Source organism: Phyllostomus hastatus, unplaced genomic scaffold (assembly GCF_019186645.2).
Source record: "Phyllostomus hastatus isolate PE091 unplaced genomic scaffold, TTU_PhHast_1.1 phas_contig_1162, whole genome shotgun sequence".
In the NCBI taxonomy this organism is placed as follows: domain Eukaryota; kingdom Metazoa; phylum Chordata; class Mammalia; order Chiroptera; family Phyllostomidae; genus Phyllostomus; species Phyllostomus hastatus.
In genome coordinates this window covers 13300188-13538989 of record NW_025333537.1, presented here as the reverse complement: position 1 = coordinate 13538989, position 238802 = coordinate 13300188, and the positions used below count along the sequence as shown (strand labels likewise).

General features: G+C 66.6%; 7 protein-coding genes and 1 non-coding gene across 26 annotated transcripts; 2 read left to right on the top strand and 6 right to left on the bottom strand.

Moving 5' to 3' along the window:
• The first annotated feature begins 25478 nt into the window (after positions 1-25478).
• GALNT9 (polypeptide N-acetylgalactosaminyltransferase 9) lies at positions 25479-69823 on the top strand. Of its 2 annotated transcripts, none has more exons than XM_045843893.1 (11): positions 25479-25528; positions 51526-51706; positions 54328-54494; positions 55509-55683; positions 56627-56824; positions 59099-59216; positions 65013-65198; positions 66366-66503; positions 66963-67058; positions 67923-68090; positions 69106-69821. In XM_045843893.1, exons 2-11 carry the CDS (start codon positions 51540-51542, stop codon positions 69250-69252), a joined length of 1560 nt encoding a protein of 519 aa, XP_045699849.1. In that variant the 5' UTR covers positions 25479-25528; positions 51526-51539; the 3' UTR covers positions 69253-69821. The 2 variants fall into 2 exon arrangements, with proteins under 2 accessions (XP_045699849.1, XP_045699840.1); XM_045843884.1 differs by lacking the exon at positions 25479-25528 and adding an exon at positions 38213-38567 and having other exon boundaries at positions 69106-69823.
• An 8682-nt stretch (positions 69824-78505) lies between these two features.
• Positions 78506-82759, bottom strand: NOC4L (nucleolar complex associated 4 homolog). Of its 3 annotated transcripts, none has more exons than XM_045844415.1 (15): positions 82597-82759; positions 82175-82295; positions 81705-81811; positions 81321-81428; positions 80938-81087; positions 80759-80858; positions 80632-80666; positions 80295-80345; positions 80079-80190; positions 79844-79904; positions 79514-79624; positions 79189-79349; positions 79023-79105; positions 78762-78875; positions 78506-78665 (listed from the first exon to the last, which is right to left on the bottom strand). In XM_045844415.1, exons 1-15 carry the CDS (start codon positions 82711-82713, stop codon positions 78546-78548), a joined length of 1551 nt encoding a protein of 516 aa, XP_045700371.1. In that variant the 5' UTR covers positions 82714-82759; the 3' UTR covers positions 78506-78545. The 3 variants fall into 3 exon arrangements, with proteins under 3 accessions (XP_045700371.1, XP_045700380.1, XP_045700390.1); XM_045844424.1 differs by having other exon boundaries at positions 79562-79624; XM_045844434.1 differs by having other exon boundaries at positions 79514-79561.
• A 30-nt stretch (positions 82760-82789) lies between these two features.
• On the top strand, positions 82790-88603 carry DDX51 (DEAD-box helicase 51). Its single transcript, XM_045844401.1, has 16 exons — positions 82790-83124; positions 83226-83377; positions 85047-85197; positions 85308-85453; positions 85534-85605; positions 85697-85803; positions 85927-86035; positions 86120-86265; positions 86372-86576; positions 86650-86765; positions 86865-86981; positions 87133-87234; positions 87362-87425; positions 87507-87641; positions 87856-87924; positions 88387-88603. The coding sequence occupies exons 1-15, from the start codon at positions 82833-82835 to the stop codon at positions 87880-87882; spliced, it is 1941 nt and encodes a 646-aa protein (XP_045700357.1). The 5' UTR covers positions 82790-82832; the 3' UTR covers positions 87883-87924; positions 88387-88603.
• A 2244-nt stretch (positions 88604-90847) lies between these two features.
• On the bottom strand, positions 90848-167950 carry EP400 (E1A binding protein p400). Of its 13 annotated transcripts, none has more exons than XM_045844843.1 (54): positions 167828-167950; positions 154533-155872; positions 152993-153103; positions 143708-143798; positions 142032-142139; positions 141122-141504; positions 139189-139482; positions 138259-138444; positions 137873-138013; positions 137365-137443; positions 136620-136669; positions 136243-136300; positions 135554-135643; positions 132369-132476; positions 131195-131385; positions 130779-130956; positions 129034-129170; positions 127980-128149; positions 127555-127729; positions 127329-127465; positions 124568-124754; positions 122869-123035; positions 121525-121694; positions 120519-120761; positions 118573-118737; positions 117159-117314; positions 115916-116010; positions 115146-115417; positions 113069-113271; positions 112813-112982; positions 111177-111373; positions 110692-110803; positions 110406-110549; positions 108712-108846; positions 108421-108504; positions 107926-108060; positions 107673-107717; positions 107430-107583; positions 107005-107246; positions 106707-106880; positions 104591-104727; positions 104417-104473; positions 103721-103799; positions 103384-103635; positions 103070-103118; positions 102890-102999; positions 100244-100445; positions 99961-100127; positions 98449-98661; positions 97963-98158; positions 97214-97338; positions 95810-95956; positions 93721-93798; positions 90848-92891 (listed from the first exon to the last, which is right to left on the bottom strand). In XM_045844843.1, the coding sequence occupies exons 2-54, from the start codon at positions 155835-155837 to the stop codon at positions 92619-92621; spliced, it is 9327 nt and encodes a 3108-aa protein (XP_045700799.1). In that variant the 5' UTR covers positions 155838-155872; positions 167828-167950; the 3' UTR covers positions 90848-92618. The 13 variants fall into 13 exon arrangements, with proteins under 13 accessions (XP_045700799.1, XP_045700804.1, XP_045700812.1 ...); XM_045844848.1 differs by having other exon boundaries at positions 103070-103115; XM_045844856.1 differs by having other exon boundaries at positions 143708-143795.
• LOC123823774 lies at positions 111566-111696 on the bottom strand. Its single transcript, XR_006786592.1, has one exon. It is a non-coding gene; the product is annotated as a small nucleolar RNA SNORA49 (small nucleolar RNA).
• A 2857-nt stretch (positions 167951-170807) lies between the features above and the next one.
• PUS1 (pseudouridine synthase 1) lies at positions 170808-179389 on the bottom strand. Of its 3 annotated transcripts, none has more exons than XM_045844971.1 (6): positions 179008-179300; positions 178695-178926; positions 176861-176998; positions 175605-175707; positions 172214-172905; positions 170808-171074 (listed from the first exon to the last, which is right to left on the bottom strand). In XM_045844971.1, exons 1-6 carry the CDS (start codon positions 179094-179096, stop codon positions 171027-171029), a joined length of 1302 nt encoding a protein of 433 aa, XP_045700927.1. In that variant the 5' UTR covers positions 179097-179300; the 3' UTR covers positions 170808-171026. The 3 variants fall into 3 exon arrangements, with proteins under 3 accessions (XP_045700927.1, XP_045700921.1, XP_045700935.1); XM_045844965.1 differs by lacking the exon at positions 170808-171074 and adding an exon at positions 171108-171501 and having other exon boundaries at positions 179008-179304; XM_045844979.1 differs by lacking the exons at positions 170808-171074; positions 179008-179300 and adding exons at positions 171109-171501; positions 179323-179389.
• Positions 179390-181700: 2311 nt separating this feature from the next.
• ULK1 (unc-51 like autophagy activating kinase 1) lies at positions 181701-203849 on the bottom strand. 2 transcript variants are annotated; one of them, XM_045844949.1, is made up of 28 exons: positions 203450-203849; positions 203188-203280; positions 203067-203108; positions 195520-195552; positions 195198-195234; positions 194397-194570; positions 194240-194313; positions 193812-193913; positions 193008-193066; positions 192829-192911; positions 192496-192546; positions 192171-192259; positions 191838-191988; positions 191171-191231; positions 190923-191012; positions 190478-190603; positions 187361-187509; positions 187142-187228; positions 186539-186807; positions 185878-186059; positions 185553-185662; positions 185303-185446; positions 184760-184953; positions 184425-184597; positions 184222-184340; positions 183886-184043; positions 183300-183435; positions 181701-183228 (listed from the first exon to the last, which is right to left on the bottom strand). In XM_045844949.1, exons 1-28 carry the CDS (start codon positions 203558-203560, stop codon positions 183176-183178), a joined length of 3150 nt encoding a protein of 1049 aa, XP_045700905.1. In that variant the 5' UTR covers positions 203561-203849; the 3' UTR covers positions 181701-183175. The 2 variants fall into 2 exon arrangements, with proteins under 2 accessions (XP_045700905.1, XP_045700913.1); XM_045844957.1 differs by having other exon boundaries at positions 191838-191919.
• Positions 203850-214037: 10188 nt separating this feature from the next.
• MMP17 (matrix metallopeptidase 17) lies at positions 214038-234079 on the bottom strand. The gene is made up of 10 exons (XM_045844962.1): positions 233957-234079; positions 227360-227498; positions 226560-226689; positions 225836-226119; positions 225230-225406; positions 224949-225048; positions 223634-223716; positions 223360-223512; positions 220900-221157; positions 214038-218830 (listed from the first exon to the last, which is right to left on the bottom strand). Exons 1-10 carry the CDS (start codon positions 234077-234079, stop codon positions 218505-218507), a joined length of 1773 nt encoding a protein of 590 aa, XP_045700918.1. The 3' UTR covers positions 214038-218504.
• Positions 234080-238802: the final 4723 nt, after the last annotated feature.

Below are 238802 nucleotides of genomic sequence, written 5' to 3'. Positions count from 1 at the left end.
TCTCCTGCGTCCCAACACCCTCCTGCAGGTGGGAAGGCTGATGTTATCAACAAGGCCTTCAGCGCCGAAGCGGAGGACGCCGGCGTGAGGGGTCTTTGGCGAGCACCTGTCTTCAGGACACAAACAGCCCAGCGCCCCGGGGGGTGGTTTGTCCGGAGCCGCACCAGGTGAGCTGGGGTGGGGCCAGGACACAGCCAACCAGCCAGGATTTTTCCAGGAGCCAAAGGGCGTCGGTGACACAAACCCAGCCGACCAGACACGGAGGAAAACTGAGTGTGCTCGCATGGCGGGCAGAGACGCCAGGGAGGCTGCTGTCAGGTGCGGCCAGCAAGCCCAGGTCGCCCTGGCTGCGTGCTCAGCCGTGTGCCTTAGCTGAGCGCCGTCGCAGCCAGGGAGCCGGCTGGCCTCGGGTTACCTCCCGTTCCTGGACCGGCCTCTGTCATGGGCCTCGGAGGGAGATGGGCAGCCACTGGTTAGCCAGACCTGGTCACGGCTTGGCCAGGGTTGACCAAGGTGCAAAGGGGCTACTGGTGGGGCCCCATGCCATCTGCCCCTCCCAGGGAAGGCTTCTGGCTTTTCTCCAGAGGCTCCCAGGAACAGGTGCCCTGCCATATTTGACCTGAGCTCTGGGCCGCAGTCCGGCTGGGGGCCCGGGGAGCAGGTGGTCAGGCTGCCAGCGGCACCCACGCCTTGGCCGTTTCCATGGCAACAGAGGGGCCAGCACAGGCTCAGCAGCCACTTCAGGGCCTCTCAGAGCAGGCGAGGCCTCGTCCGGCATCTGGATAAGGAAGGGAGATGGCTCAGGGGGGTGGGGGGGACTTGTCACTGCAGTGAGGACACTGCCCGTGACTCAGCACTCCCTGAGTTCACACAGCAGCCTGGGCCTCAGTTTCCTCATCCGTGGCACGGGAACAGTGGCGCCCGTGCCTTGGGGTTGCTGGGAGTCACGAGCTTAAGCGAGAGGGAATCAGTCCACACCCTGACGGGACACTCTGAAAACCAGACACAGGCACCGGGAGACCTGCCTCTGGAGAAAGGTCAGGAGACCATCTTCAGGCAGGCGGAGGGGCCGCTCAGGTCAGAGACTCAAGGCTCAGGAAGGGAAGAGGGCAGAGCAGGGATACACGAAGGAAAAGGAAAACCTGTCTTAGTTTTGGCTGATGTAACAGGTAACAGTTTCAAAATGACACCAGCCCGACGTGTCGGACGAGGTAGCTGATGTTGGGCAAGCGAAGAGCCCCAGCTGTGGGCTCCCCCGGGGAGGAACAGGGCCCTCCGGTCCGGGTGAGGCGCCGGCCCTGCCCGTGCAGCCCTGCGGTGGTCGTGAACCTGGACTCGGTTTCGTGGTGCATGTGGGCTGCAAACTCTAGGGCGCCCTCGGAGAAAGTTCCACAGGAAGCACAGTTGACACACTGGAAAGGGACATGGGTATGTTTGGGGTGTGGGGATAGCACCAGGTGGTGCAAGGAACAGCACAGGGTGCTGGTGCAGGAGGGAGCCTGGGCAGTGGCCGATGCCGTCACTCACTCATCCATCATCTATCCATCACCCATCCATCCGTCATCCATCCGTCCATCCACCGTTCATCCATCCAGCAAGTGTTGACCGTGAGCCTGACACACAGCAGCGTCCAGGCTCAGGGGCTTTCAGAGGGGCGACCGTTAGGAGGGAAGGAAGTGACCCTGACCTCTGTCCCTAGGAAGGTCCAAAAGGACACACTGGAGGGAAATGTGTGTCTTCCTGCTAAGGCATCGCAAGCACAGGGGCATGTGGGAGCCCTCGTGGGGTGTCGTGACGGGGGTCAGGCAGGATGGGGTGCAGGCCCCCTGGAGCTCACAGACCTCGGCATCCTGGGGTCTGGGGGCAGGAGGCCGGGGTGGGCAGTGTTGGGGGCCCAGCACCTCCTCAGGGAGGAGGATGGAGCCCGGTGCACGGGCAGCAGGACCTCCAGTGGCCTGGGCAGACTTCTCTCGTTTGTCCAGATGCCATTGAATGGGGTCTGGAGAGACAGTTTTATTTTTCTAACATTTCCTAACACTTTATTATGAAAACTTTCAAACACATGGAGGAGCTGGAGGAATGTGCCAGTGCGGACCACGTCCCCACCACGCAGACCCCACAGGTCCACCTGTTTTCGGTCTGGTTCCCACCGAGGTCATCAGGATAGTCAGCAGGGGTGGCCAGGACGAAGGACCACAGTGGGCAGGGACAGCCCACCTGTGCCCCTGCAGCTCCTCCCCTGCAGCTCCTGCCCCCTGCAGTTCCCCCCTGCAGCTCCTCCCCTGCAGCTCCTCCCCTGCAGCTCCTGCCCCCTGCAGCTCCTCCCCTGCAGCTCCCCCCTGCAGCCCCTGCCCCTGCAGCCCCTGCCCCCTGCAGCTCCTCCCCCTGCAGCTCCTTTCCCTGCAGCTCCTCCCCCTGCAGCTCCTCCCCCTGCAGCTCCCCCCCTGCAGCCCCTGCCCCCTGCAGCCCCTTCCCCTGTAGCTCCTTCCCCTGCAGCTCCTTCCCCTGCAGCTCCTTCCCCTGCAGCCCCTGCCCCTGCAGCTCCTTCCCCTGCAGCTCCTGCCCCCTGCAGCTCCTCCCCCTGCAGCTCCTCCCCTTGCAGCCCCTGCCCCTGCAGCTCCTTCCCCTGCAGCTCCTTCCCCCTGCAGCTCCCTGCCCCTGCAGCTCCTTCCCCCTGCAGCTCCCTGCCCCTGCAGCTCCTCCCCCCTGCAGCCCCCTGCCCCCTGCAGCTCCTCCCCCCTGCAGCCCCTGCCCCCTGCAGCTCCTCCCCCTGCAGCCCCTGCCCCCGCAGCTCCTCCCCTGCAGCTCCTGCCCCCGCAGCTCCTCCCCCTGCAGCCCCTGCCCCTGCAGCTCCTCCCCTGCAGCTCCTGCCCCCTGCAGCTCCTCCCCTGCAGCTCCTGCCCCCTGCAGCTCCTGCCCTGCAACCCGTGCCAGCCTCCCAGGCACCCTGGGCTGGGGCTGCTGCCTCGTCTCAGCCTGGGTTGCGTCTGTGCCCCTGCTGTCCGTCACCACCCCCATGTGCCGTCTTCTCTTCGCATCCCTCGACATCACACACACAAAGGTTTTGTCTAGACAAGGTCACGTGGGCAGGTCTTTTCGGGGGGGGGGCCACCAGGTAGTGAGCGAGGGCCGGGCTCCGGGAGCACAGCCCTCGGTCCGGCGCCCACCTGAGCTGCCCTGCGGCAGCATCGCTGGACACGCTCGGTGCTTCCTAACTCCCCGGTTCCCCGGCCGAGGGCTCGTCCCGCGGGGGTCCTGGGCCGCTCACACACTCGCTGCTTGGCAGCTCCCCCAAAGGACACGTCCATCAGGAACGTGGGGCGCGGCTCGCAGAGACAGGTGTTGGGGCACGGAATCAGCAGCAGGTAACTGGGTGTGTCAGGGCCTGAGCCACTGACGGGACCGTGACCCTGGGAGAACACGGCGGAACGGGGGGCATGGGGGGGGCAGAGCCCAGTCAGTGGGCACCACAAGGAGGGCAGGTCCGGCCGGTCACACATGTGAGCCCCGAGGACTCTTCCTGGGGGCCGAGCCCCGCCTGAGACGGGCCGGGACGCAGAGGTGGCCACGGGGCGCTCTGAGGGCCTCAGAGGGGGTCACGAGATGTTGTGTTCTGGCCGCCCGGTGTCCAGTGTCCACTTGCCTGGTGTGGGGGTCTCCCACCAGGACAGCCTCCTGTCCCCATGGTTCCCCCGCTCCAGGGCCCTCACAGGGAGGGGGCTGGCGGCTGGGCTGGAGAAGAGCCTCCTGCCAGCGGGACCCTGGGGTGCACGGGGTGCAGGGTGAGGCCGTGTCTCCGTGCACGTGTCTTCTGTCCTGGCCTCGCTTCCCGAGAGCAGCGCCGCGTGGCGCTGGCTGTGCGGACGGGGACCCCAGCCGGTGCGTGGACCAGGGTGGGTTTCAGGGAGGCCACTTTGCCCGCAGGGCATCTGCCAACGTCTGCAGACATGTTCGACTGTCCCCCTGGGCAGGGGTGACGCCTCTCACGCTCCGTCTGTGCCCCCCACCCCATCCTCACCGGGGCCCACCGGGTAATCCAGGATAATCTCATTTTAAGGCTGCTGATTAGCAGCTTTAATTCCACCCTCGACCTTACGCCCCCTGCCATGTGACCTCATGTGTCCACAGGTTCTGGGGATAGTGTGGGAGCGAGACCCCGTTTTGACTCAATTACGTCGGTAAAGGCTTTTCCCAAACAAGGTCACGTTCACGGGTGCCGGGGTGAGGGGCAGGGCACGTTGTGTGGGGGGCACTTCAGCCTGTAGCCAGCCCTGGGGTGAGCGTGTCGGCTGCCAGCGCTCTGCCGTGTGGGTGGCATGGCCACAGAGCCACCACGCACACCGCCCCTCGGGGCACTGGGCCCTCGGCTGCCTGGCTGGGCCGGGAGGGGACTCCCCAGTGTGGTGGCTGCAAACCCCCAGGTTGTTGGTTGGGGCCGCTGTCTGCCTGGGGGCCTCTCGCCCTCTGGCCAGCAGCCTCCGCAGGGCGGCCCTGGAGGTCAGCCCCAAACTGACACGACTCACTCCTGACCCAACAGCGGAGGCAGGATGCAGGCTGGCCCTGGTTTGGGGGGTGGGGACGGAGACCCCTCTTGTCACGGGGAAGACAGCAGAGTCACGCTGGGAGGGGCGTGAGGGCAGGGCGGGAGGGTCCTGGCTGTCTTTGCAACCGCCCACCAGCACCCAGGCACCTGCCAGCCACAGCCGCGCCCACACCCAGGCCTCGCCTGGCACTCAGCCGCCGCTGGCTTGGCCTGGCGTCCTCACCTTCAGGAGGGGTCTGCCGAACACACCCCTGTGTCAGCCGGGCCGGTCCCGTGGGCGTGCACACACGCACACACCCAGACTCGTGTGCACACGTCCACACACACACACACACACACACCAGCCCTTGTACGTGCTCACACGCACACACCACATACAGAGTCAGAATTTTTTTGTAAAACTGTAACCCATAAAGCCCTGAACACATATTTTTCTCCAAATAAATGTTTCTCCCGTCCACAGGCCGTCGTCAGAGCTGGGGCCAGGGCAGCGGGCCCCTCGGGCCCCTCCTGCCGCCCTCTGTGCCCAGGGCCGACCCCAGGACATCCCTGTCCCCCGCCCCAGGCCTCTGGACGGGGAAGAGGCGGGACCCTGGACGGGCTGGCAGCCCTCCCTCTCCTCTGAGCAGTCCCGGGCTTCCTGGAAGCTGGGGGCTCCCAGGTCTGCCGCCCCCCATTTCCTACTCTGCCCACCACCCAGGTGGTGCCACCCAGACCCCTGTCCCCCACCAGCAGCCTCCGCTCTCACAAGGGCACCAATGCCTCTGGTTTGCCCAGGACTGACACCCGGCTCCTGACCCGGTCTGCAGCCAGCTGGGCCCTGTTCGGATGTCTAGACTTGGGGGTGGGGCTCTGGGGGGGCCTTGGCACCCCCCACTGTCCCTGCAAAGATGTGCCTCTGCCTCAGGTCCCTCACCCTCCCTCCAAAAGAAGCCCAGACCCAAGTGGGGCCCTGGGCGCAGGTGTGGGTCTGTGGGCCTGGGACAGCTGGGTGTCAGAGTAGCGGGCGGCTCTGGGGACCCCATTGACCCAGCGTACCACCTGCCAAAATAAAAGCCAAAGTCCTTGTCAATGGCCTTGAGGTCTCCCTCCCTGGCCCCTTGGGCCAGCCATGCTGCTCTGGCCAGGCTGCCTCCTCGGGCCTTGGCTCTCTGCTCGAGGGCTCTGCCTGCTGCTGGCTGGAGGCTGCACCTGTCCCTGTCCCTGTCCCTCCTGCCCAGGACCTCGGAGGGAGCCAGCTGGCGCTGCCCTGGACCCCACCTAGGGCTCCGACACCTCTACCTGGTGGTCCCGGTCCCTCTGCGGACCAAGCCCTGTTCTGGCTGTACCTGTCAACCAGCAGGTGCGTCTCCTGGGCAGCTTCTTAGATGAACTTGGAATAACTGAGTAGCAGGTCAGATGTTTCTGTGACCCCCCTCCCCTCAGGCTGAGGATCAGCCAGAGAGACTGGCCAGGGCTGGCTGGACGCTCACCCTCATCCTTGGGGCCTGCAGGCTGGGACGGGGGCTGGGGGGTGCCCATGCCCACAGTCCAGCTGTGCCCACAGCCCCACTGCCCAGGGCCGGGCAGTGAACTGCAGCCAAGCCAGGCCCCATGGTCTCCAGGCTCCAAAAAAACCCTTGCATGTGGGGAGTGAGTGACAAGGCCCAGGCGCCCACCTGCTCCGCTCGGCCCCACAGAATGCAGGTGTCAACTCCCCGGCCTGTCGCAGGGCTCCTGGGATTCACCCAGAGCAGCCATCCTCTGAGGCTGGGGGCGTGGAGAGGTCGCACAGAGCCAGGCTGTGGCAGCCGCTGCCCCGGACCACGGACCCCACACCCCTGCACACAGGGCAGCGGAGAAGACAGGGCCCGCCCTCGGGGCTGCAGTCCCGTCGAGGGCGGACAGGAAGAGGGGTGCCCAGCCTCGTTGCATGACACCCTGCGCCTCCTTAGGGGCCTGGGGAGTGCCAGGAGGGTGGCCCCTTTCCCCACGGTGACCGGGGAAGGTCTCCCTGGGAGGGTGATTTGGAGTCAGGAGGTGAGGCACCACTGGGACGGCAGGGCAGAGCTGACATCAGCAGGGAGGGGACACGGTGGCAGTGGCGAGGCGATGGAGACATCCGCTTGGTCTCTAGGACAAGGACCCGCGTGAGGACCCTTCCTCTCTGGCTCTGTGGGGTCCAGGCTCGGCCGTGGCAGAGGTGGTGGAGCCCTGCTGGGTTTCTGTGACTGCCCTGTGCACGGGGGACTCACAGACGTGCGCCCAAGGCCAGGATGCCGCCATCCCCGGAGACCTCGCCTGTCTAAAGCGACAGGGCAGACAGCACACCCTGCCCTAGTCCGGTGGGCGCTGGGGGCCAGGGCAGGGGCCGGGGGCAGGGTGCCTGGGAGGTGCTGCTGCTGACGGGCAGGATCCGGCCGTGGGCCAGGCCCCATGTTGACTGAGTTCCCAACCCCAGGAGCCATTCCGGCTCTGCAGGGCCTGCGGCTTTGTGGGGAGAACGTGGCGGAGAGAGACCTCGAACCCCAGCCACAGGGTGGCTTCCCTGCACTGTCGGGGGACTAGGTGTGGTTACTTAGATAGAGGTCAGACAGCAGGGTCCCCACCATCTCAAATCCAGCTTCTGGAAGTAACCCCCCTCAGATGTCCTGCTGTTCTAGAGCAGGGCCCCCTCAGACCTCAGGGCAGGAGGCCCTGGCCTGGGTCTTCCACCCCCGCACCCTGAGGACAGGTCATCACACAGGATCAGGAGGCATTGAGATGCTAACAACTCATTGTTCCTATTGTTTTTCTGCATCCACCCTGATCAGCTGCATCTCTGACTGGGCCCCCAGCCCCTCCTCAAGCCTCCAGGCCACGGCTCCAAGGAGACAGCACACCCCTGTGGTCCTGCAGGGGCAGCTTTAAGACACCAACTGCCTCGAAGGGGAGCTCAGCTGCCAGCCTTCTGCCTGGGACCTGGCAAGGGGCAGTCGGCCCGGGGCCGGCAGGGCGGGCAGGGCCTCTGGGGGGGTCTTCTGTTTCCTTTCTCCCTCCTTCCTTGGCTTCTGCAGCCTGAGCTTTGGGGACAGAGACAGGCGCCCAGTGGGGGTCAGGGAAAGTCTCAGGGGGGCCGTGAGTCCCCTGTGGCTGCCCTGGTTGGGTCAGCCTCCCCACCCCACCCACACACCCACTGGGGAAGTGCCCGCCTGTGGGTCCCCGGGGCGAGCAGGACAGGAGAATCTGAGTCTAGACCACTCCCGGCGGCCGCCCAGGGCAGCCTCTGGCCTCGGAGGGCCAGCCCCAGGCAGAGGCACCCGCTTCCTGCACAGACCAAGAGTACACACGTGTGCATGTGGGACTGGAGACACGCGCTCGTCGAAGGTAGAAACACTGCCGAGGTGTGAGCAGGCATGCACACACACACTGGCATGTGTGCACACTCAATCACACGCATACACACTTGCACACACACTCATGCCCACCCAGGCCCACATTCCCAGACTCATGCGTGTGCACACACTCACACACGCACACTCACACACACACGTGCGCCCAGATTCACGTTCAGATTTAACTCCAGCTCCCTGTGGGCAAGCAGGGGGGAACATTGTACACACATGGGCGTCTGTGTCTGGAAGCAGAGCACACACGTGTGAGCCCACAGACATGTGTACCCCCATGTGCACAAGCAGAAACACAAACCTCTCCTTGTATATGTGTGTTCACACGGGCCACCTGTGGTGCCCGCACGTACATCCGCGCAGCACGCTCGCACCCGTGCACGCAAACCTGCGCACGCAGACCCACGCACGCAGAGAGGGCCTGGCCCAGGCTCTGCCGCCTTCGCCTCCAAGTGGATGGAACAACTCCGCTCTGTTCTGGAGGTGGGGGTGGGGCAGAGCTAGCTTGGTGGTTAAATGCCTTTGGCACGACCCCAGGGCGGGAGGAAGGGAGGGCGTGGAGGGAAAGGCCCGGAGCAGCGTCTGCAGCCCCACCCACTCCACCCCACCCACCGCCTCCAGCAGCTGCAGCCTCTGCGCTGGGGTTTCTGAAAGGAAGGTGCTGCCTACAGGGCTGCAAGTGTGAACCCCCCCAGGAGCCCGGGAGACAGGTCCCTGGCCCACCACGGCACGGTGGGAGCTCTGGAGCGGTGCCCAATGGAGCAGCCGAGCTTCCCAGCGGGCAGGGCCCTGGGCTCCGGGGTGGTGGGCGTGGCGGACTGGCGCCTGGCAGTGGTGGGGCCTCAGCATCCTCTCTCTGGTCCGCACCATGCCCACACTCCGCAAACACCAGAACAGTCCCATTGTTGGACAGGACAAGGGTCTCAGGTCTGGGCAGTTCTAAATGTCATTACCAAATGCTGCTCTTGCTAAACGTCGAAAGGCAGCTCAGGGTTTTCAGATGCAGCTGTGAACAGGGCAGACCTGCCAGGAACTCCACAGGTGTGTAGTGTAGCCTCCCTTTCCTGGGGCCCGAGCTCTGGGTGCGAGTCCCGCCTCCTTCCCTGCTGCAAGTAAACGACAGCCATGCCTCGCTCTCCAGTAACCGCCCCCCACCCCAGGCAGCAGACCCCTTGAGTTTGGTGATGGCATCCACACGAAGATGGAGCGTGCTTTCTAGAAGATTCCATCACTGGGGTCCCGCTAGGAGCCATGGACCTGCGGGAAGTAGGGTTTCTTTACTGTGTTAGAGTTAACGTTTCCATCCCCGGCCAGCACCTTCCGGGTCCTTCACACAGGTGTGCGCGACCCAGCTGCGTGACAAGTCACTGCACTCTGGGCGTGCAGACACAGGCCTGCCCTCTAGACATCCAGAGTCATGGCTCCAGGAGGTCCTTCCTGCCCCGCCCCCAGCTCTGCACGGGGGGGGCGGTCCTTAGTGCCCTCACTCCAGCCTCGGCCTCCGCCTCCAGAGGGCTCTGGTCTCTGGGCGTCTGGCTCCTTGGGAGGGCGCCAGCCTTTGGATCTGGGCCCGCCCCCACTCAGGGTGTGCGGCCCCATCTCGACCAGTTGCATCCACAAAGACCCTGTTTCCAAATAGCATGGCACTGGGGACACTCTCCAGTTCAGTGCGACACGGGCATTTGGCCCTCTCCGCAGCCCCGTGAGCTGGCGCCGCGTCGCCTCTCATCACGGACATGGAGACATGCGCGGAGCGGCTCAGAAGACTCATTCCAGTTGCCAGTTGTTGCACAAGAAACCGCCCGAAATGTGGTGGCGTGCGACTAGGAGCATTCGTTTCTGTCATGAGTCTGCAATTTTGGCAGGGCCTGGGGGGGACAGCTGGTCTCCGCTCTACTCAGCAGGTGCTGGGGCTGCGGTCGTCTTCCAGGTCTGGCAGGTTGGCCGAGACCTCAGCCGGAGGTGCGCCTGTCCGCGTGGCCGGGGCTTCCTCACAGCGCGGGGGCTGGTCCCAGGCGCACATGCTGTGCTGGAGCAGAGAGACACGGCCGGGTGGGCACTCTGGCCTGGGCCACCGAGCCTCAGCGGGTGTGCCGCATCTGCTCAGGCCACTTGGTGCACCCAGGCGGCCACCCAGCCTGCCCATCTGGTTTCGGAGGACGGGCACTGAGCTCCACCTCACGGTGCCCAGGGGTGTGGCAAGGTTTAGGAGCAGCATGTGAGGCTGAAAAATTCTGGGTTGGCCCTTTTCCATTCAATCTACCATTGACCTAAAACATAAAGCAGCCAGTTATCTTACCAGCAAAATGAGTTTATTCAGAAATAGCAGAGAAGTTGCAATTCCCGGAGGAAAACTGCAGACCAGCGCAAGAAGCCAAGGGGAAAGAATGTTACTTTACAGAGAAAAAGGAGGAAGTTGTGGGGGCTGCTCTGCACAAAAGTGCGTTGGGGGAGAGCAGAGCTCAGGGAGGCGCGGGTTTTCCCCTCGCTGAGCTGCTGCAGCAGCAGTCAAGTTGTGTCCACCTGCGAGGCGTGTCCCTTCCCGAGTCGCTGACTGTATGGGTCTGCAATGGACACCTTCGTGCGCGACGGCGCCCCCTTGTGGCCTCAGGCTCTGCTTTAATGGGTTTCCCTTGACTAATTTTCACACCACCTACAACCTGGGAAAAGATGTGAGCTCCAAACCCAGGCTTCTGGGTGCAGAGCCCACACTCGCAGTCACAAATTGGTCTGCTCCACCTGGACCATCGTCCTCACCTTGCAGCTGCCTCCTGCGGGGGAGGGTGAGATCGTGGAGCAGCTGCGAGCCGACCTGCCGGACAATGGGCGTGCGCTCCCAGAGCAGGACGCGATCCGTGCAGATGCAGGACAACTGCCACGCGGACCCTGAGCAGACGTCACGTCGCAGGGCCTCTCCAGCCGCATCCGACCCACAGGCACGTCTGCTTTGGCCAGCAAGATGCTCCTGCGGCTGGGGTCTGCGCCCCAGACTCCGGCTTCCAGCTTCTCCTGAAAGACCAGGGGGTGTGGTCATGAGCCGGTGGCTCTGTGGGGTGGGCCCCTGCTCTGACTCCCTGGTCCCCACCCCTCCCTACTGACCTCAGGTGGTGTGGCATCAGTGTGGCTGCCTTCAGGCTGGGCATCCAGGGGCAGGCTGTAAGCTTCAGGTGTGGGGACAGCAGAATGACCACAGGAACTGCCCTTAGGGCACCGGGACACACAGCAGCTCTAGGAGGGAGGTACTGTCATCATCCCATTTTACAGATGAGGAAACCGAGGCACCAAGAGGTAATTTGAATTTGTTCTTGCCAACACCGAGACATAGGGGTGGAGCCCACATCCCTGTGGACAGGGAGGCTGCAAGTGAGGAGGGCAGCAGGCTTGCTTAGGTGTGTGTACAGGTGTGTGTACAGGTGTGCTGGTGCCAGGCTGAGGATTGCAGGTACTTCAGCACGTCATACCCGGATTCCTGCTGCCTGAGGTCTAGTGTGGCAGGTGCACTAATGCCTTAGGACCACCTGCCCAGGACACAGAGGGGAGGTGAGGGGAGCTTCCTCCGTCCTTGGCTACCCACCCAGCCTGTCCTGGCCCAGCTGGGATGTTCCCACACTGCCACCTGGTGGTCGCTGCCCCAGCACAGGGACATTCCTGTACCTGGTCCCGCAGGTCCAGGATGTGGACCCAGCAGTGGTCCCTGCCCTGAGCCCAGCCCTAGGGGCGTCTCCGGAGTCACAGGCTTGGCCCCAGCAGCACCCATCCCCCAGCCTCCCTCACCTCTGCCTCACCCGCACCGGGCTTGTCGGGAAGAATTCGAAACCTCCAGAACGTGGGCTAGAGGTGCCCTGACCCTTTGCCTGAAACAAAGAGAATGTCCCCTGGTGGGAGGCGGCTTCCTTCTCAAAGCCCCTCAGCTCCAGTGAGGCCTACCCCTCCAGTGCCTACCCTCCGTCCAGCAGCAGCCCCCGTCCGCCCCAGCCCCGCTACTCTGTACCAGGTTGTGACAGAGGGCAGGGTCGGGGCAGGGTGTTGCAGCCGGGTGGGGGTGGGGGGGACTGTGTCTGCACAGGAGTCCTGTGGGAGGCGTCCTTTGGGGGGCACCCCGCACTCTCTGGCTGGATGCACTCCCTGCTACCGCTCTGCCTGACCGCTGGGCGGTCCCATCCGGTGCTGAGGACAGGGCCACTTCCGGGACTTCCGGTCTGGGGGCAGAGCTGGGGCCACAAGTGTCCTGAGGTGCAGGAGAGTGACTGGGGGCCACCGCAGCAGGGTGGTCCAGGAAGACAGGCCGGGGAGGTGACGTGAAAGCAGAGACCTGGTGGCAGGGACCCAGGAGCGAGACACGGAAAGGCAGGGTGGGACCAGCCAGTGCAAAGGCCCTGAGGCGGGGGTCGGGGAGGCGGGAAGGAGGCTTTGATGCCCCCCAGGGTTCTTCCCAGGACAGTCCTCAGAGCCTGGGACCCTGAGGGAGGTTTACACCTTCTCAAGCCTCAGACTTCTTCCCTGGAGAATGGCTACCTTGGGGATCCCCGTGTTTCCAGGAGAGGTGCTGTGAGGACCCCCCCAGGGGAGATCCTTGTCCGACACCATGAGTTTGGGGGATATTTTGAACCGAAAGGTACACGAGGAGGCCGACACGGGACACGGGCAGAGGTTATTCCTGTCGTCGTGTGCGTTTTCCCCGCGTTAATTCTTGCTGCGTCCACACCGACAGCACAGCCCCCGTGGGAGCAGGAACTGTCCTCAGAGGAGTCACCCAATCTCAGGCCTGGCTCAGCTGCAGGTTGCCCTGGGCAACCGCTGGAGAGGGCTGTCCTCTGGAAGCTTAAAAACTGATTACGGCTGCCTTTGTCCTTAAAGAGGATTAAGTGGGAGGGTTAGCTGGTTTAGGGACTCAGGCGGGGCCTCCACCGCACGCATCTTGCACCCCCCTTTCAGAGGGCAATTAACTCAGGCAGCTACGAGGCCCAGCGGTGCAGCCGCCCCCAGCCGCCCTCCAGCTCTGCCCGCACCCTCTGCGTGGGCGCCTCCAGATGCCCCAGGACCCCCACTTGTCGGTGGGCACTCCCTGGTGTGACCCCTTCCCTCCGGGGTGGGCGGAACCTGTGACGCTGACGAAGGGCAGAAGTTCCCACTTCCCACCCTCCAATCCGACTCCAAAGTCCTCCAGGGGAAACGCACACGGGGCTGCTCTGGGCGGCGTCCGAATCTGGTGTTGTGAGACACGCCACCATTGTGAGCAGGTGGGCTCAGCATGTCTGTCCAGCAACGATGGCTCTGCCTCTCCCTCCCTCCCTCCCTCCCTCCCTGTCTTTCTTTTCCATGACTGTCCTGTCCTTTGCTGTCCATCAAAGGTTCAGCACGTGGGAGGAAATGATTTATCTTTTTAGATGATAAAACTAAAATTCTTCAGGTGCAGAGGCACCTGTGTGCACCTGGTAAGGACCCCCCCGGCATCACTCAGAGTCCCCAGTTGTATGTGGCTGGAATATGGGGTCATTTCTCCAGTGGACACGTGAGGGGGAGTGGGCAGAATTCGCTGGCTGGAAGGCAGACCACAGAGGTCACGCGATGTGCACGAATCACCGGTCTCCTTTCCCGCACACGTGCTAGGCTCAGCTTCCTGCTCGCCTGAGGCTGGGCCTGGCCACATGACCTGCTTTGGCCAATGAAACTTGAGCTTTTAAAGGTCAGTTCCTGGTGTTGCCTAGTTCCTGCTTTGGTGACTGGGGCAGAACCGTCAGCCCTGATTCCTGGACCCCAAGTACCACAAAAAGCAAAAGTCCCTGCTGAACCCCCAGACACAGTGTGAACAAAAGGGGGGGTGCTTGTTACACAGCAGGGCCTGTTGCAGCCTGTCTGATGCGACCCCCAGACAAAAACAGGGCTCTGACTCCCCCCTAGTCTGCGGGCAGTGGGCACAGGGCTGCTTCTCAGGGACGGCCACTCATTCCACTTCTGGGCCCCCCAGAGACAACGAAAAGAAAGAAGACAGGAACTCCGTGGTGGTTTTTGGGGAACGCACCTCTCTGGCCAGGCATCACGGGGGGGTGAAGGATTGATCAGATTCCTGGGGCTCTATCCCGAGAGACGGGCAGGTCTGAGACCGCTTGGCTGCATCCCAGGATCCACAGATGAGGACACAGAAGGGAGTCCCACTCCCCACCCCAAGCCGAGAGGGGCGACACTCCATGCCCACCCACCACGGGACCGTGGCACCCAGAGGTCCCGAGTGACCGTGCACCCGGAAACAGTGCCAGGGCCTCGGGTTGGGTGGGCTGGGAGATGCTCTCGTTACACCACACCCTCCACGCGCAGTGTCTGCCGCGTGGACGATAATGCTGCTGTCTCACGCGAGCCGCCCCGGGAAGGGGCTGTCACAGGCAATCTCCACACGTCTGTAAAGATCACCACCCTAACAGTTCCGGCGGCGGCTGGTGCCGGGCGGCAGACACAGTTAACACGAATCTAATTTCCCCGCACTCAATTTTCTCGGGCTGCAGGATCCGTCTGCGTCGATCAGGGTTGTATTCCAGTCTATCAATGTGGCTGCTTCCTGAGCCCGCCTCCCTCCCCCCTCCCCCCTCCCCCCTTTCCAGAATGCAGCCTGCGTAAAGAGATGCTGCTGATACAAAGCAACAGCCTCCACCTCCCTACAAGGAAATCTAATTAGGCGTGAAGGAGACAATTAGGCCTGAGGCCATCACCACCTCTCAGGGAGGCTGACAAGGCACTTTGATGTCTCCAAGGGCATCCCTCCCTGGGAACAGACCAGCGGGGCGGGGGCGGGGGTCTTTCCAGGGTCCGTTCCGAGGTCCGGGGCGTCGGAGGCCTGGGTTGGCCCCTGGAGCGCCACACAGATTTGTCTCCTTGGGTGCAGTTTGTGCTGTAGTCACACCGCTCAGGGGCCCACAGCCACATCCCGAGTGTTAGGCGCACACCCGTCACCTCGTGCACCCACATCCCTGTGACGGACCCCTACCGATATCCGCACTTTTCAGAGAGGGTAAGTAACTCGGCCCCGGCCACGCAGTTAGCAAGTGGCAGAGCCAGGCAGGGCTCAACCAGAGGCAATTCGGACTCGAGTTCGCTACTCTTGGTCAAAGCCCCGCTGCCCTGCCCTGTCCCGGGGACACCACGCCGTCCTGTCTGGTTCCCTGAACAGTGGACGGCGCTGGGTTTACCTGACCGCACTCATCCCGTCTTCTGCCAATAGCCCGCGCGAGTCTCCAGTTAGAATCACCTGGGCCTCCTGGGGGAGCGGTGCGCAGGAGTGGACACGCCCACTTCCGGCTCTGATTGGCTCCTCCCTCAGGCCTCCGAGATGAACCAATCAAAACCGACCCTGGGACTCTGGGTGGGGCTGACTGGGGCCCACTCGGGCAGCAAACAGGCGGGAGGTGGGTGGGGGATCTGCAGGTGGCCAACGGGGGGAGACCCCGGCCGAGGATGGAACCAACCCTGGGACCAACGGGGCTCCCGGCAGAGAGCAAAGACCAAGGGTAGCACCAGGCTCTTACGCCTGCACTTGGAAATGTGCAGATCGCTCCTCATTTTTCATTAGCAACTCCGGCGGCCACGACCCAGGGGGCCTGGGCCACCCCGACAATGTCGGTGGCAGACACGCTGGGCCAAGCGCTGTGCTGAGCACATCACACGTATCATCACCTCACTGAGCCCCTTGGCCTTCCCATCCCGCAGGTTCCGTGAACCGACAGGTTCGCAAGGCGGCCGGTGCGCTTGCTGGACGCCCGCTGGAGTCCTGCTTCCCAGGCAGCTCCGTTCACGGGAAGGGACACAACCCATCGACGGGGTGGCCGAACCAGGCACCCTTCACGCTGGGGGGACACCGGCTCCAGAGCCCCAGGCTCGGACCTCGCAGGACGCCAGGTCCCAGCTGCCTTGTTAGCACAGAAGGGTCTCCACATTTTCCAAGATGAGGAATTACAGTTCATCCCCCCGGCTCAGGCGAAACTCGTTTTCACAACGGTAACAGTTGGGTTTCTCCTCTCCCCCCGTGGTTCACTGGGCTCTGAACCTACAGGCCACAAGATGCAGAAGAGGTTTCGCAGGTGGTTGGGGTTACATTTTAAACATTAGGAACCACCCAGTTTTTTTCAAGTGTTGGTTCAGGAGGTGCTTGTCCAAGTCACCTGTCTCGGAGCAAACCCTAGTTTCCTCCCAGGTGCCGGTATCACGCTTCAGCCCTCTCGTCTGAGTGCGTCTCCTGCCCAGGCCGACCTCACTCCTTTTCGGGAGCACACGGCTCTAGGGCTTTGCTCCTCGCGGGTGCGGGCAGCACGCTGGACTCAGCAGCTGGTCCCAGTCGCCCCACAGTGCAGGCTCTGCCAAATGTCACTCCTTTTTGCTTGAACATCTGCATGCCTGTTCGTGCCAGGAGGTCAGCACCTGCTCCTCTGCGTGTGTGTTGTATGTCTGTGTGTGTGCAGGTGGGGCTGGGCGGGACACTGGTGGGATTTGTGTGCTCCGTCACCATGACTGTCGCCTGGAGAGCGGGGGCCTACCTGCGAGCCACTCTGAAGCTCAGGGCTTTCACTGAGCCTCTGCAGCAGGTGCATCGTGAGCACCTGCACTCAGCAGGTGCATGCACAGGCTCTGGTGGGGAAGGCCCACACAGCCATTTATCTGCAGCCTCCTAATTGCCCAGCCCAGCTCCTGAGATTGTCTTGTCTAATGACTGTTCCCACTTAGGGTTTAGCTGGAGCCAGGCGTGACTCACCCCCTGCAGGAGGCTTGTTATGAGGGGCAGAGCCGGTGCGTCTGGCTGCCTCGCTGGTTTCCATCTGGACTCAGCTGCAGCGGGAGCCGCTTCGACCCCCGCCGCCCCTTCCTTCCCCGACTTCACGCCGGATCTGGCTTCACGCACAGCCCCATAAAGACCCCATTGATTTGCCGGCCCCCTCATGTCCCATCACAGCAGCTGCCTGGCCTAATCAGGCCTCTGCAAACCCTTCAGACCACAGTGGTTGCCACGGTGACAAAATGACCCATAATAGTTCCTGCCGACTTCAATAAATGAAGGATGGGACCAATTTCCTACACATAATGAGCAGTTTAGAGGAAGCAGGGAGGAGGTGCTGGTGCGGTGATTGGGGGGCAGCTGACAGAGGGGCGCTCAGGGACCAGGCAGGACAGGACAGGGACAGGGATGGGACAGCGATGGGACAAGGACGGGACTGGAACAGCTTCCTTCCCCCGCCCCCCAGAGGAGCTGGCCCCGTACTGAGGGCTCAGGGCGCCCCCTGCTGCCCACCTTGGGGTCGGCACAGTGGTGTGCGGGGAGACAGTCAGGCTCCCTGGACGATGCCTGAGACGCTGCACCGGTCTGCTATAGCGCCACTGGTGGCAAACGCGAGCAGCGCGTTTAACGTCTTCACCGTCAACTCCACGTCGTGTGCGGCTGGTGGGTGGCCCGCGGCCGGATCCAGGAGCGGGCATCCCCGCAGCCCCGGTGCGGACGGACTCGCAGAGGGAGCTGTGGCTCCATTTCCTACCTCCCAACCCAGTCCCTCCCCCGCAGACAGCGCCGCCCTCGCGTTGGGGGACTTCGGCACGGGGGCCGACGGGGACGCAGGACGATGGGCACGCCCAGGGCTTCTCAGGGGTCCCCGGGCAGCACCCCCGAGAGCGTCCTGGAACACAGCCCAGTAGTGACCGAGCCTGCAGGGGCTCGCAGGCCTGAGCTGTGATGACCCGGGGATGGTGGGTGCCCGGGGCTCCCGTCTGAACCGCTATCTTTACCCAGGTCGCGGGGCGGGGAGGGCACCCCACCGGGCGTCGCTCTGAGCAGGAGACAGCCTGCCTCGGGCTACAGCTTTGTGAACCGCTGCGGTCCCGCAGCCCAGGTTCCGGCTGCGCACAGAGCGCGGCCGAGCGCGACACCTAGTGGACAGAGCGGGCATCGCCCCAGGCCTCCCGCAGGTTGGGCGGGCCCCTCTGCTCTCCCAGCACCCCCACCGCTGGGAGCGGGTTTGGGGACAGGTGTGGGCAGGGTGGGCTGCAGGTGCTTCCAGGCGGTCCACACAGGCCTCAGGTCTCACTGCAGCCTGGCCATCCGGGGGACCCAGCCCTGGCCCCAGACCCAGGGGGGCATGGCCAGGCTTCCCCCAAGGTCGTGCGTGCCCTGGCCTGCAGATGGGGGCTGACCCCCTTGCCCATGCTGATGTGGGGGTGTTCCTGTGGCTCAGCTGGATGGGGGGCTGGGGCCTCCTCCCTGGTTCCTGGCAGCTGTTGGAGGGGCCTCGCCTGCCCCCTGAGCCCAGACTATTCAGCCAGGTCCGCCCTAGGCACCAGCAACCTGCTCTTCCTGTTCCCACCTGATCCGTTTCCTTTCGCACCTGGTCTGCTCCTGTTCCTGCCCAGTGGCTGTGCGGAGCTCCATTCGGCCCAGACCTGTGCTGCTCCAGGCGAGGGGCCTGCTGGGTGGGGAGTTGGGTTCTCATCGCAGCTCTGTGGCCTGATTATGCCACCCCACCCCTTCGGATGTCCCACGGGAATAATGGGACCGGCCCTGTGAAGGTGCTGGGGTCACAGCCCACAGTCCTTCCCAGAGGCTGACACAGGAGCAGCTGGCAGACACCCCAGCCCAGGGGTCAAGGTCAGCAGCGGTAGGTCACATGGACAGCATGCACCTCAATGTAACGTGACAGGACTGTGCTCAGTGCTGTGCAATGATCCCCAAACCCAGCGCCCCAGAGTCTTGAGGAAACATCAGAGCAGCCCGAATAAATGGAGGAGCAGCCTGGAAAATCCCCGACCGGTGTTCTTCAGAGCCCACAAGGTCAGGACGCGCCGAGGAAGGAGCCCAGATGCACAGGGATGCCCTGGACGCAGCCTGGGGGAGGTCTGCCATCCAGGGGACCCTGCAGGGCCGCTGTCACTCTTCCTTTGGACAGAAAACTAGGAAGTGAGGTGCGAACCTACCCACCGGCAAGGGCCACCTGCTGACAGGTGAGCTGGGCTTGGCCACCTCCTGAGGACCCGGGAGGGGAGAGGGATCCCAGGGCCTGCAGGACCACATGTGCCCACTAGATGGCAGAGGCGCTCTGCAGCCTGGACGACTCCCCGGGCAGCCTGGACGACTCCCCGGGCAGCCTGGGGGAGGGTGAGTGGTCAGCGCTGGGGTCGGGTGGGATGGGGAGGGTCAGGAGGGGAGGCTGGTCTTCCACCCCTCCGGGCAGGACAGATGGGGTTGGCAGCTGTGATGGGTGGAGCCTCGGTGTGGAGCCAGCGGGAGGTGCAGTGCTGGCCTCTGCTTCAGTCTGTCTGTCTGTGTGTGTGTCTCTTCCTCCTGATAGCCCGGCCCCTCTCCCAGACCCTGACCCAGACCACCTGGGTTCAAGGCCGAGGTCTCCCACCTCTGGGCCAATAGCCTAGACCTCTGAGCTGCCATAAAGTGCTTGGTGCCCACAAGCCCACCTCTCCCCCCACCCCCCCACGGGCTGAGGGCTCCCGTCCCAGCCCTCCTGTGTCCTTGTCCCCGAGCCCGGCCCTGGGACGGGTCCAGGCTGCTCTGAGCACTTCCTCAACCAGACCCTTCTGTGCGGACGAGAAACAGGCCACGCCGGCGAGGACCTGCCCGGCCATTCCCTCCAGGTCAGGAGGCTGGAGGCAAGGCCGGGCCAGGGCTCGGCTGAGAGCCCCTGAAGGCAGAGGGACCTGCCCTGGACGCCCTGCACCCAGCCCAGGCGCTGTGGGCTCGGTGTCAGAACCCCCGAGGCCTGGAGGCGAGGGCCAGCTTGTCCTTGGGGCGTCCCCCGTTTCCCCGGAAACACTGGTTGAGCAGCCCCACCGGGCAGCCCCCGTGTAACCAACTGGCCCATGGCCGACACCCCTGCCCTGTCCCCCAGAGCCGCTTCCTGGGGGGCACCAGTTGCCAGAGCTGCGAGAAAGAAATTCCTATTGTTGGTGAGAACCCCGCTCCATCCGTGACACGTCGCTACAGCGGCCGTGATGGGCTGAGACGGGCCGAGCCTCCTGCTGGATGGATGATAGCCAGTCACCCCATCTCTGTCCTTCCTGCAGCCACCAGCCCTCGGACCCTTGGCGGGCGCACCACTGCCTCGAACAGGGACGCGGCGTCCCAGCCTCCCCTGCACAGGGCCGCCGCCGCCGGGCTCAAGCCAGCGCGTCTAGGCGGGGCGTGTCCCTTGCTCCTACCTGCAGCTTGGAAGCCGATGTGGTGGCAGCCCCCCCCCACGACCCGTGACCACACCTGGGACGCCGGTGACTGTGAGGGGTGGACACCCCGTGGTAGCCTGGGCCCCGACCTTGGTTCTGCCGGCCACCATGGTCGTTCGAGTCAGCGATTTGACAGCTGGCCCCACGTGAGTGGCGGATGAGCCAGCAAAGCCTGGGAGGTGACGCTGCGTCCGGTCCCTGCGGCTGGGCGGCGGCGGCTCTGGTGGGGGCTTTGCCGTCGTCTCGGGGACGGCGGGGTCTGCAGGGGTCCCGGGATTCTCACTCGCGGGGGTGCCCGTCTTCTGCAGGGCTGGCCTTTCTGTCTCCCGTCCTGAGTTGACCCCCTTCACTCAGAAACGGAAGCCATTTCCTTCTTTCTCTCCCTGAAAAGCGGCTCATTAGGAGAGTGCGTTCCACTCAAACGGCAGGGCAAGCCAAGAGGCGGCGGCCGCAGCTTCTTCCTGAGCAGTCGTCGGGAGGGAGCCTTGCTCGGGAGCGGACCCCGAGCTGCTCCCGCGGCGGGGTCCTCTGGCTTGGCGGGGGGAGGGGTTGCAGCGCACCTCAGACACAGCTTCTGGGGAAGCGGCGTGTCCTCGCTGCTCCGCTCAGGGCAGGGAGCAGGGCGACTCTGCAGCCTGGGGAAGCCGGGGTGAGAGCACTCGGTGTGTGTGACTCGGTCAGCAGGCAGGTGGTTCCGGCGTCGGCCTGGGTGGCAGAGCCAGGCCGGACAGGGGACCCCGGACCTCCCCTCTCTTCAGTCCGTGGTGATTCTGAACGGGTTCGCCTGCGCGAGGTGGAGGATCCTCTGTGGGAGAAGCCAGCAGCCTGCCCCACGCCCCGTTCTTCTCCGTGGGGAGGGGAGGGGGGTCTCCACCGTGAGGACGGCGCGGGCTGGGCTGCCTGAGCCTGTGGGGATCCCGCGGCCTGGCCCTCTCCTGTGCCCCCAGTAGGCAGACAGCTCAGGGGGCTGGGACCTGCTGCCTCTGGGCCCGCAGCCCCACCCCTGACGGGCCGGCGGGCCCGGGAGCAGTGGTGGCAGCATGTGCTGAGGATGGCTCCCCTGGGCAGCTGCCGTATTGGGGAACAGGCCGGCGGTGGCCAGGAACTGGCTGTCTGCAGCCGGCGTCCTGCTGGGTTCCGTGGAGGACACCCCACTGGGCTCCCCGGGGCAGGTGCCGTGTCCTGGTTTGGGACGGACGGCAGCCGGGACCCGTCCACGAACCTCTGGCGGCTTCATCCACACAGGCCAGCGCCCGGCGCCCGGCGGCCTCCCCGCCTGGGCTGCCCCCTGAGAACCGGGCGTCAAGCCGGTTGGAGCAGGGTGGGCGGGAAGCGGTGGCCGGCAAACACGGTCCGTCTGGACGGCAGGACCCACACTCTTTCAGGTGCCACGTGGGGACGCCGGGCGCACTCTGGGCGAAGGTCCCTGGAGGTCGTTTAGCCCAAGGGGAGGGAAATGTTCTCTGCGGGGAAGGCAGCTTGGAGAAGCGGCGGAACCCCTCTGGTAGTCCCAGTTGTGCCGGGGACCCCGGGGACAGAGCACCCAGACGGACCTCTCGGGTGGCCTCGGACCCTCGCTCGTGCGTGGCGGGCTCTGGGGCAGCCGGGTCTGTGTGGGCGGAGGGGGTGGTTGGTCAGGGTTTGTCTGGGCCCTTGTCTGTGTCCTCTGACCGGGCCGTGCTGGCACACGGACGTGGCACCCTCCGGAGACTCCCTCCCCAAACGCGGCGTGCTGCGGTGCCTCTCCTGGTGCAGGCGCACATTTCACGGGGAGGGGCTGTCTCCTCCCTGCCCCCGACCCCTGTCCCGTTGGTGGGGGCCTCGGCACGTTGGCCCCTTTGTCCCAGCCTCCTTCGGGGTCTCTTTGCTGATGCACGGCGGTTGGTGCAGGCCAGGCATGGGGCGCGCGGGGCGCGGAAACGGTGGGTGGCTACAGGACCGGCTTCCCGGAAAAGCAAGCCCGAGGAGACCGTCCCCGTGAAGCCAGGGCCGAGGGGTCCGTGGGATCAAGAAGTGAGGACGCAGGACGACGGAAACATCCCACGTTCTCCAGCCTGAGGCCCCCCCGCCCCCCCACCCCGGCAAGCCCACCAGAGGGAGGAGCGCGTCTCACACCCACACCCCACCCGCACGGGGATCCGCGCCGTCCCCGCAGAGCGGCGCTGGGTCCGTGCACAGCTGCCCGCGGGCGCGGGAGGGCTGCAGGGGGCCCGCCAGGGGGTGTGTCGTGCCCGACGCCTGGCTGTGCCCCCGCATCATGCTGCAGGCTGGCTCTGCGCCCTCCGGCCTGCGGCTGGCTGCTCCCCTCCCACACCTGCACCCGGCCCCCCGCCCCGAGTCCCACACACGTTATCAGCAGCCCAAGTGTGGGGAGACGCTGCAGTCTATTAAGATATAGAGAGATTTAATGCAACGAGACAAGCAAGAGAAGACATTTCATTTAGTGATAAAAAAGTAATCAAATCTCAACTCACGGACAGAGGGGAAGGAGAGTCGCTGCCCGGATGGCCGAGTGCTCTCACGTGGCCGCTATGAAGCAGTTGGCGTGGCGGCAGGTGGCCGGCTCTGCAGACACACAGGGCGGGCGCCCCGTCGGAACCGGCCCAGAGGCCCCGTGGGGCCGGGAGGCTCCGACGGTCATTTCCAGCCGAGGGGTCAGCTTCCAGAGGCCTCATTTCCCGGCCCTGTGTGTCCACGGCCCCACGAACGCCTCCTGGGTCCCTGCGGTTCTGTTCCTGATGTTCTGTTCTGGTGGCTGAGCACCGGAGGCCCTTCCTGTACCAGCCGCTCCTTCCCGGCCACCCCATGGAGGGTGTCCACGTGGGGCCTGGGGCTGACGCTTTGAGAACCACAGACCGGGCTGGGGTCTCGGCTGCCTGCTGGGGACAGCGTCCAGAGGCCAGCTCCTTGTTCCTCTGGCCAACGGGAGGCACTGAGGCAGCCACGGCTTCACCAGCCAGCTCCCTTCCAGCCTCCGCTGGGCACTGGGGGACCCAAGCCATGACCGCTGCTCACCGTGGGCTCCTCTGACCACAGGGCCATGCTGCGCCTGACAGCAGCCCCTGCCCCCTGCCCCCAAGGTCTCCGGGGTCAGGTTCAGCCTCGCCCTCCTCCCCGCTCAGGGTGCGGCTGCCGGGCCCACAGGGGTGGGCTGTGCCGAAGGAAGGATCGCTTTGTGTCACTGAAAGTGGAAACAGGTGCCATCCCAGAGGCCCTGTTGTCACTTGGTGTCGAATCTCAAGTAAAAATAAAAACAAAAATTCCAGCGCCGGCTCTTCTGCGACGGCGACTCGCGTCTCCGTCCGCTGCACAGCGCGCCCCGTGTGTGCGGGGCGGCCCTGCCGGTGGCTCGGGGCAGGCGCTGCGCTTGTGACGGGAACGCGGGCCAGCTTCTCTCGCGGGGCTGGGCCCAAAGGCTGGGCGGCGTGCACGCACGCACACGTGTGTTCCCGCGCACACACACCGCACATGTGCACACATGTGCACACACATGAATGTTCGGTGTACGAGGACACGTGTGCAGTGTGCTGTGTGTGTGGGTGTGCTGTGTGTGTGCACACACGTGTGCCCGCCCAGCAGGTATCAACTGAAACACTTCTCTCACCCCTCCTGACACGGCCTGGGGCGGCCCAGGGTGCACACGCAGGACACCTCGACTGTGCGGACCGGCCCTGGGCCTGGCCTCTGACGTGCTGGCTGCAGAGGGTGCACCTGGGGGTGCTGGGGTTCTGGGAAGACGGAAGCCACCCTCGGGGACGTGCCTCAGGGAGCTCGTGCAGGTGCCACCGTTGGGGCAGCACCTGTGGGTGGAGGCAGCACCGGGCTGCATGGCCGTGGCCCTGGGCGCACAGCAAGTCGGCCTCGGGAGGGGCCCCCGGCCCTCTGGGCGGCACCAGGCCGCCCCGGGCCTGGCCTTGCACCTCCGGGGCCGTGTCCGGCCAAGCGAACAGCAGTTGCTGAAAAGGAGGCTGACACCATGGTTGCCTGGCAACCTCCTCCCTGGCTCACCAACCGCGGGCTGGGCTCCGGCTCCAGGCAGCAGCAATGAGCCCGGAGGAGGGGGCGGCGGCAGGGGAGGGCTGCTGCCCAGCCCTGGGTGGTTCTCAGTGGGGGCAGCCCATCCCCCTGTGATCGGAGAGCCCCCAGCCGCAGGCCGCCCCACCTGGCTGCCTGGCCCCCTGCGCTGCTGCCGCCCTGGGGCGAGAGGGTTAACCCCTCGCTGTCTCCGATGCCTTTCGGCTGGGTTTCTGCCGCCGCTCAGCGAGCTCGGAGGCAGGAGGACAGAGCTCCCCGTGCGTGCGAGGTCTGCACACTCAGTCCAGACTCGGGCTCCGGGTGAAAGGCCGTGTGGCTGTGCACTGCCTCACCCCCTGCTCGGCCGAGGGGACGTCGGCCCCTCCCAACGAGTGGGTGTGGGTGAGCTCCCCGTCCTCCCGTCAGGCGGGAATTCTCTCCTCGCAGGTCACGCCTCGCCCCCCACAGAGGGAGAGGTGCGGTGGGGGGCTTCAGGGCGAGGCTTCCCGGCAGCGCCCGTGGTCAGGCGGCTCCTGGACAGCAGGGGTCGGGAAAGGACCCCACGCTCGGCTGGAAAGGCTCTGGCCTGGCCAGTGACGGTGGCCTCAAAGCCCCAAGGTCAAGGCTCCCCGCATCCCGGCCCCGAGAGCTGCTCCGAAATCGGAGCTTCCACTGGGAAAGGAAATGAGAACTCTGTTTCCGAGACTCGTGATGCTGCTGGGTGCTGGGCCCAGTGGGGGCGGCTGAGAGGCACAAATGCTCTGAGAAAACGCAAGAGTTCCTTTCTGTTTAAAATCAGCACGTTAGGAGGAAGTGGGGCTGGACGCCCATCTGCTGGCCCCATCCGTGCAGCGGGGGGTGCCTGGAGGCACCTCTGTTCCCAGCAGCCCCCCGGGACAGGGGCGTGGCCATGGAGCCCGGGCCACCAGCTCTCAGACACAGACCCGGGGGGCTGGTGGCCGGGCACCTCAGCTCCGCCCACTGAGTGGGGCCGGAGAATTTCTGGGCTGATCTGGGAGAGCGGCACCCCCTTCCCACACTGGCCGAGGCCCGTCCGAGGGCCAGCTTCGATGACCCCTCACGTCCCAGGGGCTGGCCCCCGCTGCTGTCCGAGGACCTGAAAGTATTGTCATGTGGGACACCCACGGCCCCCTCCTGACACCACCCAGCGAGGCCCAGGGGCACCCACCCTGCCGGCAGCGTTGCCAGGCAGAGCAGCCAGCCCTCCGGGGAGAAGACCAGCCCAGCTCTCTGCTGCAGGGGTGGGAGCGGAAATTTTTCAGGCGCAAAGCTCCCCTTTCTTTCTGCGCCTGTTCCTTCTCCCACGCAGGGCAGGGCGTGCTGAGCAGACGTGGCACCTGGCAGCGCAGCCACGGCACTTCGCCTGCACTCGTCACACGGGGCCCAGGTGTGACCGCCCGTAGCTGGAGGAGGGAAGCGATCAAGTGTGTGTCTTGCGATGTCTCATGCAGGAGGCTCCCAGCTCCTAAAAAGCCTGCCAGGCGCCTGGGGGAGCCCGTGGGGGGCCCGTGGGGGGCCCGTGGGGGGCGGGGGGTGCACATGCAGGTACTGGCGGGTTGAGGAGGGGGTGGCAACACTTCCTGGCTCCTTCCGTGGGCCTGTCTCTGGGATGTGCCAGCCTAGACTCAGAGAGCCCTCGGATCTGCCCGAGTTCCCTGTTCACCTGCTCAGTGGCTGCTTTCATCCGCTCGTGGGGCAGGCCGGGCTCCCAAGCAAACGTCCCATCTGCAGGGAGAGAAGTTCCGCCTCTGCCCCGTGCTGGTGGGCAAGCAAGTCACCGTGACGCAAGCTGCAAGCTGGTCTCGGGCGGGGAGGGGCTCTCGCTGTGAGGGGCGGGCGTGTGAGTGCGTGGGCCCCAGGCTGTGGGGAGGGCAGGACAGGCCCCACCCTGGAGGCAGGAAATGAGTCTGCCTCCCCCAGGGCACGGTGGTGCGGTGAGCGGGGGACTCCCCAGGACAGCTGGGCTGTGTCGCCAGCAGAGGGGGCCCTGGGTCCCGCACCTGCAGAGGGAACAGGTGTCTGCAACCCCAGGACCACGTTCAGGTGCGAGACTGAGCGGTCGCTGGAAATGGGGGAAGGGGGCAGCTTCTGTGTTTCCGGAGCTCACAGGCGGTCACCGCGGTCCTGGTGACCGGAACTAGGGCTTCTGCCCGCACTCGGCGGTCAGCGGGGATGGGGGAGCCCGCCCCGCCATCTCCGTGGAGGTGGGGGTCAGGGCCGGGCCCTCCCGGTGTCCCTGCGTCCTTCAGGCCAGCCAAGGGACGGGAGAGGCCAGGAGGCGAGGAGCAGTGCTCTCCTTCACGGCCGCGCCGCACCTGGGAGCGGGTTCATTAAGGCTGGGTGTAGCTTTCCGGTCGTTTAATTATATGGGCTTCATTAACAGGGAAGATCGATAGCCAGGATAATAAAAGCTCGGAGATAATGGCACAATTAAACGGCTCTGTCCTAGGTGACATACAAGATGTCTGGTCGGACGGGTCCCTCCTCGAATCCGAGCTTCCTGCCCCCTCCCTGTGGGCAATTTGGGTTAAATTAAGACCGACCTCGGGTCCAGAGCGGCGTCAAGACCACAGACGGGAGCTTCCAGAAGGGTAACACGCCCACTCTGACGATTCCTGGTTTGGGCGTGCATCCTTTGTTTGGGGACCGGTCCCCACGGAAGGGACCGCGGGGAGCCAGCCTGTTCCGACTCTGTGAGGCTCTGCCTGCCTCTTCGTCATCCATCCATTCAACTCACTCATTCGCTCACTCACTCACTCGGTCAACGGGAATTCACACTCTGGAGACACAGTGTTGGGCGGGTCTCACCAAACAGTCACATGATGACATTTCTACAAACTTAGGGTGGTCGCTAACCAAACAGCCCTCTGGGAGCTGGGACCACTCACTCCCTGCAGGAGGTCCGGCCTCCGCCCTGCAGCCTCTGCTCTGCGGCCTGGTCCCCCAGCCCTTTGTCTGGAGAAGCCCAGCAGACGGGGGCTCCCCGGGCGCCGGAGTGGGTCCTGCTCACCCCGCATCAAAGGCCCTTTATATGGCCCTGGCTTGTCCCCTTCCTTGGCACCAACCTGGCGCCTGAGAGACGCACCTGCCGGCAGGCGTGCCCACCTTCCGTGACGCTTTCTGTGCTTCCAGACCCACCAGGGTTCCCCCCTCCGTGAGGAGGGCTTGGCAAAGGCTGCTCTGTCTGTCCTTCTTTTTCTGGTTTGTGTTTTCTGAGGACGGGGAGCAATCTGCTCCGTGTCCCCGGAACATATGACGGGAGCCTGTATTTGCCACACACAGTTGCTCCCAATCTCAGAGCCAGGAATGCAAAGCTTCAGCAAGTGCACGCCAGCGGGTGCGAGTCGGAATGTTCCAGATGGCGGGCTGAGAGGGTGGAACCGGCTCCCGGGGGGGAGTTGGAACAAGTCTCTTTCCGTGGTGGCGGGGAAGCTCCTGCCTTTCTCTCCTCCTCCCCCTTCAGACGCCTCCACAGAGGCGAGCTGGGCTGACCCAGGCCGGTCTGGAGGGCGGTGCCAGGAGAGGCATTTGCACCTGCTGCTGCTGCTGGCGGCGCCTTGGTCGAGCCACGCCTGCACCCCACATGCTCCTCAGGCCCCAGTTACAGGAGCTAATCAGTTTCATTTATTCCACTCAAGCCGCTCTGGGGTGGGTTTCCTGCCATTTGCCACGTTCAAGTCCTGACTCACCTGTCAGGTGTAGACTCAGAGCATTACATCAGCAAGTGAAAAGTAGGCCACCTGCTGGGACAGACACACCCGAGAGATGGCTTATAACACAAGCAAGGTTTACGTTCAGTACTAAAAACTCATGTCACTATGCACGTAGGTCATCAGGGGCTGGGTGGCACTGTGGGCTGGACCCTGAGTGGTCACTGAATGACCCAAGCCTCTCCTGGGTCTGACCCTCTGAATCCTCTCCATCACCAGCGGTGGAGACGGACTGAGGACCAGGTGCAGGCCTGGACAGGAAGCCCATCATTTCTGCTTGCATGCTATTGGTCAGAACTCAGTCACACGGTGCACCTAGCAGCAAGGGAGTCTGGGAAATGTAGTCCAGCTGTGTGTCCAGGTGGAAAAGGAGAGCAGCAGGTCCACCCAGCTCTGCGGCAGACCTGCTCAGTTTGTGGGTTCCCTTCTCCCCAAAGACCAGCGCCGACTAGGGCCCAGGGCTGGGCCAACCTCCTGCCCCCTCTGCCCGTGGCCGGATCCTCCCATACGGCCTCTTGGGACAGCGCTCCATGCCTGGGGCACTCACGGATCGACAGAGGCAGACGGGCGCGTTCTGAGAAAGCCTGGTCGGGCATCGCGCCAGACATCCCCGTACCTGTGAAAGGGCAGCCGCCCTCGCCCTCCAGCTGACAGAGGACGCGCCCTACGCAGGCGGGCGTGTTCGCATCAGCTGGGACCTTCTCGGCATCTGAAGAGGCGGCAGAAGCGCACTTAGCAAAAAGGCCTCTCGGGGCCCGGCTGCTCCTGGTCTCCACTCGGGGTGACCGTGTTAGTCCTGGCCCGTCGCCATCTCCCCGCGCGGCCCCAGGTCAGAGCCAGTTTGCAGCGGTCCTCTCTCTTCCTCCAGACCGGCTCAGGGCGGACGGCCAGGCCAGACAGCACAGCACAGCACAGCACGGACCGGGGCCCCAGCGCGCGCTCAAGGCCTGCGCCGCTGCCCCGCACGCCGGGCTCCTTCTCACCCCGGCCGCGCGGCCTCCCGCCTTTCGCGCGCGCACTCGGCGCAGATGGGGCGGAAGCGTTAGGACGCGCAGCCCGGGAGGTGCCCCGCACTGGGATGTCGGCACGAAGGGAGGAGATTGAGATTCATCCGCTCGGAAAACAGTTTCTTTGCGAAGGAACCTATGCGAGTAGTTCGGCCCCGTGGCGCCAATCCCTGCGGGCGACTGAGTGGGGAAACTGGGAGCTGGGGCGGGGGCCGCGGGTGGGGGGGGCCGAGGGGACCTCTGCTGGCGTGTTCCTGGCGTGGGAAGCAGGGGCCCCGCGGCTCTGGGCTTGGGGACAGACAGTTACGGGTCCAGTGGGCCGGACGCCGTGGCGAGAGCAGCCGTGCACTGCGGCCGGGAGCACTGGGCCGGTTTCACTCCTGGTTCTGATTGTTCGCGGCGTCTGTGGGTCGTGCCTTGGGGCCGGTTTCCTTTGCGAACCGACTCCGATCCAAGCCTCACTCATGAACTTGCCAGGGCAGCTGAGGGCAGGCGCTGAGGCGAGCTGAGAGCGTCCTGTGGGGCCCGCACGGGGCCAGGGAGCTGGCCGTGTGGGGGCCGTGGCCCCAGAGCTGGCTCTCCCCTCTGACCTTCAGGTGTCCATGTCCATTTCACCGACGACAAGCCCTGAGCTGCAGGGCAGTGTGGTGAGTCTGGCAGGCACAGCTCCCTGCAGAGGGCCAGGAGGGGGAAAGGAGCACCGTCATGGTGTCCGTCCTGACCCTTGGGGCCTGGGCGCCTCACTCACCGGGACTGCCCTCAGGCCTTCGCGTGGCCCCTGGGGGCAGGGGCCGGGTGGTTCCCCGGGTGGTTCCCCAGCCTCAGCCCACATGCCCCATCCCAGGGCTGTGCCAGGGAGTCTAGGGGGTTCACGGTGTCCTCCTGGTGGCCTGATCCCTCAGGGACCTGCGGCCCCGTCCCAGCCTGTCCTCGGAGGGGCAGGGCTGCGCTTCCCAGGCACCTGTGAGGTGGAGCCAGGGGACAGATGGGGGGGGGAGCACCGCTCTCACGGAACAGGGATCCCACCGAGAACCCGGCACAGGCCGGGGGGGGGGGACGGACGGGGCAGGACTCACACCCCGAGGGTCCACTCCGCTGCTTCCCAGGAGGCCCCCCGACAACAGCGTGTGTGTCCCCCCGATTCTCGGAGAAGGAACCTGAGGCTGAGGGGTGAGGTGACCTCTGGTCCCTGCAGACGCCAGGATGGCTGGGACGTTTCCAGGAACATCTTCCAGGGCAGGACACGAACGCACCAAGGTGGTTTTGACTGTGAGTGGCAGGACCCCAGCTCAGGCGGCAGACGCGGTGGGGGAGCCTGGACTCCGCAGAGCTGCGTGGGGGTCTCGGTCCCTCCCTGGGACTTCCCCTCGGTCCTCAGCCAGGCTCCCCGCGGCTGGGACGACGACCCCCGCCCCCCCCCACCTCCCCGAGGTGCACAGGGGTGGGAAAAGAGCGCCCTCTGCCGGCCTTCCTCAGAAAAGCCCCAGGGCTGAGTCCCATTGGCTGGCCTGCCTGTGGCCGTGTGCCCACGCCCAAACCGGTCCCTGGGCCCAGCGCCTGGAAGACGCTAAGGGCCAGACGCACCCGAGACGTGTCTGGATCCGGGGTGGGTTCTACCTCGGACACCAGACAGCCTTTTAAGTGTGGGGTGTCCTGATCTGCAGACATTGGTGAATAACTCAAAACTCCGAAGAAGTGGTGACAGGCCAGAGACGACAGATGGACCGGGAGCCCAGGGAAGCGGGGCGCGGGAAGGCGGGCCCGGCCCCGCCCAGGGCCCCGCCCCCAGGGGGGGACGGCTCTGCAAACCCATCTGCCCACCGCAGCCCCCCCCCTCCCTGGCTGGGGGGGGGGTCGCAGGAGCCTGCTGTGCGGAGTGTTTACACTCAAATTAAGATGCAGCCTCTCTGGGAGAACTCGGTTCCAGGGAGCCTGTGAGTGGAGCCTGCGGGAGCATTTCCACGCACAGGGAAGTAATGGAAAGCTCCGCGGCTGCTTTTGAGGAGGCACCTTGGGAATTGCACCGCGAGGCGCTGAGAGGCGCCTCTGACCATGCCCACCCCCCCCCACCTGCTCCGGGTTCTCTGCCAGCTGAGGGCGGCGGGTCCCGTCTCCAGCGGCCCTTGGGCCGGGGCAAGCCTGGGGGAGCAGCCTCCCACTGCCCGGTGCGCCCCTCAGCTCCTTGCACGGCACCGCAGACGGGCCCCTCCTTCCAGCTCAGGGCTGCCCCCTGCACCCCGAGTTCCTCCTCTGCCGCGTCGGCGCCCCGGGGCTCTTACTGCCCCAGTCCTGGAGGCTGGGCATCCGAGTTCCAGGTGTCACAGGGTGGTCCCCTCTGGGGTCCTCTCGTGGTGGCAGACGGCTGGGTCCCCCTGTGTCCTCACCGGCTGGTCCCTGTGCCTGGGTCCTGGCTGCTCCGGGCGTCCTCCAGGGACCCCCGCGAGTGGGTCGGGGTCCCCACCCTACTCCAGGACGACCCCACCCTGACTTAACTGGTCATACCTGCGAGGGCCCGTCTGCACCAAGGCCGCGTCCTGAGGTGTGGGGTTCGGGCTTCCGCGTGGGAGTCTGACGGGACGCGGCCCCGCCCAGGACATCGGCAGCGCGGGGGGGCGGGGGGGGGCCGGGGGTGCTGGCGCCGGAGTCGGGGCGGGGCCTGGGCGAGCCGACAGGCCCCGGGCCGCCGGTGACGCAGCTCGAGCTCGGCGGTGGCCAGGCCTCGCCGGACGCGGGGCCGCTGCGCGGCAGACCCAGAGCTGGAGCCTCGCCGGAAGCCGCCCGCCCAGCCCGGCGCGGCGGCCCGCTCTGCCGCACCTGGAGAGTGTGCGCAACCGGCGGGCCGGGGCGCGGGGGCGTCTGCAGCCGCCGCCCGTTCCGCCCACTTCCGCCAACTGCGCCCTCCTCTCCCGGGGCCACTGTCTCGTGGCGTGACCTCCCGGGGCGGGGGGCATAGGGGCTGGGAAAGGCCGGCGCTTGCTCAGCCCCGGGACACCGGGAAGCGGACCGTCTGCCCATCCCCCCCATGGCTGCCGCGCCCCCTGCTCGCAGGGAGGATGCTCCGGCCTCTTCCCCGGTTCCTCGTCCTTTGCTGCCCCTCAGCCGCGCCCGCGTCTTCTCTGTAAAATCCCGTCCCGGCTCGCGCGGTTCTGGGTCGGGGCCTGTTGCCTGCAACCGAAGAACTTCGGCATATTGACAGCGTCTGTGGCTCCGGACGGGGCCCCCACCCCCAGCCCTCTGCCCCGCACCGGACAGCCCCTGACCCCGACGCAGGGGTCCCTCTGTCCAGGGGCAGCAGCCGGATGCTCCCTCCCACCCCCTGTGCCCTATCGTGTGCGCCGCCGACCTGGCCCGTCCCAGGACAGCAGAGCCACTGCCGCTGTGGCCTCGACCGACCGACCGACCGACCGAGCCACCCGCCCACCGCGGCCGCCAGCCCCGGCCAGAGACCAGAGAGCCCGCGCAGGTGTGGACGGTGGCCTGGGCAGTTCTGCGGGGCCGCCGTCGGCGCGGGACTCAGTGCGGGGATGCAACCAAGGCGAGCCCACGGGGTCGACGACCACCGGCCGTGAGACCTGGGGAGAACGGTTTCCTCTGATAAAAGTCATTAAGAAAATTATAGGTAGTCCTGAAATCCTATAACTGTTATTACAGCTTGTTGGAAAATTATTTGGATTTAATTAATCAATTAGATTAAATTATACAGCTCTGAGCACTGGCGAAGGCCCAGGCCGAGCTCCCAGCGGCGGCGGTGGCCGGCCCCCGACCCGGCCCAGCAGCCGGACACCCCCCCCCCCCCCCCGCAGAGTCCTGAGGAGGCTGCTGTGGGCTGCTCTGGGCGGGGGTGTCTGTGTGAACCTGCTGCTGGTGCGGGGGCTGCACAGGGACCCATGCCCCCCCCACCCCACCCGCAGCACTGGGCCACCACCTCGGGACACCCTGGCAGAGGGGGCCGGGAAGATGGGACAGGCTGACGGGCCAGGGCAGTTCTGACGTCTGTGTTCACGGAGGGGCGCGTCTCCTGTGCATCAGAGTCCCACGCGGGCCGTCACCTCCTCCGCTCCGCAGAGCCTCGGACGCTGCCGTCTCGGCCCGCGCAGGCATCCGTCCACCCATCTGCTCGTCCACTCGCTGGGGCTGGGGCTGGGCCTCGCCGGGCCCGCGGGGGCGACACCCAGCGCCCGCACCGGCTCTCGGTCTCGGAGGCCGACCACCGTCCTGGGGGCGGGGGTGGGGTGGCAGTGATGCGCCTCCTCCCAGCCCCTCCCGGGAGGCCCGCGTGGGTTCGTGAGGAAGGTGTTGTGTGGTCAGGGAGCAGCGAGCTCCCTGAACGCAGCGGGAAGGCAGTGGTGGGGCTGCCGTGCTGGGAGCTCCCTCGCGTATACCAACAGCTGTGATAGATCAATCTTCCAGCGGCCCGTGGGAGGGGAGGGGAGGGGAATGTCACCCTGCAGGGGGGTGGCCCGCGTCCCGGCCACACTCCCGCTGTCACCCGCAGCGCTGAGCCTCTTGGCCACCGGCTTGCGAAGAGTCCTTGGAAGTGAGGCCCTGGAGATTCCCGGGAGACCAGGTCCCAGGACCGAGAGGCCGCTTCCCGGGCCTGTGGCCGGCGGGCTGTGTGTGTGCGAGGAGACCCGTCAGCAAGAGCGGCGCCCCGGGCCTCCCACCGGCTTAGACCTCGCACCATGGGGGGCCGGGGCTCGGGCACGCTGGGCCCAGGCCCGCGGGCCTCCCCTCACCACTCGCGATGCTGCTCGTGGCGGACTCGTCGGCACTGTTCACGTTCCTCTCCCGTGTTAGTCTTTCCGTGAGCGCCCCGGCTGCCATCACAGATCACTACAAACTGAGCGCTTGAAACAACACAGACGCACCCCCCACAGCTCTGCAGGCCGGAGGCCTGAAACCGCAGCAGCCCACGTGTCGCGGCCCCTGCTCGTCCCTGCGGGTGGCTGGCCTGGGTCAGGCGGAGCCGGGACAAGCCTGTGGCCCGAGGCAGAAGAAGGACGGGACTTAGTCTGGGGCAGGCCTTCTGGGAGAGAGCCCAGGCCACTCGGAGAGGGAGAGGCCGGTGTGGGTGGTGGGGGCCTCTGCGGGTGTCCCCATGGCCCAGCTCGGGGCCCAGCCGCCCGCTGGCCGCAGCCACAAACAGGCAGCAGTGAACGGACCTGCCAGCCTCCGGCCTGGGGCCGCCGTGTCTCCGTCAGCTGGCTGGGCCCAGACCTCCGGGGGCAGCAGGGCAAGTGTCCTGCCTCTGCGGCCCAGGTGCTAAGTGCCGGATGGTGCTGCTGTAAGTGGCTGTCTGGCGGTGCTGGCATCGGAGACGGAGGGACAAGTCACCGTACGGGCCGGCAGGAAACAGGAGAGACCTCTCTGCGGCGGCAGAAGGAAGAGTGGGTTTCGGTGGCTCTGGCGGGGGGGAGGCAGCTGAGACTGGGGCTTACGGGCTGGACTCTGGAGCCAGACTGTCCAGGCCCCATCTCCGATAGCTGTGTGACTTCAGGCAAGTTACTGACCCTCTCTGTTCCTCACCGAGAACGTGGGTTCTGGCGCCCGGTCAACACTCTTCAAGCATTTGGTAAAGAACTCAGAAACGGAAGGCCTCCTGGAAGAGGCTTGTTTTCTGCCCGGGAGACCAGCAGGGGACAGTCACTGCCCGGGACCGGGGACGGCGCTGTGACACGGTGCCGCGGCGGCTGGGCCAGCCCGGGGCCCCTCGGGAGCTGGGGCCCAGCCAGCGGGGACCTCCTCCGCTCTATTGCCCTGCTGGGGTGCTCGGCGAGAAAGGAGAGCCGGAAGCGGCACCACAGTCTTCGTTGTGGTTAGCCCCCCACCCCACGCCCCGAGAAATCACCCCCCCATCTGTCGCTGTCTGTCCCTCGCTCACTCGCACACATGCACGCGTGCACACTCCCTCCGTCACAGGCACACGCTCACGCTGGCCCTTCGCGACCCTCTCCTGGCTCAGTGGAACCTGTCACCTCTGCCTGGGGGGAGGCGGGGGCGGCTGAGCCGGCGGATCTGGAGCCTCTGCCGCTCCCGGCGGCCGCGGAGCATGCTGCCCATTGTCACCTGCTTGCGGGCTGACGGCCCAGCTGCCGAGGTAACGGGCTGTGGGCCCGCCGGCTGTCACCCGGGGACGCCCACGAGCAGGGCCGTGGCTAATGAGCAGATTCCACCACCATCGCTGTTGACTCCTCGAAGCTGCTGATGTCAGAGCGGCGGCCGCTGTCTGCAGAGCTGGGGGTGGCAGGGTCGCCGTGGGGGTCTGTCTGGAGGTGTCCTGAGCCCCTGCGTGTCGCTGGGCCGCTGGCGTTGGGAGGTCGGCGACTCGAGTGAATGCAGCCCACACAACCGGTCTGCCCCCGGTCCACCCCCCGGGCTGAGAGTGCCCCGGAGGGGGACGCCGCTGCCGTCCGGAGCCCAGGTGTCCGTCCCCAGAGGACCCTGGCCCAGGATCCTGACACCGACGTCCAAGACCTCGGCCCGTCAGTGAATTTGGTCTGAACCAAAACTCGCCGCGTGGCCCTGTTTCTGCTTTGGTCGTCCCTTCTGTGAAACGGTCACGTTAAATTCTAACTTGACAGCCTCCGTGTGCTGCACCCCAGGAGCCTGGCGTGGGGGGTGGGTTGTTGGGATGAAACCCTGATTTTCTGGAAGGTCGCCGTGCGGGTCAGGAGCCCTGTTCACCGGGCGACCTCCAGGTCTTCAAGCCCCCGGCGGAATCTCATCTCGCCGCCCTGTCTGTGCCGCCGCGTCCGCAGGACGTTTGCCCAGGGAGGGTGGGGACAGCGTGTGTCAGCTCCAGGCTGACAGGAGGCCCCGTGGCCACTGCGGGCGCTCCGGGGGGCCGCTCTCGGGAGGCCGGATCCCACGGTGACGCGTCGGCAGAAGCCCCCCTGGGCCCTGGGACGCGCCGAGTGTGCAGGAGGCAGCCCTGCTCATGGGGCCCCGGACCCCTGCTGACTCACGCGCGTCGGTGGCGAGACGGGCGTGCCACGTGCCCGGGCGGAAACGGGGACAGGAAATGCCTTCTCTCCAGGAGACAGGAGAGGGCCCACTAGCGGCTCCCAAGTTTCCGTCTGTGGTCCGAGCAGAGAGCGAGGCCCAACTTGGAGGCGTCGGCTCGGTGTGGACGGCGTCCAGGCTAACCCAGCAGAGCTCGGCCTCTGACCTTGAAGAGCCCAGCATTGCCCCCAACCCGGTCCCATGTAGACGGCGCCCTCCTCTGGTGTCCTGCGCCCCGTCTCACCAACCCACCAGACGTCTGCAGGCAGCCCAGCGAGGGCCCCTCCTGTGGGGACAGGCCCGTCCTCTGACCTCAGGCGCGCTCACGCTTCTGAGCGGCTGGCGCCCCAGGACGCCCCGGGGTGCGGGGGCCAGGGTTTTGGGGCGGGCACCACGCTAGGGCCACGCCACCGCGGCCCAGCTCACCGCTCGCAGCCCAGCCCTCGGCGTGTGGAAAAGCCGCATGAAAACCCGTTTGCCGGACTGCGAGGTGCACCCCCTCCTGGCAGGGCAGCCCCAGCGTCCCCGAGTCACTGGGCGCCTGTTGCGAATGAAATTCAGCCACAGGCCGCTGCCTGCCGGGACGCATCGTCGCCACTGACATTTAGAACGCAGAACAACGTCGTTCCGTGAGCAAAATGACGTTTTCGCCTGTAAAACCCCGTTACCATCACTTTCCATAACACATAGAGTGAAAGTGCTTGGTTTCCTTTTCCCTGAGTGAGGTGGCTACGAAATTTGACCTCGGAGCTTCATTGTCTGGGCTGGAGTCCCAGACCCACGCTCCGCCATGCGTGTGGCCTTCAGCACAGCACCCGCCCGCTCGCTGCCTCGGTTTCCCCACCTTGTGCCCCGATGCGGTCGCTGTCGGTGCCGACCGGTTCACAGCCGTCAGGGACCGAGAGCGGAGCCTCGCGGAATCTCACGGCTGCGTAAGTGTGAGCTGTTGGTGGTGGTGTTATTCCAAAGACCGTCCTTGCAACCTGGTTCTTCATAAACAGAAAAAGTCAGCATTTCCCAGGCAGGGACGCTGTGGGCCAGAAACAGGCCCGTGCCTACCGACCCGGCTGCACCACCAGGCCGTGCTGGGGTGATGATTAACAGCGGACATGCGGGGCTCCTCTCGGAAGAAGTGACTCAGGCGGCGAGCTCTCTGAGGGCAGCCGGCCGCCCGTCCCAGCGCCTGGGCCCTCCCTCTGACTTTCTTGAGAGAGAACGTCCAGAGAAGGAAAAGAAAGTTTCACGGGGAGGGGAGCAATGCGTCCTTCGGCTCGGCCAGATCTGCCCAGAGGCGCACGATAGGCTGGCGTGGGGAGGTCAGGGCGGTGGCTGTGGGGACCGTGCTGGACGAGGGGCCAGAGGGGACCGGGAGTGAACCCCCTGACGTCCAGGGGTCTCTGGCCCCTGTCCTGGCGGTGCCCCCGGGCCCCATTGATCCCTAAGCCCAGTCCACCTGTCCTTGAGCTCAGCCCTTCCCAGCCCCCGGCCCCCAGCCCCAGAGAGAGGGGAGGGGAGGGAGGCTCAGGGAAGCGGGGAGACCGCCAAGGTGGCCTCCTCCCCTCCTCCCTACAAAGGTTCCCGAGCCCCCTGCCTGCCCCGCCCCGGCCAGCGATGAAGTCAGCACGGCCTTGACCAGGGTCAAGTTTGATTGGAGTCAAGTTTGGGGTTTATCCTGAGTCTGGGGACGCGCGTGCGGAAGGAAGGCCCACTGGCTCCGCCCCCGCCGCGCCCGGGCGCGATGCCCTTGGTCTGGGTCCCGGAGCGCGCGGCTCCGCCCTGCCCGGCCTGCGGGGCTGGGAGGCTGGGGACCCCGAGAGCGCACGCACCCTGCCCCGTGGGGTGGGTGGGGTGGCTGCGCGGGGCGGTCCGGGCCCCGGGAGCGGGGTGCGGGGGCGGGAGGAGGGCGCGGAGCCGCCGCGTGCATGCCGATGAGCCGGGCGGCAGCGTCACTCCGCACCGGCGCCGTGACTGCGGGGCGGGCAGGAGCCGCACGGCAGCCGGAGCGCCCGCCCGGCCCGCGCCGCCCTCGCCTCCCCGGCCCCCAGACCCGCCCCGCCGCCCCGGAGACGGGGCGCGCCCCTCTGCGGAGGATGCCGGCTGCGCCCCGCGCCCGCGGCCCCAGGCAGCCCCTGCGCACGGGGACCCCGGGCGGCGGCGGGGCGCGCTGAGCGGACGCGGCGGTGCTGAAAGGACAGCTCCCGGCGCCGCGACCCAGCGCGCGGCCCCTCCCCACGTCCGCAGCCCCGCCCGCAGCCCCCTCCTCCGCGCTGAGCCCCTCAACCGCAGCCCCAGCCCGCAGTCCCCCCCCAACCCCCTCCCACAGCCCCGCCCGCTGCCCCCGTGGCCCCGCAGCGAGCCGGGGGGCTCATGGTCCCCCGAAGCGGCGGGCTGGGCGGAGTCTCCAGCGGCCGGGCCCACCAGGTGCCCCGTGGGTGAGGCAGCCCCCAGCGGCTTCCAGCCGCGTTCATGGCGGTGGCCAGGAAGATCAAAACTTTGCTGACGGTCAACATCCTGGTGTTCGTGGGCATCATCCTCTTCTCCGTGTACTGCCGCCTGCAGGACCGGTCCGAGGGGCTGGCGCAGCTCGTGCGCAGCGCCGACCGCCGGGTGCGCAGCCGGCTGGCCAAGGCGGGCACGCTGGCGGACCGCGAGGCCATCCTGCAGCGCCTGGACCACCTGGAGGAGGTGGTCTACAACCAGCTGAACGGTGAGCCGCCGGCCCGCGGGGCCTGGGGGGCGCGGGGGCGGGGAGCACTGCCCCGGAGCCGGGGCCCTGCACTCTGTCCCAGACGCTGGAACTTGCGGGACCCCGCGAGCCCGAAGGCCAGCAGGGGCTGGGGTGGCGCCTCTGTGGCTCCGGAGGGGAGGCAGACAGGAAGGGAAGGGCTCTCCTTAGCGGGGGGCGTTGGCCTGGACGACCACTGGTTCGCCCAGCCACCCAGGGGACACCCAAGGCCACCCCTCACCAGACACGCAGGGACTCCCGCAATTCCCCGAGAGGACTCTCGGGAACTTCTGAAGAGGTTGTGGGCTCTGCTTGCAGAGCAGGTACTGCCCAGGTGCAAGCGTGCGGGGCACTGTCCCCCCCCAACCCCCACCCAGGTGCTGGGGGTCAGGGCTTGAGCACAGGGTGGGGGGTGATGCTGCCCTCCCGATGTTGCTGGCCTGGCATTCATTTCCTGGTGCCGAGAGGGGCCCCCTGGCCACTGGGCTCATCCAGCCGCTCTTCCGAGGGCTGCCCAGGGCTCGCTCCAAAAGTGCTGGGGTTCAAGCATGAAGCTGTGGGATCCATGACAGGTGGACAGGTGCTCAGGGGCCCAGCGGGGGCCTGGAAGGTGTTAACTGCGTAGGTGGCCCCGGCCGGCCTTGGTGCCTGGGCGCTGGGGTCCGTGGGAGCGTCTGTGAGAAGCTCACCGGCTTGTGGGGGCTGCTTGCTCCATCTGGGTCACTCCTGAGAGTCAGCGTCGGCCCCCGGGGGGGGGGGGCAGGGCCGAGGCCACGGCCAGTGGGACTGCGTTGTCTCCCCTCGGGACGCAGCTCGGTGCCAGGTTCCGGAGGAAGGAGGAAAGTTTGTGTTCCCCTCGCCCATGGGCTCTCCCCTCTGGTTTCTGCACCGGCAGCCCCAGCAAAGCCTCAGGAGGCGTCGGTGCCAGGCCCCGCTGGGAGGAGTCTGGGCGCCCAGCCTGGCCCCGGGCAGCACCTCTGGACCTGCTGGAGTCTTGGTGGCCCCCGAGGGTCAGGAACAGCCGGCAGGCTTGTCCTGCCGAGGGCCTGGGCTCCTTCTCTCGGCCCCCGGGACTCCTGGTGCCGACCCGAGGTGGTTTGGAAAGGCCCAGTGGCTTTCCTGGTCTTCCCTACTGGGCTGAGGCCACGAGGGGAGGAGAGTTCAGCTCAGCTGCTGCTCGGCCACTCCGGCGGTGACTGGTCTGGGGCGCCGTGGGCCCCACAGGGGTGCACGGCTTCACTGGAGAGTGTTCACCAGGGCGTCACAGTCTGTTTCGGGGACAACCGGGCGGTTACATAAAAACAGGGCAGGCGTCTGCTGGCTCAGCCTCGGGGCAGTCCTGCGGTGCTGCCCAGCCTCCCCACGTCCCTCCGGCTCTCCCTGGGACCCCCTCGTCCTCCCTGCCGACGCCAACCCCTCCCTCCGCTTGTGTCCCTGCCTCCTCCCCCCTTCCTTCCCCACCCGCTTCCTCAACTGCCCCCCACCTCTGTGTCCCTCTGTCTCTGCCAGTTTGTCTGTCTCTGTCTCCGTGTCCCCCCCGTCTCTGTGTCCCCTGGTCTCCCTCTCTGGCGAGGGTGTCTTGCCCCCTCTCAGGCCACCTCCACAGCCCAGCGTCTCCCCCAGGAGCTGTTCAGTATTTGCTGCTGGAAATGATGAGAGAGCCCCACTGTGACGCCCCAGGCAGGTCCCCAAGAGGGGACCGGTGAGGGAGTAGCTCCCCGGAACAGTGCTCAGCCCCCCGGATGGGCACTGACGCCCGAACACCCGAGTGAAGGACGCGGAAGGGCGGCAGAGAGAAACCCTCCATGGGGAGGAGGTGGGGGGGCTGCCCTTTCCTGCACCGCCTGTTCTATTTTAGGTCCAGGAAACGTGAAATTGATTCCTGAGAGTTTCCACCCGATACTAACGCAGCCGAGTTTAGGTGGGAGAGGGCGAAACCCAAAACCAGACTCATCACTCACATTTCCTCTGCCTCCGCTGAGGCAGGAAGAGCCAGGCTGGAAGAGCCAGAGGGGAGACAGGGGCCCAGAGGCAGGACAACCTCCCAGTTCCCCTGGAGCCCTTTCGGCCACGACCCTCCCCGGAGCCCTGGGGCCTCAGCCAAGGCCAGTTCTGTGGTGCGTGCAGACCAAACACACCTGGGAGAGAACGCTCGTGATGGGGCCGCCTCGTGCACACACGCACGCGTGCACACACACACACACACCCCAGAGCTTGCTGCCACACTCAGCGGGCTGGGCAAGGAAAACGCTCGTGGATGAGAGTCGGCCTCGCGAATATTCACGTTGCTCGCGGTTCTGAGAGCGACACTGGCCCCGGTCTGCGAATGCTGGACGAGAAGGGACAGGAGAGAGGGGCCCTCGGTCGTCTGCACGACCCTCCTGTGTTTAAGAAAACGTCCTCGCCCCTTGGTGGGGGGGGGCAGGGGATTCTCCTGCGCCCTGTGGCTTTCGGGGTTCACTTCTGTGTCCTCCGGGGTGAAGTCTCCGCAAGTCAAAGCCTGTGTTTGGAGGCCGTGGGCGGGTGGAGGCCTTGGCCTCGGGCACAGGCGGGGCTGGCCCTCCTCAGCTCCCGCAGGACAGTCTGCACCGACGCCGACGCCCGTCCCTTCGCGGCTCTGGACGAGTTCCCACGACCCCCGAGGAGGGGTGACGCTGGAGTGGAGCTGGGGGGGGGGTCATTTCTCTTTTGTTTTAAAACATGGGTGGCACTCAGATGCCCCCGGTTCCCCACTTCACCCCCCGCCCCCCCGCCGCCTCGGGAGGTCATTCCTAGAAGTCAGAGCACACTGTGTCAGGGGTCAGAGCCGGGTCCATCGTCCCCACGGAGCCGCCGAGAGCCAGCGGACCGCATGACCCGCCTGAGGCAGTTCAGAGAGCGAGGGGTGGCCGCTGGCCGCTCAGAGGAGCGCTTGCTTCCGGATGAGTCGCCGGTGCCTGCAGCTGTGAAAGGCTTGCGTTACAGCAGCCAGGACCAGCTGTATCTGTCCATCGGCGGTGTCCAGTCTGGAGACATCCCGGGGTGCAGGCAGCTCGCCCCCCCCCGCCCCGCCAACTCCACTGAGGCTGCAGGGCACCCACCTGCCCCTCCACCGGAAGGCACCCTTGCCCGGTCCGCCCCCTCCGAGTTCGGGAGCTCGTGCCCGGCCGGCCCCCTTGCAGCCGCGCCTGTGTGGGACACCTGTTGTGTGGTTCCCGCTGGGCGGCGAGGCCAGAGCTGTGTACACAGCTCTCGGCCCAGGGGCCAGGCTGGGACCTGCGTGTGGTTAGCGCCCCAGATATTTGTCGATGGAGTAGCTGAGTGGCTCTTTCTCTGAAAGGCTCATTGTTTTTGCTTAAAACGGATTTAAGAGACCATTGCCAACACGGCCACTCACGTGGGCAGGAGGCGGACCCCCCAGTGACGGTGAGAACAGAGTCGGCCCCCTGAACCCCGTGGGGCCGACCTCGTGGCCGGCGTCTCTGGGCCCGGGGGCCGTGTCTCTGTTCAAAGGGAGAGTCTCTCGTGGGAGGCGCCTGGAGGGGGAGGGGCGGGGATCTGAGATTTCTCCCTGAAGAGCCGGGAGACTGAGACGGACCCGCAGGAAACTGGGGTCAGGGTGCGAGTGGGCGATGAAAGTGGGCACGTCGGAGGGCAGAGCCTGCGGAAGCACCTTCTTCGGGGGGGCGGGGGAGGCCGGGGAGGGCGCGGCCCCGGGGACGGCGGCCCGGGAGGGCGGGCTGCCCCACAGGAGCCTGCTGGCCCCCCGGCCGGCCTGCCTCCGCCCCACCCCGAGAGCCCCGTGGAAGGGGGTCTCCGAGCCTCCTGCTCCACGTCCCCTTGGAAACGCTCTCAAACCTTCCCCTGGGGGGGGGTGCCCAGAGCCCCCCACCCCGTTCCTCCCGCCGGTCCCAGGGGGCCTTTCGGGCTGGAGCTCATCAGCCTTCACCCCCCGGGCATCTGCTCCGGGAGTCGCCGGCGCTGCATCGCTGGGCCGGGCAGTCGAGGTCCCTGCGGCCGGAATATCACCCTCGGCGGCCGGGTCAGTCCTGGACGGGCGGGGCTGGCTCACCCTGCGCCCACCGGCCGGCCGGCCGGTGGCCCCCCTCAGTGCCGCACCTGCCCCACGGTGGCCGATTTGCCAGGAAAGGGAAATGCAGCCGACGCCCCGACCGGCGCCCCACCTCCCGCAGGACCCCGTCCTTCCCGCTCGGGGCCTGCGCATGCGCGCACTCCGGCCGCTCCGAGGCGCTGCAGAACCTCGAGGTTTTGCTCTTCTCCCTCCGCCACCTGCCAGGCCGGCGCGGAGCCGGGGGAGCCGGGGGAGCCCCCGTCCGCTCCTCCCCGGACAGCCAGGTGGCGCCGGCAGACCCTCGGGGTCGGGGACACGGAATGCGAGGACCCTCCCCCTGCGATAAACGCCTCCTGTGCACTTCCTCCCCGGGGGGGGGGGGGGGCGGGCCTCCCGGGGCGGGCCTCCCCCGAGACTCCGGGGGGGCTTCCGGGAACAGCCCCTGCCGGGGGTGGGGGGTGGGGGGTGGGCAGTGACCCCGCCCCCGCCCGGAGTGGGCGGGGCTGGGCGGGCCTGCACGCACAGCTCACCCAGAGGTCCGCACGCCCCAGGCTCAGCGCCGTCTCCCGAAAGGGCAGGTTACCCTTCGAGGGCTGGAAACGGGACAAAAATAAGCCTGTGCGTTTTCGGCCTGACGCCCCACGGAGACGCCTGCTGCAGGGTGGCGGGTGCACGTCTCAGGACCAGCCCGGTCGTCCTCTCCACGAGCTGCTCCGAAGCGGCAGGCGAGCCGGGCCCTGGGGGACGCCGTCGGGACTCCACGGAGGACGCTCGGTGACCGCTGGTGTGGACAGGACGGGGGCCGACACCCCACCCCCACCCGATCGCTACGCACCACATGGAGGAACTCGTTTCCCAGGCCCCTGGGAGCTGCGCTGTCTCACAGGGTGGGAGCCGGAGAGAGTGGTCCACACTGCAGGCCAAAGGAGACGGGGGTGGGGGGGGTGGCTCGGCCTCCCACACCCCTGCTCCGGGCGCAGCGCAGGCTGGCGCCGTAGCTCTCACGCCCCGGCCACAGCCGACCTTGCACAGCCGAGAGGCATCGGGGCCGTCGGCCTCACGCTTTGGAAACGGGAAAGGACCCTTGGTGCGGCGGCCAGCCAGGGAGCCGTCCAAGGAGCCTGTGCTGGGGACTCACGTTCCGGAGCTGCACTGGTCAGGTTCAGCTGCCGGCACACGAACCGCAGGGCGGGCAGTTTAAACGGCAGAGGTTCCGTTTAAACTGAACCTCTTGGCAGGGGTGGAAGCCAGGAGGCTCCAGGCTCCCGCCCAGGCCCAGGAGTGAGCACAGGCGAGGAGAGACCAGGCCGGGCTGAGCCGGGACAGGCACCCTTGGGTGAGACGGAGTGCCGGGGAGGGGGGTGCACGAGAGAGTGCAGTGTGCTGGGTGTCAGGCGCTGCGTCAGGTCACGGAAGGTGAGGACCCAGGTGGAGCCCCGGCTGCCGCGGGCAACGTGGGTCTGGCCTTGGGGGTGAGGAGACCCCGGAGGTGCCGAGCCGGAGCCGCACCGTGACGTCCGGGGCTGGTGGCCGAAGGCGCATCCTGCACAGGGAGGGAGCGGGAGGGCGTCTCTGTGGTGGAACCCTCCCCTGGCCTGGCACACCCTCAGCGCGGCACCTCCTCCTGCCCCACCTCCGCCTGGGGGTAGGGAAGTCTGTCGTCATGCCAGCACCAACCCTCCCCCCCTTAACGCTTCTGGGCCCTTGCAATCTCACACAGGAAAAGGGACGAAGGCCTCTCGCTCTTCTGTAACTACTTCCTGCTGACTCAGGACGTCGTCCCCCCATCCTCGGGTCCAGAGCTTTTTAACGAGAAACAGTGGGGGGGTCTGGCATGCAGGGAAGCCCTTATGCGAGGGAGAGGGGTCTCAAGAAGTCCGGGTCTGCTGGCCGTGCCTGGGAAGCGGCGTGAGGAGACAGATCAGGCGAGGACCCGGCGAGAAGGTGGCCATCTGCGCGCTGCCCCAAAACCGCCCTCCATCTGGACACCCAGCCCCCGGGCGTGTGGGAGACAGTGCCTTGTTCACTGTCCCTTCCCCTGTGGGTGGTGTTGGTCACGTGCCCTGAGCTGACGGAGCAAGGGTGCCGCTCCGTGGGGCGCCCTGCATTTTCAAGGTCGGCGTGTGCTCTGCGCCCGCCCAGCGCTCCTGGTCTGGGAGGCCACTGCACAGAGCTCGGGGGTGGCGCCCGCAGCCCCAGGTCTGCCCGTTCACACCAGGAGCCCACAGCTGTCCGCTCACTCTTTCACTCCTTCCTGCCTTCCCGTAACTCACTGGACACCTGTGGTGAGTGGGGCTCTGGCAGCCCCGTCCCAGGTGCCCAGGGAGTGGGAGGTGGGGCCGGGTCCCCTGCTCTCTCCCAACGGGGCTCCCAGGACAGAGCCGGCCGCACTCTCTGGGCCCCTCAGACTGCCCCCTCCTGGGGCGGGGCCTGCATCCCCACTCCTGTGCCTAGAGTGTGGGGTGCCCGGTCCCCTTCTGTCTGTGACCCCCCGGGGCTGGGCGGGGCTGGCCCCACGGGACGAGAGTTTCCCAGGCTGTTCCGCCGTTGGGATCGGAGCAGAGAACTGAGCCCGAAGGGATGGAGTCACCCACCGTCGGAGGCTCGGGTGGGCGTGGGGGGGCCGGCCTGGCTGTTCTGACCCCCTCGGGCAGGCTCACTCTGAGCCGGGCCGCCGCTGAGGTGGCAGGACTCCCGGAGGTCGCTGTGCCTGCTCCCCGGCAATAATGGGCCCAGGTCGGCCTTGGCCGTGGGAGGAGCCGGCCGTGTGACCTTCCGCACCCTCCACCTGCCTCCCGAGGTGGGAGGAGGAGCCGGGAAGTCCGTTTCGCAGGTGCCTCCAGACGTCCCTCATCCCCGAGCGTCGGCCCATGAATATGCATACATGTCGGACACCAGTATCACGTGTGGAGATTTATCAGACGCCACGTTAGTCTCCGTGAGAGTGTATGTCGCGGACATTGCCCCCTCCTGCAGCATACTCAGGACTCCGTCGTCCAGAGGGGCTGTCGGTGTTGTTGCTGTCGACAATACGTTGTTAGTTCGGGTCCCCGGGGGTCCTCACAGCCCCCCCCCCCGTGATGAAATCAGCTGCTGTCTCTGGAGCATGGCTGCGGGGGCTGGAGCAGGGGCGAGAGCGACCCGCGTCTCTCACCTGTATCTCCACTTCGTGATCCTCCCAGCCAGCAGCCGGGCACGTTACACTGGCCTCGGTGTTTATAGGGGACGAGGCAGGAGCCGGGGGCTGGCGGGGCGCTCCCCTCACAGCTGCGTCCACCCCTCTCCCCACCCCGCGGGCTCCACAGAACCGACTGCCAAGGCCACAGGCCCACAAAGGCAGAGCAGGTGACAGGTCATTTTCCCTCTGCAAACCGCGGAGTCCTGCTTGCTAGGTGACGTGGGGAGCGGGAGACTGGAGGTCCGGGCTCCAGCCCACGGGCCAGGGCCGTCCCGGGTCAGACGTCTGTCTCTGCCAGTGTCCGCCTCGCCCTGTGGCCGCAGCGCCCCCTGGAGGCCAACGGGGTCGGCTCCATCGGGGCTCCCGGGGGGGCCAGGCCATGCCCCACTTGGGGTCCAGCTGGTCCTCCGGTTCCTCCCCTTTGCGTCCTTGGGAAACGTCAAGTTTGCAGAATTTACATCCGCCCCCTCCCCCGGAAAACAGCAAGTGAGGGGCTGACTCATCTCCCAGATCGTCGTTTCTCTTCATTTTAGCCTCGCAGCTCCTTGCCAGATATTCCCAGCTCCACAGACATGGGTGTCGTTACTGCTGCTGCTTTACATCTAAGTTTCTTAGTGGTTTCCGGGGCCGTGGTCGGTTCCACAAGCCTGGCCTGCCCTCCCGGGGACCCCGGCTGACCTGAGGCCCCTTCTGTGGGCGGCCAGGGCCCGTGGGTCCCCTGGGGGGTCCCCATGCCGAGTCGTGAGCCAGGCCGTGTCTCCCGGGCCGCCTGGCGTGGCCGGTGGGGGCGGCGCCCCCTTCCCCTCCGATGGGCTGGTGACCGGCAGCGTCTCCGCTTGGGCTGCTTCCTCTCGGAGTGTTGGCTTCAGTTGTCGTGACAGATGGGATTCAGTGGCTCGGAGAGAAGCTGGGCGCTTGCAGACCTCACTTGCTTCCAAGTGGAGAAGTCGCAGCCGCCCACACGTCCCAGGTATCCCGGGGCGAGCGGCTGCCGAGAGAGGGAGAGAGGGGGAGAGGGAGGGAGAGAGGAAGAGATGCCTCTTCCGGGGGCGAGGCCGTCGGCAGGGCTCCCGGGAGCTGCCGGCTGCTTGCTTCCCGAGGGCAGAGGCGAAGCTGCAGCCCCGGCTCAGCCCCATCCCTGGATGGGGCTGCTGGCTGGAGAGGGCAGCCTGGCTTTCCTTGTCACAGTGCCCTCCGGTCCCCAACACGCAGCCCCTCGCTTCTCCGGGCGGGATTCAGAGTCCCTGACACAACCCTGGCTAATGTGGCCTGACTGCCTTGTGGGTTGTTTTCCTCGTGGAGCACGAGACCCCGCCCACCCCATCAGACTCGAAGCTCCTCCCACCCTACCAGCCTCACAGTCACAAGACAGCTGCTGCAGCCCCAGGCACTGAGTCTTAGTTCCAGGCAGGAGAGATGACTGCAGATAAAAGGCAAAAACGAATAAACCACCAGCTTCTGGGGGCCCTGGGTGTTCCTCCCTTCACATGTGGCCCTGTCACTGCCACCTCTGCCTCCACGTCGCACAGCTTCCTCTTCTGTGTGGGCTCTATCCTGCCCTCTCTGTCAAGGAAGCCAGTGATGGAGCCTGGGGCCCTCCCAGACAACCCAGGGTGCTCCCCCTGTCAGGGCCTTGACTTAACCCCATCTGCAGAGTCCCCTGACTGTTCCAGACGACATGTGCGCCGGGTCTGGGGACAAGAATCTGACACTCGGGAGCCACGGTCTCCCTGCCACACCTGCCCCAGCTAACAGGGGTGGGCCCCACTCATCTGTTAGCGGGAAGCTGTGCTTCCCTGATACGAGCGAGCTGCTGACGGCGGGATGTGAGTCTGTGGGGGCCTGCTGCTGGCGTCCCGAAGGTCTGGTGTCTTTGTCCCCGAGGCCCCTGCGGGCGGGGCTCGTGAGCCGCGGTCCCCACCACTCCCTGCTGCTGATTCCCTGGGGAGTGGGCCCTGGTGGACCCTGTGTATGCACACACGTGTATATGTGTGTGCATTGTGTGTTCAGCATGTTCTGCAGTGAGCATGTATGACCCTTCCCACCAGAACCGACGCGCTCGCTAACTGGAGGCGTGCGGGCAGACGTTGCTGGCAGCGCGAGACGTTGGTCTGAACCTTCTGTGGGACAGTCCGGCTCCAAGGCCCGTGAACACAGACAGATGGGAACGGCTCAGCGCGTGTCTGTGTGTCCGTCTGGTGGACTGTTCCGTGGCGGGGTCGTCACCGTCACTGGGCCGCACGTGGTGACTGAGGAGACTCTAGACGCTTGTCTCCGGTGGGAACAGAGCAAAATGCAGGCGGCCCTCTGTCTTCAGAGCTGCGCCCCAGCGCTTGGCGCCCCGACCCCCGACCCCCTCCAGGGCCAGGCTGCGGCCAGCGTGGGGGGCAGAGGGGCAGCACCCGAGGGCCCGGATGGCGCCATCATCACCGGGGTCCTGCTGTCCTGACTCTTCTGAGACAGGCCCCTGCTGGGCACGAACATGGCCCCCAGACGCCCCCGAACCAGGGCTTGTGCTCAGGGCGGGGGCTGTGACCTGGCCAGACTCCTCCCTGGTCACCGGGTCGGTCCTCAGGGCATGCTGGCACCACCGTCCCTGCCTCTGCAGACCAGCCTTCTGGCCGTGACGACGCGGCCACAGCAGTCGGCAGGCGGCTCCTTCGTGCCCTGGGTGGTCTAAACGCACGGCCCCTCTGAACTCTCCTCTGAGACGCCGTGTGGTTAGCGTGCTGGGCCATGCCCACTCGAGCCTCCGTGGCCTCCTCCGTGGGAAGGGGACTGAGGGGGGCCCCCGTGATGCGGGCCCAGGGCACAGCCACCGCAAGGAACACTGGGTGCCGTGAGCAGCTGTGACCTCCACGGGACGGAACACGCTGGCCTTTGTTTGTCCTTTCGCTGGTCGTGTGGAAAAGCTGTCAGACAGACGTCCCCAGGGCTGAGCTGACAAGGCCAGCTCCCTGTCGTCCTCACAGTTGGGGCTCATGCAAGGACGAGAGGCGGGGGAAGGGCAGGGCTTCCAGCGGGAAGGCTCCCGTCAGCACTTCGCTCCCAGCGTCCACTGGGGCGGCTGGCCTCTGAGCTCGTCCCCGGGGTCAGAAACAAGGGACACCTGTTCCCTCTGCTTCTGGGGGCCCCGGGCGTCCCGGCTGTCGCCGGGTCCCTCCCACCTCCGCCTCCCTCTTCGAGACGCTTCTCCGGATTTCATTTCCCCGGCTGCTCCCTCCTGATACAGACCCTGCCGCCGGGTTAGGACCCCCACCCCCACCCCGCCTGCTTCAGCAGGACCAGCAGGTGGCTGGCCGCACCCACCAGGGTGCCCCCTCAGAAGGCCACGCAGAAGGTCGAGGTCCAAACCCAGGGCAAAGCGAAACGGGCGTGGCTCTGGGGAGTTAGTGCCGCGTGGGGAAGAGCGACCGACGGGGGGGCCTCACGCTGGAAAATCCGCCCCTGAGCGGCCTGGGCCTCGCCGGTGGGGTCCCCGGCGCAGCTCGAGGCCTGGGTGTGGCCTCGGTCCTCACGGCGCAGACGCCGCACGGACAGGCGGGTGGCCACGAGCAGAAGGCTGGTGTTCCACGGGGCCTCTGGGGTCGAGAGGGCGGGAGATGCAGGGGACACCCTGTGAGCAGTTTTCCCTCCCTTTTTTTCTTTGTTTTGCAGTTCAGCATTTTACATTTTTGTTATTCTTTTCTTGTGGTGGGAGCACTGAGGGTGAGGCCGACCCCCTTCGCAAACTTCTGAGGGCCCGTGCGGCAGACCTACCCCCGAGGGGCCCGTGCGGCAGACCTACCCCCGAGCCTCTCCGTGTGGGTCCCGAGGGCGAGGGAGGGAGGTCACGGGAAAACGTGTGGAGCTGAAGCCCACCCCTGAGCAGGAACTCAGGGAACCTGCTGATTTCTCCTCGAACCTGGGAGTTGGAGGCCGTGGCTGAAGTCGATACTTCCAGAAATAGAGCTTTTCCAGGTCACGGGGGTGCCCACCGGGATCACCAAAAATACCAGCAGAGAGGAGAAGCCGCGGGGGCAGGAGCGGGCGGGAGTGCGGGCGGAGGGGAGACGGGAGTCCCCCCTCCGTGGTGGTGGCGGGAAGCCCCGGGAACCGGCTCCGCTGACAAAGCAACTCCAGACCCGGAACGTGACGCGCGGATGCGGGTGGACAAAACAAAGGGACTGAAACCGGCAAAACAGGGTCCCCCGGGAGCGGGGCTTGCGGTGCGGACCTCGCCAACGGTGGGATCGGGCCGCTGCGCAGCACTGGGCCAGGAGGGGAGCGGTCTGCGAGCCGTGTGTTTCCAGTCCCGCCTCCTCTCGCAGCCTTCCGTCCCACACAAGCCCCAGCGCTGCGCCTGCCCCTCTAAAACGGAATATTCTGGAGACTGCTGAGCGGAGGAGCCTGCGGGCCGGTGGGCATGGGGGCGGCTCCCCTCCCTGCCCTCGGCTGGGATGGTTAAAAGATGGACTGAGGCACAGGGACGATTTTAAGAGTTCATCTGAGCAAAAACCAGTGGAGTTGGGGGTGCCAGCCCTGGGTGTGGTTAGACATGCCGGGGACGGGAGAGGGGAGACAGGCAGAGAAGTGGGAAAGGGGGTTTTGGGGTGCAGGTCGCAACCTGCTGGCCCTCCACGGGGTTGGCCGTCCCGGGGTTTGGCCGCTGGCCAGGTGCCGGCAGGACAGTGGAAGTCCAGAGCCCCGGTTCCCTCGCTCACAAACCTAGGGCAGAGAAACGTCCCCAGTGGGGGTCCGTGTGACACGGACACAGGTATTTCCCAGAGTTCGCACTTCCGGAGCCGGAGGAGGATGGGGCCCTCTCTCTCCACGGTGCAGCTCGGGGACGGGACCTCCACGGCCACTTCCTGGGTTAGAAACCACTGCCCACCCCCACCGGGGGCCCCACCCCAAAGCCGGGGGGCCCCGAGTCATCCCTTCTGCAGAGCGAGGGAGCGTCCTTGCCGGGTGGCACCGCTCCGTCCCTGGCTTCCTCTGGGAACAATGTCACTGAGCCATGTTCCTCTCCTGGCACAAGTGACCACATGGAATATTCCAGGACACCCTCGGCTGGCCCTCTCGGGCACTCACACAAGCATTCACCCTGGTCTCCCGGAAGCCCGAGGGCTCCTTTCCTGGAGGTCAGCACGGTGGCCGGACCCCTTGGCCAGCGTTGTCTGCTGCAGACGGAGCCCTGAGGGACGGCGGCGCCCAGGTCCACAGGACGTTCCTCGCCCCCTCCCCCCGCCGGCCTATGCAGCCGCCGGGGGCTCCGCGCATTTCGCCTGGAAACGCCTGCCTGGGGGGGTCGGGGGGCGGGCTTGCACTTCCTGCTTTGCATTTTTAATGTTAGTTCACGTTCACTTTATATTTTAAAACGTCGATAGACTTCACTCTTCGGAGTACTTCTAGGCTCGCAGGGACAGTGAGTGGATGTGCAGAGAGCTCCCGGGTACACCCCCACCCCTGCACCGCAGGCCCCCCGTTTTTCAGGCTCCTCATCGCCCCGAGTCCGCAGTTGACATGGGGCGGACTCTCGGGTGTCCCTTCAGTGGGTCTGGACAAACGTGCAAAATGACACGTGTCCACGATTGCCGCCCCACCGTCCTGAAAGCCGCCTGTGCACCCCGGACCCCTGCCCGGCGCCCACGGAGCTCCCTCACCCCCGCTCCGCAGAAGGGCCGGGCGGGAGGGCCCTGCCTGACCCCCCCCTTTCCCGCCCACGCCAGGCCTCGCCAAGCCCATGGGTCTGGTGGAGGGCCCGGGGGGCCTGGGCCAAGGCGGCGTGGCGGCCACCCTGCGGGACGACGGCCAGGAGGCGGCCGGCGACTACGAGGAGTACGGCTACAACGCGCAGCTCAGCGACCGCATCTCCCTGGACAGGGCCATCCCCGACTACAGGCCCAAGAAGTGAGTAGTGACCCCCCCCACGGGGCCCCGCGCCCCTCAGTGTCCCCCGTGGGCTCGGACACACCCGGTCGCACGGACCGGTGGCTGCCCCGGGTTCTGCACCCTCGGCCGGCGGCCCCTCCGGGCCCCGGCGACAGGGCGGCTGCGGGGTCCACCGCGGTGGCCTCTGCCCGCACAGGAGGAGGCGTCAGGGCGCGCTTCCGGTGGCGGGCGTCGGCGGTGCGCCCCGACGCACGGGACGCGGGTGCGCGCGCAGCTGTGGGGTGCGGGCGCCCCCTGCCGCCCGGAATCAGGAGCACGGGTCCTACGTGTTGATGTTTGTTCGCGTCTCGTTTCCTTCCAACGGGGAGCGAGGAGGCTTTGGTGCCAGAGTCGTGCACCGGACTCCCCCAGCGCACACGCACACATGTATGCACACGCGTATATACCTGCACGTGTATGCACACACATGCACATGCACACACGTGCACGCACACGGTGGAACGAGGCCTCCCCCAGCCCCTGTCACCCCGCCAGGCTCGACCGGGGCCCCGGGAGCTCAGCCAGCTCCCCTCCACGCTCAGTGGGCGGCCTCACGGGCGTCACCGGGTGCGGTGGCAGCTCTGGGACACGGCCCCAGGCATCCCGGAAGGAAAGAGACGCGGGTGGGCGCTCCCCCCACCCCCGCCGCAGCTGCGCTCAATTCAGGCACCCTGCTGCAGCAGGCGGCCGCCCCCCAGGCCCGCACTCACTCAACCCTGAGAGGCTTGAGGGACCGACCTTGTCCCCACTTCACAGACGGAAAACCGAGGCAGGAAGTTCCGGTCCCTGGGCTGAGACCCCAGTGCGTAGGCGTGGGGCCGGGACCTGGGCGTCTGCAGGTGCGTGGAGACGGTAGATGCCCGTCGTCCCGCACGGCTGGGTGGGGGAGGGGCATCTCCCAGGGCAGCAGACGGACAGACGGCGCTCAGCCTGCGCCCACCTGTCGCCTTTAGACCGGGACCCCCGCCTGCCGCAGTCCCTGCGGAGCCCACCCCCCATCAGCAACCGCGCTGCCGGCCGGCTCTGAATGTGTTGGTGTCAGAGACACACACAGAATGCCAGGGAGCACACACATGTGTGTGCACGTGTCTGTTCATGTGCATGCATGTGCACGTGTGCCCGCATGTGCATGTTTGTCTTTGCACACGTGTGCACACTAGCATGCGTGCCCATACACCTGCTTGTGCATGTGTGTGGGTGGGCGTGTGCATGTCGGTGCGTGCTTGTGCTCCTGCACGTGCCTGTGTGTGCACGTATGTCTGTGTGTCGGTGCGTGTCCCTGCCCCGATGGCTATCTGGAGCGCTCACTGCTTTCTCCCATTAACACACTATTGATTTCCCTCTCTCCGGAGGTGGACAGTTTCCAATTAAGCAGTGGCTTTAATTATGCTACAAAGCACATAACATAGATCTTGATTACTGAGCCGGGCCCAGGGGATCACGAAAGGAGAACCGGCAAATCCACATTAGACAGGATCATAAAAGGGAGCAGCCTTATCCCAGGGCCCCCCCCGCCCCCCCCCCCCGTGCATTCCAGCGCAGCCGGGTCCTCACCACCACGTCTGCCACAACCCTGTGCGTGGCGCTGACCATCTGAGCTGGGAGCAGCGGGGCGGTCAGCTCTGATAAGTGCAGGCTGAGTGGACGGTGAACCCGGAGGAACCCTGGGGCCTGCTCTGCGCCGCCCCTGTGCGGGGGGCCTGGGAGCAGAGCAAGGGACCCCTGCCTTCCCGCCAGCCCGAGCCCTCCGTCTGTGCCGGGGAAGGAGGTGTGTGCGGGGTCTTGGGGGACACGGTTTCCCGAGGGACGGCCGCCGAGGCCAGCAGCCTCCCCCCGGCTCGCTCTCCTGGGAACGGGCTGCGGCGGCTCACCCTGCTGCAGGCTCGGAGGCTGACGGAAGCAAGACGGGACGGACGGATGGACTCAGTCTCAGAAAGACAGTTTCTGTGGGGGCCGCTGTGCCTCTGAGCCGGCCAGGTCTGGCCTCAGGCCATGCAGTTGCCCCGGCCAGCAGGAGGCCGGCCCTCGCTGTGGCCCCCCAGAGTGTGTCACCCACCAGGCAGAAGGCGCCCCCCCCCCCCCGGGAAGGCCTCCTGGAGGCTGTCCAAGGCAGACCCGTCCGGTGACGTGCTTCCAAGAACCTGCCGCAGCTCTTCCCAGAAACGCCGGTCACGGGCTCGCCGGCGCAGCTTCCCGGCCTCGCCGAACCCCAGCCCTGCGCCCGCGGCAGAAGATGGATGTGCCCGGTTCACGAGGCGACGCTCGCGGTCCCTGGGGAGGGAGGCCAGCAGGCCATCCCGCTCTCGAGGTGCTTGTGTCTGCAGCGGCACCAAGGGCGGCCCCATCAATTTCCATCCGTGTCACTGCCATGGTGGCCCAGTTTCCCGTGAGGCCAGCGAGATTCTGCCCGCCACACGCCCCCTGGGACCTCAGAGGTGGCTGCAGGGCCTCGAGACTGCTGCCCCGTGCGCTGCGGGTCTGAGGGTCCTCTGAAGCCGTCTCTCTGTCCTCGGAAGCAGGATTTACCTGGGCCGAGCTGGCCCTGGGCTGCCGCCGGCCGCCCGTCCCAGCGCTGACACCGCCCGCCCTCACCCCCGCAGGTGCAGACAGGTGAGCTACTCCGACGACCTGCCCCAGATCTCCGTGGTCTTCATCTTCGTCAACGAGGCGCTGTCCGTCATCCTGCGCTCCGTCCACAGTGTGGTCAACCACACGCCCTCCCCGCTCCTCAAGGAGGTCATCCTGGTGGACGACAACAGTGACAACGGTGAGCGGCCAGCGCGGCGCCTCGCGACGGGGAGCGTGTCGGCATGCCGGGGCAGGGTCCGAAGTCAGGGTGCGGCAGGGCAGCCGCCGGCACCGCCCGTCTCCAGAACTTTCCATCTTTCCAAACTGCGTCTCGGTCCCCCTGAGGCCTTAACGCCCCCTCCCCCACCCCAGCCCCGGCTCCCACCCCTCCTTCTGTCTGTGAACCTGGCCTCTGCAGTCTCCCAAGGAGGTGGAGTCACACGGTGTTTGTCCTTCTGCGTCCGACTGGCTTACGTCACTGAGAACAATGTCCTCAAGGCCCCTCTGACCCTGTAGCCGGTGTTAGAATTTCTTTTCTTTTTTCTTTTCTTTTCTCTTTTCTTTCTTTGTTTTTCAGAACTAATTTCTTTTCTTTCTTTTTCTTCTTCTTTCTTTCTTTCTTTTTTTCTTTCTTTCTTTCTTTCAAGATTTTTATCTTTAAAATCTTTAAAGAGGGAGAAAGAGAGGGAGAGAAACATCCATGTGTGGCTGTCTCTCATGTGCCCCCTACTGGGGACCTGGCCCGAAACCCACACATGTGCCCTGACTGGGAATCGAACCATTGACCTTTGGGTTCACAGGCTGGTGCTCAGTCCACCGAGACCCACCAGCCAGGGCAGGACTCCTCTCTTTTTAAGGTTGGATCATAGTTCATTGTGTGGAGGCCCCCTGTGCAGGGGTGTCATTCCCTGTTGAGGCTGAATAACTCAGTCCCGTCTCTCCTGCCTCCACGACGCCCCCCTGCCTGAGTCGGACTTGTTGTCCCTCGTTCTGTCCGTCCCCCGGAACGCCAGCGCCACGGGGGTGGGTCTGCCCCTGCGTGGTCTCCCCAGCACCTTGAATCACGTCCAGCTGCAGCAGGTCCCCCACACGCTTACGGATTGAGGGGCGGGGCCCACGGCGCCCCAACTGTCCGGGCGTGCCTCGGGCCTCGGGACCTCGGGCCCCTCCCGGGGCGTCGGGGTGCTGAGACGTCTCCGTGTGCCCTGCCCAGTGGAGCTCAAGTTCAGCCTGGACCAGTACGTCCACAAGAGGTACCCGGGGCTGGTGAAGGTCGTCCGCAACAGCCGGCGCGAGGGCCTGATCCGGGCGCGGCTGCAGGGCTGGAAGGCGGCCACGGCCCCGGTCGTTGGCTTCTTCGACGCCCACGTGGAGTTCAGCACCGGCTGGTGAGCGCGGGCGCGGCAGCAGCTGCAGCCTGGGTGCAGGTGGGCGCTGGGGCGGGGCCTGCCGGGGCCTGGTCCTCCGCTCTCCTGGGCCCCCCAGTCCCCCAGACCACGAGGTGGTTCTGAGGGCTGGTTCTGCCCCAGCATGTGCCTGACCCAGGTGGGGTCCCTGCTGTCCCCGTTTCTGTCTCTCTGCCACCCTCCCGAGACACCGGTTGGTCCCGTGACATCTGTCACCCTCCACCAGGCTGTCTGCCCCCAGTAGGGGGCCTGCTTACCACACAATGCACCTGGGACCCTCCCGTCCCTCTGACAGGTGTTAAATGCCCCCAGCACTTGGTGGGGGGGGGGGGTTGTGTTTTGGAGCGCTGCCGGTCTGTCCCAGCAAAGTGCAGTTTTAAACCGGTGCAACTTTAGTTTTCACCACTGAAAACCCAGTTCTCCGCCCACAAACAGCCCTCCCCGCCGGGACGGCCTCCCCCAGGCTCCGGCCTCGCTGGCAGACCTGGCGTTTCCGGGGAGCATTTTCTCTCTCTGTGCCCGTTGCTGGCACTGACTAGTCAATCCTGCTCTCGAGGCCGAACGGCAGGTAGACGCCGGGTGCAGACAGGAGGAGGGAGGGTCCCCACCACGCTGCCCTGCCTGAGCTGAGCCCAGCACTGCAGCCCCCGACTGCCCGTCCAGCGGCTGCTCCTGACGGTGGCTGGGCCCGAGTCTGCCACCTTCACAGGAGCTTGGGGCTGGGACGGCCATCGGGGGAGGTCACAGGTGTGGCCCTCAGGCTCTGAGAGCCCCAGCTGCCCCAGGCCGGCGGGACCTCCAGCGAGTGGGTCTGCGCCCCGTGACCCTGAAGCTCCCAGTGGGAGGCCCCCTGCGGTCGCCTGGCTCTGGGCCCCCTGCTGGGGCGAGCCTGGGGGGGGCCCCCCTGAGCTGCGTCCCCCCACAGGGCCGAGCCCGCCCTCACGCGGATCCGGGAGGACCGCCGGCGCATCGTGCTGCCTGCCATCGACAACATCAAGTTCGACACGTTCGAGGTGCAGCAGTACGCCAGCGCGGCCCACGGCTACAACTGGGGGCTCTGGTGCATGTACATCGTGCCGCCCCAGGACTGGCTGGACCGCGGCGACGAGGCCGCGCCCATCAGGTGGGCCACAGTGGGCCACGGGGTGGGGGGCAGCGCAGGGCACGGCGGGGGGTAGAGGGGTGCTCCGTTACAGAAACAGCAGGTGCAGCGGGTGTGCGGTGGGAGGTGGGGAAGGGGAACAGGCGGGCGCGCTGGCTCTGGTCTGTGACCTGGGTAACCACAAGGTCTGGTGGGGAGAGGAGGACAGACAGACAGACAGACAGAGACGGAGCGGAGTGGGGGCACCGCTATTGCCTGGATGAGGAGCCCCCCCCCCCCCCTGGTGCTGTGCAGCCGACCCCGCCCACCCCTCCATCGGACCCCTTCCTGCGATGCACCTGTTCTGAGCCACTTCCTGGACACGAGAATGGAAAGGCTGTTACAGTAAAAAAAAAATACCCCAATCCAGCATCTTCTGAAAACCAGGAAGGCCCGGGTCCCCGCAAGGCGGGGCTGCTGGGCAGTGGTCCCGGTCCTCGTGGTGTGTGGTCTCCGCTCAGCCACCGTCCTCCCGCTCCTCCGGTCCCCGCTGGGGACACGCGGCCGTCACCCTTGCCCGTCTGCCTCTGGCACTCGGCTGTGGCGGTGTGGTCCGGTTCCACTGCGGACTCGGCTTCCGCGGTGTGCAACCCCTCTCCTGGGCGCCGAGCCCCTGGGAGCCCCACGGGGCACCAGGCGGCCCTGCTCGGGGCCCCTGAGCTCCCTGGCGCCGGGCGGGAGGCGCGGCTGCCCTCGCCCGGAAGGACACGGAGGGCCCACGCGGGCCGTGCGGGGAGGGGCTGACGTGCGAAGAACCAGCGTAGGAAGGTTTTTGCCATTCGTTACACTCACACACACTCACACACGTGCACCCGACTCACGCACACGTCTGCACACCCGTGCACACCTGCACCGCGGCGGGGAGCCACTGCCCGCCAGCCCGAGGCGAGGAAGCCCCACCGCACGGGGAGGACACGCGTGTCTCTCGGGAGCCGCGCCCACAGCCCTGCCGTGTCCCAGCAGTGCAGCAGGGCTCCCCGTGCAAACAGACTCACCGCCCGCTGCTGCCGCCGCCGCCGCGGAAGTTCACGTTGGAGCTCGGAGCACAGTCGAGAAAACAGGCATTCCGGGGGTCACGGGCTGGGCGGGGGCGTCGGCGGCTCGGCCCCCCAGAGATCACCACCCGGGGACGTGCTCTCGGTGAAGGCGACGGGAGGAATGAGCAGCTGTGACCGCGGGCTGCCGCTCACCCAGGCTTCCCCCTCCACCCCCCCACCCTCGTGGAGCCAGACGGCGGTGGGCCGGGCACTGGCGGCCCTCACCCAGGACGGCCCTCACCCAGGACGGGACCCTTGCTCACGGAGAAGGGCCGAGGCTGTTTAACCCCTGCTTTCCCGGAGAGCTGACCAGCATTGACCTCTGATTTCCCAGCTGCGGGGGGGTAGAAATGCTTCTTTTGTCTTGGGATCGAGGCCGATTTCTCTCAGTCGACTTCACTGCAGAGGAATTTAATTTCCCCTGGAGCTGGGGGCGGGCATGAGGCCGGAGCAGAGAAGGCAGCCGCCTCAGCCCTCGGGACCTTGGGGGACGGTGGAGGCTGCGCCCCCGAGCAGGGAAGAAGCTCAGCCCTCAGCCTGCAGGGGAATTTGCTTTGTTTGGAGGCAGCACCTTCCATCAGAGCCCTGGGAGGTGCTGCCTGCCCGGAAACACAGACTCTGCCTGCTTCTTGCCGCAGAGAGATTTTCTGGGGTGGGTGGGCGACACCAGCCGCGGCAGAGCCGCCGGTGCTGTCCTGTCCTGTGTGCACGCCCTGCGCACCGGCACCGCTCTGGGGGACCACCGCCGGGGAGGGGGCGCAGGGCACTGGCCGGCTTGTCACGCGTCTTGGAGGGGACTGCAGCCGCGAGTTGGCGCGTGACTCCGCAGACACGGTTGCTCGGGCCGGAGCGAGGCGGCGCGCTCGGTGGCGTCGATGTGAATACAGTGATCGGGGCGAGGACCGTGCGGGGGGGGGGGGGGCGGCGTGGTGCCGCAGCCGCACGGGTCACACGCTCTCCGATCCGGCGGCGCGTCCTGGGCAGGGCCAGTCGCTGAGGCCCTGCAGGGTCGCACGGCGGGCTCTGGGCGGCCTTCTTGGCTGCCCGTCGCAGCCCTGAGCCCCGCTGGGCGGGGCCGACCGGAGGACAAGGCGGGGGGAGGGGGGACTGCGGCTCCCTGGGGCCCGTGAGGCGCCCCCGGTGCTGGCCGGGGCCGGGCTTGCCCCCCAGCAGGCACCTCCCCCCCAACCTCTTCACGCCACCGTCTGCTTCCCGCCAGGACCCCCGCCATGATCGGCTGCTCGTTCGTGGTGGACCGAGAGTATTTCGGGGACATCGGCCTCCTGGACCCGGGCATGGAGGTGTACGGAGGAGAGAACATCGAGCTGGGCATGCGGGTGAGTGGCCTGCAGGGGGCGCTGCGCGGCCGCCCGGGTCGGCCGTGGCCGTGGCCATTGGCCCTGCCAGTGGGACGCGAGGCCCCAGACTGAGCGTCGGCAGCAGACAGCAGCCGACGGCACTGAGACCGAGGAGTCTGCCGAGTGCAAGGACTCGCTGCGTTTTCTCTGTGTTTGTTCCGATCCTTCGAGCCGCTGGCGTTCGCTGCATGGCCCTCGGGTGTGGGCGGCTGCGGGTGGGGAGCTCCCCGTCCCTGAGACTCCCAGGTTCGGACCTCCTTCCCCCGGCTGCTTGGAGAACTGACAGAAACTTCTGGAAGGGTCTTGGTTGCTCATCAGAGACCCTGCCAGGGGAGGCGCGTTCTCCGGGGCGCCCTAACAGTCCAACGGCCGCCCCGCTGGGAGCACGCTGGATGGAGGGTCCGGAGAAAGGAGGGAGCGGCGGGAGGAGGCCGGGGCGCGGGAAGGGGTCTGCGTGCAGCTCCCAGAGAGCCGTCTGGGAAGGGCCCCCCCCGCGGAAGGCTAGGTGCCTCGGGGGAGCGGGGGAGGGGAGGGGGGTCCAGGCAGCGTGCGGAGGCCCGGAGGCCGGGTCCCCTGTGTGGCCCATCAGCACGGAGGCCTGGGGGGCAGGGTGGGAGGCAGGCGGGGCCGAAGCAGGGCCCCCTCCGGCCTCTGTGATTCAAGGTTGGGGGCGGAGGGCAGAGGCATTGAGGGGAGCCGGCCGGGACGGTCAGACCCTGCGTGCTTCTCGATGCTTTCGAAGGAGGCACCGTGGTCTTGGCTGGGGGGTGGGGTGGGGGGGACTGAGCTCCTCCCAGATGCTTGGCTGGGGCAGCTGGCGGGGCCTGGCTGAGGAGGGGCCGTGGCGGGCGGGCAGGTCCCCAGTGGCTGGGCCGGGCTGCCCTGGGTGAGGCTCGGCGAGCTCCGGTGGGTGCGCGGTTCCTGTGTTTCGTGTGCGTTACGGGTTTTTTGTTTTTTGTTTTGTTTTGCTTTGTTTTGATTTTTGCCTGTGGGCCTTTATTCACAGAACGGATTAAGGCCAATTTTTAAAAATTCATACGCAGTGTATGGAAGTGGCACCTTTCCAGTCCTGCTTGCTTTAAGCTCTGAGGTTCAACCGAGAGAGCGTGGCGTCGTGGTTACCAATCTCATAGAACGACCCCCATCCCCTCCTTTCCTTTGACTGCTGTCTGGTTACCCCGGGCTGAACAGACCAACCGCCACTGAACAGTCAGTTCCGTTTCTGCCGGCAGTTAAAGTCCCTTGAACCTTTTAAAACGACGCTTACAAACGTAATGTACTTTCTTCCCTCTTGAAGCATTTTCGTTGCCTGGTATCGTAGCAGACACTCCCCCAAGTGCACAACAAATTCTCGTGCATCTGATGCGAGAAGCGTAGGCCACGCCCCAGGCCCTTGGAAGCAGCTCAGCACCGTGTGCTGCCGTACGAGATTCTCCGAGTGACCCAGTTTTAAATCCCACATTTAGAACCAGCCCTCAGGTATCCGCACTGCAAGTGGAGTCGGGGGGGTGGACCTGGCAGATTCTGCCCAATGCGGACCCTCCCCTGCCCAGCATTGCACCCAGACCCCGCTTGGTGAAGTGGAGACCAGGGCCAGGGGTCACCCTGTGGTCACAGAGTCTGGTCTTCTTGCAAGATGCCCCCTCTTCAGGCCCTTGGAGGAGTCTGCTGACTGAGGTGGTGCAGGTGCAGGTGCGGGCACAGGTGCAGGTGCAGGTGCAGGTGCGGGCACAGGTGCAGGTGCAGGTGCGGGCACAGGTGCAGGTGCAGGTATGATTAGGCTTGGGAGTGAGCAGCACGGATGTGGACACAAATCAGGAAAGCTGATGTCAGTGCACCAGCCCCCGGGAGCTTGGCACGTGCTCATATTCAAAAGGCCTGTCTGACCTTGAACTCCAGCTGAGGGGGCCAGCCAGCCCTGTTCTGAGGGGCAGCAGAAAGAGACTGGCTGCGGGCACCTTGGGGCCAGGTGCTCCCAGGGAGCTTGGAAACAGGGTCCAAGAATTTTCCCAGCCCCAGAGCCCCCGCCACCTGCCTGGCTGACGCCTCTCGCTGCCAGGCCCCTGCCCCCACCCCAGCTGGCGTCCCCCCGGGGTGCGGCCGGGCCTCCCCTCCCTTCCACGTGCTCTTCCCCCGCCTTCCCGGGACCCTGTGCCCACACACACAGGCCTCGCAGCCGCTGCTGCCTCTGAAGTGTCGTTAACGCGGACGCACATGCAGCCCTTCCGATCGATGTGACCCAATTAGAGGAGTAATTCTGCGGCCTCGGGGCCAGTGTCGTCTCTGCGGCTGTGGGAATGCTCGTCCCCCATCCCCCGCGAGGGACGCCCTGGAGCCGGTCGGGGAGCGGGAGTGCTGCACCGCGGGAACCGTCCGTGTCCGCGGAGCCTGCGCCCAGGAAAGCCCGCGGCCGCACGGAAGTGGGAGCCCTTTGCTGCTCTGTCTTGGCCCGGGGCCTCGGCTCCCGCTGCAGCGGCGGGGTGCGCGGAACCGTGGCCCCAAACGCAGACTCGCCTCCCGTGGGGACGGACGACCCACGTGGGGCCGCACCTCCGGGGGCTCGAGGCGGAGATTCCGAGGCGAGGGCTGTGTGGAGCTGACCCCCAGTGGGAGTGGAGACGGGGAAGTCCTGGGGTGAAAAGTGAGCCACCGAATTCGGGGCTGAGGCTCTGGGGGGCCGCTGGGTGGAGCGACCCGGGGTGAGCGTGAGGACACAGCCGGGGACAGCCAAGCCCAGGGCGCAGGGTGCAGGGTGCGGCTGGGGGTGGGGAGCCCAAGGCCGTTAGTACAGCCGGCCCCCAATTCCCGCAGACCCCAGACTCCCCTGCAGGGCTGTGCCCGGGGCTCCTGACCCGCAGCCTGGAGGGGCCTTGAGGACTGGACGAGAGGCGCAGCCAGGCGCCCCTGCTGCTGGCTGGGGGGCCGCCGGCTGAGCAACCACTCGTCAGGGAGGAAGGACGGAAGCTGTCGCTTCCCTTTCCATCAGCGTGAGACGCCGCAAGTGTCCCTGACACGGACGGAGGGATCCGCACGGAAGCTCCCGGAGGCTCCGGGGGTTCGGTGCCGCGAGCAGGAACCGGAACGGCTGCTCTCCAGCGTGTGTGTGTGGAGAGACTCCTAGAGGCTCCAGGCAGGGACGTTTTCTCGCCCCAAATTTGTGAACGGAGCCTCTGGGGCCTGGGAGATGGGACTTCCTTTCCAAAGTGAAATCCAGCCCAGCTCCGCCCTGAAGACCTCCCTCCTGCCTGTTGCTGCCGGAGTCAACGCTTCCCCAGTGGGCCGGGCCGGGGTGGGGGTGGGCCCCGAGGTGGACCGCCATCCCTTTTACAAAGCTGCTCTGGCGGGAAGTCTCTGGAAGCGATGCACAGTTCTCCCCAGAGCAGGTGTGAAGCCCTGGGTTTTGCTCACGTGGGAAATTTCGTGCTTCCAAAGGGAAGGTGGTGGTTGGGGGCCTCTTGGGTTGGTGCCAGGTGACACAGCCTGTGGGGTGGGGGACACCTGCGTCCGTCAGCCTCAGCTTGGACCTGCGCTCGGGCCCCGAGCTCGCATCCTCTCTCAATCTGCTCTCCTCGCCTGGCGGATGGGGGGCGATGGGTGGATTGTGGAGGGGGCGTCCATTTCATGGTTTGGATGTGTGGATTGTTACAAAGTCAAAAGAAAAAAAAAAGGGACGAGGCGGGGCCCAGCTCCTGGGAGGCGGGACAGGGAGGCCGGAGCCAGGGCAGCCACTGAAGATGCAGTGTCCCCAGGAGCCGGGGCCACGGCCAGCAACCCCCCCCCCCGGGCCAGACCCCACGTCGGGGGGGGGATCAGTTCCCCTCGGCCCCGACTGAGACGCTGGACGACGCTTCTCCACGCACAGGCGAGGCCCGCGGCAGGAGAGCTGATAAAGCTGCAGGTCAGGTGCAGGGAGTTATTTCCGTCACTGGAAGCCTCTGCTGCCACCTGCAAACCCCATGCGACGTAGTGGAGGACCCGGGCCGGTCCCCGGTGACGTCTAACGACCTCTGTGCCCCAGACGGGCTGAGGGGTGACCGGCCCGCGTCTGACTTGGGTGGGGAATCCCTGGACGTTTGGGCCGCATCCCTGTCGGACACTGGAGCGGGGAGCCGCGACGGGCCGTGAGACAAGCCCACACGCTTGGTGACGGGGCAGCAGCACACGCTCGGTGTGGCCGGTGGCAGGGTCTCCCCGAGACTGACCCACCCGGAGATCGACAGCCAGGATGTGGCCGCGTGGCTGCAGGCTGCACCGGCGCTGGGGCGACAGCCGAGGGCACTGGGGGCTCACGTTCAGGCGCGGCCGGCGGGGGGGTGGCACCCCATTCTGACCTCCTGACAGGGAGGGAGCCGACCGCTGGCACCCACGCGGTCTCAGCTGTCAGGGCGGGACAGCCTGCTCTGGGGCCCGGCCAGTCACAGCCCGGCTCTGAGGGGTCGGGCTCTGTTGGGCTGACGGGCTGGGCTCCGGGGGTCCGAGGTGGGTCTCCCGGCTCCTGGGGCCCTTCCCTCTGCGCGGCTGCCTGCAGGCTGACCCCGGGTCCCCACACCGTGATGGCCGTTTCTTTTTGGGGGGCAAGGAACCAAACTGATTGAGGTCATCAGTGGTTGAGACACGCAGTGGGTGTGCCGGTGACACTCGGGTCACGTGACTCTGCTCCGTGTCGTCTCCACTGCGCCGGGTGAGGCAGCAACGTCAGGGGCTTCGCACGCTGGTTCCCACTCCCTGCTGCAGCACGAGTCAGCGGTGTGACCCTCCACAGGTCTCTTGGCCTCTCTGCGCCTGGGTTCTCGATTTCGTCTGTAAGAGAACGAGGCTAATCCCCCGTGTGCCCTGACACACAGGATTGTTGGGGCTTCTGTTCATTCCACTGACGCCTCCTGGTCTGGCTTGGTCAGTCTGAATGCAACAACAGAAAACCCAGCCACCCGAGGCTTGAACGGGTATTTAGGTGTCTCAGGAAGCGCACGGTTGGCACGGCAACTCCACAATCAGTGTGGGAACTCGGGCACTTTGTTACTTTCCATCGGCCATGTTTGCTGTGTAGACCTTGAGCCTCGTGTTTATTGCCTCGTGGTCACGAAATGGCTGCCACTCCTCCAGACCTCACATCCACATTCCCAGCAGAAGGAAGGGGAAAAGGGCAAAGGGCCCTGCCAGCTGAGCCTGTCCCTTTTTAGGACAAGCCCCAGCTTTCCCCAAAACTCCCCCTCCCTGTGACACCGTCGCTTACACCTCATTGGCCAGATCTGTATGAGACACCCACCTGGAACTGCAGGAAAACCAGGGGTTTGTGGTGCGATGGGACCCACCGAATAGACAGCGTCTGGAGCCGTGGCTCTGTCACTTCTCCTAGAAACGCCCCGAGGTGACGGCACCGCACCCTCATGCCAAGACCCGCCCTCCACACAGGAGCCGCTGACCGGTGGTGCCCGGTCTCGGGGTCTCTGAGTGGGGCGGGGCAGGGACGTGGGGACGGGCAGTGATGACACGCTGGCGTGGGTGGAACATGCGTGGGGAAAAGGTCCCTCGATTGTTTGTGTGTGACAACGTGCGCGAGACGTGAACTACGGCGGTAAACAGCAGAGGGGGCAGCTCGGTCCAGGCGCCAGGGGGCAGCTTCTCCCTGGCTGTGGCCCCTCGGGCAAGCCCACAGGGGCCGGGCCTCCGGGTGCCCCGGGCGGGGGGGGGTGTCCTGGGGCCTGGGAGCAGGGGTGCAGTGTGGCGGGGGAGGGCCGGGGGGGGGAAGGACCGCTGACCGCGGCGCCCCGGCAGGTGTGGCAGTGCGGCGGCAGCATGGAGGTGCTGCCCTGCTCCCGTGTGGCCCACATCGAGCGCACCCGGAAGCCCTACAACAACGACATCGACTACTACGCCAAGCGCAACGCCCTGCGGGCGGCCGAGGTCTGGATGGACGGCTTCAAGTCCCACGTGTACATGGCCTGGAACATCCCCATGACAGTGAGCCGGCAGGCGGGCAGCGGGCAGGCGGGCGGCCGGGCGGCCATCCATCCTCGGGGCCCGGGGAGGCCCAGGGGGGACAGTGTCCTGACTGTCCCCTCCACCAGGGGCAGCCCTGTCCAGCAGCGAGCACCCCTCTGGGGAGACCTCTCCCACCCTCTGCTGGTCACGCCGGTCCGCGGAGCCCGGCTGTGGCAGGTGTGGCCGCTGGCTGCTGGCCGCACGCTGCCCCAGGAGGACGGCGGCCCCTGCAGGGGCCACAGCCGCCCCTCCCGCACAGAGGCCTTTCCCAGTGAGCCCAGCACCGGGCCACAGTGATGTGGCCGCCGCGGTGGCAACGCAGGGAGCCCATGGCAGGGCTGCCATCCGCCCGGCAGAGGGGACAGGCCCAGGGAGGTCCAGTCACTCGCTCGGGGATGCACACCCCAGGGGGCAGAGGCAGAGGGTGCCGAGGGCCCGGGTGCTGTGCGAGTGCAGGCCTCCTCCTCAAGTCCGGGGCCCTGCAGCCAGGCCTGCCCATACCACGCAGGGGGACATGGGGACAGGAGGCCGGGTGAGGCGTCTGTCCACTGCTCACAAGAAGCCAGAGCTGGGCACTGACCAGAGGTGCCAAACCAGCAGCCTGTGGCTGGGGGCGGAGCTTGGGGAAGTGGGCTTGGGTGTGCAAGCATGCACACGTGTGTGTCCCCTGTGCAAATGTGTGCACATGCATGTACACTGTGCACATACACATTCCTGTGCACATGCAGACCCGTGCGTTTATGTACATGTGTGAACACACAATCAGATGTGTGTGCACACGTGCAAGTGTGCCTGTATGTGTGTGCTGTGTGCGCATCAACACCCCATGCCCCAGAGCCCCCTCAGCTCGCACGCTCTGGCCGGGCCCAGACCCCGCACGGGAGGCAGATGTTCCCAGGGGCTCTGAGGTCCGCCGCCAGGAGGGCCCGGGGCCGGGGCGGGTGGAGACGCCAGGCCTCCCGCTGGGAACAGCTGCGCCGGACCTTCCAGGGCCGTGGGAGGGCGGGAGTCCGCCCCAGAGACGGAGGCTCCGCCCCTGGAAGCCCTGAGGGGCGGGGCTGCTCCCAGGAGGGGGCCCCAGTTCCTGGAGCTCCCGCGTCATGTGACCGGCACTCACGCCTCCCGGCCTCCCTCCCGGCCTGGCAGAACCCAGGGGTGGACTTTGGGGACGTGTCCGAGCGGCGGGCCCTGCGCCAGAGGCTGAAGTGCCGCAGCTTCAAGTGGTACCTGGAGAACGTGTACCCCGAGATGAGGACCTACAACAACACCCTCACGTACGGAGAGGTACCGCCTCCGCGCCGGCGGCCCCTGGGCTCTGGCGGCTTCCCGCCCACGCCCCGGGTCCCCCACCCCAGCCCTCCCTGGTCCTGACCCTCCAGGGCCCCGGCCCCCCGCTGTGCACGCCCCAGCACGCGCCCTGCGCCCCGAGTCCGAGCGCGGTCACAGACGTCAGCGGCACCGGGCACGGGCGCGTTTCCGTCCGCAAGTCTCCCCTGTGCGGGGGCGGCCAGGGCTCCACGCTTACGCGGGAGGCCCATCTGTCCTCGGGTGACAGGCGTGGTCACGCCCCCCGAGGAGCCCACCAGTCCCTCCCCAGTGAGCCACTTCCTGGAGCCCCCCCTCACACCTCCTCCCCAGCCCCTCCTCTGCCCAGGTCAGGGGGCGGGGTGGGCGGGGCCCCCCAGCCTCGCCTCGGCCTTGGCACCGTACTGCGTGGGCTTCTCCACTGGTTGCTGCTTGCAGGTGAGAAACAGCAAAGCCAGCGGCTACTGCTTGGACCAGGGCGCGGAGGACGATGACCGAGCGATCCTCTACCCCTGCCACGGGATGTCGTCCCAGGTAAGGGGGCGCTCACCCCGCCAGCCGCGGGCCGCAGGCGGGTACAGGGCAGGGCGGCAGCCTGCTGGGCGTTCTCCTGCCGCCGGCGCTGTGAGGTCAGCACCCGCCCCCCCAGGAGGCACGCACGTGCACATGCAGGTGCACACAGGCTCATGGGCACGTGCACACGCACACACGTGCACACCCCACGGAAGTGAGGGGCAAGACATCAGGCCGTCGCTGATCCCGGTGCCCTGGCTCCCCTGCCCCTCAGACGGACAGACGGACGGCTGGACGGGAGGCCCCGGCTGCTGAGTGGCTCCAGCACACGGGTGGGCGGGGCGTCCGCCACCGCGCAGGCGCCACACGCGGTGCCGCGGCTGCCGGTCGGTCGCACACTCTCCGCGGCGTCCACTGGGTCCTTCCCAGGGCCGGTGGGCCGGGCGCAGTGAGACCCGCCGGCAGACGGGGGCGCCGGGGCGGGAGGGGCGGCGAGACTGGCCCAAGGTCGCGCGTCTGGGCGGGGCAGGAGCCTGCAGCCTGGACTCCGCTGTGAGCCTGTGGTTTGCAAACAGCGGGAACTAGGGCCGCAGCACGTGTGACCTTGGGCCGCGCTCGCGGCTTCGCCTCGAGGTTCAGGGCAGATGAGGCGGCGGGGGTGGGGGTGGAGATCCTCCCGGGAGCCGCGCTGCAGGCCCTGCGGGAGTGGGGAAGGGGCTGAGGCGTCCTGCTGGGAGGGACCCTGTGGACTGGACGGAAGGGCCAGGCGGGAGCAGGGCCAGGACCCCGGGCGGAGTCCCCTCGGTGGCACTCTGGCCCCCGGAGGTGGTGCCCCCTCTGCCTCCAGGGCCCCGCCCAGGGTGACCGCGGCTCCCACCCCCCCAGCTGGTGCGCTACAGCACGGAGGGCCTGCTGCAGCTGGGCCCCCTGGGCTCCACCGCCTTCCTGCCCGACTCCAAGTGCCTGGTGGACGACGGCAGGGCCCGCGCGCCCGCCCTGCGGAAGTGCGAGGACGTGGCCCGGCCGGCGCAGCGGCTGTGGGACTTCACCCAGGTGGGCGGGGCGGGGCCCTGGGCGGGAGTGGGGGCAGCGGTGGGCCCGGATCAGCTGCTTCCACCTGAACCGCGACGCACCAAGGTTAGGTGACAGGCACAGGGTCACAGCCAGGTCACAACCCTGCAGCTGCTGCTCCCCTGGGGGGACCCCCACTCTCACCTCTTCCAGCCTCCTGATGAAGGGCACTGGGGGAGGGGGAGGGTGACTGGGGCCGGGGAGCCCTCAGCCCGCTGCAGGCCACGGCGTGGGGGCCAGGCCCAAGTCCTCCCGCTCGGCTGGCACCACCCCCCTGGCCCTTTGGGGGCCGCTGGGTCTGCACTCGGATCCCTGAGGACGCACCCGTGGGCTGGCAGTTCAGAGGTGGCCGGCCCCCAGCTGGGTGGGCCCGACCCGCACACCCAGCTCCTCCTGCAGCCCTGACCCTTCCTCCGGGGCCCCCCACCCCGCGCCCTGGGGTGTGAACAGCACGTGAACCCTCAGTGTGCGGCCGGGACCCTGTGCCCAAGACTGGGCAGTGAGTGTGGCCGCTCCCTGCCTGGGGTCCTCGCCGCCCGCCCCTGACCCCCCGCCCACGCCCGCGCTCCCGGCCAGGCGGCAGACGTCGCCCAGGACACACAGCCGAGCAGGCACACAACACGGGGGCCCCGGTCACAGGAGAGGCCGCCGGAGGGAGCCCGATAGGGCCAGGCGTCCCCAGGGGGCCAGGAAGGGGGGGGGGCCGGCTGAGCCTCGGGAAGGACAGAGGACTCGCAGGCAGGGACACGCGGGGAAATGTGCATCTCGGGGCCTTGGGCTCCGTTGTCCCGGTCACCCCTCCGACCCCGAGGAGCTGGGGGAGCAGGTGGGATGGCTGATGGAGTGGGAGGACACAGGGACCTGGGCATGGACGGACAGACAGGACCCCGTCTCGGGTGGCTGTGAGGGGCCACATGGGCTCGCGTCCCGCACCCCCGGGGATGCCCTCACAGCAGCTCCCGGGGGCGCGCGCTGACTCGGTGTCCCCGCCCCGCAGAGCGGCCCCATCGTGAGCCGGGACACCGGCCGGTGCCTGGAGGTGGAGATGTCGAAAGACGCCAACTTCGGGCTGCGGCTGGTGATGCAGCGCTGCTCGGGCCAGAAGTGGGCCATCCGGAACTGGGTCAAGCACGGCCGGCACTGACCTCCCGGCCCCCCCGCCCACCCCAGGCCGGAGTCCAGAGGACCTGGCTGGGCCCGCGCCGGCCCCGGCGGCTGGTGGGTGTGGGTCGGAGGGGCCGCCCTCCAGGCTCTGGACCCTCCCAGCTGGGCGGCTCTGCCCGACAGGCCCACAGCCGCCTCCGGCTCCGAACCACGTGCCTTTTCCATGGTTTTCCTGTGCAGCCGCCTGGACGGCCGCCCCTGCATGTGCCGGAGCCCCTGCCCGCCCCCCGCAGAACCGCCCCCAGGAACGCAGAGGGCAGCAGGCCCGCCCTTGCCGACGTGACCGCCTCCTGTGGGCGCCCAGCTGGACGCCAGGAGCAGGCAAAGCACCACCTCCTGTGGCTGAGACCGGGGTCTGCCAGGCAGCCCCCACAGTGTCGCGAGGCCATGTGAACAGGACGGCGTCGGCCGGCGCAGAGCAGATCACACTGCAGAGACTCACGTCTGGTCCCCTGGAGTCGGAGCTGGTCGGGGCAGCGTCCCCTCCTCGTTGCTCTGAGGCAGGGGCCAGCAAACAAGGACCTGTGGCCCCTGGCCCGTTTTTATAAATAAAGTTTTATCGGCACATGGCCACGCCCTTCTGCTTACGCATCATCCGGGCAGGGGCCTTGGGGCCCTGGGGCGGAGTTGGGAAGCAGCACCCTGACCCCGCCCCCCGCCCCCGCCCCAGACTGTGCTGGAACCTCCACACCGGGACCGGGACCAGGACCGGGTGGGCTTGGTGACGATCGCAGGACCCCAGGAGAGAAACCGGGAGAGGTCCTGCCTGTCCCTCCCCCTGTCACATCCAGGGCCGGGCAGATGCTTATCCCTGTCCCCTGCCGGATGACGGGGCCCTCAGGTGTCCGAGGACAGGGACCCAGGGCTGGCCCGGCCGCCCCGCGGTGAGAAAGGCCCGGCTGCCATGAGGCGACTCCCAGCTCCCCGTCTGCAGAGCAGAGCATCTCCCCGGGCAGAACTGTAGGCACCGACAATTCCGGCTTCTCCCCTGCTTACAGGCAGGAGTGACCTGGGCAGGCTTCCTGGCCGCGGGCCTCAGGCCGGGGTGTGCACTGCCCCCAGGGGTCCCCTTGCTGTGGCCGGGAGCCTGGCTGCCCTTCCGGGGACAGCACGGTGGCCGGGGGGCCCGGTGGGGCCTCTTCAGGGAGGGCAGGAGTTGCTGCTGGTGCTGCCCAGGGCCCCTGGTCCCGGGGGAGGTCAGGGGGGCTGCTTCCCAAAGATCAGAGGTTGGCGGTGTGGTGGGCGTCTCCACGACCCTGGGCAGGGAGGTCGTAGGGGGGCTCGCGGTTCTCGGGCCCTGGGGACAAGGGGTGGTTCCGAGCTCCACCATCTTCCCAATTCGTGGACACTCGCGTTCCCCTCCCCCACCCCGACCACCATCCTGGGCTCAGAACGGCATCCGGCACCACCCACGGACTGTGGGAAGCCGCCCCCTGTCCCTGCACCCTCTGACCCTGGTCTTCACATTTTTTGTTTTTTTTTGTCTAGAGGAGGAGCGGGGGAGAGAGAGGGAGAGAGAGAGAGAGACAGGCCTGCAGTTCCACTCACTGATGCACTCATTGGTTGATTCCTGTCTGTGCCCTGACTGGGGATCGAACCCGCAGCCTTGGCCTGCGGGACGACGCTCCGCCCACGGAGCTGCCCGGCCAGGGCTCCTCTGCCCAAGTGTCCGCCACACGCTCTGCCCGAGGCTGGGCAGGGGCTCACACTCGGGTCCGTCCGGCCCCCAAGCCTGTGCTCCTTCCACTCTGCCTGGCTGCCGAGTATTTTTTCTCTTTTTGGACAGCAGTGGTGTTATAAATGGCCAAGACACAAGCAAACAGAATTTAATGAAAGTTAGCCGCAGGCTCCCGCCGCTCCTTCATCCGATCATAACTCGGCTCCGTGGCGAATGCAGAGACGCCCGCGGCGTTGGTTCAAAGCGGCTCCTCGGCCAGCGGCCCTGACTGCCGGGGCCCCGGGGAGGCGGCCGGCCCTGCCCTCCCCTCCGCTCCCGCCGGAGGTGACGGGATTCGGAATTTAATTCCGTCTAATGAAAACGACCCGCTGCGGTGAGGCTTCCTTCGCCACTCAGTCTGGGGGAGCGGATCCCATGGGGAGGGGGTCCTGGGAGCAGGGAAGGGGCAGGGCAGCCCTGACACCTGGTGCAGGTGGGAGAGGCAGCCGCTGGCCAGGGGACCAGCAGACACAAGGGAGAGTCTTCTGAGACCCCAGAGCAGCCCCCATAGTCATCCCTGGGCACCGAGGGAGGGGCTGGCCTGGAGGAGGACACGGGACGGGGGGCCTGGGGTCCGAGGCCCCGTCCTGCCGGGCACCCACCCCGTCCGGGGGTCCCTGGCCCAACCGCCGGGACGGAGGGGAGAGGCCAGGTGGCGTCCCCACGCAGGGCGTCTGTCCGCTGCAGCGCCGAGCCCCTGCCGGGGCTCTCACTCCGTGAGGGCGGGTGCCAGCCTCACCCCCAGCACCAGGCAGCGGCCGGGCCGGGAGACCTGGCTTCCCACAGGCCTCTCTCCTACCCGAGACTCCCGGTCACGGGTGAACGGGGACCCTCAAAGGGTGGGGAGGGTCCTGCCCGCCCGCCCCACCGGAGCCTTTCCCCGGGCCCCTCTCAGCAGCCGGGCCCCTCCCCCCCACTTCCTCCGCTCGCTCCTAGCTCAGCGGGCATGTCCCGGGCACGCGGGCCGGACACAGAGATGGCAGGAGCCCCCACCCTGCAGCGCCCCCCACAACCCGGGGCCGCCGAGGCCTGGACAGAGGTGTGTGCAGAACTCTGCCCGCCACGACGGGACTTCCTGAGGCGTCGCCGCTGGGCTGGGAGGACCGGGTGGGCTGGGAGGACTGGGCGCGCTGACGACGGAGGAAATGCGACGTCGCCTGGCTGTCTTGTCACCGGAAGTGCTCCTTTGGGAATAGAGACACAGGTCTCCACGCAGCACGGGCAGACAGGGCGGCGACCCCCGTACAGGTCCCGCGGGCCAGGCGGCCTGCACAGGCGGAGGGAGCTCGGGCGGGGCAGTCACGGCGCCGGCTAGAGGGCGCGAGCAGCGCCGGCCGGGCGCCGGCTCCTGGGGCAACCGTGGACGCAAGAGCTCCTTCCACAGGCCCTCGTCGCCTGTCTCGGTCCCTCGGAGCTTGTGAGGAGGTCACGACGAAGGTGCTGTGACCTTTCTCACCCAAGTTCCCCGCCCTGTGGACGTGGCCAGATGCCATGGCCAGACCGTCGCCGTCCTGCGCTCGCGGGAGGGGGGTGACTGTGTGTGTGGGGGGCAGGCGTCTTCCTGCCGTTCCCGCCGTGCGGCCTTGGGGCCGGGGCCTGGGGACGGGAGGCCCCTGTGCTGGTGGAGACGACTCCCCGCCACTCAGAGGACGGGGCCCCGAAAGCTCAGAGCCGCTCGGAGCGCCCAGGCCCCTGCACAGGCGGACGCCCTGCCGAGCATGGGGCGGGGAAGCTGAGACCCCAGCGGAGCAGCGAGAGCGGGTGGTGGCCGGGTGCTGGGGTGCTGGGGTGCGAGCCCCCAGACTCAGAGAGCCCCGGGCGCCCCCCGAGAAGCCGCACCGGGTGAACCGGGTCGTGAGGCCGGAGGCGGGTCGCCTCCTCACGTTGGTGAGAGCCGCCGCCCCAGACGCCCCAGCTGGTTGAACGGACTCCTGGTCAGCCAGGCAGCTGACCGCTCAGGGACCAGCGGGATGAGAAGCCTCGTACGTTCTTGCTCTTGGAAGCTCCCAGCGGTCACTTCAAACTGAAGCCGGTGCTAACGCAAACCGACGGGCCGTCTCTCTCCGCTGACTCCGTGACGGCCGGCGGGCCCGCCGCCCGGCAACCATCAGTCATTTCCAGGCAGTTTAGCCAGACCGGTCCCGGGCTTGGCGGTGACGAGTCCCAGCCCCCGGCCCGTTTCTCCGCGCGGGTCACGGCTGCCTGGGCGCTCGGCCGTCCCTTTGCTGACCTCAGAGCTGGCCCTCACGGGTCCAAGCACGCGGCCCCCAGCCCACAGTGGCCAGACCTGCCCCCAGGGTCCGCGGGAACAGACGTGTCCTCGCGGGCCAGCTGGCTCCTCCGTGTCCCCGCAGGGCGTGGAAGGAGAGAAGACCCGGGCGGGGGGCAGGGGGGTGGGGAGGGAGGGAGGAAAGGAGGGGGAGGCCAAAGACACGTGAAGAGACATTCTGGAAGAAAACAGCCCACAGAATCGAAACGTCGGGGGGAGCTTCTTGCGCCAGAGGACGGAAGAAGTCAGTGCTCTGGAGGGGAACCTGGAGATGGGATGCACGACTGAAGGAGGCAGCGAGGACCCGGGACCCCGGAGCCGAAGGAGCGGAGGGTGGCTCAGAGCGACGCGGCCGCTGACGCGGAAGGAAGCTGCCGGTCTCACCGCGACCAGAGATTTAGGGAGAAGCCTCGAAGAGAAGCCACGGAAAGAAGACAAATCGCTCGGATTCCACAGGAGGGAGACTCAGCGTAGGAGGGATCACTGGTGTCCCCGAAAAAGAAAACTCCACAGCAGAAGAGGAAAGCCAGGCCACGGGGTCCCAGGCGCTCCGACGAGGCGCGGGGCTGCGTGTGGGAGGCGTTCCCGGTCGGAAGAACACACGGGATTCCTTCACTCTGTTTTTGCATCTTTTTTCTCTTTTTGCCACTTAAATTATTTTGAAGTGAAAATGTTTAAAAAAATGAGGAAAACACGTTTTAAATGCACATTTTATTGTGTGTAAATTATACCCCCAAAGAGGAAGATTTTGTTTAAAACGTGCCCAAAGTATAATTCTGGCTAGTAAATAAAATGTGTCTGTGTGCTGTCGACTCTGAGAAAGACACACCTGCCAAGGGAGGGCGCTTCGCAGGGCCCAAACTCCCAACCAGGGTCCAGCGGCTCTTGCTGACAGAGGCCCCCCTCACGCACACATGCACATGCACACGCACATGCACACACATGCTGCATTTCAGGGAAAAGCCAGGCAGCAGCTCCCAGCCTCCTGACTGCGGTGCCCGTGTCTGCACCGACCCTTATAAAGCAGCTCCAGGCATCGCATTCAACCAATGGGCTGAGACCTGCCCCGTCCAATCGGAGTCATGCAGCTATATCCTCATTTGCATCTTTACTGGCCAATCTGAGAAGCTCCCTAACCATCAGGGCAGTGCCGTCTGGACCAATCAGACTGTGCGAATGTGGATTCCTCATTTGCATAGAAATGGACCATTTAGGGCCCAGGGTGGGCACTTTCTTTATACCAGCCCACTTCCCCTTCGTCTCCCAGAGTGCAGAGGCCGCGCCTGCCCGCTTGCAAACCGTTTTCCTCCATAAACTACCTCCTTCTACGGAGCCCCGGATGGGGGACGCCCGTTGGCCCCGGGGGGGTGGCAGCCACCCTTGTTGACAGTGCAAGAAGCACATGCATCGGAACACCAGGGACTCCGTACCAGCAGTGAGAGTGAGAAGACAAGTTTCACGTCCCAGGTTTGTCTTTCTGGTCTACCTACGATAAGAAAACGATGCTCTACTATTTTCCATAATCGTAATGACGATAGTCACTGTACCCATAATTTCATTTAATTGTTTAAATAAACAACTTATTATATAGTTATTATAATAACTATAATTCATAACTAACTTTATAACAAGTAATTAGTACATGTTAATTATATACTTATAATCAATAATTATGTTACGTAGTTGTTATTCATGTAAAATAGTTATAATTAATTGCAATTTCTATAGTTATTCTATATCATTCTACAACAAAAATTCTTAAAATTGGGGTGAGTGGAGTGGGGTCCCCCTGGGGGCACCCTTGGATCCACTGGCTGCTTTGGGTCCCACCGTGTGTCACTAAGACCTCCGGCCGGGTGGGGGTCCAGGGCACCCCTCCTGGGTCCCTGACAGGCGTCCACCTGCTGCTCAGAGCAGGGCCGGCCTCGTCCGGCCCACTTCGCTCCTGGGGGCAGACTGAGGGGCTGTGAGAAGCTGAAGCCACCGGTCCCAGCTCTGGGGTCCCCCGTGGCCCGCCCTCACGCGCAGGCAGACTCCTCCCCCCTCTGCCAGCCCCTCCGACACCCCCTAACGCAATTCCCTGTCCACCCCCAGACGAGGAAGTGTAATCGCCTCAGGAGAGGTCCCTGCTGACAGGAAGAGCACGTCCGCATCTGCCCAAGACCAGCTTTAGACACAGGGATGCCCCTCAACAGACTTCTCCATCCAACTCCGTCCCCAGCCAAGCCAGCCCCTGCGGCAGACGGCAGAGGCCCAGCCCTGGGATGGGAGCAGTGGGCGGTGGGGTGAGGACCCCCGGTGTTGGGCGTGGGGGGGCTGGCTGGCAACCTGGCCCAGCAGATGCCCCGGCAGCTCATGCAGCCGGAGCCGGGGCTCCCAGCACCTGGGTCTGCAGACTGACTTCTCCCCACGAGGACCCAAGACGCCTGCCTCCACCTCCTCCCTCCTGACTGGGCTCAGCCCAGGAGCGGGGGCCACAGGCTCCCTGGCCCGGCCCGGGCTGGGTGGCTCCGTGTCACCTCGTGCCCTGGCTGCACTGAAGGACACGCGGGCCCCTGCAGGAGTGACGGCCACTTGCTCGGGAAACCTGACCCTGGAGATCGGCCTGGGAACCACCTGGCGGCTTCTCCAAGGATGGCGGGTGCCCCGCACCCAAAACGCTCTCCTGAGCCATGGTCCGGCGGCCCCAAAGCCCTGACCCGTGAACCCGTCGGCTGCCCCCAGGACCTGAGGCCCCCCCCCACCCCCTGCCGACCACCAGGAGGCAGTTCTCAGTGCGTGGCACCACCGTTCTGGAAGAATCCTGGCGTCCCCCACCTGCTGTGTCCGGCCTCCTGTCCAAAGACGGGCCGGGAGAGACGCCCCCGACTGCACCCGAGCTGGACCTGCCGCCGCCCCGGAGACCAGTCCTCCCCAGCAGCCCCTCCTGCCGACCTTGAGGGTCTTACGAGGACACGCCATGTTTGGTCTCCCAGCCGAAGGGCCACTTGTGGGGACACGGCTCCCGGTCAGGCACAAGAGCCAGGCTGCCATTTTCACGTGACAAGCACACGACCCTCCTGGGACGGGGCCGTCCAGACCGTGGCGGGGCTCAGAGGGAGCACTGTCCTCTGTGCAGGGAACTTGACGGGGCAGGAAGGACATTTATGAAGGAGGCCCCTGTCCCCTGCTAGTCCCTGCAGGTGATCAGGGTCACCCGCTGACCACCTCCTGTCCGAAGGGAGGACCCTGGAAGGGGCGGCTCTGTGTGGCTCCTGTGGCCGGTCAGCAGTCCCCTCCCCTCTGCGGAGGACCCTGTCTGCCCGACTCCACCTCAGGGCCGGCCTCCGGCCCGACCGCCCCGGAGACCTGGGGGCGGAGCCGCCTCCGACCCGCTCTACCCCGGGCAAAGGCTCCGAGAGGTTACGTGAGAGGCAGGAAGTCGGGGTGCGGAGCCCACAGCTCCCGCCCGTCACAGCCCCACCCAGGGTCACCCGGGGCCGAGGGCCGGCACGGATGGGAGGGTGGTGGTCCGGGCCCCCGCCCTCCGTCGTGGCCAGACCTGTCCTGAGCCCTCTGCGGGGGACCAGAACCAGGGCTCACCTGCTCGCTGGGTACAGGGTCTCCGAGCAAACTGTCGAGCCCAAGGGGCCCCTGGACTGCAGGACCGGAGCATTTTCACGAGATTTCTCCAGAGGAGAGCGGGTCTGGCCTCAGGCACAGCTGGACCGGGAGCTCGAAGGAAACGGGAGGCCGGCTCGTCCCTGCCCCACCCCAGGCACTGCCCCAGGCCGTCCCGCGGCCCCTCGGAGACCTGCCCACAGAGGAGGCTCAGGACACAGAGGCCTGGCCCAGTGCGCTCGCAGCCCCCGGGAATGGTCCCCGCAGGAACTGACCGGACAGCTGGCTCAGGGACCAGTGTCTGCTGGCCAGCCCCACACGCACCCCGTGCTCGGGAGCTGCTGCCATAGGAGCCAGGGGAGTTCGGGTGCTGGCAGCGGGCGACTGGCAATGGTGGGTGTGAACGTGCCGGCCGAGGTCTCCCTGCAGCCCCGGCCCGCCCCGCCCCGCCCCGCCCGCCTCCACTGCCCGCCTCCACGGTCGCACCACCAGACTGAGGAAGTTCCAGAAAAATTAGATTTGAAGGCATTTGAGTGCCTGCTGCCTGCCAGCCGGGCCACGTGGCCTCCCGAGCGAGGGGGGAGCCCCACCTGCAGGCCTTGGAGGCCCCAGGTACCGCGCCCTTGCTGCCCCAGGAGAGCACCCACACTCAGCTCCGCTCGGCTGACGCCGCGGGGAATACGCCCCCCCCGACAGCTGATCGTCTGCAGCTGACTCTCTAAGTGCCAATTACACCCTTGGGCGTCGAGCCCTAACCCTCATCGCCAGGTGCGTTCCCCAGGTCTCGGCAGATGCTCCTCATCCCAGGAGCGACTGTGACTTAATCACCCGGGGCCCCGCATCTCCGGGTGGAACCCCCGGCACCAGGCAGACGGAGGGAGGGAGGGGGACTGTGCAGAGGTTGCGCTGTGCACACAGGGGGACCTGACCGGCAGGCCCCTGGCCACGCAGTAGTGACCAGTGAGCACTGGCCAGGGGAGCCGCACAAGGGCACAGGAAGGGGTCTCCGGCTCCGGCCCCTGGAGTGTCACGGAGCAGAGAGCAGACCCGGGGGTGGGGGGTGACAGCTGGGAGCGTACACCATGTGGTTGCTTTCACCGAGAGGCACACCCCAACTCCCGGTGGGTTGGCGGACGTGGGGCCTGCTGGTCAGGCTGCTGCCCCTGGTTGGTGTCAGGGGGACAGGTCTGTGCTGGGGTTAAGTGGGGAGACACAAAGGGCGACTGACATGGTGGCTGGTCCCTGGGTGGGCGCCCGGATTGGTGGCGGCAGGGGGATACCACTGCCGGGCTGGCGGCAGGCAGGGGTGGCCAGGCCGCCTGGGGACCTGCTCCCGGGGTAGGGCCACCGGGAGGACCCCGAGTCAGGGCTGCACCGTCAGCTCCGGAGACACAGCGACGGCACAAGGACCCGCCTGGTGCCCCTGGCCACCCACACTACAGGTCCATCATCCGACGGCCCCCCGGCACGAGCCCCATGGTGGCCTCCCCACCAGGCTGCAGAGGAGGGGGGGCCTGGGGAGCTCTTTCCCAGGGAGGCCAGGTGTGGGGGTGGGGGGTGAGGGGGGAAGGGACAGCAGGCGCAGATGAGGGCACAGCCCCCAGGAAGGCGCCAGGCCCCGCTGCCCGCCCACAACCCGAGAGTCACTCTCCTACAAAACCGTTTATTGGGGGGCGGGGCGCCGAGGTCAGCCGAGAGAGAAGTGCTGGGCACAGAGGTCGTCCGGCCGGCCCAGCAGGCCCTGCGCCGGGATGAACTCCAGCGGCACCGCCTCAGGCCCCTTCTTCTTCAGGTCCCGCTCGAACATCTGCGAGGACAGACAGAAGGACGGACGCCCTGGCACCGGGGGGCCCCCAGGGCCCCGGCCCCTCCCCCTCCCCCACAGCCCGGCCCCGCGCCGCACCTCGAACGCCGTGAGCTCCAGGAGGGGCGCGATGCTGGCCTCGGGCACAGACAGCACCTGGTTGATGACGCCGGCGGCCTTGGACACCTCGGGGTGGTAGTGCCGCTGCAGGGCCTGCAGGGCGCGCGGGCGTCAGCACCCCCACGGGCTGCCCCGCCCCCCACAGCCCGTGCGGGGGACAAGCGGACACCCCAGGCAGAGGCCTGGGCCCCCCAGGCAGCCCGGGCAGCAGCTCGAGGGGGTGGGGCTGGGGCGCCTCACCTGCAGCTCCCACAGCGAGCTCTCCAGGGCCCGGCTCTTGGCGGGGTCCTCCTCGTCGGGGTCGTAGGGGTCGGCATCCAGCTCTGGGGACGAGACCCAGACCTGTTCCACCGCCTGCCCCCAGCACTGGCCCGGGGGGACAGGCCTGTGGGGCCAGGGCACTCACCGGGGCCCCGGGGCCGGTGCACGAGCACGCGGCAGGCCGGGTGCCTGCGCAGCAGGTTGCAGACGAACGGCAGCACCAGGAGCAGGGCCTCGGGCGGCGCCGTCAGGGCCAGGCGGGCCAGGCGCTTGGCGAAGGCGGCCACCAGGTAGGCGGGCAGGTGGCTGGGCAGGAAGGTGGGCGTGAGACCCCCCCCCCGGCACACCAGCCCCTCCTGGGCCCGTATGCAGCCCCGTGGGGCAGGCTGCGGCCCAAGAAGGGACAGGAAGTCCTGTGGCTGCGAGGGAGGCCGGGAACCCTGCGCCCCCTCCCGCCCCGGGGCACTCACGAGGACGACAGGAAGAGGTCGGCCAGGTGGAAGAAGCGCGCCCGGTACCTGGCGTGGAAGATGGACGGATCCATGAGACCGTAGAGCTTCCGGTAGAAGTCGGGGTACTCCCTGCGGGTGCGGGGTGGGTGAGGGGAAGGCAGCAGGGGGACAGCCACGCGGGGGGGTGGGGGGGAGGGCGCAGAGCGAGCAGGCAGCAGGGCGCCAGGGAATCCCAGCCCCCAGAGGCCCAGTTCCCCCCGCAGCCTCCATGCCCGGGGCAGAGCAGGGGCCCAGGCTGGGGCAGGGGGCGGGCGGGGAGAGGCCTGCGCACGCCAGGCTGACACTCACAGGTTGTGCTTGTGAATCAGGATGAAAAGTCCGTTCAAGGCCAGGAGACTGATGGCGCCCCCTGCAGACAGACACACAGCCATGCAGCCCCAGCCCCACCTGCACCCACCCCCAGCGAGTCCAGAAAAGCTGGAGGCTAGGGGAGCCGCCTGCCTACAGGCCAGCCGAGGGCAGGGGAGGAGCCTTAGGCGCCCGTGTTCCCCCGTGGTCAGGCCTCCAGGTTCCTGCCACTCACCCACGTCGTAGGCACGAGTGAGGAAGTCGATCAGGAGACTGGGCTGGGCCAGGTGGGGCAGGATGGCGTCATGCACGATCACCAGCACCTTCTTGTAGAGGCTGAGGGGCAGCTGTTGGGGGCGGCGCGCAGGTCAGGGCGCGGCCTGCCCGGGGTACACCCCACCCGCTCGGGCCAGGGGCCCGACCCGGGAGCCCGCTTCCCGCCAGGCCCTACCTTGTGCTTGAGGAAGCCGAGCCACATCGCCTGGAAGGCCCTCCGGTGCTCCTGTGGGGGCGGGGTCTGGGCTGCAGACGCTGCCGCCAGGCCCCGCCCGTCCTTCCCAGCCCCGCCCACTTCCGGCCACTGGCACATCGGAGCGCCCAGGGCCCGAAATCAAAACACTCCGCTGATGCCCGGCGGGCCTGTGCCCGCCTCTCCCCCAGGGGTCCTCTCTCGGTGGCTGGCCCCCCACCCCCTTTGTCCCTACAAAGGCTGCCTGTGCCTGGGGGGTGGCGACACCCAGGAGAGGACCTGCTCTCGGGGAGGCTGCCGCTCCTCCCAACGGTCTCACCTTGAGATGGGTGACCTTCCACTTGTCCGACAGCTCTGCAAGGAAGCCGGGAGGGAGGTGATGGCCGGTGGGGCCTCGAGGGTGCAGGGCCCTGGCGCCCGCCCACCCACCCACCCAGGACGCCCACCTGAGCGCTTCACATAGAAGTTAGCAAGGTCGCTCTCCTGGAGAGGCAGGCTCACGGCGGACAGCAGCGTGAAGGCGTTGTTCCAGAAGGCGAGGGGCACCTGCAAGAGGCCTGGCCTGAGCGCCTGGCCTCCGGCACGCCCCCTCCCCTCCCCCAGATGTGGGGCCCAGCCAGCTCACCTCGGGGTGCCCGCTGGCGACCCGGGCCACCGTGTCTGTGACCGCCTGCATCACATGGTAGCGGACGTCGTCGTGCTCCAGGTACTCCCGGAACTGGGAGAGGAGCAGCGAGCGGTCCTCCTCCAGGGACAGCAGGCCTTCCACCACCGCCTGGGCCAGGGTGGGCGGGCAGGTGAGCGCCTCTCCACCCCAGGGCCGGCCGGCCCAGGGCTGAGCTCGGCCAGCAGCCCCACCGACACCGGACCGCCCCAGGAGAACCCCGAGCTGGCGGCCTGACCCTCCCACGGGCTGGATGCAGCAGAGCGTGGCACCTGACAGCCGGCCGTCCCACCTGGGGGCCACCGGAAGTCAGGACCAGGACCAGGACCCCACTGCGCCCTCACCTTCAAGAGCTGGCGGGGGAACAGGTAGCTGCCCTCCCACTTGGGTTTCTCCAGGGGATGTGCGCCCTCCAGCCGCACGAACTTCATGAGTGTGCCGAGGGCCAGCTCCTGGAAGGAGGGCAGCAGAGTGGCCGTGCTGCCCAACAACTCGTCCCCCTCCCCAACGGACCGGCCCCCAAAGCGCCCCCAGCGTTAGGCCCGGGGGCCCAAGAGGGAGGAGTCGGGGGCAGGTCGCAGCCACCCGCACAGGACCGGCCAATGGAAAAGAGAGAGCGTCCTCACGCAGACGGCTGAGGGCCTGCGGCAGGGGCCTCTGCCGGGGGGCGGGGCTTGGGGTGCAGGGAACGGACAAGAAGAGGCAGGGCCTGGGACCCCGTGACTCACCTTGACCTGAAACGAGGGGTGGGCCAGGAGCTCCGCCAGGCGGTTGCAGCAGCTCTGGTATCGGTGTCTCATCCACACCCTGTACTTCCGAGTGGCCCCCTGGGACCCTGCGGGGGCGGGGGCGGGGGTCAGCCCATACTGGTGACCCCTGCTCAGCCCAACCAGGGAGAGCAGCGCCTACCTCAGGGGCAGAACCCCATCCCCTCGCCTTTCCCCCGAGACCTGAACAGCCCAAGACTCAGGGCACGGAACCCCGACTTTATCTAGTACTGACAGTCAACTGTTAAACAAGCTGCAGACGTGCACAGAAATCAGGCTTTGTCCAACCTTGGCCGGGTGGGCCCGGCCCCTCCCCCGCGCCCCCCCCCCCCGTGTGCCCTGCGATTAGGGTTCGGGGGCTCGCCCCGTGTTGACAGAGTTTCTCTCCAACCTCGCCAGAGAAGGGGCCCTGTGCCTCCAAAGACGCTCACCTGCCATGACGGCCTCCTCTGGGGGCAGCTGGCCCACGAACAGCTCCCCCCGCTCCAGCAAGGCCCCGAAAAGGCGGCTGCACGCGCGCACCGCATCCTGAATCTCCTCCTGGTCCTCGGACTGCGGGGAGACGACAGCCGCTCCGTGCCCCGCCGGGAACTGCGGCCTCCCCCCCGCCCCCACTCCAGCCCCATCGAACCCCGAACTTGACCCTGGAGGGACTCCACCCCGCCTCTGCCAAACCTCCCACTGAACCGTCCGGCCCGGGGGCCCTGAGAGGCAAGAACAGAACCCCAGTAAAATCTTAGACTTCGCCTTGCAACCGTCTCCCACGTCCAGGCCCAGGTCCACCGCGCCCCCGCCCGGGGCCCGCATTCTGCCCGCATTCTGGCCTAAGACCCCGCGCTCCCGCGCGCCTCACCTGCAGCACGGCCAGGATGTCGAACACGGCGTTGGCCTCGCCGCGGCTCGCCAGCACCGCCTCCAGCAGGCGGCCCAGCGCGCGGCGCGCGCCCCGCGGGCCGGGGTCCCTCTGCATGCCGCCGCCCCACGCGCCGGACAGCCCGGCTCTGCACCGCCTTCCGGCGCGGCCCTGACGTCACGGCCCCGCCTCGCCGTCATCGCCGCGCGCGGGCCGCAGGGGCTGCGGCGGCCGGCATGGCGCTCTTCCACATCGCGCGGTACCCGGGGCCCGAGGCGGCTGGCGCGGAGGCCGAGGCGGCCGGCCGGGCGCGCGCGCTGCTGGAGCGGCTTCAACGCCGGGCCCGCGAGCGGCAGCTGCAGCAGCAGCAGCCGCGGCAGCAGGAGCCCGAGGAGGCCGCGCGGACCGAGGGCGCGCCGGGGAGGCGGCGGCGGCGCCCGCGGAGGAGCAGGGGCGGTGGGACGCCGGAGAGCCCGCACGCGCCGGGGAGCAAGCGACGGAAAGCGGACGGCGAGGAGGCGGGTGCAGGTGGGCCGGGCGCGGCGGGACGGGGCGGGTCAGGGCGCGACCTGGGGCCCGGGGCCCGCGTGGGGCTGACGCGCCGCCCCTGTCCCGGTTCTGCCCCGCAGAGAGCAGCGAGGAGGGGCCGCGGGAGAGCGGCGTGGACGCCGAGGCCGAGGCCCCGCCGGAGGCCCCAGGGGGGCGGACCCCCGACGAGGCCACCGGGCCCCCCGCCCACCCCCTGCTGCTGGGCGGCTTCGGGAGGAGCAGGGCGCCGAAGGTGAGCGGCCCGCGGGCGGCGGGGCTGGGGCTGTGGTCAGTCCCGCAAGGCTCCGTGGGGCAGTCGGGAGGAGGACCAGCGCCCCTGGGCGGTCCCGAGGTGTGCAGTGAGCGGGCACCGGCGCGGGTGAACGAGCCGCCCTCCGGCTTGCATGGTGCGTGCGGGTACTCGTGTTAAGGGCTTGAAACCCGCGCAAACAGGATTTCCACACTCGGCTCTGAAAGTGTCGTGTTTTTCCGTCAGCGGAAAGAAGGCTTGAACCTCCGTAGGTGTAAGAAGCGAGTTGTCTAAAATCTGCCCGTCCGTGGACAGGTCGGAGAGCGGAATTCCAAGGCGCCGTGAAAGGGTGCTCGGACTTGGGGAGAGGGCGGGGTGCTCACGCAGGCGGAGGACGAGGGGGGCGCAGCTGTGCGGGGCAGTTCTCGCGAGTCAGGGCAGGACCAGCCCCACAGCGGCGCGCGGCGCACCCGGGGCGGGGGCTGTGGGCGTGGTCATCTCTGCGTCCTCACCGGGATGCCGCAGGAGCGAGCGCCACCGTCTCCAGCGGGGGGCCTTTGGAGCCGGGCTGTTGGGGAGCGAAGCAGTCCAGCCCCAGGGATGCACCGGGCCCCCTCGGTTGCCGACCAGGCTGCACAGCAGCTTCGACATTCGACACCCTTTCCTGTCGCAGTTCCTGCTTTTGGGCGCAAGCCAGTGGGCGACGGCTCTGAGCGTCCCTGGGCCCGGGGAAGGCGGCTCGTGGCTGGGCCGGGCACGGGGGCCGCTGCTCTCCGCAGGGGAAGCCTCGACCCCGAGAGGGGACGCACGAGTCCTGACGTCCCCGAGTCCTGGAGACGGGGCGTCTGGGTAACACCCGCTCTCGGTGCCGCAGACGGAGGTGCCCGTGGAGGGGGTTCTCCGGGGTTGTGTCGTGGGGGCGCAGAGCGTCGTCGGCTGTGCGGCTGTGATGACGGCGGCGAGGGAAGGTTTCCCGGGACGCTGCCCGAGTCGTCCCCTGGGGCCCCAGCGCCGCAGCTCGAGCGCGGGGTGGGGCAGGGGTGGCCGAGGCCCTGCCGGCGAGACCCGCTTCCCGTGGTCTGGGCGCAGCGCCCCCTGCCGGCACCGAGCCGTCTCTCCTGCAGCGGGGTCGGGGCTGCGGGAGGGGAGCAGAGGGCACCCTCGGGTCCGGACAGGCTCTGCCCGCCGAGTGCGGCCGGGGCAGGCGCAGCCTCAGTTCCGCGAGCCCCTGCAGCTCCCTGGTGGCAGCTCCAGTGTCCAGCAGTTTCTGTCGCTGTCGGTCGCCGTGCGGCCTCTGGCAGCCCCGCAGCCTGTGTGCTGCCCGCCCCCCACTGACCGCCCGCTGCTTCGCAGTCGCTCCAGAGGCGCAGGCTGCACTGGAGGCGCCGCGACCGACGGCGCGGACGCCGGCTGTGCGATGCGCTCGGGTTAGAGCGCTCATTCGCGGGGCGCCATCGCGGTCGCCTCTGTCCTCGCGGTCTCGCAGGGTCTGCGCCGTGTGGTGTTGCCGCAGGTGCGAGCCTGTGTGGGGCGCGGGGGCGGGGGGAGGCCAGGGCGCCATCTCGTCGGGCCTCCCTCCTGCGGCCTCTGCGGCCTCGCTCCCCGGCGCTGGGCGTTGGGCGGGCTCTGGAGCGGTGGTCGCCTGGCCTCTGCCTCTCACCCTTGGCCACAGGTCCACCCTTTCCTGCCCAAGTGGCTGGCCGAGCCCAGCCGCGTCAGAAGGAATGTCACAGAGGACACGGTTCCCGTCGAGGACATCCCCGAAGTCCACCCCGAGCTGCAGAAGAAGCTGCGGGCGCAGGGCGTCACGTGCTACTTCCCAGGTGCCCCTGCGCGGAGGAGCGCCGCCGCCTGGGGGGCCCCAGACCGGCCGGGCCGCGTGCGCTGTGGGTGTCGCTGCTCAGGCCTGACTGACGCCCCCCCCCCCATCCAGTCCAGGCAGCGGTCATCCCTGCTCTCCTGGAGAGCGCAGCCGGCGGGTTCCTGGTGGGAAGAGGCGGCTACCGGCCCAGGGACCTGTGCGTCTCCGCCCCGACGGGCAGCGGGAAGACCCTGGCCTTCGTCATCCCCGTGGTGCAGGTGAGTGAGGGCCCGGCCTCCGAGCGGCTGGTGGGCGGGCCGCTGGCCGCGCCGACACCGGGGCCCTGCTCGTCCCTCAGGCCCTGCTGCGGCGAGCCGTGTGCCAGGTCCGAGCGCTGGTCGTGCTGCCCACCAAGGAGCTGGCCCAGCAGGTACGTGGACCCCGCACCCCGGGGGTCCCGCCCAGCCCCTGTCCCTGGCACGGTGTCTCGGGCGAGGCCGACGGCACCTGTGCTCCCCCAGGTGAGCAGAGTGTTCAACGTCTACACGGATGCCACGCCCCTGCGCGTCGCCCTGGTCACGGGGCAGAAGTCGCTGGCCAAGGAGCAGGAGACCCTCGTCCAGAAGACGTAGGTCCTGCTGGGCCGCACGCTCTGGCGGGGCGGGCCGGGGTGGGCACGGCCCCCGCGGGCTCCCCGCTCCGGGGCCTGGGGGGCGGGGGGCCTCCTGCTGGGCTACGCTCTGCTCCACAGGGCCGACGGCTTCCGCTGCCTGGCTGACATCGTGGTGGCCACTCCCGGGCGCCTGGTGGACCACATCGACCAGACCCCGGGGTTCAGCCTCCAGCAGCTCCGCTTCCTGGTAGGGTGCCCACCGCCCAGAGGGGGGCCGGGCTCCCAGCCGACGCTGGCCTGGCCACCAGACCCTGGGCCTGTGCCCCCGCAGGTCATCGACGAGGCCGACCGGATGATGGACAGCATGCACCAGGCGTGGCTCCCACGGGTGGTGGCGGCTGCGTTCCCGCGGGAGGCTGCCAGGGACCCCTGCGCTCTGCTCCAGAGACGGCAGCCCCAGGCCGTGACCGCTGCCAGGTACCCGGCCCCGCTCTGCCCTGGGAGGAGCGCCCCGTGGGTCTGACCGGTCAGGAGGGCGGCTGGCCGGGCTGCAGCCACTCACTCGGTGCCCGCCGCCGTCCAGCTCCTGCTGCCCGCAGATGCCCCTGCAGAAGCTGCTCTTCTCGGCCACCCTGACCCAGAACCCCGAGAAGCTGCAGCAGCTCGGCCTGTACCAGCCCCGGCTCTTCTCCACCCGGCCGGCCCGTGGGGGCCCCGGGGACGCGGGCGTGGACGCGGACACGGACTCGGCCTCGGGCGGGAAGTACACCTTCCCCTCGGGGCTCTCGGTGAGCTGGGCCCGCGGGCGGGGGAGGGGGCCTGGGCTCCTGGAGCCGGGCCAACCCCGCCCTGTCCCCACAGCACCACTACGTGCCCTGCAGCCTGCAGGCCAAGCCGCTGGTCGTCCTGCACCTGATCCTGCACATGAGCTTCTCCCGGGTCCTGTGCTTCACCAACTCCCGGGAGAACGCCCACAGGTGGGACCGGCAGGCAGGTGTGCGAGGGTGGAGTGGGTGGGGGGGGGGCGAGGGGATAGGTGGCCTCAGGCCCCGGCCCACCCGGCTCTGCCCTTGCAGGCTCTTCCTGCTGGTCCAGGCTTTCGGGGGTGTGGCGGTGGCCGAGTTCTCCTCCCGCTGCGGCCCTGGCTGGAGGAGGACGGTCCTGAAGCAGTTTGAGCAGGGGAAGATCCAGCTGTGAGTGCCTGGGGGGCTTGCTGGCTCCCCGTGGCTGCCTGGCCCCGGCAGGGCGTGCTCATGCCGTGGGGGTGTCCCCAGTTGGTGGGGGAGCAGGGGGCACCCCAGCGCCTGGCCTCGGGCTGGCCCCACAGCCCTCGTGCCCCCACAGCCTCATCAGCACAGACGCCACCGCCCGCGGCATCGACGTGCAGGGCGTGCAGCTGGTGGTCAACTACGACGCCCCCCAGTACCTGCGGACCTACGTGCACCGGTGGGGGCCGCGCTGCCGTGGGGGTGGGGTGGGGGGGCGGGGCCGGGTGGGAGAAGGGCTGCCCGTGGGGCCCGCGCAGGGCAGCGGGGGCCGCTCTGGAGGTGCCCGTCTGTCTGTGTGGCTGCAGGGTCGGCAGGACGGCCCGGGCGGGGAACACCGGCCAGGCCTTCACGCTGCTCCTCAAAGTGCAGGTCAGGCGCGCAGGCCCCCAGGGGGCGGGGGGAAGGGTGGGGGGCGCTGTGAGCCCCTTCCCACTCGCGTGCCCCCTCCAGGAGCGGAAGTTCCTCCGGATGCTGGCAGAAGCCGGGGCCCCCGAGCTGCAGCGGCACGACACGCCCCCCGAGCTCCTGCAGCCGCTGGTGCCGCGGTATGAGGCGGCTCTGTCCCAGCTGGAGAGGGCCGTCAAGGTGAGGGCCCGTGGCAGCTCTAGGGGACACCTCGCATCGGGACGGCGGGTGGACGGAGGGGAGGTGGGGTCCCAGGGTTGCCCTTGAACGTCCGGACCAGAGCTGTGCCTTCTGAGCGAGCGCTGGGTGTCGCTCCCTCTCAGGGCCGGGGGGCCGGCTGGGTTGCCGACCAGTGAGGGGAGGTCGGGGCTGACCCCCTCCTCTCCTCCCGCAGGAAGAACAAAGGCAGAAGGCGGCCTAGGCAGGGGCTCCGGGGGCGGGCAGGACCCTCCATGGCAGCAAGGTGCGTGCGCCCCCCCGGAAGAGGCCGCGGGACGCGAGGCCCTCTTGTCACTGCCCGGGCCTGGCTGGGACTGTCAAGGGCGCCCTCTGATCGGGCGCTTTCACCCGAAACAGCTTCAGTGGCATTGTCCACGCTGCCCAGGAACCGACAGGGTGGTGGCCGTGGTGGTTTGGGCTGAGGGTGGGGTCGGCTCTGAGCTGCGTTTGGGGATAAAGCTCTTCCGACGACGTCAGTGTGGTCGTCTTGCGTCGGACGGTGGCCCCTCCTGCCGCGGCCCAGCAGGCCCGGGGAGGTGTCTGCACTGTCACGGGCATCGTGTGGCCCAGCGGGTTGGAGCACAGGCCCGCAGCCAAAGGTTGCGGGTTCAGTCCCCGGCTGGGGTGCGCACTGGGGGCAGCCCGTCGCTATTTCTCTGTCACGTCGACATTTCCCTCTTTCTCTCATTCTCTCCCTCTCTGAAAGCAACGAGAAAACGTCCTCAGGCGCGGAGAAGGCCGGCCAACCAGCCGACCAGCCGCACAGCCGGGCCCCGGCCTGCGGAGTGCACCCAGCGCCGGGTGCTGGCGGACACGCCCCCGCGGGGGGCTGGGCGCTGCAGACGGCCTCGGGAGCACTCACCCACTGTCCGGGGGAGGCCTCCCCCAGCGCTCAGCGTCACTAAAAAACTGGAGGAACTGGGTCTTTCTGTGTCTGCGTTATTCACGGGAGCTGAAGGACGGTCTGCCCACAGGTCTGGGGTTCCCGGTCGGCCAGGCAGAGGTGCGGTGGGACGGATGCCGGCACGCGCACGAAACCAGCGTGCTTGCGTGTCCCGTGGGCCTGGCTGGGGGCCCTCCTGGGTGGGAGCGAGGGGCAGTCAAGTGGGGTGAGCCCAGTGCGTCCCCGCCGGCACCTGGGACGTGCTGCGCTTCCGCAGGACTCGCCCTGCTCGCCACACGCCGCCTCTCGGCTGGGCCGGCTGGGGCCTTGAACCTGACAGTGGGGGCCCGTGTCTGGACTCTGGGCTGCTGGCCGGGGCCGGAGCCTGTCCTGGGCCCTGCGTCTGTGGGGCGGTGGCCACAGCCTGCAGCTGCGTTCCTCTCTGCCGGGCCCAAGGGCAAGCTGCCCACACTGTCCCCCGTGTAGTCTGCCCAGCTTCAGCCCTCCCTGTCTGTCACTCAGGGCCGACCCTGGACACACAGGACAGAGGTGACACGGACAGCGGTGCCCCAGGGGTCACACAGGACCTCCCCCCGTCCGGCACCAGGTGCCACCGGGGAGCCGGAATGCCGGGGACGAGAGGAGGGAGGAGCCAGCACACGCTTTGCCAGGGGGCGAGCGAGGAGGCCTGGTCCGCAGGGGGCGGGGAGGGCGGCCCCGGGAGCAGGGCAGCCTGCTGGGGGCTGGTGCGCGTCAGGGAGCCGCCCCACAAACAACAAGCTTCCTGAGGGGCTGGGGGCGCGCACGGGCGACCTCTGGCCCCTCACGTAACAGAGCCCGTGGCGCGCTGCTCGAACAGTCACCAGGTTATGCCAAACAAGGAAGCACCCCTTTCTGCCACAGGCACCCCACGGCCCTCTGCGCACACATGCCCTCTGCACACATGCTCTCTGCGCACACGCGTGTACGAGGAGCTCCACTCCGGCAGTGCCCACGTGCAGTCCTGCACCTCCTCACCCCCGCGGCCTCCCCACTCCGGACCACACAGCCTGCTCTCGGCGGCTGCACTCGACACCCCTGGACTCGGGCCGTGCACCCGGGCCTTGGGGCGGTCAGCTGGCTTTGCGTGTGGGGGTTGCAGGCCGAGGGCAGGGCAGCCTTGCTGCCCAGAACAAGTGGCGGAGGAGCCCCCTCTTCTCTCCCAAAGGCCCCTGAGCCACAGCCCTGTCGGGAAGCCTGGCAAGAGGTTAGCGTGCAGGGAGATCTACGTGAGGCCTCTACAGGTGGCCGTGGTTGGGGTGTACGGTAGGTTCACCTGAACGCAGGTGCCCCCCTGCACTGCAGATAGGGGCCAACAGACTCCCGGGGTCAGAGGTGTGACCCATTGTGCCAGATGGCAGAGTCCTATCACCTGGGTGCCCCCACGATGGTCACACACCAGGAAAGCCCACCCCAGGCCCCCCACGCACAGCTGCAGGCTGAGGCTGCAGGGCCACCTGCTCCACCGAGAACCCTGAGAGCAGGACAGACAACCAGGGGCAAGCAGGCCCCGCACAGCACGGCGGCCACGGGGGTGCATGGGTGGGAAGCGAGGCCCTGCGGGGTGCAGCCCCAGCACGCGGCCAGGCAGGCATGGGATCCCGGACCGGGGCGCGCGGGACCGGGAGAGGGGGCTGCTGATGCTTGCAGGGGCCTGCACGCCTGGCCGAGGGGGTGACAGGGACGCAGGGCCAGTCGGGGCTGGAGCCACGCTGGCCCAGTGGGGGAGGGGACCCCATGACCGACCATGGACTTCTCAGGGCACTTACCTTCGCATTGGCTGTGTGTTGTAAAAAAGTGGAAATAAAAGTGGGCGGTATTTTCTTTGTAACCAGAGACGCTTTTTCACCAGAGGAAAAAACGCCTGAAAACAGAAGAGACGAAGGGGAGGGCGGGGCCCGCTGGCTGCGGGGCTGGAGCTGCTGGCTGTCCAGCCAGGGGGCTGCCGGAGGCGGGCCAGGCCCTCCGGGGGACCCTCGCCCGTGGGTGGCGGGCCAGGAAGGGACCGGATGGCGGCGGCGGCACCTGAGAGTACGGTCCTTCCTCGCGGGCAGCTCTGGAACTCGGGGCTGGGTGGAGGCCGGCTCTGCAGAAGTAACCGGTAACCCCGGGCCAGCCTGCAGGCGCGCCCCTATTCCCCCGGGGTGGGGCGCCCGGGAAGCAAACCTCGGCCTCCAAAGCCGCACGACGAAATGAGCACAACTGGCACCTTCTCTAAGTCGTGTTCCATGAAAGACCAACGAAGAAAACTATAAAAAGGTCGTTTATTATGCCTTTCGTGGGGTGGGATATCAGTGCCCTTCAAAATCCTACTGTTCAAGTACAAATGATTATATTTACAAAGTATTTACAACTTCGGTCTTCTTCTTTCATTACTTTAAAACACAACAGCTACCTGGCTACAACAGTTAAACGAGACCATCAGGACGCAGGAGGGATGCCTCGCCAGGCCCCGCCTCCAGGGGGCGCTGCGAGCCGCCGGCCGTCGTCAGGGGGCAAGCCTCTCGCCGGGAGAACGGCTCCAGCCGGACCGAGTCCTGCTGCCTCTGCTCAGACGGCCGCCCCCACCCCCTGCCGGCCCAGGCGCGTCCCTCGTGGGGCGGGCTCGCGGGCAGCGCAGCGCAGGCTCTCGCAGCAGCCAGGGTCGGAGGCCTGCGCAGCCGCCTCGGAGCTTCACGCCGACCGACTCCTCCGCACGGAGAGCCTGGCCTCGGAAAGGGCATTCCGGAGGGAGGGCTCCCCCTGAGCGACTGCACTGCAGGTCCGTGGCGACACCTGGGCGTCACTGAGCCAAGGGGCCCCAGAAAACTCCTTCCCGTTCCACACTGCGCGTCACAGAGACGCCGAGGGAACACCTCCCCTGCGGTGGCGAGCGGGCTGCAGCCGCGCAGCCGTCTCCAGGGGGCCTGGCGAGGCTCCTCGGGCCTGCTGGGCGTCTCGTCGCTGCAAGAGGGGCCGCCGACAGCCCGTGCCGGACGAGAGGGGCGCACACGGGACGGAGGGCAGGAAGCCGCCAGGCTGTGCCGGGCCGGAACCGGAGGCTGGGTTAACGGTTCTGTTTTCCTGCGTTCAGTGAACTGAAGTGTCGAGCCCCCTCTGTTTTCTCAGCACTTGACTTCTGCTTTTCTCCGGACTCCTCACCAAGAACTCAAACTTGAGGTGTGCCCGCCAGCTTCAGGGGAGTCGCGTGCCGCTGTCCACGCAGCTGAGGGGGGACCAGCACGGCGGCGAGACCGCCCCCCGGCCCTCCGAGCGGTGCGGCCCTCTGGGCCCTGACCCTCCGAGACAGGAGCCCCCCGACCTGCAGGAGCTGCTTCGGGCGCTGAGTCCGTGCAAACCCCCGCAGAAGCTGGGGGTGCTGCGGGGTGCTGGGCGGGGTCCCGGCCGGCCCGGCTGCTCTCTGGACGGGAGCTGGGTCGCAGCGCGCCCCTTCCTCACGGGCCGGGGCCCCGTTACCAGGGGCCTCTGGGGCGTCGGCGCTGGGCGGCTCCCTCCCCGCTGCGACAGGCCCCGCTTCCGAGAGCAGGAAGGAGCGGCGCTGGCTCTCGGCCGAGATGACTGACCCCAGGGGCCTCTCTCCTCGCGGGACCGCGGCGCGTGTCCAGCTGGGCACCGAGAACCACGCAGAGGTGGACGCTGTCAACACTGCACTTCGGCTTCAGGACGTCCCTTGACGGCTCGCCGTGTGCTCCGCGTGGCCCGGTGACACGCGGACGCCGGGCACTGGCAGCCTCCGGAGGCACTCGCGCCCAGCCCTGCTGCTCTGGGGCAGCGGCCAGAGGGCAGTGGCCGAGGACACACCGCCACCGCGGCCCCGCCAGCCGGTCTCCCGCAGAAGAGGCGGTGGTCCTCGAGGGCCACCGTGGGCAGTGAGGGCTCCGCCAGCTCGCCGCAGCTCTGCAGGCACTGAACCGCTCGCGGCGCTGTCCCGAGGTCCAGCGGTCAGCGCAGCCCGTGGGCTCCGGCCAGGCGGCGGAGTGCTCGGTGGCCCGCCCTGCGGCTGCCTGCTTCCCCAGCTAGGGGCACGGGGGCTTGGTGGGCGTCTTTAACCGGACGGCAGGGACCCTCATTTGTAGTTTGGGCTGCTGGTTTGGGCTGTCGGCGCCGGCTGGCACCTGGGTGGGGTTGGGGACCCCAGGGGCCTGCAGCTGGGCTGCCGCAGTCGTCACGACCTGCTGCTGCATGAGCTTCTGCTGCACCACCTGTGCGGTCGCGGTCACCGCGGGGATCATCTGCACCTGCTGCCCGGTGGCCGTCGCCTGGGTGAGGGTCACCGTCTGGGGGGACGCCTGAGCAAAACACAGAACACAGGTCCCGTGACACGGCAGAGGCCACCTGCTGGGGGTGGGGGGGCCCGGAGACCTCGTCAGCACGGGTTCTTCCGTGACGTGTGAGAGCTGCCTGACACGCCGAGCACGACCTCCAGGGCCACCAGGCTGGGGAGGGGGCAGAACAGCTGCTGCCCTCGGGCCGAAGCCGAGGCCTCTGGGGAGAAGGGGAGAAGGCGAGAGCGGGGGCCGGGGTGGCGGTGGGGGGCGTCCAGCCGCCCCTCGGACCGCGCAGGCCTGGGCGTGCGCTCTGGGAGCCAGGGGCCCGCGCGGCTGAAACCCGCGCTGTTGGGGGGTCCCCACGGACACGGGCTGGGAGTGCACGTGGGTGGGGGGTGGACTTCGCTGCACACAGATTTCCAACTGCTCGGGGGTGGGCACCCCTCAACCCTGCGTGTTCGAGGGTCGGCTGCTCCTGGTTTCCTGAAGCCCACGCGCCCGTGCGGCTCGGACAACAGAAACGCCTGCGGCACCGCTGCTCCGCGGCCCCGCTCCACAGCGGCCCACGCGGCGGTGCAGGCCTGTCAGGAGCTGCGTGCTGCCCGCCCCCGCTGCCCGCGCCCCCAGTCTCCCTTTGGCCGGCAGGACAGCCCAGCACAACCGTGGGAGCTCCGGCCCCAGCACCTCGCCCCTTTGGTACGTGGGGTACGGAGCGGGTTCGTCTCCTTCTGCAGCATGAGCCTCTGAAGTGATGGTCTAGTGGTTAGCACCCTCCTTCCTTCCTCTGGGAGAAACCAGGACTCTCAGCCCGGGACACGTGAAGGACGCCCGGGCGGCCGTGTGCACCTACCTGCTGGGACGCAGAGGCGACCTGCGGGATGCCAGCCACCGGGGTCTGCTGCTGCACAACCGAAGGGAGTTTTGCCACCTTTGACGGAACAGAGAAAGCCAAGTGCAGGGTTCAGAAGAACGCAGGCACAGAGGGAGACCTCCCCGCCTTGCTCTCCTCAGCTCCCAGTGCAGAGACTCGGAGGCCAGATGGCAGGGGAGAGGCGTTCTCCGGCGGCACCCCCCCAGGTGGCTGGCGGGGCCTGCACGCCGGGTCCTGGCCGCTGTCCGGCTCCGCGTCCCCTGGGACCCGACACTGACTTCTGGTCTCAGACGGCACAGAGCCAAGCGTCTCCTTTTACTGAAAACTGCGAGTTTATATGCGCAAATTAAACTGAGGGTGGAGTGAAACACTTGAGCACTTCCGAGAGATCCCAAGAGAGCCTCTTCTGCAAGTGTGGGCAGCGCCGCAGGAAGGAGCCCCGCAGGTGCTGTGGGGGGGTCGCCTCGGCCACGCCCGAGTGCCGCCTCCCGCGTATGGGGAAGCCCCTCCCCGCCTGGGGCGGCCAGGGCCGGGGGGTGCTGGCCGGAGGAGCCAGACGGGGCCCGGAGGGCAGCAGCTGTAGGCCCTCGCGCCCCTGGGCCCCCGGGGCACTGGCTGGGGATGTCGGCGATGAGACGAAAACGAGTCTCCAGGACACTTCCGGAGGAAATGTGAGTGAGGTCACGTGACGGACTCGTGCCTGACCGAGTTGCAAGCGAACGCCAGTGCTCGGGACACAAGCCGAGGCGGAAGGCGTCCACCGGCGCGTCGCGACTCGACACGCGGGCCCGCACCCGGCACCCGTGGAGGCGGGAAGAACCCCGACCGGGCCCTGCGGGGCGGTGGAGTCTGAGCTGCGGGGGGCGGGGGGGGGGCGGTGGTCGGAGGCTGGCTCAGCTGGCGAGTGCGGGGCCAGGCTGAGACGCTGCGGACAGAACTAGGGCGATGCCTCGCACACGTCGGAACCCTCGCGGAGAGAAAGAGATGCCCGGTTCCAGAGCCTTAGTGAAGCCGGGACCCCGCGGGGGGAGCAGAGGCGAGCGGCAGCAGCTGCCCTGAGCACAGGTGCTGAGTGGGGGGCCTCGCGCTGCTGCTCCCGGCCCCCCACGGGGGGCTGACGAGAGGCCACGTCCAGACTCACTCTCAGGAGGGCCGCATGCCCCGCCCGGTGTGCCCCACCGCCACCACAAGGCGAGTGGCAGCCCCCCCTCCCCGCCCCCACTGCTGACGGGCGGGGACTGGGGGCGGGACAGAGCCCAAACGCGCCTGCCTGCGGGTGAGGCCCGAGGCCAGCAGAACAGAGCCGCCGCCCGGGGCTGGAGGAGAGTCCAGGTGGGCGCAGGTGGGGCTGAGGTGCCCGTGAGGTTTTGGGGGCCTGTCCCACGGCCGCTGGGGTCAAGACTCTGGAGCGGGGAGGCCACTGGCTGCAGGCTGGACCCCGGAGGCGCCCACATGGAGCCGACGCGAAGCCTCCGCCCCTGGGAGCTCACGGGACGGAGCGCGGGCGGGTGCGACACCCAGACCGAGCCCCACGCCATGAGGCGCACACACCACTGGCGACCACAGAAGGGGTTCCCGGCTCCGGGGAAGGCCGATTCGAAGAGGGGTCACGTGACGGTGACAGGGCTGTGCGTCTCCGACCGCGCACCTCGGACGTGGCCCTGTGGCCTCGCCAGCTCAGCACAGCCCCAGAAAGGGGAAGGAGGGAGACAGGACGTGGCCCCGGCCCAGCGCCCCCGCAGACTGCGAGCTGCCCTCCCAGGCCGCCCGCCTCTCGGGCTCACACTCCGTCGGCTCCGGAGGCGACTGCTGACCCCCGGGGGCGCCACTGCCGCTCGGTCTCAGCGCCCGGGCGCAGGCGCCGCACACCTGCACCGCACACCGCACAGCCAGCGAGGGCCGCGGGTGGGGGGGCCAGCCCCCTGCGGGGAAGCGCAGGGCCCGGACGCTCTCTGAACTCCCCTCACAGTGCCCGCCCACCTTCCCTGCCTGCGGCCTGCGTGCTGGCCGCCGCGCTCCTGGGCGCCTGCGGGGCCTGCCACCGGCCCTGGCGCTGGCTCACGCTCACCTGGATCTGCGTCTGCACCTGCTGCGTCCCTGCCAGTTTCTGAGCCTGGGAGATGGGGGTGGTGAGGAACTGGGTTTTAAGGGCGGGCTGGGCGGCATAGGCGACCTTCTGGGGCGGGCCCTGCGCGGCGACCTGCTGCGCGGCGATCTGCGGAGAGAGACACCACCGGGGTCGGAGCCGCCGGGCCCTGCGCTGTGGGCGCCGATGCCTCCCCCACCTGCAGCGCGACCCCCCCCCCCCCCCCCCGGTGCGGCCTGCTCTCCGCCCACCCTGCCGCACCCCACCGGTGCGCCCGGCCTCCGCGTCACCGGCTTCCTCTCCCAAAGCCCCCTCACGTTCGGGGCCAGGGGTCATCTTTACGTGCCCATCGCGTGAGTGAACCCGACCCCAACGTAGGGAACACACACGTGCAACTCCTAAACCTAACCCTGAGAACCCGGCATGCACGCTCGAGACCAGCACGAGGAGCAGCGAGCGAGCCGGCGTGTGTGACCTCTGCACACCGACTCGGGCTCCAGCGCCCTCCCCAGGACCCTCTCTCGAGCTGCCCCCTGAAGGCCGGCACCAGCGGGCTGCTCACACGGCTCGCAGAGCCTCGGCCACGCACGAGCACTTTCCAGCGCCTCCGCAGCGCTCTCCCCGCTGACGCTGACACTCGGGCCCGCAGGGCCGCACTCTGGCCCAAGCCCTCCTGTGTCCCTTTGGGACGCAGGCTCAGTGGACGTGGTCACTCAGGCCCCACTGCCGGCCTCTTTGTCCCGGTGTCACCCGGCGCCAGCCAACCACCCTGCACTGCTCCCGCGAGGCCGACCCACAGGGCCGCTGACCAGGCCCGGGAGGGGCCGAGAGGCATCTCCTTCCCTGAACTGCCCACCACAGGGGAGAAGGCCCCACCCTCCGGAGGAGGACGCCAGCGCAGCGCCCGCACAGCACATGCCCGTGTGCCAGCCTGCCGAGGAGGACCTCACTGGGGACCGGGGTCAGTTCAGAGCTGCCCCTCCCCGGACTCTGAGCCCCTGGGACACCGAGAGACCTCCCTCATGCCACACACACAGGACAGGTTCGCGCCTACCGGTCTGCTTTGCGCTCTGGCGGCCCAGGCGGTCCCCTTCTTCGAGCTACGCCTGCTTCCCCAGACCCTCTGGCCCCTCACCAGCCCACAGCCCACACGCCCTCACTGCTCCCCACGTGCCCTCCACGAATGCAGCTCCCTGCCCCACAACGCCCTCCCTCCGGGCCTGGGAGCAGCACCCACCCCCAGGCCTCGGGCGTGTGGGTGCCGGGCAGCGAGGCAGGGCCCATTCAGAACCCTCTGGTCCTCCGCACACCCTGGGCCTGGTCTGGGCCCGACTCAGCACGAGGATGGGACGACCCAAGACCCTCGCCCGCGCAAGAACCCAGTACCTTCTGCTGGACGGCAGCTGGGCCCGGGGCGGCCTGCGGCTGGATGGCCTTCTGCTGCTGTGCGGCCTGCTGCTTCAGCTTCAGCAGCTGCTGCACGTGCACGGGCTGGGCCACGACGGTCTGTCCTGCCGGCACCGTCGGGGGGGTGAGTCACGTGCCAAGTCTCACGGCTGCTCCCTGCACGTCCCCCGGTCCCGGGGTGGTTCGCACTGCCTGCCCTCTACAGGAAGCTGCACCCCGAGCACACGGAGCCCTCTCCCCCATGCGCACGCTGGCCCTGGGCCCCTGGGACACGCGGATGCAGCAGTCATCGCCAACCGTGGCCACCCCACGGCACAGCCACGGACCACTGAGATGCCGCAGCACACTAAAGGCGTGTTTTCTGCTGACCCGACGGACGGGTGTAGTTCTGACTCGTTTACACTGGGTGGCCACTGTGTTGGCTGCTGCCTGCTTATGCGACCCCTGCGGGGGAAGAGGTCAGTGCCCCTGCCTGCCTGCCTGCCAGTGGGGTGGCGCAGGTCCCAGCAGCTCGGGCGGTGCACCGGCTGAAAACCACGGAGGCAGAGGGACGAGAGGCACCGCCTGTCCGTGGTTGAACTGAGGGTCAAAGTGCGCACTGGAGGGGCTGCGGCATTCCCAAACGGGCGTCCGACGGAGGAGCCCCGAGATGGAGGAGCCAGCAGGGCTCCTCCCGCCCGGGGAGGCTGGGCAGCCCCGGGCAGGCCCCAGCGGGCGTGAGCAGGCACCTGCGGCCTTCTGCGGCTGTCCGATGGCCACGCTGATCCCGGCGACGTTCATGGGCAAGGTCGTGACGCCCGGCGAGGAGACCACGGCCGCGGGCACGGACACCACCGGAGGCTTCGCCAGGGCCACCTGCGCCGGCGGGGGCGCCTGGGCCTGCATCTGGCCTTGGGCCTGCAGCTGCGACGTGGGGACGCGTGTCTGGCGCAGGGGAAAGAAAGGGGCTGGGACCTCAGCGCGCCGGGGGTCCGCACACACCCACCTCCCCACAAGTGGTCAAGCGGCGAGACGCGGACAGGGCTCCCAAGGGTGGACGGTGGCGGCCAGCCAAAGGCAGGCGTCTCACTGGAGGCCGCCCCACGCAGCTCAGCCTGTCACCCCCAAACGCTGGGGACGGGGTCTGACAGGGCCCGCAAGCAGACCGGTCACGCAGCACTCCGGCGGCCTGTGCGGAGCCGGAGCTGCGGGCGAGCAGCCCGCGGGGGACTTACGAGCCGTGCCACCTGCAGGTTGGCCACGGTGGTGCCCGTGAGCAGGGCTCCGGGCCTGGAGGCCGTGACGGCGGTGAGCTGGGGGCTCTGCTGCTGCGCGGGCGGCGAGGGCTGCACCTGTGCGGGGGGCGGCGGGGGGCCCGGCGGGGCCTGTGGCGGGGGGGCCTGCGGGGGCAGCTGCAATTTCTGCTTCTGCATCTTGATCAGGTGCTCCTAGAACCCGGAAAGAGCAGGTCTCCGTCAGCGTGGACGGTGTCCACACCGTTGTGGTTTCCTGTCCGCGTCCGACGGAGCCACCGGCTGCAGCCACGTGGGCTGCGGGCCGCCCCGCGGGGCCCTCCGCCGGCTCCCAAACACTCTGCGCCAGAAGTCAGCATGTCCTGGGGGACCTAGAGACGGCGATGCTGACCGTTCAACGAATTCACAGCAAAATGCCCAGGGTGTCACCTCTCACAAACCAGTTGATTCAAATCTGTTGCACCGTCAGAACATTCAGGTCTTAAAATCTTGGTTCCTCCTTAAACTTTGAAACGTTAAGATACGCATTAACTCTCAATCACTTACTTGGTCCGACCAACTGCAAATAAAGATTTCATTAATGAACTTCGTGTCTTTAAGTCAAAAGATTACAATGTCACAACAGCTCAAATGTATTATCACGGGAAAAAGTCTTTAAGAGAAAACTCAGCACGTTCTCCCCAGCTACCCCCGAGAATGAAGGGGGTGCCGGGGCGGAAGAGAGGGGGGCAGGGGTGCGAGGGCGCTGGCACCCGGCTGGGGGGGTGGGGGGAGCAGGACGGCAGAGCAGGGGCCGCCTGGCCTGGGGGGCCCACCCCACTGACAGCCTCTGTGGGCCTGCCGCTCCCGGGCACCACGGGGCAGAGCTCCCTGCGGCGACGGCCTGCTCTGGAGCCGAGGCGTCTGTGCCGAGACCACAGCCACCTGTGGCCACCGCGCCCTGCGGCTGTGGCTGGAGTGACTCAGGAAACAAACGCCCCCTCCGGTCGTGCTTCGTCTCCCTGGCGTGTGTCCCGGTGCCTCGAGGAGGACAGCCCGGCCGGGTCCTCCCTGGGGCAGCCCGTCGATGGGCTGGAATTCCTTCTGCGCCTTCTCTGGCCACTGCCCGTGCCCAGTGTGCGTGCTTCCCTTCACGCTGAATGTGTCTGCACACGTCAGCACAGGCGTGCAGACGGCACAACCAGGACGCCGCCCTCATGCGGCGCCTGTGAGCAGTGATGGGCCTGGGAACCTGCCCGGCCCTGGCCTGGGGACACTCCCGCACTTCCCAGCACGTCCTCCGGGCGGGGCTGGGGCCTGGGAAAGCAGGCGGGGAGATCGCCGGGAGCTGGGGCCGAGGCCTCCAGGGTGCTCAGCGATGTGAACAGTGTTTTCAAAGACGACACCAACCAACACCCCGGACTCCGGTGGCGTCTGCAGGACGCGCCTCGAGGGACAGGGCACATGTGGCCGTGCCCAGACCGAGCGCTGCCCGCCGTGTCCCAGGGTGCTCACCGGCGTCAGCTTGCTGACGGCTTTGATCTGTGCGGGTGACTGGGCCTGGCCCTGGAGCTGCGGGACCTGCGCCTGGGAGGGCGGCGGCGGCGGGGGCGGCTGCTGCTGCCGGAGGAGCTGGAAGTGCGCGGGCGTGAGGGTCTTCCCTGGGAGCTGCACCCCTGTGGCTGCAGAGGTGGTTTCGTCAGGGCGCACGCGGACGCCGGTCTTCTCCCCCCCCGGGGCTGACTGAGGCCTGCCCTCCAGGGCGGGGCACCCCAGGAAACCAAGCCCCCGTACTTGCCTTGGGACACCTGGGTCACCAGAGACCGGGTCGGGGTCTGCACCGCAGTCAGGCTGGTCGTGACCACGGCCGAGGCCGTCACAGAGGTGACCGCCCTGACGCCCTGCGTCGGCGCCAGGGACACCAGGTCAGAAGTGGCCGGGGAGCCGACGGCTCGAGGCTGGGTGTGCACCACTTGGGCAGGCGCCGAGCCCCCGGAGGTCTGGAAAGGCAAGGCGAGGAGGACCTGTGAGTGACTCTGAAACACCCTCACGGCCTTCCTCCGTCACTGGACGGAAAGGACACCCGGCTCTGAGCCCCAAGGAGCAGAGAACCCGCGGGAGACCTTGCTGGCCCCGGGTGCACGCCGTGAGCAGCAGAGCAGGTCACTCGGCCACACTGCTCGGGGCCTGGCGCCAGCCCCCCAGGGCCCCCCCAGCCCAGCGCCGCCCCGTGCCACTGTCCCCACGCCCCAGACCTGCCGAGGCCTGACCACCCTCCGCACGCCAGTGTCGGCCCCCAGAACAGGCGGTTCGAGGCACTGACTCTGCATCAGCGTCGCCCCCAGGCAGGCACGGAAGCCACCGTGTGCACCCCCTTCCTGTGCTCAGGGCTCTCAGGCACCCACCCCCCCCTCCGTCTGGCCGCCTGCCACCCCCCCGCGCTGCCCCCGGACGGCATCCTCCGACCTGCCGCCTGCGTCACCGGTTCCCTCTCCGCTGTGTCCGCGGGCAGTGAGGCGACCGGGCTGTCTTTTCCCAGCACTAAAAACCGTTTTTTTTTCACTCCTAGCAGTTCTCTGTGTCCTTTTAAATAGTTCCCTGGTCTTCAGACACACCCTCAAGGTTCCTTCACTTCCTTAACTCAGCAGGCACAACCGTTTCATAGCCTACACTCAGCAGCCCCGCCATCTCAAGTCCAGAGGGCCTGCCCGCTCTCGGCTGCCTGCTCCCGCCTCCGCAGGGAGCCCCCGCCGTCTGCAGCTGCCGTGCACCTCCACCGAGCTGCCGCACCCGCAGCCCCAGGGCGCGCGTCTGCAAGGGGTGCTGGGAAAGCACTCCGTGGATGAACCATGGCACCTCCCGGGACATCCCGCCCGGAAACAGCTTGTTGTTCCCGTTGCTCCTGATCACGGGCGAAGCCGCTGTGCAGTCGCGGTCGGGTTTCTGTGCAGACGCTTCCCTCGGGGGAAACCAAGAAGCGGAGCTGCCAGGTTGTCGGACAGACGCAGGCTCGCTCCCACGAGAACCAGCCCGAGTCCGTTCCACAGTCACTGGGAGACGCCAGCTGCCCTGCCCATCGGCAGCACGCGACGCCGCCGGGCCCAGGGGCTTCGTCTCAAGGCCGCGCTCACGGGGGCGCGCCGGCGTGTCCCCGTGTCCTGTGGGCACGGCCCCAGCGAGCGCGCGGCACACTTGTCTCCCGCGTGCCTTCTTCAGTGACGCGGCTACCTCCTGGGCGCCTTGGAAAGTCGTTCTCTCCGTGACTGCAGAGTCCCCGCGCTGTCTGGGTACCAGTCCTCCACCTGCTACGTCCTGCAAACGTGTTCCCGGGGCGGCAGTTCACCATTTTTGATGAGGCCAAGCCACTCACTTGTCTTCGGCAGCCCACGGGCTGTGGCTCCCTAAGAAACGTCTGCCTGAGCCACGGAGGCGGGGACGGTCTCAGCGTCGCCTCCCGGACGTGTGGGGTGGGGCGTTCGCCTTCTGGTCGGTGAGCCTCTGAGCGGGCCTTCCCGCGGGCGGTGGGAGCCACGGGCCACAGCCGGCCGGCAAGCCCGCCCGCCCTCCGAGCCCCCTCGGCACTCCGGGTGGACGGCGGCTGTGCGCGAAGGTCTCCTCCTGGCCTCCGTCCCGCCGCAGGGACCTGCGTGTCCACCCTCTGCCGGCACCACACCGTCCGATGGCTGTGGCCGCGTCTGTGTGTGCTCACGGCTCAGGAGGGACGTCGTTCCACTCGCCACAGCACAGCTGACCCTGAGCAACCCCTTCCCATTCAGGCCGCTGCCTCTGGGCCCCTGGGCGTGCGACCGCACCGGAAACTGGGGTGTGCACTTAGACTCCTGAGTCTCAGCAGTCCGTTTCTGCTTTCTCCTGCAGACCAGCAGCTGACTTGTCAGGCGGTGGGTCTTGCTGGACGCCAGTGTTCTCCGGTTGGTCATCGCTCTGGCCCCTGCTGGCCCCACACGCGGTGGTCCCGTGGCTCCTCACCTGCCGCTCTGCCCAGGTTCGGCCCCTCCCTGCTCCCGCGCCTGGGTCTAGGCACCCCGTAAACGGAGCACCTCTCCGCTGCCTGGCCTGCCCCCTCCCAGCAAGGTGCGTGGGCCGTGCTCATGCGACGCCATGCCCCCCGCCCCCTGCATGATCCCCAGAGCAGCCATCTCTGTGTCCCCACATCCCTCCACTGGCAGGAGGAGCACCCCCGTCGGTGGCATCCCCATGGCACCCTGCGGAGGAGGGAGGTGGCTGTCGGGGCTCCCACACGCACCCGCAGACACACAGCACAGAGCCGACCCCTGAGCACCTGCTTATCCGAGTGGCCTGGTGAAACTCAAGCTGGGCCTGCACTTGCTGCGCCCAGGGTCGCTTTCTCCAGAAAACAAACCAACAGCTTCCCGGGACCCTGGCCGGGCGTGTGCGGCACACGCCGGGAGCGGGGGTGACTCACCGTCAAGGCTCCCGGCGCCACGGGCGAGGCGAGGCGCTTGTTGATGGACTGGAAGGTGGCGGCGGGGACGCCGGCGATGGTGTTCACGATCACGTTGCCGCTCACCGTGCCTGTGGGGAGAGGGCCTGTGAGGCGGGCGCCGCGCGGGCCGAGCCCCTGCCGCACGTCTCTGACTCTCACCTGCTGGCATGCTGGTCCCGGTGACGGACGTCTTAATGGCTCCCGCCTGCTGAAGAGAACAGCCACCTGAAGACCGGGTCGAGCTCGCACGCACGGAGAACCCCCGAGGATGAACCCCCAACTCACGAGCATCGAACCCAGGCTCCTGGCCACCCAGCTGCAGGAGCTCTGGAGGGCAGCGCTGGCAGAGGGGGGAAGACACCCCCCCACCCAGGGAAAGGCAGGGCCTCGCCACCCTCACCAGCAGGAAGGTCTCCTGCTCTGGACGCTGTGGGAAGCTCAACGGGCCTCGAGGGGCAGGAGGGCCAGCTCACCAGGACGGCGGCGCTGCCCACGGTCGTGATTGCGGGCGACGCCTTCGGTGGGGGCTGCGCGGGCTGTGCCGGGGGCTGCACCTGGGCAGGTGGCTGCACGGCGGGAGGCCCTGAGGGCTGCTGGCTGCCTGCTGCAGGGGGCTGGGGCAGGGGCGGCGGGGGCTGCTGGGGCGGCGGCGGCTGTGGCTGTGGTGGGGGCGGCGGGGGCTGCGCCACGGGCGGCTGCTGCGCCTTCTGCTGGTCGGCCAGCGCCTGCAGGGCAGGAGGGAGAGGAGCGTAAAGCAGCTGAGGCGGCAGCTCCCGTGGCAGCTGCCCCGGGCCTGCCCGGGCCGTGCACCTTCTTCTCTTTGGCGATGCGCTCTGCGCGGAGAGATGCGACCTGGATCGGAGGCAGGGGCTTGTCGTAGTTGATCCCGCTGGAAGGCAGAAGTTGTCAGAGGTTAACAGGCAAGTTCTCAAGTGGAGAGACACTCTCCAAACCCAGAGCCCCCGTGGTCCCAGCTGGGTGCTGGCGGCAGCCCCGGGTCAGCCCAGAGGTGGGGGCACCGGGCACATCAGCCCGGGAGGAAGCCAGCTGCCTCGGCCACCCCGCCCCGGGCCCCGCTCCCCTTCAGGCCTGTCTGGGGACAGACGCCCCGGGCCCTGGGCTGCGCAAACACCGCCCCGGCCTCCAGGTCCAGAGCCAGCCAGTGAACCCCAGGGTGCGGCCCCCGCAGGGCCCTGCTCCCGCTCCAGCGACTCCTGCGGCCTCCCCACACCTGTCACCTACGAGCTCCTCGATCCGAAGCACACCCCCCCCAGACTGGGGGTGTTTTCATGGAAGAGCCAACAAACGTCTGCCGGACTGGGGGGGGGGGAGGGGCATAGAGCCCCCCTGCCCTCCCCTGTTGGTGCGCCCTCCGCCCCACGGCAGCTGGGGCGGCGCCCTGCACACCCTCCGCCTGCACTATGCGTGGGGCTCGTCGGGCGTGAGAGAAGGCCGCAGCACCGTCACCCCAAGGCGCGAGAGGTGTGTCGCGAAGATAGAACCTACCTTTCTGCCAGCACGGAGGCGTGCTTGGGGTTCTTCTGGAAGGGGTTCATGCCAAGCCTGCGGCACGGAACGGGGACAGCGGTTACCGCGTGAGGAGGACACGCGGACGGCAGCGGGGAGACGCGCCCCGCGGGGCCCGGCGGAGGGGGGGGGCGCGGGGAGGGCGGGGCCTACAGGGGTTTGATGGGCGGGCTCCTCTTGCCGGCGGTCATCTTCATCAGGTCGAAGTGGCTCGTGTACAGCTGGGTGTGCGTGGCGTTCTCGTCCTGGGCGTAGATCTGCCCCGTGCGCAGAGGGCGGTTGTTCTTGCTCTGAAACAGAGCGGGCGGCCCACGGTGACCCTGGGCTGGGGCGCCCTGACCTGGAGGCAGCGCCCGAGGCTCTGTGGTCAAAGCCCTCCTTCCTGAGACCTGGCGTGGACAGCACAGCAGCGGCCTCTGCCGCCCACCGACGCCGGTCCTCGGTCTGTGCCGGGCCTTTCCGCGCATCGCTGAGGGAGCCTCTGACCGCCCGGGGACACAGAGCCCACCTTCCCCGGGGAGAGAGAGCCGGGGGCCAAGCGCCTGAGGCCGCAGACGAGGGACACAGCCAGTGCCTTCACCAGCAGCCTGACCTTCCCCGCTGGCCTCTGTCTGTCCACAGCAGCCTGGCGAAGGGACAGATGTTCCTGAGGTCAGACTTTCCGTGGGGGCTCTGGCGTCGCTTGGGCCTGGTGACGCTGCCCCCCAAGTCCCACAGCCCCACCAAGCACCTGCCTGCCCCCCAGGCGCCTCAGCAGCCCACAGAGCTCAGGACCACTCCCCCTGCCATGCGAAGGGCTGGCTGGTGACCCTGTTGGGGTCGGGCTCCTGAGCTCTTGGTCCTGGTCATTTCCAAACTGGAGTGCAACGTGGGTGGAGACAGAGCTTCCAGAGGGAGAGCCCGAGTCGGGGAGGGCTGCAGGGGCGCTGCCGTCCACGCTGAGGGAAGGCCCTCGGTGGAGGAGAGGCGCAACCACAGAATGCATGGGCAAGGGTGGCCTGCCTGCCGTGGGACACGCCCTGCCGCGTTGGGGGCGGGGGGGGGGAGGGCGGGGGAATGGGGAGGACGGTGCCGACGGCTAGGCCCGGACCCAGCCCCGGACGACAGCACAGCCCCAGCGGCAGACTGTCCGGACCCGCCCGGCTGCAAGGCGCTCCCTCGCCGGTGTGCGCCAGCGGGGACCTCTTGCGTCCCTCCCGCCGGCACCGCCGGCACCGCCCTCCCCACCGCCTCCACCGCGAGTGCCTCCGGGGCGTCCCCGAGGGCGGCAGCCTCTCCGCAAAGACCCAAGGGAAGGGCGCAGGAGAGGGCCCCCCTCACCACCAGACGGCGCTTCCCGGAGGCTCCCTGACTCGGCCACGCCTCACACACGGTGTTTTCTTCCGTTCCACCCCAGGGCGGTGACGGGAGGTCAACGTTCAAGTCAGAGCCACCGTGAGAGACGCTCCCAAACGTGCCAGAGTCCCGTGGCCCCGGGGAGGCTCCGGGAGGCTGTCCGGGGAAAGCTTGCCTGTCGTGTCTAGACACAAACCCCACACGCCTCGTTTTGAGAGAACCGTTTTCCGAAAAACCGCAGCTGAGCTGACGCGAAGGCTGGCTGCGGGAGTGAGTGGTTAGACACTGTCACAGCCCAGAAGCGCGGGCAGACGTCCCTTTGCAGGGACGAGCCCCGCACTCCCTCCAGACACGGCACCGGGCGAGAGCGGCACTCAGACGCTGGCACGGAGCCGCGACGCTGTCCGAGAAGCAAGACGGCAAGTGGGAGGAGGCCGACCGGCTCGAGGGGGGAGGAAGGCGCCGGGGCGCTGGCCTGCAGCCCCACAGAGCCGACACTGCGGCCTCCGGCTGACGGACAGTACGGAGCTGCCGCCCCGGGTCAGCAGTGCCCGTGACACGCGCAGCTGGTCAGGGCCAGAGTGTGCAGAGCGCACTGAACCGGCGAACCGGCGCAGCGGCAGATGCCCAAGAAAGCTGGCGCTTTTCTTCACATGGGCTGACGGCACAAAGCCGCGCTCTCCTGGCCCACGGGGGGGGGGGGCCACGGCGGGGGGGCAGTGCGCTCTCAGCCACCGGACGGTGTTCAGCGGCAGAGCCGCACGGGTGCTCCGTGTCGCGCAAGCCTCCGGCAGTGGGAAGGGCAGCCTGCACCCGAAGGGGCCGTGGCAGCCGCGCCTCGGGTCCCACGCCAGGCCAGGCCAGGCCAGGACAGGCCTCGCCCCGCCGCGCCTCCGGCGGCCCTGCGAGGGGAGGGCCCTGGGCGTGCACTCACCTTCCCCTCCTCCCGGGGGATGAGCACGCTCTCGTAGCGGCTGCGGCACTGCTTGGAGGAGCGGTAGATGCGGCTGCAGGAGTTGACAACGTCGCTGACCAGGTCCCAGTTGGGCGTGTGGGCCGGGGACACGACCGTCAGGTTCAGGGGCAGCTCCAGCAGCTGCTTCACGGCCTGGAGGACCAAGGTCGGGCCGGGGTCGGCACGCCGAGCAGCAGCACCAGGCTCCCCCCGGGGCCAGGGGGACGAGGAGGGCGGGGGCGCACGTGGGCGGGGGCGCCCTGGGGAGCAGGCCCACCTGCAGCAGCGCCCAGTCCTCGCTGATGAGCCACTCGGGGTTGTCGGGCCCCGACTCGGCGGCCGGCTTGGCGAAGGTGGGCAGCGGCTTGGCGAAGGGTGCCTGCTGCTTCAGCAGCAGGTTCTTCTTCTGCTCCTTCCCCTCCCGGCGCATCCTCAGCAGCCCCGGCGTTGCGCGGTCGAACAGGGACCGCGGGGGCACCACGGCCTCCCCGTGGCGCTGCTTCTTCTTCCTGCCTGCGGCTGCACCGAGAGGCCGGCTCAGTCGGCGGCGGTCCCCAGAGCACCCCGCCCGCCTCAGGGCGCCCAGGCCCTGGACACCCCGGCGGGCCACCACAAGCCGCCCTGCTTGCACCGCGGAGACCGGTCCCGCCGGCCCCTGAACACACGACGCCCAGGCACCGGGGTGTGGGCGGCAGCGCCCACCTGAGGGGTCCGTCCTGTGCCGCCGGCGCTCCTTCCTCACGTACACGGGGGGCAGCTTGGCCTCGGGGATGGGCGTGGTCTCGTACATGAGACACATGACCGAGTCGATGTAGATGTCGTTGTCATCCTGGGGCGGCGTGGGCGGGGTCCAGAGCTGCACGGACACGGGAGAGCGTGAGCCCTGCGCCTCGGGGAAGGCGGCCGGCGCCGCAGGGGACGGGGACCACAAGGAGCGGCACTCACCGGCATGACTTCCGTCTGCCCGTCGGCACCCTCGTAAACATACTCCTGCGGGAGACAGGGGAGAGCTCTCAGTCGACGGCCGGCCTGTGTCACTCCGCGGGTGGCCCTCGCCGCTCTGCGAGCTGAGGGCCGGGGGCCTCCCGCCCCGCCCCGCCCCACCAGGGGAAGGCCGCGCGGAACCGGAACACCGGGCAGCGGCTCCCTGCGGGCACGAGCCGGTGCCGCCGCGTGGGGCCCCGGGGCGGGTGCGCACCGCGTTGTAGGCATCCTCCCGGGTGTAGGTGAGCAGCTGCTCCTGCTCCAGCTCCCGGAGCGCCCTGGCCTCCTGCTCCCGCAGTGCCCGCAGGTTCTGGGCCTCCCAGGCGCTCACTGCGGTCAGCACGGCGTCCTGCCGGGGGACACAGGCCCGGACGCGGCCCTCAGCACCATCCCCACCGGGCACACGTCTGCCCGACCCGCGTGTCTCACTCGGGCAGGGACCCTCCCGTCCCCGCCACAGCTCCCCTCTGAGCTGTTCCTCCTCGTTTTCCAGAACTTCTCCTGTGCCCGTCACGGAGCCCCCGTCAAGCACCACGATGCTCTGGAACCCTCGACACCGCCCACGCAGGCTGCCCTGAGACTTCGCTGTTGGCGAGCTCCCTCGCTGGAGGCTGGGGCTTGCCCTCAAAGACCAGGTGGGCTGCACCCCTCCAGAGCTGATGCTGCAGAGGCCAAGGGCCCCCGGCCGCTGGCAGGAAGGTGGCCTCACCTCACTGGTCCTCTCCTTTCCGTGGTCAATAGCAGTGTGGAATAGTTCCAGGTAGTTCAAGGCATACTTTTCAATTGGGGTAAGCTGTTTCAAAATGTAAGTTTGGACACAGTTAGCTGTAAGTTAATAAGAGTCAGAAGTCCCTTACAAGTCCCACCTACACTTCAGTCAAAAAAGTGGCTGCTCTTGGCCCAAGTAAATTAAGGGATGGTTCACGAAAGGAACAGGTTTTTGAAACACGGACTGGCGAGGAAGAGCCTGTGGGGAGAAGCGACGGGAGAGGACGCCCACCTGCTCCATGAAGTCCGCCAGCTCCTCCAGCTGCGAGGGCTCCTGGCCCCGGGGGCTGCCGGGGCCCGGCGAGGCGGGCGTCTCCCCCGCAGGCTCCTGCGCGTCCCCCTCCAGGCTCTCGATGCTCTTCAGGGCCTGCGGGGCGACGGGCGCGGGCTGGGTGCTCCGGGGGGCTTTCCGCCTCGGAGCCCAGGGGTTTCGGCAGAGCCACGCCCCGGGAAGCCGGCCGGCCGCCCACCCTGTCTGCTGAGGCCCCAGGGCGACACGCTCGCGCCTCGGGAGCCCCTCACACGTGGGCCCGGGCAGGGAGGGCACCGCGAGTGGACGTGAGACTCGGCCCCGTGCTGGACGGGGAGGAGCCACAGGCACAGGGCTGACACACACGGCAAAGCCCCTGCGTCCACCGCAGAGCGAGGCGGGAGCCCCCTCTCACAGCCACGCCCACCGCCGCCTGCGGGCCCTGACGGGGGCACCAGCCCGCCACGGTGCGAGAGACACGGGCCCACCCACGGCATCCAAGCAGCTGACACCAAGCGCACAGAACCTGGGACAGGGGACGACAGGTGCGCCCCCGCGGGTCGGGAAATGCAGACCAGAGGACACACCACCGGGCGCCCGTCCCAACAGCCGGGGCACACGCCTCACGGTGTGGCAGGTGCGGGACACTCTCACGTCGGGTGGCCACACCCTCCAAACGGGGGTCAATACGGGTGTCAATCAAGACACGGGCCGCCTCCTTCCAGGGCGATCTGGCCGACCTGCCCAGTTTAAACTACAGCACTGCTCCCCACGCACAAACACCATCTCCAGACAAGCCGCACAGGCGACCCTGAAGAATGAAACAGGGACACCGAGAAAAAGACAAAGGGGATGTGGCGCGGACCCAGGGTGAGCGCCTCTCAAGCAGAACACGGGGGCGTGGACCACGCGATCGAGATGCCCGCCGTGCAGCCGAGAACTCCCACGCGGAGCAAGACAGTGCGGAGAGGCACACCGTAGCCTGGGGGAGACTTCACGTGGGTCCGAGAAAGGCCTTGCGTCCGGGACACACGGAGAGACGCACCGGCCAGAACCCAGGACGAGGGCACGGGCAGACGGGGCGCACGCTCGCTGACCGGGACCACACGCGGGGGAGAGCACCGCGCAGAAACGAGCCCCGCCCCACGCCTGCGCTGCCGGCAGGGCGGGCGGCATAGCCAGCTCAGAAACGGGTGGACCTGTGTGGGGACACCGGCTCCCCGAGGACCGGGGGCCTCGCCCCAGGGCACCCTGGTGGGAGCGCAACGTTTCCCTGCCAACGGCCCAGACCAGTGGCCGCAGGAGCGCGACTGGCGAGACCAGGAGTCGCCGTGCAGGACAGCAGGCAGACCCCGGAGAGCAGCCCGGCCCGGGGAGCAGAGACGCTGCGGGGGAGGGACACGGCCCACAGGACGCCCCCGCGGGAGCCGGAGACACCCAGGCGGCCTCGTGAGGGTCTGTGCAGACTCATCTGTCAGCACAAATCCTGGAAGCCTTTACCACACGCCTTGATCACGTCTCAGCAACAGAGCAGCCAGTGTTTGGAGATGGAAGAGGAGGCGGCGAACGCTCCTCAGCACAGGCCCAGCCGCCAGGAGGATGGGGCGGGGGAGGGCGGACAGGGAGGAGCCAGCAGGGAGGGCAAGTGGGGGGGGCGGGACCCCGCCAGTGCCCACCTCTATGAAGGGCCGAGCGATTTTGGGGGCGATGGTCTCCGACACGGACGGCTCCTGGGAGAGGACGACAAACTCCTCGGCTTTCACCGGGAAGCCGGCGTCGTCCATGGGGGAGTACACCTCGAACAGCTCCTGGATGGTGCGCTGCGCACGGAGACCCCAGTGATGGCCGGAAGCACCCGCACGGCCTCCCGCCCGGCCTGAGCGCGGGAGCTCGTGCCCCCGGGGGGAGTGTCTGGGGGAGTGTCCCAGGGGAAAGCCCCTGCAGGCCCGCCCGCGAGGGTACCTGAGTCAGGAAGGCCATGGAGTAGTCGTTCCCCTGAGCAGCCACCTCCCGGATCAGGTCCTTGGTCCCGTTCTTCAGGAGCTTCTCCTCGATGGAGTTGCCGCTCACGAGCCTGCGACCCGACCGCACACCCGCACGGACAGCTGAGCCGCGGGGCGCGGGCAGCCCAGCGCGGCAGAGACCGCCTGGAGCAGCGCCTCCTGGGCGGGCGCCACGAGGCCTCCGAAGCGCCTGAACGCAGAGCTGCCGCGTGCTCCGCGCGGCCCCTCCTTCGAGAGGCGGCCGAAGGCCCCGCAGCCCGCCGGGCCCGCCTCCCACACAGCCCGCGGCAGGTCCCCGGAGCCCCCTCGGCCTGCCGTCCGGCCCTCCCCCCGGAACCACCCCACCCTGGACTCGGCTCCAGCTCCTGCCCTCGGCGGCAGGAAGCTGGCAGCACCGCACCGCGTGCTCCTCTGCACACGCGTGCACGCCCCGCGCGGCCGCACCTGTACACGTGCACGTCCTTGCGCCTCCCGATCCGGTCGCACCACTGCTGGGCCCGGGCGTCCAGCACAGGGTTCAGGTCGTGGTCGTAGAACACCACCGCGTCGGCCTCCACCAGGCCCGCGCCGGGGGCGCGGCTGCGCGTGGACAGCAGGGCGCAGAACACCCGCCTGCCTCGGTTGAAGCTCCGCATCAGCTCCTGCGGCGACGGCCGGGGTCAGGGCTGCCGGCGCTCGCGGGCACCCCCCGCGCGAGGCGCAGCCCGGCCTGGGCCTCAGATCCCGGCTCTCCTCCACCGCGCCCGCACCCGCGCCCGCGCCCCAGCCCGCACGACTCCAGCCCCGGCCGGGCGCGTCCTCGCTCGAGGAGGCCGCTGGCCCCGGGGCGGCACTCTGTCAGCTCAGTCCGAGGGCCCCCCAGGAAAGCAGTGTCCCCTGGGGGGGGAATCTGTGCTCTTTCATGTCCCCCCGGGCAATGCCAGGGCACTTTACAGCAAAAGGCCCTGGAGTAAGGCTGAGGGAGCAGGGCATGAGCCTGGGGGGGGGGGCCGCGCCCTCTCGGGCCGCAGCGGGGCGGCCCCACTGCGTGCGTCGCTCACGGGCACGTCTCCTCGTCCGTCTGTGCGGCCCCAGGCGAACAACCCCCCTGCTCCCAGGAACCCTGCCTGCAGCGTGCTCCTCCACTCCCCAGGGCGGAGGCCCCCTCCGCACCCCTCGGTGCGCAGGCGGCGCGGGGGCTCGCAAGCTGCTGTGCCGCAGAGCGCGGTGAGGGCCCCGCGGCGCCCACCGGTGGCTCGCCTTCCGCTCTCGGGAATGTGCCGCCACCCTGCTCGCCTCGCCCCGGGCGCTGAGGTCTCCTCGGGTCCTGGCCCAGCCCCGGGCCCGAGAGCCCGAGGGCAGCTCATTCTCCCCTCTGCTCTGGGCACAGGCCTCACCCCGCCCTCGCCCCACCCAGGTGTCCCGCGCCCCAGGGACCAACGGTGCACGCCAGCCTGGGGGAGGGCTGGTGGTGTCAGAGGCAGGGGGCCCTCCAGCAGGCTGCACGAGCGTGCGCCCAGCTGCAGCCAGTCGGAGGCCTGGCGCCGGCTACGCGGACAGGGGACAGGAGCCCAGACTTCCCCGGGCACAGAGTCCGCTGCGAAGGAGGCGGCTGCGTTTCCTGTCTCGCCCGGCCAGCCCTGTCGCGTGGCGAGTGAGTGCCGGCAGTGGTGACTCTGCGGCCCCGGGCCGGCGGTGCCCATCTCGAGGGAAGTGACTCATGAAAAAGAAGTCTCAGCCCTGCTGGCGCGGCTCAGTGGACTGAGCGCGGGCCTGGGAACCAGAGGGCGGCCGGTTCCATTCCCAGTCAGGGCACAGGCCTGGGTTGTGGGCGGGTCCCCAGTAGGGGGCACATGAGAGGCAACCACCCATGGATGTTTCTCTCTTTCTCCCTCCCTTCCCTTCTGTCTAAAAATAAATAAAATCTTTTCAAAAAGAAGCATCGAGGGACGGAGCTGAGACTCGCACACTCGAGTCCGCAGACACAGAGGCGTGCGCTCCCCCTTCCGCTCCCCCTTCCACGCAGGAGGCGGTGGCCATGCCAGTCCACGCGGCCCGAGGGTCAGGCCGGACTCCGGGGGCGAGGCAGACGTCCCCTTACCTGGCGCTGCTCGCTGTTGGCGTTCTCGTCGATCCGCACGTAGGTGAGGTAGTGGGAGTTCAGGAACACCTCCAAGATGTCCAGCATGAGCACCATCTGGGACAGGATCAGCACGCGACGCCCCTCTGACTTCAGCTTCTGCAGCAGGATCGCGAGGGCCTCCAGCTTGCCTGCGGGGGAGCGGCACCGAGCGTCTCACCGCCCCGCGCCACGGGCTCGCCGCGGGGGCCCGCGCCCGGCGCCCCCCCCCCCGTACCTGAGTCACGCTGCACCAGCCTCAGCTCGGGGAACCGCAGCGAGCGCAGCGCCGTCGCCTGCCGCAGCTGCTGGGCGTAGGGCGCCGCCTGCTCCCGCAGACGGTGCCTGAAGATCCGCATTCTGTGGCTGTAGAGGGGGGGCGGCCGCGCCACCCATAACGACGGGGGGGCGGCCACCACCGGCGGGATCACGCACGCCACCCTGGGAAACAAGCAGGCTCGTCACCTGTGGCGCCCTGGCGTCTGCCCCGTGGAGCCCCTCGGAGGGTCGGGGTCGCTGTGGGGGACGGGCCTGTTGGCCCCCTCCCTGTCGCAGCAACCACGGGGACAGGTCGGGGCAGCCCTGGCCCGCGAGGGCCGCCCGGGCAGACACACTGCCCGCTCCCTGTGAAGGACACGTCTCCCGGAGGGAGTTCTGGGACTGGGAGGGAGCTGGCCCGACACCCACCTCCTGGCCCCCGAACGGCCCCCTGCCCCCGGAAAGCCTTCGCCCTGGAAGTCGGCCCAGGCTGCGTCCCCGTGACTCGCTACCGACGGCACGCGAGCCGAGAGCCACCCGGCAGCCAGACACAGGTGGGCGAGACCCAAGGGCTGGACAGACAGAGAGCTCTTCCGTGTGTGGGGAGAGACAGGCAGACTCAGGGCTGTCTGGTGCCAGCTCTTCCCAACGTGGTGCAGACGCCCAGCACAGCCCCAGCCAGGCTCCCAGCAGCCGTTGCGTGGGCACTGACAAGCTGCTTCTAACGTCGACTCCGAGGCAAAGGGGCGGGACAGCCACACGCGCTGCAGGAGAACGGAGTTTGAGGACCGGCGTCCCCTGACTCCACGGCCCCGACCACGAGGACACGGGGGCCGGGACACAGCGGCACTCATGGAGGACGAGCAGGCCCGCGGACAGAGCAGGGAGCTCGGAAACGGACCCGCCTGGTCACAGTCCGCTGACCCTCGGCAGAGGCGCCCGACGGACGCTACGACGGAGAAAGAGTCTTCTCAGCCAGCGGTGCTGGAACTGGACATCACGTGCAAACCACGGGTCCTCACGCAGACCCTGCACCGTCCCACACACTGACTCCCGGGGGTCCCAGGCCTAAACAGAAACCGCACAAGGATGGAGCCACCGGACAGTAACACCCGAGAAAGCTGGATGACCCTGGGCTGGGCGGCGACCTTTCAGATACAACGCCAAAGACACAGTCCGTGAAAGAGAGAATCGATGAGCTGGACTTCATTAAGATTAAAAGCTTCTGTTTTGCAAAGGTTGCTGTCAAGAGAATGAGAACAGAAGCCACAGGCGGAGGCAGAACATTTGCCAAGGCACATCCGGTAAAGGGCGGTTGTCCCGCGTGTGCGAAGAACCCGTAAGACCCGACAAGAGAACCACCTGATTAAAAAACGGCCCCAAGACCTTGACGGGCCGCTCTCCAGAAACGAGGTGCAGACGCAGAAGAGCCAGAGCACAGGTGCTCCCCCTCACGCCGTCGGGAGGCACAGAGTGAGCGACGAGACGCCAGTGCACACCTGTCCAAACGGCCGGGCGCCAGCTCGGGTGGCGCCAAGCGCGGGGAGGCTGGGGGGAGGCTGGGGAGCGGCCGGAGCCTCCCTCACCGCTGGAGGGAGCAGGCGGGCAGCTGCTCAGGAAGGTGGCCGGCTTGCCTCACGCAAACCCAAACACACTCTCACCACACGGTCCGGCAGGGACGCTCCTTGGGCGTTTATGCAAAGGAGCAGGAGACGCACGCCCGCACAAACACCCGCGCACACGTCTGGGGCGGCTCTGTGCCCAGCCGCCAGGACCTGGAGCCAGCGAGGCGTCCTCCAGCAGGCGGAGAGAGGTGAGCTGTGGCCCGCCCAGACCTCGGAGGGCCCCTCAGCTAACGAGAAGTGGGCTACGGAGGCACGAGACGATGAGGAGCCCCACCTGCACCTCCCGCAGGGAACGGAGCCCCTCTGAAAGGCTGCACGACCCCGGCCACCCACATGGCGCATTCCAGAAAAGGCCAAACGGTGGGAAGGGCGGAAGAGCAGGGGTTGCCGAGGTCGGGGAGGAGGGGCGGAGAGGCGAGCTCAGAGGCTCACCTGTCGATGACATCCTGGAGGGACTCGCGACACTGAGTCAGCGTCAGAGTCAGGTCCTTCTGGCCTTCTGAGGGGCACGCACGGACGCGTGTGGGCCCGGCCGCCGCCCCGCGCCTGTTCGCTGGGGCCCTGGGCCCCGGGGCCCGCCCTCTGCAGGCCAGGGAGCAGGCCCCCAGCAGGTCCGCGCCGTAGACGGGCGCCCGGAAGCAGCGCCGCTCGTTGACGGAGTAGATCTGGTCCAGCCGCTCTCTCAGCAGTCGGGTCTTCTCCTCCTGCGCCAGGCAGTGACGAAAACAGCCCGTGAGAAACAGCAGGCCCGTGGGCAGTCTGCCGGGGTCCTGAGGGTCCCTGGGCGGGCCCCGCTGGGCAGAGTGCACCCCCAGGCAGGGCCTGCTCCACAAGACCCAGGGGCAGGAAGCAGTGAGAAAGCACGAGCAGTGTCTCGAGACAGTGAGCGCCTCGCACGCCTGGGAGGTGGGCAGGAGAGCGTGACAATGTGTGGAAAGCGCAGCTGCATCTCACTGGGGAAGTGCTCTCAAGGGACGAGTCAGAGCACACGTGCGGGTGACCCACGACACGGGCGACAGCGTGGGGTGGGGGGTGGGGACGGGGGAGGAGGGCGGGGGGAGACGGGGACAACTGTGATGGATGACGACAGAAAACGGTCACGAGAAGGAAAAGCGATCCCAGACTGGCGGCCTGCAGAGGCCTCCTGCCGAGGTGTGCAGGGGGTTTCCTGAGCCGGGGGGCCCTGCTCGCACTGCCCGCACCTGGGTCGGCCCCCCGAGGGGCGAGGCTGGTTTGGAGGCCATCCCGGGTTCTCCCGCGGTCAGGGGGTGGACTGCCACTCGGCCGGGCACGCCGACTGCAAATCAAAACCACAGCTGGCAACGCGGCTTCGGCCCTCAGCCGCCCCACAGACCCGCCCCCCCCACGGCGGGCACTCGGGGTCAGCACCGCTTCCCACCAGTGCAGGTCTGGACGGGCACACTCAAGCTGGGACTGGTCAGCACCAGCAGCACGGCGCCCCTGCTCTCTGGCCACTCTGAGCCAAGGCACCGGTTCGCCTCTTCCCTGCGGCCAGTGCCCATGTGCACCCCACTCAGGGCCATCCTCATGGCCATCGGGCCTCAAGGGCCAGGGGTCAGCACTGCCCTCCAGGGCAGCACAGGGTGGCCTGGGGAGCAGCCAGGGCCATGCTGCCCGACAGACCTGTGCCCAGGGGCCAGCTCACAGCGGCCTGAGGCTGGAGGGCCCAGCAGAGGGGAGCCAGGGGGTTCGAGGAGGGGGTGACACCTGAGAACATGGGCCCCCCCAAGCTCCCACGCCTCCTTCCCCCTGGGGGAAGCCACAGAGGCCATCGTTAAATGGACTGTGGGAGACTGGCCAGCTCCTCGGCCCAGGAACAGCCGAAAGGCAGCCGTCCCGGCACGTGAGCCTGCACTGTGAACAGCTGGCTTCCGGCGGCACACAGCTGCTCGGCGCTGCCTGCCCTGTGTTCCGCACGCCCGCCTGGCACCGGGGAGGCCTGCGTCGTGGGGACTCCACAGACGGGCCCCCTGGGGTCCGGCACACCCGTGTCTTTGGAGCCGGCAAGCAGCGACACGCTTTCTGCCCTCTGCCTTTCTTAGGACGTCACACAGCTGGACGCACACTCAGCTCCCCGCATGACAGCAGGGCTGCGGGGGCGAGGCTGGAGCGTGCCCGGGGAGCTGGCCATGGACAGGGCAAGAGGCAGCACGGGCCAGGCCAGAGGGAGCAGGGCTACGGCCTGCCTCACTGCCTGCCCCGGGGGAAGTCCCAGCACCAAAACCAACACCTAAGGCGGGCAGAGGCTGGTGATGGCCAGTGACTCTGGGAGCGAGAGAGAAAGGGAACAAGCCAAGCTGCCGTGGTCGCAGCTGGACCTTCAGGCTCTGAGGCCCCCGGCCCCCCGCCCCCCGTTACCTTCTGGGCCCACGGAGCCGGGGGGAAGCACCGCAGCCGGTCTGACCCCTGCCCGGGGTACTCTACCTGGCGGGGTCACGGGGGCAGGGCCCGGGCCCCCGGCTGGGGGCTTGCTGCCCAGGGCGCCCAGGGCGCCTGCCTGGGGCACGGTCTGCATCACCACAGGGCCTGGGGGGCGCAGGTAGGGCTGCCCGGGCGCGGACACGATCTGGAGGACGCTGCCTGCAAGCACACGGGGGCCGGTGGCGTCTCAGGGGTGTGCCCCCCTCAGGGCAGAGGCAGACGAGGCCACCCCTCGAGAACGCGAAGCCAACTTTACCCCGACGCAGCGAAGCTCAGTTACTTGGAGAAAAGAGAAGACGCTGTATTCACAACGACTGCAACGCTAAGGAACAACGTCATTTTCCTCAGTGTCCAAAAGCAGCTGGTCTCTCCCTAGGAACTCCTGACGTCAGTGCGACGGGCACCCGCTCGGGCCCTGTCACGTCCCTGCGGGGCCCGAGTCACAGGCGGGAGGCCCCAGCGCCCAGACCACGCCCGTCAGCTGGGTGGGAAATCTCTAAAGTCTTGGTTTTCAGCCCAAATGCTGCAGCTCTGCTGGAGAAGCCGACCACTTCGACCTCTGGTGTGGGGTGTCTCCCCACCCCCCTGGCTCCGGAGGAGGCCCTCACAAGCTCCGGGAGCTGGAGAGCAGCGGGCACGGCAGCCCAGGCCTCACTCCTTCTCCCAGAGACCACGTGGGGCGGGGGGGGGCATGGCACTAAACCCACAGCCCAGACCCTCTGCTGCGGGCTTCCCGGGCCTGCCCTCTGCCGACGGGAACCCTGCAGCGACCTTCTACTCTACCCTGACCAGCGCTGGGAACGGCTCGCCCCATGCGCACTGCGGGGGGCGGGGCCGGGCAGCTGCTGCCGACACCACCCTTGAATCCAAGTCTGCAGCTGAAACGGACACAAATAACTGGACTGTGGCCACGTGGTCACCGGGGACCGATCTGAGTGTGCCACTCAAACTGCACCCCTTTTCTTCAGAGAGTGGCCGCTCCGTGGACTCACCACCCTCGGCCACGGGCCTGGAGGCTCTGCTCTCGAGTCACCTGAATGTGTGTAAGACCCCAGTTTCTCCCACGTAAACTGCCCGTCTGTTGGGTTTTTAGCACAAGTCACTGCACAGCAAAGTTAGAAAGTAGCAGATGATTCTGCTTTGATTTTGAGAACAGGGGACTCCTGTCAAAGGGCAAGGTTTTAGACATGACTGCACTCACTGAGCACGTGTGGAGGAGGGGCAGTCGGGTGACATGCACACCACCCCCCTGGTCCTCCCAGCACCCTCTGAGGTCAAGTTCACTGTGGCATTTACAGGGAGGCACCTGAACTGAAAGTCACCGCAGAGAGGAGCAGCCGGCACTGCCCGCTGTCCGAAGCGGCAAAAGGGCCCGTGGTGCGGGTCTCACCGGGACGAGGCGCGGGCGGCCTCTCACCTTGCAGCTGCAGGGGCTGGCCGGCCGTGAGCTGCCGCAGCTGGCTGTGCGACAAGGTGAACTTGTTTCCCTGGAACTGCAGCGTCACTGGGGTCTCCGGCTGGGCAACTCGACTCGGTGGTCCTGCAAGTGAAGCCAGCTGCGCTATTTTGACCACCTCGCCACCTGCGGGGACACAGAGGAAGGGAGGTAACACGCCTGTGGGAGACGTGCGGCGGTGTCGCCGACAGCTGTGCGTCCCGGAACGACCGTGGCGACGAGCGGCCAGAGGGACGTGGGTCACGTGCCGCTGACGCTTCCAGAACACAACCACTGTCGCGCGAGAGGAGGCCCACTCAGACTTGAGGGGTTAGCTTGCACAGTCACAGCTGGCAGAGATCTCAGACGTCGGACTGCAGCACGACTGACCGGACTACGCAGGGACACTGCCCTCTGCCCTCTGCCCTCCGCCCTCCGACCAGCGCGTGAGCAGCGGACATCGGGGTCGGCAGGAGTCTGTCTGGGGCACGCCCTGAAGACCCTGCATCAGCCTCTGCTCCGGAGAGCCCCCCCGCCCCCGTGCCCAGCGCATGTCCACTGGCTCGCGGGGTGCGCGGGGCCTGCCACGCCGGAGGTCGCGGGCAGACAGGGCAGCACCGCACCCCCAGCCTGCTCAGCGCCCGAGTCCGGGAGCACAGCGCTCGGACGCGGCTCTGAGACGTGGACACTCACACCGCCCGAGCCGGACCGCAGGGTCCCATCTGCAGGCTCACTGTCGGGAAGTGAGGGACTTCAGGTCGCTTAGAGCCTGTTTTTGAGAACTGAACTCCGACGGAGTCACGTGCATCTCAAAAAGGCTGTGTTCACAAAGGGTTAAAGACGTTTTACCCGGGGGTTGACAACTGAGCCCAGACGCTGCTCCCCGGAAACTCCATGCAAGAGTCATTAGTGGTGAGGTGCAGGAGACAGACCGCAAGCCGGAGAGGAGGAGGAGACCACCACTCGGGGCCCTTGCGCACAGAAACCGTGCACGCGGGCGGGAGACGGAAAAAGGGGACGCCAGGTCGGCACGCAGAGGGCGCCCGCTGCCTGCCCTCACGGTCTGTGCAGCGGCGAGGCCGTCAGGCTGCCGGCGCAGCTCCCGGGGCACAGCCGCGGAGGCCCACCCCAGGCAGGCGGCGCGTCCTGCAGTGAGTGACCCGGCAGAGACTGCCGTGGGCGACGGATGCGAGCCCAGAGAGCCCAGACGGCCAGCGTGAGCGTGGGGAGCCCTCGGGGCCCCGTGCCTCCCTCACCCTCTCCCGAGGCCTCCACACAGCCCGTCACGCCACACACGTGTGCGTGAGGCGGCACCTGAGACACGGTGCAGCCCGTGCCCTCAGCTCGGGCACTTTCCACAGCAGAACCAACAGGGTCCGAGTGAGATCTGGAAATACGCTAACCACACTGGCCACAACGAGAAGTTCTGCTGAAACAGCCAATGAGTGTGTGACGTTTTAGCCACCGACTCATCACGGAACGTCCCCACTGAGCAGCAAGGCGTCCCAGGTTTGAGCCTGGTAACGGCGAGAGGCACAGAGGAAGTCACGGTTTTCGGAAACTGAATGCTCACCCCCACGGCCGGCAAGGAGGTGCCCCGCCCCGGCCGTGCCCGCCCGCTCCCCGAGGGCCACGGCGCTGCTGGCCCGGAGCCCGGCCGGCGGAAAGGGGGCGCAGTCGTGAGCACACAGCGCGGAGTGTGAGCGCGGCGGAAGCAGAGCTGACGCACAGGGTTGGGAGAAAGGACAGAGCAAGGACAAGCCCTGGGCACGGGCCGTGGAGACTGAAGGCCAGAGAGGACAGCATGGCAAAGACAGCGCCCGGCACGGGGGACAGGAGTGGACAGCAAGGCCCTGGACACCGCTGGCCCGAGCACGGCTTCCTGGGGGAGAGGGGGCAGAAGCGCCCGGAGAGGCGAGGCCACTTACTAGGCAGGCGCGCCTGGGCCTGCGAGGTGAGCAGCAGCCCCTGAGGCAGCGTGCTCTGCCCGGCCGGGTGCGAGGGGGCCTGGGGCTGGGGCTGGGGCGGGCCCAGGGCGGAGGCCTGGGCAGCGGTCTGAGCCCGCAGTTTCGCAGGATGGGCCGGGCCGGGAGCTGCGCTGCAGGTCGGGGCGGCCTGGGGTCTCGGAGCGCCGGTGGGAGCCTGAGAGGTCTGCAACGGGGCTGCGGCCGCTGCAATCGACAAGGGCGGTTGGTGCAGAGCTGTTAGAGGGCCTGAGTCCACGCAGTCTCCAGACCCGGGTTGACTCAGGTCAACTTCAAAGACACAAAACAAACATTTCACGCTGTCCTCAAGCGAGAAGCTCTACCGAGGGGGTGGGGGCCAGCGGGGTCCCCGGTGTGAGACGGGCACCACTGTCTACCGCGGGCTACCTGTTTTCACGTGGCGCGACTCCGCAGACCGTGCGGCACACTCCGGCGGCCGACGGGCGTTAGACGTCAGCCGTGTGAACCGCGGCGCCCCCCGGAGCCCGTCCCGACCACGTGCCGGGTGCACACGGGGCTGCACCAGGAGCGCTCGCCCCGGGCGGCTCTGGACGGCCACCCGCTGCCAGGCACGCGGCCCCAGGGATGCGCCGACTGGCTGCAGCACTCCCTCGCCGCCCCGCTGCCACCCCGCCCGCCCTCCTCTTCCGCGGTGACGCGGTGACGGCAGAGCGGGGCGCAGCCCCGGACAGCAGCCTGGCCGGGAGCCCCGGAGCTGAGCCCCACGTGTGAGCGTGCCCGCCCCGGGAGCACCCTCACTGCCGCTCCAAGCCCGACTCCCTCAGAGTGCAGTGTCTCGCGTGGAAACCTGCTTTAAAGCAATTCTAAAAAGCCTCACGCTCGTCCAAGGGCTGCACGTGTCTCCTGGGTGAAGCCAGAGCGAGGCCCCACGTCAGAAGGGTGGGGGGGGCCCCTCCAAGGTGCGAGCACAGCCCCCTGCAAGACGTACCTTTGGAGTCTGGGTTCGCAGAGAATGTGGCAACCGGTGGCCGTCCTCGGACGTGGCCCTGTGGTGTGGCGGTGGCCGCAGCGGAGGTGGCTGTCCGGGGCGGGTGTGTGCTGGGGAAGGCCACCATGCGGCCCTCCGGCTTCTGGCCGTACGGCACAGGCTGAAACAACCTACGCGCGCGTGCGCGCAGGAAGACCCGGTGTCACTGCGGAGCAGGCCCGGGCTGCGGGGGCTGCCCCTCCAGATCCTGGGTAAGGTGGGCAGGGCCCCGGGTGGTGCCGAAGACACTCAGTCCCTAGAAACAGTGCCCCGCCCCTGTGTGGTGGGGGCGTGACTTGCACTCAGCAGAGTCCCCGTCCGCGTGGACTGGGAGATGGCATCGGACGGTGCCCACCAGCAGGGGTGCGGGGGGCGCAGGTCAACAGCACCGTCCGGTGACAAGGCAGCACGGGTGACAGGCAGAAAGGGCAGGAATGGTGGCAGCACTGCTCCCACCACAGAGGGCCACCCCGCAGGACAGCACCCCACCACAGCTGGCGCGGTGGTCGGGTTCTGTCTGTGTGGCCAGGGCTCACGGGGAACCCGCAGTGCAGGGCGCCGACCCACACGGCACTGCAGGCAGGGCCAGCTGGGGGCGGCCGCCCAAGGGCATGGCTGTCGCAGCTGCGCGTGCCCGGGGGCCGTGGGCCTGGCAGTGCGGGGCGGCCCAGTCCCCAGGGACGCTGTGCGCAGAGGCGGCCACAAGAAGGGCTGCCGGTCAGCAGAACGGGCCCTGTGTCTCCGAAACCCTTCCCTTCCCTCTTCCCCCTCGCCTCCCCCAGCCTACGCCTCTGCCCGTCTCCAGCCGCCAGACCGGCCCCTCCTAAGCCCCTCGGGCTGCGCCTGCGTCAGTTAGATAGGTCGCCTGCCACGTCGCAGCCTTGTGTCCTCGCAGGTGCTCCTCCTGCCGAGTCAGGGTGCAGCGCTCCGCCCGCCTCAGGCCCCGCACCGCCCTCACCCTGCTCCCTCCGCCCTGGCCCCGCCGATGGACAGCTAGCCGTGACAGCTGCCTGGCTGCCCGTCCCCACACAGAGCCTCCCTAGCCCCAGTGCTTCTCGGAGACGGTGACGGCCCCCCCGCGGGCGGGCGAGCGCAGAGGCCCCCACTTGCGCTCACATGAGGACGTCTGGGCGGCGGCAGGGGAAGCCGCTCCCCAGGCAGTGGCGAGCCGCCTTCCCACGGCCGGAGCCGGTGTCTCCAGGGAAACACTAGCCTGGTCCGGGGCCTCCCCCAGGACCCACCCACGGAGCCCACCGCCCAGGGCCGCCCGACAGGGAGCTGCCGGCGACGCCCCGCAGCCCTCACCTGCTGGGCCTCAGCCTGACGGCCGGCGGCCTGCCCGGCGGGGGCGGCGCGGTGAAGAGCTCCTCGATGAGTTTCCGTGTCACCTTCTTCCTGCACAGCCACTCGGCCTCGTGGCGAGTCATCTTGTCCTCGAGGCCGACGAGGTCGAACATCGAGAGGTCGGTCTCCTGAGCAGAGAGGGAAGAGGGAGCTACGCGAGGCAGCAGCGAGAGCCCGGGACGGAGAAGCCCCGGAGGCTCACAAACAGGGCGGCCGGGCCGCCTGCTGAGACGTGCTCCTGAGGCCCTCACCTACTGAGCCCGCTCTGGGGCTCAGCGTGCCTCGGCTTCCCCAGCTCTGAGACACAAACGACGGCACTCGGTCACCCGGAGTGGCCGTGGAAGTGGGGGAGGCAGCACCCAGAGGCCGGCGGGGCCGAGCGGGGAGAGGGCGGTCTGGGGGCACGGGGCTGCCCGGCCTCGTCCAGAGGAAGGGGCTGGGGAGGCCCCGGGGAGACTCGAGCGCTGGGGCGGGTGCAGGGGACGTGCCCCCGCCCACCCACACGTGCCGGCCGGAGGGAGAAGGCGCAGCGGGCACTGCGTCGGTCAGTCAGCGCACGGCCCCACGTCCAGGCCTCGGCGCGCGCCCGAAGAAACCCCCCCCCCCCCCCGAGTCCACGAGAAACCGGGCACGAGTGCCCGGGGCGGCGTGACAGCGGCGCGCACGTGGAAGCGACCCAAGCGTCTGGCCGCTGGGTGGACAAACCGGACGGGGGAGTGCCCGCGGGGCAACCACGCAGCCTTCAGAGAGGGGAGGCCCACCAGCACGTGAGGGGCCCTGGGGTGCTCACGCCGAGGGCACGAGCTGCCGGCCGCACCTGCGTGGACGTGCGACCGGCACGGAGCAGGGAGTCCGCCGAGAGGGCTGAGGGGAGAAGCCGCAGGGGGCACAGCGGGGGCAGCGAGCAGGCGTGCCGTTCCCCGGGGGGCGCCGTGCTCTCGGGCGCGGGGACGGCGGCACAGCCGTGGGCGTGCGGGGAGGTGGGCACGCCACACACCGCAGGGGGCCGTGTCCAGGGCGAGGGGTGACCTCAGACACAGTGAGACACGCAGCGCAGCTGGGAGGGGCCGGGCCTCCCACGCCACGCTGAGGGCAGCAGTCGGAGGCACCTGTGCTGTCCACAGCTGCGCTGTCCTGCAACCCTCAGAGGACCGTGTCCCCGTCTGAGCAGTGACCGCAGCGGTGGCAGCAGCAGGCTGGCCCACTCACAGTGCACCTGCCGTCCCTAGGCCCTCAGACCACTGCATACTCACAGGTCACACCCCCAAGGCCCCCGGGCAGGGGACGGGGGCGCGGGGGCTGCAGGGTCCCTGGCCCGTCCCTGACCTGAGCCCGCAGCAGCTCACCCCGGTCACCGAGCGGGCTCCTGGGCCCCAGGCCTTGGAGCCTGTGCCGCAGCACCGCCCGCCCGTGTGCCAAGCGGGCAGCTGCGCAGCTGCGACCAGTTCCCGCCGCACGCACGCTGCACCGTGCCGCGGAGTCCGGCCGCGCACCCCGGGCGAGGAAAGCTGGCCCTCGGTCAGCGCCAGACGTGGGCGCTGCGTCGACGGGAAGCACGCACAGCCGCTCAGCGCTGTCTGGCGTCGGGACCCCCGGAGCGGTGGGGACCGCGGGCCTGGGACCGGCCCCCCGCGAAGCTGCCCTCCCGGGGCCTCCTCACCTTCCAGGCGTCCCTGTCCAGCGCCTTCAGGACGAGGGAGGCGGAGCGGAGCTGCAGCGGCCCGGCGGCGAACGAGGACTGCGGGGGCCGGGGCTCCACCAGCCCGGGGTGGTTGCAGATGCGCTGCAGCCGCAGCAGGATGCTCAGCACGTCCACGAAGCGCCCGCCCTTCAGCGCCTCCTGGGTCCTGCCGCGGGAGACACGCGCGCTCAGCATCTGCTCCGTGCCCTGCGGCCCTGAGCCCCGCGCGGCCGCCGCCGCCTGCGCACCACCCCGGCGTGCCCGTCCCTGTCCCTGTCCCTGTCCCTGCGAGACAGGGCAGAGAGCCCGAGAGCCGGGGTGAGGGTCACAGCGGGCACAGCTCCCCAGCCCCCACCCGGACGGAAGGGGGCGTTCTCTAAAACCCTCGTCCGAGGACGTGCTCACTGATCTCAGAGACAGAGAGGGAGGAAGAAACGCTGGTCGGCTGCCCCCTCATACGCGTCCTGGCTGGGGACTGAACTTGCAACCTGGGCATGGGCTCCGGTCGGGGGCCAAACCCACACCTTTCGGCGTCCCGGATGACGCACCCACCGACTGCGCGCCAGACTGGGGCAAGGGGGCGTCCCACGCAGAGCAGGGATGAGTGCCGGCCCAGCGGGGACAGCTCGGGGTGGGGCCCCCGGCCAGGACAGGAAGAGCACGGCAGGGGCAGGCGTGAGCGCACCCTGCAGAGCGTCCCCTCATCCCTGCCTGGGGTGGGACGAGGCGCCCCCTCGCAGACCTGCGGGAGGGGGAGGGGCCGAGGCGCAGGCCAGAGGAGCTGCGGAGGGTGGAGCAGAGGCTGGCTCGCAGACTCGGGAGCAGAGGCCGTGCGTGGAGGGCAGGAGGAGGAGTGCAGGCAGTGACAGAGGAGAGGCCGGTGCTGGACAGAGGGGCCGGCGGGCGGCCCGAGGGCCCAGGGCCGAAGCAGGGCCCCAGACTCAGGGGCCTCTCCTGCAGGCACACAGGGGGTCCCGGAGCCAATGAGCGGGCGGCATCATTTCCCCAAGTGCGCAGCAGCCCCACGCCCCAGCACACCCCTGGGGAGTGAGGGTCCGGGCACCCTGGCGCCGGTCCCAACCGCTGCATGAGCCGCCGTCCTTGCCACCGAGACGACCCCTCACCGAGTGCCGTTAGGACCCGCTGAAACACGTGGCCGCGCCCAACTTGAAGAGTCCTGCCCTTTCCCTGCGCACACACCGGTGCGCACACACCGGTGCACACACGGGGGGGGGGGGGGTGTCTACGAGGCTCAGGAGGGACGTCTGCCCCGGGGAGACGCTGTCAGGGGAAGGACTAGGAGCGCGTACCGACGACAACACATGCTTCCACTCTGTTCTACCCTGAGGTTTCCCAAACTGACCCTACCAAACACTGAATCTACAGCGAAGCCATTCACGATGGTGTTCTCCGTGCAGACACCATTCCGACGCTTTCCCACCCGACGCGCCCGGTCCCACACCCCTCTCACGTTACCCTCAGAGACCCCCCAGCTGGTGGTGGGCAGCCGCCCTCCACCGCGTCTCCCTCCACAGCCCAGGAGCCCCACCGCCATCGGTGCCGCACGGTGACTCGCACCTGCCACCTCGGGGCAGCACACCAGGTCACCCTTTCCTCCCACAAGTAGCAAGCACGTGTGCCAGGCGAGCAGCCCGGGGCCACCTGGCAGAAATGGGGGAGCCTGCTCTGGAAGGCCGCTGAGGCCGAGTCCACGCTGGAACTGGTGGGCCTGCACTGACCTTCCTTGGCCGCCCGACAACAGTGGCTGGCGTTACTAGGCGCAAACGCACTGGTCCGACACCTTCAAGGCTTTCGCTCGGAGCTTGTGTTTTTTAACTCAAACTCGAGAAAACGAAGAGCGTGGCAGAAAGAGCCCAGTGATCGTGGGGGAAGGTCAGAGAGCGGAGCAAGGGCCCCACACTCCCGGGCCCACGCACAGGAGCAGGAGGCGCACGGCAGCCCCCATGAGACAGACTGCTGCCCGGGCCCCACGCCACAGCACTCCCTCACCCGTGGCTTCGTGGGCGGCAGTGTCAGCTACTAGCAATCCAACACCATCACGTGGAAAGTTCCAGAAACAACCAGTTTACAGGTGTTCAACTGGGTGCTCTCCTGGACAGCGTGAGGAACTCTCTGCTGGTGGGGGTGTCACCCACCCCCCTGTCCTGGGCGTCCCGGCCGTGCGTGCTCCCTGCCTGCCCGTCACTCCCAAGCGCCAGGACCGCCTCGGTGCCGCAGTGCTTGTGTCCCGGCGACCCTCACCTTCCTTCCAGCGGCCCCGAGGAGAAAGGGCAGTGACTGTGGCCACACGGGCAGGCGGAAAAAAGCCAAAAGTGCTTCCCTTAAGCGGAAAGGCGCGAGTTCCTGATTTAACAGGAGAAACGTGGTACGCTGAGGTCCCGGAGAGCCCCAGTCGGCACCACCCCCGTGGAGCTGGGGAAAGGCCCGCTGTGCGCGGACGGGCAGACACAGGGCCCAGCGCTGATTCGGGCACCCACGGGGGCCTGAGCGGACCCTCTGCGGGACGGGGGTCATGCAGCCGTCTGCGGCCACGGCCGGCCCGAAGTCCCACGTCGGTCGGTCCCACGTCTGTGGGTCTCCCGCGTGCGTCTGACCTGGAACACTGCCCGCCGCTGCCGTGGGGAGCACAGGCGGGAGCGGTGCTCCTGCCGCACCTGGTGCGCCCGGCGGGCGGAGCCCCCGAGGAGGGGCATGGGGGCCGGCCGGGCGGCGCGCTCACCCGGGCTGCAGGACGACGTCCTCGTACAGGGCCTTCTGCCGGCCGGAGAGGCGACACTTCAGCACGTGCTCGTACTTCTTCGTCAGCTGCTTCTCCACGTCCCTCTTGGTCCTCCGCAGGATGAAGGGCTGCGTCACCTGCACCGAGGGCACGACCCCGTGAGCCCCGCGCCTCCGGGGGCAGTGGGGGGCGACCGCCCGCACCCCGGGGCCGCGCGCGCACGCACCCTGTGCAGGCGGATGACCACTTTGTGGTAGTAGTCCTGGTTCTCCTCGCTCGGGGCCTTCAGCGGGAGGTGCAGGTAGGGCCGGGAGAGCCCGGGGACGAGGAAGTGCACCACGGTCCACAGCTCCAGGAAGGTGTTGTGCAGCGGTGCGTCGATCAGGAGCAGGCGCTGCTGGCTGCACACAGACCAGAGGCCGCGTCTGAGCGCCCGGCACGGGCGGCTGGGCCAGGGGGTTCAGGGGCATGGTGATGTTAGGGGAACCCTGCGTCCGGGGCCTTAAGCACAGGGGCTGAACTGAACGGACACCCGGAGAGTGCCCCCGGCCGGACGCACGGCGGCGGAGGACACAGCGGCGCTGCGTGTGCCTGCGGATGAACCTGCCGCCAACCGCCCGGACCCGGGGAGGGGCGGCAGTGCAGTCAGACCTCTGCAGGGTGAACACGGCCTCCCAGTGCCGCTCGCTCAGGCCCTTCACGCGCTGCATCTCGTCGACGACCAGGCACCGCCACCGCACCCGCGCGAAGGCCGCGTGGCCCCGGAAGAACTGCTTGTAGGACGTGACGCAGACGTGGAAGCTGTTGGGCTCCGTCCACCCCTGGGGAACACGGGACAAGGCCTCGCCCGTCACCCTGGCCTCCCTCTCGGGCAGCGGCCACCCACCCCCGCCCCCGTCTGTGTCCGCCTGTTCCCAGCCACAGCCACCCCCCTCGCTCTTCCCGGTCACTCGCCACCTCCGCGCGGAGGAGGGCCGAGAGCGCGTTTTCACGACCCTCTCCTGCCGGAGCCCAGAGCACTCGTGCGGACAAGTGCAGCGGCAGCTCGGGCGCGAGCAGGTTTGTGGGACCCAGACTGTCAGAGAGCGCCCCGGAGCGGCCTGGGCGGGGCCGAGCGCGGAGCGCGCTGCCTGCGCCCCAGCCTCGCCGCGGGAGCCGGAGACCAGAGCCAGCGAGGACGGGCGTCTCGAGGCCCCGCTTCTCCACCACGTGCTGCTCGACGCAGCGCCGCAGCCTCAGGTGGGGGGACCAGGATCTGTCTTCGGCGGAAGACCGTGTGTGGTCCGTAACGTCCTGGCACCGAGAAGCCCGCGGCAGGGACCACTGGGCGGAGGAGAGGGGGCTCCGGAGGCTTCCGGGAGCTGAGCCTGCGCTGCAAGTGTCCCTCGCACACACACCACGGGGCGCGCCGGCACCCGGTTTCCCGTGCGTGCCCGAGCGCCCGGGGCCTCCGGGGAAGAGGGCCGCGGCACCCCAGAGTCTGCTTCGGCTCTGGAGGCGACGCCCTCGTTTTCTGGGGGGTGACGCGAGGCCACGTGCACGTGGGGCTCTCCAGGCAGGTGTGCGGGGCTGCGGACCTACAACCTCAGTCCTGGCACTCGCCACAGACACACTGAGAAGCACGTCTCGCCACTCTGAAGTCTGTCTCCTACAGAGACCAAGGTGGTTTCCCGCCCAGCTCTGCTGCATGCTCGAGCTGACGTACCTGTCTCTTCGCCCTGAGCTCCCTGCGGCTGCCCACGTACAGGAGGGTTTTGAGTCCGGGACACCAGCGCTTCAGCTCGAGCTCCCACTTGAGGACGTTGCAGCTTCTCACGACGACAAGGTGAGGGCCCCAGTTGCCTGTGGATGGAGGAAGGTGCAGCGTCTGCCCTCTGGCTGCCGACAGTGTCTGTGGGGTCCGGGCACCGGCGTGGTGTCGCATGTGGATGCCCTCACACAGGGCCAAGGAGCTGCCCAGCGGGGCGCACAGGCATCCGGCCCGCCACGCCCCTGGGCCCGGACGGCCCCTCCCCGTCCCCATGTCCGGCTGCCGCAGGAGAAGAGTCTGACTCTTAGGAGGCACTCAGCACAGAGAGGTTGGGTGAGTAACTGCCAAACAACGGATGTATTTGCTCAGAAGCACGGCAAGCCCCTGTGAGCACGGGGAGGAACCCCGTCTCCCAAGAGTGATGCTCAGAAGGAGCAGCCCAGGGCCCCGGGGGCCCCAGGCACGGCCTGTGCCCTGCAGGCGCGCCACGCTGGCTCTCGAGAGGCTCCCAACCTCTAGCCAACACCCCCAAACCACCCCAGAATGTCCAGTTTCAATTAATTCTTCTAAAAAATTGGGGTTTCTTAATCATTGGGTTGGCCAGAAAAGTCCGTTTAGTTTTTTCCACAGGAGACACATGCTTCCTTTTCACTGGCGACCTGGTTTGGGTGTTCGGAGTCCGTCAGCCGTCTCCTGCGCGGTGCGCTGCTGCCTGCTCAGCCCCGGCGTGCCGCCCAGCGAGCACGCTCCGGCACGACACGCTGGCGCGGCCACGGCACCTTCTCCACACGTGGCACAAACCTTTTTTTGCATTTGTTGCATTTTTACCGTTCTTGAAATGATAAAGAACGCCAAAAATGCTGCTTATTTTCTTCCATCTCCAGTATTAAAATGGCTATAAAAACACTCACCAGTTTCGATAAGTAGTTTAAAAACGCATGCTGACGCGACGGTTGTCACAATACAACCCAACGAAACCGTTTCAAATGAACTCACAGACGACTAAGCACTACCAGAACCAGCTCACGGGAAAACACCAGATGCCCTTGTTGGCCGACCCGACAGAACAGCACGCACACGACGAGGTTCCGCTGGCGTGCGAGGAAGGAAGCACAGAGCAAGACGGAAGGTGGACACGCAGGCCTGGGGCCGACCACTGCTCGACGGCCTGCTGCTCAGCGCAGTGTCACCCCCACACCGAAGGAGCGTCACCCCCACACCGAAGGACCCACCGACGAGCAGAGCACGCTGGCCTGGGAAGCCACAGCCCTGGGGCGGGGGTGTCAGGAGAGCAGCTGCGGACGCGGAGCCCAAGGGGCAGCGCGGGGCCCAAGGGGCAGCGCAGGGCCAAAGGGGCGAGGGCAGCGTGCTCCCGGGCACACTGAGGGACGATGCCCTCCCACCAGCCCTGGGTGGCAGCCGGTGGCACTGGCTCATGCCCGCCTGCTCTGCCACCCGCACAGGGATGAGCAGCAGGGCTCGGGAAGTCACAGCACCTCGGCCACAGCCAGGTGGGGCTCCCGTCTAGTGCTGGCTGGGAAAGAGCCTCTTGCTCATTTGTGCGACCTGCCCCCTCGGGTCCGGACGCACAGCCTGGAGCAAAGGGACAGAGAGGACGGGCCGGGCCCCACCCTCCCTCGGCCAGAGAGCCGGCCTGCGCTGCGGTCTCAGCCACACGTGCCGTCCCCACGAGCACTCACCTTCATTGCAAGCGAGGTGGGCGAAGAACGCGATGACCTGCACGGTCTTCCCCAGCCCGGCCTCGTCCGCCAGGATGCCGTTGAGACTCTTCCGGTAGAGCTTGGCCAGCCAGTCCAGGCCGACCCTCTGGTAGTCCCTGAGGGTGCCGCACAGCAGGGGCGGGGTGCCCGGCTTCACCTGCAGCGGCAGACAGGCCAACAGGGTGCGTCTCAGAGCGGCCCCTGAGCATTCCCTGCAAAGGGAGGTCCAACCAGCCACACGAGAAGCTGCTGGGAGGACAGTGGGCAGCCACAGGAAAGGGCCCCAGGTGCCAGGAGGGCAAAGCCCGACGCTGTTCCGGCAGCCGGGGGGTGGGCGGCGGCCTGGAGGCAGCAGGCACCCCCGCCCCACCCCGCCCCGCAGCCCAGCGCCTCACCGCGGTGCTGACACGCGCACTGCCCTTGGGCAGGATGGCCTCCGCGGCAGCGGTCACTTCTGCGATGTCCTTCGTGTGAGGTTTCCCGATGCCCATCCTCTCTGCAGCCTTGAACTGGTCCATGATGAACAGCGAGTCGATGAGAACCACGTCCCTCCGGCCCTCCTGGTCAGCCGGGCTGTCCTCGACGTCTGTGAACAGTGGAAAAACAGGACCTGCAGCTGCTTTCAGTTTCATGAGCACACTTAACGTTTTTTAAAAGGGAAAAAACCCATAGAACCAAAATGCATCCAACACAAAGTTCAACACCAGTTTTTTCACCCAGCCCATTCCATGCACCTAGCAGTGCCCCCCGGGTCAATGGGCACAAACCCACACGGAAGGTCCCCGGGCGAACCTGGAAAGCGTTCTGCACCCTTAGGGGCTGGCGCCACCAACAGGTTTATGGGCACCTCGGGGTCTCACGACCACCCCTCCACCACCAAGAACGGACAAACCAGAAGTCCGTTCAGGCAAGTAGGGGGGCCGCCAGCTCCTCCCCTAGTCCTCTTGCAACAGGGGTCCTGGCAGCCCCCCGCCGCCCCCCTCGCAGTCAGAATGGCAGAGCGGCACCGAGGAGAGCAGAGCCCGGAGCGGCCCGTGGGTCGGGAACGTCTAGTAAAAGTAAGACCCTAACACTGGTGTGCTCGGCAAACACCACAGCCGGGGGGAACGGGGTAAAAACCCAGGTCCATAAATGGCTGGTGTTTCTGAGTCTGGGGAAAAACCGACGGTTCACACTGCGATCACGTGCTCTGGTGGTCGTGCCGACTTCGCGAACGGGCGCAGAATCTAACGAAGCGCCGCTCGACGGGGAGTCACGCACGGAACACCCCCCCGCTGCCCCTCTCTTTGGGGGGGGGGGCGTGAGGTGCTCGTCCTCCGTCCCAGCGCCCTCCTCGGGGGCTGCTCTGCTCTAACGCCGAGCTCCCTGGGCCCGGCAGGCGGCTCAGACGGTTGGAGCGCTGTCCTGAGGAGCCCAGGTCGCAGGGCACACGCAGGAGCCGACCAATGAATGCACAGAGGAGTGGAACCACAAGTCAGTGTTTCTTCTGCTCTAAAATCAATCAATCGATCAATCAATCGATCGATAAGAAACAAGGAAGCTGGATCCTCTGAAGACACGAGAACAGACCTTCTTCCTCACTCGTCTCCTCAGCGTCGGCCTGAGGCTGGGGCCACTGGAAGCCCGGCAGGAAGGCGCCTTCATACAGCTTCACCAAGTCGATGAGGGGCAGCTCGGCTGGAAAGGGGCACAGGGGGAGAGGCGGCTACTTCCCAGCAGCGGTGCCGGCTGGCTGGAGCACCTCTGGGAGTCAGGAGGTGCGCATCTGTCCCCAACCACACAAGCAGCCCCCTGTCCACCGCAGTGCTGTGGGGGAGCCACAGCAGCCTCTCCACACCCAGGGGCGAGGGCAGCAGTGTCACCATCTGGGAGCCCCTGTGGCCGCTGAGGGGCTTTAGGAGGCCCTCGACCTCCTACCTTGCAGCCCCACGAGTCTGCCCGGGGCCAACCGGAAGCCAGACCCAGACCTGCGTGCACACGCTGCACACGCAGCCCCACCCACATCCGTGGGCTACATGTCAGAGAAGCCTGTGGTCCAAACACCACGCGGCACAGGGCTGCACCCCAAAAGGGCGTCAGTGAAGGCACCCACTGTGCACCTAACCCCAACCAAAACCCAGGGGCTCCACCTGCTCACGACCCAAACAGCCGCCGGCCTGGGATGAGGAAGCTGCAGACGCGCAGCGGTGGGTGGACGCAGCGGTGAGTGGACGCAGCGGTGGGCACCTGTGGGGTCACCACAAGGCTCCTCCCACCTGGTGGTGTGTCTGATCGTTTTGGGGCAAAACGCTGGGATCTACGCACGGGCCTCCTCGGTGGTTGAGGAGGACCCACAGGAGCGACGTGAAAAGGGGTGACCCGGCGTGGTGACTCGGTCAGGGTCTGGCGACGCGCTGAGTGCACAGAGACCATCCTCCCCCCACGGAAGCGAGTTCAGAGGCACAGAGGGAGAAAACACTCCAGTCAGACAGAGCACGACAGACTGGGACCAAACTCTCTGAGGATGCACAGCGTCTACCTGAAGAAGGTGCTCCGAGGCCCCTGAGGGGCACGGGGACCCCCGAGTGGGCACCCCCCGGGTGGCAGCAGCTGCCCCAGGGCCACTGCCCACCCAGGTCACGGCCCAGGCAGCCCCCTCCCACACAGGCCAGGGCCGTCCTGGGTGACGGACGGCCAGGGGGTGTGACCTGAGAGGGGGTGGCTTGCTCTGGGGGGACCAGCCGCCATGCCACCAGCACACGAGGGTGTTCACGTGCCCCGCGGGCCTGGCAGCTGGGGGCAGCCACAGGGGCAGAGGCTGAGGAGACGGATCCGAAACCCCAGGCCCGGCTGCTCCAGATCCCTGCCCAATGCAGGGGTGCCGTGCTGGAGCAGTCACCACGGCAACGCTCGCTGTGGTCAGAAGGTTCTACAAGGACACAAGCAGTGCAACCTCACAGCTGGGGGCGACGTGCAGCACGGGGCGCGCACAGCGAACGGGGCCCCACCACGCGGCGTGCCTTCCTGCCGGCAGCGTCCCTCTCGAGTCGAAAACGAGCCCCGGCGCCCCCCGCCCCTGCGGCCCACACCCCACTGCTGGCAGGGCGGCAGGGCGGCAGGGCTGCAAGGGGAAAACTGCCTCTCCCTGGAGACGCAGAGCTCCTAACCCAGAGTTCGGCAGGGCTGCTGGACGGAAGACCGGCCGATACAAACCAGCTGCATCTCTGCTGGCCTCACCAGCCACCGGCCAGAGACACAGCTCTTCAGAAGACACCTTGCACCAAAGCCCCAAAACTGCAGAGTGGGGCAAAGACAGGTTTACAGCTGCGAGCACGTGAAACACAGAGTTCACTCTCCTGTTGCTTACTAACGATCGCGCTATTTCCCACACGCACCGCTGCAGACCTACTTCTGCGCCACCTCGTGCAGCGCACCTGAAGATGAATCCAACAGGGACAGGCGTGTGGGGCACGGGCTGGCAAAGCGCCTGACGGCACTGTGACTCCCACCAGGCACTGTGAGCTCAGCCTCGGAGAGACCGGCCCCCTGGGGGTTTTCGTGGCCCTGAGCCCAGCACTCTCGGAAGCTGCTGAGTGGCCGGCACCGTGTGTCGGGGGAAACACGGGCGTGTCACCTGCCCTGGGACAGGGGGGTTCCCTGTTTGCAGGAAAAAAAAGAAAACTTACACCCTTATTTCACGCTACTGACAAAAATACCTCCTGAGGGGTCAGACACAGACCTGAGGACAGAAACAAAGGTTTCGGCCAGAGCAGGAAGACACTCCCACGAGGCCGCGCAGGGCGCCAGACGCATCCCCACCGGGGCCACCGCAGCCTTGCGGCTGCCCGCTAGGGGCCGAACGTCGAGCTCCTGGCCCTATTGAGGGAGCGGTTCCATTTACACGGCCCTAAAGTCGCACTCGGCCTTCGAAGGCACCCACAAGGCTGCTGTGCCCCCCGGTGAGAGCGAGTTTGACGCCCCTGGTGTAGAGATAGAAAGAGGTTTTTTAAATAAACAAGGTCAATCAATCCAGCGGCCCTAAAATTACGAACAGCTGCTTATCAAGAGGCACCACGAAGGGAGTGGAAACGGGGAAGGCCCCGCCCCGCACACACCTGCCACAGAGCCCGAGTCCAGGGCGCACGAGGGGCACCCGAGTCGGGAGCGGACAGCAGCCCTCACCCCGGAGGGCAGAGGTGGGAGGGGCCCCGCAGGGACAGGCAGACGGGCTGTCGGCGGGCCCCACGCACTCCCGAGACGCAGGGCCCGCTGCAGCCGCCCCCCCCAGAGCCCGGCCCCCGAGCGGGGCACCGCCCCGTCCAGCGGACCAGGCCCACACGTGCCCTGCAGCCCGGCTCTGCTGGCTGCCTGCTGCCGCCCTGCGACACGGCCCCAGCAGACCGCCTGTGGCGGGCGGGCGGGCGGGCGGGCGTGGGGAGCACTGCCCGGCAGCAGCGTCGGCACGTTCCCACGGCCCCAGGGATGTGCTGAGCAAGAAGGCGAGCGGGTGGACCCACGGCACACGTGTTGTGTGTGAGGCTCTGACACACGCAGACACAGCAGCGTGCTCAGGACAGGCACAGGTGCTGCGGACAGAGCTGCAGACGTGACCAGCGCAAGGTCCGGGGCGCGGCCGTGGTGCGCTGAGGGTGGGGGCGACACGGGCACCAGGCGCTCTCCCCACGTGCAGCGGCGCGCCCCGCCCCGCCACCCCCAGCCCTGTGCCGCCGCGCCGCACTGCGCCCCAGGGCGTCTGCAGGCTGCCCGAGGCCTACCTTCCTTGGCCAGAGTAGACAGCTCCGTCTGGTGGTCCACGGCCCCTTCGTTCGCCTCCTCCTCCTCAATGGTCTCCTCCTCGTCCTCCACTGCAACGGGGACCCCCAACCCCATGAGACAGACGCCAGCGCTGCGTCAACACTACCAGCTTCAGAACTGCGCCAGCCCCGCGCCTTCTAATTTCCCAGGGTAAGTCTGCAGACGGCGAACCCACTGAGACCAGAACACGGGGTGCGGGGAACTCGTCTGCCTGCTGATCCCGCTGCAGAGGAGTGCACACGCGTGCTGTGTGGGGTCACGGTGACTCTGCCATCACCCACGACCACAAGGTCCCAGCCACTGTCTTGAAGGAGCCTCAGCCCTGCACCCTGCACCTCCCTCCCACAGAGACCGGCCCTTGGCACAGAAGAGTCCACCAGCACGCCCAGCAGAGCGCAGCCCTCTACAGCCACCCGTCCCCTGGGCACAGCAGGCCACACCCTCTCCCCTGCCCCCCGCCCCCTGGGACAGAGCGCAGCCTCAGTCCCAGGAGCCCCCTGCTCCACAGGCCAGTGCACAGAGCCCACCACCCTGAGGCGCCCAGCCAGCAACGACCCCAGCAACTCCTGGTCATGGTCGCCGTGAGTGGGCACCCCGCTCGTGAGCTCAGGGCCCCACAGAGGGGACAGCACAGGGCACCAGGACAGACCTTCGTCGTCAGTGAGGGACACGCTGGCTTTCCGCTTCCTTCCGGGTGCTCCCGAGCCCTGAAACAGAGCGAGCCCTGCACACACGCGACCCACTGGCTCCGGGGTGCCCGGCCGCAGAGCCTGTCTGACACGCCCCTCAGAGGGCGCGGGGGCCCGTGACGAGCGTGCCGCCCGCAGGCCTCTGGTGCCGGGACAGGCCCTGGCAGAGCAGGAAGCATCCCGGGAGCCCAGTGGCTCCCCCAGGGCAGGCGGGTGCTGCCGTGAAAGGGAGTACCGCCCGTCACCTCAAGGGGCTCCAGGTAAAAACAGGGACTTCTCCGCACAGACCGGCTCACGCCACTCCCCTCGCACCCGGCGGGGACAGCCCTGCACTCACCAGAGCACTTTCCGGCAACGCGTCAGGTCCCTTGGGCCTCGGGTCCTTTCCTGGAGACAGGGAGCACGGTCCACTTCACTCCTGCTGCGGGGGGACACCCTCACACACGCCGAGGGTGTCTGACACCTCCGCTGAGGAGACGGCGAGTCCCACCCCCCAGCTGGTGACCAGGGCAGCCACGCAGGGCCCCCCGCACTGCCGCCCAGGCAAGTGCACGGCCGGCAGCCCTCAACCCTCGGCGCGGAGACGTCTCCGGTCCGGAGAGGACAGACTCAGGATCCATCGGTCTCCCAGCTCGGTGACGTCGGCAGGGGCCACCTCTCCACCTCCGCTTCCTCGCCAGTGAAATGGGAGTCGTCGTGCCCCCCTCCACCCGTCCCTTGCCACTGGCAGCTGCTGCGTGGTGCGGCAAGAAGTGCCCCGGCCACTCACAGGGGCTCCTCGGGGTGCACGCTGCAGGGAGCCCACCTCCCTGCCCAGGGACTGGACAAAGGGGCAGGCGCAGGCCTCAGTCCTGGGAGCACCCCGGAGCTGGTCAAGCCCAAAGCTGACTCAACCAGGAAATCTCGAAAGAACGAAAATACACGCTAGGGCGGTGGCACCGAGGCCGTCGGGCACCACGGGGCCGTGCGCGGCTGCTGAGCAAACAGCATCCCGGGGAAGCCCCACTGTCACAGGCCCAGGGAGCGCAGGGCTGGAACGAAACCCAGTCTGAGAAAGATGAGGCTTTTTGGAAGTGTCATACCTTTCCTGGAAGCTTTCTGTAAGTGTAAGGCCTTCTTTCTTTTCTCTTCTAATTCCACCTGCAGTTTTATTTCCACGACCTAAAGGTGGGAGTGGCACACGGAAGGTGTGACTGAGGAGTGAGCCAGGCGGCTCTCGGATGTGCTGTGACGGAACCCCCTCTCCCAGGCGGGGGGCCCGGTGGCCCACTGCCTCACTGCGCCTGCCCGGCGCCATCAGGGGCCGAGGTCCGAATTCTGGGAAAAGGGAGCGGGAGCCACCACTCTGAAGGGAAGCTCCCTTAGTGACCCCCGCCCCCGAGCCGTGCAACAGTCTCTTGGGGCGCGGCAGACACACAGCACAGGCAGCAGCCACGCGTGCCCACACGTAGCCAGAAGCAGAGCAAGAGCCCCCCCTTTTAAGCAGCCGCACCGCAAGGGCAGCCTTCTCGGGGACACTGCAGGCCCCCCTCACCGCCAGCCCCGACAGCCGAGGTCTCGGGACCCTGGTAAAACGGGGGTCACGTTTACCTGCTCAATGTTCGACCAGAAATACTCTATTTCTCTGGCGGTTGAGGCAGCGATCCGTCTCAGTCGGTTCTGCTCCTCCCGCTTCCCCCTCTCCTCGCGGAGCCTCTTCTCCTCGTGGTGACGCGCCACCGTCCGGACGAGCTGGCGGGGAGAGTCGGAGAAGCCCCCGGGTCAGTCCGCGCCAGGCCGCACGCTGAGAAAGGCACAGGAGTCCCTTGCACACGCCCCGGCCCGGACGACCCCGTCTCAGCGAGACGCGGCCCCGTGCGCCCTGAGGGCCGCCCGCGGCTGGGCGGGGGACACTCGGCCCCGGCGCTGAGCCCCCGGCACCTTCGAGGGGCCTGCCGGCCGCAGGGCCCGGTGCTCCCAGGGCCCGGCGCTCCCACCTTCTTGGCCGCAGCCACCTTCCAGCGCCGCTCCTGGGCGAAGTCGGTGGCCATCCACCGCATCTCCTCCAGCAGGTAGTCCCAGTGGGCGCGGGCGCGCGGGGCCTCCTGCAGCTTCGGCAGCCGCCGCAGGGACCACAGGCCCTCCTTCCTCAGCTCGGCCGTCCGCTGGTGCACCTGGTTTTCCTGCGGGGAGGGGCGGGCGGCACGCAGCTGAGTGCCGCACCCCGCCACCTCCGACCCCACGCTGCGAGGCCTGCTGCCTGGCGGTCTTGGCGGCAAAGGCTCGGACCCGGACGCGAGGTCGGGAGAAACAGGCAGACGACCGTCCGGAGCCTCAGGCCGAAGCAACAGGCCTGCCGTCCCAGAGCCACGGCCAAGGCCCACGCACACACTCACGAGGGAAGAAGCACAGGCCTGGGATCTGCTGCGGCCCCACCGGGAAGGCGGGGAGACCAAACGAGGCCGGCCCCGAGCTCCTGGCCACGCCAGGGACGGGCGGGCTGGGTCTGTCGGAGCCCACCCACCGGGGACGGGCGGGCTGGGTCTGTCGGGGCCCACCTGCTTCGCTGCTTCTCTCAGCGCCTCTGACGAAGCTGAATGGAGTAACTGCCGAGGCCCTGACGAGCAGCAAGAGCCGTCGGCCGGGCCACAACTCCCACCGAAACGGGGGCCCTGAGCACTGTCCCCCAGACTGCGACACACGCCGCCTCCTGGCACCCCCCCCCCCACAGCCGGTGACAACGGCAGCACGGGAGAGACTCCGCAGGACTTTCCCCCCCCAGCACAGTGCGCACGGCCGGTGTCGGCTGTGCCCCCCGACCACAAAGCACACCACCTGCGCTCGCTGCCGGGCGCGCAGCTGCCAGCCGCGGTGTCCCGAGAGCAGAGAAGCTGCGTGTCGCAGGCCGGAAGGAGCCAGCCCCTCACCAGTGCCATCTGCTCCGCCAGCTTGTCCTGGGAGCCGTCCGGGGGCGCGGCCGCACTCTGAGCCGGGCTCTGTGGTTTGGAGGGGGCCGACACAGCCGCCCCTGGGGACCGGGAGGTCACCGGGGACAGCGACTTGTTGGCTGCGGAGGAGGGTCTGCTCACGGGCGAGGCCCGTGCGGGTGCGGGTCCTGGGCCCGAGACGCTGCCAGGAGCGACGGATGAGGTGCAGGAGGTGGGCAGGGGCCGGCTGCAGGGCTGTGTGGGGTCTGTGGGTGGTCTCGCGGACGTCACCGTCTGGCAGGTGGAAAACAGGCGACAGGTGAGGACAGCGGTGGCCCCCCCCAGAGCAGCGTGCACGAGCGCACGGCCCACGCTGCCGGCCGAGCGCCGCCCTGCACGGCCACGCGGACCCCACCGCAGACACGCACGTGCCCCGTGCTCTCGCCTCAGACTTCCCCTCTTCCTGCCTTTCCCAGCCTCTCTCTCGTTCCTGACCACTGTTCAGTCCCGTCATCGCGGGGGCCACCCCTAACCAAGAACCACCAGAGGCTCATCGCGCCCCTTCCCTGTGGAGGGCAGGCCGCACCGAGCAGCCCTCCCGTGGCTGGCAGGCCGCAGGAGAGAGTTCTGTCCATGGGGCAGAGACCGAGGCCCAGCAATGGGGCCCTGCCCCCGCTGCAGGTGCAGGTTAGCCTGTCAGGAGGGAAGTGGGGCGGTGGGCAGTGTGGCGGGCCAGGTGCTGCCACAGCCTGGGAGGCCAAGGTCGGCAGGTGCAAGATACAGCAGGTTCACAGCCCAGGCCACGCATTTCCCAGCGGTGGGGCTTGTCTCTGCGTGTGAAGCAACCGCCTCCTGCTGGGATCGGCTGCGGAGCCTACGGCCCGGGATGCTCCCTCTCTCTGCCCTGGGCACCGCCGGCCGGCCAGCCCCAGGGGGAGGAGGGCAGGCTTCTGCCGGTTCTGTGAGAGCCTTCTCGACGGCCACGTTCTCGGCTGGTCCCTCGACCCGGCAGGCAGGCGGAGCCCAGAGAGGCCTCAGTGCCGCCGGGCGTCAGCGTGCGTTCACAGGACTCACGGCCGCAGAGACTCGGCTGGCGGTGCCCGGAGAGGCTGCCCTCCTGCCTGCCCGCGGGCTCCTGCCCTGCCAGCACGGGGACACAGCCTTGGCGCGCACCTGCACGGACAGGGCGGCGGGTCGCAGCGCCTCGTCGCGGGCCAAGACGCGCGGCCTCGCTGGCTGGGGGCTTCTGAGCGGGTGAGTGGGGCCGTGAAGACCCTGCCTCCCAGGGTCGCCGGGCGGGAGACGCATGAGAACGCTGACCGTGTGCCCACCACACCACCTGACACCTGCTCGGTGGCCCTGACTGTTCTAGAAGGTCAAGCTCTGCCGCAAGTCTCAAGAAGCCAGAAAGCAGCTCAACCGAAAGCCCAGGAAAGGCCCTGCCGGTGAGGGTGAAGGTCGGTGAGGGTAAAGGTCGGTGAGGGTGAAGGTCGGCGAGGGTGGAGGGGCTCTCCGGAGCGGCTCTGCACACTCGCTGTTGTTACGACCCCTGGACGGGGTCTGCAGAGCACAGGGCCTGGTGGAGGGGAGGGGACGCCCCGGGTGGGGGGGCCTAGAAGACGGTTCAGAGCAGCCCCGCCACCCCCAGCCTCATCTCTGCCCCGTCACGCAGGCTCCTGCCCCGAACCCTCCGCCACAGTCGGCACGTCGAGCGGGGCCGTGACCACAAGGCCCTCCGCACAGCTCCCTGCTCCGAGGGCAGCTTTTCAGACAAGTGGGCAGTGACGACTGTGACCGCGGACGCACCCACTGCACCAACAGGTCACCTCTCGCCGAGGCACCCGGCCGTGGAGGGAGCAGAGAGCAGCACGCGCACCCTCCCGTTGCACCTTCTACCCGCCCTCCCCCCGACGCAGCCCGAGGCCCAGGGCACCTGCGGCTGGGACGGCGGCAGAGGGGCCTGCATCTGCACCTTCCCGGGCCCCGGGCTGAGCAGGGCCGGCTGTGCGGGCTGCGAAAGCACAGGCAGCTGGCCGGCGGGGGGTGTCGGGAGGGGGGTGCTGGGCTGCTGGGCCTTCGCGGGGACGTGCAGCTGTGTCGGTGGCTCCCCCATGGGTGGCTGCGGCGGGAACTGCAGCGCGGGCGGCAGGGGCACGGCTGGGAGGCCAGCCGGGGGCAGCCTGCCAGGCAGCGGCGGTGGCGGCGTGTGCAGGCTGGCGGCGTTCTGCACCGGAGGCCCTGTGGACGGGTCGTACTGCTGCTGGCTCTGCTTCTGTCCGGCCAGCTGGGCAGCCTGGGGGGCGGGAGGCATCCCTCCTGCAAGACAGCAAAGGCCCCGCCGGCACTGACTCGGGAGCTCAGAAGTGGCCACCGTGAGCCAGATGTCACCCCCAGGGCTCGCCACAGACCCGTCCCTCCAAACCACCGCACATGCACACGGGACGCTTCCCTGGTGGGGGAGCTGAGCTGCATCAGATCCAATGTTATAACTGAGCACATACAGAAGGACAGAAGGAGCTGGACCTTTGCAAGTTAGCACCAAGCAGGAGAGCATCAAATAACCACAGGGGCTCCTACCGTGGCAGCAACTACAAAAACACGGAGTGGAGCCTGGAGAGAAGCCCGAGGACAAGGACGAGGGTGGCTCGTGACAGGGACAAGAACTAGCCTCTGGGGGGGGGGTCTTCATGCTGTGCTAACCGAGGCTCAAGAACACCCCACTTTCAGGAGCCGCATCAACTGCGCCGGCCCGACTGCGGGCGCTTCCGTCTGCCGTAGGTCCTAGACCTCCCTGCTCTCTCTCCTGCTGAGCTACAGGGGCCGGTTCTGGCACTGGGGCTTACCTTGAGCTGTCGGCATTAACTGCTGGAGAGGGACTCCTGCATTCACCCCTGGGTGCTGGAAAACTACCCCTTGGTGACCCACTTCAAGTCGAGGTCGCTTAGACTGCTCTAGAATAATTTTCAGAAAAGGTGCAGTTTGATGTAAAATAAAACCACAGAAATTGTAGAAAAAACATGTGTGTTTTCATAGTATTTGAACAGGGGGACCTTTCTATGCATGAACCAATATCCAGAAGCCATAAAAGATAAGACTGATAAATATTTCTTTTCATTAAGAATTTGCAAATATAAGGAAAAGCTTTTTAAAAAAGCAAAGGACAAGGGACAACCTAAGAGACAATATTTGCAACACACACGACGGGCACGTGGCCGGTTTACTCAGCCTCCAGAAAGCTTTTACGGTGACAGGCAAAGCATGGGAACCAGACAGACAACACGGGCAAGGGAAACCGGCTTGCAGAGGGACAGAGCCACGAAAGGTTAATTCACAGGGAAAGGTGCTGAGCGACCACACCAAAATTAACTCCCTATCGAAGCAAGAGATTTAATATTCACCCATCCGACCCACAAAGGTCAAAAGACTGGTCACAGTAAAATGGCCCAAACGTGTGAGGAGCAGGAGGGGTCGACGGGAGTGGACAGCGGCCCAGCCCTCTGGGGGCGGCCGAGCACTGCCAGCAGATAAACGCACAGCTGCTGGCCTGGCAGCTTCGTTTCCGGAGTTTTTCCTTAACACACGCCGACAAGCGTGGTGGAAAAAACATCGGACTAGTGTTCAGCCCTGCGTGGGTCACCACAGAGAGCAGGTGGTCCAGACAAATGAACACTGACCGCGGTCTGAAGACCAGAGGAGGAACCCCCTGCACAGCGGGCCCCACGCAGCCATCACGCAGCACAAGGCCCGTGAATGGAAAAGGTGGCCTGGTGAGTCAGCATCAGAGACAACAGTGCAGTCCTGCCTGGTGAGGCTCAGTGGACTGAGCGCTGGCCTATAAACCAAAAGGTCGCCAGTTCAATTCCTGGTCAGGGCACATGCCTGGGTTACGGGCCAGGTCTCCAGTTGGGGGTGTGCAAGAGGCAACCAACTGATGATCTCCTCCCTCTCCTTCTCCCTCCCTCCCCTCTCTATAAAATAAAATAAAATCTTAAAAAAGAGGAAAAAAAACAGCAGTGCCCGTGTGATCATAGTGGAAGGCTTTGAGAATGACACGTGTCATGAAGCCTGTGTGGACAGAGCGTGGAAATGCACACGTTACCAGCAGCCACCGCTGTGGGTAGGACGGGGCGGGAAGTACCGACCCAGGGGCGGGTTAAGTGACACCTTCTGAACTGTTTAAAACTCTCATCTGAAATGCATTACACCTGTGATGCAAAGGGAACAACCAGGCTGAGGACCAAAGGCAGGGCAGAGGGCTGACCCGCGATCGCTCCACGAGGACGCGAGGAGCCCGGAGGGGCGCCGAGGACAGCAGCACCCGCGCCCGCTCCGCCGGCGAGCCGGGGCCTCCGGCACCGCGCACGCTCCCAGAAACGCTGCCCACAAGGACAACTGGCTTTCCGAGTGGAGACGAGTCGGACTCGCTCCTCGGCCCTCATGCTCTAGACACTGGGGGCCCCTGAGCACTGGGCCCCACCGAGGAGCGAGGAGCACAGGGGCTCCTGGGCCCGGGACGTACCTGCTGGGGGCCCCGCCGGCTGCCTCTTAAAGGGGTCCGTTTCTGCTGCACTTCCAGCCCCTGCCACCAGGGTCCCTGCGAGGGCTTGCTGCTGAAAAACAATGGAAGAATCAGGCGTGGGTCATTCGAGTGCGTTGCAACAGCAGATAAAACCACCACAATGGCCCCAACCGCTGACCTCACTCCTCTTTAACAAGAATCATCTACCAATGTACTTAAATACACATGTGCAATGCATATTTCTACACAGTAAGTAATTCAAAGTTCTAACTTACCTCTGGAAGCAAGAAAAGACTTGTAAAAGGCCCATCGTTCTGGCTCTAAAAGGAACTGCAGACCAGCGCGGGCCCACAGCCCTCCTGGCGGGAGCCGGCCTGTGCACGGCACACGGGTGGGCGCTGAGGGGCAGGAGTCCAAGACGGACTCCTGCCCAGCCTCCCTGGCCAGTCTCCCCGCCTGTCACCGCTCACCCCCAAAACAAAAGCTGAACAATGAAAAGAAAGACTGCAACTGCTTTCCTACAGGAAAATGGCAGTAACACCCCAGGCAACAAGTCTGATGCACCTGGGTCTCAAGACGGCGCCTGGACAGGCGGCGCCCTGCCTGGCCCACGCGGTGTGTGAAACAGGGTCACTGAGCCGCTGGCGCTGACTGTGTGAGTGAGAAGCCGCTGGCTGAGCGGGGCCGCGTTGGGCGCCCGCACCGCCCCCAGCCGCACCGCCCCGCAGCGGCACTTGAGCCGCCGAGGGTGATGTCCTGCAGCTGCGAATGGCTCGTTCTTTACCCCACGACAACCACTCTATTTAGTGAGGCCTTTTAAATGCAAAAGTCGCAGCTGCCTAAGCGGAGTCACTGTTCCATGTGGGGGCTGCTGACCCTGCAGCCTGAGGAGGGGACGCGACACAGCCGGCGGCTGCAGCCGGGCTGCGGGCCACTGCCTCCCCTGGGGGCAGGCTCAGAGTGCCCGGAGGGGAGGAAGCACCCAGTCACATTTACGGAGGAGGAGGACGGGGGGCAGGGAAGGCGGGAGGGAGGGAGGGAAGGGCAGAGGATAAGAATGAGTTGAAAAACAGATGATATGTGAGCAGTGGTTACCTCCGGGGAAAGAATTACAAGGAGTTTATCACCTGCGTGTGTGTGCACTTTTCCGCGTCTCCCAGACACTCCACAGTGCACACGTACTACTTACACAATCAGAAAAAGGTTCTGAATAAAGAAACTGAGGAAGGGCTCTGTGCCCAGTAACGGCCACGTCCGTCCTACTGGACCACACGCACTCCAGACGAACAAACGCCCACTCCAGAGGAAGCAGACTCCCCGCCGCAGGGGCAGACGCGGCGCCCACAGCACAGGCCGGGCGGCAGCGGCTCTGCCTTCACGGCAAGGACGTGAGGGCCCATCTGTGCCCCGGGGACCGGCTCGGCCCGGCGCCCAGCCTCCCGTCTGTGAGCACCGGGACAGTGCAGGAGGCCGGCGGCGAGGAGGGGACGCTCTGCGAAGCCAGGCCGGACCCAGGACGAGGGGGCCCACGCTCTCCCCGGTGGTGACACGCCTCTGGCACCTCGCAGACACAGAGGCCCCGCGCAGCGTGGGTCTGCCCGCCCGGGGCCGGCGGCTACTGGGCGGGAAGAGCAGTGCGCACCTCCCGGGCTCCCCACAGTCTCCAGTCACAGCGCTGGAGACCCACGCCAACCGCACTCGGAGACACGGCCACGAGAAGACACAAGCCGCGCGCCGAAAACCACGGAGGGGCACAAGCTGACTGCGCGCAGCCGGGAACCTTGGTGAGCACTTGCCAGCGGCTCTGAGGAGAACACCTGGGACAGAAGGACACCAGGCCGCCGTGAAGGACAGAAATAAAGAGCTGTCCAGACAGGACCCCCAGCGGCGCCCCAGGGCTGAGACCTGGAGCGAGAGAAATGACAGACGCACCAGAGGGCTGAGCGGCAGCAGCGAGCGGGGGCAGGGCAGCGAGCGGGGGCAGCGAGCGGACACAGAGCCCGGGCCGGGGGCACCCTGGGGCCGCGGCCACCAGGGTGGGCCGTGCTGCTCGGTGGCAGACAGAGAGGCGCCGGCCAGCACAGGGGTCCGGGCGGGGGGCCTCGGTGACCACCACCTCATGCTACTTCCTGCGCGCTGGTGCTGGAGGACGGAGACCCCTGTGAGAGACCTCGAGGCTGGACTTGGCTGGAGGAAAACTCCTCGTCAGACACACGGCGGGGGAAGGCGGGCCTCCCTGCTCCTGACCTCTGTGCTGCGCCCCGCTCCCGGTTCTCAGGACCATCCTCAGTTTCTCTTACACCATGTTCACAGCTACTTCATCAGGAAACATATTGTGGGCTTTAAAATACAAACTTGACTTTAACTACCAACCACGTATCAGAACTGAAAGAAGAAGAAGAAATTCTCACAGAGAAAAGGGAAACCCTTGAACAGGAACTGAACTGTGGCTGCTGCCCCGTTACGAGGACATCAGGGCAGGGTCTGCCCACCGAGGACAGGAGGGCTCCTGGGCGTCTGGACAGGGCCGAGGAAAGAGCGCTGGGAGGACTGGGGGAGACGCGGGTGGGTACGCCTCCACGGCGAGGAGACCCAGGCTCCCCAGAGCTGCAGGGGCGGTGACCGGGGCTGAGCCTCTGCCCCATCCGAACAAGAGGACCAGGCGCACACGCAGGGAGGGAGACGGTGACCCTGCTGAGCCCCCCGCCAGGACTGCCAGCCCACGGACCGGACTCGAGGCTGGATGACCCCAGGTGGGCCCAGGGAACAGAGAGGAAAGCACTTTCTCCCTGAACGTGTGTGTGTCCACTGGAACAAGGTGTGCCGCCACGTCACACCTGCAAACTTTCGCCTGTACACAGTCACATACGAGCACGCGTGTCAGAAGGAAGGACAACGGTCCAGGCAGGGCCACAGAACTACGAGTATTCATTTTCTCTAACATCAGAATCGTTAAAAAAAACAATCTCCAATGAGGACGGTTTCTCAGACCGAAACAACTGTGACAAAAAGTGTTCCTTTGCGCACAGTGACCACACTCCAGAACGCCCCTCAAACCTGGGAAGCAGAAAGAGGGCAATCCTCTCGGTTCATTTCCGGAGCCGAACTGGCAGCAGACCAGCTCATAACAAAAACCCTGTGATTGGTGCGAACAGCAAAACACCCGGAGACGGTGCCTTGGACTCTGGAGAACACCCAGCCGTGCAGCCAGGCCCCACTCACACTGGCAGTGCCGGCGTGTCCCGAGGGACACAGTCACCAATCACTGAGTGACCCCCGAGGGCGCGCACCGGCCGCAGACTCCCCACCCACTGCCGCTGCTCCTGAGCATTGACCAGCTAGAGCAGACGGAACCCCAGACTAGAACGGCGGTGTGAACGAACCCCAGCCCTTCAAAGCGGCGCGGTGCTGGGAGCAGCTGGAGCGAGCCCACCGGTGAGGGACGTGCAGACGGCCTGCGGCCTGAAGCGCGGGGTGAGCGCTGCGCCCCCCAGCACCCAGGCCACGTGACACAGGAGCCTGCGGCACGGTCGCTAGGGCCGTCGGGGGCGCGGACCCGCAGGCCGCGGGCCCTCTCCTCTGACGGAAGCAGCGAGTGGCCCTCTCTGCAGACAGACGTGTGGGCCTGGGCCCCAGCACACACAGCACCGCTGCCCTCGCCAGGCGCCCCGGGGTCTGTGGAAGCACACGGGGGCCGTGCACGCCCCACACGGAGCCCCCCGGACCCACTTCTGGGGCTTCACACATCCACGTAAACGCGTCAGTGTAGAAGTTCCACAACAGGCTGTGAATTGGAAAACGCATGCTGGGGTTTTCCTAAAAGAAAACGAGGGGTGTTCCTCCTTTCCACCCACCACTGAGACTCCCCGTGCCCCATCTCTGAGACACCCACGCGTGTTCACCCGGGGAGCCTGCAGCTCACAGGGAGACTCTCAGCTCTCCTTTCCATCTCCTAAAGACTTTTCACCACGACCCGCATCCTACACACGCACCACACTAACACAGGCCTTCAGTGCAGAGGCACCGGAGAAGTTAATCTGGGTTCAGTGGGACGCGGGTGCTCGCCCAACACTCCAGCTCCCTCTCTGTTGGGAGCTTTTCCCAGGTACAATGCTGAGGGGACGTGGGAAGCCTCGTCTGCACAGCTGGAGGCGGCAGCCACGCAGGACCCACCCACGGAGTCGTCCCCAGGCTCAGCAAACCACTTGCCGCTGAGCCTCACGCACCCGCACGGCCCCAGCTCCGCAGGACATCGGTCGGCTCTGCCTCCTGGGGAGCTGTCCCTGACCAGCTCTGCACCCGTCTTCTCCCGGAAGCCCAGGGCTGGCACCGAGCACCGGGACACCAGCTCTCACTCGGGGCCCTGAGCCCTGACTGGCAGCCCCTGTTGGCACCCCCTGTGACGGGCGCATGACTGCGGGCCTGCGGGGCTGCCAGCGGACATTCCGTTCTTTCCAGCTCGGGGCTCCCACAGACAGTGCTGCCGGGAACACCACCGTTCTCGGCTCTGGCGCACAAACCCGGGAGTGCCCTGAGAGCACCTGCCGGCCAAAGGGTCTGCCCACGCTCCCCTCCTCCATGCCCTCCCCAAGGGCAATGGAGGGGCACCCCCCTCCCCCCCACTGGTCGCATCAGATTCTACCCAGTGTAGTTCCCAGCCCTCCGGTGAGTGTGACGGGGGGTCACCGTGGAGACTGCACACCTGCGCCAGTCTGCAGGCCCTCCTTGCGCCCACCACCCCAGAGTCCCGGTGCCAATCCCTACCAGTGTGGCCCCACGCCCATCCGTGTGGTGCGCTCCCCTGCGCACGCCCGGGGGAGGTGCCCAAGAGTCAACCCTCGGACCGTCCCCGAGTTAGCAACTCTCGTCTTCCCTCGTATCAAGTTCTCGAGAGCACTCCCTGAGCCCTGGGTTCAGATTCGTTTTTCCCACCAGCAGGAGGCGGGCTGCTTGCTCCTCGCGCACAGTGGGCCTGCCCCTCTGCCCCCGGAGGGGGGGAGGGAAGGAGAGCTCCCAGGGAGAGTCCTCGGGGCGTGTCTGGGGAAAGGGAGTTGGAAGCATGCCAGAGCCACTCTGGAGGGGCTCCAGCTGGCCACAGCACGGATCACTTGGGCACGGAGAACGGCGCAGGGCAGGGAGGCTGAGCAGCGGATGACTTGCAGGGGGCGCAAGGGGACGTGATGGAAGTGGACAGCCTGATAGGCATGCGGGTCCCACGGGAGCTCGTCACACTCAAGATGCATGCATTCCCTGCTCACCCACACACCGCAGTCTGTGCGATTCACCACGTTCGCAGACCCAAGAAGAAAAACGTCACAGTATCACAGGAACAGATGCAGAAACAGCACTTCACAACATTGAGCACCCACTCATGACAGATGCATCGTGGAGTTGAAGGGACTTCCTCGACCCGACAAAGGACACCTACAAAATCTCGAGCTAACGTCAGCCCTAATGGGAGTCGATGCTTCCCCGGCACAGACTGGGAAGAAGGGAAGGCCTGTCCCCACCACTCCCACCCTGGTCTCTGCCAGTGCAATACAGCAAGAGGACGGAGAAAACACACAGATTGGGAAAAAGTAATAAATCTTGCTTTCTTCGCAGACATGATTCTCTCTGTAGAAGAGCCCGTGAAACTACAAAAAAGCTCCTGAAGAAACTAATGAACGAGTTTAGCAAGGCTGCAGAATACAGGGTCGAACCGTCAGCCGCATCCCTGCACACCTGCAGTGAACAACGGAGGTTTCCAGCGAGGGTACCACGCATGATGCCACAGAGAGGCGGGAACACTCGCGTGCGCCTCTAAGAACGCACCCCACCCGGGGCTGGGGTGCCGGAACCCACATCACAGGGAAGAGGGGGGACACAGAGGCCCCGGCAGACGAAGAGACGCACCCCACCCGGAACAGGAGATGCCACGCCCTCCAGGCACTGCTCCCCACGCTGGTCAGCGGGCTCAGGGCCGTCCCAGTCAAACCCTGGCAGGGAGGGCGTGCGGACGCCAAAGCGGGTAAGGAGCCAGAGCCACCGAAACCGTTTCGGAGGGACGCAGCCGAAGAGCTCGTGTGCTCCGACCCCCAGACACCCCCCCCCCGCCCCGCGCAGCCCCGGCAGTCAGGGCGGCGTGGCCGCGGTGCTGGCGCAGCCGAGGAGAGGGAGGGTCTGGAGACGGCCCGCACGGACGACGCGACGGGCCCCTGGCGCGCACACAGCCGCCCGGTGTGCTGACGTGTCCAGCACAGCCTCTTCTGCTGGGTGCTGGCTCTACTGGACACGGACGTGTGAAGAAAGGACTCACGCTCGCCACGTCACAGGAAACTTCACTCACGTGAATCACCGAACAAAACATACAACACGATACTACACCACTTCTAGAAGAAGATACAGGAGAAAATGCCTGTGACCTTGGGTTGGACAAAGTGGTTCAATATGATGTCAAAAGCATGACCCGTAAAAGAAAAAAAATTTGAAAAAACAGGTATCAATATTTAACTTTTGTTCTGTAAAAACAGTATAAGAGATAAACCATGGAACAAAAAAAAATTGCAAATTTATATCTGACAAAAACCACATCCAGATTATTGTGCCACAATAAAACAAACGATGCAGTGAAAAAGGTGGGTGAAAGCCCTGGCTGATGTGGCTTGGTGGACTGAACGCCGGCCTGTGAGCCAAGGGGTCGCCAGTTCAGTTCCCGATCAGGGCACGGGCCTGGGTTGTGGGCCAGGCGCCCAGTAGGGGGCGCAAAAGAGGCAACCACACATGGATGTTTCTCTCCCTGTCTCCCTCCTTTCCCCTCTCTAAAAATAAATGAATAGAATCTTTAAAAAGAAGAAGATGGGTGAAAGAAAGGAACAGAGACTTCCCCGAAGAAGATACACAAACGTCAAATGAACACATGAAGAGGCATTCGTCACCATTAGTTTTCAGAGCCATGCAGCTGAGAGCCCCTGCATCAGTGTCAGGATGATGACAAAAGAAGTGAGCTGACCACCTCAAGCACCGGGGGGAGTGAGGACCGGCCCAGCCACTGTGGCAGAGGCGGGCGGCTTCTCGGGGAGTTGAACACACACTCCACCTAACAACCCAGCAACCTGTCCTGCAGGCACGTGCCAGACGGAGCAAAGGCCTTGTCCACGTGGCAAACTGTACGTGGGCATTCACTGCAACTTCACCCCTGAGTGGCAAAAGCTGGAGGCAACCCAACTGTCCTTCCAAGGTGACAGGACACCTGGCAGCACTCGGCAAGACCAAAACAGACCACTGGCGCATGCAGGCATGTGGGGCCTCTCCGGTGCACTGTGCCACCGGCAAGCAGCCAGAAGAGAGGCGACGGCAGAACGGTTCCGTTATACCTCATCCTGGAAGAGGCGGAATCACAGAGGCGCAGACGGGGCGGGGCAGGGGGGGGACCTGACCGCACTCAGGAGGCTCAGGAGGGAGCACTCCAGGGGACAGCAGCGCTTCTCTGCTCAGCGGTGGCCACACCGCTCCGTGTGTCTGCCCGGACTCCCGGAACTGCTGCCGACTAAGTGTGAGTGAGCAAATGAATAAACACTGTTAGCGACACGTCCCAGCCCACTGATGAAAATAAGAATCCACACGCACGCAGACACGTAAACTGAAAAGAACGCTTGTCACTCCAGTCGAATGCCCACCGACACGTGTAAAAGGCACGCTGGACCTAGGGAACCCATTCTGCGATCTCTAAGGTGACGACTGATTCAGGCAAGACTCCTCAACAGGTGCTAGAATTAATGCTCGAAAGTTTAACAGATACTGGACATTTATATGTGACCTCAAAGTATCTTCCCAGATGCACTTATCATCTGCCCAAAGAAACAGAAGGACCTCCCACTGGAAGAGCCGTGTGGCCCAGCAGTGACAGGGCACACCGGCGTCACGGCCTCCTCACTGGGCCCCTTACCTCCCTTACCCTGCGTCCCTCCCGGGGAAGCTCTCTCTCAAACAGGCACGGCCCACATCAGGCACCAGGCAACGTCAGACAAGCCCCGCCACAGCACACGCTGGAAGTGGCTGGCCCGGACCCCTCAGAAACGGGAAGGCCCTGAGGGACTGGGGGGCCGGCCCCGATGAAGGAAGACAAGGGACCCCCAAGTACAGGAGAAACCACAGGGGACGCATCTGGAGAGGCAACAGCTGCCCAAGTGGCAGCGAGTCACCGAACTGCCTCCCGCCGGACTCTCCTGACCCGGACGCCGTGTGGCAGCCGGCCGGAGACCCGCGCACCCAGGACGCGCACAGCCCCTCGCGGTGAGAGTGCACACCGCTTCCTCTCCAGCAGCTCCCGGGACAGGTGTGTGTGCGTGTGTGTGACAGAGAGGATGAAGGTGATGCAAACGGGCAGAAAGTGGGCAACAGGGACACTTGGGTAAGGGAGGTAAGGGGAGCTCTTTGTGCAATTGCTGCAGCTTTTACATAGGTGTGAAACTGTATCAAAGTCAAAAGTAAAGGTAGCGTTGTAATAACTACATATGGTGTACGAGGTGAGTGCTAGGTGAGTGCTGGACTTGCCGAGTTAGTCGCTTTGTAAGTTATATAAACGTCTAATTGCTGTGTCACGCACCTAAAACTAATATGTCAACTATGGTGGAAAACTAAAAATTTATTTTTAAAAATTAAAACTATAAAATTCTTAAAAACTTATCACACGATGAAACTGTGTTCAGAACCCAGCACAGTCCACTCCAAAACTACTAGAATCAGACCTATACTTTTAGGCCCTTGGTATTATTAATGGGACGCTGGGTGACTTGATTCCCAAACACGTCAAAGAAATCATTCTGCACTAACACCCATGCAGGAGCCTGAGGCCCTGACGATTTCAGGGGTTTCACACGGAGTTTCTTCCAGCTACAGAAAGTACCAAGTCGCCGTCTGCTTTAGCCCTCCTCTCCCTGCGTCTGTCTTGCGCTGTTCTCAAGCGTACAGAGAGGAGACACAGAGAGACCCACATGGAACACAGCACACGAGGCGTCCCGGCACACAGCGGACAGGGCCGTGAGGACTGGGTGACATGCACACTACGGCTACGACTGCGGCACAGGGCAACACAAAAGTGGTGCATTAGCTCTGGGGTGTTGTTCACTCATGCAACTTAGCTGCATATATAGTTCTAGATGCGGGACGACTTCTTTATGTTTTAAAAATAAGGAATGGGCTCTGGGAAAAAAATGCTAAGAGCAAATAGTAATTGAAGGATAAAACACCTGGATGAAGGGAAAGCTTGGGATGAGGCTACATTTGAGAACCATTGACAAGTACCTGAAATGGTTGCTGCTGGGATGAAAAAGCAGCAGAAACATTTGGCGGAAGCTGGGTTGCTATAGCAACGGGAGTACCAGTCTGCCCATCCTTTCCTGTCACAACCTTTACCTGAGAGGAAATATTTTGAGAAAAAAAGGCAACATGATTTTTAAGACTGCTCAAAATTGTGTTAGAATTTTACTGTTGACACCTCACTGATGTTTGGTGTTTAAAAATGGAATGTTTTTGCATCGAACCTGTGAAGGGACGATGGACCAATTTAAGGCAGATTTATAACATGACAACCTAACTCAGCTGCAAATCTGCAGGAACTCTGCAAATGTGCAGGAACTCTGATTTCCGGCACAGGTGCAGTGCCCTGAGACTGCACAGCCTCGCACTGTAGCAGTGGGGACGGCAGGCAGTCTCGGGAGCACGGGCGGGACGGCCGCCCAGGCAGTCTGCACGGCAGCCACTGCCTCGCCTCCACGTGCAGGTGGGCATGGAGGAGGCGGACTTCGACGGAAGTCCTAACAAGGGACTCACTGTTCTTCAGGAGCACGGATACGGGGGCTGAGCTGCAGACACCACCAGTGCACGAACATGAAAGGAACTCAAGTACACTGTCTCAGAGGTGACACCCTCAGAGCAACCATGTAACCTTTGAGAAAGTAAAAACGGTCCATCCCGGGAAGGGTGTTAAAAAACACAAAATGGCACAGCCACACAGATACACCCATGGATGTCGATGAGGACGGCCGCGCAGAGAGACCAGCCTCTGTTCACCGGAGGCTGGTTTCTGTGCAGGGACAGAGTGACAGAGGTGTCAGCCACGTCAGCCACCCCCTGGAACGAAGGCAGCCGCACCGACAGTGCACACCACACGACACAGAGGCGCACGTACAGGGCAGGACAGCCCGCGTCCCTCTCGCTCTGCTGGGGCCAGCTGCTGCTCGGGAAGTGCACAGAGATGGGCTGGAGTCGCAATGGCATCGAGAAATCTCAATTCGGGCATTTACTAAGCACCCATTCCAGGCACCCCAAAATTTCACTATTTAAAAAAGACTCCATCTTAAATATCCCTCATAGCAGCTACTTGTCCAAGTGTGAGTTTAAAAAATAATCTCAAATCTAAGACTACCTCTAAAACTTCTCAGTTTTTGCCATAACTGCATTTTGATCATGAAGACACTGTGTCAATATTTATACTGACTTACGTTTAAACTCCTCGTTTAAAAACCACATTCGTGGGGCTGCAACGGGTGGACCTACGTAAGTAAAACGTGCAAACTGGAGAACCAGGCCAGAGGCGTGAGCCCGGGGCTTCGGCGCCGCCAGCGCGCCCCCAGCAGACCCGGAGCCCTTGCTCTCAGGGAAGGCACCTGCGTCAGCACCTGCCCCCAACTGCTACGGCCGTTCCTCCCTCCCAGGAAGGAAACAGCAGGAGCCCCTTCCTGGGCGTGAGGAGCACTGGGGCACGCAGACTCGCCTGTGCGCGCAGCTGCCTAGACTGCCCTGCGCAGCACAGCCCTCTTATTGTGAAACGGCTGCTCCTCACCTCATCATTGATAACCTCAGACTTTTCTTCCTCTTCCTCCTCCTCCTCCTCTTCCTCCTCCAGGTCCAGATCATTCTGCCTGAGATAAGCTTGTAAAGGGGCGTAGTGCTTCTTCTTGAAAGCCAGGAAGTCCATCATGTTCCCCTGCAGGTGTTGCAGGAAGAAGAGCTCGATCAGGTACTCCTTGAAGGCCTCCCGCAGCGCCTCCATCTCCCGGTGGTGCGAGTCCAGGCACTGCTTCCGCATCTGGGCCAGCTCCGGGGAGGCCGGGGGGATCTCCTCCAGCTTCTTGGGCGCCTTCCTGCTCCCCGTGCAGGAGAGGGGCAGGCCGGAGAGGCCAGGGGGCACCACGGTCCTGGAGGGGCTGCTGGGGGGCGGCGGGGACGTCATCCCGAACGCTGCCGCCCCCCCGACCCCGGGCAGCAGAGGTCGGGTCAGCGGCGGCCCCTGCAGCCCCTGCTGCTGCTGCTGCTGCTGGACCAGCTGCCCCTGGATGATGCTGCTGATCTGGGGCGGCAGGCTGGCTGTGGTGATGTGGCTGGGGCTGGCCAGGGGCGGCAAGCCAGCCGCACCCGAGGCCGCGGGGCTCTGGGGTCCCAGGTGGTGCACGGTGCCCCCGGGCTGCGCGTGGGGCTGGGACAGTCTCCGTTCCCGAGCTGCGATGGGAGCCCCCGCGTGCTGCAGCGAGACGGGCGCTCCCTGGGCCACCGGGGCGAGGCCCGAGCCCTCCTGGAACACGAAGTGCCCGCCCGCGGACGGGCTCAGGCTGATCTGCCTCACCAGGACGCTGGCGTCCACGAAGCCGCCGGTGGGGCTGCTGCTGCAGAGGCCCAGGCCGGGCCCGGGGGTGCCCGCCCGCACGCTCGGCAGGCCCGGCCCCGGCCCGGGGCTTGGCTGGGTGGGGCTCTGGGTCTGCACCTGCTGGGACAGTGGCGAGGTGACCTGGATGTAGGATGGTGATCCGTGCTCAAAGCGCCTTGGCTGGGCACTGAACTGGAAGCCCGGGGAGGTGGGGCTGGGGAGCGGCAGCGGGGCCAGTGTGAGCGGGGGGTTCCCTGCCCCCACCGGCCCCACATTCTGCAGGGCGAGGTTCACGTTCGGCCCGGCCGCGGGGCTCCTGCTCATGAGCTGCTGAACCTGGTACCCGGGTGACTGAGGTGCGGACGGGCTGGCCGAGGGCGCGAAGGGCGCGGCAGGGGAGGGGGGCGGGTTTGGGTGGGCCTGCTGCTCTTCTTCGCTGCTGGCGAAGGCCCGGGACCGCTGCAGCTGGTGCTGGACATTCGGAGGGCCACTGCCGTGGTGCATTATCGCCCCCCTTTTTTATCCAACTTAATGTTCTCCTGAAAAATCAAAGTTAAAATCAAGTTACTGGAAGGCAAACACAACCACCTGATCACCCCTTCTTACGAGCACCGCTCAGCAGCACTGGAAGAGACAGGTGACCATCTGTCCCACCGGCAGCCGGTACGAAGGACAGCCTCATCCATCCACAGGGAGCTGTGTGCGCGCCAGCCCCGCAGGTGGGCTCCCTCGGGACCCACGAGACACGGGCCCTTCTGTGCCCAGGGCCAGGGCACGGCCCGGCAGGAGGTGTGGACAGCTAACCAGATACCCAGGAAGTTTACAAGCATCACCGCTCAAGGCCAAGCAGGATGTGACCTCAGCCTGGCACTCATGACCATGACCAGTGTGTGGTCTTCCAGGACACTTCTCCCAGCGCAGAGGCCTAGGATCCTGTGTTCCCACGTGCCGGAGACTGTGTGCCTGTCTCTCCCGGTGCAGGGACAGGCTGCACGTGCCAGAACTGCAGCCAGCTCCCTCGCCAGACGGCAGTTCTCGTGAACACCTGAGCTACCTCACGGCTGCACTGTTAGCCGAAGGCAAACACAAGGGCCCCTAGGACGTCACACCCTGTGCTCCTCAGCAAGGGCCCAGCCCGCCACAGGCGCACAGGGAGGAGACTGCCAACAAGGAAAATCTCCCAGGGGGAGGAAACGGCCAGAGAGGCCATCGTGTCCTGGAACTCTGGGAGCTGGTGCAACAGCTTCCGGGGGGCCCACAGCCCCGACCCGCTCAGTCCAAAGGGCTGGAGAGAGGGAGGAGGGTAGAAGGGACTGCCCAGAAGGCTCAGCCTCCGGGACCGGAGCCATCGGCGGATAGCCGCAGGAGGCCCACTCTGAGCCGAGCAGGGGCCACGTTCCCACGTCAGACGTGGCTAGAGCCCGGGTGTCCACCGGAGGACAGGGCCCCCGCACCCGCAGCCCTTCGGGCCCCCCCCCCACTGTGCTGGGTCATAGGCCGGAGGAGGCCCTCTCACCGGGGAAACACCCTCAGTGCGGACAGACGACCTAGCCAGCTCCCCACTCACGGTGTGCACCATCGCCTCCCTGAGACCGACAGAGGCGCCGTTGCCTGTCCAAGGCACTGCTGTCCCCCAGAGACAGCGCGCGAGGGGGACGCCTACACCAGGAGTCGCAGAACTCACAAAGGCGACACACGCGTGGGTGTGAGTGGCCCCGCCGTCCTGGGCCCCTGGTGCAACACACATGTGCCTGGAGTCAAAAGCTACAGGTGACGGCTGCACGAGTGGAGGGTGAGGAAACTGGGGGGTCGGCACACGCGGGAGCCCTCGGAGAGGCGGGCCTGCTCCGACGGCTGTCTCAAGGCCACGGGCAGCAGCAGCAAACGGGCGTGCGGAGAGAGCCAGGACCACAGCGAGGAACAGCTCCCGCCGCCAGGCCCCGCTGCCACCACCACCTTCCAAGCAGAGCGCCCAGCCCCGGCGGCACTGGGGTGGGCGCCCCCCAGTGTTCCACAGTGCTCTCCATCCCCATCTCCCCCGGAACGCGACGGGGATCGGTGTGGGCGTGGAGCACAGCAGACCACCAGGGCCCAGCGGGTCGCGACCCTGAGGGCCAGCCCTTACATGGGCCATCGCCGGGTGTCAGGAGCAGAAGGAAACACTCAGACGCAGGAGTTCATATAACCGGGGGTGGGGGTGGGGGGAATCCTGGGGACACACTTATGACAGCTGATTGACACATTAAGAAACTTCTGAGTTCTTCCCACGAACCATTCACCAAAGTAAATGCATTTGTTTAAGCCAACATTCCAGGTTTTATACTAAATGAGAAGAAGTCAAAGCAGAAAGACAGAGAACACAAAACAAACACTTACTAAAGCTCTGAAGGGAGCTCCGCTTCCTAAACTTCCACAGGGCTGTGGCCACACCGCCCTGCAGGTGTCCAACAGACTGTCTACAGACTTAAACAGTACAGTTGTGTCTGAAAAGACGGGTTTGGAGATACATAATTTAAAATGTTTAAAACTCAAAAGTGATCAAAATCAAAACCCAAGTATGTTGGGAAGAATACCTGAAGTGGCTGTAACAAAAAGCTCTTACCAGGACTATGAAAAGCACACACAGAAATTGATAGAAAAGGGCATTGAGGACAAAAGACGAAAACACCTACTTCACCAGCTTAGAGGACACCGCCCAGCCCACTGTGCGTAACAGCCGTGCAGACGGAAGCAACTCTCTCCCAGGTGCACGGGGCCGGGTGCCACGCGGCTCGCTCGCGCTGGCCGACGCCCCCACCCAGCGCCCACCGGCCAGCGCGGGAGGCAGAGGGGAGGCGAGCCGAGGCAGCCAGGGCTCGAGGCCTCATGTGCCCACCGAGGCGGCCCCGCTCCTGTGGCGCCTCTGGAAATCTCTCTAAGGACATTCACCTGCCTATTTTTTTTTAACTGTGCATAGAAATAGTCACTGAAGAACAATACAGTACAAGTAACAAATGTAACCAGAAACCCCCTAAGGTCAGGTTCTAGATGGAGACTATGTAACGAAGAGCAGAGATACTTCAGATGGATTAGTAAGTGCGAAAAGCAGGGCACCAACCGCACAACACAGCCACCACTTCGGGAAAATGGAAATCAAAGCCATCGCTGGGACAGCCACACACGGGCACGCTACTGACACACCCACCCCAGGAGGTGCGCGGGACACCCTGGGACAGGCATGGCCACAGGGGTGGAGATTAGACAGGGCCTGTGGGCAGAAGGTGGGGGGCAGCTCACTCAAGAGAGGTAGGAGGGAATCTGGGGGCGAGGAACTGTTTCAAGATTTGATGTGTGATGCTGGTTACCACAGTGTGGTCACCCAAATCGCCAGAACCGTACACAAAAGCGTGCACTCCGCTCTACGTAAACCCCACCTCCCCCTTTAAAGAAGCAGTGGGGTTTCTGGGGTTCCTCGCCAGTGCCCCAGATGGCACAAACCCAGCTCAGCACCTGCGCCTGCAGCTGCTCTGAGGACGACATCAGCAAAGGGCACCCACGTCTGGGTGCTACAAAAACCGCTCTAAGAAAGAAAGAACCCCCTGGTCTCTGGCTGGTGTAGCTCAGTGGACTGAGCGCCGGCCTGAGAACCAAAGCACCGCTGGTTCGATTCCCAGTCAGGGCACACACCTGGGTTTCGGAACATGTCCCCAGCACGGGGTGTGCCATACATTGATGTTTTACAAGAAAGAAAGGAAAAGGAAAAGGAAAAGGAAAAGAAAAAGGAAGGAAAAGAAAGAAATAAAGGAAAAGAAAAGAAAAGAAAGTCTTCTTTAAAAAAGAAAAATAATAAATAAATAACCCCCGGGCCGTACTCTCAGTGCAGGGCCGGGGTCCCAGGGCAGGACCTCGAGTGGGGTGGAAGGTGCTGGAGACTTGCAGCAGCTCCTCCCACCGCCCTGCCCCTCCCCCTTCCCAGCGTCTCCTCTTCTTCCCCTTCGGCAAGCAGGGAGCGCAGCTCTACCCCAAATCAGCTCCCCCTTCCCTCTGCCATTGTTTCCCGCCCCCCCCCCCCCCCCACCAAGAGCTGACCCCTGGTAGGTCTTGGGCACTTTGGGTAGTTAGTCCTGCAGATAAAGACCCTGGGCTGGGTGGAAAGCAAGAGAGGAAGAGGAGGGAACAAGGGCTTGGACACTGTGCACACAGATTCAGGGCAGCGGGACACAGGGGACAGGATGGGAATGGATGGGGGGGGGGCTACGAAGCGTGCGCCGGTGCATCTTCCGGTGGAAATCCCAGGACGCAGTTGGCAGGAGGTGCACCAAGTCTTGCAGCACATTCACGCCTGCTGACCAGCAACCCAACTCACTGAGATGTCACACCAAGAAAGGTGGTGTGTCCCACCATTAACATCAATAATTTGATACATCCATGCAAAAAATGTAATACGTAACATGTGACAGGGTACACTCTGACTTTCCTGTTACCTTTCTATGCTTTCCAAATTTGTCCTTAATTGGCAAGTGCCACAGAGCAGTGCTGGCCGCCAGCTACTCCTGGCTCTCCTGCCGGAAGCCACACAGGTGTGCGTCTCCCTGCCCTGCGGCTGGCGTGCGCACAGGCCCCGCCTTGGCGGTGAAGGGCCAGGCTGACTCCCTCCTGCTTTGGTAGCACAGTGAGTTCTCACGGAACACCGCCGATCGCTTCTGGGGCTCGAACCAGAACGACACATGACGACACCGGCTTTACTGCAGGCTGACCGACACTCACGAGAGCGCAGTTCCCACGGGGCCCCGCAGCACGCTGGGGAAAGCGCGCCACGCGGAGGACCTGCTGCACAGGGAGCGCAGAGAGGAGGCCCAGGTGGGCACGGCGGCGAGCCGACTGCAGGGGACGCAGGTGGGCCTGACGCCCGCTTGACGGAAGCCCCTGACACGGCATCCGGGGTGCACCTGTTACCTGCGGTGCACCTGGCGGAACAGCGTACGGAGAAAGTGATACGTCACCAAGGGGACTCCACACCCTCCACCTAGCGCATCCACAAACCCCACAGTTCTGGTCCCTGAGTAATAAGAGCCCTACTTACACCTCTGTCCTGGCCTCCGTGCTACACCCCTACAGCCCTCCTGGCTGGTGTGGCTCAGTGGATTGAGCTCGGGCCTGCAAACCAAAGGATCACGGGTTCGATTCCCAGTGAGGGCACAGGCCTGGGTTGTGGGCCAGGTCCCCAGTAGGGCACACGAGAGGCAACCACACACTGATGTTTCTTTCCCTCTCCTTCTCCCTCCCTTCCCCTCTCTAAAAATAAAGTCTTTTTTAAAAAACCGAGTATTATAATAAAAAAGTCAGACTGATAAAAATTATCTGAAGCACGTAAAGACAAATGTTGCCCATCCTTAATGTGACAAGAACTCTCACAAACCGAGAGTCAGACCACACAAGAAAAGAGGTTATGAACGGGCGATTCTGCAGGAAACACACAGAGAACACCAAAGGTGCTCAGCCTCGGCGCGAACAGAATGTGACGCGAAGGGAGACGAGGGCCTGTTGAGCAGGCGGGCAGAGGTCCCGGAGGCGGACCCATGCGGGATCGGCAGGGCTGCGCGCGCGGGGCCGCCCACTCGGGGCAGGAAAGCGACGCCCACCACGGCTTTCTGGGGTGCAGCCTGGCGTCGCCGGTCTCTGTCCCAGCGTGCACCGACCGGGGACCTCCCCTCCAGGGGTCCAGTCATGAGAGTGTGCAAGTGTCCAGGGACAGACACCCCAACATTTATAACACGAAAAACTGCCAACTCTGCGAACGCTCCCCTGCAGGGAGCCCAGGAAAACTTGGCGTAGCCATCCCTAGAGGCAGCCACTGAAAAAACGAGGAAATCTGTATGTATTCGCACTTGTCTCGAGTGAAACTGAACATGTGCGCAGCACGTATGCATACATGTTCATGTATGCTGGACAACTACATGCATGCACTAAAAGGGAGGTCCTTGCAGGGCACAGCTGTGTGGCGTGTGTGCTCTCGGAGGGGTGCCGGCACGGCGCCTGGCCCACCAGACACGCTCAGTGAGCACACGGCGTCAGCGAGGGGGACGGGTGTGTTGGCGCCCCAGGCTGAGGAGACAGGGAGCGCAGGGCTCAGAGACCAATGGCGCCGTGTGGGCTGGACCGTCCCCACGTGGCCCTGAGGGGAGCGGCTGGCAGTCATGGGTGCCCCGGCCAACTCCGGACTTAAGACACAGTGTGTTGTCTGGATTATTTCAGTCAATATTTTTAAACCAGGCGACGTCACACCAAACCTCAAGTTGTCAGCTTTGTTCATCAGAAGGACCCAAGTCTGGCCACCTCCTGCCCAGCGACAAGCAGCGGGAGCTGCGCAGAGGCGACAGGCTGCCCCGCCCACTGCGGCCACCACCGCTCACGGTGCCACCCCAGGCCGCAGCCAAGGCCTAGTGCTGCTGGTTCCCGGGGAGCGGTGCTGAGCCACAGTGAAAACACATTTCGGGAAGGAGGAAGTCCACTGTCCAAAGCACACATGGCAGCTGGGTCAGAGAGCCGCAAGCAGGCCACGGGCAATACCCACTGTGGACACTATGGACACGGGAGACCCTCACAGAGACATCCGGCTGCATAAGCCAGAGCCAGACCTGGCCCTCGTGACTCAGGAGCACCCCGTGCCATCACGCTGAGCATCCTCCGCAAGGCTGCCCACCAGAAACAGACTCAGTGCCTGACCCCGTCCACTCCCAGCCTGCATCTATGAGATGGGACTTCCTGCAACAAGGGGCACTGAAACCAGGGACTCCGACACAAGACTTGAAACTGAATTTTTGCAGCACATTAACTCATAAACTCATCATGCATAGTAAAAGAAATGCAAATTAAAACTTAGCTGAGCCCTGGCTGGTGTGGCTCAGTTGGTTAGAGCGTCATCTCATAGACCAAAAGACACAGGTCTGATTCCCGTCAGGGCACATACTAGGCTGCAGGTTCGATTCCCAGTCAGTGCGCATGTGAGAAGGCAACCAGCCAATGTTCCTCTCCCATCCATAGATGTTTCACGCTCTCTCTCTCTCTCCCTTCCTCTCTCTCTAAAAGCAATGAAAAAAAATGTCCTTGGATGAGGATAAAAAAATAAAAATAAAACTTAGCTGAAATAGCATTTCTCATCTACGAGACTGACAAAAATTCAGAAGCTGGACAGCACACTGCTGCGAGGCCCTGGCCCCCCCCGACAGACTGCACCCTGCAAACTGCACCCCAGACCGCCCGGACACTCTGGCCAGCCCCGGCAACACGCAAACACGCGAGCACCAAGTGCACGCACTGTGGCGTCGGCCGCACGCACCAAACGCTGGAGGTGAACGGCAGGCCCTGCTTCAGAGCGGCCAGCCGCGCTGCGGCCCGCACACCCGGTGGGAGCGCGGTGCGGCCGTGTGAAAGGACAGGGCGGGCTCCGGGACTGGGCAGGAGCCCTCTGCAGGACACGCACCGTGAGTCGGGTGGACACAGCGCGAGGCTCTGCGCTCTGACGCTGCCTTCACGTGCGCAAGGGAACGGACAGACGGACAGACAGGTGCGTGGTAAAGCAGGCACAGTGAAATGCCAGTCACAGGCACTGGACGCTGGGCATGCAGGGGGTGGGTAAAACTCTTTCAGCCTCGCTCTGGCTAGTGTGGCTCGGTTGGGTGTCCTCCTACACAGAGAAAGGTCACCAGTTCGATTCCCGGTCAGGGCACACGCCTGGGTTGCCGGCTCAGTCCCCAGTAGAGGAGCATGTAAGAGGCAACCAATCAATGTTTCTCTCCCCCACTGATGTTTCCCTCCCCCTCCTTCTCCCTGCCCCTCCCTCTAAAATTTTTTTTTCTTTCAACCTCTGTGTATCTCTGAAATTTTCACAGTAAAACATTACAGGAAAAATATTTTCTATGCCATGTGATAACACCAGAAGCTCAACAAATAAAGGGCGGAAACCAAAGTCCCATGTGCTGACAAGGTGTCCATGCTGCGCCCACCTGGGTGTGAAGGTCCTGAACCGGCTCCTAAGACACATAAATTCAAAACCCGGAAAGCTGGGCTAACCGAGTTCACAGCTGTCTAGGACTCACTGCTGTCACTGCAGGGAGCTGGCCTGGTGGGTGCTGCAGTGCAAAGGGTGAGCCCAGACGCGACGTCACCGGGGTCCCCAGAATTTGGCAGCCCGGGATGCCGCACCCACGGCAGACGACTGGAGAAGTGCTTCTGCAGACACCACGTGGCGGCACGTGACGGAGCTGCGACCCCTGACCCTTCGTCCTGCTGCTTCTCGGCGCGTGCCCCCGTCCCCGGGAGAGCGTGCAGGCATCTCTCTCCCGATCGCCCCCAGGAAGCCTTCGTGCCACGGCGTGCCGTGTGTCTGTCCACGCGCTGGGGCCCTCTGGGGGCCGCAGACCGCTGCCCTGTCTGAGACCGCCGCACCCCCTGCGGAGGGGCGCGTGGGGAAGGCAGGGTCCCGAAGACGCCGGGCAGTGCTGGGGGCAAGTCAAGGGAGGAGGGAAGGGCGGGAAGGGCTCTGCCTCCTCTGCGCGCTCCCTGCCGCTTGAACTCCACGCCGTGAGAGTTACTCAACTGTTACTTGCACAAAAGCCTGCAAGAATCCCAATGGCCGTCAGCAGGTGCACGCACAAACTGGCCCGTCCACACCCTGGGATGTGACTGGGCAACGTAAAGGAACCAACCCTTGGTGCACGCAGCAGCCTGGGTGAGTCTCAGAGGGACTGTGCGCAGGGAAGGAGCCAGACTCAAAGTTTCCATCCACACCATGTTCCCCTTCCTGGCATCCCAGGGGGCACAGGGGTCAGCAGGGGCTGAGAGGGCCGGGGGGAGGGGCTGACTCAGGAGAGGCGGCGGGCGGAAACTGGGGTGAAAGAGCTGCTCTGAATCCTGCCACAGACATCACACACTCGTCAAAATTCTCAGAATTCTGCACACACACAGAGTGAATGCTGCTAGGTATAAGGCATTTATTTATTTATTTATTTATTTATCTTCCCTTTTAGAGACGGGAAGGGAGAGAAACATCCCAGGGCTGCCTCTCGAGCACCCCTACTGGGGACCCCGCGGACACTGTGGGCGCGAGCCCTGGCGGGGAACTGCACTGGTGGCCTTTCGGTCCGCAGACTGGCACTCACCAGCCCGGGCTGTGTGAGCGCTGTTACGGCCAGGCAAAGCGGCAAAGCGAGGGTGTGCAAAGACCCTTCCTTCCAGCAGACAGAGCACAGCGCTCTTCAAACTTACTTCTGCAGGCAAACCTTTCCGCCGACCAGAAGGCAGGCAGAAGCCGCTGAAAGGACGCTCGGTCCAGAAGAGACCAGGGAAGGCCGGGCTCTGAGCCCCGAAGGCATGGGCACCGGGCTCCTCTCAGAAGCCGCAGGCTCCGCAGCAAGCGGCTGCTTGCCCTCCACAGAGGGAGCACGGCCGCCCGCCACCTCTGCACGGGGACCCAGCGGGGCCCACGGCCTCTGCGCGGGAGCTGTGGACTCTGGGGGGGCACAGCCTGGTCCAGGCACGGACCCTGAGGCTTGGGCCGAGTGGAAAGGTTAACTCCCATGCTGGACACGCCCTGAGACGTGAGAAGACTGGGGGCAGGGGTGGGGGGCTGAGTGCCAACAGGAGCCAGAGGTGGAGAGACCCTGCGGACAGCCCCTGAGAAGGGACGCCCGGGCTCACAGAGCTGCGTCCTCCCTCGAAGGGCCCGAGAACAGCCACCCACACCATGGCTCCCTCCTGTCACCTCTCCCCATGGCCCACCTGAAATCCAAGGTCCGCTCAAGCCCCTCCTCCTGCCAGTCTCTGTCCACTGAAGAGCCAACCCCCTCCTCTAACTCTTGGCCTGTGAAGGCTGCTCCTCTGCCCCTAGAGGGACGGTCACCCCTGTGCCTGGGCCCCCGCCAGGTCCACCTGCTTTAGCAGGGCTCTGTGCAGAGGTGAGGCCCCGGCCAGCAGTACGGAGCGCTCATTCCTTCAGCACTGCCTGGAGCACGGCTCTGCCCCATGAAGGGTGCGCAGCCCGGCAGTCAGCAAAGCGGCGTGTGTCAGATGGTGAGTGCGGCGGGGGCTTCGGCAGGACGAGGGAAAAGGGGGTGAGCGGGGTGGACGGGGGCTGGGGACACAGGCTGGGCTGTCTCTGGGGAGGCGACTTCTGAAGAGAGCGCTTAGTGAGAGTCAGACCCGTGGCGTGCAGGCAGGGCCAGCGTGTGTGGCCGGAGCCAGGGCACAGGAGCGGGGTGCAGGACCACGGGGTCACGGGGTCACAGGGGCAGCAGGCTCCTGTTCCAAAGGGATTCCATGAACCGTCCTAAGGAGCTGGCTTTTCTCCTAAGGAACCACAAAGGGCCTTGAGGAGGGCACAATCTGACCTGTTCCAGCTCGTCCACCAGGCCCTGGCTGGTGCGGCTCAGGGGAGCACCACACTGCAAACTGAAAAGTCGCTGGTTCGGTCCTAGTCGGGGCACATGCCCGGGTGGTGGGCCAGGTCCCCAGCTGGGGGCTTGCAAGAGGCAACCACACACTGATGTTTCTCTCCCTTTTTCTCCCTCTCCCCCCTTTCCAAAAATAAACAAATAGTCTTTTAAAAAAACCAACCAGGTTGCTGTGTGGCATCGACTGCAGAGCCACAGAGGAGCCACCCGTGGGTGAGATGACCGGGGCTCCAACGACAGCAGGGAGCAGCAGCCGGGCGAGAGACCCATTCGCGGGCTGACGGCTGAGATTTGGGATGTGGAAGGAAGCAGAGCTCACCAAGGAGTCTGACCGGAGCCGCTGGGGAGACAGGGGTGCCCGGGTGTGGGAGGCGCGGGGGACGCACACCCAGGACACCCCGGCAGGGGACCCGCGGCCATGACAGAGGTCGGCATCACCTGGCCGCACGGACCCGCGAGGAGCTCTGAGGACCGCCCTGCAGCACCACCACACCTGCGGGGAGGCCACGAGAAGGGACCGGCAAGGACCGCGGGAGTCGCAGCAGCGAGGCCACAGCAGAACGACAGAGCGGAGGCTCGCGCGCCCAGACAGCGGTGCCGCCGCAAGGAGGCCGGGCGGCCGGGCCGGAGGCTGCCCACAGGGGCGCCTGGCCGTGCCGGGGCGCCAGGAGCCCGCAGGGGAGCTGCTCCAGAGGCGAGATGGGGCCAGACGCTCGGCCGCTGCGGGTTCCGGGGCAGTGGGAGCAGAGCACCTGGGGGCGGGCGGGGGGGCGGGGTGCAGGGTCTTTCCCAGCCTGGAGCGGAGGGAAGCCGTGTCCCAGGATGGGAAGCTGGAGCGCCCGCCCGGCCACGAGTCTCCGGAGAGACGAGGACCCGAAGGCACGGAAGGGCGGCTCCGACCCAGGAGGTCCAGGAGGTCCGGTCGGTGCCGGTCGCGGCCGCCAACAGCAGCTACTGGGTCCCGGGGTCGGCGCTCCTCCACCCCCACCCGCAGGGGGGCGTTCGCTCCGCCTCCCGTCCTGCCCCCCCCGGGGCCGGGGACCGCCGCTCCGCGGGGCTCAGCGGCACGCGACCGCGCCGGCGCCGGCTCCTCGCAAGCCCGTAGCACGACTCCGGCAACCGCCGCTCCCCCCGGGAAGCCGCCCGGGCACGGCAGGGCACCAGGAGGCCGTTCGTCCTGCTTGTCCTCGGGGGTCGGGGTGGTCCCGGGGCGGTCTTAAGTCACTTTATCTACGTTATGCTCGTCGGACGGAGAGGCACCCGCCGCCCCCGCCCTCCCCCCGGCCGCGCGCTCACCGGCTGCTCCCCGCGCGCGCCGGGCCCGGGGCCCGAACCCGCAGCCCCGCCGGCCGCGCCGCCGCTCCGCCCCGCGAGCCGCCCCGCGGGGCCGCTCATCTTTATTCTTATTATTTCTGAGCCGGGGTTTGGCCGCGTGTTCTTCGGGGCTCCCCAGCCGCTCAGAGCGACCCGCAGCGGCCCCCCTAGAGAAGTTACACGCTCGTCCTTCCGCCCGCCGCCGCCGCCGCCGCCGGAAAGCGCCGACAAAGAGAACAAAGCTCCGCCGCGGCCCCAGGGGCGGCCCGCGCGGGTCGCGTCTGCGCCGCGGGGCGGGCGGCGGCGCGGCCGCTGGGGGCGAGCGCGGGCGGGAGGCCGCGGCCGGCGTCCGGGCGCCCCCTCGCCGCCGCCGCAGGGCCCGCGTTGACAGGTGTCAAGCCTCCCCAGCTCCTCCGCGGGCGGCGGGGGGCGCCCGGACGCCGGGCCGAACACGGCGCCGACCCGCGGCGCGTGCGGACCCCGCGCGGAGCGCCCCGCCGCCCGCCCGGCCCACCCGTCGCCGCGCCGCACGCCCCGAGGGGCCCCGCGGAGACGGCGGGCCGCGCGACGCGTCCCCCGCGCCCGCAGCCCGGCCCGCGCGCAGGCCCGCCCACAGGCGCCGCGGCCGCGGCCTGCTCTCGGCGCCGCGCCCGGGGGAGGCGGCCGCGGCGGGCCCCTCGGCGCCGGCCCCTCGGCGCAGGCCCTCCGGAAGACCCCCGCCCGCGGCCCGCGCCCCGCGCCGCCACCTACCCGGGGCCTGGGCCGCGCTCCCGCCGCGTCGGGCTGAGGCCGGGGGCCGGGAGCCGGCGGCTGAGGCGGAGGAGGCGCCGCTCCGCTGGACTCGGCGCGTCCGGGGCCGCGGGCGGAAAAAGCGGCGGCGCGCCTGCTACGGCGAGCCGGAAGGGACGCGCGCCCGCGCCGCAGCTGCGCGGTGACGGGCGGCGTGACGTCACGGGTGGGCGGGGCCGAGGCGGCCGGGCGCCCCAGAGAGGCCGGGCGAGGGCGTGCGGCGGGCTCGGGCGCCGGACGGGGCCGAGCCCAGCAGTCCAGTCGGGATTGGGGGCGCTCAGTGCGCTCCGCCGAGGGCGTGCGGTCGGTGGGGTGAGAGCCTCGAGGCGGGAGCAAGAGGGGAGCGGAGCAAAGGCAGTCTCCTCTCAAAGCCACTGGGCTTCCCAACAAATGCTGCGGGGAAAGGGGGCGCCCACCTGTGAAAGAGGGACGCGGGAACCCCGACCTCGCTCCGCTCGCACGAGTGATCGCGACCGGATCGCAGGCCCACGTGCCTCTGCTGAAACTAATACACGCAGGTGTCAAGCCTCACCGCCTCGGTTCCTCGGAAGTTACACCAAGAGCGTATAAGTAACAAGGAATGGATACATTGAACATCATCAAAATTAGAAACTTGTGTGCTTCACTCGACACCATCGAGAAATGACAACCCACAGAATGGAAGTGTTTGCAAATCATATACCGGATAAGGCACTTGTATCTAGAATAAAGACTTTACAACTCAATAGACCAATCATTTTTATGGAGCAAAGAATTTGCAGGCATGCCTCAAAAAAATGTCTAATAAGGCCCTGGCTGGCGTTGCTCAGTGGATTGAGCTCAGGCTGCGAACCAAAGCATCGCAGGTTCGATTCCCAGTCAGGGCACATGCCTGGGTTGCAGGCCATGGCCCCCAGCAACCGCACATTGATGTTTCTCTCTCTTTCTCCCTCCCTTCCCTCTCTAAAAATAAATAAAATCTTTTAAAAAATGTCTAATAAGGACACGAAAGATGTTCAACACTCTCAGGGGCCAGGGAAATGCAAACAGAAAACCACAACGAGATACCCCATCATCCACTAGGTTGGCTGGAATCGAGAAATCAGACGACAGCAAGTGTGGACGAGGATGTGGAGAAGCCAGGCCCCTCGTCACTGCTGGTGGGAGTGGGAAATGCTGCACTTTGGCAGTTCGTCAAAATGTTGAGTTAAGGAGATCCACTCCTTAACAGGAATTCCACTCCTCAGCATATAACCAAAAGAATTAAAACCATATCCACACAAAAATGGATACACAACAAACGTTTTCAGCATTATGCATAGCAGACAGGAAATGGAAATAACAGGTATCTCTCATTCATTCATTGATGAATGAATGGGGGGGGCATGACATGTGGACACACTAGAACACAGACAAACTTTGAAAACATGCTCTGGGAAAGAAGCCAGGGAGGCTACACATTCTTCTAATGTACAGAATGGACAAATCCGCAGAGGTGGAAAGATTAGTGGCTTCCAAGGATTGCGGGGAGGGCATGGGGTCTGCCTCGGGATGCGGGGTCTCCTTTTGGGGATGATGAAAATGTTGTGAAATTACTAGGTAGTGCTGATGTTTGCCCAACATTGTGAGTTTACTAAAAAGACTACTGAACTGTGCACTTTGAAAGGATGAGTTTTCTATTCCAATTAAGTTTATTTAAAAAAAAGAAATGCAGGCGAAGGCAATCAACTCCTCAGCAAAAGGCAGGTGCAAATACCCTCCCTGATATTAAACACCCTGAAAATTTTTAGAAGAAAGCTTGCTGTGGGAAGGAGACAAGAGAGGGGCAGTTGGAAGGGGATAAAATTAGTTGGGTGATAGAAAGGAGTGAGTGATTTCACATATTTGAGTGCTGATGCCGCCATAGAGATGTTAGAGGTGAGATAACAGGGGAGGTGGGAAGTGATGGGGGGGGACTGAGGGTGCCGGAGGGCATTCGTGTCAGATACGAGGGTGGCAACATCAGGTGGCAGGAGAGGAGTGCAGGCTTGGAGCGGACTCAAGCAGCTGGGGAGTTCCAACCCACGGCTTCTATTTGCTCCTGAAGGGGAGTAACAGCACACCTGCTGAGAAAGACGGAGCCTTGGTGGGAGGGGTGAGGGAGATGAAGTGATTGGAAAGGGTGAGAACGCCCAAGGTGGGGAAGTCCTCCGAAGGTATCTCCCCAGCCCCACTGTGCGTGTGCATACACACAGATGTGCACACACTGCATCACATGCATGTTACCCATGCACTCACACATTACACGTATACATACATGGTTATGCACATGCATCATATGCATGCATATATCTGTGCACACACACCAGCTCCTTACCTGAACTCTTGTAGCTCCGTCAGCCGGCTTGCTGATGACCCGCCCGCCCACACCGATCCCCTTTCTGCTAACGGGTCACTTGGTTCTGGGGTGGCACTGGGTCGGCACCGGGCGCCACTTCATGAAGAGCTGTTCCCAGCCTCCCTTGCAGCTAGACATGACCATGTGTCCTGGGAGAGCTCGCTAAGGGGGCTCGAGTACTCAACAACACGCCCCCTCCTGCTGCCTGGACCGTGAACAGTGGTGGGTGGAAGTGGCCAGGGTGAAGGCCAGGTGCTGGAGAGCCACCTAGACAGAGGAAGGGCCCTCCTCCAGCCTGGGGACCACTGTGCTGGGCCCAGCTGCCACCTGTTCTGGTCCGTGCCACCTGGCAGGCTTCCACTAAGCACAGCCAAGTCCCATCCCAACGGCTTGAAGCCAGGTCCCGGAGCGATCCCCCGGCTGCATACTGCTCGGCCCCAACCCTCGGAGCCCCTGGGAGTGTGTTCCGTCCACTCCCACTCACCCCACACCCTCACTAGGTCACCTGTCCCGACAGGTGAGCACACAGCACTCCTCTCGGCTCTCGGCGAAAGAAACAGACAGACCAAGAAAAGAGAAACGGAGTGACTAAGCAAAGTTTGTATTCACTGAGTAAGAAAATCATCTCTTTAAAAAAATAGTGTCTCGACCCGCTGAGCTGGACAGAGTTCATGCTGAGCTGGAACGTGGGGCACGGCGTGGGTCTCGAGGTCCTGAGGTGACGAGGCCGCGTCTCGGCGAGGGGTGCGGCCCACAGCGGCGGCGGCGGCCCTGGGTGCGGCGTCTCCACGGGCGGCCCCCGCCTCAGTCGCTGTCTCCATCCCCTTCGCTGCCTTCCCGGGGGCTGGGGACCTGCCGAGCCAGAGCAGACGAACAGCTGTGGAGGAGCACGCTGCCCAGGCGTGGGTGCTTCCTCCTGTGGAGGGGGCTGTCTGTGGCACCCCCCGAGCCCCCCCAACCTGCCCCTTCAGGAGCGATGCCGGCGTTGGTGCTCTGCCAGCCTTTGTCTCGACTGACCCAAGGACCTGAGAGCCAGGGGCTGGCGACAAGGAGGTGGGGGCTCTTTACTGGCCTCCTCCAGACCCCCAGAGGACGCGGTGACCTCAGCAAGCCCACAGCTGGGCCCTCCCAACCGGACAGAGCAGGCCCCGCAGCAGAGCGTGAAGGCAGCAGGCGGCCAGCTTCTGCCCGCTGGACTCGGGCGGCAGGCTTTCCCAGGTCAAAGCTGGACACGGGCTCCACCCGGCCTCGCAGCATTCGGGGATGCGAATAACCATGCCTGTTCAAGGAGCAAGGGGTCACACGAAATTATGGGATGCCAGCTTCCCTCGGGAGAGCGAAAGCGCTCCGACATGGACACCACGGGCAGCCTCCCCTGCAGGCGAACAAGAGCCCCTCTTTGCCCCGGTCTCCACTGGCCCCGATCGCCTCCCTGGCCCTGGCTGAGGTGCATTACCCAGCCTGCCGCCTGCGGTTCTGACACCTGCCTGCACGGACACGAGTTTACAGCTCCAGGCGCGGAGGGCGGCAATGTTTCTCCGGGTGCCCAGGTCATGGGAAGATCCCCCCCGAGTGCAGGTGGGGATGTCACCCCCTGAGCACCCACTGCGCCAGCAAAACAGAGCGCACGCTAGCGGACCGGCACCGTCAGCCTAGGGACGTCCTAGTCACCTCCGTGTCACAAACGGAAATGCCCCTGAGCATGTCCCTTGCCCTGGGTCACTACGTGTGGGGAAGCGCTGGGCAGCGCGTCAGGGTCACCAGGCACCCGGTTCAATACCCAGCCCTGTTTCCCCCGATGCTGTGTGACCTTGGGGGAGTGATGTGCCTCTCTGTGCCTTGCTTGCTCACGTGTACATTAGGACACCAGCACACAGCTGGTCAGAAGCTTAGCCACAGAGGACATGACAGACAGGGACGAGAATTGGCCCAGCTCCTGGAAGGGGTCCCGCCAGCCTCGGGGCCCCCGGGGCCCCCACCCCCAGCCCCACCTTGGCACCGGGGCTGGCCGCTGCGTGGGCAGTAGCGCTGAAGTCGTGCGCGGGCAGGGTGCTCAGCCACTGGGCCATGGACCTCTCGTGGCGCTCCGTGCTGGTGATCGTGGGGTAGATGTGCTGCTCCTTGAAGGCCGCGGCCTCCGCCTCCTCCCGCGCCCAGTCCAGCGGCTCGTGCAGCCCGTCGCAGCCGAAGCGCCGGTTGTACGTCTCGAAGTGCACGCGCTCCAGGACGAGGCCCAGCCCCGGCGCCTTGGGCACGTCCACCTTGGCCTCGCCCCAGCTGCGCTCCAGCAGGTCCTCGGGGGCGTAGCCCTTGACGATGGCCACCACCAGGCCCACCATCTTCCGGATCTGGTGCGTCATGAAGCTCTGCCCCTTCACCTTGATGACGGCGAACTCCATGCCGTCCCGCTCGAAGGGCTCCTCGCAGAACATGTCCAGCACGTAGCGCTGGGCGCTGGGCTCCCGCGGCCCCTTCTGCGAGGTGAAGTTGTGGAAGTTGTGGGTGCCCTTGTAGCGGGCCAGCAGCCGGTTCACCCGCCGCAGCGTCTCCGCGCTCAGCCGGTACGTCTCGTCCTGGACGTCGCGGTCCTTGTGCGCGAAGGCGAACGTGGGCAGCATGTAGACGTAGGTCCTGGCGTCGCACCGGTTCTTGGAGTTGAAGCCGCCCGTGACACGCTTCAGGCCTGGGGGGGGGGGGCGAGAGCAGGGGCTTCGTCCGTGCCGGGGCCCTGGCACCCCCGCCCACGCGAGGACGCGTCCCGACAACGCGCCCCACGCCCTCGGGGCCACGACCCTACGCCCGCCAGACCCAAGGCCGGCCAGGGGCCGGGGTGCGGGGCGCGCCCCGTGCGGACCCCCCGCGAGCGCCACAGCTGCGCGCAGGGACCAGACCACGGCGTCGGCAGCAGCGAGCCCAGCGTTAGAAGTTACTCTGCAGATGTGGCCACAGAGGCAGCACCGTGAGTGGCAGCCAAAAAAAAAAAAAAAAAGAAAAAAAAGAAAAGTGGAAACAACAGAAAAAACCCAGTAACGGGGAAACGATCTGACACATTCTAGACTGTTCACAGGGTAACACGGGAGGCAGCCCTCGGAGGTCAGGACGCAGGTCTGGGGCGCGGCCCCTCCGACACGCCCGGCGCCCTCAGTGCACGAGGACCCAGCAGGTGCCCTGCGCCTGTCTGACCACTGAGTGAAAAACACAAAAGGGAAAATGAAGATGTCTGTGCCGGGTTCCATCCGTGAGAAAAGCAGGACGCAAGTGCGTGGCGGTCGTCCCGCAGAAACCTCCTGGGAGAACAGCCAGAACGGTCGGCGGGCACCGTCTCCAGGGGCCGGGCCCCAGCAAGCACTGTCCCCGGACACCCTGTCACGCGGGTGCCCCACGCAGGGGCCTGCCGTCAGCACCCCAGATGGACAGGAGGTCGCCGGGTCACCAGGGCTCACCTCCCGGGGGTGGGACTCGGACCCGACTCGGCTCTGTGTGTGCTGGTGGGTGGGGGTGCCGTGCCCCTCTGCAGCGGCCGCCAGCGGGGCCCGCCCCCGGCCCCACCTGTAAGGCAGCGCCGCCCCGGCAGTGCCTGTGCTGTGCTGCTCATTCTAGTGTCTCTGGTGTTGTGTTTGATTCGGGGCGCGTCACTGTCGCTTTGGTCTCGTGTTAGAAGTCACACCCGCCGACTCTGGGCGTCGCACGAGTGCTGCCTGCACGTGCCCTCCGCTGCCAGTGCCAGTGGACGGCGCCGCCCGGCCGCTCGCGAGGGGGCGGCCGGCTGTGCTGCCACGGAAGCAGTGCCGAGTCCCGCAGCACGTGTGCAGAGCGGGGCACGGCCGCAGCCCCGCTGGGGAGTGATCTGGGGGAGGCACCGACGTGTCTGCCGTGGAAATGAGCAGGCAGAGGCGTCCAACCGGACTTGGCAGGGCTGACTCTCGGAGAGGAGCCCCGCGAGGAGGGGACAGACCGCAGGCGCGCGCACCGTGCTGCACCGGAAATAGACGGGCAGCCGAGGACCCAAGAACAGGGCTGCCGACTTTGGGATGAGAACCCCCCTTACAACCCGCACCCGAATGTCCACAGCCGCTTTCTCTGGAACAACCCCCAAGTGAAGACCCCCCAAGTGACCCCGCAGGTAAAGGGATGAGCCTTCTGTGGACACCCGTGGAACAGGACACCACACAGCGACAGAAAGGAACAGACTGGCTACCCAACCACATGAAGTCTCAGTGGAAGAAGCCGGACGAAAAGGAGTTTGTGTCGTGTGGCTCCATCCATACAAAACTGTAAAAACCCAAACTGTCTCAGGGCAGAAAGCAGAGAGTGGCTGCCGGTGAGAAGGGGGAACGGAGAGGAGAGGTCGTTATCTGGGCTGGGACGGTTGCACAGGTCTGCAGGTGTACCAAAGCTCCTTAATTGTATACTTAATAAGGGGTTGATTACACATGAATTCCACTTCACCTTTAAAAAGTATCCTTAAAAGTCTGAAGTGGCTGCTTCAAGAGAAAACAGTAACAATGTAGTGTGGCGTTTGCAACGTCCGTAAATATAAAATGTGTCCACCGCAGCGCAAAGCGGAGGGCAGGGGTGCGGCTGGGCTGTCCCAGATGTAGGCTCTGCCCGGAGCGGTGTGACTCCGCCTGAAGACGGCGGTAAGTGAGGGACGGGCCCTGGAACCGGGACCGGCAAACAATGGCTCAGCCCCGGCCATTTCTGCCCAGTCCGAGTGGTGGCATTGAAAGGGCGGGTTTAAAAACAAAAAGAGTAATATATAATACACACCATAATCTGTGTGGCCACAGAGCCCAAAATATTTTACTCCCTAGCCCTCTGCAAAGTTTGCCAGCCCCTGCTGTACATCCCAAAGCAATCACGGAAAATCTACAGCCAAGTTGCCGCTACCAAGGCAGCCAGGTTTCCAATACAGGGAACTATGAAAAATACCAACTGACCTGAAAGAAAGCAGAAAAGGGGGGACAAGGAACAGATGGGACAAAGGGGACACGTGGCCAGGTCCACAGCAGCCACCCCAACACCACACCGAGCCTCCCTGTCGTGCACGGGCCGCCACTTAAAAGGGATGAAGCTGGGATGTTTTCTAACGAGGGAAGAAGTCCTCTTTACCAGGCCTGCTAGAAGAGGGGGCGCGTGCCCATGTTTTAACTTCACTGAGTCTGGACCTCCACACCCAGGGTCTGGCTAAAGCCAGGCGCGTGCAGCTGCAGTCGAGGAGTGTCCGAGTCTGCCCTTTCTGAGGGAGGCGGGAAAACTGACTCCCAGCCCCACCCCCATCTGCTGTGTCACCCATGTCCCGACCCTGCACCAGAGACACTCGGGGAGGGAAGAAACACGGCCGTATCCATCCGTCTGCAGCCCCCACGCTGCGGGTCTTACCCAGAATCCGAATGTGGGACGGGAGGTGGCTGTTGATCTTTTCTAAGATGTCGTCAATCAGCCACACCTTCAGGGACACGACCTGGCCGGCTGCGGACACGCCCTGCAGAGGAAGCACAGGGTGAGAGGAGCCGGATGGGACCTGCTCCGCAGACCCCACAGGGGGCACGAAGGCCCACACCGAGGTCACAGTCCGTTCCCAGCGGAGAATTGCCTTCGGAAAGGCGCCTGGAGAGAGCCAGCAGGTGCGAGAGCACCGCTTGGCGTACGGACCCCGGGACGAGCGCTACAGAACACACACGTCCCGACTTCCAAGGTCAGCAGAACGCGCACTAGGGAACACACGTGATCACGCAGATGGGAAATAAGATCCCACCTCTGATGTGACTTCCAGCAACTTGGGGAAACAGAAGGCACTCAGCACAAGGCAGCACAGGGCACCCAAGGACCGTCGAGACCAGGCGATGCGCAGGCTGAGAGCTCCGTCCGGGAGACGGCCGCCCCCGGCCCAGGCTGGACGTGCCCGGCAGCCACCGTCCCAGAGGGCCAGGGCACGAGCACGCCGTGTTGTTTCTACCAGGAGGCCTCACGCGCTCCGGCCCTGTCGTCCCGCTGACCCATGCCCGGGGCCCGGCCCTGGTGACCCCTCCGTTCTCCTGTGTGTGTGGGGGGGGGGGGGGGCTCCTGCCTGAGCCAGGCCCATGTCCGGGAACATGACGGCTGCCACACAGGCCGGTGACTGGGCCCAGGACAGGTGCGTGCGCCCACCAGACAGCGGGACTCACCCTTGTGACTCCGGGTGGACAGTGCTGGGCCGTAGCCACGGGGGCTTCCGAGTCCACCAGGGGCACAGCGATGCGCCGATTACGGGGCAGACACCGCCCTGGAGCCAGTGCTCACGCCCAGAGGACCGGAAATGCACCCCAGGGACCTCTAAACTGACGCTATCGCTAACACCGATTTCACTGGTTTCCTTTTCCCTTCCGACTGCGGCGAGTGGGAATGCATGGCGCAGTGTGGCCAGCCTGTGTGTGTGTCACAGCGCCGAGACGGCCGGGCGGCGGCAGAGGACAGAGCGGACGCAGCGCTGCCGGCAGTGGGCACCCACACCCAGCGTTGCCGGGAGACCTGCTCCTGCTGGTCTCTGCTCCTCCACCGAGAGCAGCAGCCTCCTGCCGAGACCGGGCCAGTCTCCCTCGGGCAGCTGTCACTGGGAGCCAGGAGTGCCGACCGCCCGAGACAGAGACGCCGCCTACCTTGTCCGTGCGGGCGCACCGCTGGAACGACATCTTCCGCATGTCCTCGCCGTGATTCTCCGGAATACAGCCTGACCGCACCAGGGCAGACACCAGGTCGTCTTCGATGGTCTTGAACTGCGAGGACCCAACGTTCCTCTGAGGGAAAGAAGAAAACACAGTTTTCCGCTTGGTCACTATCCACAAGAGAGGGCCTGGGCGGCTCCTGGCAGGGACAGGTGCCGTGTGCCTGCCCGCACAGTCGGGGACCCCACCTGTGGCCATGGGGAGATGCTGCATCTCGTGCCCCCCAGGGGAAGGACGAAAGCCACCTGAGGGCACCCACAGTCCTGACGAATCCCCACCCCGGGCAGCAGGCGAATGGCTGGTAGCAGGCACTGTCATTTCCTCCACCCGGTCAGCTCTGAAACCAGCACTGTCCCACTGCGGGGCGCATCTGTCCACAGGGAGACCCCTCCCGGGTGACTGCAGGGAAGCGTCCCTGGCTTCCGTAGACCCTTCGGTGCCTGCGCAGCCCACGCAACCTCCCAGGACTGGCGCAGGCAGGGGAGACAGCCTCTGCTTCCAGAGCCATCTCTGACACCGTCCCAGTCAGCTGTCCTCACCCTGATCCCGGGCCTGCAGGACCCTCCAGTGTCAGTGAGACCACCGCCCTTCCCGCTCTCTAAGAAAGCCTTTCCCACTCAGGGGACACAGGGCCTCAGCACCAGGGGAAGTCCTTCCCCAAGTTCTACCTCACAGTGTGGGTCCAATCCCTCACTCGGCATGGAGTCAGAAGTGCTCAGGTGATAAGAACGGATGTTAACAAACAGGGGCAACAACCCCCACCCCAGTCTCTCAGTCTGTCCTCCCCTGCATCCCGTGAGCTGTCACTCTCCACCCATTTCCCTAATGGGAAAACTGAGGCAAATGGAAGATGACAGGCCTTCTCTCCAAGTTCTCAAGACGGCACTGAAGGCAAAGATCCACGTAATCAAAACCACCCTGGAAAAAGCACTCCCGTGGGTCGGTCGGCCTGCTCCTACAGACAACTGGGGCTGTCAGACTGAACCAAGGCCACAGTCCACCAGTGGTTATGAACTTGGTTTCAGGAGTGCAAGCGGTGCCTTTTTGAAAACAAAATAGGATACAAAGTGACTTACCGTTGCTACTGTTCTTAGTACAAGTTGTAACAACTTTTTCTAAACTTCCCTTCACTTAGATACTCTGTCCCAGCAGTGAATTTCTCACCGTGAGTCAGGCCTTGAGACTTGACCCAAACAGAAGTGAGGACAAGACGGGAGGAGACAGTCTACACGCGTTCGGGCAGCACCCTCTGCCTTTCAGAAGAGGCTCACGCTGGCAGGCTGGAGAGAGAATTCTAAAAGGGGCCCCTTGCCCACAGCCCGTCGCCTCCGCGGCTGGAAAGGACAGGGACAGCTGACTGCCCTGCTCTTCCCCAGCAGCGCCTGGGTCTCGGCGCGCGGCATCAGCAAGCCCAGTGCGCCTTCCTGCTCCTTCCTGCCGCTGCTGAGATCACCCCGTTGCGAAGGTGAGGAACCCGAGGCACGCAGAGCTCCAACCAAGCACCCCAGGTGTGGCGCCCGGTCAGCGGCGGGGCTGGGCATTTAACCGCCCGGGGAGACGGGTCAAAGCCCCGGCAACAGCCTCCCCCGTGATTGGCACAAGGTCGAAGCGCTCGGATTCGAGTCTCAACTTGTTGGGACCCGCGACACAGGGCGGAAGAGCGGCTTTTCTGCCCTTCCCCGAAGCGGGCCCCCTGGAGGCCCTACGCGGAACCACGGGCGGTCGCGGGCGAGTCGGAGCGGGCTCGGACGGGGCTCGCACCGCTCACCTGCATGCCGTGGTAGCCCTTCCCCGAGTAGGCCAGGAGCATCACGATCTTGCGCTTGGGCAGCTTCCTGGGCGGCTCCCCGTCCGCGCCGCTCTTGAGCTTCTTGGCCGGCTGCTCGGCGTCCTCCCAGGCCCTGCCCCGGCCCTGCCAGCCGCTCCGGGCCTTCCGGGCCTGCTCCTGCCTGGGCCCCACGGGCGCCGGGGCCTCCGCCTTCTCGGCCATGGGGGGCCACCTGGGAAGGCAGAGGCGCCGTCGGCAAGACGGGCGGAGCCCCCGCGACCCTGACACGGGCTGGGACAGGTGCGGACATTACCCGAGGAGGCGCCGTCCCAGGCGCGGCGTCCACGCTCCGCAGGCTCTCTGCAGGGCCTCGGCCGCCGCCCGCAGGCCGGCGAGCCCCATGCACAGCCCGGGTGGGGTACACGCGCGCGACTCCAGACCTCCCCGAGGCCCCGCCCCGCCCGCGGCGATCCTCCGACGTCCCCCGACCCCAGGCTGACCTCTGACCTCCCCAGGCCCCACCTCGTCCTCCAGCCCCGCCCCCGGCTCTTCCCCTCGGAAATCAGGAGAGCCCGGCCACCGGCCCCGCGGGGACCCGGGAGGCGCGACCCCACCCGGCCCCACTCACGGCGCCGCAGACTGAACCCCGGCCGGACCACGTGAGCGAAGGCGGAAGAGCAGCGCGAGGCCGGACGGCGGCCGGGACGGACAAAAGTCCTTCGGGGCGGGGCTTGGCGTGGGGGCGGGGCGGGGCGGGGGCGGGGCGGGGGCGGGGCTTGGCAGCAGCGGAGTCCGGGCCGGTTGCGGGCCGCGGTGAATGCGGCTGCGCACGGCGCCTTAGCTCGAACAGCCGTGCTAACGGTAACGCTTCCAGGGCTCTGCCCAGGTTGCACGTGTTAACGCGTGCGTCTCTAGGGAGACGGATAACGACAACACGGATCACTCCCATAATACTGCGTTGTTAAGTAACAAATGCCAGCCCTAACGCCCCCTGCAACGCGAGCAAACTTGAAAACCTGATGCTCCGTGAAGGAGCTGACATGCGAAGGCCACGCGGTGTGTGAAATGTTTAGAACAGGCGAACCGCGGGCTGATGCGGCTCCTGTAGCTCACAAGTCAGGCCCGATGGGAGGAGCTCCCGTGCCCCCACGGGATGGCCCTTCTCCCTGCAGAGAGGAAGAAAGCTGCGCTCCCGGTCCTTGATGAGGAAAGGCAAGGTCTCTCGTGGCCTGGCGGGCTCAGGCGGCCGAGCAGCATGAGGAAGCAACCGGCCACCTTCACGCAGAGCACCACCATGCCTGCCGCCTCTTCACCCCACCAGCTACAATGGGTGATCTCGCAGCTGCATTCTACAGACGGTAGACTGAGGCCCGAAGTTGGGACAGGCGCCCGGGGGCTGTGGTTTGAGGCAGGGTGGGTGCCCGAGCCCAGCCCTCCTGGCTGAGGGGCCCTTGTGGGCCTGGGGGGCCGTGAGCGTGCAAGGGATGTGCAGAGGGGACTTCGAGGTCGTCCCGCACGGCCACTGCACCCCCAGGCCAGCATTCCCGGGCCCACTTGTCGCAGTCAGGCTCCTGCACGGGGGTGGTTACAGCAGCTGTATCCGTAATCGCTGGAACTTGGGAGCACCATGGTGTCCTTCAGCAGCAGGTGCATGGAAATGAGTGGTTAGACTGTGAGAAGCCACCCAGCATTAAAAGGGAAAAAAGCTATCAAGCCACAGAGACATGGAGAATATTACTACTCGGTGAAAGAAGTCCATCTGCAAAGGCGACGAAGTGTATGATGTTAACTGCATGACCTCCCGGAAAAGGCAAAACTATGGAGACAGTGAAAAATCCGGAACTGGGGAGGGGGGGAACAGGCAGAGTGCAGAGGGTCTTTAGGGCAGTAAAGCTACCCTGTGTGACCCTGTCACGACAGGTACGTGTCACCACGCCTTTGCTCACACCCACAGAACGTGCAGGGTGGGTGCCGGGCGGCTGCCGCTGTGGACGCGGGGGAGTGCAAGTGCAACAGGCCAGCCCAGCCAGGCAAGGCGCCCGTCCGCGCCAGGGGAACGGAAGGGCGGGGAGGAGGGCGAGCCTGGGAACTGTACTGGCCGCACGTTCTTCTGGAAGAGTAAGGACTTGTTGACTGAGCAACGACAGCCAGAGGCCAGGACTGTCCCCCCCCCACCCCCCCCAAGCATCTCTGCCACTGACAGGCGCGGAGACCCATGGAGCAGACAGCCCCGTCCGGCCGGCCCTTCCTCTCCGGAGGCCGGGGTCCGCTCTTGAGGAAGCTGGCCCTGAGCGGGCCCTGCCTTTGCTTCCTCAAAAAAGTTCACCGCTACCTCCCCGTGAACTTTCGTTTCACATTGCGGTTAGCCTTTTTGGCAATTTAATGGGCTATTTTTAACTTACAAAAACATTATGCAGTTGAAAAAAATGCAAACCGTACCACTCGACATTGGAGATACCACCCAATTAAAAAAAAAAAACAAAACAGCCAAAGGGCTTGCATGGACATTTCTGTGAAAATGTAGGTTCAGAGATGGCGACAAGCCCGTGAAAAGACGTGGAGGTCACTGATCACCGCGGATGTGCAAACCCACTGCGAACAGCGTGTGAAGACACAGAGGCTCACGGCGCTGCTGGGGGTGCGGGGAGATCGGGCAGGGACGGAAAAGGCGTGGTTGCCGTGCAAAGTCTGGCGCCGGTTCCTTGAAATTGTACAAAGAGTCACCTCACGACACGCATTCCCCTCCTGGGTGAACCCCTGGAGAACCCAGAGAGGCAGGTGTCCCCCAGGGCCCAGTGGGCAGATTCTGCTGGGACACAGTCAGGGGACCGGCCACGGGGCCCCAGCAGTGCCCTGGGGGTTTGCTCCCCGAGCCGAGCCGGCCTGTGTGCAGGGCCAACCCAGGTGCTGCTGCAGGAGGGCAGGATGCTGGGGCTGGGGGGGCGGGGGGGCAGGGAGGAGCAAGCAGGTGCCGGGTCCGAGAACGCCAGTGGCAAACACCAACTCAACAATTCCAACAGTTTATTTCCTTGAGTGGATATTACACAATTTAACACAACTGGCATGGGGCGGGGAGGGGAACCACACAAAATTCTTCTGGAAGTGGACTGAGAACCGAGAACTCTCTCACGGAGAGCAGGATTGGCTGGCGGCGCACGGGACACACTCGGCGCCACGACACGAGGGGCTGGGAAGGAGGCCCCGCCCCCGAGGAGCCAGCCTCCCGGCAGACCTGGAGTCCAGCCGACCACAAAGCAATAAATAGGAACATGTCCTGGGCAGCAGGAAAAATAGAACGTCACCGGTGATGAGAAGACAGCGTCACTGGGCCGCTCCGAAGTCCCGGCACAGGGCGATATTCAAGTATTGCAGAGAAACACGCAGGTCTGACGGGGCGCAGACCCCGGGATCCCTGGCCGGGTGCCTGGGCTCGCCAGGCTTCCTCCGCACTCCCGGGGGGCACTCGGGGGGGCGGAGCAGAGCTGGGCAGACCAGAGAAGTCCCCTGGAGCCGGGAACTCGGCCCTCCCCGGCCCCTCTGACCCCTTTAATGGGGGCCAGGACCTGGTGGGGGGGCAGGGGGGGGCATTTGACATCGACACCTACTGGGAAAGCTGGATGAGGTGTTTGCGCACACACAACGCGCCCCCTCACCTGCCCACCGTCCTCTCGGCAGGGGCCCCACTGCCCCGGCTGGGAGGGACAGCAGGCCGGCCGGCCACGCAGGCGCACTTGCCTGCTCTGGGTCCCCCCACCTTCCAAAACAAAATGTCCTAACTAGACACCTACGGGTCTTCTCCTTTACACGAACAAAGAGCTGCAGAAAAATAAGACACATTTTACGCGTGAGTGGGAAAGACTGCCACGTCTGCTCTGCGTTCAGGAAGCGCGGCACATCGTCCGGCGTGTCCCTAACAGAACGTTTAAATAAGACGCCGTGCCTCCCGGGGCCGGGCAGCAGGCACAGCGGGCTATTTATATATGTATATATGTATACGGTATGTACACACGCCTCCGGGGCAGCGGCCGGCCCTGGGCGCGCGGTCCTGGCGCGAGTCCGCCTGCATAAAGTGCTCGGTGATTCACAAAGCCGGGTGGTGGTCTCAGGGAGGAAAGGGGCCAGGAGCCCGCACCTGTGCCTGGGCGGGCCCTGGGCTGGTCTGGAGGCTTTGGCTTGAGTGGGCCCTGGCTTGGACGGCCGGGGTGGGGGGCTGCTCATAAGTCCCCACCTGCCCTGGAAGCAGTCAGGGGACTGGCCGGGGTTGAGGTTCCGTGTGGGCCCTCCAGCGCCAGCCGAGGCCCAGGATGCAGCCGTGCCTGGGCGCCTGGCTCTGGACGCAGGGTGGGGAGGCTGGGCTCCCCCAGCACTGGGAGCCCCAGGCTGTAGGCTTGTCCCTGGCAGCCCACCATGGGGTCCGTGGAGAAGGTCCGGCTGCTGGGGCCTGGCGGGCAGGCTCCTGAGAGGTCAGGCACAGAGGCCGGTCAGCAGGGCCCGGTCAGCAGGGCTGAGAGTCTCCGCTCGATGCACAGCTTGCCTGCGGGGAGGAGGGCCGGTGAGCGTGGCCCCTGCCCCTGCCCCTGCCCCTCCGGGCGAGCCAGCACTCACACTTAGCGATGTTCTCCACGTCCGCCTGGTCCACGAGCAGCTGCTGCAGCCCCTCCATGAGCAGCAGTGCCTTGTGGTAGCGCTGGACGCAGTCCTCCCGGCGGTGGAACATCTCGTCCAGCGCAGCCGACTGCACCTGTGTGGCCCGAGGCACGGGGCGTCTAAACGGCTGCCCTTGTGGCCGCGGGCAGCCAGGGGCTGCAGATCGGACCAGCAGCTACCCCACCCCCCAGGGCAGTCAGGGGTCACCCCCGGGGGGAGGCAGACTTTGCTAGAACATTTGTCCGCTGTGCGTTTTCACTACGCTAATCGACAATCTCAGAAACAGGCACTGCCTCTGGGCTGCTCTCGTTGGGCAGAAGGACCCCAAAGCCTCAGCTGCCCCACGTGAGCAGACCAGGAGCCGGCACCGGTGCCTTCGGAGACCTCATCCCCACCAGTTGGGGAAACTGAGTCTCAGGCAGGGTGTGGCCAGGGATGCGCCTGGGCTATAGAGCCCGCTGGGCCCGGAGGGGCCCCAGGCCATCTGGCAGCTGGGGGACTGCGTGGTGTCCCACCCCACCCCAGCCGAGGGGTCCGGCCGTACCGTGTGCACCGCGTGGCTGAAGATCAGCTTCTCGGCGGTGACGCTCTGGATGCGGTCCAGCAGCCGCTGCTTGTCCAGGAAGAAGCGCTGCAGGCGCAGGCTCAGGCCTTGGCAGGACAGCACGCTGGCCTTGTACAGCTCGTTCAGCTTCCGGACCACTGCACGGGGGGGCGTCGGCCGCGCTGAGGCAGGCCCCTCGCCACGCGCCGGACACACGGCCGCTCCCCCACCGGGCTGGCTGCTCTCCCCGGCCCTCCCTGAGGTCACCCACCCACTCGGACCCGGTCCCCGATTTCCACGCTCCCGGGGCTGGGGGGCTCGGGAGCCCTCACTCACCCTGCTTCACGGTGGACGACAGGCAGAGCTTGCCCGCCCGGATCTGGCCGATGGCGGTCTGGAGGGCGGAGGACAGCAGCTCGGCCGCCTTCAGGTAAAGCACCAGCTGCTCCGCGAAGCTGGCGGGAGGCAGGCGGGCGTGTCAGGTGGCTGGGGGCCCCCCACCCCAGGGTGCCTCCCTGCGGCCCGCCAGGCACACCCACCCCCACTCGCGGCTCAGCAGGCTGATCTGGTCGGCCACGATGCTCTCCTGCAGCTGGTACTCGGGGCCCCCGGCCGCCTCGCTGGCGCTGCCCTTGAGGGCGGCGATCTCCAGGATGTGCTGGACGAAGACGAGGGTGAAGCGCAGGCCGTGCAGGATCTCCGTGTGCTCTTGCTGTGGGGGTCAGATGGGCGTGCTCGGGGGGGCCGCAGGGCCAGATCCCCGGGGGCCGCTGCTCCGCCCCCGCCCCCCCCTTCAGATCCCACGCTGCCCTGGGCCCCGTCCCGCCCCGAGGCACACAAACTCCAGCCCGGGGCGCCCCCAGCTCCCCCTCACCTCCATGAGCGTCTCCTCGGGGAGGTCAGGAGCCTCGAAGGTCACGGCCCCCTCCAGATTGGCGGCCACGGTGTCGGCAAAGCTGCAGCAGTGGCCAGGGACCAGGGCCTCGGGGGCGGCCTCGCTGCAGGCCCCAGACGCCAGGTGGCGGGCAGAGGCTGCGCTGGCTGCGCAGAGGGAGCTGGAGGAGCCCACTGTGGGGGAGGCGTCCTTATTCGAGACGCACTCTCGCCTCCCCGTGAGCTGCCCCGTCCCCTGGACTCTATGACACGAACCCCGGTCCCACCCCCCTGGACGGGCTGGGTATGGTTTACACTCCTTCTGCCCCCTTGAGTGGAGCCCACGGTGGGGGGCTCGCCCCACCCCGCCGCTGCAGGTGGGGCGCCGCGTGCGGAGGCTGGGCTGCGGGGCCTGTCTGTGTGGCCTGCACGGAGCCCGGGGAGGCCCCTGGCCCAGGACTCCCGACCCCACGAGAAGGCCATCTCAGGGCACCTGGATACAGAGCACTGTCCCGCCTGCGAGGGGCGCTCTGACGGTCCTCACCTGAGAACATCCTAGCACGGGAGCCCTGGGGCGGCGTGGCCCCACTGGGAGGCGAGCCCACAGTGAACACGACCGGGGAAGGGCTGCTGGCGCCCCCAGCCCGGGCGCCGGGCTGCAGGTTCCCTCCGAAGCCAGCAGAGGGCGCTGTGGGAGCGAGAGGAGGTGCTCGGGTCCTCGCCCCGCCCCCGCTGACCATGCCCCTCCCACCCCCACCCCCACCCCCACCCCACAGCCCACACTGCCCGCGCACCGATTTCCATGGGCTTCTCGTGCAGGCTGTCGGAGCTGCCCGAGTCCGGGGCCTGTGTCCCAAACGCGGCCTTAAGGAGTAGGTCGGTGAGGCGGCCAGTGCTGAGGGACCTGCAGGGCGAGGGGAGGGGCAGCGATCAGCCGCCCCGGGGGGCCAGAGGCAGGCGGCCCGCCCCCCTGGCTGGCTCCCCCAGCTCGCTGGCCGCGAGGCACAGAGCCGCACACGCCCGACGGCCACTGTCGCCGCGCGATGGACAAGCGAACAGAGGCCCGGAAGGGCCAGAGGGACTGAACGAGGGACAACACGGGGAGGGCCGCCCACGCACCTGCCGAAGGGGCCCTTGGCGTCCTCAGCGGGCCGCAGGCCAGGGCCCTGGAAGGGGCCCGCCTCGGAGAGGTCTGGCAGCGTGCGGTTCCTGGGGGGCGTCATGACCACGCCCTGCCGGGCCAGGAGGGTCAGCAGGTTCTGGGAGCTGGGCGTCTTGGGGAAGTCGAATGCGGGAACAGCCTGGGGGAGGCGGGGCGCTGAGAACCGAGCCGGCCCAGAGCCCCAGAGCCCCGCCTCCCCCGCCACACCCCTCTGGACCGGAGGGCACTGCCCCACACATGGAGCGCACACGCATGTGCACTCACACGCATGTGCGCACACGGGCCTACGCCCACACAGCCACACCACAGGGCAGCTGCAGGTTCTGGTCCCGTCTCACTGTGCCCAGGGCACAGACTGAACAGTTTCCTGGTGGTGGTGGCCTGGGCGCCCTGGGGCTGCGGGGCACTGGGCCAGGGTCAGGACACTTGCTCTGCTAAGGGCCACAGAGCAGACGCTGAGGTTTTGGGGACCTGTCTCTGTCACGGGAACATAAAGCTCGACCCAGCAAGACTCGGCACTGCGGGCACTGCCTCTGGATCTGGGGGCCCCTGTGTCCTGTGGACGCGGGGGTTGGGAAGAAGTGGCCATTCACCCACTAAAACCCGGGGGCCCGTTACCTTGGTAGGGGAGCCCAGGATGGGGGGCAGGGGGTTCCGCTGCAGGAAGTCGGGGAGCTTGGGCGAGCCACGCAGGGGTCGGCAGGACTGCAGCCCGTGGGGCGGCTGCGGGGGGCTGGCCGGCGGGTGGCCGAACACAGCCCCCAGAGGGTCCGTGGGGGGCTTGGGCAGCTTGGGGCGGACGATGTGCAGGTCGGACAGGTTGGGAGCGCTGTGCAGGCGGCTGCCCAGCCCAGCGGTGCGGGGCGAGTGCTCAGGCACGGAGGAGCCTGGGTGGGACAGGGTGACCCGGTCACTGAGGTTGGGGGGCTGCCAGGCCTGCCCCGCACACTGCTGTTACCCTCTCGGCCACCTGAGAGGCGGCGCCGCACTGTGCACCCGAGGCGACGGGCACAGAGCAGCGAGACGCCCGCCCGAAGTCACACAGCATGGACAGGAGGTGCAGGGAGGCTGGGGTCCCACAGCCGTCTCCCCTCCTACCTGCCCTCTGCCTGCGAGGAGGGAAGACTTCGAGAGCAGAAAGACAGCCACCCCAGGTGCGGGCCTGGGCCCCTCTCCCCTGCCCAAACCCATGATCACGCCCAGGGCTGGGGCCGCACCTACCTGGACGAGGGGACCTGCTACCCCGCATCTCGGCTCCTTGTGGGGAGGGCACCCCGCTCCAGCCCACGCGCTCGGGGATGGTTCCAACTTGGACAAGAGGGGTTGCCGCGGTCAGTGCCTGGTGGGGGTGACAGGCCCCGCCCCCCGGCCCATCCCTGCAGAGATGCCCAGCCCCGTGCCGGTTCCGGGGCTGCCCCCACCTGAGGGACGAGGACCCACCTTGGGGAGACGGCGTGTAGGGCCGGCCGCCGCCCAGGGACAGCTTCCTGGCCAGGGCGGCCCCGTGCTCGGCGTGGGATGGGGGCGACGGACTGGCCCGTGCAAAGCCCAGGGGGCTGGTGCTGACCGACCTGCGGATAGCGGAGGACCTGGGGACATGGACGGGAGGCAGGAGGTGAGGCCGCAGCCCGGCCGGACGGCTCGTCCACTGGGAGGTGGGGGCCCCCCCGGGGCACCTTCAGGCCCGGGGTCGAGGGGCCTGCCGGGACGACCCATTAGCCCACGGGGCCTTCTGTGAGTTACAGAAACGATGCCCCCTCGTCCTCTCGTTTCTTCTGTTGAAATTCGCCATGAAAACATGGGTTCTCTGAACCCCGCACACTTTACTGACACCTGGCAGACAGCTGCCAGAAACCTGGAACGGGGGGTCCAAACTTTCGGCGTCTCTGGGCCGCACGTCAAACTCACAAGCGCTGACGACAGCTGCTCAGCAGAAGAGAGGCCCATGCAGTGTCCGTGACACCGGCCACCAGGGAAGAAAAAAGGCCCTCACGCAACAGATGACCCTAATTAGGCGGCGGCCCTTTCGGTAATCTCTCAAAATCGTCAGGCAGGCCCCCCGTGTGCGACCACCGAGGCAGGGAGGGTCCGCGTCTAGGTGGCACAACGCCCCCGACGTGCCCTGCGTTTTCCTTGCGGAAGCACGAGAGGCCACGCTGGCCAGACGGGCGGGGGTGCGAGGCCACACTCGAGAGACGCGCCCACCAGCGTCTGGCGCGACAGGAGTGGCGGCAGGTCCCAGCGAGCGCTCCAGCCACTCTTCCGACACGCTGGCCCTGACTGTACTCTCGGCGTGTCCGCTCCAGAAGAGGGCTGCTCGCAAATGCGGGCGCCGCCAGGCAGCGGCGGCACGAGGGAGGCACGGCCGTGAGGCGAGGGCACCCGTCCGTCCCTGGGGAGACGCGACCGCGAAGAGACAGGCCCCGCTTCCCTCCGGGCGGGGCGTCGGGTCGGGGCGCAGGTCCGCGCACTCCTCCTGGGAGTCGGCCGGTGACGCGTTCGCGTCGACCGGAAAGGAGCCACAAACACAGCAAAGTAGTGGTTTGTTCCCAGAAATCTTCGAGTCTGTCTTCCAATCCTTGCGTCCAACCGAAAAGCAAGGCGGCGTGGTTTTTGCCGTTCACGGGGCTGTGGTCAGCTAACGGGGGGCGGGGGAGACGGGGACGCGTGGAGTTGTCTGCCCCAGGGTGAGCTCGCCCGAGCTCCGGCTTCGCCTGCACCGCTGCTCTGGTTTGCAGCTCGGTGCTGAGGAGCCGGCTTCACCCGGACGACGCCACCAAAGACGCCGGAGCTGTAAGCCAGTTTTGATGGTCGAGTTCCGGCACAAATTTGTGCTTTGATACCACAAACGGCTGCACAACATGTCGCAGATCACAAAGTCTGTCCAACGTGTGGCCCGGACGGGGCCACCGCACCTCCAAGAAGCGAGTGACATCGCCCTAGTCGGCCCCAGGGCTTTGAAGGAAGTCCGGGCACCGGCGCGGCCCCTCGGCTCCCACGGAGTTCAGTCCCGAGGAGGATCTGTGTGACGTCACCCACTCTTAAAGCCTCTGTGCACGGAGTTTCCTCGATGTACGACTCGATGACACTTCACAGACCTCGGTCTGGGCGGCGACCACACTGTTTCCTGTCGCCCTCGCCGGCCCCTCCCTCCCCTGCATCACCCCGGGGCGCCAGGCCAGCGGGAGGAGCGGCAGCAGACAAAGTGACAACGGACAGAGACGGCCCGGAACGCGCTTCTCTCAGGCCCGCCCACCCCCGGACGTGGCTGCTTCTGTCAGCGGCACGACCACCCACTTCTTCAGCGACAGCATCTCCGCCACCAACTCCTCCAACGAGAACAGCCAGCGAGCCGTGTCCGTGGCATCGGCGCGAACACCCGCTGCCAAAGCACGAAACCGAAAACCCGCAGCTTCGCTCTCCGGACGTCCTCTGGCCGACCCTCCGTCTCTGCAGCTCCCCTGGCCGGGCCTCCATCCAGCGGGACCAGCCGAGTCAGAGACACCCGTCCTTCAGGGCCAGCGACGGCAGCCGCGCCTTCTCCGCGCTGCTTCACGAGGGTGCCACCGGCGCCAGCCCCGACTTTGCTCCTATCGCGCACGTGCTCCCACGCACCCAGCTCTGACGGTGGGTGGGGTCCACCGAGCTGCAGGTTTCTGAAAAACTTCTTGTCGAGAACAGACTTCTTTCCAGCTCCACTGTTTTGTCCCCAGGACCCGTTGAACGGGGCGGCACGTTTTTGCACAGAACACCTTCCAAACCCTAGTCCTTGAAAACACGCACAAACTCCCCACACGCGAGGTGCAGTGCCTTGCTGTCTGCCTCAACACAAAAGCAGTCGTCTGCCCGCTTTTCACTGAACAGTCTTCCTTCACCTCTAATTTCTCTTTTGAGACGTCGTGGAAGCCGTGTTGGGATTACAAAAATAATAGGCAAGGGACTTCGCTTACTTTTACCATGAAAACTAGTGGACAGGAAAGCAGACAGCAAGTTTTGGGCCCGTCCACAGCCCCCTCGGCGGCCGCTGCAGGCGAGGCAGACGGGCAACGTGCCAGGTGCCGCCGAGGTTTGCAAGCACCTCCAGCAGCCAGGTGAGAATGCTCGCCTCGGCCCTGGACAGCACTGAACGCCCGGCACTGAGGTGGCAGGTTGAGACAGTGTCGACAATCGCCGCCTCTCTGCGTCACCACCAGCGCATGTGGCATCAGATGGGGGCAGTTCTATGCCTGCGCCGGGGAGAGAACGCGCCGAAAGCCGCACACCACCGTGAAACTGAAGCCGTGCACGTGTACACATGGCGAGAGTGTACACATGTGTTTGACGTGTCATCATGACACGCAATCACAAAAAGAATCTCACGTTGTAAGTAAAGTTACCATTTTGTGTTGGGCCACGGGCTGGACACCCCCACTTTGCTGGCCTCCAGGAGACAGATGCCATAAACCTCGGACGCCCGTCTGCGCCACGCCGTGCAGGCCGCCTGCACCTCTCCAGGGGGCGGCAGCAGCAGCGGGGTCCTCACTGCCGCCCAGGCCTGGCCCCGGGCCCCCCACTCACCGTGGGGTCTGGAACTGGGTGGGCGACTGCAGGTTCTGCTCGATGCGCTGGTAGTTCTGCACCTGTGTGGGCACCGGGATGGGGACAGACGCCCCGCACCTGCTGCTGGAGAAGGGGCCGGCGCGGCTGTGCGGGCAGACAGACAGGGAGGGGTCACTGGAGGCAGGCCCCGGGACGGCCAGGAGCTCACCTCCCCACTCTGTTCCCTGGGGGCTTCTGCTCAGGACCAGCTGTGGGACGCACTGCAGAAGGCGGGTGAGGATGGCAGGCTCCGCGGGCACCGGGGGCTGATGCCCGCCTGGCCTGTGGGCCCAGGGGCGCTGGTGGCACTGGCCCCCGGTGGTTCCTGCGGCTGCCCACCCCGGGGATTACACCCCTTCACAGTCCCCTCCGCTGGACCACCCATGAGCCCCGGGGGGCCCACTCCCAGCCCCCACCGACTCACCCCGAGGGGCTGGGGGAGCTGCTGCAGGGTGGGGATGGAGATGGAGTCCGGCCGTGGCTCTCCAGCCCAGCTGAGGCCACCAGGGAGCTCCTGGCAGGGCAGAGCAGGGGGGCGGTCAGGAGTCTACACAGGCCCTGGCCTCTTCCCGGCCCACCCTGCTTGGGCACAGCAGCCGGGCCTCCCAGCTGCCTGACCCCCGGGAGCAGCCCGCGCCTTCCTCTGCCAGGGAGCGGCTGAGCAGAGCTTACCCACTGCACATCAGGCTGTCCGGGGCGGGCTTGCCACCGGCTGCCTCGGCCACCAGGTCACCTGCGGACAGGGGACAGGCAAGGCTGGGACCAGTACTGTGTCCCCACTTCTGTCACTCCTACTGGGAAATCCCTTTGCCTGCCTGGACAGCAGGACTCTTGAGAGAGATCCCAGAGTCCTGTCTTCCCCTGTCTTTGGCCAAGTGCAGACCGGGCACCACAGCCGCCTGTCTTCCCCCTGCCCTCCTCATGTGGCCTGAGGCTCAGCCCGGGCCATCACTGCCCCCAGGGACACCCAGGCCCATTCCGACCCAGCCCAGCCTGGGAAATGCCAGCGTCCAGGGCCATGAGAGGAACCGAGGACCCCAGGGCAGGGCTGTGGGGGGCCAGGCCATCCCAGGAGTCTGAGTGGGTGCTCCAGAACGGCTTTCCACGCCCAAACAACAGAAGGCAACGTGGGTGCTTGGAGGGGAATCAGGCAGGGTGGGGTGCAGAGGCTGGGGCTGGGTCCTCCGACCACCCACAGGCCCCGGGCAGGACTTGGCTTTGACCCTGCAGCCAAGCTGACTGGGCGGGTTAGCTCCCAGAAGCCCACTGAGAGCCACCGAGGGTCCGCAGGTGGGGACAGGTCCCCCCGCCCCGCCACCCCACGCCGCAGGGACCCGACCTGGAAACTGTGCGGGGACCATGACGAAGTCATCGGTGTCGCAGGACGAGTCCTTGCTGCTGCCGCCCGAGTCCCGGGAGCCCTGCAGGAAGCCGGCAGCGTCAGCCGGGGAGGTCAGCGTCTTCTGCAGCTGCTGCATCTCCCCCAGGGACTGGGGGCAGAGAGAAGGCCACTGAGACCCTGGCCACAGCTGGGTGCTGCCCAGGGCCCTGCCCGCTCCTCTCCCCAGGGACCACCTCCCCCCTTCACGTTGAGACGCCACACCCAGGCTGGGCCTCGGGCCAGGGGGCAGTCACCGGGCGCTGCTACCCCCCCCCACCCCCAGGCACTCACTGGCGGGGAGGCCAGGTGCGAGGTGGAGCTGCTGCTGGAGCTGCTGCCGGAGCCGGAGCTCGGGTACGAGGGCACGGGCACAGGCGGGGCTGCGGGGGCGGGCAGTCAGCACCTCTCCCGCCCTGTGGGCCCGCCTGGGATGCAGACAGCTGCCCCCCACACCCAGAGACCCAGGGACCAACGAGGAGAGCAGCCTCCACCCCCCAGCCAGCTGCACCCGGGCTGGAGGGGGCTGAGGATCTGGACCCCTGACCCCCTGGGCGGGGGTACGGCCCAGGGGAAGGGGGGTTGGGGGGCGGGGAGCACGGGGCCCCCAGGGACTCACACTTCTTCACAGAAGCGCTGGCGTCAAGGAAAGGGTGGCGGAAAAACTCATCTGCGGGAGGAGAGGGGAGGCCAGACCTCAGAACCCCGACCCCGGGGGTTTCTGGGAGAGTGGCCACCCCTCACTGAGGCCCGGCGGGCCTCGCCTCCTGTCCCGGCCGGCACCGAGCCCGGCAGAGACACAGAACTGGGCTCCAGCACTTCTGGCCAGGCCCCCCGCCCCCCAGATGTGGTTTTCCCAGCACAGCTCCCACTGCAAACCGGGTCTCCCGGCCTGCGCCACGGGGACAGGCCGCAGGCTGCCCTGGGGTGGGGGCCTCAGGGCCGGGCTCACCGAAGTCCATCCGGTCCTTGTGGTTGCGCTGCAGCAGGGCCAGCAGCAGCTGCCTCAGCGGGGCCGAGGTCTCCCGGGGGATGCTGGTGGGGCCAGAGGACAGAGTGGTCAGCCCGGCCCGGTCCGGCCCGGCTGGGGGCCTGCGGGGGGTGGGGCTGCGGCCGGGGGAGGGGACTCACACGGGCACCAGGGTCTTGTTCTTCTCGTAGAAGAGGCGGAGGTCCTGAGGGCTGCTGGCCTGGTGGGGGACAGCGGTGTGAGCGCCCTGGTGGCGCCGGCCAGGGCCGTGCGCCCTGGCGCACCTCCAGGCGCTGGGGGCCGATGGAGGGCAGCCCCGCGGCCGCGCTCTGTCTGAAGAGGTGGCTGGGCCTGGGCGGCTCCAGGCACCCGGTGCGACTGGCTCTCTGCTTCTTGGAATCGGGCAGTTACCTGTGCCCCGCCCCTGGAAGGCCCGGCCCTCCCCGTGGGCAGTGTGCCGCGGGAAGGACCCGCACCTGCATGCTCGCCGTCCGCTGTCCCCTCCCCGAGTGCCGCGGAGCACCAGGCACCGGTCGGGGCGCAGCAGGCCAGTGTCCACCCTCCCGGGCTGCCGTGCGGGCAGGGACCACGGAGGAGACGGGAGACTGTGTCGGACAAGCTGGCGACAGAGCCAGGAGCCGCCCGGGGCCCCACTTGGCCACGACAGGCCCACAGGGCACGGTCCCACCACAGGGCAAGCCCCTGCTTCCCACACGTGGGGTGTGCCCGAGCTGGGGGTCCCGACGCCACTCAGTGGGTCACACCAGTACTGGGACGGGCAGGAGAGGGGCCGTGAACTTGATGCAGGCGTGCCATGGACACACAGGTGTGCCCCGGAGCCAGCCGGCGCCCAGACCTCCTCGGCCTGGAAGTGACAGCGGAGGGGCAGCGGGGAGGCCGCCTCTCGCGAGGGAGGGAGGGTGGGGTCAGGCCGCCGGCCCCCCTCCGACCTGAGGCTCGCTCACCTGGAAGGGGGCCTTCCCCGTCAGGCACTGGTACACGATGGTGCCGATGCTCCACAGGTCCGCCTTCCCGTCGTAGTGCTGGGACATGATGACCTCGGGGGCCTGCAGGGCGGCAGAAATACGGGTCAGGGCCAAGGCAAGGACGGACATCGAGTGTGCCCAGTCTGGTGCCAGCCAATCAGAAGAGACACCAGCCAGGTGCCAGCCAATCAGGACAGACACTAGCCATTTGTCAGCCAATCAGGACAGACACCAGCCAGGTGTCAGCCAATCAGGACAGACACCAGCCATGTGCCCGCGGATCACCATAGCTGAGGTGGGAAACAACGGGACAGCCAGACGGGCTAACCCCCCCCCCCCCAGAGGAGCCATGGTGGGGCTTGCTGTGGACGTGGGGGGCGCAGCGGGGCTGGGGGCTGCCCACCTACCATGTACATGGGGGAGCCACAGAGCGTGGCTGCCATCATGTTGCTCTGCAGGTAGCGGGCGAAGCCGAAGTCGGCTGCGGATGAGGACAGAGGTGTGAGCAGGTCAGCTGCGGCCCCCCGCCTCCCGGCGCCCGCCGGCCCCGCCCACCGGCCTCACCAATCTTGACCCGGATGTTGTTGGGGCTGGCACGGCGCCCGCCGGGGTTGGACAGCAGAATGTTCTGGGGCTTCAGGTCGCGGTGGATGATGCCCTTGCTGTGCAGCAGCCGCATGGCGCCCGCGATCTGCTGCAGGAACAGCCGGATGGTGTCCTCGCTCAGCGTCCGCATGGCTGCGGGGAGATGGGGCTGAGGGGTGCGGCTCCCCCAGTGGCACAGGGGCCGCAGGGGCCTCCCTGCTGGACAGGCCCACTCCCCTCCCAGCATCACCCACCTGACCTAAGGTCGCCCTGGGCCGTCCCCTCGCACCGCCCACCCAGCTCTGACCTGATCTGTGGCCCCTCCCCACCCACAGCCCCTTGCTGCTGCCCCGCCCACCTGCTCCTGTCTCCCTCTGACACTCCTCAGCACCTGCTCAGGGCAAGTCCCCAGGCTGCAGCTTTGCAGCGAGCCCTGGGGCTGACCCTGAAGGATCCAGGGGCTAAAAAACTGAGCCCAGCAGCAGGATACAGAAGAGGCTGTATCCCCACCTGCAGCGCAGCCCCAGGGGGAGACCCACCCTCCGCAGCGAGCAGGCTGCACTGGGGCCTAGAGTGCTCTGAACAGGCTGGCACTCAGGGACCCTGTAGGTCCAAAGGCCACTCAGAGGATCCCCGATGGCTCTGGCCCCCCTTCTATCTTTCCCAGCAGGCGCCACAGGGATGGCAGAGCTGACTGGACCACCCGCCCGGACAGCTGGTGCATGCCGGTCCACCTCGCAGGCGGGGTCAACACGGGCCCGGGCACGCAACGCCACTCACTGTGCAGGTAGTCGGCCAGGTCCCCGCCGTTGCAGTACTGCAAGAGACCAGCAACAGGCCTGCTCAGCAGGCGGGCACCCCAGCCTGCCCAGGTCCCCCCACCCTGTGCCTGGCTCCCGAGGTCATCTCCCCTCCCCGGGACAGGTGTCCCCTGCAACCCATGCTGGAAGAGGTGACAGGGGCACCTTCCACCCCTCAGGCACCGGCCGTGGCCACTGGGGTGCCCAGGGCTATGGCCCTAAGCCCACAGGCTCATGGCCCAGTGTGGCCTGCCCCACCCCTGGTGACAAGGGTCCTTCCAGTTGGGCCTGCAGGGACTCACCTCCATGACCAGGTAGACGGAACTGGCCATCTCCTGCAGGACACAGAAGAAGCAATGAGAGCTGAGAGCTGAGGCGGGTTCACCGTGCCCCCGTCCGGCAGCCCCCCGGGGAGCCTGTCTTGTCCCAGTGGGACCTGGACAGCCAGCACCCTGAGCACGCCACCTGGGCTGCAGGCAGGAGCAGCCAGGGAGCGTGGACACCCAGTGCCCAGGGGCCTGCATGCCAGGGCTTGGCCAGGAGGTCAGTGGCTGGGAGACAGGACGTCCGTCGGACAGCCAAGTAAGTTCCAGTGTTTTGGTTTTGAGTTCATTTGCTTGAGTGACAAGAGCAGCAGCCAATCAGAACATTCACTTGTGAGGTCCCCAAGAGGTGTCAGCATGGAGTGAGGACCCCACCCTTCAGGGGTGGCCCTTAGTTACCCAGGTCTCTGTCAGGGTCAGGGTCAGACCAGGCCCTGAGGTTTGGTTGGGTTCAGCTTGCTGCTCAGAGTGAGGCATCCTAGCTGGGCGGACCCACTTAGGGGGAGACCCAGCCCCATGGACAGGGGATATGGCCAGGGTGTGAAGGCCTTGACCTCAGACTGAGGAAACTGCTGGGCTCTGGGGTCTGGCCTCCAGAATGAAAGATGCCCCTAGACTTGGAGGTCGGCACTGCCAGCCAGGCCAGCTGCGGGGCACCACCAGCACCCTCAGCTCAGTCCACCCCAGGAGACGGAGAGGCCCCGTGCCTATGCACAGGCCCCCCCACAAGGCCCTGGGCCTCCCACAGGCCTCCCGGCCATTGGACACTTCCTCCTTGAGGCCGCCACCTCCAGGCCTTGGGGAGAAGACTGAGGGCCGAGGGGCCACATGCAAGGGGCAGGCAGGGTGGGAGCCACTCTGCTCTCCCACCGACGGCCCCCAGCTCTTCCCCAGGCAGGGTCTCCCTCGCTGAGGGGGCTCTGCTAGCAGGAAGGGGGCCCCAAACCCTGTCAGCGCCAGCAGCTCTGGGCCCATGGCACGAAGCCCAAGCCCAAGCCCACGGTGTCTGCTCCACAGGTGGCTGCTGGTTCCAGCCCCCAGGGGAGGGGCCTGTGAGCGGCCCTGAAGCCCTCGAAGCACCCAGACCCGTGGGGTCCTGGGGAGGGAAGGGGGCACGACAGGAGGGACACTGCTCGGCAGGCTTCAGGGGAGAGTGGATGCCCAGCATTGGGCCACGCGGTCCGCCCCGCTCCGGCCCCAGGGATGCCCCTGCTCCCCACCTGGCAGGACCACAGGCCCCTGCTGGGGCCGCAGGAGCTCAGCACCTGGCCTCACACCCACACGCCACGGGCGAGCGCGGGGACACGGAGCCCCCAGAGACCATGCGGATGTTAGATGTTGGCCCCCATGCCCCGCCCCGTGCCCCCAGCGCCCCACTAACAGAGGGGGTTGTGTGCCCAGGGCAGAGACACCCTGGGAGCGGGCTGAGATGTGGGGTGTGCTCGGGGTGTGAGGCTGACACTGAAGCCCCATGGGTTTGAGCTGGGCGCCCCTGGGACAGGCAGGCCTGCCCCAGCATGCCCCACTTGGCATTCCCAGGCCCTTCACTTGGGGCGTGGCCCAGCAGGGACGCAGAGCCGGGGGGGGGGGGCGGGGGGGGGGCGGGGGGCAGCGGGCGGGGGGGTGGTTCTGTCCACAAAGGCAGATGTCAGCCCTGCCTGGCTGCCCGGCAGCAGAGAGTGTCCGGGCGCTCCCAGCCCCGCCTGCCAGCCCGCACCTCCAGGCCGGCCGTGGGGGAGAGATAACGTGGGTGCAGGTACCCCACCCCCATCACCCAGGACCCATGGGGTGAGGCCGGGCTACAGGGGCAGGGTGCAGGCGGGGTCAGAGGGAGACAGAGGATCCGGCAGAGGGAGGTGCCGGAGACAGAGACCCAGAAATAACCCAGGGGACCGAGACGCCCAGGCCACCTGCTCCCTTGCCTGCCACCACCTTGACCATGGCCACCTCCAGCGAGGTGCTGAGCGTGCCCCCAAATTTACGCCTCAGCAGCGAGCTCCAGGAGACCCCGTGAGGCTGAGCCCCGGGTCCTGGCCGCACAGCTGGGCGGCAGGCACAGTGGGGACCAGGCCAAGGCGCCCCCAGCTCTTGTGGGTCCTCCCAACAGTCAGCGCCCCAGGGAAGCCCCAAACTCACCTACCCAGCCAGGACGGGCAAGAACAGGCACAGTGACAAGGACAGAGGCAGGCAAAACATAGCAACCACAGCGCCCACCCCCACGAGCCCCCACAAGGAGCCGTTCACCAGGACTGCAAGGGGCACCCACAGAGCTCGGGGGCTGCCGGCTGGAAGGCGCGCATCACGGCCCCCAGACCCAGGGGCGCCCACGGAACCCAGGGCAACCTCCCCAGAAAGGGGGTCCCTGCAGCAGAGTGACGAGAGTCCCCTCTGTGCCCAAGAAGCCACAGGGCCCGCCCCACAGCTCTGCTGGCTTCCTGCTCCTGGAAATCCCCCAGCCCAGGCGCTCACCCCTCCCTGCAGCGGTCCCCACTTGTCACCCCCAGGGGCCCACCCAGAAGGCCTCCTAGGGCCACACAGCCCCTTAGTGAGCAGGAGACCTGAGGTTCTTGGCCACATGGGCAGTGGGGGTGCAGCCTGCCCTCCTCACTCTGACCTCCATCCCCGAGCCACAGTGGGTCACTCAGCAGAGACCTCGAGCGCCCCCCGCCCTGGGCCCTGCAGACATCTGGGGTGTGGAGGGTCAGCAGCCTCAGAGGAGAGACCGCAGCATTCAGGCCTGGGGAGACCCCGGAGGCCCTGCCCTGGGAGAGGGCACAGGCCTGGAAAGGTCCCTCCCGGCTGTGGCCTGGGCCCTCGGGGGACGGGGTGCTGACCCCCCCAGCCCAGAGGCCCAGGGTGCTGCGCAGACGAGCGAGGACACTCCCGGGCCGGCTGCAGCGTGTCCTCCACCCCCTGACCAGCCCCAGCCCACACACACCAAGCCCAGGTCAGGAGAACGGGAGGCCCGCGGCGTCCCAGGTGGCTGGACGCTTCGGCAGGGGGCTCCGCACCCGGGCCCCTCCTAGGGCCAGGCAGCCACTGCACCGCTTGGCTGGGTGTCCCCCACCGCTCCCCGGGAGGCAGCTCTCCGGTCCCCCCAGCTAGGAGGGAGAGGTCACCACGACCTTGCTGGCCTCAGCTGACCTGCCCTGCCCTGCCTGGCCCGCTGCCCACCTGGAACCCAGACAGGCCTCAGGTCCCCCCTTTGCCTGCCCCTACCAGCGCTAAATTTGGTTTTCACACGCTTCCCTGGGGACTGAACGGGGCCTGAGTGGGCATCCAGCCAGCCCCCTGGGACTCAGTCTGGACTCAGTACAGACCCTTGAAGGGCCGAGACTCCGCGTCCCAGTGACGGCAGGTCCCAGAGAGGGCTCACCTCCCGGGAGGGTCTCCTCGGGGGGCTGGTTCCGTCCACCATGACAGGGGACCCAGGGGTGGGTGGTCAGGCATGGGCCCACCAGACCCTGCCGACACCCCAGCCCCACATGCGGGGCCCTAGGATGGCAGCTCAGCTGCGAGGGGAGGAGGTGGCTGTGAGAGGGCCTGCGGCACCGGCCTCGTCACACGGCTGGCCAGGGAGGGACAGAGCTGGGCGGGCCCCGCCCCGGAGTCCTGACCCGTCCCCTGCACAGCCCCCAGGAAGGGCCGACGCGGCAAAGCCTTCACAGGCATGAGATGGAGCCCACCCACCTCTCGGGGCCCCGGGGCGGGGCTGGCCCCGGCCTCGGAGCACAGGAGGCTGCCCAGCTGGGGCCCTGAGGTGCTTTGCTTAATAGGATCCCCGCTCCCCCCCGCTGAGCCCACTGTCTGGTGATCCGGGCTGGCCCAGTGGGCAGGCAGGTGCTGACCTCGGTAACTGCTTGCAGCTGGCCACCTTGGCTCCGGAAGGTGGCAAAGGCCACAGGCCAGCAGGGACAGAGCTGGCCTCTCCTGGCTCCCAGAGGGAACAGACGCTGGCCCACCCTGAGGGGAAGGGCCTTGGCCTCCTCGGGGAGTCCCCTTCAGCTGCGGGCCTACCAGCAGCTCCTGGGGACTGGCAGACCAGCCTGCCCCCTGCGGCCCTCTTCCTGCACCCTGGGAGAAGCAGGCACCCCTCTCACAGTGCGAGCCGTGACCCCACAGAAGGCGGTCCACAAGTCCCTGCAAGACCCTCCACCCCAGCTGCACCCCAGCAACGCCGCAGATTTGACGCAGCGCCCACAGCAGCCCTGTCCCGGGCACCACCTAGGGATGCCCACGACACGGCTTTCCCGTGACGCTGAGGGCGACACGCCGTGGGCGCACCGGGCCCTGGAGTGGCAGACGAGCGGGCGGGGGTCCCTGGGAGGCAGGCGTTCGGGGCAACCGAGCTCTAGTTCTCGCCTCAGCGGTGGACGCAGGAGCCACCTCACTGAGCTATTTGTCCCCTGTGTTCCGCCTTATCTGCTGCGCGTTAAACTTCAAAATTTTAGTTCAAAAGAAACAGCAGAAACAGTAATACGACCTTGCAGGGTCCAGAGCTGCCAGATCCCTGGGCCTACTCCCTCCCGGGACCCTGCCTTGGACCCTGGTGCCTCGGGCCTTGAGCACCACCTGCATCCCAATGGCCCAGCGCCGAGGGAGCAGGGGACCCGTGGGTGAGCACCGTGCCTGAGGCCCCAAAGTGAGGGCGACTCTCCCCTCGACTGAGGCCCCTACCAGCCGCCACTCACAAGCACAGTGGGCTCTGGACGGTGCACTGGCCTCAGGCGCCGAGGGGACCCTGTGGGCCAGGCCCACAGCCATCGGTCCTCCTCCCAGGGCATACCGGGCCGGGCTGGTCCTCGCTGCACAGCCCCTAACCGGCGGTGGCTGCTATCTCCGGGCAAGAGCTGGCGGACACGGCCCAGCACACGGGCTGAGACCATGCGCTCTGCTCGGTGGGAGGCCGGGGGCTCCAGCTGCCTCCCCGAGTCTGAGGCCTCAGAACAGAGCACAGTCCCAGGGGCCCAACTCCGGGCGCTCACACCGGCCTGACAAACGTCCCGACCCCACGAGGCCGACAGAGTGAAACCCCTTCAACAGACGAAACACAACTGGGGGTGGGACGGGAGTGTTTGCCACCTGACCCGGAAGGACTTTCCTCAGCACACGGGGCTCCTCCCCGCCGACGCGGCCACGCAGAGCCCCCGCCCGCACACAGCGAGGCGCAGGCCAGGCGCCGCACGCAGAGACCCAGACGGCCGCCACAACCACTCCTCCAGGTGGGTGTCTGCTCAGTGTCTGCCACTCCACAGGTGACACCAAGGCACTCAGGGGCTGAGCGACCTGCCCGGGTCACACAGGTGAGTGAGCACACGGGGAGCTGGACGCAGGGCCCGGGCGTCGGCAGGGTCGGCCTCCGAGAACGCGGCAGAGGGCAAGGGGCAGCGCTGATGCCCACCCAGCCGCGGGACACCCCGTGCCCCCTCGTCCTGCACATGGAGACCAGCCCGAGAGAGGCCGCCGCCCACCTCGCGGAGGGGCATCCAGAACCAAGATGGCGGGTGGCGGGGAGGCTCCCTCGGGCGGCGCTGCTGCGTGTCCCCAACGAAAAGCACACGTCCCTCCGACCCGGGGACCCTGCTTCCAGGAGTCGACCCTGCGGGGGCACACCTGGCACCCACAAGGGCAAGGACGGCCATGGCTGCACCGCTGACGTGCCAGGGCCCTTGAGTCCCATCGGCGGGGCGCTGGCAAGGTCAGCTACGGGACGAGGGGCGAGGGACCACCACAGGGCTGCAGCCACAACCGCAACGGCAGTTGACACTCGCGCAGTGTTTCCTGCGGCCAGTTTCGGCCAAACGGCTCCGTGGTCTCGTCTCAGAGGAAGAGGTGGAGGCACAGAGAGGCCGGGGCAGCCGCCCAAGGACACATAGCCCGCCCGCATGGCACGGCCAGAGCGCTGGAGCTGGGTCTGGGCTCAGAACCTCTGGGCTTAAAGGTGTTAACCTCACGGAAGGGACTGGGGGTAAGTTTCTCGCGAGGAGGGGGTGTAACCTATCACCGAGGGATTGAGACGGGCGCGTGGAGGGACAGGCACCTTCTCCAGGAGGCAGAGCGGAGGTGGAGGTGTGGCGGGAAGGGGCGCCCACCGCGCCGCCCTGCAGGGACCCAGGAACAGCGGGCCCAGGTGCTGTCCCGCTGGGGGCAGATGGGGCTCCGCAGGCACAGGCCCAGGAGACAGACACCGTTTCCCGAGTCCCGTCTTGTCCTGCTTCACTTGTTTTTTAAGCCAAATCACTTAGTGCCTATTTTTAAAAGACATTTGTTTGTTTTTCCCGGGTCCAAGCCAGGGCTCCAGGACTCAGGGAACCACCCAGCGGCGGAGGGGAGACGGGAGAGGCCGTGCTGACCACCCAGCACTTCCTGTGGGGACGCCGCAGGCCTGCCAACCCTGGAGGAAGCAGCACTGCCCACGGCCAGGTGTGCGGCCCAGCGGGACAGGGAAGGAGGGGGAGGGAGAGGGGGGAGGGAGGGAGGGGACAGAGGAGGAGGTGGTGGAGGAAAGGGGCCACCTCCCTGGCCCCAGGACATGGCATCTCCACGGTGGGCTGCCGGGTACGCGCTGTCCCACTGGACCTCAGCCTTCCCTGCGTCCCCTCAAGCCACGCCATAGATCCCACGGCCACGGCCCCGAGTTGAAGGGGGAGGAGAGAACAGGGGAGGAGGCAGGAGGCCACCAAAACACAGCCTGGCTAGGAACTTCCCCTCAGCCAGGGGCTGGTCCCGTGGCTCCGTAAACAGGTTTCAAAACCATTAGTCAGCACTTTGGCTCGCAGATCTGCCGCCTCAGGTTCCCAAGTTCCCAGACTAGACATCTAGGGTCCTGGGCCCCTACGGCGGCGGGGCCCCACCTCCACGCCCTGGGAACCCACGGGGGTAACCTGTCTGGGGCCTTCAGGGCCACCTAGGCCTGAGGGGGCCTCATCGAACAGGCAACCACCTCCTGCCCCGCCCGCCCTCCAGGGGTGGCTGGCCCCACCGCCGGCGAGCAGGAATCTCCTGTGGCCCCTCCCCTCCCCCCGGCTGACGCAGGGAGAGACTGGCCAATGCCTGGCCCTGCGGTAGTGTCAACAAACAGCAGGCCTGCCCAGGCAGGTGGGCCAGGCCCGCTGTGTTAGCTTGGGCCTGGGCCGGTGACAGCACTTCTGGTCGGGGCCAGCACGTCAGGCCACGCTACGGCCGGGCCTTACTTGGCCCGGGACTGAGATCCATCTCCCCTGCCACGGCCTGTGGCCCCTGCCCCCCTCCCTCGTCAGGCAGCCCAGGACGGCGGGCACTCCGCCAGCATGCCCAGAGGAAGCGAGCCTGACGACAGGGTCTCCGGGTCCCCGTCGGGCCGGACGGAACGGCCCAGCGCCTTCCCCGGAACAGAAGCCGCTAGTCTAGGGCCATCCATCACCAAACGGGGTCTCTGGCACTGGGCTGGCCGGGACCTGAGCCCCCCCCCACCCTCGCCAGGGCCTGAGGCCGTCACACACTCCCTCCCCACCACGACCACAGCGCGGCCAGAGCGCAAGCCTTACCTGGAAGTCGTACAGAGCCACGATGTTTTCATGTTTCAATTCCTAGGACAGAAACCCAAGTTTCCTGTGAGCGGGCGGCTCACCCACCACCTCTCCCCTCCTGCGTCCAGTGCCCGCTCACCTTGAGGATCTTGATTTCCTTCCCCAACAGTGTCTGGGACTTGGCGAGGTTCTTTTTGTTAATGCACTTGACCGCGACCTCCAGGTCGTGCTTCTGAAAACCCAAGGGGATGTTTCTTAGAAGCCGAGAACCCTTCTAAGGCCGCCCCTAGTCCACGAAAGCACAGGACGAGACCAGGCAGTACGGTCCCCGGGGCGTGGGGGTGATGGGTCCCCGGGGTGTGGGGCCAGGAGCCCAGGTGAGAGGTGCCCGCCGCCCTCACCTCTCGGTGGCGCCCCTTGAAGACCACCGCGAAGGCGCCGTGCCCAATCAGGTCCTTGCGCGAGAACTCGAACTTGCCCACGATCTCCAGGCCGCCGCGGCCGGGCTCCATGGCGCGGGCCGGGCGGGCCAGGCGAGCGGGCGGGCCAGGCTCAGGCGGCGGCGCGGGCCGGGGGCAGCGGGCTGGGGGCGCGCGCCATCGGGCAGGCCGGGCCCGCTCCCAGCCTTGCCGCTGATCCGGATCCCACTCCTCCCCGACCCGGTCCGGACCCGGTCTCCAACCCGGTTCCGACTAGGATTCAGACTCGGTGCCAACGGGAATTCCGACTCCGGCTCCGGCCCGGGTAGGGAAACAAAAGAGCCACGGCCGCAGGGGCCCAGAACCTGAGACGCCCGCGCACGCGCACTGGACGCCGAGGGGGCTAGGGCTTGGGGGCGGGACCTTGTGGGGCGGGGCGGGGCCACAGGGCGTGGCCTGGCGGGCGACCGTGTGCTTAGTGGGTGGCGAGGCCTGCTGGGAAGGAAACTTGGGGGCGGGGCCTGGCCGGGGGCGGGCTCAGTTGGCTGGGGCGGGGCTAGCAGCGGGCGCGCCGTGTTGGAAGTGCTGAGCTAGGCCCTAGGTCCCCTAGGGGATGCACGTCTGCCACCGTAATGCCTGGGACGTGCGTGGCCTGTGGATTCCAGGGCTGGGGACTAAGGATAATAAATTCTTAGGGAGAGAACAGTTGCGTCAGAGCTTATGCATTTAAAATCGTGTTCTATCGTAAGACATTGGCGGCCACATTGCACCAAACCTAGGAAACGGCCCACAAGTGCATCCAAGAGGAAGGGTGAGCCAACTCACCGCGCATCCTTCCTGTGGAATGCCACGGAGCGGATTCTTACACGCGGAGCTGGATAAACGTGCGCCCAGGTGGGGAGCACTTCAAAGTCTGTGATGAGGCCCTGGCCGGTGTGGCTCAGTCGGTTCGAGCGACCTCCCCTACCCAAGAAGGCTGCGGGTTAGATCCGCTCAGGAAGTCTTGGAGACGCAGCAGGGCGCTGTTTCTCTCGCTCTCCCCCCACCCCTTTCCTTTTTCTCTAAAACCAATGGAAAAAAATGGCCTCCTGTGAGGATAAAAAAAAAAAAATGTGTAATTAAGTGAAAGCAAGACGCACAACAGTGAGCTGGGCTGCTATTTGTCGTTTAGAAAGTCCCTCGATCATGGACTGCAGTGTGGTGACTGCCAGAGGGAAAGGGGGTGGGGGTGGGCAAAGGGGGGATAAACAATGGTGCAAGGAGACTTGACTGGGGCTGGTGAGCACCGCAGTGCAATACACAGATGATGTGTCACAGATTTGTGCACCTGCACAATTTTATTAACCAATGTCACCCCAATAAATTAAAAATAAATAAAAATAAAAGAAAGTCACTCGAGGAGGGTGTGTATACAATACCTACCCGTGTATATAGTTTCACATGTGTATTTGCACACATGATACATTGTACCCCACTATATATGCATATGTGGTGTAGGGCGTAGCAGCTAACCTATCACTCGCCATATGCCATGCATTAATTTATTTATTCCTCACAGTGAGTTCATGAAGCACTTGCTGCCATAGCCCCATTGCACAGGCGTGAAGATTGAGGCTCAGAGAAGCGAGTTAATGTGCCCAAACTCACAGCCAGCCAGAGAAGCCAGAGCCCCTCCCAGAAGCTGCTGCCAGCAGGCGTTGCCTTGGGAGAGTCAGTCCTATCCGCTGCGCACCCTGAGAGCCAGTGCGAGTTGTTCAGATTGTGGTTGAGCACCGCTTCTGCAAATGCAGAATTCTTAGCGGCCCAGCCTCCAGCGACAGCCCCGCACAGGGGCCAGCCTTCGGGACACGCGGCCTGGCCAGGGCCCAGCTGCTGCACCTGCGTCCTCTGCGCTGGGGGCAGAGGCCATCAGAGCTGGACCGGAGAAGGGGTCTCCAGGCCCACCATCCTCGTGTTCCCAGGAGGTGGTCTCCCGTGCCACGTGGTTAGCCATATATCCTCAGGTCCCCTGTTCAGCCTGGAGTTGCCACAGGGAGGGAAAGACAGCACCCTCCTGCAGAAGCTTCGGGTTCCGGGCTGATGGCAGAGGACAAGGAGGGGGACACGAAGGGTGAGAACTGCCCAGATGGTGTAACCCTGCAACCGAGGAGAGTGCGGAGGGAGGGCAGATGGGGAGGGGCAGGTGCTGGAGGACGACTGGTTCCCTGGGAGCCCGGGAGCCCAGCCCAGCCCGGAAGGAATCTTCACCCTCAGCTCCAGAACGGCCACGAGGGAGGCCAGGCCCACCTCCTGCCCTCTGGCCCTGCTTGGCTCTGCTCAGGCCCCCTGCCCACAGCAGGCGCCACCCCCGATCCTCCGTTCGGCTTCCGTGTTTGCGAATCTGCCTGCTCCCCAAATTCTCTTGACACCCTCAAGTCCATGGTCATGGGCACGCTCACTCACAAACGCGCGAGTTTCGGTTAGTGCCACACGCCTCACATTTGTGTGCTTTTCATTGATTTCACTATTTTTAAAAAGGTTTTATTTATTTATTTATTTATTTTTAGAGAAAGGGGAAGAGAGGGAGAGAAACATCAGTGTGTGGTTGCCGCTTGCGCACCCTCTACCGGGGACCTGGCCTGCAACCCAGGCTTGTGCCCCGACTGGGAATCGAACCCGTGACCCTTCAGTTTACAGGCCGGCACTCAATCCACTGAGCCACACCAGCCAGGGTGACTTCACTGTTGAAAACTGCCCCCACCTGAAGTGCCGTCCAGTGTTCCTGAGCGAGAAGGTTCCGTGGTCATCGCAGGGTCTGCCCAGGTCCCCGCCCTGCCACACGGCTGCACCGTCTGCATTCCCACCAGCGAGGCACGCCCCACCCTCACTGACACTTGCCACTCCCTGCTTTTCTTTTTTAATAGCTGTCCTTGTGGGTGTGACTGGTTTTTCTCTCCGGTTTTAATTTGCATGTCCCTGATCTTGAGGTGTCTTCTCCGGAGAGATGTCTCTTCGATCTCTGACCAGCTTGGAATTGGGTAGAGTCACAGTTCTTGGTGCACCCTGGGTAGTCACAGCCAGTTCTGGTGAATAAAGTGTTCCTGGAGCCCAGCCACGCCCCTGGCTTATTGACTGTCCGTGAGCAGTGGCCACGTGATTGCGTGGCTGCAAAGTCCTGTTTGCTGTCTGGCCCTTCATGGGACGGGTTTGCACCCCTTGCCTCGAATTACGAGGAAACCCCCGGGGGAGGGCTATTCGATGACACTCCAACAGGACAACGCAAGGGCCTGCTGTCTCGTTATAAGTTTGGGGTCATTTTTCCAAATAGCGGCCATGGAGACAAGCTGGACCCCAGGGTGTCCTCAAGCACCTCTGCAGCAGAGGTGGGAGGGACACTGGCCTGGGAAGAAGGCCCCTTCCAGCAGCTTCTGAGGGCTCCGTGGCTGGGTCGCCTCCCAGTGGCAGGGAGTGGAGCCGGGGATTGTCCCCAAGGTCCTCCGAGTCTCGATGTTCTCACCTGGAACTTGGGGGCAAGGGTTCAGCAGAACAAAGTCGCTGGGTGGGTGGACCTCTCCAGGAGTGCCCCAGCGCTGCATGCTGCACGCCCCGGCCCGGCCCTCCCTGCGGGGTCCCCTTCCCGGGAGGTCTTTGGGGCTTCGGGCAAAGCTTCTCTGGGAGGCCCATCCCCAGTGGCCTCCGGCCCCACCCACCCTGGCCTGGGAACCAGCCCCGTCCAGCCCCAAGCCCAGAGGGACGGGTTGCACCTGGGACCCCCAACACGTGGAGCATAAACCCACCTCATAACCCAGCCACCCCGCTGCTGGGCATTTACATAAAGTCCTGGACACCGGGAGATGCTCGCTGCACAGCCGGGCGTGGGAAACAGACGTCCCCACAACGGGGGGACGGACCTCGACACCCTGTGTGCAGAGCGGAAGGGGCCGGAACGGCAGCCCCTCTGTAGGCTCCACGGGGCGTCGGAACCGTTCACCGGTCGGTCGCCTGCAGGGGGTGGGGCGGGGGCTGCTGGGGAAGGCCGGGAGAGGACCTCGGGGAGTGACAGAAATGTGCTATAGTGACTGGGGCTCGGCGGGCACACGGCTCTGCACAGTTGTCAACCCCCCCGAACTGGCCTCGAAAGCGCACCCTCCATGGGGGTGGGTCACGGCTCAGCGAGGACGCACTGACACCCGCCACGGCAGGGCCGCGAACCGCGGGGCTTTCTGCGAAGTGGGAGGAGCCAGACACTGAAGGCCACGCAGCGAGTCAGCCCGCCCACGTCAGGCCGGTCCACGGGGAGCACGGCCCCTCGGAGGCGCGGCCGGAGCCAAGGCCCCAGCACAGGGGAAGGAGGGCAGCCCTCCCCGTGGAGGGCCTGGAGGGAGGAAGAGCAAGGGACCACTGTTTGGGGGACCCCGCGCTCCGCCCTGCGTCTCCCTGGCTCCCACGCTGCAGCCCCTGCCCCACGGCCGCTTCTGAGGGACGCCCAAGCTGCCCGGCGCCTGCAGCCGCCCGGGGTCTGCAGCTGGCCGGACTGGTTCCTGCAGGAGTCACCGGCCCGGGGCCCCAGGCGCTGGGGCCTTGCCACACGGGTGACTGACTCAGCCTGACACGGACAGTGGCCGCCTGACGACGGACGGCAGGGACTCACGAGCCTCACAGGACACCTCGAAGTCATGCAGCAGCTGCCGCCATGCGTTGTCACTGCCGGGCGGGGGCGGGGGCAGCGGCCGGGGCCCGAGGCTTCCTCAGAGTCTCTCAGGCCGGCTCCTGAGCCCGAGCATGTGCTGCTCTCTCAGCCGGGAAACCTGTTCTCCCGCTCACCCTCCCTGCCCCAAGTGGCACCCAGGTGTGTCTCCTGAGGCTGAAGATGCGCCTGACTCCCTCCTCACCTGGATCTGCCCTCCTCGCCCTCCCCCTGGCCCATCTGCCAGCCTCCCCCCAGCCCTGGCCACCGCAGCCTGGTGCGGGGACACCCCAGGGCCCCTAAGGGGCCTCCTGGTGTCCTGTATCAGCCCTGCTCCTCGGAGCAGCCCCGATTTCTTCCTCTTCGTCACCCCTCGCCTCGCCCAGGGCAGCCTGCCCCAGCCGCAGGGACTTCGCAGAGGCCGGCTCTTTGTCAAAACGCTGGTTTCAGCCCCAAGCTTGCCCCTCCCGCCCGCCAGGCTTTCTCTGCCCACTGGTCCCCTCCGGGTCACGAAGGATCGGGGTCTGTGGGCCAAGGAGCGCACTCAGGGGGTCTGTGAACTTGCGTGGGAGGCAGTTACATCCTCGTTTTCTGGGACGTCCAAGGGAAGTTTCCATTCGCCCTCTGCGGAGGGCGTGCAGGTCGACCCGGTCCAAAATGAGTCGGATTCCGCGGATGCATCCCAGCCCCCACCCCCGCCCCCGGTGCCTGTCCTTCCGGATGTATTGCTGGAGCTCTGCTCGGTGGTTTCTCATCCCCCAGCTGCCCGCCTGGGGTGGAAGCTCCAAGACACACCGGTGATCACCCGGCAGGGACTGAGGCCTTGGACACAGTAATAGTGAATGGATGGATGGATGGGTGAGGGACCGGCAGCCACCATCCCGTCTGCCCCCTGAGACCCTCTCCGCTCTGCTGAAGCCCCCCCACCCCAGGCCAAGCCCTCTTTTACAAGGGGACGCACTCACACGCTCACTCACAGAGGACAGCCTATGAGGTTCACAGCAGCAGCGTTTATAGGGGAAAACACCAGCAAAGCCCCCAAACCTCAGTGCCGAGATGGCCCTATGGTGGAATATTATACAGCAGTGAAAAGGAGCGACCCACCGAAAACGCTGAAACTGGGCATTGCGTTGGGCTCCATCTGCACCAAAACCGCAGTCCAGGGGCGTGGGGAGCGGGCTGCGTGGGCGCTGGGGAGCCGGGAGCTGCGGCAGGCAGGGTAGGCAGAAGTCACGTCTCGCGTCAGTGGAGCGAGGGCTCACGTGCAGGTGCGCACACGCTGGCGGGAGGGCCGGCCGCCCAGGTCTGAGTCACCTGCCGGCGTGCGCTGGGTGCTGACCTAAGCACTTCGTGCCTCGCCTCCTCCCAGCCTCACGACAGCCCCGAGGTCCTGCCTGTCGCCGCCCCGGCCAGGTGGTGCTGCGGTGACAAGCAGCCCAGAACCCTCGGCGACTCCCAACCACACAGGGCTGCTCCTGCTCCTGCTGCGTGGTCACTGCAGGGGTGGCCGGGGATCTCAGGGGTCCCCCGGGGACAGCTCAGCGGGAGCCGTTCACCACAGCTCCATTCCAGCAACAGCGGGAGCTCCGCTCTGGGGGGAAGTCACCTCGGGGGGCGATCCGGTCACAAATGCCCACCTGGGCAGGTCGCGGTGGGGAGCCACCCCCAGGCACGGGACTTCTTCTGTCCAAGGTTTGTTTCTCTTCGCCTGAAGCCAGCCCTGCCCATCGGTTCCTGGCATCTGCGTTCACACGCCTTGGAAGTGAGGGGACCACCCCCAGGAGCCTTGCTAACCCCCCGTGACCCAGTCCCCCTCCGGCGTTCTCCCACCCCCACGGAGCCTCCCTAACGCGGAGCCGTGGACTGTCCCTGTCCGCAGGAAAACCCGCCCCCTGGCCGCCGTCCGCAGTCTCAGTTCAGATAAACTCTAAGGAGAGTCCTCCGCAGGTCTGGACGGCCCTGCAGTGTCCACACTGCTGACCACTCCCTGTCAGCTCCGCTGTAACGGCCCCGTCTCCCAGACCGGACGGCGGGAGGTTCTCTACCTCCGAGTGTCCAGAGGCTGAAGCCGGAAATGCCCTGCGAGCATCACGGCCCCATTTTACAGGCAGAAACACCACTTTAGAAAGGTTTCGAGGAGGGCGCCCAGGCCTCACACCTGGTTGTGGGGAAGGCAGGGAGAGGTGGCCGGGGACAGCGCCCACTTTGATGACAGAGGCCAGGCGTGGGGGAGGTGATGGCCACGGTGGGTGTGGCTGCCCAGACGGCCCGCGCCCCGCCCAGTGACACAGGGCACAGGAGTCTCGTCCCTCTGTCTCAGAAGGCGGGAATCTCGCCCCACCTTGCTCACCAGCCTGGGGGTTCGCCAAGCCCCCAGGGAGGCCGTGCAGCTGGCCTGGGCATGGGGCAGGAGCCACAAGGCTGGTCTGAGCCCCGGCTGTGTCCAGGGCCACCGGGGTCAGCTCACCCCCAGCCTGTGTTCTCCCCCGAAGTGGACGTGTGGGGGGGAGGTTCTGCAGGCCATCGAGCGTGAGCTGTCATCAGCTCCAAATACACTGTTATGACTCTATTTTACGCAAATCCCCAAAGTGACCACACACGGGAAAACACAGCTGCTCTAAACAGAGGAGGAAGTCAAAGCTTGCTAACACTTTAAAACCGCTCAGCGGGCCCGAGGCGGTCAGGGAGCGGAGGAGAGAGGGCAGGGCAGGCGAGCAAAGTGGCCGCAGCAAGCCCTCCGCTGCCTGGAATCACTGCCCTCCACCGGACTGCACGCGCGTCCGTAAGTGTGAGTGGGCGACACGCCCCGTGGGAGTCACAGGGTGGCCACACCAAGGGAACACTCGGACGGCTGCTGGCTACAGACGGTCCCTGGATGCAGGGACATGGAGGCCGGCCGTGAGGGTCTCTGCAGGGTCAGCCGCCCCGCACAGGCCTCGGGGCCGCGGGGCCTCGGGCTCCAGCTCCGTCCCCTCGGGAGGTGGCAGGCGACTGACGTACCTGCCGATTCCTTCTCGGGCCCTGAGGATCGACTGTCGGCCCTCCGTCCCACAAAACCCCGGATTCTCCTCTATTTCCACACTGATTTCCGTGTTCTTACCTAAAAAGGTGTGTTCATGTTTCCCTGAAAACTTTCTGCCACCTGCCTGCTCCCTCTCTGCTGTCACTGCTGTGTGAGTCCCAGTATTGCCTTTTCCGAGCGTCTGCAGCAAGAGCACGTGGGGTCTTCACCCTCCGCTTTTCTCGTTAAACTGTGTCGGGGAGAGGGGTCTGCGTGCTCTCCGCCACCTGCCCGCCACCTGCCCGCAGGGGTGGAGCAGACCCAGGCAGGACGCAGCAGCAGCGCGGCCCTGCGCCCACACCCCGTCCTCCCGGAGCAGCGCTCGCCGGCACCCACCAGCGGAGACGTCCTCTGGGCCCCCGCGGACAGCCAGCAGCCGGTCCTGTGTCTGTGCCCCGGAGAGTCCTCAGCAGCCTGAGCCACAGAACCGACAACCGGTGTCCGTCAGCGAGTGAACGCACGAAAAGAACATGGCAGCCCGGCCGGGTAGCACAGTGGGTTAGAGCGTCGTGGAGACCCGCCAAAGTTTCGGGTCGATCCCCGGTCAGGGCACAGACAAGAATCAGCCAATGAGTGCGTGGGCAGGCGGAGCAACACACCCATGTCTCTCTCTCTCTCTCTAGAAATCAACGAGAAGAAGAAACAGGCTGTGGCAAAGCTGAGCCGTGGAATATTACTCTGCCCCGAAAAAGGAGCAAATCTGAGGTTCACGCTACGGCACGATGAACCCGGGCACAACGTGAAAGGCACAGATGATGAGGGCTGTGGGTTCCCTCCCTCCGGGGCGAGGTGTCTAGAACAGGCAGCTGCTCAGACAGGGAGGGTGGGGCAGTGTTCGCACGCCGGGCGGGGGCGGGGGCAGGGGCGGGGGAAGGGCAGGAGCTTCCTTTCGTGGGGACGAACGGGGTCAGAACTAGACGGGGCCGTGGCCGCAGGGCCCTGAGTGCCCTTGAAGTGGCTGCCGGTGAACCTTATTTTCTGTGTGTTTTCCCCAGTGCTCGCATTAGCGGACACAGGTGGAAACCGGACGAATAAGAGGAAACAAAGGCCCCGCCCTCGTTGTCAGAAACGCCGGGACGCGGAGCCGGGGAGGCGCGGGGCAGCTCGTGGGCGAGCCCTGCTCGGAAAGAGGCAGACCCTCTGGTCTCCCCCCGGCGCCGCCCCCGACGCCCAGAGGGACACGTGGCGCCTTCTGCGGGGGCAGGCAGGGCGCACGACACTGTGTGACGGGAGCCGGTGACGGCCACCCCCCGCCCTGCCCGCACCCCCCCCGGCCTCCCGATGCCCAAGCCCATGCTGCGCCTCCCCCCACAGCCCCCCCCCACACACATCCCCCTTTGCAGCCCACAGCTCGGTGGGTGCAGCGGCATGCCACCGGGTTCCAGTCCCCGCTGGTGTGACCCGGCCCAGCTGTCCCGGCCTTTGGCTTCTTTCTGTTTGCCAGCTTCCCGAGTTGGCACTGGCCGGAGGCCTTCTTTATTTTTATCCCTTTATTGATTTTAGAAAGAACGAGAAAGGGAAGGGGGGACAGAGAGAGAGGAACATCGATTTGTTCTTCTACTTGTCTGCGCATTCATTGGCTGGTTCTTGCTCATGTCCCGACCGGGAATCAAACTCACAACCTCGGCCTATCAAGGACAGGCACTGTATCCAGTGACACAGTGATGTCACCATATGACACTGTGACCAACTGACCCCGGCCTGAGGCCTTCGCCTTGGAGGTTGCCTCTTCCTGGAACACCTCCCAGGCCTTCCAGCCATGGGCTCCTCCCATCATGTAGCTCTCAGCTCTGGTGGCACCTACCCCGGGAAGCCCTCCAGGACTACCCTAAAATGCCCACTACTTCACTTCTTGTCAAGATGGCGGCATAGGTAAACACAGCTCGCCTCCTCGCACAACCACAGCAAAATCACAACTAAATTGTAGAACCACCACCACTCAGAACGGGCAGAAATTGAGTTAAATGGGAAGTCTGACAACTACAGAACTAAAGAAGCCACATCCACTCAAACTGGTAGGAGGGGCAGAGACGCGGAATGGGCTGGTCCCACATCCACGTGTGGTGGGTAAAACTTTGGGAGGGACATCTCGGGAGCAAGGAGTGCCAGCCCCACACCAGGCCCCACAGCCCAGGGCACCAGTGCCAGGAAGGTAAGTCCCCATCACTTCGGGCTCAGAAACCAGCGGGGACTGATTCAGGGGAAGACACAGCAGTACACTACGCCAAGCTGAGGATCAAATCAACGATTTGGGACAAAAGGGAGCAAACCACCACCAACCAGAACGAGAAAAAAGAACCCCAAACAACGAGGTAGTAGAAGCAGCCCCTAGACCAGCTCAAAGAGGTCCAGTGTTCACACTGTAGGGGGGCCAGAAGGAGCAGACGAAGAGCAAGGAGTTGGAAATCTACTTGGAAGCATAATGAAGAAAACTTCCCTAATTTGGTGAAGGAAACAAACATGCAAGTCCAGGAAGCTCAGAGAGTCCCAAACAAGAATGATGCAAAGAGGCCCCCTCCAAGACACATCAGAATTAAAATGCCAAAGTTTAAAGATAAGGAGAGAATCTTAAAAGCAGCAAGAGGAAATAAATTAGTTACCTACAGGGGAGATCCCATAAGACTGTCAGCTGATTTCTCAGAAGAAACCTTGCAGGCCAGAGGGGCTGGAAAGAAGTATTCCAAGTCATGCAAAGCAGGGACCTACAACCAAGACTGCTCTACCCAGCAAAGCTGTCACTAGAATCGAAGGGCAGATAGAGAGCTTCCCGGACAAGAAAAAACTAGAGGAGTTCATCATTACCAAACCATTATTACATGAAATGTTAAAGGGACTTATTTTTGAAAAAACATCCAAACTATGAACAATAAAATGGCAAAAACACATACCTATCAACAACTGAACCTAAACAACAAATTAAGCAAACAGGAAGGACAGAGACAGAATCACAGATACGGAGGGCGTTCTGATGGCTGCCGGACGGGAGGGGTGTGGGGGATGGGTGAGGAGGTGTGGGCACGAACAGGTCGCTGCAGGACAGCCCCGGGGACGTGCCGTGCAGCACAGGAAATGGAGACGCCGAAGACCTTACCCCCACTCACACCCACAACCCGTGGACGGGAACAGTGGTGGGGGAAGGCCTGAGGCGTGGGGGGTGCCGGGTGGAGCGGGCACAAAGGGGCATAATTGGGACAACTGTGACGGCATCATCAATAAAATAGAATAAAAAGTTAAAAAACATTAAAGAGAGGAAAGTAAATCAAGCGCCCCCTGCTGCTCTGACCCCAGACACCATCTGAGGAGTCTCGTTGCACGGATGGGGGTGCCAGCTTGTCACCCCCTCTTCTGCCTCTGGAACGAGAGGTCATGGCCTCCGGCCAGCGCCTCCGAGCCCGAGGCCCCGGGAGAGCCGGGCGCTCCGTCGGCGTGGGCTGCGGAGGACTGGTGCCCAGGGCTCCTGGGACCGGCCCTGCGCCCTGACGGCGGGTGCAGGGGCCACTAGGAGGCTGCCGGAATACTCCAGGCAGAGCCGATGGCTCTGAGGGGGGTGACGGGGTGGGACATCGGAGGGGGGAGCAGGACAGACTGGGCGGGAGGTCTGGGAGGAAGCTGACGAGGGCCCCGCCGGCAGGGGCAGGTTGGGAGCTGAAGGCCTCGGTTTCCCCGCAGGAAGTGGCAGAGGTGACCCCAGACAAGGTTGTGAGGGTGACACAGCTTCCCTCCAGGTGTCTGCTGCGACTCTGGCCCTCAGGACCTGGCCGCCCACGCTCAGGAGCAAGACCAGGCCACATGGAAGTCCCAGAGACACCCAGCAACCCTGCCCCAGGCAACCTCCAGAAACGGGCAGTAGAGGGCGCTGCGCTGTGGACGGCCAACTCGTGCATCCAGGGCCGCAGAGCCCGCAGTGGGACGGTGGCCGCAGGCACAGGGACAGCTGGACTCCGCCCAGGCTGGCAGGGTCCCCACGGCCCTGGAGGAAGCCTGCTCACACCTTGAGGCCCCACCCTGGACTGGCCACCAGCCGCCAGCCCACAGCCACCCCCACCCCGACCTGGGCCCCGGGGCCTGGCAGCCACACGAGTCTGAGCAGGATCCTCAGACTGGGTTCCACTCCTTGCCCTCCAGTGCCGGCCCCTCCCCCGGCCTCCGTGTCCCTATCTGGAAGATGGGGGTGACCACCTTGCCCCCATTCAGACGACCACCCAGGGCAGGAGGACAGCACCGGAGACCACAGCACCCGGCCTCCTCTGACGGGCGATGGCCCCTCAGGGCCCCACCATCTGCTCCCAGGACGGTGGTGGGAGGGGGCGACCTGGCCCCGAGTCACAGCTGAATGTCTGTGCCCAGCGCTCCCGTGTGCAGGCTCTGGCCCCCAGGGGGAGGGTGTTGGGAGTGAGACCCACGGAGGGGAGGAAGTTCAGGCGAGGCCACAGCGGCCAGCCCTCACCGGGGATCAGAGTCCTTCTAAGAAGAGACAGGAAGTCTGTCACCTGAGGACACAGGAGGCGGCCCTCCCTGGGGACCGCGCCTGCCAGCACCTTGCTCTGGGACTCCCGGCCTCCAGGACAGGGGCGGGTCCGCCTGAGCCCCCTGAGCCCGCAGTGCTGGCTGGGCTTCCCGGAGCGAAGGCCGGTGCCTCGGTTTCCTCCCCCGTACAGTGTGTTCTGGCCCCTGAGGTCACCTGTGGTGACACGTTTTGTAAACTTGACACCCACACACTTGGGGACTTGTCTGTTTGCTCACGAGGCTGAGTCAGGCCGAGGTCAGCCAGCACCTGCGCCCGGCGTGTGACCTCGACTGGGGTCCCTGCCCTCCCGCCGTGGTGGGAGGCCTTGGACCTCCTCCCGGGGGATCGCTCTGGGTCTGTCCCTGAGGCTGCCGGGCCCCTGGGGACGCCCGGCCTCTGCAAGTAGCACCAGCACAGCCGGGGATAAAAACAGGCGGTGGCTGACAATCCAGTCTCCCACGGAATCTCCAGGGTTTCCACGGCGACACTCCCCATGTGTCGCTCCGTTCTGTGACCCTCCTGCCGGAGGCGCGGAACGGAACCTGTGAGGACCCTCTGGGCGGTGACGCCGAGGGGCAGCTCACCGGGCAGCCAGCCGCGACGCGACCTTCAGCCCTGGCTGAGCGGGAGGCCGTGAGGTCGCAGCGGTCAGGGAAGGGCCCCGGGGCTGTGCCCGCCTGGGAGAGCTCACCCACGCACCGCTGACGCGCCTGCCGTCGGCGGAGGGTGTTGGGACGGACACGGAAACCTGCCCGGTGGGACGACGTCCCTGTGGGCACCCCTGCCCAGTGTTTGGGGTGCACTCCACCGGCCCCCTCTGCAAACTCGAGGTCACTCCGAACTGGACGCACGCAGGTCACCACAACGAGACTCGGAGTCAAGAGTCCTGAGGGTTCGTCCAGGCGGCGAGGGGGGCCCAGCCGGACACTGCCCGCGTCACCACTCACCCCCCCCACGGCCCAGCACGGCGTCACCGACTCCCGTCCCCACCTCCACACGCAACAGCCTCGGTGGGAAAGTTTTATGAACGCGTTTGGCTTGGACACAAGGGGAAGAGCACCACCCGCGGTGACGGCCGGGTTCTTGCAGACCTAGTCCCCCGGGGGCCGTGCCCACCCTCCCCCGGCCCTTTCCCCAAAGACACGCAGCTCCCACGTGGGCCGTGGGGCCGAGGTGGGGCCACGCGGGGGAGGGGCGGGCAGGTCAGCCTACGTGAGCGGTCCGACAGGCAGAGCGCCCTCCCGGCTCCAGCTCCAGGCGGCTGGCAGGGAGACGCGGGACGTGGCCTGGAGCCTGCCGCCCACCGAGGCGGCCACACACGCCGGGTTCCGCCTCTGCTACCTGGGCGCCAGGTCAGGGGCCCTCATCTGAGATGCAGGGGCTCCTCCCACCCCTCTCTCAGGCTAGTGGGGAGTCTCGGGGGGGACTTCCTGTGGCCAGGGCGTGAGCTCTGAGCCCCACAGCGACTGCACACCCCTGCCCTCCGGGGGCCGAGGTTCTGTGGCAGGAGGACACGGGACCCCATGCCTGCGCCTGCTGCTCCCGTCCGTCCCGTGTGGGACCAACTGCTCCCGGTTCCTGCTCAGGAACCTGCCTGGATGCCCCCCCCCAAAAGCAGCGTTTGTCTCCCTCCAGGTGGGGGCCACCGCCGTGAACCAGCCCCCAGAGGTTCCCTCTGAGCCCACCTTAGAGCCGGCTGCTCGTCCTGACCGAGCCCCATGACCGCTGTGGGCACTGAGAGGCCGTTTCCGGCCCGGCGCCCACCCTGCGAAGCCAGCGCTGACCGGCTCCCTGCCAGCTGGGCTCCTTCGGCCCCTCTGGCGGGAGGGGGCTGCCGGCCTGACTCGGAGCCGGGGCAGCAGCAGCAGCCAAGGGCATAGCAGCTTCCCCGGGGTCCTGAGGGCACTCGCTGCCTTGGCTGCCACGCCCCAGGCACTTCCCCAGGACGGGACATGTCTCATTCTGCACGTCCTGTGCACCCGGGCAGGGGCTCTGCCAGCGAGCTCTGTGGGCTCTGGGCCTGTCTGCAGGCAGGAGGCGAGTTCCCGGAGCTGGCCTCCACTCCTCCATCTGTGAAATGGGCATAAGGACCCCGGGTCACAGACTCGTCACGGAGATGCTGGACAGGCCAGGGCCACTGAACCCGAGGGGAGGAAGTGCCACCACCCGAGTGCAGGCGGGTCCGGGATCCAGGCCTGGAGGACGGCCACCTGCAGGCCCCACCTGGGGGTGCAAGGGGCCGCACCGAGCAGCGAGAAAGTAGGGAGGTCGTGTTTGTCTGCAGCTGTCACCTGGGAGAACGGCGGCGGCGGCCCCAGCTCGGGGCTCCTCTGAGTGTTGGGGGCTGCCCTGGGCAAGGCGACGGCGAGCCCACGGGGACTGGGGGCAGAGACGCCCTCGGTGGGTGGGAGCACCAGGGGCCAGGGGCAGGGTGGCCGCACGCGGGCGGTGGCCCCGGGCCCATCAGTGAGGGTCTCTGTGACCAGTGTCCGCCGGCTGCAAGGGCAGTGTCTCCCGGTCCCCACCGGACAGGCGGAGGCAGAAAAGCAGGGGGGCGGGGGTGGAAGGGTGCTCCTGTGTCCACGAGTCAGGGTGCCCGGCCCAGGGGCAGCGCCCAAGCTGCCCCTCCATCCGGGAGGCTGAAGTTGTGGCTGTGTTCAGGGGCTGCAAGGCTGGGTCCCCAAGGCCACACACCCGCTCTCCGGGAGTTCTTGCTTTGGGTGCTGCTGCGGGGGGCACTCCTCCTTGCCCTGGGTGACCCGGGGCTGTGACCGCCTGTCCTCTCGCAGGCCCGCAGCTGCTGTCAGAGCGCCGGGGCCCAGGCCGCTCTCCACAGGGTGCTCAGCGGCGGCAGCAGCGTGGCGGCCAGCAGGGGGCGCCAGGCCCGGGGCGGACGCGAGGCCCCGGAGCTGCAGGCGCACACCTGGTAGCCGTCCTCCGAGTGGCTCCGGTCGTGCTGTCCGGGTGGGGCGGGGCCCCCGGCCTCCGCGCCCGCGCCCTCGGGGTCCGCCTGAGAGTCTCTGCAGACCAGCCAGTCCCGGGCCGTGGACTGGGGGTAGCCGGGCGCCACGGCCGGCTCGCCGTCCAGCACCTTCCAGTACTCCCTGCCGCGGAAGAAGTAGGCGGCCCCTGCGGAGGAGAGCGGGGGTGGCTGAGCTCGGAGCTGCGGCGCGGCGGCACCACGGCGGGGGGACACGGGCGAGGCTGGGGCCACGGGGCGGGCCGCGCGGTCCTGCGGGTCGGAGCCCCTGTCTCGGCCGCACAGGCCGGGCAAAGCTCGGCGGCCGCCTGCGGGCGGAGGGACGCACCAGCCGCCCCCCGGGTGTCTTTCCCACGGGCACTGCTGGGGGCCCCCTCCGTGCCAGGCGCCGCGGGAGCAGCGCTGCGCACCGAGCGGAAGGCGCGGCTGAACGCTGCGCCGTCTTCCCCAGCCGCTTCCCCAGGCCACACGCGGCGCCGAGGGGTGCGGCTTCCTGCCGGCGCGCGATTGCCGAGAAGTGGGCAGAGCAAGCGAGCGAGGAGCCCGTGAGAGCCTGCAAGTGCCCGCTAAGCCCCACCACGCCGGCTGGGACGCTGCCTCGCTCTCAAAAGCATCCTTGAATTTGCCGTGGTTCCACTCCGTCCTGGCAAACTAATGGTTCTCAGGCCTGTGCTCGTTAACTTAGGCTCTCTTGTAACTTGTAACGCCACACTTCTCCTCAGAGCTCAGCGTCTCCCCTCCCCCCATCCCCCCTGCCGGGAGGGTAGTTGCCAGCAGGGCGCGGTGGGCCGGGCAGAGGCCACGCCCTGATCCCATGGAGCCCGTGGGAAGGGCAGGGCCCAGCTGGACGGCGGGGGAGCCTCTATTCCCGGGTCTGACTACTTTAACAGTCCATTTTCTAAAATACACCAAAGTGAAAAAAATCGAAGAAAATACACTAAGATGATTCGGCTGATGAGCGTGACTGTCTTTCTAATAATGCGGGTTTTTTTTCCGTCATGTGGATTTTGAGTAAGTTTGATCCGTTTTCTCCCTAACGCTGCTCGAACATGGCAATGCATGTAGTGTCCCTGGAAAAGGAACCTTGAGTAGCTGGGGTTCCGGAAGGCGAGAGAGAGCTCTGAACAGGGTCGGAGGTGCCAGGGGTACGCTGGACTGCAAGCCTGCTTTTTCTTTCAGTTAAACTACGATCGACATCATGATTTTCTATTGATCATTAATTGGATATACTGTTCACATACTGTGCACTTTGATTATCAATTCTTAGGCCCCACATTTTAGATGAAAAAAAAATTTTTACTTATGCCCTGGCTGGTGTAGCTCAGTGGATTGAGCATGGGCCTGAGGACCAAAGGGTCACCAGTTCGATTCCCAGTCAAGGAATATGCCTGGGTTGCAGGCCAGGTTCCCCAGTAGGGGGCGCTTGAGAGGCAACCACACATTGATGTTTCCCTTTCTTTCTCTCTCCCCCTCTCTAAAAATAAATAAATAAATTCTTTAAAAATATATCTTACTTATTTTTAGAGAGAGAGGAAATGAGGGAGAAAGAAAGGGAGAGAAACATCAGTTGGTTGCCTCCTGTACATGCTCTGACCAGGGACTGAACCTGCAACCCAGGCCTGCGCCCTCACTGGGAATCGAACCAGCCACTCTTCACTTTGTGGGACAGCGCCCAACCCACTGAGGCACACTGATCAGGGCAGGTCCTGTTTTTAAAAGGATTAAATTTGCTCTGGCCGGGTAGCTTTGGGTTACAGTGTCCTCCCGATACACCAAGGTTGCGGGTTCAGTCCCTGGTCAGGGCACACACAGGCATCAATCATGAATAAGTGGAACCAAAGATCAATGTCTCTCTCTCACTCTCTCTTCCTCTCTCTAAAATCAATGAAAAAAGGATGTTTTAAGAGATGTTATAAAAACAAATAATAAAGGGTTAGATTAGCTTGTTTTTTAAAAAGCCAAGTAAAAGCAGCTTCCCTTCCCCTTGGAGCTGCCCTGTGGGGTGGCGGTCATTCTGTGCTGCCCGGTCAGGGAGGGACCAGGGGACAGGGCGCCGGGGCGGCCACGTCACGGCGGGCGAGGGGCCCCTGGAGGGTCAGCAGCAGGGGTGCCCAGGTGCGCCCCCTGGCTCAGGGCTGCCCCCAGCCTCCCCCTCTGCACGCCCATCCACAGGTGGGGAGACGGAGGCCGCACCCCCTCTTCGGCCCGCCCGGCTCACCGTCGGACCAGCGCATGGCGTCGTCCAGCGTGCTGGGCACGCCCCTCCATGGGGGGCTGCGGGCCGGGTGCCCGGGGTCCATGCGCCGGGCCTGCTCATCGTAGCGCCAGTACAGCTGGTCCTTAAAGAAATAAGTCTTGTCACTGTGGGCCCAGGAGAGGGCAGCGTCGACGCCGCCGGGCGGGAGGCCGAAGTCGGAGACGGGTCGCGGGAATCCTTCCTCTACGTTAGTGTCCTTAAACACCCAGTATCTGTCTCCTGGGGAGAGAAAGAGCCGGCTGGGGCTCGGCCGCCTGCGGGCGGGGCTCCAGCCTTCGCTTCTCCCCCGGCACCAGCCGCCTGCGGCCGCCCCCACCCCACTGGGCCCAGCAGTCCTCACCGGCGTTTACTGAGCACCTACTGAGGGCCGGACACCTGCCCCGCACCTGGCACCTGGCACCTGCACCTGGCACCTGTTCTGTACCTGACACCTGTTCTGCACCTGGCACCTGTTCTGCACCTGGCACAGGCTCCTTCCACTTGGGGGCAGCCTGAGCACCCAGGTTCTGGGAGGGCAACCACTCGGCAGAGCCGGGAAGCATCAGGGCCCACCAGATGCCCTCTCTCTGCTCTGCCTGACCCACTTGTGCGAGGAGGTGGGCTGGGAGCGTCTTTGTGGCAGAGACAACACAGGCTGTAAGCGGACGAGTGTGTGAGCCTTCGGACACCACCCAGCACTTCAAACCCATCCGCCGAGCTTCCGGAAGATGGTCCAAGAGGCTATGGGGCCCGTCCTCGGCTCTGTCAGGAAGCACGGTGACATGGCTCGGCCAGAGCAGGGTGGGGACGCGAGAGTTCAGTTCGGTGGTGACGGCAGGTCCTCCCCGCTGCCCAGCAAGGATCGGCCTTGTTGTTCAGGACAGAAGCGGCAGCGGACCTTAGAAGTCCTTTGCTGGACGAAGGACGGGAGCAGACGTTCCACCGAGGAAGGTCTTCAGATGGCCACTGACCATGGGGGTGGCCGCTGACCACGGGGACAGACGCGGTGGCACTCATCACCCAGGAGGTGAGTGCCACACGCTGGGGAGGTGTCCGCCAGAACCAGCCAGACGCCCCCACGGCCACTTGGGCGGCGGGAGCCGGTGCAGACGCGGGGAAGCTGTGCCTGCCAGTGGGCACCCTCCGAGACCAGCTTCATGCAGAATCGCCAGGGGCACCGTTCTGAGCCGACGCCCAGAGGCGAGAGCAGGGACCCAGGGGGAGAGCTGCACGGCCGCGTTCACGGGAGCATCGTCCCAGCGGCTGGACCTCGGGGGCAGCCTCAGTGTCCACCGGCGGGCGAAGGGCAAACACGGGGAGGTCCGCCCGCTCCCTGGAAGGGGCCTGACCCCCAAAGAGGAAGGGGGTCGGACACCTGCTGCCCGGGGATGAGCCCAGAGGACAGGAGATGGGTGACGCCAGCCAGACCCACGAGGGGGAACCGGCGCCCCAGCCCACTCACGTCGGGGGCCCTGCCACGGCCGAGTCGTGGGGGTGGGGGCAGGCGTGGTGGCCCGCCCCGTGCGGACTCAGCGGTCAGGGCTGCAGGCTGGTGTGCGTGCCCTGGACCGGCGGCCGCGCAGGAGCGCAGGCCCTGGGGCGCTGCAGGCCTGACCTGGCGAGGCCGGAGCTGTGGGGTGTGCCGGGGCATCCTCGGCTCTCACGTGCCGTCAAACAGCCCGAGTCCGGAACACGTCCTCGGTGCCGGGTCGCCACCGCGAGTGTGGCCGTGCTGGGCGGCGAGACTGGCTGGGGTGGCCGCACGGTGAGTGTGGGCATCGGGCCCTGCACCCCCCACATGGAGGCCGGGCCGGGGGGAGCCCGGGTCCAGGCAGCAGATGGCTTCACGCTGGGGAGGCCCAGCCCTGCGCTGGGGTTGGCTTGTCTGGAGGGGCGGACTCCGGGCCCTCCAGCCTCTGAGTGCAGATGGCCGGCTCTGCCCTGGGCACGTCCCACCTGACCCTCGACCGCTGCGCTGAGGGCCAGGGCGCAGCTCTAAGCTTCTGGGTCCGGGCGCCCGCTGAGCATGCCAGGCCCCAGCATGGGGGTGCGGGGTGGGGGAGTGACGCCCTCCTCTGGGGGGCCGTCAGCCCGGACTGACACACGGACCTGGACAGAGTCCAGCTCCCCCCCAACCCCACTCCGGCCCCCGCGGCCGAGCCCCGAGGCCGCGCCCCTCACCCGGCTCCAGTCTCATCGCCCTCTTGGCGCTGGGCCGGGCCTTTCCTGCCCCAGGACCTTCGCCCAGGCCGTTCCCGCCGCCTGTGACCTGCTCCCTCGGGTGCCCTGGGATGAGCTGCCTCAGCCCCGGTGGCTGCGGACCGTGTGCGCCCCCGGTGTGAGGGCAGGGGTCCCGTGCTCTGGCCCCTGGGTGCTGCAGAGCCTCACAGCACATGGCGCAGAGTAGGTGCTCGGCAAACACGCCCTGGTCGGCACGCCCACCTTTGAAGAAGACGATCTTGTGGTCGATGGCGCGCTCGTACACGGCGTCCACGCCGTCCAGGTGCAGCGGCAGGCCCCGCCAGAACCGCTGCATCTGCGCCGGCTGCAGCGACACCAGGTGCCGGTCCCGGGTCAGCCGCCAGAAGTACTTGCCTGCGGGGACAGCGCGTGTGGGGCGGGCCTGGCCCAGGGCCCCCTCCGCCCCGGGCGCCGTGCGCCCCGCACCCCACCTTCCGCACCCCGCACCCTGCGCCCCGCGCCCCGTGGGGGCTACCTTTGAAGAAGAAGGCCTCGCCACGGATCTGGGCCACCGCGTCGAAGTGAGTGGTGCACCTGTGGGGCACGTCCTTCCGGGGCCTGGAGACAGACGGAGCCGGTGGGCGGGGCAGCCCCATCCTGGGCCGCCGCGGGAGCCCCGGCCCCCAGGGAGCCCCGCACCCGCCCGCTGCTCGGAGACGCACAGCAGTGGCGCCCGGAGAGAAGAGCAAATGAAACAGGCCCCGTCGGGTCGGCCGAGGGTGGACCCTGAGCGAGCGGAGCCCTGGGGGCACCTGGACTGATAGCTCTCGCCGCCTCCGGAGCCCACTGGGACACTGGCCACCGTGCCGGGGACCGGCCTCAGTCAGGGCTGCGGCTGTGCCCGAGGGCAGGCTCAGGGCGACGGTGACGGTGGTGTGCCAGGGACTGGAAGGCCCGCCTGAGGAAGAGCTTGGAGCGGGCGGGGCCCAGACCCCGCGTCAGTGAGGACGAGCTCTCAGGGGACGCCTCCGGTGGCGGGGGGGGGGGCGGCCGGGGAGGCTGACTCCCCTGAAGGCACACCTGGGCCTTCAGGGCCCAGAAGCTCGTTCAGCGAGTGGAACGGAAAGGAAGCTGGAGCAGCACCCCCTGAGCTCAGCGGACACGCGGCGTTGCCCGCCGCGGAGGGAGGAAAGCGTGAAACCAGCTTCAGAAACGAAAATCAAACCCGCTAAGAGCGAAGAAACCTGAGCACCAGCAACCGCACGCACTGGTCTGCGCTTCGCGCGCGGTGCGAGCACGAAGGCGGCACCCGGCCGTGCTGGGCGCTCAGGGGGGCGGGGGGCGGGCTGGCCCCCGGTGTGGGGGCCAAAGGGCCCCCCGAGGCGACCTCCGAGGCTCGGCCCCGAAGGGCAGGCAGCTCGCGTCCAGCCGCCGTCCAGCCCAGCTCTCAGGACGCTCCCTGGGTGCACGGCCGCTCGGGCTCCAGGCTCGCGCACAGGCCACGTGTGCGAGCCCCGGTGACCGCACCAGGCGTCCCGCCTTCCGAGCCGCCACCAGCGACAACGTCCCCTCCGCCTCGGAGCAGGGGCCGGCCGTGCCCCTGCCACACCCCGTGGGCCCTGCCGGAGTCCCTGACCCAGAGAATCCCGGGGCTCAGAGGCGGTGCTGGTCTGACGCTACGGAGGAGGCGTCTGTCACACGCCCTCGGGGATGTCACATGGGAAACCCAACGTCTCTGCAGGCCCAGGGCTGGGCGTGGGGGGCAGCTGCGCCCCCACCGACGGGGAAGTTTGAGGAGAGAGCACCGGCTGGGGCTCAGGGCGGCGCTGCCTCGGGGGACACAGGCTTACGGGGTGCCAGACCGGTTGTCGGGGGGCTCCGGCAGGAGGGCGGGCTCCTCGGGCTCCGTGGTGGCTGGCGGCGCCGTGGGGGACACGGACTCCCGCACACCTGTGGAGACAGGGGGGCTGCGTGGAGCCTGGCGCACCCGCCTCCCTGCAACCCCAGCGCCCTTCCCGGAACCCCGGGGTGGAGACGGAGGGACCCTTCTGTGCCCCCGGAGGAGGGGGGGTCCCCAACTCCCACCCCTGTTCCCGGGCTGCTGGGGCCGGCTGGGGAGGGGGGCACTCACCGTACAGCTGCCAGGCGCGCACCCGGTCGGCGTAGGGGAGCCCGTAGTGCAGGGGGTCGCCCACGGGGCCCTGGTAGTAGGGCTGCATGATGGAGCGCTCGGCCGCCACGTGGCTCAGCCCGATGGCGTGGCCAAACTCGTGCACGGCCACCGCGAACAGGTCCATGCCGTGGTCATCTGAGGACGGGGTGGGGGCAGTGAGTCACAGATCGGGGGACATGGGGCCGGGCTGGTGCACGGGGCGGGTTCTGGGCAGGAAGGTGCCCAAGGAGTCCCTGGGCCTGTCTGGGTCTCGGCAGCGGCCCTCCGGGGGCGACAGGGTCCACACCCCACTCACAGCGGGGTCGGCCACATTCCCTGCACAAGGACAGCCCCCTCGGCCAGTCAGAGGACACGGGGAGTCGTGTCCCGGGCTTGGAAGCCCGGCCAGGTGGGGCACCTACCAGAGGCCGCAGGTGAGGCCCACCCGCACTGGAGCTGCCCAGACGCTCCCACGAGCGGACAGGTGGGCCCTGGCGGCTCCTCCACCTCCCAGGGGCCCCGGGCGGCTCCTGCCCCGTCCCCCGGGCTGGGCGGGGCGGCCCCCAGCGCTCGGCCCCGACGCACCCGCAGACCGGAAGGTCCAGGCCTCGTCGTCGTCAAAGTGGGTGTCCCCCGCGGCACGGCGGTCGCCCGGGAAGAAGGCATGGGCCACGGTGCCGCCGGGGCCGTCGAAGGGGTAGGGGTCGTCGTGCTCGGCCCTGGAGAAGTCGATGTGGATGTCGGCGGGGCTGCCGGCCACCTCGTGGAAGTTCAGGGGCGTGATGTCGCTCCAGACCTTGAGGGCGTAGTGCATGAGCGCCCGCACCGTGTCGCGGCCCAGGGGCGAGTCCCGCGGGAACCTGCGGACCCTGGGTGGGCGGGGTCAGAGCCGCGGTGGGGGCGCCGGGGGGGCCCCCGCGCCCGCCCCGGGCTCCCTGGGACGCCCCTCCTCAGGGCTGGGGTTGGCACCCCGTGGGGAAACCGGGTTCTGGGGCGTGAGGAGAGGCAGGGACTGGGAGGAGGCCGGTCTGGACTCTGGGGGGGGGCCCCAAGTCCACGGGGAGCACCCCACCACAAAGAAGAGGACTCGCGGACAGAAAGGGCCCCTGAGGATGGCGTGGCGGGCTGGGGACGGACTCTCCCCCAGAGCCCAGGAGCGGCCGGCCCTGCCTGCGGCCCGGGGTCCAGGGCCTCTGGCCCCCAGAACCGAGAAGACCAGGCCGCGGTCGGAAGTCCCGGTGAGAGGGTGTCAGTGTCAGCTGCCCCCCGACACTAAGCCCGGGACAGGCAGGGGGGCCCTGCCACCCACCTCCACGACAGGTTCCTCTTGTTCCACCTGGTGGGGGCTGGGGCCTGGCGCCTCCTTCGGGCAGGGGCGGCAGCCGGGAGGTCGGGCAGGGAGCAACGTGGGGTCCTCATCAGGGCCAGGGTGGCCTCGTCTGCAGGGGCGGGCGGGCGGGCTCAGGGGCCAGGCCCAGCGCAGCCCCCACCCGGGCTTCCCAGCAGCCTGAGGAGCGGCCCCCGGCTGCCTGCCGCCCTCGGTCCGGGGGTGGGGGGGTGGGGCCACTCTGCGGGGTTGCTGACCCCATGGCAGGGCTGTGACCAATCACGGGGCCCCACGGGGACCGGCGTAGCCAACTCCTCCTGTTTCACGTGACACGTGTGTCCCAGGCAGAGCCCTGGGACAGACCTCAGGAGAGTCTTTGCAAAACTGGAATTGGTTGCCAACATGTGAGAAGTGGGGTGCTCACTAAACTCCCCAGATTTCTGGTTCCTCGTGGAAAGCTGGGTGTTGGGCAGCACTGGGCAGGTGCCGCCCCGCAGGGCAGGAGGGGGCCTGGCCCTGGGCGGCTGCGGTGGCCACTGAGCCTCAGCCCCCGAGGTGCGGTGTGGAGGGGGGTCTGGGCGTGGCCGTGCCCCCCCCCCCGGGACACTGCGGTGACTACAGAGGGGCTCCCAAGTGGTGGGACCCCTGGGTCCTGCCCAGGGACAGCAGGCCTGCCCCCAACCCTCTCTGCACACAGGCAGGCTGGGGGCGCGTCAGGCCTGGAGCGGGGGGGGGGGGGGGTGAGGAGAAACCCGGGGGGGTGGTCAGGCTTGGGGACTGACCCAGGACGCCGGTGGCCTCCAGCCCAGCAAAGCGCTGCATGGCTCCGATGGCCTCGGACAGCTCCTCCTGCGTCTGCAGCCGCCCCGCAGCCGCGGCCGCCGCCGCTGGGGGCAGGTAGCCGAACCTGCTCAGCCACTCCTGGGGCAGAGAGCAGCGTGAGGGGCCGCGGGTCTCGCCCAGCCCAGCCCAGCCCAGACTCCCATCAGTCCCCAAGACCCCTCGGACCCCCTGCTGCGGGGGCTTCAGGACCCAACCCGAAGGGTGAACCCCGAGCCGAGAAGGGCAACGGGCCGATTTGGGGAGCCGGGTCGAGAGCTGTCCACGCGGGAGGGGGAAGATGGGGGTGGCCCAGACCCCAGAGCCAGCCTGCCGGGCTCACGACCCGAACGCCACCTCCTTGCTGTGCCAGGGGGGCAAGTGGCTCCACCCCTCTGGGCCACCCCCGACTGCGGACGCCGGAGGGATGCGAGGACACAGGGAGACACCCTGGGAGCACCCCCGCCCCCGCCGGCTGCCTGTAACTAGGACAACGGCTGGGCGTGGGGCCGCAGTGAGCAGCCCCCACCCCGGGGCGGGAGCGGTTCACAGCCGCGGAGCGCGGGGCCGGGAGACCTGAGGACGCTTTGTCTGTTTGGAGACGTTTGCCAGTCTTGGAAAGCGCGCACCAGCCGCGGGCCCGAGTGCCGACTCGCAGAACGAGCGGTGGGGGCCGAGCTCAGTGCCGGCCCCGGCCCTCCTCCCCCCAGCCGGGCGGCAGCCACTGGGGCCTGCCCCTCCCCCCCGGGGCACGGCACTTCGAAGCCCCAGTGGGGCCAAGACTCTGAGGAAGGGGCCCAGTCTGGGGGCGGGGGGCGGGGGGCCTGGCCTGGGGCTCTGCACCCTCAGTCTCAGACCGCCCAGCGGCCCCGTGCAGACCCCTCGCCTCAACCCCCAACTCCTCCCAGGACCCCCCAGGCCTGGGCTTCAGTGCGGCGTGGGGGTGTCGCACAGCCCTCAGGCTCCCCAGGGGAGGCCCCCAGGCTGAGAGCAGGACAAGCCTCCGGCAGGTCTGGGGGGAGCCGGCAGCCCCACCTGCAGGCGGACACGGGGACGGCGCCCCCCCCCACCAAGAAGCCCCCGCCGAGCCAGAGAGAGGCGCTGTGGGGGGGGCGGCCGGAACAGCCCCCGCACGGGCCGCCCCATCCCAGCCGCGGAGCGCGGAGGACGCGGGCGGACTGCCAAACGGCCGAGGTTCAGTTTTTTCCGCGGAAGCGGACACATCTCGAACCAGCGGAGAGAGCTGAGGGGGCGGCGCCGGGGTGGGGGTGCTCACCGCGGGGACAGCAGCTCCCACGCGAGAGCCGGGCTGCGTGCGGCCCCTGCAGGGGCGACAAGACCCCCCGGCCCCGGAGCCAAGGCAGCCCCGCCCCCGACACCTAGGGGCCCACGGAGCCCGGGCGTCCCCCGCCCGCGCGCCCACGGCACCCGCGTCTCCAGGGCAACAGCCCGCGCGCGAGGGTGGTGCTGAACCTTCCAGAAAGCGGGGGAAGGGGCGGGGCCACCGGCAAGGGGAGGGGCTAGGGGCGCCCAACCCGCAGTGGCTCCGCCCCCCACCCCAGCAGCCGAGGGGGCTCTCCTGCAGGGACCCTGGCGCTGAGCCGAGTCCCAGACCCGGAAACCGAGGCCCGGGAGGGGCGCCCCGCCCGCACCCCGGGGCGGGCGTGGGCTGCCGCTCTCCCGCCCCGGGGCTTCTGTTTATCGCCCGTGGGCACCACGTGCGTCCCTGCTCAGGGCCCACGGACTTACCGCGCACCCTGAGCGCCCTTCGAGACTTTCGTCCGTTTCCAGGGGCGCAGCCACCACCGGGGCCGCGCTTCCCGGCCGGTCACTGCGCCCGCGGGCCGCAGGCCACAGGCACCCCTCCCCTCGTGCGTCCCGCGGCTCCCGGGGCCACGGCGGGGGCGCCGCGCTGTGACGCCAGGACGCCGGCGAACACGAAGGCTCGCTGCGCGCGCTGTGTCCTGCAGCCGCCCCCCGCTGCGCCGCCCCCGTGTGCGCACTCACGGGTGGGGACGGGCGGGCACGTGGACGGACGCGCGCTGGCCCCCGACGCCAGGTGGGCGCGTCTCCCTGCCCTGGTGTGAGGGGACCTCGGGGCCAGGTGGCTGAACTGTCAGTCCCTGTCCACACCCCGTCTCTAAGGGCACCCCCAGCCTCGGGGTCCCCGGCACTGGCCCCACCGCACGGATGAGGGGGCCGAGCCCGAGGGCGGGGTTGAGCGCAGACTCCCGCCTCCGACCGACCGCCCGCAGCACCAGGGGAAGAGCAGGAGGAACGCGCGGCCGCGCAGAGCCCTGCCCCGCATGACAACGGAAACCACGGAGCGCGGCCAGCACCTGCTTCCCGTCCACTCTCCACCCTCGGCGCCTCCTGGGGTGGCTGTCTCCTCCCGGCTGAGGAAACTGAGGCCACAGTCACTGACTCGGGGGTGCTGGCCGCTGGGGTGATCCCAAGTCCCCCTACCCGCAGAGTCCATCAACACACCCCAACCAAGGGCCCTGGTGGGGCGCGCTGGGGCGGCGGCACAGACCGGGAGACCCCGCCCTGCCGCCCCCGCCCCCTGCCCCGGGAGCAGACAGTCACGCGGGGACCCCAGACAAACAAGCGGAGACATCCCACCACCGACAGTCATCGCGCTGGGGGACCCTGACTGCTCACCGAGGTCGCACACTGTCCACTGGTGAACCTGCCACGGGGAGAGCTGCGTGTGGACCGGGTGCGCGCCCCTGCCGATTCTCAGGCCCCGCCCACAGCAGGCGCTCGGGACGGACTGCTGAGTCAGTCCTGGAGACCTGGGGCTCTACTATCCCCATTTTACAGAGGTGCACACTGAGGCACACAGAGGTCAGGGCATGTGCTGACCCCAGGCCGGCTGGCCTCGGGGCCTATCCCCACACCACTGGCTGCGGCAGAAAGCCCGGGCTCCTTAGCTAGTGCCCGGGGGCTGGGCCTGGGGGTGACCTGAGGGAGCTCAGGGAGCGGCCTGGCAGGCGGGTGCCTGGCCGAGACCCGCCCCCTCCCTCTGACAGCTGGTGTGCTGGGCGCAGCCAGGGGCTGCCAGCTAACGGGTGGTGGCCGCATCACCCTTCACGAGCACCCGCCATGTCCTGCTGGAAGCCCACGTCGCCATTAACTGGGAGACAAGAATCACGGGCGCTCCAGCACTCTGGGCAGGCCCCGGGGACCGTGCTGTGTCGGAGAAACACCGCGGGTCCCGAACCCTCTCCGCCTTCCCAGGCCGCCTCCCCCTCCTGCCGGACGCGGCCCTGGGCCCTGCAGGGGCACCGCCCAGCGAATGTCGCACGTCGTGTTCTCCTGGCCCCACTGTGCTGATGAGCACACCGAGGCCAGCGCTTGGTCAGGCCACAGGCCTGGGGGCCACACCAGGAAGGGGTCCGGCGCTGCCTGGAGCAGCAACCACGGACGTCCAGCGCAGTCCTGCCCAGGACACGCTGGTCCCACGACAAAGCCACAAAGACTCCTCAGTCCCTCCTGGCCGGCCGCCAGCCCAGAGTCTGAACTAACTTGTTGCCGGGTGTCCGGGAGTGGGAGGGGCTTGGGGAGGGGCGGCTCCCGAGCCACACCCATTTACATTCAAGCTCCGCGCGAAGGGCAGAGGGCCTGGGAGCCCAGAGACTCAGTCTCTCCAGGTTAACCCTGCCCCACTCCCTGGCTCCCGCTGAGGGCAGGTGGCCAGCTCCTCCACTGCGGCGGCGGCGGCTGCTGCGAGGATGCGTCTGGCCCCCCGCCAGGCCTGTGACGCGATCCTGAGCCCTCGTGGGGCCCACAGCTCCCCTGGGTGCTGGGACCGGGGGCCACAGGCTGAGGCCAGGGTGCCTGTCGCTCTGCCACCCCCACCCGGGGCGGAGCAGGAGGGGCACAGGGAGTCTCCACGTGGTCCCGGCTCCCACCCACCCTCACCACCCCCACCCCTGCCCTGCTCAGCCCCTGGGAGCTGCTCGCCCCGGCCACCCTCACACACGTCTCAGCCACGAGCCGGCCCACACCCAGGAGCGGGAGGGCGGAGTTCCGTGTGAGGTGTGCAGCAATGGGAACTCAGAGGCCTGCTGGGAGGAGGGACCTCCCAGGGCACGCTGGGGAGTGGGCCTGCCTGCCACGCGCCACGTCAGGCCTGTCCCGCGGGGCCCCTCCAGCAGGGCCTGGGGCCTCACTCGCCTCGGCCCCCACCGGGCGGCTCCGGTCAAAGCTCAGTGTGAGGAGCCGCCCGCCCACCCCAGGGGCACCGGCTGAAGGGCGTGACTCCCAGCCGGGACTGCCGCGGGGCAGGCGCACTGCCCTCCGGGACACACCCCCCCAGTGGAGGCAGCAGGCTCACAGCAGGGGCAGCAGGCTGTCGTCCACGAAGACTCGGGGCTGAGGTCCCGGTGCCCCCGCACCTCTGGGAGGGGGCCGGAGGGGGGCGCTGCGTCCCCCGTGGCCCCACGCGCGGCAGAGTGTCCTGCGCCACAAACTTCCTGCTCCGAAAGAACGAGGAGCTGGGGCCCAGGAGGGCGCAGCCCGGCCCTGGCAGCCGCCGTCCACCGGGCGTGGCGGCCTCACCCGGGCTTTGTCCCCCGGCTGAGGCCGGTGGGCTGGGTGACCGCGGGGTCGGGGGAGCCCCTCCCAGAAGCATCCACTGCTCCTGGCCCACGGGCTCAGCTCTGTCTGGGTGATGCCGGATCCCACATACAAAGGGGCCCTTCTCCTCCCGGGCGTCGGCAGGCCTGCGCGTCGGGCTGGTGGGCCCCAGGGAGGTCGTTAGAGGGGGCGGGAAAGAGCCCCATCCCCATAAATCTGAGTGTCTCGCAGAACTCTCTCGCACCTCTGGGGCGCAGGCTCTGAGGTGTCATTCCTCAGAAGGCCACCAGAGGCCGCCCTCTGCCCACAAACCAGGGCAAGAGGCAGGAAGGTTCTCCCGCACTAGGCCTCCTGGGGGTGGGGGCTCCCTGGGCAAGGGCAGCAGCCTCTGCTCTCCCCAGGGGGCCAGACGCCAGGGCCCTGCTGTCTCTGGGTCCCAGGCTGGCCAGCCACGTCCCCCGCCCAGCGCACCCCACAGGGTGCGGCCGAGTGGCCGCCTGGGTACTGGAGAGCCTATGGGAACAGGGGCGGGAGGTGCCCAGGCCGGACCAGGGGCCAGTGTGCCTGGCGGCTGTCTCCGGGCAGCGGGGGGAAACTTCAGGACCGCGCTGGGTCTGACGAGCAAACTTGGCTGGGCCGGAGCTCCACCGCCTGACCGTGACCCCCAGTAGCCTTCCAGGCCTGGACTGTGCACTGGCTCAGCCCAGACGCGGTGTCCACAGAGTGTGCGCCCCGGGAGGGGGTCCAGGAAACCGCCAGCCCCGGGAGCCTGGAGGAGGGGGGTGAGGGCACACCTTCTCAGAGGCGGCAGTTCGGCTGGGGGGCAGCTGGCCGTGGGGTCCCCCGAAGTCCGCATGCGGGAGCCCTGGCGGCACCTTCCCTGTGGCTGGAGGGCTGGGGCGGCCTGGCAGCGGCCAGAGCCTGTTTCTCGTCCAGAACCTGTGGCCAAGTCCTGCCGAGCACAGGGCTGCCGACGACGCCCAAACGCCTGCGCCTGTCTGGACCCACCTGGCGCTCCCGCGTGCCCCTGGCACTGGCAGAGGGCCCCCCCACCCAGCACCCTCTGAGGAGATGCCAGGGATGGGGGCCGTGCGCGCGGGTGGGGCGCTAAGGGCCCGGGCCTGGGTCCCTGCGTCCCGGCGCAGCCAGGGCAGCTGCAGGGGCGGAAACCTCAGAAGGAATCGGCTCAATGCACCGGAGCCCTGGCTCGGCCTCCCGCGCCCAGGGGGGCACCAGATGCACGTCGTCTGGTCTAACTCTCCCAGGGCCAGAAGAGGCTCCAAGCCCGGCAGGCTGCACGAGGGAGGGGGTGTGGGAAGGGCCACCGCCTTCTCCAGCGCGGCTCCCAAGCCAGCGGGACGGCCAGGGCTGGGGAACACGGGAGAGGCGGGCGGTGGGGCTCCGAACGAGCCTGGGGCCGGCAGGGGGACCCCATCACGCTCCGGACAGGGCCGTGGGGGCGGCAGGGGGAGGCTGGGCACCCTGGCAGAGGAAGTGGACGTGGCGCAGGGCCAAGATCCATGCTCGGGGGGATGCCGAGGGCCGGCTCCCTCGCTCCCCAACACTCGCCACGGAGCCAACTCGAGAACCACCCGCGTTCCGGGCGCCCACACTCCGCAGCGCCGGCCTGTCCTCGGCCGTGGGCGCGCGTCCCTCTCCCTCCCTCCCCCGGGAACGCACGCGGGGCGCACTTCTCCCGGGCTGCGACGCCTGCCTCACCCGCCTGGGGTCCCCATTTGGAGCCGCTCCGAGCCGGGCACGGGGCTCGGGCCAGGCGACCCCCGCTCCCCTGCGCGGGCTCCTGCGGCTGCAACGCTCCGAGCGCACGGGGCGGGGAAGGGGCAGGCGCCTGGTCCCAGACCCGGTGCGCGCGCGCCCAACCCTCGGCCCGTCACCGCCTCGGCTTTGCTGCCGGGGAAATGGGTCCAGGGCGCCCGAGGGGTCCGCCAGCCCGGACCGCCTCGCGGCTGCGCACTCACCACCCCCAGGCTGAGATCCTCCGCGCGGGGTGCTGGCGCGGCGCAGCCCCCGCGGGCCGCCAGCACGAGCAGCAGCAGCGGCAGCGGCGGGACCCGGGCCCGGGGGCGCGGCGGGCCGGGCATCGCGCTCGCAGGGCGGGCTGCGCGGCGTGGACGTCCCCGCGCCCCGCGTCCCGAGCGCCCCGCGCGCTGCTCCCGGCCGACTGAGCTACCCAGCGGCGGGGCGGGGCATGCTAATGTATGCTAATGACCTCCGGCTGCGCGGCCCGCCCACCGCCTTAAAGGGCCCGCGCTCCGCGGGGATCCTGCTAACCTTCGGCGCGAGTCCGCTGGGTGTAGGGGCTGAGGCGGAGGCGCGAAAGAGGGCGTTTTCCGAGTGTCTCCACACAGTCCCGGGCGCGTGGGCACAGAGGCCGGGGAGCCGGGCCGTCCCCCGGGGGAGCTGACCCCTGGCTCCCGTCCGGATCCCGCACGGGGTCCGGATCGGCAGTATTGGCCGGGGACCCCGCGCGGCCGCCGCAGCGCCCATCGGACGCCAGGTGGCGCCCTCGCACCGCAGTGGGAGGGGGTGAAGGGTCGGGGCTGGGGCCGCGGGAGGGGTGGGCTGGGGTGCAAGTTCGGGGGAGGCGGGGTACGGTCGGGAGCGCGGGTCTCCCGTGCGGTCAGCCAGGACGGACGGTCCGTGGTCGCTGTGGGTTTGGGGCGGGAACAGCTGGCTCGTTGGTAGTCCGTGTGTGCCCGGCGCGTGCTCAGAGCCTCCCACACATAATCTCATTCACTTCTCCCAACATCTCATTAAAACCATTATTCCCGTTTTAGCCCTGGCTGGTGTAGCTCAGTGGACTGAGTGCTGGCTGCTAACCAAAGGGTCGTGGGTTCAATCCCCAGTCAGAGCACAGGCCTGGGTTGCAGGCCGGGTCCAATTGGGGGGAGGGGCATGTAAGAGGAAACCACACATGGATTTCTCTCCCTCTCTTCCCTGCTCTCTAAAAATAAATAAATAAAATATTTAAAAAGAAAACTTTTGTTCCCATTTTAGAGGAGGAAACTGAGGCCCAGAGAAACCGAGTAAGTTGCAGGAGGTCACAATGCAGAGGCTCCAGGCAGGTCGTGCCGGCGTCGGCAGTTCAGACGCACGAGGCGCTCTCCTAGTACTGGTTTCCGTCCTGGCGGGGCTGCAGCCGCTCCCTCTCCCCCTGCGGCCCCTCATCACAGCTGGCGTGGCAGGAGTGGAGCCCCATCGTACAGACAGGGAAGCAGAGGCCCAGGCCCTTGGACTGAATCCACGGCCCCAGGGGCTGAGGGCTGCGCTCCAGGCAGAGCCCTTCCTCACCGTCCTGCCCAAGGGCTGGCCTTGCCTGTCCTACCTGCTACTCCCCGAGCTCCGGCGGCCCCTTTCGGAGAGGGTGCACCTGCCTCAGGGGGATGGAGACCGTGGGACGAGGCACCCTGGCACCCGTGACTCTTCACAGGCACATCCCCAAATTCTGCTCATGTGCATTGGGACGACTCGGCTGCTGCTGCCGGAAACCAAGCTCGGTGTGGCTGTGGTCGTGGGCTCCTTGCGCTGGAACATCCCAGAGCATGCCGACGTCAGGTGAGGCTGGATCAAGTCGCACAAGGATGTGATCAGAATATGGTTTCTCTCTCCGTCTCCACGTGGGCTTTCTTCTCAGGCAGATGTCTCCAAAGGGCAGCACGGACGGCACAGGGCAGCTCCGCCTGCCTCCTCTCACTCCCTCGAGCCCAGCCGCAGTTCTCCAGCCACAGTCCCAGGGATCATCTGTCATTCGGTAACATCGGCCGTGCATCCGTCCCTGAACCAGCTGCGGGGCTGGGGGACAGAAGCGAGCCCCACTGCCCTCACTGACCTGGGCGCAAGGGGTTTGCTGAGGGAAGTGGAGGCGCTGACATCAGAGGAGGGGGTGGGTGGCAGGCAGGGCTGGATCAAGGGGCTCAGTGGAGTCAGGTGGAGCGGCCGACCCCGCTGTATAACAGTCTGCCTGCACCTGAGGACCCTGAGAGGGAGCCCCGGCTGAGGGCTGTCTGAGGCACCGTGCAGGCACGAACACCAAAGGGCAGTGACGAGAGGTGGCTTGTGACAGTGGCCTCAGGTCACAACCACAGGAAGGGCCTGTACGGGCCGGGGTTCTCCCCAGATGGTGGCTGGTGAACAGTGTGGGAACCAAGGGCGTCAGGGGACGTGTCACTTCATGGGGGGCGGGGGGAGCCGTGGGGCACCACCGCTCTGTTCCCTTCAAGCCTGCCACTGGCTCCCGGGGCTGGGATGCGGCCCGAACCGAAGCCCCTCCGAGAGGCCGCCTTCCTCCCGCCGGATGGGCAGCGCGGCGGAAGCTGCGTGTCGTCCACGCCCGGGGGGCCTGGGGAGCGAGGACCGGCCAGCACAGCCTCGCTCGCAGGCCACCAGGGGGCGGCGATCAGAATCCAAGGAGAGTGTGTTCCCTGGCCCGGCCCCGCTGGCTGGCGCGAGCCTGGAGGAGCGTGCCCCCCTTGCCCACGAAGGCCGATGCAGGACGGAAAAGTGAGGAAGGTCGGGAGTATCCGGACGCCCGTCCGGGCTGAACCAGGGCCGTGTGTATGGACGGCGGTGTTGGCTGGGGTGCCTCCTGCCGCCCCCGGTTTGCCCCCGTGTGTCTCCTGGACCGCGGCCGTGTGCCCCGGAGAAACGGGCACCTTTCTGAACCCTCGGTGCGCTCCCTGCGTGGCGGTCGCTCTGCACCGGCCTGCGTCTCGCTCCCACGCGGGCGAACATGCACATCTTCTCCGCCGAGCCCCCGGGTCCAGCCATGCCTGCTGTCCAACCCCCTTTCTCTGACCTCGGCACCCCCAGTTTCCGTTGGAAACCCGCCCTGGTCCCTGTCAGCCCCCGGGGCACGGAGCCCGGGCAGGAACTGTTCCTTTTCATTCTCTGGCCACACGCTTGGCTCGGGGCGGGGTGGGGGGGGCCAAGTCCCACCTCCTCCGACGAGCGGCGGCCCTGGGCTGCGACTTGCACTGCTGGGTCTCTGCCGGCCGGGCTGGCCAGGCTAGAGGGATGCAGGCGGCAGCTCTCGTGGGCTGCCTGTGCACAAGCATATGTGTGTGCGTGTGCAAGCATGTGGGTACAAGTGTGAGTATGCATGTATGTACGTGTGCACATGCAAGCATGTGTGGGCGTGTGTGGGGTTTGTGCGCATGAGCACCTGGGTGTGCCCGTGTGCGTGTGTGTGGGGTGAGTGTGCACGCGAGGACCAATGCTCCTGGCCCTTGGATGTGACCCACGTGCGCGTGGACGCCCGCCGGGCCCAGTCCCGCTGCCCTGAGGGCAGGACCAGACGCTCCCTCGGCCCTGGGGGTCACAGCCCACCACTCTCCGTCCAGCCCTGTGTGTCCTCGGGCCACTTGTGGCTCTGACCCCGTCTCAGACCTTCCTCGTTCTGATGGCCTTGGCCTTGGCAGGAGCACGGCCAGGTGGTGTCGGTGCCCCCCCCACCCCCGGCAACACCCCCCATGCTGGGATGCCTGATGTCTTTCTCTTTGGTCACCCTGGGGTCATCCCATCACGTCCAGGGACCTGCTGTCCCCACGACCGTCACTGTGGGCAGTGGCCTTGACCCCCCGGCAGGGGCGTGTCTGTCGGGTTCCCAGCTGCAGAGAGAGTGTCTCCCCCTTTCCACGCCGCCCTCTCCAGAAGAAGTCACCGCGCAGCCCATCCCGGGAGTGGGGGTCGCGCGCCAGCCGCCGGGGCCCAGGGGCCGCCCACAGGATGTGGAACCCTGGGTAGAACCCTCTCCCCCTTCCCTCCCCTCACACAACCACTTGGTTGTGCCAGCGTGAGCTCACGGGTGCTTCACGCCGATTTGGCGTGACCGGCTTTGCTCCTCGGAGCTCCAGCCTTGGCCCTGGGGGCCCCCTCAGGCTCCTGGGCCCCCTCGGCGTGGGCCTTGCGGCTTGCCCCCGGCCCACGTCCTCGCTGCCCGGACCCTCGGGGCGCTCGCCCGACCCCGCCGTCCCTCCCAGGGGCCCTCGTCCCTCTCGCGGGCGTGGGCGGGGTGGATCGGACCCCAGGCCGGGGAGCTGTGTGCCCTGCTGCCGCCGGGCCTGACGAGTCCGTGGTGGTGGGGCGGGGGGCACGTGCGTGAAAGCGGACGGGAGAGGACCTGGTGCCGGCATGGGAGACCTTCCCTGCCAGTCCAGAACTCCGCTGAGAGGACTTCGTGTCCGAGGAACGAAGAACCCGTGGACACGTGCAAACCTCCGTCATGAGGAGGACAAAGGAGCTGGTTGGTGCGCGGCTGTGGCCGTCCTGCGAGGGCAGGCGCGGCAGACTGGCCACTGCGCTCCCTGCGCTCGGGGCGGGGGGCTGGGGTGGGGGGGACGCTGCGTCTTCCCGCCCGAGGAACTCGGACGTGGGCACGGGAAGGTGGCGTCCACCGTGCGACCGGGGCGCTCGGATGCGCTTGTCCCTCACGGCTGAGCCTGGGGGGGTGGGGGGGCAACTCCCCGCCGGGTCTGGCCCGACATGGCCCCTCTCCGGGAAAGGGGCCTCCGGGCAGCTCCCCCGTCTGCTCCCAGGAGCTGGCGGGGCGGGTGGGCCCCCCGCGGAGTGACGGGTCTCGGCGTCTGAGGGTGGGCAGAGCGCATGTTCCGAGCGACACGCCTGGGGCTGCAGACGCGAGTCAGATGGTTCCTGACGCGCACACCGCCGGGGCACCGGAACGGACCTGGTGAAACGCCCACACACGCATGACGAGGAGACAGTCTCTCTGACGGGGGCATGTACTCCGTCTTCACTGAGACGGCGAAGGCGGCGTCCCCCCCGACCAAGGACACAGGCCTGTGCCCG

Coding starts and splice junctions, on each gene's coding strand:
- EP400 (XM_045844843.1), bottom strand. CDS start 155,837: ATGCACCACGGCAGTGGCCCTCCGAATGTCCAGCACCAGCTGCAGCGG. Junction 116,011..117,158: donor TGCCCCCGTGACCCCGCCAG/GTAGAGTACCCC, acceptor TTTGATTTGCAG/TCGGCGTGCCCGGCCGAGTG. Junction 103,636..103,720: donor GCATCGCCAAAGAGAAGAAG/GTGCACGGCCCG, acceptor CCTGCCCTGCAG/GCGCTGGCCGACCAGCAGAA.
- ULK1 (XM_045844949.1), bottom strand. CDS start 203,560: ATGGAGCCCGGCCGCGGCGGCCTGGAGATCGTGGGCAAGTTCGAGTTC. Junction 193,914..194,239: donor GTGGCTCCCCCATGTACATG/GTAGGTGGGCAG, acceptor GCCGCCCTGCAG/GCCCCCGAGGTCATCATGTC. Junction 192,547..192,828: donor CAAGGACCGGATGGACTTCG/GTGAGCCCGGCC, acceptor CTCCTCCCGCAG/ATGAGTTTTTCCGCCACCCT.
- MMP17 (XM_045844962.1), bottom strand. CDS start 234,079: ATGCCCGGCCCGCCGCGCCCCCGGGCCCGGGTCCCGCCGCTGCCGCTG. Junction 225,407..225,835: donor CTGGACCTTCCGGTCTGCGG/GTGCGTCGGGGC, acceptor CCCCGTCCTCAG/ATGACCACGGCATGGACCTG. Junction 225,049..225,229: donor GCGCGCCTGGCAGCTGTACG/GTGAGTGCCCCC, acceptor CTGTCTCCACAG/GTGTGCGGGAGTCCGTGTCC.
- DDX51 (XM_045844401.1), top strand. CDS start 82,833: ATGGCGCTCTTCCACATCGCGCGGTACCCGGGGCCCGAGGCGGCTGGC. Junction 86,266..86,371: donor CAGGCCGTGACCGCTGCCAG/GTACCCGGCCCC, acceptor GCCGCCGTCCAG/CTCCTGCTGCCCGCAGATGC. Junction 87,426..87,506: donor CGCTGCTCCTCAAAGTGCAG/GTCAGGCGCGCA, acceptor TGCCCCCTCCAG/GAGCGGAAGTTCCTCCGGAT.
- NOC4L (XM_045844415.1), bottom strand. CDS start 82,713: ATGCAGAGGGACCCCGGCCCGCGGGGCGCGCGCCGCGCGCTGGGCCGC. Junction 81,429..81,704: donor ACCCCTCGTTTCAGGTCAAG/GTGAGTCACGGG, acceptor CCCTCCTTCCAG/GAGCTGGCCCTCGGCACACT. Junction 80,346..80,631: donor GGAAGGTCACCCATCTCAAG/GTGAGACCGTTG, acceptor CCGCCCCCACAG/GAGCACCGGAGGGCCTTCCA.
- GALNT9 (XM_045843884.1), top strand. CDS start 38,327: ATGGCGGTGGCCAGGAAGATCAAAACTTTGCTGACGGTCAACATCCTG. Junction 55,684..56,626: donor GTGGAGTTCAGCACCGGCTG/GTGAGCGCGGGC, acceptor GTCCCCCCACAG/GGCCGAGCCCGCCCTCACGC. Junction 56,825..59,098: donor GACGAGGCCGCGCCCATCAG/GTGGGCCACAGT, acceptor GCTTCCCGCCAG/GACCCCCGCCATGATCGGCT.
- PUS1 (XM_045844965.1), bottom strand. CDS start 179,096: ATGGGGCTCGCCGGCCTGCGGGCGGCGGCCGAGGCCCTGCAGAGAGCC. Junction 176,999..178,694: donor AGGGCTACCACGGCATGCAG/GTGAGCGGTGCG, acceptor TCTTTCCCTCAG/AGGAACGTTGGGTCCTCGCA. Junction 171,502..172,213: donor CGGCCAGCCCCGGTGCCAAG/GTGGGGCTGGGG, acceptor CTCCTTGAACAG/GCATGGTTATTCGCATCCCC.